Source organism: Hemicordylus capensis, chromosome 4 (genome assembly GCF_027244095.1).
Source record: "Hemicordylus capensis ecotype Gifberg chromosome 4, rHemCap1.1.pri, whole genome shotgun sequence".
Lineage (NCBI taxonomy): Eukaryota > Metazoa > Chordata > Lepidosauria > Squamata > Cordylidae > Hemicordylus > Hemicordylus capensis.
The window spans coordinates 50869446-51157142 of NC_069660.1; the positions used below are offsets into that span (position 1 = coordinate 50869446).

Sequence of the window (287697 nt, forward strand, 5' to 3'; positions counted from 1 at the left end):
AAACCCACATTGTGTATCCAGCACTGTATAATGGAGCAAAAGCACATCCTGTGCCATCTTGATCAGATCACAACTAGCACATAAGCACTAGGGATGTGCACAAACAGCTCGGCAGGCACAGGCAGAGCGGGGAGTGGTTCCCTTAAGAGGCAGGTAAGCAGGTCCATACCTGCTCTGCTGCCGCTCTGCTGCTTTTCCGGGTGCGGCGCTCACTGTAGCAAAGGCCGTGCGCATCTGTGCCACCGCTCCCTGCAGCCTGAGCGTGCAGCATCAGCACGCACATGGCAGCCGCCATTTCCATGCCAAATCCGTGCACGGCCTTTGCTAGAGCTAGCAACATGCCTGGAAAAGCAGTAGAAAAAAATATATAAGGGGAGAGTGGTGCTACTCAAAATACAAAGAAAAAAGTTACCACCCAATACAAGAAATATACAAATGAATGAAACTTCTTAAATCACATCATTAATATAAGTCACTTATTATACATGAATCACTTAAGTCACTTATTATAGTAAAACACTGAATATACATGAATCACGTGACAAGGTTTCGCGATAAGTCCTTGTTTCCCAACGAGCTTCCTCAGAAGTGAAATTGTTATGTCCCAAACGTGATAAACTTTACATCCTCCCTGGTGTATGGAGTTCTTAAAAGTATCCTTCAAAAATGTTTCTTCAACTCCTCCAAAGGGAGTGTAGGTTGTATCAACATTCATAGGTTTCTCCAAGGGAGTTAGACAGAGTTACAGTATCTAAATTTTTATTTTCTAAAGATGGAAATCACCACAAATTTAAAGTCATCAGGCTGATGACCAGCTAGCAAAAAATGTTCTGTGAGTGGTGCCTCTAATACTCCATTTTTTATTCTGTAGTAATGTTCTAAAATATGTTTTTTAACCGGACATATGGTACAGCCAACATGTAACTTTAAACATGGGCACATAATAACATATATGGCATAAGCAGAATTACAATTGGAGAACAGTGGCGTATCGGGGGGAAATGGCGCCCAGGGCAAGCACCCTGAAATGGCGCCCCCAAGCCGCCCCCCCGGCCCCCACATACCTGGGCTGGCGGCGGTGCCCCCCAGGCAGCAGATCGCCGGCGGTGGCGGCAATTCGGTGGTGGCGTGCGGCGGCGATGTGGCGGTGATGTGGTGGGCCGCGGCAGCGGCGATGTGGCGGGCCGCGGTGGTGGGTCGCCCGCCGCGCCGAGTGCGGCAGTGGCTGGTGTGGTGGCTGGCCTGGCGACGATGGGATGGCCTCCTCAGTGTAGCTGTAGCGGCCGAGCGGCGGCACGGAGTGCAGGCAGTGACGCCGAGCCTGCCTTCTGGCCCTGCGTCGCTTCTGCGCAGGTGCGCCTGGTGCGCCTGTGCAGAAGCTACGCTGGGCCAGAAGGCAGGCTCGGCGTCGCTGCCTGCACTCCGTGCCGCCGCTCGGCCACTACAGCTACACTGAGGAGGCCATCCCATTGCTGCCAGGCCAGCCACCGCCGCACTCGGCGCGGCGGGTGACCCGCCGCCGAATTGCCGCCCACATGCCCACCGCCACACTTGGCGGGCGATCCAGGGGGGGGCGGGGGGGGAAGCCACTTTTTGGCGCCCTCCACGTGATCTGCTGGGGTGGCGCCCGGTGCACGTGCCCCCCCTGCCCCCCCTATAGTTACGCCCCGTTGGAAAATTCTTCCAAAGGCTTAACATAATTGCCAGTAGGATGTTGAAAGACTTTAGTGGGCAATGAAAACTTTCAGGAAAAATAAAAGTTTTTTTAACTATTTGATACACTCTGATATGCCACAGGAGAGGTTAGTTATGTCAAGGGTTAAGGGCCATTTCAAATGTAGGACATGTGCTGCGTGCAAGTCAGCCTGATGACTTTAAATCTGTGGTGATTTCCACCTTTAGAAAAGAAAAATTTAGATACTGTAACGTTGATTCAGTAAGATGGTTAAACAGACAAGAATCGTTTTATATACACAGATTAAATTCCCTGTCACCTTATGGTTTAAACAAGAATTTAGACTTATCTTGTTTTTTGTAATTGTGGTGCCCTAATGAAGCGTGAAGAGTGCCAGATAGTGGCTGATTAGGAGTTCAGCAGCTGAGAATGATTGAGAGTGTGATAAAGCTGTAGTAAGATAGCTTGGTCAGTTCATCTGAGCAGGCTTGATAAGACTGGGTGTCAGCTTGGGCTGCAGTTTGTGAACTATTGTACCTTTTGGGTAATTATCTTTGATGTTAACATATGAATTTCAGTATGTTGTATATGTTTTCTCTCATGTTTTGCAAATGTTTTCTTTTATGTATGGTTTGTGTTTTGTATTTAGAAGGACTCTGTCTAACTCCCTTGGAGAAATCTATGAATGTTGATACAACCTACACTCCCTTTGGAAGAGTTGAAGAAACATTTTTGAAGGATACTTTTAAGAGCTCCATACACCAGGGAGGATGTAAAGTTTATCACATTTGGGACATAACAATTTCACTTCTGAGGAAGCTCATTGGGAAACAAGGACTTATCATGAAACCTTGTCAAGTGATTCATGTATAATAAGTGACTTATATTAATGAAGTGATTTAAGAAGTTTAATTCATTAGTATATTTCTTGTATTGGGTGGTAACGTTTTTCTTTGTATTTGGAAAAGCAGTGGAGCAGGTAAGGACCTGCTTACCTGCTTCTTAAGGGAGCCACTCCTGCCCTGCTGAACTGGTTTGGCTGCGGGTACCCGAGCTGGTTTGGCACTTCCCAAAGGGGGCGCCAAACTGGTTCGTGCAAATCTCTAATGAATACTCCTCCTTCTCCCTCAATTATGCTGACACATGACTGTTTCTTGGGAACGAAAAAGGGGCTTGGAACCTGCCTAGATGCTCCCCCTACCCAGATTTTGGTCTTGAGAACAAGCCTGTGAGATGGAGCTCAGAGAAAGTGTGCCCACTGGTGTGCTTTTCTGATCCAACTTCCCAACAGAGTAGGACTAAGAGGTCTCAGACTCTCTCTGCTGCCAAGGTTATCAGTGAGGTGTGTGCAGTAGATTGAGCCAAAGCTTTCAATGAAACTAGTTTCCTCCCTCCAATTTACTGTGAGGGGAAAGAAGGGGGCAAAAGAATGAAAAATCCCCCCCCACACACACATTCCTTGCAAGTTCCCACTTAGAAGTGCTCTTACCCCTGAACTTCAGGGCCAAAGTCCAGGGTCTCCACAGCCCCAGGCCCCTCCCCCCATCCTCTTTAGTCTGTCCCAGATGTTGTGGTCGCCCGACTAAGCATGATGATGCTTAATTTGCAGAGGGGGGGCTCCAAAGGGTTCTAGGTCCAGGCTCCAAAATTACCTAGGTGCACTTCTGTTCCCACTTTAATGTAAAGAGACAGGGTCTTTTTGGTTGTGGCCCCTTGGCTTTAGAACACCCTCCCTGAACAGTTCCCCCATGCTCCCTCCCTAACTTAAACCACACCTTTTAAGGAGGCTTTTTAATGCTCCATTTTTAAATTATATCTGGTTGGTTCTTTAGCTCTTTATAATGTTCAATTTTCAGCATTTAAAATAACTTTTAATTTGAACCTAATTAATGAGTTTGGTTTTAACCTGACTTTTAACTTATTTGTTCAGTTTAGTTAATTTTATTACTTTTATTGTGTCTTGTATATATTTTATTGTTGTGAGCTGCCCTGAGCAGTAGTACCCTGGAGGACCAGGATATAAACTCACTCACTCAATCAATAATGTCCACTTTGAAGATATCATCTTACCAGTTTCACATACAATTGATCCTAAGGTCAATATTACAAGAACATCTAGGAGCCTTCCTAATAACACCACAGCCATCGTTCTGAAGAACACACCACACGGACAGATCCTGGAAAGAAAATCAATATAATCATCCATATTTCTTCAGACTCTGCCAAATAGCTTGTTTGTGCCTCAGAGAGGCTGGGATCAATATTAGGCAAGTAAATGCTCTCATGCTGGCTTGGAGAGCAGTGAGACTCACCACGTGGTTTATTCTAATGTGCCACTAGACCCATTTTGTGCAATATCAAAGAACATAGTCAGTATGAAATGTGTTTGTATAGTTGGGCCTCTGGGATTTAACATAAGCACCTTTCCCCCTCATGACCACTTAGTTCTGCAATAAATGAGTGCTCTAAGTCTGGATCTTGGAATTTCCTTGATATTTGAAAAGGAAGTTCACTAAACTATATGAACCGCGGGGGAGGGGGGGTAAGGAAAGTGTTCAAGTTTCACCTCTATAATATTTAGCATTTCTAAAGCTCATCAGGGGTTCAGACCATTTTACACATATCAGCCCAATTGTTCTGCAGCGTTTAGAAGGGCAGAGGAGGAGCTGTGTCCTTGCAGAGCTGGCCAAACTGCTGTAAAGCTCAAGCAAAGGCTTGTTATGCAGTTAAGCGTGTGCAGAGGGAGTGAGGGGAGCAATCTTTTCCGCTTGCCCTCCCCTCCAAAAATACTTTTTGGCTTCCAGAAATATGTCCCTGAAGGCCGCAGAACCCTACTGTGAAAGCAGCCATGCTATTCCACTTGTAGCACACCAAGGAAAAGCAACACCACCACAGTGCTACAAGAAGCATGTCTGGAAGTGCCCCTGCTCTCTTGGGTCATATCTATTTTCTCCCAAACATTATTTCAAGGAGGCTTCCCCTAGCAGAAGGTCTTGTTGGCACTGGGCTCCAGAACAAGAACGGTGGGAACAGACTGCAGCAGGCAGGTGGGGTGACACCCATGGCAGGGGCAGAACAGGGGGCCTGCACTTGTCATGTGGTGCATTCGTCACCTGAGACCATTACTATCCTAGACCTACATATCTCTCAATTGAGAATTGCCAATGTGGTTGCTGCCAAACAACAAGATTATGAAGAACAAGAGAAAGCAGTGTTGAAAACGGCTAGAAGAAGAAGAGCTGAGTTTGAGAAAATGGTCACAATTTCAGCGAGAGCAGAGAAGGAATCAGGGACTGGGGCAAGAGAAGGAAGAGAAAGATCGTGTATTTGAAATGAAGAGATGTTCAGTGGGGCAACAGATTTAAAACAGAACTAGATCAAAACGAAAAGTAGCAGCATGGGAAAAGAGAAGATGAGAAGTCTGAGATGACAAAATGTTTTTTATGGGGTGGGGGAGCAAAAGAAGGAGCTGGATTTGAGCAAATCAATAATATTCCTAAAATTAAATATAGAAAAGTTTTATCTACAAGTTTTGTCTGTCTGTCAAGTTTTGCATCATCTTGAGTTCCATTCAGATTTTACCACCCAGGAGAGCAAAGTATCTTGTCTTGGGTGCATTGACCAAACTTGATGAGCTTGTTTCCTGTCAGATGAGATAGCCATAGCAAATAGATAAAAAGTCTCCCTTACCTTATATATAAAGTATATAATATTTGTCCTGATGTCCCAAAAATGCTGATTGTGTGGGCACTAGTAGTATTAATAAGTTTACTAGGTTGGCTGGGCGCAGAGCTGTTGCTCTCCCTGCTGCTGCCCCTGCTGTCGCTGCTTCCCCCTGCCCACACCACTACCCCACCCGCCTCCACTGTACCCCCCCACTGCTCCCCCCGCCACCATTGTCCCCCCCCGTCTGGCCTCCACTGCCTTCTTTCGCCCTCCTATGCCGTTTTCTCTGTGTGCCTGCTGGCCAACCAGCCAACATCCCTGGCTGCCATTTTCTTCCCCTTCGCCCATCCCTCTCGCTATCCGGAAGCTACTCACAAACTCTCGCAAGAGCTGCCACACATGAGATTAGTGATGGGTATGCCTAAAATAAAAATATATATAGAATATTATGACCACTGGTCATAACACAACATTTAAAAAGAAGAAAAGGCGGGGGGGGGGGCGGAGAGAAAAAAAGAAAAGGAAAAAAAAGTTAAAACAAAAGAACATATAATAAAATTCAGCAAGTGATACAGAATTAGTTAAGATGAGATCAGCACCACAGTTTGGAACAAAGCATAACAGATGTAAATTTCTTTCTAAGTTTAAAGGAAAGCAAGGCAAACGTGGCAGCTTAGTAGCTAACATATGGGATTGTATCTGCAAGAAGGTAAACCAGACATTCCACACCTGAGCCCTTGAATTTATCTAAGATCTGTTTCAATGTTCTTCCCCTAATCACAATATAGAAAGGACAGTAAAAGACATAGGGGCTATTCTGACGATCAGCAAAAATCGGGCTAGCCTCCACTGATTTTTGCTGATCGTCAGAACCACCGGGCTCACAGCCGAGCCCGGTGGTTCTAGAGAGGCTAACCCGCTCCTGTAGCCCGCCCCTTAGCCCGGGTTTGCGGAGCGAGCACTCCGCAAACCTGGGCTATCTGCTTGTGAGTAGCCGCACCGCGGCTCCGTGCCGTGGCTACTCATGAGTAGACCCCCGACTGGGAGGTGAAAAGCTGCCTCCCGGCTCCGGGGGTCTCCCCAGTATGCCCTGTGCGCTCGCGCAGGGCATACTGGGTCTTTTGGGGGCTGCGTGGCCCCCGATCTCCCCCGCCCCTGCCGGCTCTGTCTCGGAGCCAGCAATCATGTGAGTGGCCGATCCGGCCACCCAGGGCTCCCTTCCCGCTCACAGCCCCAAACCGGGAGACCCGGTCCATAGCGTATAACATACTCCACTTGGCCAGCGCCACAGGGAGAAAAGCGCTGTCCCACTGGAAGTGTACGAAATCTCCCTTCAAGATATGCCATGGACCATTTCAGGCATATACAACTTATATATTTATAAGTTATTCTTATATATCTTAGTTTTTAAACTGTTTTTCTCCACAGGTGGTCTACTTCAAACCAGGAAAGTTCTGATTTGTGGCTCCATCTCTTAGTCACTCTGCTACACCAACTCCCTTCTTGTAGGCTTACAATGCAAGCCTATGTGCATTTACTCTGAAGCAAGGCCCACTGATTCCACAAGAACTTACTCCTAAAGCACGTTTAGGATTGAAGCTTAAGAGAGGTAAGCATAGTGCATCCATATGAAAGTGAACCGAGCGTAAAGCATCTGCATTCATGCCTTGTGCTCTTGTATGCTGCCATTGGACTGGGAGTGGGGCTGAGGGGGCAATGGAGCTGGCATTTACATTAGTATTACACTTGCTGCAAACTGAGAAGTGTTTTGTGGGAGACTGCGTTTTTTCCCCCCGGGGGCGGGGGCTGGAAATAGAAAAGAACTAACAAGTGACCAGGGAGGGGGGATGATTGCTGTGGTGTGGTGAAAAATTACTTGAACCATATGGTTCGCACAAACACCTCACCACACAATTTGTGTTTCTGCTGTAGCTATGCAGCAGGATGCACACACAGCTGGGTTTAGGATTAGCCCAGCTGGGCACTGGGTCGGGAGAGAAAAAGTGAGCTGGTGCTGAAGCAGTGGCATGCAGTGAGAGGATGGGTGAAACTAGATGCTCATTGCCTGCTACAGCTAACAGCAGTGTGGGAGTGAGGGCAGCGCACACCCTGAATGATGAGATCAGTGAGGGGAAAGACGGGTGATGTCAGCCTCTTAGTCTGGCTGAAGGCTATGGGGGTGGGGACCAATGGCAATGTAGACATGTTTCCTGCGTCAATTAAGTTGTTGTCACTGCAACATTGCAAAAAGACTCTTCTATCACTGTAGCATCATAATATCTTATCTCTGATAAGGTGGGCAGAACTAACTGGCTCTGCCTTCTGCTAGGGCAGGGATTCTCAACGTGTGGGTCCCCAGATGTAATTGGACTTCAACTCCCATAATTCCCAACCAAAGGCCACTGGGGCTGAGGATTATGGGAGTTGAAGTCCAATAACATCTGGGGACCCACACGTTGAGAAACCCTGTGCTAGGGGAAGCCTCTAGGAGAGGAGAGCTGGTCTTGTGGTAGCAAGCATGACTTGTCCCCTTAGCTAAGCAGGGTCTGCCCTGGTTGCATATGAAAGGGAGACTAGAAGTGTGAGCACTGTGAGATATTCCCCTCAGGGGATGAAGCCACTCTGGGAAGAGCAGAATGTTTCAAGTTCCCTCCCTGGCTTCTCCAAGATAGGGCTGAGAGAGATTCCTGCCTGCAACCTTGGAGAAGCCGCTGCCAGTCTGTGAAGACAATACTGAGCTAGATAGACCAATGGTCTGACTCAGTATATGGCAGTTTCCTATGTTTTCCTATGTTCTCCTTGAAATAATGTTTGGGAGAAAATAGATATGACCCAAGAGAGCTGGGACACCTCCAGACATGCTCCTTGTAGCACCGTGGTGTGGTTGCTTTTCCTTGGTGTGCTACAAGTGGAATTGCATGACTGCTTTCACAGTAGGGTTCTGTGGCCTTCAGGGACATATTTCTGGAAGCCAAAAATATATTTTGGGGGTGGGGCGAGTGGAAAAGTTTGCTCCCCTCACTCCCTCTGCACACGCTTAACTGCATAACAAGCCTTTGCTTGAGCTTTACAGCAGTTTGGCCAGCTCTGCAAGGACACAGCTCCTCCTCTGCCCTTCTAAACGCTGCAGAACAATTGGGCTGATATGTGTAAAATGGTTTGAACCACTGAAGAGCTTTAGAAATGCTAAATATTATAGAGGTGAAACTTGAACACTTTTCTTACCCCCCCTCCCCCACGGTTTATATAGTTTAGTGAACTTCCTTTTCAAATATCAAGGAAATTCCAAGATCCAGACTTAGAGCACTCATTTATTGCAGAACTAAGTGGTCATGAGTGGAAAAGGTGCTTATGTTAAATCCCAGAGGCCCAACTATACAAACACATTTCATACTGACTATGTTCTTTGATATTGCACAAAATGGGTCTAGTGGCACATTAGAATAAACCACGTGGTGAGTCTCACTGCTCTCCAAGCCAGCATGAGAGCATTTACTTGCCTAATATTGATCCCAGCCTCTCTGAGGCACAAACAAGCTATTTGGCAGAGTCTGAAGAAATATGGATGATTACAGAGGCGTATCTAGGGAAAATAGCGCCTAGGGCAAACACTGAAATTGCGCCCCCTGTCCAAGCATCTGACACCCATCTTTCAGATAACTTTACCATAATATCAGCTCAAACATACAAGTCAAGCTTGTTAATCTTTTCATATTTCAAAAACTATTTAGCAGTGGACTTAGCCAGACCAAAAAATGCTGGAAAACTACAAATTTCAGTATGCAGGGGCTCATGAAATACCCAAATACTATGTGGAGATGTACTTGGAAAACTAAACAGAAGTGCCTGTCTAATTCTCTACTATGCATTGTAGCATCACCATTACATAAGTTTTAAAAATCAATGGAGAATTTGACTTTTCTCAGATACTCTGTAAATAATTAAAGGATATGCAGAGTAAACTGTGTCACTGCTTGGAATATATTCTAGTCTTTCAGAAAGACAGTTAAAATGAGAGAAAGAGAGCAAGAAACTCCCAGTGGGCCTTAATATTAAGGGTTTCACACTGATTCAAAGACAAACTCACCATTAATAGCCATATTAGCAAGACATCACATTTAACTCACTTATCACAAGAAGCAAAGTAAGAGCAAATGAATACAATCCTAGCTCTTAAGCATCAGCTCAGTATTCACAAGCCCTGATTCTCTGTACATAGTGCCAATCTGAATATGTGTACAGTGTCTTATATAATATTTTTATTACTATTATTTTTACCCGTAGCCCCTTTGGGGGTCTTCCTAAAGGCTGGGGTTTTTTTTTGCAAAGATTCCCCCTCACCCCGCTGGCCTCTAGGGCCTCGCAGGGACCATTTGAGCATGTGCAGTGGCCGTTTTTAAAAATAATCTTAAAAAAAAAAAAGGCCACAGAAAACAAAATGGCCACCGCGCATGCTCAAATGGCCTCTGCAAAGCCTGGCATGACCTAGAGCCTCACAGAGGCCATTTGAGCATGCACGGTGGCCATTTTTTTTGGCAGCCATTTTTTTTTAAAATTAATTTTAATTTCTCCTTGAATGGAGAGTTAACTTTTGCAAGTTAGCTTTGGGAGTCTACTCAGGTCCAGGGGCATAGCTATAATTGAGTGAAAGAGTTCAAAGAACATGGGTCCTCCAGCTCCATACCTCCCTATTTTCTTCATTATCTCCCTCAGTCTGGGGGCCGCCAGAGAGAGGGATGAACATGGCCCCCTCTCCCCTAGCTGTGCCCAAGTATCCAAGCATGGGGAAGGTGTTAAGGCAAGCTCCCTTTCAATTTGGCTCTTTCGCAGCTGCTAAATCTAGGGTTAACTGTCCCACTCAGTTTTTGCCTACTGAGTTCCCCAATATGCCAACAAATGGTGGACTCACGATATTGTGAGGCTTCTGAGCATGACAAAAGTGAGACCCATTCACCTGCCATCTCAAACATAAGCAGAGAAGCTTCTGGAAGCCCACAGAAAAGCAGTGCTAGGAACAAGACATCAAAGTGACAAGCAGCTAATCTACCCCCCCCCCACTTGCCCGAGAGTCTCAACATGCACAAGTCTCCATACTTATTTGCTGGAGCCCCCCACCCAAGTAATACTTTATTTTGGGCACCAAAACTCCTAGGCCGGCCCAGCCCTGGCACACCTTGGGGGGAACTTTACGTGTTACCTAGAAGAGCATTCATGGTTGTTTCTATGCTGCTCTTATAACCGATGCCGTTTCAATTCATGTGGGTTTCATGTGTACTACATGTTCACAGAAAATGGCAGCAGTGCTTCACTCTCATATTGTATAAACTTGGAATACTCTTGAAATATGCCAGCCGTATATATTACTGGACTGCCGTGGGAGGAAGCACAGAGCTGGCAAGAGGCAAGCTGCTCCAGATCACGTATAAATATGTCTGATCAACCAGACTATGCAGACTTCCTCAAAGGCTAACTGATGATGATGATGATGTGTCTATGCTGTTAGGCCATTTTTATAGTTAGATATTTGTTTTCTGGATAACATGCAATAGTTGTCAGTCTTTTGTTTCAAAATAGGAGGCGATGAGCACTCAGCTGTCCCTTTAAGGTGGGGGCAGTCTGCGTGAGCAACATAGAGCCAGTTCTAGACCGGGTAATTGAGGAGAGCTGAGAGGACGTTTAGCAAAGACCAGGGTGCTTTCCAGGCTAACTGCTCAAGAACACCAAAATGCCTCCGTACAGGCAAATCACATTGAAAATATAAACAGCAGGGGGAGCAGTCTCACAGCAACTAACAACCTGAAAAAACAGCAACGTCCTTAAGCCGGATATACCACGTCTTAGCTCTATATCACCGTGATTAAATTCGAGACAAGGCATTGGCAATGTGAACGGCACCCTGCTGTCCATGTAGGAAGTGTGAAAGCACACTTCCGAGATCCAACGTGACCCCATGGAAGGGTCTAAGCCAGAAAGTGCCCAGGCTGACTAAAGCAGACAGAGTCTCCAGTTTCATCTACTCAAGTAGGGGCCCAGCAACACATTACATTAAACATGGAGCTTGGCCTGACATCTTAATTTTTTTCTTCATTAGCCAGGTGGAGGGCGCCACATTCAGGCAGAGACTTTGAGGGATCCAGCCCTTTTCTGCCACACCATAGTCCTGTCAAAAATGTCCCTGGAAGGTGTTGTTTTCTCCAGGAAGGAAGCTGCTTTCCTCTCAAGTATAAGGCAGTGGAGAAGGTCTCAAACCAGGACTCCAGCAGCCAAGGCCAGTTGCCTTGCTCCTTGTGCCTCCAGATCAACTCTCAGACAGAGGGAGGGCTGAGGGCCATCAAAGAGTCCATGACTGACGTCTGAGGCCCTGGTGAAAAAATACGGTGTCTGCCTGTGTGGCCATTGAGAAGCTTTCTAAATCTTTGCTGCTTCTGCCAAGGTAAACCTTGTGGGGGCTTATCTTAGCAGCAGCAGCAGCAGCAGCAGCAGCAGCAGCAGCTCAGAGTGCTTTTTGGCATCTGCACTCACACATAAAGCACCCCTGCCTCTACCATTGTGCCCAGTGATGACCCCCCCGCCCCCAATGGCTGTGCAAAGGCAGATGGCGGAAGGCCTCCACACGCCTGATGCCAACACTGGAAATAAGCTTTAAAATGGACAATGTGCCACCTCTTCTTCCCTAAACTCTGGCAATTGCTTCCGAATACCGGGGTAAAAAAATAATTTGGGGAACTATGCAGAATTGTTGCAATATTTCTTATCTGGTTTTTGTTGCAGCAACGGCCGCTAAACCAAAATTAGTCTATAAGTTCGACAGTTCCTATAAGAAGATCTGGGATACAAGTGGATCTAAGGCCAAAACCTCTGTTTCCACCTGGGATGCGACAACTGTTGAAACAGGTAAGACGAAATGCTAAACTCTGCTGGCTGGCAACCTGACTAAATTACTTGATGAAAACCTTGTTGAAATTAAGCAAAGCCTTTTAAGCAACTCCTGAGTAGCACTACTGAGCTACTGAGTCTGTACGTCAGCCTATTACATGCAACAGTCCTCTTGGAAAGCTAAGCATGTATCCTGTCAAGCAGTCTTGTCAGTTTTTCGTTCATTTCAGTGTTGTCCCTCATGATGCTCTTTTCATGTCTTTCCAGTACTATATGTTGCTTTCACTGGAATTTTTTCCACCACATACATGCTGCTTTCCCTGGTATCCTTTCTTTTGAAAAATGTTAAGAACATAAGAACAGTGCTGCAGGCCCAAGGCCCAGCTAGACCAGCATCTTGTTTCACACAGTGGCCCACCAGATGCCGCTGGAAGCCTACAGGCAGGAATTGAGGGCATGCCCTCTCTCCTGCCGTTACTCCCCTGCAACTGGTACTCAGAGGCATCCTGCCTTTGAGGCTGGAGGTGGCCCACAGCCCTCTGATTAGTAGCCATTGATAGACCTCTCCTCCATGAAATCATCCAAACCCCTCTTAAAGTAATCCAGGTTGTTGGCTGTCACCACATCTTGTGGCAGAGAATTCCACAAGTTGATTATGCGTTGTGTGAAAAAGTACTTCCATTTGTTGGTCCTAAATTTCCTGGCAATCAATTTCATGGGATGACCCCTGGTTCTAGTGTTATGTGAGAGGGAGACGAATTTCTCTCTATCCACTTTCTCTACACCATGCATGACTTTATAGACCTCTATCATGTCTCCCCACGGTCATCTTTTTTCTACAAGGCGGGTCTCACAAGTAAGCAGACTGTTGTGAACTACACCTGGTTTTGCACTCTGTATATGCTCAGAGGGAAAGAGGCAAAGTCACATCATACACAAACTGAATTGGTTCTTGGAGATGGTGACCATGTAGGATCTGGGTGCGCAAACAGAGATAGAGAGAGAGACACACTCAGAAAGTTCAATGGGCTTTATTATAGAAAGTTGCTCAAGATAAAATAATCCAAATTAAAAAACATGTTTCCGATTCAAAGTGTAGTGTAATGTGCCTAACTAACATATGTGTGTGCAATCTGTAATTACAGCTATCTCATAATCTACAAATCCTAATAAAACATTTAGAGAGAAGCAGAGAAAGAAGGAAGGAGGGAGGGCTTAGGAGAGGGATGGCAGTGATTAGTAGAGAGGAGGGACGAGGGATCCAAGGCTTGTGGAGGCAGCATATTACCAGAGTCAGAGGCTTTGAGAGCGGTGAGAGTTCAGCTGAAGGAGAGATGCTGTAGCTGGGAACAGCAGCTTGGGAGCGATGGTCAAGCTTCTGGTGGTCAAGCAGGCTGGTCAAGCGGGCAGTTTGCTCAGAGCAAGGCAGAGAGTGAGAGCACCATGGCTGGGGAAAGTCTTGACTTCTCACTGCGCAGCAGAAGTCACAGACATTCCTGTCCATGGACAGAGTTCCTGCTTGTTGCCCCGTGGCTTAGCAGCAAACTCTTGGATGGCTCTTGAGCTAAGATCTGCTTGTTAGGCAAAGCTTGCTGACTCTGTCCAGTAAGCCTCATTCTTTATAGTTGTATCTTCCTTTGATCCCCATAGAGTCTATTCAAAATATCCTCACCCTTCCTGGGTCCCCAAAAAGGTGACAATTTGCTGTTACTTCTGGATATTGTCTTTTAATTATTCAGGATATTAGCTCAGTCCCGGGAGATCTGAATCCCATCTTCTGTAAGCTGCTATTTAGGGGAGGGGATATTCTATTTGGCCCAAAGCAATCTGCATCTCTGAGCTGCAAATGAGCATCTTCTCTTGTCCCCAGATTTCTGGTGCTTGGTCCCAGAAGGTGTTAAAAGGTGTTAATAAAATAAGAATTAAAATCTATAGGTGTTTTCTTTGTGTGCATTTACCTAGAGTGGAATTTCTATAGACAGCAATTGAGTATCCCCTTTGGGCATAGCAGAGCAATCATTGACAAGGATTAACATAGACCTTGCAGGGGGAAGTGAGAGCTCAGCTTCTCATTTCTTCCAGACATTATCTGATAGTGGGTTAGATTTTAGCATTTGGATCGCTCAAGCCTGGCCTTTGTGTTTCTTTGAGTACCCATTTCACAATACAATGCTAGATTGCCTCTTCCTTCACAGAGCAGTTAGCCGAAGCAGTCATGAGACCTGGGTGTCAGTTCACCTTGAGTTCAGGCATTTAATTGATTCCTTAATCAAATGGAATCAGACACAGGCCAGAATTCCATATAATTCTGGGTTGGTACCTTTGGGTCTAATGTTGGGGTAAGGGGGTTTCCAACAAGACCCATCTCCAGACGGTTAGTGGGGAGAGTGGGCTCTCCCCACACACAAGCAGTCAGTCTGCTCTGGGCGGCTGCAGGATTTTAAAAGGCTGGACATACTTCGGGCCCAGAATGCTCAGCGACTTTGGGGTAAATGCAGCTAATATGTGGACTGGCACACTCCATTCCGAAGTAGATTTGAACTAAAGGCCTTGTCTGTAAAGCCTCCAAGGCTCTTTAAGGACAGCCCTGTTGATATACTTGTTCTCCATGAATTTATCTAAGCCCTTCTTAAAGCTATCCAGGCTGGTGGCTGTTAGGGATGTGCACGAATTTGGCGCTGCAGGGAGTGGGATCTTTTTTAAAAAGGAGAACAGTCCCTTACCTGTTTGCCGCTGCTGCATGCAGCTTCTGGCTGCAGTAGTGTTCCTCCCAAGAACCCATGCATGGCACCAGCACATATATTACATCCATGCAGTTTCACAGGTTTCTTTTCAACCTGAGCAAGGTGGTGTTCTCAACATTACTTTTTCATTTTCAGACATGAATATGATTTGTGAGAGAACAACAGTGTCTTTGAAAGCAAATATGAGAAGCAGCCTCTGGTTGCTATTTAAACGTTCCTTATGTCAAAGATTCTTGAGAGTGGCATAACTAATACCATCACGTCTTCTCATTCCAGGCTATTATCCTGTTGGAAGTGTGGCAGTTGAAGGTCTTTCAAATCCTTCATTTGGAGCTGCTTTAGTGAAAGATAAGCGTGATGGCCTCGTTAAACCTCCTCTGTCATTCAAGTACTTTTTCTTTTCTTTTTTTGGTTGAAAAAAATATTTTGAAACATAGATTTTTGTTTATTGAATCCAAGAGGAAAAGGACTGGATAACCAGTCTTTATTCAGATATTGTAGAACAGAATAAAGTGTATGTAGTAGTGAATGGGGAAGAGAATGGCTAAATGTTACAAACAGACACGTGTTTGATGACAAATATTTAGTTTTCCATGCTTCTTCGTATTGTGTGATATAAATTATAATATATTGTAATGTCATGATGGACTTGGTAACACTGCTCCCATTTTACAGTATTAGTTGCTGCTGGTAGGTGGTGAGGAAATGAGGACTGCTATTATCTCAGTATTTAGATTAGTATTTTATTGTTATGAATGGCTATTATACAAGAGCAGCATTCTGAGGATGCAGTTATCTCTGTATCATTGTAGAAGAACGCTGGTCTAAGTGCAGCCAGAGACTTTCCAAATGGTAGAGTGTGTGCAGGTGAAGAGTGGAGAGGGCTGTTTTGTTTTGTTTTTTGCTGGAAACCCGCCCCCCGCCCAGAAGTGTTCTTTGCCTTCCATAACTATGTCCCTGAGGGTTGTGCAGCCCTCAGGAAAGGCTAGAAGGAACCCCACTTCTGCATTACACTCCCATTTAAATCAGGGGCCCATCCAACTACTTTGAAAAGTAAAAAACAACACTGGAAGTTCCAGTTGTGGAACTGTAATGCTGATAGAGTAGTTTGGCCCTCTAAAAAAGTAAATATGTTCCATAAGGGCTGCAAACAATCAGGGGTACCCAGGCAGAGAAGAAAAACAAAAAGGAGCAAACATTTCTCAGAGTGCCATTATGTGTGCACAAAAGCGTTTCAAAAGACTTCTTCATCAGAGCCATCTGGATGGATCAGAAACTCTACTGGAATCTTAGAGCTGTATTCTTAAGGAACTAGCATTGTGTTGTACACACACTTTCTCCTTGAAAGTACAGCTAGAAGAAGCAACTGGGCCTTGCACACAATGAAGAATGTTCACCCTAGGCTTTCTTCTTCGGTCCACTGCTGACACAGATGTGATTGGTGGGGACCAGGGGTACAGAGTTTTCAGTAGTGGCACTGCGTCTCTGGAACTCCCTACTTGAGGCGATCTGCCAAGCCTCACAAAGAACAGGCCTTTAGACCCACCTGTTTTTAATTCAAAATGTTTTATGCTTGCTTCTTTTATATTATTTTAGCCTACCTCTTTTGCCTTATGAATTTTGTTGGATTTCTTTGCTTATTATTATATCTTTTGTTTTTATGTTTTATTCTTTAATGTAAACTGCTTTGCATAAGAATATTTTTAGAAAAGCAGTGTATACTTAAACAAACAAACCTGGGGACTTCAGTGTGCCCAATTATTAATATGGCTCCTCCTCAGCAGGATTTGATCTAGCAGTCACAATACCAGGCAGCAGGAAAGGACTGGCCAAGTGCCACAAGCCCTGTTCTTGCATATCTTTTGCTGTTTTGCATTTCCAGGCTTATTTGGGACGATCGTGATACTGGAGCAAAGAAGGCTGGTGCAATATTTGAAATGGTATGTCCAGCAGGCTATGAAAGCCTAGGGAACGTAGCAATTCCTCGCCACAGTCCACCTCCTGATGCTCAGCAGTACAGGCAAGTTCAATGCATTAGTTTTAATTTTCCTATATGTGTCTCTCCTCACCATCCCCTCATTCATCATTTATGGTAGCCTGAAGAGAATACTTTCAAACCTTACTTTTGGATTTATCTCTTAATGCTACACTCAGGGGAACAAAGATCCAAGTGCCCTGGGGCACTGTCCAGATTACACGCTACCGCAGTGTCACAATGTATGCCTTAAGTGTCCTTCCATACTGCCTGTGTCTTGACATCGCAGTCCATGTGTTGTAAGCAAGGTGCCGTTGACATTTCCGATGCCTTATTTTGTGTTTTATTGCTGCATTACAGCCCTATAACACCGCATCTGCGTTGCAAAAACATAGCTGTATTTGCCCGGTGTAGGAAGCAGCAGATTTCACAGGCAGTTTTTAATCGGTACCACACAACATCACAGTTTACACCACTTTTTGTGGTGTAAAGCTCACTGTCTGGAAACCACCCTGGACTGGGTCTGGCAATTGGCATTCAGGCTGCTTTAGAATGTGGAAAGCAAGTATCCACAGTCCTTATAGGACATGGATGCATCCTCCTTTTGTGCCATCCTTGTTTCCTTTCACTCTCCCCTACTACCCCTATAGCTTGGGAGGCATGAATTGTCCCCTTTGTTAAACAGGGTCCACCCTGGTATACATTTGAATGGGATACATGTGAGCACTGTAAGATATTCCCCATAGGGGATAGGGTCACTCTGGGAAGAGCATCAGCACACTTGCATGCAGAAGGTTCCAAGTTCCTCCCTGGCATCTCCAAGATACAGCTGAGAGAGACCCTTACTTGCAACCTTGGAGAAGCCACTGTCAGTTTGTGTAGACAATACTGAGCTTGATGGACCAATGGTCTGACTCAGTATAAGGCAGCTTCCTATGTAACTTTAATTTTTAAAAAAACTTTCTTCATGCTTCCATGATTTTTTCCTTTTACACATGCTCCTTAGACTCAATCCCCTCTTTCCCCCTTCAGTTCCTCTTCTTATTTCAATATTTTCTTCTCCATTCCTCCCCTAACTCTGCAAGATATGATGTAGTAATTGTAAGGGTTTATGATTATTTCCCTTTCCCTTTTGGGAAGGTACAAAGTATTCTAGAGAGAAGATGGAAACATCTCTCTCCCTCCCTTTGTATTCATTATGTAGCTATTAGATAGGATTAGGACTCTCCTATTCTGCTGTATTTCACCAATAAGCTAGTTAAGTAATTTAGATTTTACAGTGATCTCCATGCGTGTTCCTTTAAATAGTTGCAACAACTAGACTCCACACTCTGTAATTGGAGAGGATGCTTTCCCAAGCACTCTGCTAGAATCTATATATATAATTCTCCTGGGTGTGCCTTGGAATGTGCGTCTCAGCGCCCAGCTGATTGGCTGGTTGGAAGACGGGCCTGATTGTCTGAGGTGCACCCAGGAGAATTGGTTGCCGTGGCAGCGGGCCCAGCCGTGGAGGCCAGAGGTGGTGGCGGGCCCTGCCGCGGAGGCAAGGCCGGGCGGGGGTGGGGAGAAAGTGGGGGGGCAGAAGTGGTGGTGGGGAGGAGAGGTGGCTGGGCCTGGAAGCGGAGACTGGGGCAGAAGGTGTGGGGGGAAGGGGTAACCTCCGCCCCGAAAGAGTGCACAGATGCTCTGTGTGGGGTCGGCTAGTACTTCATATTTTCCCCAAAGGGAAAGATAAATAACCATAAACACCAACAGTAATGGTAGTAAGAAAAGAACCTCTACGCACATGCAGTGTGCCTTTCCTAAACCACTATGTAATGAGAATTGGCAATCGGTCATTGGAGGAAGGAATCTGAAGTCAGAAGCTATGACTTAGGGAGACTTAAGGCCTGACATCTCTCAGTTAGGCACTGAACAGGAGCCCTCTTTTCCCTGGTGCATTTAGGTCTCTTTCTCTTCTGTCTCTAAGCTGACTCTCGTGTTCCACAAAAATGTTTGTACACCAGCTATTATGGTAGATAAGTGAAGGTGTGATGCATAATATTTTTTCAACATGTATATGTTGTTAATGTGGAACAGAATGTAGAAGCAAAATCTGTTATATATTCTAGTTTTCAGTGTTTGTATTCATATTGCTGACTAAGGTGGCTTACTAATGATGTGGGGTGAGGTGGCCCCTGCAAGCAGCACCTGAATCTCGAGGTGGTGAGGCGTCCCAACTCTACCACCTACAAGTATCGCCTTGATTGCCTGCTGCACCCCCAACTACCTGCTACCTTCTAAGCATGCCTGTGAGTATGCAGCAGCAGAAGAGAGGAGGGGGAGGCTGCACACGAGGTGCTGCCTTGCCTTCCCCTCCTCCTGCTGTTCACTGGCTCCTGGGCAGAGGTGCTCTTACCCATGGACTTCCGGGCCAAGGTCCAGGGCCTCCACAGCCCCCAAATCCTTTTTAGTCTGTCCTGGGTGGTGTGGTCACAGAAATTGACTTGATGGCACACTTTACCTTTACCTTAAAAATCCTGGGCGGCTAGCGCTCCAGAAGCCTTTAGGTCCAGGCTCCAAAATTACTTAGATGCACCTCTGCTTCTGGGAGTGTGAGAATAGGATGGGAATGAGCAGCAAGAGAGAGATGGGGTGGAACAGGCCTGGCTGGGCCAGCCCCTTGATGCTGACATTTTCATCAGGGGACATAGCCAGCATAAATGGCATACAGTAGCTGTCACTGCCTCTGACAACATGTAAGCACAACCTCTCGTCATGGGGTTTTATGAGGCTGTTTGTGTATTTTATAGTTATGTTATGTTGTATATTTATGCCTGGTAATTGTCTGAGGTTTTAATTTTGTTTGGCTTACGGGCATAAATAAAATGATTCTGATTCTAATGTAAGCATGTAAGCCAGCACTCTTACAGACCAATTTAGAACTCATATGCAAAAACTTCTGATGTCCATAGGTGCGTCCTCAAATCTCTGTTGAAAAAAGGAGACATTGTCATAATCTGGAATGACAAAGGATCGGGATTTTCGAAGGATGTTGCACTTTGGAATGTGCAAGCAGCGACTGGTAATTCACCAGGTAACACAAATGAACACTGTGGCTAGGATTACTTAGTCTAGGAGGCTACAGAAGGGAAGAGCATTTTTATTTATTTAATGCCTTTGTATACCACCTACTACAAAAGTCTCAAGGGGGTTTCCAGAAAGCCATCAGGGATGGAACAGCTCTAATGCCAACAGGAAGTGTGTCCCACAGCCCCTGGAAGTTATTCAGACATGGCTTCATGCTGCAGAGTATCTGAAGATGTTTAATCTTCAGATACCCCGCAGTATTTGTTTAATTTGGGGGACTATATGGACAGTTGACATAGAGTCGGCTCCTCTCTGCAATCCCTGCAGATCTTTTTCCTGTGTGCCTTCCCGCAGCTTGTTCCAGCTTTTTTCTCCAAATGAGATCACATCTCAGAGGAGGAGGTGAGAGAGCTTTTTGTTTTGTTTTGATAGTTTGACAGCTGGTTATGGAAGACCGGCATGACAAGTTGCCAAGCAGCTGGATCAAACAACAGAATGCTTAACCCAAACCTGCTGAATCTTCACCTCATGCCCCACCCCCACCCCAGACCATTTAAGAGGCAGGGAAGTTTAAAGTAGAAACCATTGCTTTCTCTCTATCATGAAGTAAAATGCAGCCTCATCGAATCAGCTCAGACAAAAGGGGTTCAGATTACATTGAAGCTGTAGTCTCCATTCTGCATATGCAAAGCCTATGTTCTTATGGTGACCAGGCTTCAATAAGACAAAGCATAGGAAGACCCACATTTTGCAGTTTGTGCTTGTGTTAAACTCAGGAATTTCTCCCTCCCCCTCCCATTCTGGACTCCTTCCACAGAATTTCACCAATCCACCACAACCCCTCCTCCCCCAGTGCTTGCAATTGCAAATCACTCAGAACAGACCATACTCAACACCGTTGTCAAGCTCCCCTTCAAGGAGTTTTAAAAGATGCCGAATTACTGCCAATGGCCAATCCACACATCAAAGGAGAAGTCCTGCAGCATACCAGAAAGCTTGATTAAAAATAAAAAAAAGCTGTCGCAAATAGAAGATTTTTTTTTTAACCCCAGACATAATTTGGGCCAAGCTGGAATGCACAGCAGTAATTTGGGGAAAAGCAGAATTGGATGTGTACTAGTCCCTGATAGTTCTCAGGGACTTCAGGGTAAATCCAGCTGATATGTGGACTCACACCCTCCATTCCGGAGGGGATGTGAGCTAAAAGCCATGTGTGTAAAGGTCCCTGGGCAAGTATAGAGAAGGTTCGCCTCTGAATCACCCTCAGATGAACCTCCTTTGACGATCCTCCTTTGATTGATAGCCTGTGTATTCTTTCAGGAGTAATATGGTCTCTTTTGGACATCCCAAAAACCAACTTGGCAGCAACATTCTGCAGCATTTGCAGTTTTCAGAGTACATACAAAGGCAGCCGCACAGAGTGTTTTGCAGTAGTCAGCCTGAGGTTACCAGCATGTGAATTTAAGGTCACTCTCTTCAGGAAAAGGGTGCGGTTGGCATATCAGTTAAAGCTGATAAAAAGCACTCCAGGCCTTCATCTCACCTGAGGAATCAGAGAGAGGGCTGGATCCAGAAGTACTCCCATACTGTGTACCTGTTCCTTCTTGGGTATGTGTGTGTGTGACCTCCTCTAGAAGCAGCAGATCTACCCCATCTCCTGAATTGTGGCTCCTTACAATGAGCAACTCCATCTTGTTTGGATTCATTCTGTTTATTATCCCTCATCCAGCCCTTTAGTGACCCCTGGCAGGCATTTAGGGATGTTATGCCATTTACTGATTTAGCTGATAGTGTACTGATAGCACCTTGCACCAAATCCCCTGATTATCTCACCCAGTGGTTGCATGTGGATATAGAAAACATAGCAGACAAAATAGAACCCTGAGGGAGACCATATAAAAAATTTCACATTGCAGAACAAAGGTCTCCAAGCGACACCATCTGAAATCTACCGTAGAGGTATGAGCGGAACCACTGTAAAAAAATTACCTCCTACATCCAACTCCCTCAGGTAGTCCAGAAGGAGACCATGGTCGATGATATTGAAAGCCATTGGTTCCTCAGATCATTTGGGCTACCAGCTCTGGCCATCTCAAGGGTGCTGGTGTGGCATAGCAGAGATCAGGCTGATGATGCTCTCTACCACTGAGCTAGCTTGGTGGCACAGGGAGTAAGCCACCTGAGCCCTGCTGGCAGAGTCTTTACTTTAAGGTAATTGTTCCCAGGTTTTATCAAACCATTCCCTTTTTGGCTTTGGCATTGTCTTTCAGTACTTCACAAATAATACCCTGGTTTTTGCCAGCATCTATAGATGAGATCCCATGATATTTTTTACAGTGTTCCTTTTTTAACCTTATTGAAAAAGCAGTGGGAGCCCTCGACAGTGGGAGCTAATGATAACTGTAATGAAATATGTCATTGTTAAGATGGATACCTTTCCCCCCCAAATGTGACAGCTCTGTTACAATCTGTCTACATGTAACAAAAAACTCCTTTTGTTTGGCAGTGCCAATACTTATCATTTTCTGCAAATCAAATACATTTCAATAAATGTTAATTTTCCATCATGTCAATAATTATTACATAGATATTTTGTAATCATTTTCACTGTAATCTATGCTATGGGGAACTGGAATAATCTTTTTAATAAAAAATGCCCATTGGATATTTTTGTTTGTATTTTGTTTCATTGAATCACATCTCTTTTTTCTTTTTGAGTTTTCAAATCAAATATTATGTAATAGAATTTAGAGAGGTTTTTGTAAAAAAAAAAAAGTCTACACGTGTTAGTTTGACCAATACAGTATTTCTGGCTTGTTCCATTAAGTCCTTGTCTGAAAAAAATGAAAAATTTCTCTAATGATTTTGACAACTTAGATAAGATCCCGAATTTACAATCATGTTTTCATAGTTTATGCTTCTGCCAGTTGTTGAAGCTGTTAATACAGCTTCAACCTAATTAAATATTTAATCTCTTATAATTGAAGCAATGATATAAGAACATAAGAACAGCCCTGTTGGATCAGGCCCAAGGCCTATCTAGTCCAGCATCCTGTTTCACACAGTGACCCACCAGATGCCTCTGGCAAGAGGTGAGTGCATGGCTTCTTTCCTGCTGTTGCTTCCCTGCAACTGGTACTGAGAGGCATCGTGCCTCTGAGGCTGGAGGTGGCTCACAGCCACCAGACCAGTAGCCATTGATAGACCTGCCCACCATGAATCTGTCCAGGCCACTTTGAAAGTCATCCAAGCTGGTGGACATCACCACTAACCCCTGCTAACTTGGCAAAGAGGCACCTTTTAATGTGGTGATCCTTTTTATTTAGCAGGGGGAGAGTAACTGGCCCTATCGAGCCCCAGCACAGTACTTCCAGTGACTGTTGCTGGTGTCTGTCTTATGTTTCTTTTAGATTGTGAGCCCTTTGGGGACAGGGTTCCATCTTATTTTTATTTATTATTTATCTGTGTAAACCACCCTGAGCCATTTTTGGAAGGGTGGTATAGAAATCGAATAACTAACTAACATCCCATGACACAGAATTCCATAGATTAATTATGTGCTATGTGAAAAAGCACTTGCTCTTGTTGTTCCTAAATTTCCCGACCTTCAGTTTCATGGGATGAGAGAGGAGAGGAGAGCTGGTCTTGTGGTAGCAAGCATGACTTGTCCCCTTAGCTAAGCACGGTCTACCTAGGTGGCATTTGAATGGGGGACCACATGTGAGCCATGTAAGATATTCCCCTCAGGGGATGGAGTCGCTCTGGGAAGAGCAAGGTTTCAAGTTCCCTCCCTGGCTTCTCCAAGATAGAGCTGAGAAAGATTCCTGCCTGCAACCTTGGAGAACCGCTGCTAGTCTGTGAAGATAATACTGAGCTAGATAGACTAATGGTGTGACTCAGTATATGGCAGCTTCCTATGTTCCTATGACCCCTGGTTCTAGCATTGTGAGAGAGGGATAAAACTTTATCTCTCTCCACTCTCTCCGCTCCATGCATAATTTTATACACCTCAATCATGTCTCCTCTTAACTGCCTCTTTTACCAAAGTAAAGAGCCCCAGGTATTGTAGCTTAGCCTCATAAGGAAGGTGCTCCAGGCCCTGATCATCTTGGTTGCCCTCTTCTGCACCTTTTCAGTTTTACAATATCCTTCTTAAGATATGGTGATCAAAACTGTATGCAGTACCATAGATTTGTGAAAGGGCATGCAAATAATAGCATTTTATTTTCAGTCCCCTTCCTAATGAACCCTAGCATGGAATTGGCCTTTTTCACAGCTGCTGCACACTGATTTGACACGTTCAATGAGCTGTCCAGTGTCCACCATGACCTCAAGATCTCTCTCCTGGCCAGTGAAGTTGGGTTTTTTTACCCTAATGTTCATCACTCTACACTTGCTTATATTGAACTGCATTTGCCATTTTGTCGCACACTCACCCAATTTGTAGAGATCTTTTTGGAGCTCCTCACAATCTGTTGTGGATTTCACTACCTTAAATAGTTTAGGGTCATCTGCAAATTTGGCCACTACACTGCTTACCCCAACTTCTAGATCATTTATGAAAAATTTAAAGAGCATTGATCCAGTACTGATCCCAGGGGACCCCACTTCCTACTTTCTTCTATTGTGAAACTGTCCATTTATTCCTACCCTCTGTTTCCTGTTCTTCAATCAGTTACCGATCCACACATGTACTTGTCCCCTTACCCCATGACTACTAAGTTTACTCAAGAGCCTTTGGTGGGAAACTTTCTCAAAAGATTTTGGAAGTCCAAGTAGACTGTGTCAACTGGATCACCTTTACCCACATGCCTGTTGATACTCCCAAAGAACTCTAAAAGGTTAGTGAGAGGAGAGGAGAGCTGGTCTTGTGGTAGCAAAAACATGACTTGACCCCTTAGCTAAGCAGGGTCTGCCCAAGATAGGGCTGAGAGAGATTCCTGCCTGCAACCTTGGAGAAGCCCCTGCCAGTCTGTGAAGACAATACTGAGCTAGATAGACCAATGGTCTGACTCAGTATATAGCAGCTTCCTATGTTCCTATGTGAGGCAAGACTTGCCCTTGCAGAAGCCATGCTACTTCTATTTCAGCAAGGCCCTTTCTTCTATATGTTTAACAATTTTGTCCTTTAGTATGCTTTCCATCAATTTACCCTGCACCGAAGTTAAGCTGATCTGCCTGTAATTTCCTGAATCCCCCCTGGATCCCTTTTAGAAATTCAAAGTTACACTAGCTATTTTTTGGTCCTCTGGTACAGAACCTGATTGTAGGGACAAGGTGCATATTTTTGCTAGGAGATCAGCAATTTCACCGTTGAATTCCTTCAGAACTCTTGAGTGGATGCTATCTGGCCCTGGCAGTTTGTTAATTCTTAGTTTTTCAAGACAGTTTAGAACATCTTCTCTTGTCACCTCAAATTGGCACAGTTCTTCAGCCTCTGAACCTGAGAAGCTCAGTTCCATAGAGGGTTTCTCCTCCACCATGAAGACAGATGCAAAGAACTCATTCAACCTCTTTGCAGTCTTTTTATCCTCCTTAATAACCCCTTTCATGCCCTCATCATCTAAGGGGCCAACTGCCTCCCTGGCAGGTTTTCTATATCTGATATATTTAAAGAAGTTTTTGTTATTCCCCTTAACACTTCTAGCTATATGCTACTCAAAAACATTTTGCATCCCTTATTGTCTCCTTTCATTCTTTCTTTTGCCAGAGTTTATGTTCCTTCTTGTTCTCTTCATTTGGATAGGACTTCCATTTTCTGAAGGAAGTCTTCTTCCCCTTTATATCTTCCCTCACTCTACTAGTTAGACATGCTGGCATCCTCCTGAACTTGGGTGGTTCCTTTCCTCCTTCTTAGGATACATTCCAACTAGGCATCTATTATTGTGGTTTTAAATAAGTTCTGGAGTGATTTGACCCTCCTGACTTTCCTTTTCAGTTACCTTTCAGAAGTTCCCTCTTCTGAAGTCCAACACAGATGTGTTGGACTTCCTTGACATGTGTGTGTGTGTTGTTTGTGTGTTTTGTGTGTGTGTGTGTGCGCGTGTGAGAGAGACTATATATACTAATTTTTTCTTATTCATTAGCATGTTGCTTCATTTAAATGTATGGAATTTTTAACTGATTGACTTGGGATTGATTCTGAAATAAAAGGAAAGTTTACGATACAGCAAAAATCTGGATCTGGACAGTGAAGAGCCAACATAGTAATTATCCAGTTGGAAACAGAATTAGTTCCTCTCATCCTTCACAGTTCTGAGGGTATTTATTTACTGAGCTGATGAAGATGGCAGATGTCTTCTGTTTACTTTGTGAGCTCTGGCACAACATAGGCTCCAAAGTCAATGATAAAATTTCTCCCACTTGCTTTGTTCAGCAATGCCCTTTTCCTCCAAAGGACAGGTTATTCTGACAAATGAACAAGATAATAGCTTTGAACAAGATGTACAGTTCATCAGTAACGAGACAGTAGTATCTTGCAAGGCTGGGCAGCTGTTGAGGTACACTTCAGATAGATGGCCCCACCCTTGCTCTCTATTAATACCTGGTCTTGCTGATTCTCCTTAACCTCTCCGGGCCAATGCCTTAGGATAAATGCGCCCACCGTTACTGTCCATCATCATCTGACTTTGTTGATTCTCCTGAACCTCTGAGAGCCAAGCTACATATTACATTAGCACTCAGTGATGGGAGCTCACACTGCTGTTTTCTTTTGTAAAAAGAGGGTATAACTTTTGCACCCACAAGTTCCCCCACTCTGAGGCTAGTAACAATTGGAGAATTGGAGTGAGGGAGTGAATCAGATGCGCACCCCTATGTCAAGCTCCTGATCCAAAGGAACATTGGTTTTATAAGAAGAAAATCACATTGGGAGCCCCAGTTATAGAATTTCAGTGTAATGTGAAGCTTGGCCCTCAATAGTATTTGATTCCATCATCCAGGGGAGATCTGGTCTTGTGATTGCAAGCATTCCCAAGTTCCCTTTGGAAAACAAGGTCCTCTTTGGGTTTTGGATGGAAGACTATATGTGAGCACTGTAAGATATTCCCCTTAGAGATGCAGCCATAGCTCAGTGGAAGAACAACAAGCAGAAGGTCCCAAGTTCACTCCCTGGCATCCCCAGGTAGGGCTGGGAGATACTCCTGCCTGTAACTTTGGAGAAGGGCTATTCTTATGTTCTTATGTAGGTGTATCCAAATGTTGGTGCTGAGAGATTGCTGCTCTATGGAATTCTCTGCCACAGGATGTGGTGAGAGAATGGCTACTAGCTTGGATGGCTACAAAAGGGGCTTAGACAAATTCATGGTGGACAGGTCTATCAATGACTTCTACTATAGGCCAGCTTCAGAAGCAAGATGCCTCTAAATACCTGTTGCAGGGGAGCAACAGCAGGAGAGAAGGCATGTCCTCATCTTTTGCCTGTGGACTTCTCAGAGGCATCTGGTGGGCTATTTTGGGAAACAAGATGCTAGACTAGATGGGCTTTGGGCCTATTCCAGCAGGGCTGCTCTTATGTTCTTATGTATCATTTTCAGACTTACATTCCTGGCTGCCACTATAATTACATAAATAAAGCTCATTCACACAACCTTAGCTACTGGGGCTGGGGAGCGCTGAGGAACTTACATGTCTTCCCCCCGCCCCATAATTCCCACTGCTCCTGGCGCCACCATGCACCCACACAACCAGTACACGAGCACTCCTGCAGTGGCAGGGAGGATGGGGAAAACTTGACTGCATCATCCAAGATCCCACAATGCACCACATGAGGACCGTGATGCAGGGCCGGATTAAGGGCAACTGATGCCCTAAGCACAGCCTAACAATGGTGCCCTCCCTCGGCCCCCTCCATTGCTTAACTGACAAGACATTAAGACTCAAGCAAATTATTTATTTATACCTTAATATTTATTTAAATTTTAAAAAGTTTTCTTCTAGATTTTTTTAAAGGTAAAACAAAATAGTTCCACTGGCTATAATTTCAAAAATATAGAGCCGCAACAGAAGGAATAATTGACAAAAATATTTCTTCTTCAAGGTCAGACATCATAACAGATAACCATCTTTTACGTGAATATTTTTTACTGCACTTTACAGTAATTTCAATGACTTTTTACTTCAGATACATAGTTTAGTAGTTTCTCGAAACTTTAGTCGCTCACCGAGCCAAAGAAATTTTTTTTTTAACAATGCAGAGTAAAGTTGAACATGGCAGATAAAAATAATTACAAAAAATCAACTAAAGTTGAGTGTGGCAGTGAAATGCAAGGGAGCAAAAGAAATGCAAGGTGACAATAAGGGAGGCGAAAAGAGAGTTTGAGGACCATTTAGCTAAAAGCATCAAGGGGAATAATAAAAACTTCTTTAAATACATCAGAAGCAGGAAACCTGCCAGGGAGGCAGTTGGACCATTAGACAATGAGGGAGTGAAAGGGATTATTAAGGAGGATATGGAGGTTGCAGAGAAGATCAATGAGTTCTTTATGTCCATCTTCACGGCAGAGGATATAGAGGATATACCTGTTCCTGAATGGAATTCAGGAACTATAATGCCCTTATACAAAATGATGGTGTGGCCACACCTGGAGTACTGCTTACAATTCTGGTCACCATATCTAAAAAAGGACATTGTAGAACTGGAAAAGGTGCAGAAGAGGGCAACCAAGATGATCAGGGGCCTAGAGCACCTTTCTTATGAGGCAAGGCTACAACACCTGGGGCTTTTTAGTTTACAAAAAAGATGACTGTTGGGAGACATGATAGAGGTCTATAAAATCATGCATGGAGTGGAGAAAGTGGAGAGAGAGAAATTCTTCTCCCTCTCACATAACACTAGAACCAGGGGTCATCCCATGAAATTGATTGCCAGGAAATCTAGGACCAACAAACGGAAGTACTTTTTCACACAACGCATAATCAACTTGTGGAATTCTCTGCCATGAGATATGGTGACAGCCAACAACCTGGATGGCTTTAAGATGGGTTTGGATAGCTTCATGGAGGAGAGGTCTATCATTGATTACTAGTTGGAGGGCTGTAGGCCACCTTCAGCCTCAAAGGCAGGATGCCTATGAGTTCCAGTTGCAGTGGAGTAACAGCAGGAGAGAACACATGCCATCAACTCCTGCCTGTGGCTCCCAGCAGCATCTGGTGGGCCACTGTGTGAAACAGGATGCTGGACTAGATGGGGCTTGGGCCTGATCCAGCAGGGCTATTCTTATGTTCAGTGAAAGAGTTAAGGGCATGATAGGAAGGGGGAAAACTCTGTGGTGCCCCTCTTCCTTTGATGCCCTACTTTGCCTTATGGTTAATCCAGGGCTGCCGTGATGCATTGGGGGATTCCCCACTGCCAGTACTCTCTTTCTGCCTGACTCTTTGTAAGCTTGGGCTGCCAGCAGCCAGAGCTTTTACACAACCAGGCAGTGAGGAAGGAGGGTGTGCTCCCTTCTACCTCATTTCTAGTCCAGGTACAAAACCTGGGTGCTTTCCAGCCTAGCTGCTCAACAGCAGCAAGCCATTCAGGCAAGTCACATTTGAAACATAAACAGCAGGGGGAGCAGTCTTGTAGAAACAAACAACCTGAAAAAACAGCAACTTCCTTACGCCGGATATACAAAGTCCTAGCTCTATATTGCAGCAATTAAATTCGAAACAAGGCATTGGAAATGTGAACGGCACCCTGCTGTCCACGTAGGGACTGCAGAGTCATGATGCAGGAAGTGTGGAAGCACACTTCCGAGATACGATATGACCCCATTCCAGGGTCTAATCTGGAAAATGCCCTGGTCTACTTGCAGAAGAGCACCTGGATAAGTCCCGATCTTGGCAATTATCATGACCAGCCCTACCCAGGATAGCACTGCTCTACCCGGGTAGGGCTGCTCATGACCACAACCTCAAACCTTTTCAAATCTGGTTCAAGGATTTGGAGTGGGTACTGCTCCATCCCTGCATTTGCCATCATACGTGTGGCATAGCTACTTCTGATTACTCTTCTAAGGTAGATTTCAAGTCCTGGGCTTCAAATAATGAATGGAAAAACACCCCATTTTAATTTTTTTCTAATATCAGTGGGCAGCATCCAGACTAAACTTCTCCCGAGTAGTCCTACTGTAATTACAGTAAGGAGTCTTGTAGAGCAAATCCTGAATAGTACTACTGAGCAACAGTATTGGTACTGCTTAATATGATTTGGACAATGTGTGTACCAAGCATCTACTTATGTATTTATTCCTATTATGGGAAGTACTTTGACTATTTTAATACCCTTATAAGTCAGTCAGCAAAATTCAAGCATTTAGCTTGCACACTCCAAACATAAATACATGTAGGATGCACTTGTATGTAGAGAATGAGATCTCTCCACATTATACATTACTGGAGTGGTGAAGGATAGAACCACAAGGAAGCAGCAACTATGTTGTCTTGGTAATGTATGAGCTGCGTCTTAATAGTTTTTATGGGGTGGGAGTTAAATAATAAAGAGCAATTTATTTAGAAATATTTCTGTCCCTCATTTTGCTTGCAATGAACATCCACAATGGCTTACAACAGGAAGAAAACAAACTACGATAAAACTGGATTTCACCCCAACTCCTGGAATAAGTTCAGGTACACTTACTCAACCCTGAATGAGTTTACCAGTGTGAAATTTGGTTAGCTGGCTTCTATTGTAATGTCTGAAAAGTCATCTATGTGCAGAATTTGAATCTGTGGAAAGTGTTGGCTCCACTAGAACAACATGTGAATCTGGAACACTAGCAGCCCTGTGAAATAAGAGGTCACTGAGACCTTCTGCAGTTGTACAAAATTTAGAGATTTTCCATTCCATATTCTGCCAATACAAATATCTTCATTGGCTTTTATACAGTCTGTTTGTTTAATGTATTTATTTAGAAAGAACGAAAGAGATAATCATTTGATTCTCCAGGTCTGATACTTGGACCCTGATACTGAAATGAGCTTTAGAGATGGCAGAAATCTTCCCATTTCCCCTCTTATCTTGCAGCATAATATTGACGAATCAAATTCCATCAAGTTTTCTAGAATGCACATATTTAAGGACCTGTTCTTTGGCATTGGGCTTCACTCTGGCAACACTGAAGTCATCAGTGATTTTGCTGCCCAGGAACTGGTGCGTATGTAGAAACTGAGCTACCATAAATGAAATTAGAAATGTAGAAATAACCCAATATATGCTCTCCAAATTAGTAGTAGCAGCAGCAGCAGTGTGTGTGTGTGTGTGTGTGTGTGTGTGTGTGTGTATTTCTGCTTTTCAACAAAAGTTATCAGAGCAATAGTCTGTGAAGAACTTGTATTTCTTAGGGACAATTTATATAACCAGTGCTATCAAGTGGTAAAGCTTTCCTTGGATTTATCACTCAGGGTAAAGATTTTTTTTTTTTAATTTACATTTATATCCCGCTCTTCCTCCAAGGAGCCCAGAGCAGTGTACTACATACTTGAGTTTCTCTTTCACAACAACCCTGTAAAGCAGGTTAGGCTGAGAGAGAAGTGACTGGCCCAGAGTCACCCAGCTAGTTTTATGGCTGAATGGGGATTTGAACTCGGGTCTCCCCGGTCCTAGTCCAGCACTCTAACCACTTTTGGCATACCGAAATGTTAACAAAAGAATATAAGGCTAATGGCGTATCTAGCGCAGCATCCTCTTTCCCACAGTGGCCCCCCAGATGCTCACAGGCAAAAGATGTGGGCCTGCTGTTGCTCCCCTGCAACTGGTATTTAGAGGTATCTTGCTTCGGAAGCTGGAGGTGGTTGTAGCCATCAGACTAGTAACAATTGATAGACCTATCTTCCGTGAATTTGTCTAAGCCCCTTTTGTAGCCATCCAAGCTAGTGGCCATCACCACATCCTGTGGCAGATAATTCCATAGATTAATGACGTGCTGTGTGGAAAAAGTACTTCCTTTTGTTGTCCTAAATTTCCTGGCAATCAGTTTCAAAGAATGATCCCAGTTCTAGCCTTGTGAGAGAGGGAGAAAAATCTCTCTCTCTCCACTCTCTCTACTCCATGCATAATTTTATATACCTCTATCATGTCTCCCCATAGTCACCTTTTTTCCAAACTAAAAAGCCCCAGATGCTGTAGCTTTGCCTTATAAGGAAGGTGGTCCAGGTCCCTGATCATCTTGGTACTCTTCAAAGTGCTTTGTACTCTTCGAAGTGCTCTTCGGCACTTTTTCTAGTTCTACAAGATACGGTGACCAGAACCAGCAAGACCTGTTCTTCTATATGTTTAATAATTCTGTCCTTAAGTGTGCTTTCCATCAATTGTGGTTTTTTAAAATTTTAATGTAAAGTGCCCTGAGACACTTTAGCAAGGGCAATATATACACAAACAAATAAATGTACACAACACAGACGTTAAGCTAACAGGCCTGTAATTTCCCAGATTCCCCCAGATCCCTTTTTGAAAATTGGAGTTAAACTGGCAACTTTCCAGTCCTGTGGTACAGCACCTGATTGTAGGGACGAGTTCCATATTTTTGCTAGAAGACCAGCAATTTCAAATTTGCTAGAAGATCAGCAATTTCAATTTTAGAGTTCTTGGGTGGATGCCATCTGGCCCTGGCAATTTGTTAATTTTTCATTTTTCAAGAAAGTTTAGAAAAGTGGTTTTAACCTGGGTTCTGCCAGATGTTGCTGAACTACAACTACAATTGTGGCTGGGGATGCTGGGAGTTGTAGTTCAGTAACATCTGGCAGACCCCATGTTAAGAACCATTGGTTTAGAACATCATTGCTTGTCACCTCAAATTCAGCCTCCAACCTTGAGAGGCTTGGTTCAGGTGCAGGTATGTGTTCAGTATTATCTGCCATGAAGACAGATGCCAGGAACTCATTCAGCTTTTCTGCAGTCTCCAAATCCTCCTTAATAATCCCTTTCATATCCTCATCATCTAAGGGTCCAACCGCCTCCCTGGCAGGTTATCTGCTTCTGATATATTTAAAGAAGATTTTGTTGTTCTCCTTATTGCTCCCTTTTAGCTATATGTTCCTTGACTTACTTGGATTATGTTTTACCTTGAGCCATGTTTTCATCCTTACTTATGAGCGTTTTTAGTTTCTTTTGTATTTGTTCAGTTTATTGGCTTCATATAGAAGGCATTTTGTATTTTCTGCATTGTATTTTGCTGGTCGATAGACTGTAATAAAATTCTATCTATCTATCTGTCTATCTGTCTATCTATCTGTCTATCATCTATCTATTCCTCAAACTCTCTTTTTGCACCCCTTACTGTCTCCTTGCATTTCCTTTGCCAGAGTTTATTTCCTTTCTGTTATCTTCATTTTGGCAGGACTTTCATTTTTTGAAGGAAGACGTCTTCCCTTTTATAGTTTGTTACTTTCTACTTGAATAGCCATGCTGGTGTCCTTCTGAACTTGGTGGTACCTTTCCTTCTTTTGTGTTCCCCCATAAAAAGCTTTCCCCTGGCTATAAAAAAACAGCATATCAAGAAAAACGATAAGCTAAACTCTTCTCCCTAACATGATTAGGGAGAACACCACCAAGAACAGAGAGACTATTCTCAGTGGGGGCCCTAGAATTCTGGGGGCCCTGGACAAGGGAGTCATTTGGGACCCCTTAAAGATAAGTAAGCAAGTCAGGCTTTTAAAAAATAATAACTTAACTCCATACATGAAGCTGCAATGAAAGTATATCTAAAAGCATAGTGTGGGAGACGTGGATTTGAGGACTAGGCTGCCTGAGGCAAGAGAAGGCATAGGACATTTGTTAAGTATCAGTTTTCACTGGGGAAGAGGGGGAATGAACTCAAAAGGGCATTCTTAAAATGTATGTACTTGTAACTTAAAAGGTACTTGTAAAAATATATTTATTTCCATGAAGAAATACCATGATGTGTGTATATTCTAATAAGAAATTATTGTTATTGAAGAAATGTAGCACTAATCTAAAAGTGTCCCAGAATGCTGAAAGCATTTTGAAAACAAAATCCCACTGGGCATGAATCTCTTAGAAATTTGTAAATTACGGTTCTCTTATTTACTTATATATCTTCTGGGACCTGTATGTACATTTAGCAGCAGCAGAGGCAGCAGCAATGGCTCCCACTCTGGGATCAATGTCTCTGCTTGCTTGTGCTTGTTCAATGGAATGCCACCCCACTGAGGCTGTTTTTGACCTGCGTAGTGCCTTTCTTAATGAAGCATCTCCAAATGACTGAAGCATCTCCAGCAAGACTAGTAGACTTAGGCAGGCAAGCAAACTGGACCTGCTGGCCATGGGGGGCGCCTCCATGCAGTGCTGCTGCTGGGAGGCACAGCAGCCTCCTGGCAGGGAAGGGGTGCTTTGCATGTGCTCAGAGGTACCCTGAGGCTGACCAGGAGTTGGTGGCTCCCAGTGGCCAGGACTGAACTAGGACCAGTCCTTGGGGAGAAGGAAGAGTGGCAGTGGTGAGACGAGCAAAGAGGGGAAATATCAGCAAAGAGGGGGGTGAGCCTGGAGAGTTAGAGGATATATTTAATTATATATGGATGTTAAGGGGCTTTGCCCACACCCACACCCCTAGTGCTTTATAGAGACAAAAGAAGGTATTAATGATTGCTGTCCTTTGGGAGACTGTGGGAAACCATCACCCCCCCTCACCAACAAAGCAGAAGGATAACTGGCACTGCCATCCAGCATCACCAACCGTGGTTGCTGTACTTGTTCTGTGCTTAGGTCCAGAGGCGTAACTATAGGGGGGGCAGGGGGGGCACGTGCCCCGGGCGCCATCTTTTCTGGTCACGTGGGGGGCGCCGCCATGACCATTTTTTTTTAATTTTTTGAAATTTTTTGTTAATACACATGTTTCCTGCTCAGTGCAGCAGCGCTGCCGCAGTCAAGGGAGCGCGTCGGTGCCCCCTTCCCCACGAGTGGTCCCTTCCGCACTGCCTGCGCCCCCCCATTGCTTTGCTGGCGCCTGGCAGCCAGTCAGTGGCCTGGCTTGGTGGCAGCGGTGGGCGCTTGTGAGGAAAAACCTAAGTATAATGTAGTATGTTGGGGGGAGTGGAGGGGGGGCATGTGTGGGGGGCTGCCATTTCAGTGCTTGCCCCGGGCACCGTTTTCCCTAGTTACGCCTCTGCTTAGGTCCAACAGCTCTTGCTCATGACACATCACCATGGTCCTTCCAGACAGCAAAACCAACCAACAAAAAAACCACCTGTGCAACATGAACAGCTTACATGCAAGTTGGAAGTGAGAGTTTACTCAGTCTGTACACACTCCTGAAGGCCTGCCTCTTCTTTCTCGGCAGGAGCTCAGGGCTGGTCAGGTGCCGTTGGGGACTTCACTGCATTTCTGCAGTGCCATTTGCCAGCCAGCTCTTGCTTTCCAGGAATAACCCATTTCTTTTCTTGTTAGATATAATATAACCCATTCCTCCTTGTTAGTGCTAAGCTCGGGAAAGTGTTCTTATCTCTTCTCCCCTGTGCTTTTCAACAATTTCAGGTGATTGGCTGGAAGAGTTTCAGCTTTGCTATATAGGAATGCCGGTTCAGACACTGTTAAACGCCTAGCATTGAATGTTAAATGTCTTTATGTCAAAACATTTACTTTTAACAGAATCCTGTTGAATGAATGCCTACCCTTTTATATGCAATAAAGAAGGTCTATAAAGGAGAACCATTCCTTTTCAATAGTACTTTTCTGGCAAATGGGGGGAAAGGTGGGTTATTTACGAAAAGCAAGAGCCAGCTAGCACGACAGAAATGTGTGAGGTCCCTGCTGCCCATCTGACCATCCCATGAGATCCAGATGCATGCCTTCAGGAGTTTGTGGCTGCTGAGTAAGCTCTTGCTTATGACTTGTACACACTCTTCATGTTGCACAGTTTTTGTCATCTGGAACGACCCCATAATATATGATATGGTGCCAGCATCAGGACACTCATGTTCAGTTCTACATGCTCCTCCAGCAGTTGAACATCAGATTCATTGTACACCTTATATACGTTCTATATCTCCTTTCTAATTTAAGTTAGTCCCATTAGAACTCTGGAACTCCTTGTTGATGTGTAGCTGTTTCATTCATGTCATATCAAGATGTACACAAGTGTCCTGCGATATCTAGCTTCTGCTAACTTCTTGTTGATGAACTGTAGCGCTTTCACTCATGTTATATCAAGATATACAATCATGTTCTTTCACTGAGTACAGCAGCAAGCCTTTGTTGGGTAGGAATGATACCCCGGTGGGAAATGTGTGTGAGAGCCCAATTCAGGCATTATGCTATATGAGTGTACAGATATCTGTACACTCATACATGTGTTTGTGTGAATGACTGTACCTGTGTTCATTTTAAAAAAAGGAACCTGGATACAGACCCTTCAAATGCATGGTACAGATAGAAGTGTATTTCTGCACCTGCGTTCAACATAATGTGTGCAGAACTCTTACCTATGTACACTCTACACTGGTTGTACAAGTGTTGAACATAACGTGTGAATGGACCGCAGGTCTCACACAAATACCACCTTTTTCAATCTGATAAAGACTGCATCATTTTATCAGTTTTCTTTGCAGAATCTGTCCCTGCTTTGTGGTCTCAGCAGTGATGGAGGGCTTTTCACGAGGACTCCTAGTCCTACTCTGCTTCTTGATTGGTGGAACAGCTGAACGTAGGAAACGTATGTTAATATCTTTCAAGTAGCTTAGTAGAATGAATTTGGACTCAGACAAAGTAACAGGGTATTTATAAAATGTGACTATCAATTAAGTAGGGGGGAAATGTCGATCTTTCTCTTTTGAAATTTCTAAGAGTTTCATTGTCAGAAACCAGTTACATCATCTGACCAGGGCTTCATTAGTGCTGGACTTGAATTCTATACACTCTAGATGGGCTCTGCAAGATTGGAAACATGCTGCTGAGGGTTAGTGACATGTTCCTCATCTTACAGAGCCCTCCCAGAGTGTAGGGAGCGCTCTACACTCCAAGGTCCCTTCCACAACAATGCACATACAGGGAAAGGGGGAGTTGCATGAAGGCTTTCGTCACATTCCCTCAATTCTTGAGGTCGTTCACATGACCATTGCAGCCCACAGGAAGGGTGTGTGTGTGTGCAGGGGTGGTGGGGAGGCAAGATCGATCTTACCTCCCCCCTAGATGATCTGGATCCTTGTGTGTGGTATGCGGTGTGTGTACCCACACAATCTGTGCTGCTCTGTGCAGTGCAGATTTCTAGAGGTCAGGAAAACGTAGCCCAGTCTCCAGAGATGCCTAAATGCACCATGCAAGGAGTATGGTGCATTGAAGGATTTCCCCTCAAGCTCGGCGCTCTAGGCACCCAGTTCTGTGTCTGCTTGGGCTGCATGCAGACACACAACCAGAGACCTGGGTAGACCTGGCTGAGCTTGTAGCCTTTTACCCAGGGAAAAGCGCAAGGAAAATTCCTGGGCTACGCAATGAGGTAGCGTTTCACACAAACAGCCGTACCCAGGTAGGTCTGCCCAAGCCTGGGTAGGGCTGCTTATGTGAACAGCCTCCTTGTTTACATGCACACTTTGCCAGTCAGGATGTCAGCCTGAGTGATGAGATTATGCTAGCAGACCTCTTGACAGGAGCCAAGATGGCGAACTACCCACAGTTGCTTTATTTGCTCCTCCAATTTTCCTCCCATTTAAAAGGATTTAGTGATCATTGTAGTTATCTTGGACTTTTAATCGTTTAATTTAGCCAGTGTGATGAAGTGGGTAGACCTAGGTTTAAAATAATCTCCACTCAGGCATGAAACTTACTGAGAGGCTGAAAAAAGGTCCACTGCCTGAGACCCTGGAGAAGTGCAGCCACTGGCTGCAAAGGACAATACTGAGCTAGCCAGGTCAGTGGTCTGTTTCAACAGAAGGCAGCTTTACACCTTCATAAATGTTTTTGTCTGTCTTGCAGGGGAAACAGCTCAAGGCAAGTTAGCATATACATTCTGCAATAAATTTGAGCGTATAAATGTTACTGGAACCGAAAACTCTGTGAACTTCTGGCGTCCAAACTGTCAATATACAGGTAAGAAGAAAGTTTTTAGTAATTATTTCCATACATTTTACCTCTTAGAAAGGTAAGAGCAGGTCTTTTCAAGAGCAAATCTCCTGCCAGTTCAAGCATGGTCATGATGTCTTTACAGCAAAATGAAATAAGTCCTTTAAAAACAAAAAAGGTATAGTTTATCAAAAGCAGCAAATCTTTCCCTACCGTGTACTTTTCACCGTGTTTTCATAGAATCATCTGTGTATTTTTTAAAAAAGTAATAAATTATCCCAGACTGGCCAGGTAAATTTGCCATGTAAGTTGATCATTTCTTCGTAGCTGAATGAAGTTCTGGAGCGTGACTGAGGGGAAGCCATCCTCATCACCTTCATCCTCACCATCAAAGGGAGCAGAGAGTTGGACTAGAGGAACACCTTGATCCCTTTCAATTCAAAATTCTATGATGACCTTTTTGTGGTGGCACCACAGCTTCCGGAGGTCCCTCTCATAGGACATTATCAGGAGGACTCTACCCTTTTTGTTTTTAAGCATGTTGCTAAAGTGTACTTGTTTGCAAGGCTTTTAATCTGTGATTTTAATCTGTTTGCTGCTTAGTTTGATGGCACATACTCTTTTATTGTGATTCTGATTATACATAGGTTATTTATTTTAGTAATTTTGTTAGTCACTTTGGAGAACTTGGTCCTGAATGATGGGATACTAGTGTTTTAATTAAACCAGTATATTTGCAGGGAAGAATCAGTGGGTGAGGTAAGGATTAATCATCCACCCATTTAAAGAAATCTTATCCAAATGAATTTTAATTATTAATCAGTTAAGTAATTTAGTCTGCATAAATTTGCATATGACTAGTCAGTGGTTTGTCAGTGGTTGAAGGAAAAGGTGTACTTTTGTTTTTATTATTTTATTTTACTTTATTTATTTATTTATTTATTTATCTATTTATTTTATTATTTCTTGTTTATACAGTCAGACAGGTGTTATTGACTGGTTTGTTTTATCCAGACATCGAGTCCTTCCCATGGACCTGGGATGGCTGAATTTTATCATCAATACTGTTGGTTATTATAGATATCGTCGCAAAATATAGGCTGTTCCCAGTAAAGCTGCTTTTTGTAATTGGCTGATGGTGATTTCTGTGGCCCCTATGCTGTTGAGGTGCTCTTATTATTTCTTGTTTACACAGTCAGACAGGTGTTATTGACTGGTTTGTTTTATCCAGACATCGAGTCATTGTTGTTTTTGTTGTTTTTGTTGTTGTTATTATTATTTATTACATTTATAAACTGCCCCATCCAGAGGCTCTGGGCAGTGTACAACCACTTTTAAAAAGACATAAAAACACACAGTGCTAAAAACAATATAAAACAAAACCATTTAAAACCAATTAAAATACTTTTTAAAAAGTATATGTTGAGCAAATGCCATGTTTAAAAGGCTTTAGGGAAGTTCATATGATTGGTACTTGGGTAGAGATGTGTCCTATCCAATTTCAGGAGCTGTGTGCATTTCCATTTTGTGTTCATGTGTGGCTGTAAAACAAGGTAGGAAGTGGGGTGCTTGATCATTTGGTAAGCCCCAGCTGGGTAGGAGGTTTTTTCCTCCTACCGTGTTCCAAAGCTGGGGACCAGAGGCGTAACTAGGGAAAACGGCGCCCGGGGCAAGCACTGAAATGGCGCCCCCCCACCCCCCCAACATACTACATTATACTTAGGTTTTTCCTCACAAGTGCCCGCCGCCAAGCAAAGCAATGGGGGGGCGTGGGCGGCGCGGAAGGGACCGCTCGTGGGGGAGGGGGCGCCGACATGCTCCCTTGACTGCTGCAGTGCTGCTGCACTGAGCAGGAAACATTTGTATTAACAAAAAATTTTTAAAAAAAAATTAAAAAAATTTTTTTTGTCATGGCGGCGCCCCCCACGTGACCAGAAAAGATGGCGCCCGGGGCACGTGCCCCCCCTGCCCCCCCTATAGTTACGCCTCTGCTGGGGACAGACTCTGGTTACAATGGGCTTGCCCTACCCAGCAAACGACCAAGCTCCCTGCCTCCTACCTTGTTTTACACTTACACACGTCCAAAAAATGGGAGTTGCTCAGTTCTCGAACTTAGGAAGAATGTGTCTCCTACCCAAGTACCAATTGTGTGAACTGCCCTATTTTCTCCTACACAGAAGCAAAAATAGATTGTCTCTTTTAGGACCACCTGCTGCTTTTACAAGCACTTAACTTTAACAATAATTAACATTATTTTTAAAATATCTCAACTGATTAATTTGGGTTGGCTTTTCAATAGTTTTGTAAAGGGCTGCAAATAATTGATCTAAGTAACTGATAAAAGTTTGCAGCTCTGCTTATAACATGCAGTTCTGGGTGACATCCTGACTAACACTGTGGAGGTGCTGTCTGCAAAGTGCCTCAGCAGTGTTTAGTAATCCAAAGTCCCACTGCACAGGTGCTCACATGCAGAGAACAGTTTTCACCAATCTCCTCTTCCCCCAGAAGTGTTCTTTAAGTCCCTGAGGACTGCACAGCCCTGATGGCTCAGCAAACCATATTTAATGTATAGCTATTATATCCAAGCACTTTAGTTAGAACTCTGTGCTGCGTGATGATTCTATTCTGGCCTTCCATCACTAGAATTTGGTTACACACTAGTTACTGTTAATAACAAAGCATGATTTTTTTTTAAAAATAATCATCTTCCAGCTATTTTGCTTAATGAAATGGCTGAACATCAGAATTTTGAAATTATTATATTTCTACTTGAAAAGGATACTATTGGGGAAAAAAGGATACTATTGGAAAATTGTATTCCTAGATAGATGTTGAAATGAAGTCCTCTACATCAGATACCAGTGGAATGAATCGACCTTTTAATAGTTATTTGAGGGACATAGCTTAGTAGATAATCTGCTTTGCAGAAGGTCTCACATCCAGTCTCTGGTATCTCCTGGAAGATCTCAGGAAGGATGACTGCAAAGACCTTCTTCGTGAGTCTCTGGAGAGCTGTTGCCAGTCCATGTAGACACAATTGAACCAGTGGTCTGATTGGTGGTGCTTCTACACTAGCCTTCTTCTCTAGATCAATATGACTTACTTATCCCTGAGAATCCAAATGATCTTCATCTCAAACTACGAAAATCCCACGTTTTCCCCATTGTTGTCCCATTTCCCCCCCAGGTGATGTATTATCACATTTTATTTATTTTTTGCTTCCAAGACAATTGATATCTGCAAAATCTTTGGGTGATAACTGACTAGCGCTATTGTCTGGTTTGGACTCACTCAGAGGCACACCTTGTTCCTCACCTGCTTGTTTATCCCTCCATTCCCTTCTCTGCTCTCTATGAAACTAAAAAAGTGGATGGAAACCTTGTCAGTTTCAGTTGCCTTTAAGACAAAATGGTGTTACTATAGGTGTACAATAGCCTTGGTATACACCTTTTCTGATTAAAAATATCCCTATTAAATGACCTCTTTTGGAGTATCAGCAACAGAAAGACACGGGAAAGATGTGAGTCCCTGCAAAGCCTGGATGAAGAGAAGGAGGCCGGCAAGGTGGCTAATGCTGGCAAGTCAGCAAGCAAAGTAGCTGGGTTCTCACCACTGTCTCACCACTGTCCTAATCAGTGGCCACCACCAATCAGGCATGGAAGGCAGAAATTCAGAGGTTCTGCATGCATGCAAGCAAGCACATCAGAGTCACACAGCTGGTTATGCACAGTCACCCACATCCAGCCCTCTTGAGCAGAATGCACAGGAAGCCCCTGGGCATGGGTTATGACTGACTGGAACGGGCTGCAGCTTTATATCTGCACTACCTCCTTTCCACATAGTGAGGTAGAATTCTGTCTACCATTTCAGGATTTATGCCCATGTAACTTGGCATATGAAAGTGAGACAAGAAGTGTGAGCTCTGTAAGATATTTCCCTCAGGGGATGGATCCGCTCTGGGAAGAGCATCTAGGTTCCAAGTTCCCTCCCTGGCATCTCCAAGATAGGGCAGATTCCTGCTTGCAACCTCGGAGAAGCTGCTGCCAGTCTGTGAAGACAATACTGAGCTAGATAGACCAATGGTGTGACTCAGTATATGGCAGCTTCCTATGTTCCTATGTCTCCACATAGTTCTTTTTGCATGATCCTCTTATTCTTAGTTCCATGTGTTGTTGTGGTGCTTCTATTATATTTGCACATATTTTCAGACTTGGAAATGAGGAACAAGAAGGCACTTGTATTGGTAAAATATGAGACGGGGAACAGCTGTTATTAATGGCTCAAAATTCTGCTTCGTTCTGAATACTATCAGGGTAGAAACATCCCGAGTTTGAGGTAGCTGACATAACTCTCTCTCCTTCTTCCAGACCACTTTAGTGTTGGACATGTGGTTGTAGCAGGCTCCGATAGTCCTTCTGGATGGGCTATATTAGTAAAGGATGAGAATAACGGCCTTCTTAAAAGTCCTGAAGAGTTCAGGTACTCTGTAGAAGGGGCAATATATTGAAACTTTGATTTTGTTTGTTGAATGCAAGCATAGACAAAGAAAATCCAAAACTCCAGAGGTCTATTAATTTAACATTGGCACCTCTTTCTGTATTAAGTCCCAAACGCTATATTATGAGAAGTTTCCCATTCCAACCAAAGCCCTTTAATCTCAGCTGGGGTTTTTATGCACAGCAGGTTTACTGTGAGTTTATGGGGAGGCTTTACTGCAAACTCAAAGTTGTCCCCAAAACAGTTGACACAAATAGTGGGTTTTGTTTACCCCAGATATAAATCAGTTTATACTCTAATGCACAGTTAAAAAACTGAATTGTGTGTGAACTGCTCCTCGATAACTCGCAGGGACTACGAGGTAAATCTAACCGATATGTGAACGCATCCCCTCCATTACAGATGTGATGTGAGTTAAAGACCTTCAAAAGCCCTGTGTGAAAAGCTTCCTGGTGATTTGGGAATGAGATGAGCAGCTAAGACCTCCATCCTTTCTCTTTTCCTCCTCCATTGGCCAATATAATGCACAACCTAACACTGATGTTTCCCTTTCATTGGAATTGCTGCATACATAAAATCTAGCCCTGGTGGACTGCACAAGGGCATAGTTGTGAACCAACTCAGAAAAATGCATCTGTGCAATGAACTTTCCATTAAAACAATGGGAATTCCATTATGCAAATGTGGGCACCCATTTCTGAGTTGTGCAGCTGCACTCTAGAGCAACTCTACAGGAATAGAGTTTATGTGTGCAGCACTTCTAGTGTAAGGAAGATGCAAGCATTAGGTTGCACATAATGTTGGTTACTGTTTGCTTCAATGGTATCTCCACAAAGTTGCTTACAAAGTGTGTCACTCAAAACCACCTGGAAGAAAGCTGGGAGCAAATTAGAAGGGACAGGACACACTCAACTACTGAAGGATAAGTGTAGAGGCAGAAATCTGTCAATTATCTTCTTATTGGGAAAGATATCTCCTGCTCTATCCCATTCATTAGAATGTGAGAAGACCTCTGCTAGATTTTATTTATTATTTATTTATGTAACATATTTTTATACTGTCCAGAACCCATTGTCTCTGGGCGGTTTACAACAAAGTTACTTCTAGTCCAGCATCCTGCTTGCCACCATGGACAGATGTTTCTGGGAAACCCCAAAGTAAGACACATAGGCAAATAGTCCTCTCCTGCAGTTCCTTTTCAGTGACTGGTATTCAGGTATACTTCCTTTGGGAGTTGCATATAACCATCATGACTAATAGCCATTGATAGATTGTTCTCCATGAATTCATCTCTTTTAAAGCCACCTAGACTTGTGACTATCATCAGATCTAGTGGCAGTGAAGCACAAACTCCCGATTCAGCCTCAATAGAATCCTTTCTGATCTGCAGAATTGTCAGTGAGGAATCTGAATTTATGGCATCCTAAACTGTCTTTTTACAACCATAATTCCTAGTGAGCATTACTGTATCTGCTCAGCTTCACCAGGGGTGGTCCAAGGTCCTGCTTTATCCCACTGCAGATTTCTCCAGCTCTACAAAGGTCATCCATTGTTATGATGATACAGCTCTGAAACTAATCTGGATGAGGGTTATATGTGCCAAATTTCTTCATGTTAGCATTGTTTTGTGGGGCACTTGAGAATGCATATTGAGTGCATGCATAATCTGAATTCCATGAAGTAATGGTTTGAATGATAAATCTACCAGGGCTATCTCTAGCTTTTGAAGGGCCCAGGTCAAGAACAGTTTGCAGGGGTCCCTATTGATGAATTCCAGTCTTGCCCAGACCAGAAGAGTCTCTGCTGCTGTGCCGCTGTGCCGCAGAATGGGGCCCCCATAAGCGCAGAGCCCTGGATAAGCATTCCCACAATCCCACCCTTCAGTCAAGCCTGAGTCCACCCACCTACCCACTATCCACCTACCCATTATCTAGGCTATGATTGGTGAGGAAAACCTGTAAACTCTTGGTCATGCTGAACCAATCACATAACTTCAGCATGAACACAGGTCAGGTTGGGCTAGCTCAACCCATATTCTGACAATGTGACTTGGTCATATGAGTTGTTCACTCTAGCTCAGGGCTGGGTAAACTTGGTCCTCCACATGTTGTTGAATTACAACTCCCATCATCCCCAGCCACACTTTATTAGGGATGATGGGAGTTGTAGTTCAACAACTACAGTTTTCCCAGTTCTGCTCTAGCTGCATTGGGGTGCTTCATTGAGCTCTAAATGATTGTCCCTGCACAGTGAGGAAGGGAAGTGCCCCAATTGAAATGCCCTAGTCAGCAGAGGGAAGTCATTATGTATTATTTTGTTCATTTAATCTTTGCTTAACGGTCAATTACTCTTTAGGCATAGGCCAATCCTGCTTGATTGTCAGCAGCTGGCATATACATACATACACACATACATACATACACAAATCAAGTTTTGAAATGTCAGTGTGGAGTCTATTCAAACCTGAAAGCAGCATATCTTTAGTCCGTGCCTTTATATTGAGGAACACAGACCACAATGAGAGGAGAGCTGATCTTGTGGTAACAAGCATGACTTGTCCCCTTAGCTAAGCAGGGTCAACCCTGGTTGCATATGAATGGGAGACTAGAAGTGTGAGTACTGTAAGATATTCCCCTCAGGGGATGGCACCACTCTGGGAAGAGCATCAGAAGGTTCCATGTTCCCTCCCTGGCAGCATCTCCAAGATAGGGTGGAGAGAGACTCCTGCCTTTAACCTTGGAGAAGCCACTGCCAGTTAGTGTGGACAATACTGAGCTAGGTGGACCAAGGGTCTGCCTCTGTAAAAGGCAGCTCCCTACATTCCTATTAAGAGTTGCTATCAAAGGACTGGGCAGTAAAGCAGCAGCTTCCCACCCTCCCAGGGTGGAAGGGGAAGGAGTTGTCAAAGGAGATGGCAGTGGCATCAGTTCTTTCTCTACCCATCCTTGGAGGATTAGAAGAGCTATTGCCACCTTCCCTGAAGTCCTTCAGCACCTTGGAGGGGTGGGAAGGGGAAGGGCTGCTTCTCCTCACCCCTGCCACCTTCCAGTAATCCCTCACCTCCTCACCCACCTCCCTCTCCCAGTGGGAGAGGCTCAGGAGTCCCATGAGACCTCCGGCTTCAGGGCCCATGTTTGTAGCCTGGCACTGGCACTGCCCTTCCTATTACCCATTAGTTTCTCTCTAGAACTTATCCCCTGACTTCTGATTTTATGTGCACATGTTTAAATTCTTATTCAAGTTTTATACCAACTTTGTAATTCTTTCCCCTTTGAATGTTATTGTTCCAGTGCTAACAATGTAATTAATGAAGGCAGCATACATCTGTTCCTTTCCTTTCCTTTCCTTTCCTTTCCTTCTGCATGAATCACTTTGCTTCTACATATTTATCCTAATGTCATTCCACTGTTTTAACCATAACAGTTTTTGCATTACTTAATTAGCAATTGTTTCTCTCTCTCTGCTTAAAACTATAGCTTACAGCTTTGTAAAATTCTCTCTCTCTCTCTCTCTGATTATTCTCTTAATTGAAGATAATGATGACCACTACCACAATTGTGGTGTGAATGTGCCTAAAGGAGTGTGCTTGCTTACAGTTAAAGTCTTCTGGTGTGAGTAGAGTAAGCATTGTTCATTGCTACTTCTAATAATGTCTTGGATTTCCAGGCGAATATGGCCCAATGCAGCCACAGAAGAAAGAAATACGCTTGCATTATTGGAGATGGTTTGCAAAGGAGAATTTAAAGCTTTAGGAATCATAGCTGTTAATGGCATCAATCAACCTAACCGTCTTCTTCACAGGCAAGTCCAGACTCAGAGCACTCATTTACTTCCCTTAGTTTAATTAAGGCATTTCCTCAGAAACTGAGTGATAATATAAAGAGGAAACAGACAACATCTAGGACTTACTCTTGGGTGTGTTTTTCAAGGCTCAACACATAGGCTAAGCAACAGTGAGATCCAGATATCGAAAGGTATATCCCACATGAAAATACATCAAAAAGTATATCCCACTTTCCATTATGTGGAAGTCTGGTGTTGAAAAGGTATCAGACTCCATGGAAAGTTGTGATTTTAAGTCAGCCCTCTGTTTTTTAGTATTTGTGATTGGCAATCATAGGACAAAAACAGTGTCTGGAGCTTAGTGTGTAATAAACTACTTGAAATAATAATTAAGCATAAATTAGTAGAAGTTGCAATACAGATAAGGGGAAAAAAGAAATTTCTTCTGAAAAAATAACATGAGTTAAAATATATTAAATATATTAATCAAATTGATTGTTAAAATAGCTCCTACTTTACTGACAATTTCCATAGGTGTGTCCATGAAAGTGTGCTACTAGAAGGATTAACTGAGCTTATTGGGCATGTGACTGATGCTGGAAAACATTCAGAAATTGGAATATGGGAGGTCCAAGTACCTCTTCCTACAATATCAGGTAATCTAGCTGAGCACAAAGAATGTTGTGCAATGGTAGAAAATAATCCACTTAAGATCTTATGTGCACCAGCTAATTAACACTTGTCGGGTTGGTGCCAGTCAGAGATACTTTTAATTCATATCAGTCTTCTTCTGTGAGTTTGAAAAAAGTATGACAGTGGCAGCTGTCCAGACTAAGGAAGTGCTGGTGCAGCATGATGATTTCCAGACTAATGCAGTGCCAGCATGTGAGTAGGTGGGTGGATTTTTGGCAATATTTCTTTTCCTCTGAAGCCCTCTGTGACATGCCAAAATACAGTATGTCCCTGAGGGCTGTGTGACCCTCAGGTACACGGGGGTCAAGTGGCACAGAGGGCTTTACAGGGAAGGGGGGATCATTGAAAAATGCCCCCCTTGCACATGTGTATTAGTGTTGCTATGCTAGTCTGGAAATTGCAATACTGCACCGGCACTTCCTCAGACTGGCTGTCATTCAGTGAGTTTTGAAGAGTCTATGCAAGAGAGGATAGGCCTAAGAGGGAAAGAGTATGTGGTTAGTGTATAGATCCTGATCAGGACAATGTGCAACTATAATAAACTCTGTGTGTGTATGTGTGCATACTGTTTTCCTTTTAGGTTTAGCTGCAAACACTTTTATAGCTGGGAACGAAGGTGGCATAATTGATAAAGCAGTCCCCGAGGTTTATGTCCTGAACAAACAGAAATCCTATCTGGAAGACAGTGCATCTCTTCAGCTAATGAAAAATTCTAATGTTGGTGAGTTAGTTGATGAGAAGGACCAACATTTTTCAATGTATTAAGACTGCCATCAGATGTTATCTTTTGTAGACTCTTTGCCATAAGAATGTCTTGAAAAAAATAGCATACATATGGCTATATGCTGAGTGTCTGCAAATCTTACTGAAGTCGGTAGGACTTCACATGTACAATGCTGAGAATTTTATAAGCAGGTCTTGGAATCTTCAGTGGGGTCCAGACAGGATTGATCTGACCACAGGTGCAACTAGGTAATTTTGGACCCTAGACATGAGCTTATTCCCCCCCACAAAAAAAATAAGCATCTTCTTTGTATATATACAATTCACCACAAACCCACAGATCTGGGCCAGATTGCAGTTGCCAAAAAACAAACAAAGAAGACTACGCAAACCCCAATAGATTCACACAGCTTCTTGATCATTCACAAACTAACTGGATACAACATATGTCCCTTGCTCCACAGTTCAAACACAAGACCAACTTGGACATATAGTGCATTCATAAGGAAAGTAAATTAGAAACACAATATGTGCCTCTTGCTTCACAATTTTCATGCAGACCTTTTAGATCACAAACCAACTTGAGTATAGCACATTTGTTGAAAATGTTATTTGTTTATTACTACAGTAAACAAACTATTAGTAGGTTACTAATAGAACTACACTCCAACATCAAGTCCATGGTGAGAGTGGGCTGTCAAAGGTCTTTATCATATCCCATTTTATTGGAGAGAGGTGTTAAGGGCTATTTACTTGCTCCCTTTTAATTTAATTTTTACATTAATGATTTGTATTGGCCATGGAATTGCAAAGTTTTTTTCTTCTTTCATTTAGTGGGCATAAAGATTTGATCTTAATGTATGCTGATGACATGGCACATATTTCTTCTGCTGAGATTGGCCTCAGAAGAATTTTGGCCAAACTGGTTGATTATTGTGAAAGGGACAAACTGAGGATAAATTATGACAAAACAAAAGTAGTAACACCAAACATAGGTGGTCAATTAACACCCAACAAATAGAGCAATCCTCCTCCTTCAAATATCTGGGTATTTCCTTCCATAAGTCCCTTGCATGGAAGACACACCTTACCACTGTCTTCCTCTACACCTTGCCCCCACTCAGCATAGAGCGGGGGCTATTCTGATGTTTTTCTACTCTAATTGTTAGCTCTTGCACTTAAAATATTTCAGGTGAAGTTGATATTACAGATGTTGTATGGTGTTGAGATCTGAGGGTGGGATGTGAAGGTTATTGCCCAGTTGGAAATAGTCCAGAACAATTCCCTAAGGAAGATGGGTCTTCCCCAGGACATTCCTGCTGCCTATCTAAGAATGGAGGTAGGTCTACCTTCAATCTCTGCCAGAGTCCGTCTAGCATTGCTAAAGTACTTTAAGAAATTAGATAGCCTCCCGGAATGTCACCTAGCCAAATTTTGTTATTCACATTACAGTATATGGGCAGGAATCAGTGTACCAAACGTCTGTCCAGGGGTGAAGCCACCATAGCGTGAATGGGTTCAAAGAACCCAGGCCACCGCACTCAGGGCCGCGCCTTGCACCCCAACCACGCCCCCTGCCTCTGATGTCAGATGCAGGGGTTTGCCCATTTGTGAGGAAAACCTGCCGATGTCTGACATCTGGTGCAGGGGGCATGGCTAGGGGGGGCCACTGGTGTTGGACTGAACCATGGCTGCCACTGGCCTCCCTACTCTACTGCTTCTGTCTCATATCCTACAGTTGTACTCCTTGCCTCCGGTGGGGGAATTTAAATCTTGGAGCAGAGAAAATATTAGAGATCGGCTCCTTCATGTCGGTAGAGATGCTGCTACGGTACAGTCTTCAAAGTTTTCACTCTGGTATTGCTATTATAAGAAACGTAGGAGTCTCTCACAGTATTTTGTTAATACTGCCAGTGCAGCACTGAGAAAGGCTTTCACAACTTTACTTTTTCAAACTATGCCCACAGCATATCTTGAAGGGAGATTTTGCAAACGTCCAGTAGAACAGTGCTGGTCAAGTGGAGGACATCATCCACTATATCTTATACTGCCCTATCTATAATGTGATCAGGCAGAAAACACTGACAGCTTATAGATAAATTTAAAGGTTCAGATGTAGAATGCAGATGTGCTCTCCCCCCTGGACTTACAGGCCAAAGTCTAGGGCCCCCCCACCCCTTGCGGGCCCCCAAATCCTCCTTATTTGGTCCTGAATGGTGTAGTTGCCGCGCCACTGGCCTGTGCTGTGCTGCGTGGCCAAAAGTGACTGTAACCTGCTCCGGGCAGCTGAGCATGACCTCTGCTTTAGAGACAGAGTGGGCAGTGGGGAAAGAAATATGTGGGATGAGTCTATGTAAAGTTGCATGCTGAAATGTTTCTGCTAATGTATATCTGCATAAATATACCTGTTTTATATTCTTACATTCTTGAAAGTTCAGTTGCTGTTTGTGCCCTCAAGAACCCATGTTAAAAATACTGTGTGTGTCATGGTGTGTGTGTGTGTGTGTAGGGGGATGATGCTTAAATTGCAACTGTTGGTGGGAAGAGCTCCAAAGACCTTTAGATCCATGCTCCAAAATTATCTAAGTGCACCTCTGGTAGAATGTTTGATTTATTTTCTTGCAGATGTGATTCCATATGTTAGTTGTCAAGTTGCCACCTTCATCTTGCTTTCTTTTAAACTCAGAAATAAATTCATATGCTCTGTTCTAAAGTCAGTGTGGCTCCCTCCTCCTCTTGCCCCTTGCCGACGGGACGGATCTGATGCCTCTCTCTGGCTGGGGGTCTAGTGGCTCTACAACTGTAGCATTGGTTTTAGCTTAAGCTAACTTAAGTAATTCCATGGTATGCTGTGCTTTGTTTTTCTTTCACATTATGTTATATTAAGTTATGACCAGTGGTTACAACAATAAACTTATTACTTACTTACTTACTTACTTACTTACTTACTATCTATCTATCTATCTATTCAGATGTAACAGTTCCAATTTCACTAAGTGTGAAGTATTCTATGGATAGAGATAACTCTTTCTGGCAGCTTTACTACAGCAGGGAGGGCAGGGGTTTAGCAACATTGGAGTGGGCCCAGAGACGAGATTTTAAAATGCCCCCCCCCGCTCACTGAAGAAATTGTGGACGATGCAAGTCATTTAATGGTACTAGAGAAAGACATGTTGTTCTGGTAGCTCCAGGTCTTAACACTCTCATCAGTTTTGGAGGATGAATACAACTGAAGGAAGCCCGGGCGGGTGCGCGGCTAGGAGAGTCAGTCATGTGACTTGCCTCTGGGGGGCCCTCCAAGGCAGGGGGCCCCCAGACAACTGTCTCCCCTTGCCCTATTATAGTTATGCCCCTGAGGGAGTGGGATAATTAAAAATCACAGGATTGACCAATTTCCTTGAAATAAAAATAAACACAGCCCTGTCATCTTGGGCTACATATGTGCCTAATTTCAGACCTCTTAGTCCAGCTTTTCTGGAAATGTAAAGGGTTGGGCAAAGGACAGAGCATGTTGCACTTTTTAATGAAGGCAAAGGGCAGAATCCTTCACATGGGGGAGGAATAATGGTCCAAGGGGGCGCTACCAGAAGGTTTTGTAATTTTCTGCCATGAAACAAGCCATTTACAAGACTTCATTATTTTTTAAATTCAAAAAACCATTAAAAATAAACAGTTTGACCAATCTGCTTCAAAACCAATACACAGAGTCCTGAAAATATGTTCTACATCTCTGCTAAATTTCATACCCTGGGCCTAGCCATTCCATAAATTTAAAAGGGGCCCTCTTTTCCCCTGGGGAACATCATGGGGCCCTCTAGGAGAGTGGGCACATGGACCTGGGCCCCCAGGTCTGTGCCTAACAGCACCCTTGGTTCCAACCACTGATCAATCTTGCAGTACAAAACTGAGAGTGGGAAGAAAGGTAGTGTACATAACCAATATCAAGTTATATGAATATTTATCAGTATAGTGATCATTTGGACTGTGCCACTTGCACTGATTGAGCTAAGGCTATTTCTTCCTTTGGACCAGTAGCAATCATCATGTTTGTACTGTTCTCATGTGTTTGGCAGGCAGTCTGGCACTCCAAAAACTCTCTGTCTGGGAGTGCCTCTACATGGTAAGTGCTGAATCCAAACAAAAACAGACTGTGATTTTGTTAAAATGACCACACCATCTCTACTTTCTTGTCAGATTCTAATTGCATCATGGCATGTTACGTCACTAACTGGGCTCAGTACCGTCCTAATCCGGCAAAGTTTTTTCCAAAGGATATAGAACCAAGGTTGTGCACTGACATCATATATGCCTTTGCATTCATAAAGGACAACCAGATTGCTCCTTCTGAATGGAATGATGTACGTGAACTTTACCCCCAGACCCAAGCACTGAAGAGGAGGTCAGTTTTTTAAAACATACAATATTCAGATATAAATTGGAAGTGGTAGGATTTATATCTTGTGTGATGCTTAAAATTCTTTGGAAGGCATAGGGAACCAGATTTTATTCTGGTAGAAATATATTGTTGTGAGTTTGCAGTCATGAATGCTGGCTGGCCATTGCTTTGTTAGGCAAATAGTTTTTCTACAACAAATTTGTTCCTTGTTCTGGTATAAGCATCTCAGACATGTGCTCCCTTTTCACAGAAATCGTAACCTGGTGACCCTCCTAGCTGTTGGAGGATGGAACTTTAGGGATAGGTGAGTTTTCTTATTGACTGTTAAAAACTTGGGGATGGTGATATTCAGGCTGAGAATCAAACAAGCAAAGTGATGGATGAGGTGCATGACAGCAGCTGGAAACAAGTAGTGTTTGGGGTTCTTCACTCCCCCAGAATGCCATTTGGCCTCAACTCGTTAGGCCTCCCCCCCCCTTCTTTAAAAGGTGAAAATGGAGAGGGGGTGGATGAATAATGCTCTCCTCAGCTCTTCACTCCACCCTTCCAAGAACAAATGCAAGAATTCAGTGACTGTAACAGAATTCTTCTTACCTGTACTATTAGTTATTTGATTAGCTCAGAGGTTAGTTAGGATTAGGGTTAGGGTTTGTATAAATACAAACAGAAGGTCAAAAGCCAGGAAATCACACAAGCAGCGGACTGGGAACAACCACAGCATATGCACAGTGTAGAATCCAGAGGAGAGAGTTGTGGTATGCAAGGAAACGACAGTGGAGTTGAATCAGGAATATTAATGGTTTAATGAGATAAATGTTATTTACCGAGAGGCCAGTACAGTCTGCCTTCAGTGCACTTGCTGCTGTCTAAATTGCTACTTAGGATCAACTTTTTGATCAGCTCTAGTTAATACTAATTTTAAAAAACAACAACTGTGAAGGATGGTGAATTGTTTTATGATCGCTGCTTCAATCAATCAAGCAATACTTTGTCACAGTCACAGACCAGTACAGTTTACAAACAGAAGCCCAGCACAATAAACCAACAAAGTTATGATACAGTGGTTAAACATATAGCTAAGACAGAAATGATTCTTAATGAGCTCCTGGAGAATTTTACTGGCTGTTAATCAGAATTTAGTCACATTGTAAGATCTTGAATCATTCTGGTCAGTTAAAAGATAATCGAGATAAAAAGAATCTGTACAACCTGGATGACAGCTAATAAAAGGAGTTATATATTTACACCGTATATTTTGGTAAAATTGACAAAAAAAAAAGAGCACATGTGCCGTTTCAATCTCTCTCGAGTTGCAGGGACAAGTACGTTCTTTGTAGGGGATTTTTTGGTATCTCCCTTCTAAGATTGCTGTTTGCAAGGCATTGCATCATGCCTGTGTCAAAGTTCTGTGATATTTTGGTACAATTATCACTTTTAGATATCTAGCATGGTTAAAGCTCAAAGCTTGGTTGTCCAAATGGACACCAACAGGAATAGAGCCCTGGTCAATTTGATGCTCCATATAACATATTCTTTGCATGAGGCTGACCTTGGCATTTTTATATCCCAGACTTATTAATGCAGAAGGGGAGAAACCATAACGATACAGCCTTTCCTCCAGCTCTCTTTTCCACCTGGAGTGGTAGATATCCATTACCACAAGTGGAGCTAAACCTACGGGGTGGAAAACCAGCTTTTGCCAGAATTCAAAGATTTAGCCAGATTGCTGCCTGAATGGTCCTTTTGGCATTTTGCACAGCTAACTTCTCCAGAGGAAACTGGAAGAACTAGCTGTCTATGGATTTGATTTAGTTTACATGTCTGTCCAGACAGTGATAAGTAGTACACATTCATAGCAGGCTTATTGTTTGAAGTATGTACAGTTGTATGTATCATAGCTTTCAGACTCTTTATAGAATTAGTGTTTTAAAAGGCATTTTGTTTGTTTCAGGTTTTCTGACACACTTTCTACACCTGAGAAACGCAATCTCTTCATCCGCTCAGTTATCCCATATTTGCAGAAATATGGCTTTGATGGGCTTGATCTGCACTTTGAATATCCAGGTACTAGGGGCAGTCCTCCTGAGGACAAGCATCACTTCACTTTGCTGGTACAGGTATGAAATCTACAGGAATAGCAACCTACTATTTACATTCAAAAACTAGGAGAGAAGTTTATGAAGAACTTATTGAATGTTATTGTATTTTAACTTTTGTAAACCACTTTGAGATGCATTATGAAAGGAGGTATAAAAACTGAAAAATAAATGAAGTGCTTTCCAACTATGAAAAAGAGTCCTATACCACACATGATGGTTAAAAGACACACTTCATAGATCTTTTGCTTTTCTAGGAAATGATGGAAGCTTTTAAGATAGAGGCCAAAGAGACTGGGAATAAGAGGCTGAAGCTTACTATAGCAGTTGCTGCTGGCAGACCAACAATAGATGCAGCATATGAAGTTGAAAAAATAGTGAAGTAAGTTCGGAAAAGCAAAAACAAAACCCCTTGTAGAACACAGTCCTGGGACTCCTTAATTTAAAAAACTCCCCCAGAATTCTGGATTCAAGCTGAGCTGGACCCACAGGAGCAGTCCTGAAGCTAAGGCTACTAATGTCAGATATATGGTGACTGCCTGAAATGGCTCAGTGGGGATGAAGAAGAAGAGGCATTTTACATGTGTTGCAAAACACTCTCTTCTTTATTGCTTCATGTACCTTATAATTCAAAATAGGCCTGAACCCTGTCCTTGCCTCAACTCAAGCCCCAAATTGTAGCTCAGAGATCTCTCAGGTTTGTTCATTGGGGTTGGAGTGGACAGGAATTCTTTCTTACCCTACCAACACATTAAGAACTTTTCTACAGATTTTCTCAGATTTCCAAAAGTAGAGATTGCATTTTCCTGAGAATGGAGGTGGAAAAAATAAGGTGTAGTGTAATGATGACAACATCTTTCTAGAATTTTTTCTTTAGTTGATCTAATTCTAAATTCAATTTTTATTGCAGGAATGTAGATTATATTAGTGTGATGACCTACGATTTCAATGGTGGTACTTTTAGCAAATACACAGGGCACAACAGCCCCCTCCACCGTGGTGATCACCCTGATGAAAATCCAGAGTTCAACTGTGTAAGGAATGGAAAACTTGTTTATTTTCTTCACTATATGATGGGTGCTGATGATGAGAAATAGTATTAATATGTTTTCTCACTGTTGTTCCTGCAGGAATTTGCTATGAACTATTTGGTTAAAAAAGGTGCTCCTCCTGAAAAACTTCTCATGGGATTCTCCACTTATGGACGCACCTTCACTCTTAACTCCACTCACACATCTGTAGGTGCCCGGGTTTCTGGGCCTGCCTCTGCTGGACGGTATACAGGACAGGAAGGCTTCTGGTCTTACTATGAGGTAAAGAAACTGAACTTTGCTTTTCAGACTTGTTATGGCTCAGTTGCCATTTCTACATTTCTCCAAAGGTACAAACTAAATCTGCATAAAATCAGTTAGGGGCTTAAACTATGCCAATTCTAAACATTAGTTTTAGATTCTTTTTACTTGTGCTGCATTCATACAGTAACAAGGATCCTGGTTGAAAAGTTTAAAGTGCCTAGAGACATCTATATCAGGTGGAACAGAAATATGCTACATACATACATACAGTCAGTTCCAGTTTCCACAGGTACTTGGTCTAGAAGAAATTGCTTGCTTCTAATATTACAGATGTTAATCTCATAGTTTCTGTGTTATTTCTGCCTTATGCTGGACCAAAGACCAAAATAAAGATATTGACTGATTGACAATCAGCTCCACTGAGCTCACTAATCCTGATTAACTTTTTAACTAGAATCTTTGTGATCATATGAATGCAGCCAAGCTTTCTGAATGTGGATGCATTGAAGATTTTCTTAAGAAGTATTAGAGCTGTACTTTGTGTTTAGAATTCATGATTCTACCATTTTGTACTATTGAGATGTGTGTGTGTGCATATTCATCCCAACACTTAATTCTCTGCTTCTAATGCTTAAGTCTCTGGTTTGTTGTTTCCCATAATCACATCCTCTGTATCCAGTCTTCACAGCCTTAATTCACCAACCAATTTTCTTGCAAAGACTGAGTTCATTCACTTACACCATGCACTCTAGCACATACAAGGTGAACTCATTCGCTTCTCCAGAGTCCAGACCACTTTGTCCACTCAGCAAAAAGTATCAGAAGATCCGCAACTTCAAAGGAAAGATGACTTAACAGCTGACTGCTCACTATCTTTTGCTAGTCAGACACATCAGATAGTCCAAATTTGTCCCAGATAATCCTCTAGCTTTTGATCCGAGGCATGAAGGTGGAGGGCTTGGAGTGACTCAGATATTATCTGCTAATATCAGGGGTGGCCCAAGGTACTGTGGTGCTTGAGATAAGGTGCCAAATTCTGCCCTGCCCCATGTCCCTGGTGGGGGCCAGAACCCTTTTAAAAGTGATCCTTGCAAGTTTTTAAAGTGGCATGGGAATGTTGCCAGCCGCCTCCTCTTCTCTTCTTGTACTTCTTGCAACCTCAGGAAGGAGTGTGAAAAGAGGTACTCCTTGCAAAGTCTGCCAAGCTCAGATCAGTCCTGAAATGCTGCTGTGATGATGGTAGCAGCAAGAGGTGTCTTGTCACCTTGCTGGTGCCCCATTAATCCACCATCTGAGGTTACTACCTCACCTCACCTCATGAAAGGGCCACCCCTTATCAATATGCAGAGTCTTGGCAACCAGTGGGCCATATTCCTGGAACTGGAACTTGATTTTTCTTCCCTGTAATTAATCCTTTCATATGTTGCAACCTTAAAAAATGATTTACTGCTCTGATAGTTTTCCTAATAAAATGTATTGGTGGATTCATTAGATCAAACCCAACTTTGCTCTTGTCAATATCAAATGTTTGCAGATTTGCTCCTTTCTATACAGTGGAGCTACTGTTCAGTGGATCGATGACCAGAAGGTCCCCTATGCCTTCAAAGGTAATGAGTGGGTTGGATATGACAACAAAAAGAGCTTTGATTACAAGGTAAGGACTTGTTTGCTCACTTTTCTTTTTCTATGTTGCTTGCTTCTCAGTGGCACATATACATTTTATACCTTCTATTATTTTGCAGATTAAAATAGGGATACTATTTTGAGCTTGTTTACACACCTGTTCTTACACCTGTCCTAGATCACTGACTGAGCTTCCACCATCCCCAGTCACTCACTGCTAAAGTTCTCCTCCAATGGTGTACTGCATTCAATTATGAGCCTAGTTTACACTTGGTTCTAAAGTAGAATGTACTAGTAAACTGACCACAACAATTACATACTTTTTAAAGAATGCTTAGAGTTGAACTTGTTAATAAATAGTTGCAATTCAATTGCATTCAGCAACATTTCATTTACTGTTTTTTGAAAGGGTACGAAATGGACAGGGGTGGAAGGAAGGCAGTTCAAGGGCATTTCATGTGCATACATTTACATATACATACAGGTAGCAGGAAAGTAATTTTCACTGCTCTCCCTGGCCTCCAGGAGTATTCTTTGCCTTCCAGAAATATGGCAGTGAGGACTGCATTTCTGGAAGCTACAGAGCACTTCTGGAAATCAGAGGGAGGAGCAGAGATTGCTCCTTTCTGTGCATGCACGTCCGCTGCTTGGGAAGCCTCTGGCTGTGAAAGTGATATTGCTCTTGATGTTAGCTAGTGGGTGGGTTCAGACTTCAACATGGCAGCAAGTCCAGTTCTGCCAAGGTCTGGATCTTGGTGAGCACGGACTCCCAGCATGAGCCACTACTTCTCTGCCTTCTGTGTGATCCAAACTCACCAACATTATGATGCTGAGCAGAAACTCCATCAGCCACCCAACATCGACCCCCTCAACTTCATGTCTTGGTTACAAATGTTGGGTGGTGCAGGGAAGTGCTGCTCAGCAACATTATGTTGATTGGTTTGGATGACACCCAAGGCCAGGAACCAGCACCAGGAGCACTCAGAACCAGCAGCTGGCAAAACCAGATTTGCCACTGTGTTGTCTGAACCTGCCCAGTGTTATTCCAGGGATAGATACCAGGAAAGAACAGCAGTTTCTAGCAGGTTTTATTTGGAAATATGAGCTGAAACACTTATACTAGACCAGGGGTAGGCAGCCTTGGCTCTCCAGCTATTGTTGAGCTACAACTCCCATCATCCCCATCACAATTTATTGTGGCTGGGGATAATGGGAGTTGTAGTTCAACAACAGCTGGAGAACCAAGCTTGCCTACCCCTGCACTAGACTTTCCTCTCAAGATAGATTTAAATGCTACACAAAACAAACAACCCTCCCCCCCCAATAGAACTACAATCCATTAGTAAAAAGGCAGCAATATTGAAGTCCTGTCTCTCTCGCAGAGCCACATTTTCCAGTTGTCATACATTAGGGACAGTCTTGATTGATGTATTTTTGTGTAACTTCCCTTTGCATAATTTTCATGGTGCAAGTGTGATTTCTCCTTATCATCCGAATCAGTTATTTTCAGTGAACAATTTTGCAAGGGTTTTGGGAGCTGAGCTGGTCATAGCTAGGTGTAGGTATATTTTGTCCTAATGTTTCCCTCCCTACATTCTGCACCAAGAGAAGCTGAATTCTGCTCCCTGTATGTATGAGGCAACAAGTTATTCAAGACACTGTATGTACACTTCTGAGCACTGGAAATCATATTGCATCTGCCTTTTGGGATTGTGCCAGGCACTACTCACTGTACTTTGAAGCCATTTTGGGGCCTGTTGGGAACCGCCGCAACTGGCAGCTGGGCACTGGATGGGCTTGTCTGCAGCCACACTCACCTCCTGACATCTCCTGTTGATGATGTCACGGCGTGCATGCCGATGCCAGTGGGTGGAGGACCATGGAGCCAGCCATGAGGGAGGCAGGGGAAGGAGTTGGGGGAAGGACTCAGGGATGACACTGCACATGGCCCCGTGGGGGAAGGAGACACACCAGGTGTGGGTGCCTCATAGGAGGCATGCTCAACATGTCTCAGATTATTTAGATGTTGCTCAGCCGATAGTGAGGACTGACAATCGGAGAGGGCAATGGGACCTTCAGGAGAGGGCTAGAGGCTGTCCCATGACCCTGAGAGTGGGTACAAACAGAGAAAAGGGGAATAAGGTGCTGCCAAACCTCCTCTCTCCCACAAGGGAACTTTGAGGCCTTGCAGTCACCCAGGGCAGAAGGCTTGGTTGCTGAGGACCAAGAGCCTTCCATGGGCGTAGAGACCTTTGGACAAGGGAGGACAAATGTCCCCAGGCCTGGAGGGTCACAGGGCCCACAAGAGTCCCACAAGGCTCAGGGTGCTCCCTGCCACCATCGCCCTTTCCATGCCAGCTGCTGGGGCATGCGGCACTTTGCGCCTGTGTGATGGGAAGAAGCGTGTTGGGACTTCCTTTCTCCTCTCCCCATACTTCATCCTCCCAGCAGATTGCCCCTTGCTGCTGCTCCACCCCCTGGACACCATGCAGGAACCACCAGAGTAGGGGCTGCCGAGCCCTGATCTGCCACCGCCCCCGGTGGAGGACGGCAGCCCTGCGCCCAGCCTGGCTCTACGCCATAGAGCCAGTGCTGCTGCTAGCCACGATGGTGGCCACTCTCCCAAAAGGCTCACTGAACGGTGAGTTCAAGAAACAGGGAGGGGAAGGCTTGGGGGGAGTTAGGCTGCTCCATCCCCTTGCATCTGACGTCAGATGCAGGGGGCATGGCTTGGGGCTCTGGAGGTGCACACGCTTTACGTGCGCAATGGAGGCCCCCTGTCTAAACTTTGTCCCCTGGCTGCTGGGAAACTCACTACGTCCCTGGAGGCTTCACAGGGCCAAACTACATGTTACAAAAAGCATGTAATTAGACCTTGCATATTTGGTTTTTTTTGCATGTCTGGTTTTTTAAATAGCAGCTGTGAGGATCGGGGTTAAAGCATCCTTCCATGCACACCATGGTCCGAATCCAGATTAGGCCACCTGCAGATGCCATTTAGGGTTAAAAAAGAACTAAGAAGCAGGTATGCAAGGGCCAATCGTGTGTGTGTATTACAACGTTTCACCCTTTTGATGCTTTAAGGACTAGAGCTTCCTTTTAAAATGAAAACAAACAAACAAACAACCCTACCTAGCAAAGACTACCTGCAAAAATATCAATATTTGCATTATAGCTGTGCTCATATGATAGAATCACAGCCTTGGTTGATTTTGCCTGTAGGCCCAGTTTGTGAAAGACATGAAGTTTGGTGGGAGCGTGGTGTGGGCCTTGGACCTGGATGACTTCAGAGGCATTTTCTGCAGTGATAGACCTTATTCTCTGACGTATCGCCTGAAGTTGAATCTTTTGGGCAATGGTGAGATGATGCTGTTTGGTGGATTTTTTAAAAAAGACAAATGTTCACATTCTGCATTTGACGTTGTTCTGCATTTTCTTTTTAGCTGTGTGTTTATGAGGACTGCTGTGTGTCCGTACCTGAGAGAGATTAGTTTCACATCCTATTCATGCGATGTGCATCATGAATCAAGGCCAAATTTTATATCAGCTGAAATTGGTGTCAAACATTCCAGTGACTTCAGTAGTGCAGGATCAGCTTCTTTTTATGTTCTTCAAATTATCCTGGTCTTGAAGTTCTCAACATGGAATGTCGCATCAAAACCTACACCAGGGTACCACATTATGTTCTTCTAATCTGGACCCTTTTCAATCTGGCTTCCGCCCCGGATATGGGACTGAGACTGCCTTGGTCGCTCTAGTGGATGACCTACGCCGGGAACTAGACAGGGGGAGTGCGTCCCTGTTAGTTTTGCTGGACCTCTCGGCGGCGTTCGATACCATCAACCATGGTATCCTTCTGGGCCGCCTCTCGAGTATGGGAATCGGAGGTACTGCACTGCAGTGGTTCTGGTCCTTTCTTGGGAGGAGGGTCCAGAAGGTGGTGCTGGGGGACAACAGCTCGGCCCCGTGGCCGTTGGCCTGTGGGGTCCCACAGGGTTCAGTCTTGTCCCCCATGCTGTTTAACATCTACATGAAGCCGCTGAGAGAGATCATCCAGGGACTTGTACTGAGTTGTCAGCAATATGCGGATGACACTCAGCTCTATCTCTCCTTGTCACCTGATCCAAGGGAGGTGGTGGATGTCCTGAATAGGGGGCTGGAGGCTGTGATGGGTTGGATGTGGGCTAATAAACTGAAATTGAATCTGGACAAGATGGAGGTACTGTTGGTCAGTAGGAGAGACAATCGGGATGAGGAGATTTTACTGGTTCTGGATGGGGTTGCACTCCCCTTGAAGAAGCAAGTACGCAGTTGGGGGTAATACTGGACCCGGCTCTTCTTTTGGAAGCTCAGGTGGAGGCGGTGACCAGGGGTGCCTTTGCACGGCTTAGGATAGTATGCCAGTTGCGTCCCTTTCCCGAGAAGGCAGATCTGGCCATGGTTACCCATGCCTTAGTCACGTCACGGCTGGATTACTGTAACACGCTCTACGTGGGGCTGCCCTTGAAGAATATCCGGAAACTGCAGCTAGTGCAAAACGCGGCAGCTAGGGTTTTATCCGGAGCTGCCCAATGGGAGCACATCACACCCATTCTGAAAGAGTTGCACTGGCTGCCAGTTCATTTCCAGGTCCAATTCAAGGTGCTGGTTTTGACCTTAAAGCTCTTAATGGTTTGGGCCCAGGGTACCTGAGGGACCGCCTGCTCCCAAGGGTTGTTGCCCGCTTGACAAGGACATCTGAGGGGGCTCTGCTCTGGATGCCGACAATGAGGGAGGCCTGGCTGTCGTGCACTCGGGACAGGGCCTTCTCTGTTGCTGCCCTCAGGCTTTGGAATGCTCTCCCAATGTCCATTTGCTCCTTGGACTCCATCATAGTTTTTAGAAAGCATGTTAAATCTTGGCTTTTTATCCAGGCATTTACATAATTGTTTTTATTGCTGCTTCTATGTGTTTTTATCTGTTTATTGTTTTTATGCTTGTATTTTATAGATTTTAAATTTGGTTTGTTTTTATATTTTTAGCTTAATACTTTTATTGTTATTTTATTGTATGTTTTTAACTTTTGTAAACCGCCTTGGGGTTGTTTTTAATGAAAGGCGGTATATAAATGCAACAATAATAAATAAATAAATAAATAAATAAATAAATAAATAAATAAATAAAAATAATAAAAAATAAAATAAATAATCAAATGACAGATAGGCATAGTGGGCAGCTCCTGCATGGGTAAATGGAGGCTTCTCTCTCTGCAATGGCTTAAAGGCAAATGGTTGAAAAGGAAATAAACTATATATATTTAATAATGTATGTGTGATAAAGGGCTTCCAGCCTGACACTGAATATCTTTACTGGGAAGTAAGTCCCTACAGAGTCAGTAAACGTTAATCTCCATAGTATATGACAAAGATTCCTGTAATCCTCTGCAACAGAAGCACCAGAATCATTTCAAGGTATCTAAATGTCTCATTATTATGCTGCATCTGATTTCCCATCACTGTTTTCTCTTCTTCATGCAGCACACCCATTTGTTTGCATGTACAGGCTGCAGTGGCTGATAGGAAGAGACTATGATAATGTAAGACTGCTAATACAAGAGTCTAATAATCTATTCTTACGTATCTTTCAGTATGTGGTAGCTCTGAACCTATCGTCATGCCAACAAGAAGTCCTGGACTCTCCTCCACTCCCTGAACATAATACTGTGTAGACAAACTTCATGATGATAATTTCATTTAACCCACTACTACCCCAAATCTGCATAAATTCTACAAATGATATAGCACATCATGCACATCAAGAACTGTATGGATAACCTAGTCTTTAATGCAACCAATGACAGTTGCATTGAAGAGCCAGATGACCTCTGTGCAGGCAAAGCTGATGGCAATGACAGTTATATCCACATTGTAGTACTCTTGATGGGAACATGAATATAATGAGTCATCCATATCATCTGGCCTTTTATGCTGATGTCACAAACTGAAAAAAAAGAAACCAGGAACCATTCTTCTTAGAAGTAGATATTGCACAGGCAATGGTAATGGCAATTACCATCATCAATCACATTTGCATAAATACTGCAGATGTGCTAGAGAACCAACATGACCCAGTGATTGTCCAACAGGCATAATCTTTAACGTTGAATGCAAATGCTCCACCAACATGAAGAAGAACCCTTGGAATCAATGGGATAACAAGCATATCTTCTTCCCCTGGGATAACAAGCATATCTTTCCCCCTCTTCTCTTTCAAATGCAGCAATAAAATTGATCCATGCATCTTGGTGCTTTAAGGTTATTGTTTGTTTGAAAATGTCCAGAGGCAGCTTAGGGCAAATTTTGTGCATATCTTATTACATGTGAACAAATAAAACTGTTTCATAAAGGGTGAAAATCAGGATAGAGGTTGTAAAGTTTTCCACAAAAAATTAAGTAACAAAAGGTCCTTTTCAGTATGCTCAGACTTCTGAGTTTTCACTCACAGTACACAACCACATATACAGCAAGCAGCTAAAGTATCTTACCACTTTTCTCTCCCCTCAGAAAGGATTTTGAGATGAGATGGCAATTAATTCTATCATGAACACAAATTTCTGCAGGAGAGATTCTGTGGGATACAAACCTCAAAGGATATCCTGCTATTTCTTAGTGCCACTTGCTGGACATTTGCTGACATTCCATTAATAATCCACTGAATACCTTTCCTTTGAGTACTGAAAAAGTAATGTGTTTTTGGAAGATTATTCATGGATTTTCAGCAAATGGCCAGCAGATGACACTAAGAAATGGCAAGATGTTCTTTGATGTATTCTGGATCCTGCAAAATCTGGATTCTGCAGAATAGACATCTGTGTATCATTATGTAGACATCTGTGTCCATCTCAGAATAAATTGCCCACTAGAAATCTCACAGCTCAAACATTTCTCAGTCTTTAGTCTGTTGCTGAGGACTATGCCTTCCCTTACTCTGACTGTGACACATAAGAAGCTCATTTGTCCTTCAGGACTGAAAACAATACCTAGGGAGATAGTCATGTCAGATGGTGTATTCCTTCTTCAGGTACTGTGTGCTGGAGGACTGAGAGCTTGTTCTTTATGACTATTAGATCACTACAGACCTACATGAGGAATCTGCAACCTATTAGCTTCAGCTTACCCCACATCATATACCCCTGTCTGTTTTGAGGTGTCGTGTCCCAGAATTGTCTCTTGCTCTAAATTATATTATTTTGTGAGTTGCTCCTAAGTGTGATCCTCCCAATCTCATAATTAGGAATAAGAAGCTTGGAGTTTTACATCACAACATAAATGTGGGTTCACCCCAAATACTTCACTCTTGTCACCAGGAGCTTTCCCACCCAGGGGTTCCAGCACTTGGAGTATCTGATGAGCAAAGCTACTTCAAATGAAACTTGCAGCATTAGGGAAGCAGCCCTTCCCCTCTCGACTGTGAGTTTTCTTTTGTGTAGATTCACACACAGCTCGTTTCCATTTTTTCCTTGTAGCCAATGGCTTCCAAGAGGAAGCGGGACACCACACCTCTCTTTCCCCCAAGGGGTTAATAATTAAAGCACCCTCTGTGGTCTGGTTCTGTTGAAGTCCACATACACACATTTCTGCTTAATTGGTTTGTGGATCAGACTGCCTGTTAGCCATCAGCCTTGGTTTTCTATTCACCATGTGTCACCATATTAAAAGAAGCAGAAAGTAGATTCCATTAGTTTCATTTAGAACAACATGCTTTAACACTGGTCTGGAGACATTACTTGTTAAAGAGAATTATGCAAAAATGAATTGGGCTGGACACAATGTTGGAATTTCAATGAGAGGACAATTGCCTGGTGGTGGATTATATGATATGGGGAGGCATGGCCATCCGGAGGAGAGGTGGTATTGTGGGCAAGTAGAGATGTGCCTGAATCATTTTGGCACCTCTTTGAGGAGGAAACATTTTTGAGAAACCAGCCCATCGCAGCAACGGGATGCTTCCCCCAGCATTCTTCACGGAGCCTTGGCACGCAAATGGAACCTCTCACCTCACGCCGAAACGTTTTATCAAAAATGTTTCCTCCTCAAAGAGGCGGAAACTGAATGGAGGTAGCAGATATCCATCAAGAATAGTAGCCATCGATAGATTTGTCCTCCATGGACATATCCAGCCCCCCTTTAAAGCCATCTAAGTTACACATCTTGAGGCAGCAAATACTACTCTATGAAGAAGTCTTCCTTTTGTCCGTCGTCCTACCAATCATCAGTTCCATTAGATGATCACTGGTTCTAGTGTTCTTCTGAGGGTGGGAGGAAAAACTATCCACTTCCTTGGTCCCATGCATAATTTCATAAGCCTCAATCATGTTACTCCTTGACAACTTTTTTTCTAAACAAAAAAATTGCTAATGTTTGGGTCGCAGGTCACAGTTTCTCTGACAATAAAAATGCTAATATTATAATGCCCTTATACAAATCGATGGTGCAGCCACATCTGGAGTACTGCGTACAGCTTTGGTCACTGTATCTTAAGAAGGATATTGTAGAACTGGAAAAGGTGCAGAAGAGGGCAACCAAAATGATCAGGGGCCTAGAGCACCTTCCTTATGTGGCTAGGCTACAGCATCTGGGGCTCTTTACCTTGGAAAAGAGGTGACTAAGGGGAGACATGATCGAGGTGTATAAAATCATGCATGGAATAAAGAGGGTGGACAGAGAGAAATTTTTCTCCCTCTCTCACAACACTCTAGAACCAGTGGTCACCCCATGAAACTGAAGGCTGGGAAATATAGGACTGAAAAGAGAAGTTGTTTTTCACACAGTGCATAATTAATCTGTGGAATTCCTTGCCATGGGATGTGGTGATAGCCACCAGCTTGGATGACTTTAAAAGGGGCTTAGACAGATTCATGGTGGACCAGATTGGCACACTATCAATGGTTACTAGTCTGGTGGCTGGGGGCCATCTCCAGCTTCAGAGGCAAGATGCCTCTAAATACCAGTTCCAGGGGAGCAACAGCAGGATTGAGAGCATGCACATACTTCTTGCCTGTGAGCTCCCCAGAGGCATCTGGTGGGCCACTGTGTGAAACAGGATGCTGGACTAGATGGGCCTTGTGCCTGATCCAGCAGGGCTGTTCTTATGTTGTACCCTTCCTCATAAGAGGTGCTCCACCCCCTCATCATTTTGGTTGCCTTTTAATCCATCTTTCCCACCTATATAATATCCTTTTTGAGTTGTGGCAACTGGAGCTGCCATTATTTATCATTACATTTATATCCCACTCTTCCTCCAAGGAACCCAAGCAGTGTACATGGTTATTTTTATACTCACAACAACCCTATGAAGTAGGTTAGGTAGAGATAGATGTGACTGGCTTAGAGTCACCCAATGAGTTTCATAACTGAACGGGAATTTGAACTAAGATCTTCCCAAGCCTAGTCCAACACTCTCACCATTACACCATGCTGAGGACATGGGGTGACCCTAAGATTATTTCAGGGTACAGATCCTCAGTTCTTTATTCATATGAATATTGCAAGAGGGGGAAAACTTAATTGGCTTGGCAACATCATGCTTAACAGAAAACTGCATTAATATAAAATGTTAGTCAGACTTGACGCTAGGGCCTGTCATAGGGCATAGCCTGCTAGTGGTAGGAGTCTAAGATTTGCAGGTGGTCCAAGGGCTTTCTAAGGATAAAGGTAAAGGTAAAGTGTGCCAACAAGTCGATTTTGACTCCTGGCACCCACAGAGCCCTGTGGTTTCTTTGATAGGACTCTCTTTTACATGTATTGGCCACAACTGGTGTGGGGACATCATGCTTGAAAGTAACTTGACTGAAACCAAAGCTGGAGGTGTGTGATGTGGGGCGGTGGTGGCCCAAAGCTTACTTTGGGCACAGGTATGTGTGTAAACTTCAGTTCTGCACATGCAGGTGTGTGGTGTGCTGAACACAGAAACTGTGACTCTGGAACCAGTTCTGCTTGCAGTCATGGGCTATTTCCCTTCCTTCCCCCTTGTCATGAATTTGATTGGTAATTTTATTTAAGAACTAATCAATAACCAATACCAACGTACTACATAAATAAGTAAAATAGGTAAAATAATATAAGCAGAAAATAACGACTCACTTATTTAAGCAATTCCCATTCTCATACTCACGCAAGCACACACTTAGAATTGGCCAAATTCTAAGGTAGTGTTGATGACCAGATTGGCACACTGGTACTTAGGCGTACTACTGGATGCTCTTTTCTTTTAATTGGTGTTCTCCAAAAAGCATACCTGCCACATCTCTGTCCTTATACTGTGTTCAGGCTGTCTCTGGTCAATTCCTGTTTCCACACTCCAGACAGATTCAGCAACAGACTCAGCTCAGACTGGTTTCTGCCAGTTCTGTGGTGGGCTCTTCGGCAGGTATCCTTTTCGAGATGGGAGGCTGCACGTAACATTCTGTCTATGCCTGTCGAGGTAATCTCTGGGTCGAGGCTCATCCTACGGTCTCACGGGACCCTTGACCTGTTTCTCAGCCTCTGCCTTCAGCACTTTACACACCCACACAAACACTCATTCCTAATACAATGTAAAGCAATCAGACACATGTTAAAAATAAAATGCTATTAAGCAAGTTAAAAGCAAAAAACTGATCTGCTCACCTCTGTCCACTTAGCAAAATGTTGGTCTGTAATGAAAAGCCAGTGCCCAGGTTAGGGTCGCCAGCACTGACGGAAGGGATTCTTGGGGATCCGATTTTTTCACTCACACTATCCCCCCACCCCAACATTATTTACCACAATATTAAGCCGCTAAAATCGCCAGGATTCCTTTCAATAGTCACCTCTGAGGTTGATGCCGATTCTTGGGGAGACCAGGCCAACGCTGGAGGGTCGGTAGCCCCCGGTTGCTCTCCAATCACCCCTGCACTGCCAACTGAACTCCTCTCCCTTCCCTCTTCCACCTCCCTGATCGTGCCCACAAGTGGCGCAGAGGCGGAGGATTCCGGTCCTGCTAACGCGGGCGAAGATCAAGCAGGCTCAGAGAGGGCGTTTTGTGCAGCGACCGGGTTAAGCTGTTCTCCGCGTCTTGGCAGAAAGGGAGGCGGCCCCTCGGCTCCAGTTTCCTAGAGCCCGCCGGCTTCTGCTGCGCCCGCCCACTCCCGCAGCGTCGCTCGGGGCCACGCCGCCGCCGTGTCTCGGGGAGCCGTCTGGACGTGCTGCGATGGGAGCCTGGGCCCTGGCGGGGATGGTGCTTTGCAGCCTGGCTGCTGCAAGCCTGGGTAAGGTCGCGGGGGCAAGAGAGCGAGGGCGAAGCGGCGGGCGGCGGTGGTGACTCTTTGGGACGCCCCAGGCTGCATGATGCTCGGACAGGGGGGAGAAGTGCTGGACACCGGAGAATCCTCGCTTGGGGCCCGACTCGTGCCTTTGGGCTTTCACAGATCCCCCCGGAGATCTGGGTCGCGGTCTCTCTGCGCCTCTCCTGGCAATCTGTCCGGGGGCTGCTTAGACAAACGAGGCTTCAGCTCAGCCCGGGTAACGGGTCTTTTAGCACTGCAAACTCTTCGCCTTAGAAGCCACGCAGTCAGGAGGAGCGCCGCCGCTCTCAGCATGTGTAGAGTGCCTTCCCCTAACCTCTGACTTAATTACTCCAGCCCGCCAAAAAACTGGGATTAGATGGAAAGACTCATTGGTTAATATTGTCCTCTAGCCCTTGATTCCTGTGGATCGAAGGTATGGTGCGTTTTGCTGCTGTTGGCTTTTTATTTTTATTATTTTTTTAAACTGGCACATGTACTTGATTTCTCAAGGTTTTCTGCCCTGGGAAAAATGCCTACATCTGTATTTTGGTCTCTTTTGACATGGTGCTTGCATTATAAAAGTGCTCTGGATTTATTCCCACGGAGGCAGCACTTGTGAAGAACCCAAGACAAAACTGGGCATCACCACATGCATAGTTTGGAGAAAAGCCCATAAGCAGGAGGCAGCAAGAATGCAGTCACCTCCTTATAGATTTGTTTTAATAATGGGGATTCCTCAGCTGGAATCTCATGCCCAAATCAGTCCTAGGAGCCCCCAGGGGAACTGAGGATAGCCTAAGATGAGAATCCTGCACTACCATTAGGAACTTCTCAGCATGTTCCACTAAAGGAACTGTGCAAGGATGTGAAGATTCATTCATGCCAGTAGAGTTTGTGTAGGGGGAAGCTTCTCATGGCATTTGCACTCTGTAGCTGTTTGTGGTAACTGGCATCAGCCTGTGTCTTCTGTTCTAGGTTCTGGGGCATCCTCAGATCTCTTGGAAATTAGTGAAAATGCACATGCCAATACCTACCTGTTTCAGCCCCACCCCTTGTTTCCGTCTTGCCACTTCTCCTTGTTGATTTTTTTTTTTTAAGTGGATGATGGTTCCATCTAGATTATTTTTGTCTGTGACTAAGGAAGTATACTAACCACATAATTGTAGGGAACCCCGGTGAAGTTAAACGTTTTATTCAGTATGGGCATTTAAAATAAATAATCTATTTGTAGAAATTCTGAGTTCTGCCTTGTCTCATTGAGTGCATGTAGTGGCTTAATGAGGGCAACTGAACACATTGCTGTCTGTTTGCTGAGACTGTGTTAACAGTTTCTGGGAAAGGGAGGTCACCTGACTGGACTGTGAGGTCAGTCTGATACATTTGTTTTCAGATGCTCAAATAAAGCATGTGCTAGAGACCTCCCAGGACTTTACCACTTCAAGTGGTAAACCACCCAAAGTGGTTTTGTAAACTGCCCAGAGAACTTGTGTTTTGGGCGGTATAGAAATGAAATAAATAAATAAATAAATAAATAAGTGGAAGGTCACATATTTGGATGCATTTCTATGTCAAGGACTTGCTACACGTGAAATGCGAACATATCAGGGAGATAGGAAAGAAGAACTGGCATCCCTTAATCACCCTGTTGCACTTGCTGTCAGAGAGCTGCTACATTACAGCTTTCCTGTTTGTTTGTTTGTTTGTTTGTTTATTGAATTTATATACTGCCTAATATAGAAATCTCTAGGCAGTGTACAGAATTAAAACATAGTATAAGATATATAACATATACAATTCATAAAAAGATAACGGTCATAATAGAGAAAAACACATTAAAATTTACAAATGTGGTTTCAGTTGAAAGCATGGGAAAATAGGTACGTCTTCAGAGTCCTCCTGAAAACAAACAGAGAAGTAGATGCTCTTATTTCAGCAGGGAGTGCATTGCAAAGCCCTGGGGCAGCCACAAAGAAGGCCCAGTCCCGATTTTCCACAAAACAAGTTGGCGGCAACCGTAACCGGACATCTCCAGATTATCTTAATAGGTGACAGGGTCCATGGCAGAGAAGGTGCTCTCTTAAGTACCCTGTACCTAAGCCATTAAGAGCTTTCTAGGTAATAACCAGTACTTTGTATTTTGTTCAGGAACATATTGGCAGCCAGTGCAGTCTTTTAGAATTGGTGTTATATGGTCCCTGGGTAAACCCAGAGACCAATCTGGCTGCCACATTCTGAACCAATTGTAGTTTCCAAACTACATGCAACGGCAGCCCCACATAGAGTGCATTACAGTAGTCAAGCCTAGAGGTTATCAGCATATGTACCACTGTTTTAAGGTCATTTGTCTCCAGAAATGGACGTATCTGGCGTATCAGCTGAAGCTGATAAAAAGCACTCCTGGCTACAGCCTCAGACTACTTCCCTCAACCCGAGAAACCTGGGGGAGTTTGGGATCCAGGAGCACTCACAGACTACAAACCTGATCTTTTATGGGGAGTGTAACCCCATCTAGATCATGCAGATCTAAACCATCTCTTGGATTCCGGATCCCTAAAGACAATTGGATTCAACTTCAGTCTGTTATCCCTGATCCAGCCCAATATTGCCTCCAGGCAGGGGGGTCATGTCATTTCCTGAAGTTGGTTTTAGACTGTAACTTCTGTCCCTTCCATAGCAGTCACTAAAGACAAACCTGATTTTTCCTGCTTTTGTGGTGATAAGGGTGCCCTTTAATATTCATGGTGCTTGTGATTTTTTAAAAATAAAAATTTCATTCAAGTACGTTCCAAAAGTGGGGAGTTTGAACTTCCTGCTTTTGGACCCAACTTGCCCCATAATGCACTGAGAAGGCTGTGTCCCTCCTGGTGCATAAAGGAGGGAGGCAGCTTCAAGAGCATGGCACACTGGCCAGTGTCCCACGGCACATTAATGTGCCACAACACACTGGTTGGGAACACTGCCTGAAAGTATGCATGTCCTTTCTGCAGCAGTTGGTTGCCTTCATCCTGTGACAATAGCCTTGTGCAGTCAGGGAGCAGTGTTTCCTGTAACAAGGAATCCCAGATGTCATTGACTACAATTCCCAGCATCCCCAGAAAAAAGCCACTGTGGTGGGGATGCCGGGAGTTGTAATTAACAACATCTGGGAATCCCTCTTACAGGGAATACTGTCAGGGAATAACTTAACCCAAGTCCCCATTGTACTTTAGATCTTGATATGGTCTCTTTCAGCTCTTCAGACTTTTTTCTTTCCTTTTAAAGTGGTGTACTAAGGTTGGATGCCACCTTAAGTGGCGCAGCGGGGAAATGCTTGACTAACAAGCAGAAGGTTGCCGGTTCGAATCCCCGCTGGTACTATATTGGGCAGCAGTGATATAGGAAGATGCTGAAAGGCATCATCTCAAATTGTGTGGGATGAGACAATGGTTAAGCCCTTCCTGTATTCTACCAAAAGAAAACCACAGGGCTCTGTGGGCACCAGGAGTCAAAATCGACTTGACAGTACACTTTACTTTACTAAGGCTGGAGTGGGCCCTGGGACAGAAAGTGAAGATTCTCCCCACCTTCTTCTTCAGAGAGGTGCAAGGGGGAGAGCAAGAGCAAGCTGTCACTCAGACAGTGGGTTCCCTTACATAGGAAGGAACATAGGAAGCTGCCATATACCAAATCAGACCATTGGTCTATCTAGCTCAGTATTGCCTTCACAGACTGGCAGTGGCTTCTCCAAGGTTGCCGGCAGGAATCTCTCTCAGCTCTATCTTGGAGAAGCCAGGGAGGGAACTTGGAACCTTCTACTCTTCCCAGAGCAGCTCCATCCCCTGAGGGGAATATCTTGCAGTGCTCACACTTCTCATCTCCCATTCATTTGCAACCAGGGTAGCTATGCCGCGCTGTTAACAGTTTTCCAGGCAATAACAAAGTATTTTATTCATAGTAATATTCCTGTTCAGGCCTTTATACCAGTAGTGCAATGTGACTGAGTTCTAAGCTACTTGGATATTGTAGGAAGGGTGGAGAGCAGCTCTTTTTTAAAGTAAGAAGCCTAGATTTCATCTCCTGTTGGATTCTGCTTGTTTAGATAGGTAACTTTGTTTAAAGTAAAGTTGTGCTGTCGAGTCGGTGTCGACTCCTGGCGACCACAGAGCCCTGTGGTTGTCTTTGGTAGAATACAGGAGGGGTTTACCATTGCCATCTCCCACGCAGTATGAGACGATGCCTTTCAGCTTCTTCCTATATCTCTGCTGCCCGATATAGGTGTTTCCCATAGTCTGGGAAACATAGTCTGGGAAACATACTAGCGGGGATTCGAACCAGCAACCTCTTGCTCCCTAGGCAAGTAACTTCCCTGCTGCGCCATTAGGTGGCTTTCAACTTTGTTTACCTGGATATAACTATGTGGCAGAGAATTTGCAGCTATCCCAAATAAGGTGCCTGTGTGAAAGCTGATTAGACTTCACTTGTTCTTCCCCCTCTGGAACTGGGAATAGAATGTGAGATGTCTGTGTGTTAACTGGATCAGTCCCAGTCCTTGGATGGCAATATAGAATGGGAAGCCTCTTCCCAACAATAACAAGCTGTTTTCTTTATATTCTCGCAGGTAAAAAAGTCACGTTTTATATCATAGTTCTTGAATTAAAAGCCATTTGTTTGAAGCGAGGTCACAGAAACGAGGCTGGAGGATAACTATGTTAGTACTTCTGTTCAATAGATCTGTATATGGCGAAGATACTTTGCAAGAGAGAAAAGGTGATAAAGCAATTACTCAGTAGAGACGCCCTGAGTGCTTTGTCTGAGTGCAGCCAGACAGCCAAGCCCTGTATTCTCCTCTCCTGCTCCAGCAGGGAAGCATGGGGTGTGTGTCCCTGGTTGCACTTGGCTGAAGTGAGGCAGAGGCAGGCAACCACAGTTGTGGTTTGGCGACCAAAACCAGCCAATAATTGTGGAGCGCTGTTTCAGTGACCAACGTGTATGTGTTAACTTTCCCTCACTTTCCCATACCAAATTATGTATCAGAAGCTGACATACAGAGGGTTGTTGTGAGGTATGTGCACTGTGTACACTGCTCTGGGCTCCTTGGAGGAAGAGCAGGATATAAATGTGAAAAACAACAACAACAGAGCAAGGATGCACTGGTACAGGGACAGAGCAGGCTAACAGCCTTTTCAGCTAACTGCAGCAGTGCAGTGGGGAGGTGGCCATTTTTGCTGCTCTTCCTTGCCCAGGAAGTTGTCTGTGCCACCCGCAAATGCCCCAGGGTCTTCACAACCCACCAATTTTTAACTAGTACACAGGGCTTCCTGGGGAAGAGATGATACAAAAAACTGCAACTTCCCCGCTGCACCGGTGCAGTTAGTTGGGAAGTTCTGTTAGGCTCTTCTCTTGCTGCACTGGCGGATTCTTGATCTATATGCCGGGGCCGGCCAGAGTGTTTGGAATCATTCGAAAGTTGTCATGGATTAAGAACCATCCCAAGCTCATCACCCCCATCTCTCTAAGTCAAAATGTGTAATTCTTTCATCTGTTTTTTCTAAGGCAGCCTTTTTCTTTCTTTTGGTACCCTACACAAATAGGAAAGACCTGCTAAGCAAAAGCTTAAAAGATATACATAATCCTCTGCTGGGAAGGAGGAGTACGGGAATGAGTCACAGCACAACTGTGTCATCTAATGTACTGTTGGAAAGGCTTCTGATACTGTAGTGAAGAAGAGTTGAGAAATAGAGTGGACTAGCATTCACACCATTCAGCCTGATACTGTGTTTGTTTCTTCTGTGTTCAGAAGAAAGCCCCACTGATTTCAACAGAAATTCATTCTGAATGTATACAGGATTGCAGCTTAGATTATTTGGTATGGCAACTTGTTGTAGTAGGGTTTTAAACAAACCATTGGATGTATATTGTGACTCATTTAGCTAGCTGAGCTCCCCATGCTTTCTTGTGTGTGTTTGGAATTTGTTATTTTCATGCCAAGATGTACTTATTTTGAACACCACAGCTCAGAAAACCCTTCCCTGTGTTTCAGTTTCTTCCACCTCTGGTATCCCTGAATGCTGTGGTCTTCTCACTTTTGACTGTCATTGTCCACCAGCTCCTCTGCTTAGCAAGGTCAATGACCACCATGTTCCCTTAACCGTCTTGTAGCTTTCTGCTCTTCAGTCCTTACTAGTTTTAGGAAAGAGAGAAATTTCATGAAGGAGTGAGTGAAAAGTTCTGCAGCTGTGAAGCTTCCCAGCTGGAAGCTATTGTGCCTGGCCTTCCTGCATGTTGGAGGTCCAAGGGGGAAAATTCTTGGGTGCATTGAATGTAATTCATAGCAGAGGGGCGGGAAAGGAGAAAGGGTTAAGGAGCCTTCCCCTCAAGTTTGTATCCTCCTGTGGCTGCTTCTCATTTTTAAAAAACCAACAACTTGCCATTGGGAGACAGTAACACATCTGCTATGCAGATGTTTGTTGTTTGTTTTTCAAACAAACCTTCTTGGGGAGGATCATCCTCTATAGATTGTATATCCTGAGATATTCTGTTGTATAGAAATATCCTGTTCATTTCAAAACAGATGTTGAAAACACAAATTGATGTTCCTTTCCAAATAGCTATTGAAAAGTCTGGGTACAAGTTGTCTAGAACTTATACTTAGATTCCCCCCACCTCCAGATGTCTTTTAACAACTGATCAAAATAATTTAGTCTCTGCACCAAGAAGTTGCTGCATGCATGGTTTCTTGTTTTCTCATCATATTGTAGTTTATTAAGATTTATCTACAGCAGTAACAAACAAAATAATAATAATAATAATAATAATAATAATCTGAACAAAAAAGCTCAAGTTTTGAAAACATAATTCTGTTGGTAGTACAAAAGTATTGGAAGAGGAGAAAAATGCTTCTAATAATTCTAAATTGTGTGCCTGTTGTTACAGCTTTCGGCCAAGGTGCTGCTTGTTAGTCAAAGTGCAGTTGGAGTGTATGTGGGTGGAGGTGGAGGGGAAGTGGACTAGAGAAGAAATTGTTGGCTTTTCAGCTGAAGGCTTAAAGATAGATCAGATGAAAAGGTAAATCTAACCCCACAACACATTATGTTCAGCACATGTGCAATGTATGCACATACACATCTGTATGCATGTACACATCTTCACACATTCTGTTCAGCATATGTAGAGTTGTACACTTCCCACATGCACCCGGCATCCAAGGGGACCTATACCCAGACTCATTTTTTAAATGAATGCATTTAAGTTATTCACTCCAAAATATGCACGTATGTACAGACACCTTTATGGACCTACAATGGCATGTCTGAATTGGGCATCTGAGAAACATTTATCAAAGAACACCCAGACACTCCCATAGCAGGAGAATTGAGGCTACTTGCAGTGATAAGGACAGCTTCTTCATGGCTAGCTGGATGCAAAGGGTTGATTGAGAATATGCCAGGAGGGGGATAAGAAAAGTAAGTCCTGGTACCCCCTAAAGGAAGAATATCCTGACAGCAAGCCATGGCATGCCAGAAATAGGGAGGAGCTGACCAGACATGACAATTAAGATCATGACTGATTGAGAGCCAGCGTGGTATAGTGGTTAGAGTGCTGGACTAGGACCGGGGAGACCCGAGTTCAAATCCCCATTCAGCCATGATACTTGCTGGGTGACTCTGGGCCAGTCACTTCTCTCTCAGCCTAACCTACTTCACAGGGTTGTTGTGAAAGAGAAACTCAAGTATGTAGTACACTGCTCTGGGCTCCTTGGAGGAAGAGCAGGATATAAATGTAAATAATGATGATGATGATGATGATGATGATGATGACTGATGCTAGAAGCCTTCTAAGAGGCAAAGTGCTGAACTGCCCAGATGACATATTTAATGAACTCTATACAGTCAAGAGCTTCTTTATTGTGGTCTGAGTTTCCCTGTTTGCTTAGTTATCAGTTCTACTACACGTTTGTCTAAATATTTATTATCTCTTGTTTACACAGTCAGACAGGTGTTATTAACTGGTTTGTATTTATTATTATTATTATTATTATTATTATTATTATTATTAAATATTTATGAGAAATGGCAGAGTCTTATAGTCTTGCTTTCTTGTTCCTTATCTTGCTTAATGGTGACAATGTGAATTGCTTACACCCAGCTGTGCTCTCCTGTGGTGCTGTCCATGGTACTGTTGTTTACTGATTACTCTTGAGGTATTGCTTCAGAGTTATGCAGGTGAGCCTGAAGACACTTCCATATGGAGACTCACTCTTACTGCACCTGAAACCCACAAGGTATGGATGAGTTAAGTTGTATCAGATTGGTTGGCTCGCTCTTGGCCTTCTAATACTTGATGAAAGGCACACTAGGGAATATCTTTTGGGTTTGCTACTGTCCTGTGCACATGCACTACATTTATGTGCAGTACTGTGTTGCAAAATTCAGCTATTCTTTCAAGATAGATCCTTTGCAGATTCAGATAGGACTCCTTGCCATACTGTCCACATAACAAGCATGATGCCAGGCACAATTTTGTATGTTTTCTGTCTTTTGGGAAAGGTTTTGTTTTCCTTGCTAGGAAGCCACAGAATTTAAAGATTGGCATGGAAATTTGATGACTTCACAGACATTTTGTGTGGAGACAGATCATCCTGATGTGAAGCAGAGATATTGCCAAGCATGGAATAGGCTGCATCATATCTTATCTCTGCATCATATCTGCATGAAGCAGAGAAGAGGAAAAGCAGCCATTCCTTTATCAGTCCTACCCTCACACTGGGGCAGATATGACATTACTGCTGTGCTACACAGCCCTCATGCTGTTTACCTCGGCTGAGTGTACCCCTGAGGTTTGCCTATGAAAGGGAAATATATTTGCAAGGATGATCCCAAAGAAAGTGGGTTGGAGGCAGCTTTATACTGAGTTAAATCCTTGATCAACCAGGCCTATTGTCCACTATGACTGCCAGTAATCCTCCAGCATTTCAGAAAGGGGTCTTTCCTAGAGATGGTAAGGACTAAATCTCCGTCCTCACCTGGAGATGGTGAGAACTGAGATGGCAAGGGTTGAATCTGTAGATGGTGAGGATTGAATCTGAGACCTTCTTTATGTGCTCTACGACCACTGAGATCTTGTCCTTCCCCAAACTCTCCATGAACAGAGGGACGATGTTGAAAACCGAAATGTGTAGCAAGGTTGGACTTGAACCCAGGATGCCTGGGTTTGAATCCTTGCCCAGCCATTAAATTCACAGTTGACCCTGGGCCAGTCACTGAGGCCGTTCTCACGACCAGCCTAACCCTGCCTGGGCTTCCCCCTGCAGAGTTAGACCGGCCTTGAGAAGCGGTGGGATCCTTGCAGAAGCAGCGATGCTCTTGCACCCTTAACCTGGCTACGGGGTATTGTGTGACTCCTCGGGCTGCAGAGACAGGGGTGCACAGAGTGCCTGTCTGAGGGGAGAATCCCCAATGCAATGTACATTGAGGGATGCCTGGAGGCCAGGACAACAAGCTCCGGCCATGGGTCCCTCCACCCTGCTCCGGGCTTCATGGAGCTGCACAGAGCAGGGCTGCCCGTGTGGGAGGTGCACCGAAGAGGACCTGCTTGGTCATCTGGGGGAAAGGTAGAGTGAAAGCAGCCTTCCCCTGTACCTTCCTTGCCTGCCTGGGACAATCGTGTGAATAGCCCCATTGTCTCTCAGTCTAACATACCTCACAGGATCGTTGTGAGGATAAAATGTGTGGAGGAACAATGTACACCAACCTGAGCTCCTTGGAAGAAAGATGAAATATAAATGGGAGAAAGAATATCTGTATCATGACACCCAGCAAAAATGTTCGTGTCTATGCTTATCTTGTTTTGTTCCTAAGTGCCTCCAAAGTTTGAGCTCTGTGCTTCTTCTTGAGAACCCCCATTGATCACATAGTTTCATTCTGGCAAATCACACTCCTGCTTCCCACCCAGAAAAATAGTGCTAAGGTAGTAGCTGAATCTTTTCCAAATCTACCCAAGAGAGAGATGCCTTTACTGCACTAAAGGAGTTAGTGCCAGCAACTTTAATTATTTAAACTTTGTTGCAAAAACAGCCTATTCCATGCTTGGCAATATCTCTGCATCATAAATTACAGTGTGATTAACCTCAGTAATCAATAATCTAGGCAAAAGCTAGTCCATTTCCTGAGCACCTCTAAGAGCAAATTCAAATGGACATGGGGGTATCTAGTACAGTTTTCTAATTGGGATGCACGTAAGGAATTCCGTGTTGGTGATGCAACATCTTTCTGCTTGTGGACAGTGTCCATATCAGAAAAAGGGTTGGACATTTGCCATTCCTTTCCATCTCTTCAATCTGCTGTCTCTGGTCTTCCTCATCCCTTTAAGACTACAGGAATGGCAGGACGGCAGCATTATGGTGGGAGCATTATACTTACTCTCCTCTAGTCTTCCAGGAAAAAGAGTGTCACTGCACTAGAGGGAGAAAGAGAGAAAAGTAGTAGTAGTAGTAGTAGTAGTAGTAGTACTGAACCGATTTATTTCCCCTTTTAAAAGTGGTCAAGTGAGGACTTGGTGCAGGCTGGACATGGGTGCCTGTGTGGATTGCATGGATTGTGGGGTGTACTGAATAGGCACACGAGAAAGAAAAGACCCTGTACATGAGTTCTTGTATAGCATCCAAGGTGTACCTCAGTCATCATGGATCATTTCTTTTAAAGTTGACCTTAATTTTGTATATATTGCCAGGTACTATAGGTTCACCTCTGGGTGAGATAAAATAGTGGGAAGCCACCATGCTCTTGTAAGGGAGCATGTGCATATGTTGGAAGGTTGCTTTCAGAACTGTAGATGTAGTAGGGACTTTTAAAATGATTGTAATAAAATGGCCTGAGTATGACAGGTTACTATGTGGGAATGTTTTAAGTGGTTATAATGCAACACATTAAAATAAAACATGGCATATATATGATTTAAAATTTGGTGTAACTACAGATAGTTTTTATATAACTAAAATGTGCACAGTTTGTTTGTTTGTTTGTTTGTTTATTTATTTGATTTCTATAGATATTGGAGTTCTGTTGGATGTGTAAGTTTCCTTCCACAATTCTCTGAAAAACATTAGGTTTATTTCACTCACTGCTAAAAATATGCCCGTTAATGCTTTGTTGTCAGGCACCAACACTCTGTTTTTGCCTAAGGCAGCATTTACGATTTCCTAAATGACTTGGAGGGTGTTTGTGGCTGATCTGGCCAAAGGGTCAAAAATTAAGTTGTGGGAGGGTGCTTTCCTGAGTAAAGAACTGGGTTTGGCCAGCTGGGGCAGGTTTTCTAGTCAAAGCTGCAATATGATGACAGAGGAGGTTGAGCAGCAGCATTTCCAATCATTCCAAGGTAGCTGATCATATTCCTTTTAAGAAGATGGGAATCGTAGCACTAGTATGAACTCCAACATTTGATACTCTGGGTTGAAGTTGGCAATATAAAACCCCTGCAGCTGTCGCACTTACACGTTCCAGTGTTCATATTTCCACTCCCACCCTCACCCTCACTCAGGGCCAGATCTGATGTAACGTGATCTATGTGGGTTTCCTCCTCTCCCTTGTGATAGCTTTTATATGTTTATGTGTTATACATCCATTTTTAAAAGAATGAAACATATGAATGTATTTCCAGCATCTGCCCTTTGTCCCTTGTCTATTTATTTTTAATGGCAGAAAAGCTTAATGTGTTCCATACTATCAGCATCACAAGACAGAGTTCAGATTTCATTTGCTGGCACAAGAACATAGATGGTGTAACAAGGAGCTACTCAACAAAATACTTCTAATAGAAATATATTGGACTACATATGTTAGAAGAGCATAGGGTCATCACTTCTTAGTCTTGCTACTCCTTTGCACTGGAGTTGAATTGCAATTTCAGAAATGGCCCAGAGAGATCAGAGATCCAGAAAAGGAAAGAAAGATTAATTGTTTTATAAGTGCGCCTAACTCCGGGTCCACAGCAAGCTGCACTTCTAGGTTTGGATTTCTCCTTTCTCCAATTCAACTGCTGTTTTCAATTTCAGTATACAAACTCCCTTTCTATAATTTCCCTCGAGATTAGTTCAAGAAAGTTGGGTACTTAAATCCAATAGGATATTTAATATCTGACATTCAGACTATCATTGCACTGATGCCATAGGGAGTGGCGATGGGAGTGGCAATTTTTGCCAATCTCTCCTTCCCTCTGAAGCCTCCTGAAAATATGTCTCTGAAGGTCCTGTGATCCTCCAGGACATATTTTTGTGAGGCACTGTGGGTTTCAGAGGGAAGGGGAGATCAGCAACAACCCTCTGCCCCTATCATGCCAGTGCAATGTTAGTCTGGATATCAACCAGCATTTGGGTGTTTTTAGAGTATTCATAGTTCTCTTCATATATGTTCATAGTAATTCTTGCAACTAACCTACAATATAGGTCAGACTTCTTATCTCTGTATTACAGATAATTATGTGCTTAGGAACATAGAAAGCTGTTTTATGCTGAATCAAATCATTGGTCCATAAATGGGTGCTCCATTGCTGAGTAATGGCCCCTCAAAAGTCATCTACTGAGATTATGTTAGTTGGGATATTTGAACTGGGGACTTCTTAAATCCATTACACTACACATTTTTATTTAGAAAACCTTTTCCCACACAGGATTCACAAATGTTTTACTCATATACAGCTGTTCTTGTTTTTGGAGGAGATTTACTATGATTGTAATATACATGCATAGAGAAGTGTGATGGGGAACTGATGTACAAATAGAGCTGATTCATTCCATTTGACATTTATACATTGTCAGCTTTCTCTTTCTATAACTGTTTCAAAACTTTAACATTTTTCTCTGCACCATTCATCAACAGTTTTGTTACTTATGGGATAATACCATTTTCAGTATCCCCCCCCACCCAGCCCAAAATTTGCAAGCTATAGTTCTTATTTTATGTTCTATTAATTTTGTTTCTATCCAGCTTTCATGTATTGAATATTCCATTTTTATTTTTTATTTCATCCCCCCCCCCACTTAAAAAGCATGAGGCCTAATGAGCATTCCTTGTTTGGAATTTGCTTCTAATTCAGATTTCTCTGCCTCTCTGAGTCTCTTTTCCCCACACTGACCAGTTTTAGAAAGTTATCTCTTGAATTACTAATGGTGCAATCCTGTGTTCCATTATGTGCATGCAAGTCCAGTTAAAATAGATTTTAAGTGTTATGGTGAGTATATATGAAAACAAGTTCAGGTTGGTTGTGTTAGGTGCAAACTTGGTGTGTAGTGTGGAAATTCAGTGGCTGGAACTTCCAATGTGTTTTCCTTTTCAAAAAGAAGCTTCTGGTGGAAGGGAATGCATGTGCCCATAAAATTTCCCCTCCTTTGGTTATAATGTTGGGGTGGGGGTGAGATTAAGTCTGGGAATTGGTGTGGGAGCAATGAGCTCCATCCGCTATGCTATGCTTCAAATGTATCTCCTTATGGCATCTTGAAAAGGAAAAACTTGTGGGGACTTCAGTCAGCAAACTTCCATGTAACATTTGGCCCTTAGGTGTTGGATTTCTCCTCTTTGGTCGGAATTAAGGTAATCAAAGTATGAGCCCTCATTGTTTAGCCATGTGCTCATCTTGGGTGCAGCTACATCACTGAAATCAATAAGACTTCAGTGGGATAGAGATGTTTACCCTTCATCCCTCTAGCTCATGAAATGTGGTTTAAAGGAGCTAAGCTATATACACAGCAGTTTGTAAAACCTTTAATTTCTAGAAAATCCAGGGCTGGTTTGTTATTGACTGTATGAGACGCCTGCCAGACAGAAGCCCCACCTGATTATATATTTTCGTTCCTCATATAATTACAGGTGAACAATAATAGTTCTCAGTAGTTTAAGAATTATAAAAGGAATTTCTACAAAATGGAGAAAGGATGCTTTTTCACTGTGGTAAACATCCAGCCAGTAAAGAAGGCTAGCAGTTAGCCTGATCTTGTGAATGCTTTCTCCTTTATTGTTGTTCTTTATTATGCATATACTGCTTTTCAACAAGAAAATTCTCAAAACAGTTTACATAGAAAAAGAATAATGAGAAGATGGTTGGTTCCCTGTCCTCAAAGGGCTTACTGTCTAAAAAGAAATGCAAAACCAGCAACAGCCAACAGGGAGCTGTGCTGGGGTTGAATAAGGCCAATTGCTCCCCCCCCCCCCATATAAAGAGACTTACCACTTTGAAGGGCACCTCTTTGTCCAATTAGCGGAGATATGGTCCCCTATGGAAAAGTCATTCTCTGCAAGGAACAGAATAATGTCACGCACACAACCATTAAAAGTGCCAATGGGGAGGGCTGGTGGGGAGGCAGGCTCCTACCTGGTCCCCAGCACATAATCCTGCCGCTCCCCATCTCTCTGCTGCTCACACACCCACACGAGTGGAGCTGTGGCAAGCAAGCGGCAGAGGCAGGAGCCAGAGGAGGAAGTCCTCCAGCATCCCACAATGCACCATGCCAAGAGTTCAGTGCTTTCAGTTTAGTGCTTTGGAACACACTCCCTGCTGAAATAAGAGCATCTCCTTCTCTGTTTGCTTTTAGGAGGACCCTGAAGACGTACTTGTTTTCCCAGGCCTTCCACTGAGATTTGATTTTTAAATTTTAATGTGTGTTTAACATGTTTTTATCTGATTTTTATCTTATGGATTTTAAATGTGTTATATTTTATGTTTTAATTCTGTACACCGCCTAGAGATTTTTATACTAGGCGGTATATAAATTAGATAGATAGATAGATAGATAGATAGATAGATAGATAGATAGAGGAATTTCCCCTCTGCCAGGTACTCCTGCTGCCCAGCTCTGTGGCTGGTCAGGCTGCAGGCATCCTGAGCAGCCAGCCACATGACTGCTTAGGTCGCCTGCAGCCACATGACCGCCCTGAGCTGTTTTTGGAAATGCGGTATAAAAATCAAATAAATAAATAGTAAATAAATGACTGAGAAGTGAGATAGAAGGGCACATTCACGCCTTCTGTTTGCCTAGGTACAAAACTCAAGCAACCCTGGTGCAGAGCGCACGGTTCAAGACCGATCCTGGCGCTTCACATGAACAGCCCTTCCTAGGTAGGACTCTAAGCCTGGATAGGGCTGGTCATGTGAATGATGCTAATATTTTTTTAGATATGTGGGAAGAAATGGCAGTGGATGCTAGCTTTCTTCAGTTGTTCCCACAGTCACTAAATAACCAGTTTAACACTTGTTGAAGGCCAACATAGTAAGATCAAATATGAGATCCAGTTCTGTATTTGTGGATTAACTGTTGTGAAGGATCTTTCACACTATTTAGTTTTCCGCCTGTTTTATGCAAGTCCCAGGGAACATCCACTAGCTTCTTTGCTGGATATTGTTTTTAATGTTTCTGTTTGCCAGAAACAAAATTGTTCTTAAATTATCAATTTAATATATTTATAGGTGGTGGCAGAGGTGCTTTCTATCAGTTTCGACTGCTACGCCAGCTGCATCTGCTTCTTGAGATAAATGACCTCAGAACAGTAGTACATATGCTGGTAACTTCCAGACGATTACTGCAATGCTCTCTATTTAGGGCTGCCTTTGCACGTAGCCCAGAAACTGCAGTTGGTACAAGCTAGGGCAGCCAGGTTGGTCTCTGGGTCATCTTGGAGAGACCATATTACTCCTGTATTGAAAGAGCTACACTGGCTGCTGATAAGTTTCTGGTCAAAACTTGTAACCAGGTTCGAATGATTCTATTTCCTTGAGAGTTGCAAAGTTCTGCTTTATAGCAGGCAAACTACGGCAGAGAAGGGTCGAAAGGAGTGATGCAGGGTTTGAGTAGCAGAAACTTGGTGAAGGTTTACTGTATTAGTATTTGCTTTCTTTTTGTTTTATTGTATTATTATCTGCTTTTACTCTGTAACCTGATTGTATTATTCTGTAGTTGTTTTATTTTATTTGGCCGTTGGCCGTAATAAAGTGGATGAATGGGTAACCAGGTTCTGGTTACAACCTGTAAAGCCTTAAACAGCTTAGGCCAGGGGTTTTTAAGAGAACGTCTTCTTCGCCATGAGCCCTTGCTAACTGAGCAAAGAGACACCTTTTAAAATGGTGATTCTCTTATATATAACATGGGGAGAGCAACTGGCCCTATCCAAGCCTAGCATAGCATCCCTCCAGTGACTGTTGCTGGTATCTGCCTCATGTTTCTTTTTAGATTGTGAGCCCTTTGGGGACAGGGACCATCTTATTTATGTATTATTTATTTTTCTGCTTTGAGAACATTGGTTGAAGAGCGGTATATAAATATAGTACTACTACTACTAGTAGTAGCAGCAGTAGAAGAAGAAGAAGAACCACTACCCCACCACCCATTGAGATAATCAGGAGAGGTTAGTCAGTAGTAACTTGCCACAGACTTGTCTGGTGGCTACTCAGGGACAGGCCTCATTGCCCCGAGGCTTTGGAATGCGCTTCCTGCTATAATAAGAGCCTCCCCATCTCTGACACCTTTTAAAAGGGCAGTTAAGACACATCTGTTCACCCAGGCTATTAATTAGATTAACCATTTTTAATAGTTTGATACTCTGTTAAATTATAAATTATTTTAATGTTTTAACATTTTTAATTTTGTTTTAATCTGCATTGTTTTGTTGTAAATCGCCCAGAGACGCAAGTTTTGGGTAGTAAACAAATGTGTTGAATGAATGAATGCATGCATGCATGAATGAATGAATGAATGAATGAATGCAAGTTTCTAACTTTTAAACCTGCCCCATAGGCAATAGCTGCCGTTAGAGAATGTTGTTAAACCAAAAGCATATGTTTTGGTTATCATTTCCAGATTTAAATAATCTCAACTATGTATGTTTTCTGGATTACATCTATTGCTGAATATTTGTGTTTAGTATTTTGGATTTTATAAAAATATTTGTCATGGCCTTCCAGTTAAGCCATAAACTGAGTTTAATTTTTTAATCTCTTTGCCAAACTGAGGCTGGGCTTGGATGATGCATGCAAACTCATTCCATGGAGACCAACTTCTAGGATTCTCATGGGCAGTCCCAGCACTCTGTTCTTAGTAGCATATGTCCTCTTCTGTGATCGTCTGAGCAGACAAAGGCTGATGGCTGGCTTCTCCCCACAGTCTCAGCTGATGAGGACTGCAAGTTGTACATGGACAGGAATGGCTCGTGGCATTCTGGCTTCGACTGCAACTTTTTCTCCTTCTGCTGCGGAGACTGTTATCATCGCTACTGCTGCCTTGACCCCAGGAAACAAATCTCTGAGCGGCAGCAAAAGCACTGCTTGGCATTTGGGTAAGAAAATATATTGATTAGGGCAAATTAAACTGTCAAAAAGTAGTGAGCAAACTATCTTGAGAATTCTTTTTCAGGTTGGAGGTTAAGCAACACAAAAGTGGTAGTGGGGTAGATAAAGCTGGCCATGCTTCATAGGAGAGGAGAGCTGGTCTTGTGGTAGCAAGCATGACTTGTCTCCTTAGCTAAGCAGGGTCCACCCTGGTTGCATATGAATGGGAGACTTGATGTGTGAGCACTGTCAGATATTCCCCTCAGGGGATAGAGCCGCTCTGGAAAGAGCAGAAGGTTCCAAGTTCCCTCCCTGGCATCTCCAAGACAGGACTGAAAGAGACTCCTGCCTGCAATCTTGGAGAAGCTGCTGCTAGTCTGTGTAGACAATACTGAGCTAGATAGACCTATGGTCTGACTCAGTATATGGCAGCTTCCTATGCTGAGTGGCCAGCTGCCTCCATATATTGTCATCTGAAGACTGACGTAATCTAGAACGGCTCTGCTCCAGGTCCGGCTACTGTGGGAGGTTTGGTTGGTGGCGACCTGGGACAGGTCTTACTTGATGGTGGCACCTGGGTTGTTGAGGTCCCTCCTCTTGAGGTCTAGCGAATCCCCTCCTTCTGTCATGTAACATTTGTAGCTGAAACTGTATAATTTTTACAGAAAGACACCACATTATATGGGGCTCCTTGGAGTTCAGTATTGTTCTCTGCACTCTTTAACTTTTGTGATGAAACTGCTGGGAGAGGTCATCTGGGGGCCATGGAGTTTGGTGTCATTGGTATACTCACCAGCTCGCTCTCTCTTGTTTTTATCATATGCCGGTGAGGAATTGGCATCCTTAAATTTTATCTGGGATCAGTGATGGGCTGGATGAAGGTCATCAAGGACAGCCTCACATACAGAGATTGCATTTGTCCTAACAGAACATTGCCAGAGTATGGATGACTGGCTAACACATCTCTGTCTAGAAGTGGCTGGCACACTAGCCTCAGAATAAAAACATCAGTCATACTACTGATGTTTTGTGCCACCAAGGCATGAGATTAATTACTTTTGAAGGCACAATCAGGGTAGCTAAAGAGTAGAAGAAGGTGGACCTTGACCCATTGTTTCAGTGCAAGCTTACGTGTAATTAAGCTGGGGTGGGAGAGATCATTTTAAACATAGCTGTGAGTAATCTCTCATGTAGTTGTCTAATGCAAACTACCCAATTTCTGCCCATTATCTTTAAGACAAGCTTATTCATTTCTGTCTGAATGAAATATATCTTAGTGGGGCCTCTGGTTAGAGATATCAGATGCCATAGTATGCACAACTCTGTTACCATCTCTGTCTCTGTCCCACAGCCCCAAAGCAATTGCTGGCATCGCTTCAGCTGTGATACTCTTTGTGGCTATTGTTGCCACCATCGTTTGTTGCTTCCTGTGCTCCTGCTGCTATCTGTACCAACGACGGCATCACCTTCAGACACCATACCATGGTAGGAAAAGGTCCTGCTATCATGGCCAGCACCTTTATTCTCACAGATTAGATCAGGACGAGAGATGCTGCAAACATTAATCTGCACATTTTGATGCAAATACTGCATATTCGCTTTATAGAAAGGTGTCCTAATAAGTGGTGGGTTGAAAATATTATATATGTTGTTGTGACAGAGAAAGAGAGAGTGAGCAGAAACTGGATGCACAAGAGCCTTATTCACATGCTATGTTCAATGCACATACAATCTGTGTAAAGTAAAGTGTGCCGTCAAGTCAATTTTGACTCCTGGCACCCACAGAGCTCTGTGGTTTTCTTTGGTAGAATACAGGAGGGGTTTACCATTGCCTCCTCCTGTGCAGTATGAGATGATGCCTTTCAGCACCTTCCTATATCACTGCTGCCTGGTATAGTACCAGTGGGGAGTCAAACTAGCAACCTTCTGCTTGTTAGTCAAGCATTTCCCCGCTGTGCCATTTAAGGTAGCTCTACAATCTGTGTACCATGTATGACTATACAGATCTGTACACACATACAGTCATTTACACATTATGTGCAATGAATGTACATTAATTTACTTCTTATCTGTACCATACCTTTGAAAGGTTCAGGCTCATTTTTTAAAAACACATAAAAACATATACATATGTACAGATACCTGAATATACATACTATGTAATGCCTGAACAGGGCTGAACAGGCACAACAGAAGGGAACCGCAAAGAACTGTATGCAGGGTCCTCCCACATTTTGAAATAGAAAATAAGGAGTATACATGCTTCCAAATGAAGTGCAGTGTTAAGCCTGTTTATTTTATTTATTTATTTATCAAATTTGTACACCGCCCCAAACTTTCATCTCTGGGCGATTAAAAATAGCATAAAACCAGTTAAAAACATATACAAAAAACTTAAAAACAATTAAACAATTTAAAAATAAACCAGAGCTTAAAACCCAAAAGTTTTAGGAAGCTGAGAAAGCTAGGGCGAAAAGATGTCCACAGACTGTAATAGGCATCCATATCTCATAACAAAACTTTTGCTACAGATGGGTGATACAATGCAACTTTAAGACAGTCTCAGATACTAGTGTATCTATATTTGAAAGAAGCTTATGGGAGGAGAGCTGGTCTTGTGGTTGCAAGCATGAATAGTCAGCAGGATCCACCCTAGTTTGCATTTGAATGGGAAACTACATGTGAGCACTGTAAGATATTCCCCTGAGGGGATGGGGCCACTTTAGAAAGAGCACCTGCATGCTTGCATGCAGAAGGTTCCAATTTCCCTCCCTGGAATGTCCAAGACAGGGCTGAGAGAGACGTCTGCCTGTAATCTTGGAGAAGCCACTGACAGTCTGTGTAGAGTCAATAGCCCTGAACGGCTTGGGTCCAAGATATCTTAGAGAGCGCCTTCTTTTACATGATCCCCACCTCACGTTAAGGTCATCTGAGGAGGTCCGTCTCCAGTTACCACCGGTTCGTTTGGTGGCGACTCAGAGGCGGGTCTTCTCTGTAGCTGCTCCCGGGCTGTGGAATGCACTCCCAGCAGAAATTCGCAATCTTAATTCCTTATTGACCTTCAAGAGAGTCCTTAAAACCCATCTGTTTGGCCTGGCCTTTCAGGGTTTTTAATTTTTTAATTGTTTTAATGCTAACTTGATTTTCAGGGTTTTAATTGTTCTGATAGTTTAATAGTTTTTAAAGATGTTTTTTAATTGATGTTCATATTTATATTTCTGTTTTAATTGTTATTGGTTTTAATGGTTTCTGTTTTTAATTGTAAACTGCCCTGAGCCATTTCGGAAGGGCGGTATAAAAATTGAATGAATGAATGAATAAAATAAAATAAAATAATGAGCTAGATGGACCAATTGTCTGACATTGGTAAGGTCTATGAGGCAGCTTCCTATGTTCCACTGCTTAAATGGGCTTGGAAAGCTGGATCCAGCAGGGCTGTTTTTATATTTGAAAGGGGAACATGATGCGGTTCAAACCTAATAGGTTCCTTGTGCAAGTGCTTACATGTACTGAGTCACTTTAAAAAAACACATTTCAAAACATGCATACACAATTATTATTTGGCTCAACATAGAAATTGCACAGATATCTGAAGCCTGTTTGTTGGAAGACAGAAACATCTGAGTAAATACAAGGAGAGGTTTTGTAACATCCCTTCTTAGGACAGAGGGACATTCAAGTACAACTGAAGAAAGCTAAGATGGGACATTGGTCTACAGCTGTCATACTGTTTCCCCTCAAACATTTAATCTCTAAAACATTTTTTTTTAATTGTTCATTCTCTCCCCATGCTATAATCACTCCAAGCATGAAAACAGCAACTTAAAATGACTGGGTTACTGGAACATTTATCCTGCAATTAAAAGCTTATGAGGTTGGGGCTTTTTAATTTATTGGGGGGGAAGGCAGTTAAGGGAGAATTGTATAAAATCATGACGTGTGGGGAGAGAGAGAGAGAGAGAGAGAGAGAGAGAGAGAGAGCCCTGTTAGATTAAACATCCATGTGGTCCAGAATCCTATTTCCTACAGTGGCCATCCAGATGGTACTGGGAAACCCACAAGGGAATGAAGATAACATCTCTTCCATTGCTGTTGCTCCCTAGCAAATGGTATTCACTAGCATACTGCCTCTGAATGTGAAGGTTCCACATGGCCACCATGACTAATAATTACTGATAGCCTGTGCTCCATTAATTTGTCTACTCCCCTTTCAAAGCTACTGGCCATCAGACATGCTGTTCTGGTCGCTCCAAGTCTTAAGACTCACATCAATTTTGGAGGATGAATACAACTGAAGAGAGCCCGGGTGGGTGCGCGGCTAGGGGAGTAAGTAATGTGACTTGCCTCTGGGGACCCCCAAGGCAGTGGGACCCAGACAACTGTCTCCCCTTGCCCTATTATAGTTACGCCCCTGGTTGCCCTATTTTGCTTCTTTCCCAGGCTCTAACGAAAAAAGCCCCAACAGGCGTGCTCTGCGTTTTGCTCCCAAAATGGAGCAGATGACACAAGCCTATTGGTAGAAAGTACAAGGAGGAAGAGCGCGCGAGAGAAAGCAATCCAGTTATCAGAGCACCAGCAGTGAGCAGAAGCAGCTGCTAGGGATGTGCACGGAACCATGGAGGCATGGTCTGGCACTGGGGGGAGTGTCACTTTAAGGGCGGGGAGGTAGTACTTACCCCTCCTGCTGCTCTTCCTCCTCCGGTGCTCGTCTTTAAACAAACGTTTTGGGGGCGGCAGGGTTCCTCCCTGCCGCCCCTGCCCCCATCATTGGCTGCAAACCTCTAAAGTAAGTAGATGCTGGTGCTACGTATGTGCCTGGCGTGGCGCGTGTGCACCCGTTGTCGCCGCCGGTTCCAGATTCCGGACCGGTCCAGAGGCCTTTTCCATGGCTCCGGACCGGTCTGGGCACACTACTACTAGAAGCTGTCCTTGCCTCCCCTGCTGACTTGTGATTTAAACCTCTAGGGTGCCTAGAAGCATGGGTGTTGCAGGGAGGAAGAGGGGGCAGTTGCCCGCCTGGACTGAGCCAGTTCCCATTGAATTCAATGGGGCATACTCCCAAGGAGGAGGGTATTGGATTGCTGGCTTGTCCTCCCTGGAAAAAGTCCTGCAAACACCCAAGGTAAGGCATCTGGGAGACGGGGAAGGGCAGCACAAGCGAGGGAAGCGGGAGGGACTGGTTCTTCTCCTTGGCATGATCATAGGTATCTCGGGATGTAGCCAGGACACAAGGCGGGAGGAGAGAAAGGAGGACAGTGAGGAGCCAGGGAGTGGCAGGCAGATGAGATGACACTGTGGGTGTCATCTCAGAGTGTCCGCACACACTGTCCCAGGGTGCAGGCGCCACCTGAGGCTATCACCTAACCTTGGCTTATGGGTGAGCCATCCATCACCAGAACTGCACGCAGTATTCCACATATACCACACATTTGCACAAAGGCATTATGAGACCATCTTTTCAGTCCCTTTCCTAAGAAGTTCCTAAGAACACATTTGCCATTTTCACAGCTGCCACTACTGAGTTGATGATTATATTGTTAGTTATAAGTTTATTCGGTCATTGGCCAGCAAATGATTATATTGAGCTGCCCCATATGTAAACTTACTTCTGTTGGACCATACTTGTCATTTGGCTGTTTATGTGCCTAGTTTGGAGATATTCTTCTGGATCTCTTTGAAGTCTGCATAGTTAGCTTATGGAATCAATGGCCACACAGTGTGGTCTGGCATTTTCAGTATCACGGAGTGGTTCTTCATAATGCTAGTGATTTGCACCATAATGCTAGTGATTTGCACAGGGTTGCATATTGCATGTAACCCTGGCAATTGCAGCCTAGTCTAGATCTGTGGGGAAATATTTGGAGAGCCTAGCTGGGAAGGGATGCAGTCTTTCTGAGACTGGTAGAATGGTTTGTGGGGCTTCATTTGGGAATATCTCCTTGTAGTCTGTCCACCAGGGGTGCATGTTCTATGGGGCAGAGAATAATGTAGGTGCTGTCCATCACCTACAGCTCACTAGTCTCTTGAAGACTCATCAGCCCAGCATGTGTTCACAGAGCCTCTTTTCTTTTTTCCAGGTCAGGAAATCCCACTGTCTGGCTACCCAGCCCCACCTCCTGGCCCATACCCTATGGATCCCAAAGCGGGGCCAGCACCATTTAACCCTGGCTATGCACCTGTGGCGGCTTATCCCCCTACAGTTCAAGCTGCACAGTACCCTCTGTACCCACCTGGGCCACCGTACTACAACCCGGCAGGTAAGGGAGGAAGAGAGGGACAATGGCAAACAGAACTTAAAGCTTTGTTTCCTCTGTCCCATTGTACAAGGAATCTGCTGTGGAAAGAGGACTTCCCACAGAAAAAGTGGGAGGAGAGCTGGTCTTGGCGTAGTGAGCATGGATCGTTTCCCTTTGCTAAGCAGGATTTTGCTTGATTTGCATTGGGATGGGTGAGCACTACATGTGAGCACTGCAAGATATTCCTCTTAGGTTAGCTCAGTGGAAGAACATCTGCGTGCTTGCATGCAGCATGTCCCAGGTTCACTCTCTGGCATCTCTAGGTAGGGCTGGGAAAGACTCCTGCTTGGATCCTTGGAGAGCCGCTGCCAATCAGAGTAGACAGCACTGAGCTAGATGGATCGATGTTTTGACTTGGTATAAGGCAGCTTCCTGTGTTCTTTTGACTGTTGTAGGTGATCCAGCTACTGAATTGGGAGGGGAATGTGACAGATTTCAACTGGGTGATTTCAGTTAGTTTTGGACTGCCGTCTAGGTCAGTAGATCCAGGCCAGAGGCTACCTTTGGGAGTGATGGAGAGAGAGCTCCCTTTGGCTAATGGAAAAACATCTTTCCCATTCTTGTGTACTCTGCAGCTGCTAAGCAACAGCCTTCACATGCTTCATGTTTTTTTAAAACAAACCCTCAGTGAGGCTAGTTGACCCTCTGAGTCATTAGCTACGTTCAGATTGTCACTCTCTGTCTTCCTCTGGCAGCTCCCCCACCCTACCTCCCACCACAACCGCAGCCGCAGCCGCCGCCACAGTTCAGCACCTGAGGAGGGCCTTACAGAGACTCTGCAACAACACTCTTTCCCCCCTGGGCCTGCCAGATCCATCTCCGGAGAGCTGTTATGGACGTCCTGCTGCACTGGGTTCCAGCTCAAGCTTCAGTATTGTCCTCCGCCCTTTCCCCCTTATTTGTTAGCTTCTGCTCTGCATGGTAGGAAGCATTCCGAGACTATTTCTTTGGCCCCGCTCCCCCGACTTCCTGCCTGTGTCACTGAGGGAAGCGCCTGCCCCTCTCTATCTCCCCTCTGGGTTCAGGAAGGACTGATGCAGGTGCATAGGGCTGGTATAAATGTCATACATGTCACTTGATGGATCGCCTACTGTAAGGGTGAGCCTCTTCTATGGAAGCTGGAGGGGCAGCTGTCTCAAGGTAGCAACCGAGAGCAAAATGGAACGGGCTTCCTCACCCTGCCCTTTGGCCCACTGTGTTCCCTGACACGGCATGAAGGTCAATTGCGTCCGTTGCTCATTGATCTGGGATGAAGTTCAGTGTCTGACCTTTTGGAAAAGTGGATGTGATGGTATGGTGCCCAAAGAGCCTGAAAGCATATGGTGCCGTTCATTATTTTTAAACTGAGAAGGTGTTGGCCTGGTCAATACCTGTAGGAGAGATTGCCTTAGAGCCCCATGTCACCTGCTAAAGGAAGCTATAAGTGTAATAAACCATCTGGAAAGCTCACATAGGCCTTATAGCAACATCCTTTCAAGAGCCAAGATGAGGGCTTGAGCAGTAACCTTTCATACTACTAAGCACAAGCTGGAGAAGTGTCAGTATTTTAGTAGGATTTGCAGTACAGGGTGCTATCTTTCCCTTCTGCATTTTGCCTACATCTCCCATGGGCACTGCCTGAAAAAAATGGGCGACAAAGGTAACTGTTCTGTAATATGGACATAATTTGGATTGAATTTCTATGCATCTTTGACTATTTTCCCCATCTGACACTAAAAGGCACCTTTGGATTTATCTGGTGCTCACTGTAAAATGTTATTTATGAGGGACAGAATGCAGGAGAACCATTTTTAAACTCAATGTACATTCTAGCCAATGTAGATATCACATTCGTAGAACAGACCAACTAAGCAAAAGCGGAGATAAGCATCAGGTCTGAAAAAAATCCATGGTTGTATAGTGATTCAAACAGAAGCTACACTGAAATAGTAGCATCTTTTTTGTAGAGAGATATGAAGCTTGGCCATCTGGAAATAAAGAATAACCATGACAGTCTACAGAGCTGTGATATCCTGACACATAAGGGATATCTGGCAATCTGTTCTGTTGTTGCTCATTTGCATATGTTAATTCACCATCAAGTGTTTAAAGCTGCCCATTTCCTAGCACTGAGGCTGAGTGAAAAAGGAACCTGGCCAGAATGTGCACCTAAAAGAAAGTCTGGTTGGTTTAAAACTAACAAAATCAAAATAAAAAAACTTGCTGCTAAAATTGAGGTGTCCTTTTCCATAGCCCTGAAGAGATGCATCCAGGTAAATAGGGGAAACCTTCAGCTAAATTGGGGATAAAAAGTACTTCTTTCCCACCCATGCACACACAACCTCAATGGTTTCCCTTCTTCCCGGTTTGTAATATTCTCTGCTGCTTTTTCTTTCTGCATGAATCCCTCTTGAGCCCAGTCTCCTACTGACTATGCTGGGGTGGGAGTGTTTTTATACATGAGGCTTAAATCACTCTTGAGCACATTAGTGTGGAGAAGAATGTGGAGGAGTGCCATTTGCAATTTGACTGAGCCTTCTGGCCTGTGCAGTTCCTGGCAGAAGGTGATTGAATCAAGAGTCTCTATTAAGTCTCATGTACAAAAACACAGTCCCATTGTGAGAGCCTCTCATGTATAAACACGTATTTCATAATATTTTAATTCGCTGTAGCTTACTCACTCCCCTTGTTTTGACTAAGAATAGCTAAGCTGGGTTCTTGTGCTGTCTCATTCCAGCCCTTCTAGCTCAGTATTGTCTGTGGTCAAGGGCGTGTGCGTGTGCATTCTAATGAGTCCGTTAAACTTGGCTTCCCTTGTCTTTGCAGTGTAGCCATATTTCCTCCTAAAGCTCCTGGTGCTTTCTGTGGCTTTACTGGCATTCCACAATGAACTCCCATGTACACTGCCTTGAGTTCCACTACAAAAAAAGAGGTGGACTATAAATGTTATAAAGATAAATAAATTTTCTTGCTGTGTAACGTTTCCTTGACCAGCTTACCAATCTGCCACTGCCGGCTTAATCTACTGCTTCCTCTCCACACTTCAACAGTGGCAGGTCTGTGGGTGCAAGATTCAGGGTCCTCACCTACTAAAAAGATGCCAGCAGGTAGTATTCCAAACTGAATGATGTTTAAATTCCCTGGAGGAGAACAAAGGCCCAAGGAGGAAGACAGTAAGGAGCAAAGGCACAATGCACCAGCTTGGTGCACAAAGGCAGGCATTGTGCAAGGAAGATTCTGCTCTTGCAGTCAGTCTGCTTTGTAAGACCATCGCACAGCAGTGAAAATGTTCCCCGTGAGCTCATCACCCTTAGCATCTGGGGAGGTCAATAGGCCCATTGTTAATGGAAGCAATGCACGATGCATGATGTGATCTTTGCTGTGGCCTGTTGCATCCCGTTACCTCACCACCACCACCAACAGAAAACAACCCTGCACACTTGGAGCTTGCTGTTATGCTGTGGAATCTGGCTGCTGAAGTACTTCACATTTCCTTCTGCACTTTGATGGCTCTTGTGTAAAGTGTGCCATTGAGTCGGTGTCGACTCCTAGTGCCCACAGAGCCCTGTGGTTTTCTTGGGTAGAATACAAGAAGGGTTTACCATTGCCTCCTCCTGTGCAGTATGAGACATGCTTTTCAGCATCTTCCTATATCGCTGCTGCCCAATATAGGTGTTTCCATAGTCTGGGAAACATACCAGTGGCAATTTGAGCCGGCAATCTTCTGCTTGTTAGTCAAGCATTTCCCTGCTGCACCATTAGGTGGCTTGGCTCCTGTGTACTGTAAGGAAATGCCAAGGTGGGGAACACTGAATTGGAGGCAGGCAGGAAGGGTTGACCCCCCACACACCCCAAGTTCAGCCCTTGTTCCCACTGTGTCGGGATGGCCCAGCCAACAGCGGCAGCCACCAGGGCTAACTTATGTTATACGTAGTTGGAATGGCAAGTGCTTACATCACAACATGTTGGCTAAAATGTGGATTAAACTTGTAAATACTGCTAAAACTCCCGCTCTGTGTGTTCTCCTACCTTCTCTGCGTGAAGCACATTGGATAATACATTGATAAATGGTCTTGGTAGAACAATGGTGCTTAACTGGAGAAATAATAGAAACTCTGGCTTTAGGAACAATAAAGAGCTTGGTGAGAGGAAAATGAAAAATACAGGTATTTGAGGGAGGGGAGAGAAAATGAGCAGGTGCAAACCTGCCTTGCTTAGACCGCACCGGGGTAAGTGTCCATGGACAAAGTACTGGAAGGGAAGTAACTAGAGAAATAATGTTTACCAATCAATGCAAAGGTAAATTTCTCTGAGTTTATGATGTAAATTCTTAATGTAGTTACCTAGAGGAGTAAATGTTAAAAAGAAAGAAAAAATCTGGGTCAGAATTGTTCAGCTGGTATACCTTAAATAGCTAGCTAAATTGTGGTTGTCATGGTAACATGCTTTCCCATTTGCATCACTAGTCCTGATCTACAAAAAAAAATATCCCTACAACTTTCCCACCAGTGCAGACCGGTGCTATATTTACAAATTTGTTCTCCTCCTGACATTACAGACCTTCAGGACATCTCTCACATACTGAGGCTTCTCACACGCACTGGAAACCCGGCTAAGAGAGCCCGGCCTGGTTCCCACGGCACGTGTGAACCGGCAGGAGCCACGCAACTCCCACTGGCAAGCCAGCTTAATTCCCCCCACCCTTAAAACAAGGATTAGTGCTCTGCTAATCCTGTTGTTTTGATCATGTGCCCCTGTGCCACGGTGACTGATGAGGAGACCCCTGACCGGGAGGCTACAACAAGCCTCCCTGCATCGGGGAGGAGGCTCCCCAAAATGCCCGGCACATTAGCGTGGGGCATTCTGGGACTTCCAGAGGCCAGGTGATCCCTGATCCTCGCCGCTCCAACCAGCTCCGTGATGGAGCCAGTATTCGTGTGGGTGGGCACCAGGGCAAACTGCCTGCTCGTCTGCGGGGAAAGCGGGTCAAGCCCACTCTCCCTGCAGAACCCTCTTAGGCTCTCCACACTGCTCGAGTGGAGAGCCATACTTTCTTCTTGGAACACTTAGCCTTTTGCCAGAACTGCTTCTTGGTCTAGGACCCGATAGGCACTTAAAGTTCCAATGTTGCACTTTTGCACCTGACTTCACTCACAATTGCTTACGTAGTTAATGTGAGAATACTTTTAACATTTGAAACCAACCAACCAACCAACCAACCGCTTACATCCAAACAAAATGCATGCATTAGGAGGCTCTGGGGGGATGCAGTGGAGGACTGCATGCAATCCCTCCAGTTCTTCTCCGCGTGTGCTGTTGTGCCAGCAGGCGAAACATCCCAGCTCTGCATGCACTCCTGAAAAAAGCTGTAAGAGACAAAACTCATCACTGACCCTCAGCAACGTGTTTCCTCTCTTGCGGAGTGCTTCCGGAGCACGGGCAGAGGTGGAAAATGTAACCTGCTGGTGCATCAGTACACACAGAGGACTCTGGCAATTGTGTGGGGCCCCGTTGCATCTATGCAGTCTCCCTTTAATGCGTTTGCTTTGTTAAGATGTTAGCCAGTGTTCCACAGACCATGTGTTCTTGGGTCAACATGGGGGTGACATGATCATCTTACATCCCAGGCTGAGTACATTTCATTTGGTGTCCAGCTGAGAGACCTCTGTCAAAGCTTGGTGGCAAAAGCATTAACAAACTAGGGTCTTTATACCCATGGAGGTGGATATGAACATAAGAACAGCCCTGCTGGATCAGGCCCAAGGCCCATCTAGTCCAGCATCCTGTTTCACACAGTGGCCCACCAGATGCCACTGGAAGCCTACAATGGGAGTTGAGGGCATAGCCTCTCTCCTGCTCTTACTCCTCTGCAACTGGGACTCAGAGGCATCCTGCCTTTGAGGCTGGAGGTGGCCCTTCGACTAGTAGCCGTTGATAGACCTCTCCTCCATGAAGTTATCCAAGCCCTTCTTAAAGCCATCCAGGTTGCTGGCTGTCACCACATCTTGTGGCAGAGAATTCCACAAGTTAATTATGTGTTGTGTGAAAAAATACTTCCGTTTGCTGGTCCTAAATTTCCCGGATGGACAGACAGACAGACACCTTGCTTTGAGGAAGGGAACATTGGTAATCTTACCATGAAGAGTTTTTTCCTCCCCAGTGTATGGATGGTATCCAGGAATAAAAGGAGGAGGAGAAGGGAAGACACACACAAAAGGTTGAAAGGTAAGGATAGGCAAAACAAAAAATTGGAGCTCTTCCTGAGACCTGTGCACAGGAGGGAGCAAAATAAGATTGAAACTGGAAGGTCCTGACCCCGGGGCATCATGGGACTACAAAAGTCTGCACGAGATTCTGTCTCCAGGGAGCTAGTGGGTGTGACAACCCATTCCCATGGATACCCTCCTAGAAGAGAAACCATCTGTCTGCCACAGGGATCCTTGGAAGCACAGAGGCTTACTCAGTCATGAGAGGACAGGAACTCTTTATTCATAACTTCAGCCTTAGCCTGTCAGTCTAAATAGTACCACCGCCATCTATTAAAGCCAACAGCACTACTCCAAAGTAAATAACGGAATGGTAGCCCTTCAAATGCAGAGTCCACAACAAGTTATAGCCCTTGATGATTCTCAGCAGGACAAACCAAGCCCCTTCTGTCATGAACCCTGGTAGATATAGGAATGAGGAAGAGTTTGTTCCGATGTATTGGGTGACTCATAGAAACATAGACCAAGGGAAGGAAATGGAGGTAGCAGAAGTACCAGGCCTATTTACCAGTTTTAGAAGTTAGGGGAAAGGGTGTGATTCTTCAGTGGAGGCAGAAGCTGGGAAAAACAAAGTATGAATTACTATTTAGACAGATAGTACAAGAGCACACAGACATACCCCACCCGGTAACAAATTCCTAAGCAGAGAGATCCATTTCGCAGATTTATTGAACTGGGAATGGAAAGCTGGAAATAAGGAAACATCAAGGCAGAATCTGTCCTCCAAACAAACAAAAATATCTCTCTTCAGTAGCTGAAGGAATGCTTGTCCATACAGACACTTCTGGAGTAGCTGATACCTATCCGTGAAAGGGTGTATCCACCAAGAGGTGCTCAGCATCTTCTGCTGGTAAAACACTCATTGCTTGGGTACCACCTGCTGACGGAGATAGAGATCCCGGATCTCGGACAGGCTGCTGCAGACACCACTCAGGGCTTCAGCAATGCTGTGCAAGATTGAGGCAGTCTCCCTGCGGCTTTCAGTGTACTCCTGCCGGAAGGCACGCACTTCCTGTACCAGCTGCTCATTAGACTGGACAATCCGCCTCTCTGCTAGGCTAAGGTGGCTGCTTTCTGAGAGCCCTTCCTGAAGTGGCACAGTCATAGGAGCTACCATATCTCCCATGTTACAATCAGTCAGGTGCCCATCTGGTGACTCCTGGTCAAATGTGATGCTTGCATAATCCAAACTCAGAGCCTCTTGCCGTCCCCCAATCTCACCGATTGAGAGTTCAGTCTGTGAGGAATTTGGGGGGCTTCTGCTCCAGCCCTCACAGGGATCATCAGGAGCACGGCAAGAGCTCCTGAGCAGCCGCCTCTCAGCCCCCCGGGTCACACGCTGATGGACGGCCTCATTTGGAAGAGGATGGAATGGCTCTGACTTCACATCTATTGGCTCTTCCTTCACTGGCTCTTCCTTCACACCTGCCCAGAGCAGAGAGGACAGATCAGGTTAACCCAAAGCAGCAGCCAGCAAGAGCCCAGTTTAAGAACAAAGAGCCCTTTTAGGTTCTTCCTCACTGCCAAATGGTCCAGTTTTGTACAAGCCAGATTTAAAGTCCTCCAAGAGCACATAACGAAAGCTCCATCATGTAACATCTGTACAGTATGGGGAAAAGTGGGAAGAAAACATTCAGCACAGATGGTTTGCCAAGATGGAGACCAATAATAGCTCTTTTCAGAGAGTAAAGAGGTAATTTTGAAGTAAGCTTGCTGCTTATGGCCCTCATTCCACTTTTGCCTCTGGAGAATAGGTTTTGCATTATCTATGCAACCTGTAAAACCTTTTTTACCAGAGCCTAAAACCTGCAAAACCTGTTTGACCAAAAGCAAGACAAAAATATGTGCGTGCACACACAAACACACACACACACACACCCCATGAGAAGCAATTTTTCAACCCTCCTTAAACTCTCTTAAAAGCTATTGTTTTGCTCCATCTACAATAAGTTCCCAATCCTTGATTACTGAGAAGAAATTCTCCCCAATTATCACCAGAAACCTGTGCCAGGATTCCTCCAGAAGTGGAACAGGCAACAGTGAACATTTGCAATGCAATGACTTCCACCCATCTCACCACTTGATACTGTGGCAAATCCAAAATTTCAAAAGTCAACCTGTGCTGATTAACTAGCAATTTCAGCAAATGAATTGCACTTGAAAGCAGAGGGAAAAACAATGACAAAAGCAAAAGCAACACATAAAGATAGTGAAGAGAAAGAAAATGATCAGATGGTGGAAGGAACAAGAAAGCAGATATAATGGGCTATGAGAAGGTTCTTATAGGCCTTTGGGGTAAATTTTCCCTTACTCCAAACTGAGTCAATTACTACTACTACTACTACGAATATTTATACATTGCAATAAGGTTTCTGTACTTCATACTTAATAAGTAGAAGAACATCTGTACAATAATGATACCAAGTGTGATAATGCTAGATAATTAAGGTCCTATTTCCCCATATGACTCTCTAGTTTAGTGAATCTCATGTTTGCAGTGATGATATATTGCCAGTTGTTTAAACACCAATTCATTGCAATGCTGCTTAGCTCTTTCAATAAAGCTGTGATTTCACACCCCGCCCCATAATACCAGCCAACACAAAATTAGGTTTGGTGTGCAATAATAGGACCACTAGAGAGATTTCCAATTGATTTTTATTTGACAAATAGATACAAAGCATATACTTGCTTCTCCTATTTCAGCAACTGAAAAGCTATTATCTAATTATTCCTCTGCTGATATTACATGTTAAGTAGGTGGCTCAGATTTCTCAGCCAGGCTTCTTTGTGAAATTCTGTCTTTTCAACAAACATCAAACAAACAACTGAATACCTTTACATGGTCTTTTATTGCCCAATTCTGGCTTGAGGCCTTTAAGCCTTTTCTTTCTGTCTAGGCTGCCAAATTCTCGCCAATAAGATCACTCTTATTTTAGCTGCTAACGTTGTTGCTTCCATACCTTTAACAGTGGAAGCCTTCTCTCTCCTTCCTTAATTCAGCTTTTTCTCTCTCTTTCAAATTAGGCAGTGTGGCACAGTGGATGAAATAGGTGGCCAGAAACCATCTCTCAGCCCAACATGCCACAGCCCACAGGATACGGTGGGGAATTAGTATATACACAAATTTAGGTACAGTCTTTAAATAATCAGTAAAAATCACCTCCAGGCAACTAGGACTGTTTCTATAAAATGAGAGAAGTGGTTCTCTCCCCTGCACTGTTTTAGGCTGTCAGTGAACAGGTTCTGTCAAAAACAATTTACATAAGGCTGTTTCAGATATCATGTGGACCCTGTTAGAGCCAGGTTGTGTGCAACATCCCTGAGTCATGGGAACATGCATTTGCTCCTCCCATCCCATGAGTATCTACATCCTATCTAGGCTACAGTAAGATGAAATTGGTCATGTTGTTTGAATCCACCATTCTTGACTGATTCTAACCTACTTGCTTCAGATAAACCAAGATCTATAATTCACTTCAAACCTAGGGTGCAGATCTTGAGTTATTTGAAGCAAGTAGGTTAGAATAAGTTGAGACTGGTGAATTCAGATGACACAACCAGTCTTGACTTTTAAAAACCTATATAGGAAGTAGACGCTCACGTGGGTATGGGACGGGAGAACACACATTCCTGAAATTCAGGGATGTTGTGCAGAGCCCAGTTCTAACCAAAGTTCCATGTGATGTCTGAACCATATTCATTCTGCTGTACTGTCCTTGCTCCTTGTGCTCAGGCAAGGTTGCTTACTTCTCTTGTACAGAGATTCCACATAGACCTTTTCACTGTCTTCCCTGGCAATTGTCACATGTGAAAGACAGGGCAGATTGTACTGGAGTGTCCTGCACCCTCACTTTAATAGTAACCACAAGTGCTTGAAGAAGCTATAATGTATCATGGAGCTTCCTACAGTGACAGAACTCTTTTTTATTCTGCTTTCCAGTAGGCTTGTGAGATCACCGGACATTGTATGTGTGTGTATCCCACATCAACTTCGCAATGCCTGAACTAATATGAACCCAATTGGGTACAGTTGTAGGGACACGCTTGAGGCGCAAGTGGGCTAACTTGTGGATCGTCTAACCCAGGGATTCTCAACACTGGGTCCTCAGATGTTATTGGACTTCAACTCCCATAATCCGCAGCCCCAGTGGCCTTTGGTTGGGGATTATGGGAGATGAAATCCAATAACATCTGGGGACCCAACTTTGAGAATCCCTGGTCTAACCGATTTGGACCAGATTTGGTACAGTTGTACTGAGTGACACATAGGGACATCTGAATGGCAGAGTTTGTAATGTCTTCCACCCTGATTCAAGATGGGAGACGTGTAAACATTTGAGGTGCAAGAGGGCTAATTTGTGGACCGTCTAACCAATTTGAATCAAATTTGATACGGTTGAGCTGAGTGACACACAGGAACACCTCAACAGCATAGTTTGTGACGATGTCTTCCACCCTGATTCAGGATGGCAGACACATACATGTTTGAGGTGCAAGTGGGCTAACTTATGGACCGCCTAACTGATTTGAACCAAATTTGCTACAGGTGTAGGGACATAGGGACGGCTCAAGGGCACAGTTTGTAATGATGTCATCCACCCCGATTCAAGATGGTGGAAGCATGAACGTTTGAGGCACAAGTGGGCTAACTTGTGAAGTGCCTAACTGATTTGGACCAAATTTAGTCCAATTGTAGGGAAAGTGAAAGGAAAGTAGGCAGATTAGTTCTTACTAGAACAATTTGTTTCCTCTTGTAGTCAGCACTGCTTGTGCTTGCATTTACTCTGCAATTCTTCATAGCTGCAGGCAGATGAAAAACAGCATGGGTTGAGCAGAGATGCTTAGTGTATAACAACTAGGTGCAGCAACACCTCCTTCTGCTATATAGGAATACATTCAAAAGCTATTACACTCCTCCCACCCATTCTCACTACCCAGCAATCTTCCAACCACAGCTGCACTAATGCACTCCATTCTGGTTTTGGTTTGCTTATAGATCAGTGTGGGCTCCTCCAACAAATTAAAAAAAAAACCATTATGGAAAATAAGCACCACAGGGGATCGGGGTGGTGGAGGGGGAAGCCTTATGGAAGATCGTCAGAAGGCAACTGCCAAGAAAAGCAAACGAGCTGAAAGGGATTCAAAGGGTTATTTAGTTCCACACTTTACTGTTGACCCACCAAAACCTAAACTGCCTTGTGGAATATAGGACTTCAGTGTTATCCAAAAGAAAAAGTGCCCTCTGATTACATGGACTCTTCCATCAAGGCCTGTAAATCTAGGGGTGTCTGAGAATATCCTATTCATTCCTAGGGATGAAAGAAAACAGCTACTTTGTATATCGTCACATAAGAACTAACCCCAAGATGTGGATCTGGTATGGTAACAAGTACAGTCACTGAGGGCTCAACAGTCTATGTGGAGTGCAACAGGGCCTGGGTAGGCATTCTCACAGTTGTAAAATAAGCCAACGGAGGTCCATGTAGATTTTTTCCACCATTAAAAACAACAACCCTGCGAGGTAGCCTATAGTGTGCAAGTGTGTAACCCTTCTCTGCACTGGGCATAGACATGTGTAGTTATTCCTGGTCCAGGGCAGCTTTTTCTCTTGAAGGTACATGCCCTGTGTATCCTCTCTGCCTTATTTTCTTCTGCAATCTGGGAACCGTGGGAGGAAACTAAGCATTCTGCTGGCACTCGCATTCACTTCCTCCTGCCACCCTAGATACCTCCTGCCACCCGTCCTAGATACCGACTAGCCCAAATGGAGTTAAGTGATGAATGGAGTGATATCATAAGTTGCCATGAGGGGGATGGAAAGGTGGGAGGGTAGTGTTTAACTTCTAAGGTGCGAGGAGCAAGGAGATCCATCCAACATCTTGCCCTCCGTCCTGAAAGCCCTTTCCCCAAACCCCACATTGCACGATGAGGGCTGGTTTGAGACGTGCTGTAGATAGGGACAAGGGAGGCGCTGCACCTGCCCGCCAAAATATCGTCCTGACTCCGAGTCCTGGCTAGTCTTTCTCAGGCAATAGGAAACAAAACGAGTCCCGGGTCTAGGCCCTGGCCGCACTCACCCTGAAGAGCCGCCGCCGCCGCCGCCGCCACCACCTCCATGGTGCCCAGCGGCGGCGTGTCCAAAGGGCACACGCCGTGCAGGCACCATTCCGGGCCGAGCTCGGGCCGGCTGGGCGGCTCGCCGCTGCCACCGCCCTGCAGGAGGGTGGGGTGGGGGCGCTCGGCGGGGGGCTGCGCTTGGCGCTGCAGGCGGTGCCGGGCGATCTTGTCGTTGGCGCGGCGTCGCAGGCCTCGCCAGCGGTTCTTGACCTCGCCGATGTCGCGCTGGTTGCGCCCGGCCGCGTTGATCTTGTTGGTGATGCGCCACCAGATCTTCTGCTTCTCGTAGGCGTTCACGTTGGTGGAGGCGGCCCCGAAGAGCAGCTGCTCGTACTTGAGCACCTCGCTCATGAGGATGTCGATCTCCTGCAGCGTGAAGTTGGGCTTGCGCTTCAGCATCCCGCGCCGCCCGGCCATCGTGCAGCCGCCGCCAGCCAGACGCCCCAGCAGCGGCGGCGGCTCATCGCTCCCCAGCGCACCTTGCGTCGCCGCCGCCGGCGAGGACCGAGCGGCGAGCGAACGGGAGCAGCGCAGGCATGGAGGATGCCGAAGAAACAAGCGTGCAAGCTGGGATGGGAAGGCAGAGAGGCCGGGCCTCTTTGTCTGCTCCCTGGCGGCGCTGGGTCGAGTGGGAGCCAGCCGACTCCAGCGGCCACTCTCTCGCCCCCTGGCGGAGGTGATCGCCTTGGCGAAACGAGGCCTGGCTCTACTAGGGAAGGTTCGGATGAACTGGGCTACCTGCTCTGCTCACGTGGCACGGCTGAGCTTGAATAGTGTGGAAGAGTCCCCCCACCCCCATCCACTGGCAGAAATGCAAACAGGTGTCACCTTTCGCGGGCGGGGGGGGGGCGGCGCTAGTGGCAACATGTCCACTGTTGGATTAGTGCGTGTCATGCAGCCGCTTAGGCACAGGAACCCTACCAGAAAACCATGCGCGCGCGCACAAAAGAGTCTAAGTTGTGGCACCTTAAAGTCTAGCCGATTTAGTAGTGTCGTCCACTTTGCTTCGTCTGATGTAGGAAGTGTTAGTTCAGTTTACACACACGTGTACACGTGCATTTGCAGGGGTGCGTATCCAATTGTAAGCATTAGAGAAGTATCACCTTCATTTTACTGAATGTTCCCCACTCTTTCCCAAAAACTTTTGATAAGCTGCTTCTCGAACTCTCCTTCAGTCTGCACCTCTGCATTATATTATAGAGGAAAAAGTAAACTATAGAGCGAAATGGTTATGGAAACTGCAAGAGGTATAGTGTTGTCAGTGTGTGCTATCTCTATGCAAAACAAATGTATACAATATAAGCACAGTCACCATAGCCACTTAATTGGAATGTGTGTGGCAAATTTTGTCTGGACCTTCTTTTCAGTGACAGATCTTGCCCTAGGTCACAATTTATGAAGAGGCTGCCTCCGAGCATGTACAGATGCATTTACCTCATGTACAACAGCTGTAATGCACCATCTCCAACACACTTCATGAGTATGGCTCTGAACATTATTGTACTTGGGAAACAGATTTGTATGACACAGTAAAAATATACAAACTGGTAACATCTAAATGTACAAATTTGGGTTTTTTTAAATAAATACACACTTGTAAAATTGAGCCAGTGTGGTGTAGTGGTTAGAGTGCTGGACTAGGACCGGGGAGACCTGAGTTCAAATCCTCATTCAGCCATGAAACTAGCTGGGTGACTCTGGGCCAGTCACTTCTCTCTCAGACTAACCTACTTCACAGGGTTGTTGTGAAAGAGAAACTCAAGTATGTAGTACACCGCTCTGGGCTCCTTGGAGGAAGAGCGGGATATAAATGTAATAATAATAATATCTCTATAGGAGCCGCTAGACCCCTACAGAAGCTGCTTTTTCATGCCATTTTCTACTATCCTTGTAAAGCATGTGTACCTGTTGATTTTGCTCTGCAATAGCAGATGGGAACACACACAATTTGACATTAAAAGGTAGATTAAAGGATGAAACATTTTACAAAAAAGTGGGCACATTGTAGCAATGGTGGGGGAAAATTGGAGCACACCAACCAACCTCCTCCAATTTATGCACTAGCTTCATTTTCCAGATGCATGGGCATAGATATCTTTAATATTATAAATAAATAAATAAATAAATAAATGGTTACCATTGTTGTGACAGTATGGTAGGGAAAGATCTTTGAAAAATAAAAATCCCATATTTCACTGGCATTGGTTCTGTTCAATAGCACAGCCCGGTTAGGGTTCAAAATGGACAATATATAATATGTTGAATGTTATGAAAATAATATTAAATCTTGTACTTTTTTTAAAAAAAGTATATCACATTGATTTATATATTACATTCTTATCTTGCCCTTTCCCCCCATCATGACCACATACTTGGGGTTGCCACATCCAGGCACTGACCAGACCTACACTTGTAGCTTCAGTAAGGTTGCTGCTTTTCATGTGCCTTCAGATTAGACCCTGGGATATTCTCATTTTGTGCACTGAGGTGCAGAGACAAGATAACCAGAGGGTGTAGTTGGCCCATTCTCACCTGGAGGGCTGTGTTCATGTTTGTTTGTTTGGTGGGTGGTTGTTGTTGGTTTTTTTGTCTGGGGGTGTTTTGGTTTTTTTGCAGTGTATATATTAGGGAAATAAAGAGCAGATAAATTCTTCTGTCATTGATCACAGTGGCCACCCTCAAAGATCAGGTCACCAAAATAATTAGCAATTATAGTTTCCCATTATCTTGAGGCACCTTTAACTAACTGACTCTGCATCACAATGAAATGGCGGCTATCTCATAAATGTCCATGTAAAACTGTTTAAAGATTAATTGTATTTAGGAACGTACTGTATTCATGAAGGTGCCAAGTTGTGTGTGGATGCAATGTTAAGGCACACACTGAAACTGCACATACTGTAGATGTACAGGGGGAAAGGTGTGTGTCAAAATTCCACCTTTCTTCCAAACAATCAAAAAAGACTAAGCTAGATACATTCCTTCGGAACCCTGTTGATTGGCATGCGGATTTCCTAAGTCCATCCCAACAGTCAGTTTTTTGTTGTAAAAGTAGTGAACCCCTAATGACATTAAAGGTAAAGTTGTGCCATCGAGTCAGTGTTGACTGCTGCCCAATATCGTACCAGTGGGGATTCTTCTGCTTGTTAGTCAAGCATTTCCCCACTGCTCTACTTAAGGTGACCTAATGACATTACAGACATATAAAATTAGACTTTAAAACAGGGGTAGACAACCTTGGCTCTCCAGCTGTCATTGAACTACAATTCCCATCACCCTCAGCTTCAGTAAATTGCAGCTGGGGATGATGAGAGTTGTAGTTCAAGAAAAACTACAACTGGAGAGCAAAGGTTGCCTACCTCTAGAAAAATGGAACTGAATGCACAAATGTAACATGTATCTGCAGGCAAGAGCATCACCTATTTGTGTATAGGTCTAACACATAACCTTCATGAAACTTAATGCATCCTTGATTATGTATTTACTAAAGTACTGCAGTATTAATGGGTGCTATGCACTAATTTTGTATCTAATATTAAGGCAGTCTCTTCAAGTGCACATGTTCGACCATGTTTTCTTATTTTGGTACTGGATATCACTGCTTTTGCTAAAATGCACTGATATTTTAGAAACTCTAGTATGCAAAGGTGAGATTTTTGTATGACACAAATATATTCATACAGATCCATACTGAGCACCTACAGGCAAAAATTGCTTTCTAAGTTATGAAAAGCAGTCTATCAATCTAACTATGTGGTCGCTAAGTGTCGACACTGACTTGAAGGCACTTAATCAATCGATCGATTGATCGATCAATCAATCAATCAATCAAGTTATGAGAAAATGAATTCTTTGAACTTAATTGCCCAGTAGTTTTGGGAAGTTTATGTAACCAGGTTCTTGAAAGTTATCTCCTCTCTTGCTTATACATTATGAACCATGCACCGCTTTTCTATTTTCCGCTCCCACATTTGGGACAGTTTGCAAAGTGGCACTGAATTACACGTTTTAAGGGGCAGCAGCTGTGATGGCAGTGATCTCATGGCAGAAGATAGCTATGTACTGATAGTAAGGAGCATGTTAGGAATGACAGGAGATCCATAGGGAAAATCGGCTGAGAGCAAAGGCCGAGGGGGTGTTGTGGGTGTAACCTGGCAGTTGATGGAGTGGCACTAAGCTTTGTTTCTTTTATTCTTGGCTGCTCTGAGTAGCTGGAAAGTTTCCCACTGTAGGAAGACCAAAGGAATGAGATTTTGCTTGGGCCAGTCTGTGCAAAATGCCCAAATATAGACATTTCTCTGGACTCTGAGAAGCAGTTCAGCTGCCTTTGGAGGCAGCCAGAGCCTCAACAGTGACTTCTGCATAGAGCTGGCATGCAGCCACTGAGCTGGCAGCAACAGGAGGAAGAAGATCCATCTGGCACAGATCCCACCACACTCAGACAGCATGGTGGGCTTGTGTTTGTACACAATCTCAGCTACAAATCTTGTTTCTGACATATTCTGGTTGGAGTTATAGGAATCAAATCTCCATTTATTTTCTCAGCTATTAGAATCAGTGGATGGAGACCTGAAGTTAAAAAACCTGAGTACTCAACTCTACCATAGCCTCAGGCAAGTCATCATTTCTTAGCCTCAGTTTCCCTCCTGTAAAATGGCAATAGTCATGAACTAGCCCATGGAGTTGTTTGAAAGAAGATTGTGATAAGGGCTGCCAGGAATATAATGTGGGCTCCAGCAGATACACCCACAAGCTGTCCCATCCTTTCATTCCAGCTAAATCATTGCCTGGTTTCTGCATATATTTACAAGTTTGAAGATTTACATCCCCCAACCTCAGAATGTTCCACTATGCACCATCAGCAGCATTTTGTGAGCTTTATTAATAGAAGTGTGGGTGATTTTTGTACATATTGCAAATAGGATTTACATTCATGAGTTACAGAGCTGAAAACTGCAGCAGCATCTGCATCTGAGATAATTCACTCAAGTGATTTGTCTCTTGATTGTTTTTCCCTTCACTGTTTCCCCAGGTATCCTCAAATTGTAAAACTAATATTGCTTTCTTATTCAGTAAGAACATATTTCCTCTAAATCCTGCTTTAAAAATAAAGAAAAGTACTGTGATTTCTCTGAAGAGCTGCTTAAATCCTCTCAATCATTTTTCACAAATTAGAACCCCTTTACCTACACAGCAAGAAAGATAGTGAGTTGCAAGGATTTTCACAGGCACTCTCAGAGAGAAGTTCCACTTGTCCTTCATGGAAGGATAGATACTGATGTATGCAGTTCAGAAGAAGGAGTTCTTCTGTACCTACCTAGGTGTGAATTCATGCTGGTTTCTATCACACTGAGAAACCATGAGTGGAGTTTCCAGATCTGAAGGTTGATTTCAAAAGACTGGAAAGTGATTCATTGCCCAGTCTCTTGCACCTGCACCACTTGGCATTATCTCAGTGCAGACGTACCTTGGCAGTTTGTGTAAGAAATAAACTGTGTTTCATAAAGAGTTATATAACATATAGCCATCCATATATTAAACTCTTATAGCCATACAATTGCATAGATATTTCTAATTTACAGCCTGAGCCACAAACCAGTCAAGCCAGTGTTCTTGGATTTGCACTCAGAGAACTAAACTAATTTCCAAGAGTCCCAGCTGATCTGCTTTACGGATTGAACTGCCCGTTATTCATCACCAGGCACAGGAGTGAGGAAATCGTTCTTTTAATAATTACATACCACATCCCTGATCATGATGGCTGAGCTTCTCTTCTCTCATACATTCTTCTCCAGGTGAAGTGTGGAGGTCGGTTTGTGTGTCCCCTGCTCAGTTCATGCTGTGTGACTCTGCTACCTGCTTCATTCAGCCACAGGGCAAACACCAGCTGTTGTGACAGGCAGTCCTATATTGACATTAGGGACCCGCTGTTGCTGCTGCATAGCTTGAAAGGCAGCCCTGACAGTGTAGTGCAATGGGGCTACTGCGGGGTGACTTTAAACCACTTCCAGGCAGTCATGTAGCACAACTTGCAAGTAGTGCTGCATGTAGAAAACAATGCAGCAAGTAGTGCTGCATGATTACCCGGAAGAGGCTGTTTTGCAGCAGTTCCACTGCATTCACAACACACCATCTGGGCTGCCTTTCAAGTTGTGCAGCATTCCCTGTGGGCCCCTGACATCATGTCGGCCACCAACTGTTTCTTGGCCTGATCTGGGAACAGTGATTCAGGGATTCCTATTGGGCAGGGGGGAAAGTATGGTGATCCCAATCACTCTTCTCTCGCAGATCCACTTCATATATTCCCTTTGTAGCATGTTGTTTGCCATTGCAAATCTTCTCCTCTATGGTTGGTTCAAATGCCCAGTCAGTAGCTTATAAATGTCCTGCATCACATTGGCAGCCTGAAATGTGGATGTTTCTCTTGCCAAAGTTCCCCTTAGGAACACAGGAAGCTGCCTTATACCGAGTCAAACCACTGGTCTATCTAGTTCAGTATTGTCTACACAGACTGGCAGCAGCTTCTCCAAGGTTGCAGCTAGGAGTCTCTCTCAACCCTATCTTGGAGATTCCAGGGAGGGAACTTAGAACCTTCTGCATGCAAGCATGCAGGTATTCTTCCCAGAGCAGCCCCATCCCCTAAGGGGAATATCTCACGGTGCTCACACACATGTCTCCCATTCAAATGCAAACCAGGGCAGACCCTGCTTAACAAAGGGGACAATTCATGCTTGCTACCACAAGACCAGCAATCCCCTACTATCTGGGTTGCTGATGTAGGAAGTACCCTTGTGATCCAAGTTACCCATGTGATACAGAACATCCACATGTTACCAGTACAGCATGGAAGTCTGCGAGTGAATGTTTGGTGGCTACCATACTGCAAAGGTAGTATATAAAATGGAAGAGTGAAATGGAGGTGGAGCTGATATGAAGTTTGGAGGACAAAACATCCTTTTAGGCCATCTTCCATGGCTTATGGACCATAGCTTAGGAGATACTGATCTATAGGCTAACAAGTGCCAGTCTTTTAGGAATACCCTTTCCCCTTTTAGATCAACAAGCTCAAAACTAATTTTTAAAAGGAACTGGCATAGAAATTTTCTGGTCCCTGAAGTAAGCCTTATGCTGTGTCTATAGTAAACAAAGTGTCCATGCATATGAAACAGGGATTTTGTATTGTCTGCTAGGTCCTCTTTGCCTCTCCCAGGACCAGAACAACACAGCTGGAACCCACATGACAGGAAGATGTCAATAAGCAGTTGTCTTAGGTTTTGGATGTTGCCTGAAGCTTTACAAATTCAAGTTTTTCCATTGTAGACAGAACAGCCATTGCTTGCCTTTTCCACCACTTCCAACACATGGCCAACATCAGCTTGCTTTGTCCTTCCCATTAGACCTCTAAGACCAGGTATTCTCAAATTAGTCTGGAAGATGCTGCTCACATCAGAGGCACTATGTAGCTCCTCTAGCTCCTCTCTCCAGCAATATGATCCATGATCCATTCAGTTCCATTGCCCACCCAGATGCTTACAGCTGGGTCCTTATACCATGAAAAGCCCTTAACACACATATACAAAATACAGGCAGGCAGATAAAGAGCCCTTTGCATTCCTTCTGGGAGGCAAGGAAATCCTGGTGTATATAAGCCCGTATTTGCAGTATCAGAGGAATGGAATCCTTGAGATCACAGAGACATTGGAAGATCGGATTTGGCCCAGTGATTTCTCCCCCAACCTCCTACTTTGTGTTATTCTAGACAGAGTGGCACTGCCAGCTGGATCTAGCAGCAAATGTCAAGAACCTGATGCTGCTTCTTTTGGTGTTCTCTTGTGCTGAAGTAGAGTTCAATCACTTTCTCATGGTGCTGCTGCTCCCGTGTGATTTTGCTCTTGTATATTTCTAGTGGCTGGTGATTGCAGTGGTGACTGGCAGGACAAGCAAGGATACTCTGAATACAGACTCCTTTAAGATGTACCGTATCTGCCACTTTCCTTTCTATACTCTTTCAAGGAGAACTGAACAAACAGCCCAGATACACAACACTCTGAACTTCTGCAGACCCCTACTCCCAGAGGGGAAAAAAAAAATCAAGATTACAAAGCTCTAAAAATAAATATTGCTTCTTCCTGACACACTGCCTGGTTGGCAGCCCATCCAATCCATCTGTCCAAGCAATCCCATCGTGCACGCTGCTCATCTGGGATTGGTGCAGGCCAGGCTGCTGCTCCTGCTGAGTCCTCCTCATGTAAACAGTTGCCCAAGAGACAAACACAGTGATTCAGTCTTGGCAGTCTCATCCTTCCAGGGAATCTAGGTTCCTATTGCAGTAATTTGGGAACCTCCACCTGCCAAGATAAAAAAAAAAGTGTGCTGGTTAGTGAAAGATCTAAAACTAAAGTGGCAGCCACTGAGTGAGTGTGCTTGAAAAGAAATTAACACCTCTGCACACATGACAGTAGTGCACTTAATTTTTGTACATATTTTTCCTGCTTAGAGCTCTGTGTAGAGAAAAATATACAGAACATGTGAATATGTACATTGTGTGAAGTATACGCCACAAGTATATGTTTTAGGAAACCTAATTGGTGCACTGACTTCCCAACATGTGCAGGAGTGGCAAAACAGATCATCGGTGCCTGTCTGTCTGTGTCCCCTTCATACATTTCAGAGGACATATTATCTCCTATATAAGCCTCTGCATAGGTAAAACTGGCTGACATCCAGATTAATGCAGCATGAATAGTGCAGAGTAGGGGTAATTTTCACTGATCTCTCCTTCCCTCTGAGGCCCACTGTACCTCCCAAGAATATATCCCAGAGGGTTCTGCAGCCAATCAGAGACACAATCAGGGCTCCATACTGTCTCCAATGTTGTTTAAGGTCTACATCAAACCACTTGGAGAGATCATCAGGAGATTTGGTGCAGGGTGCTATCAGTATGCTGATGACAAACACTCAAATCTATTTCTCCATGTTAACATCATCAGGAGAAGGCATAACCTCCCTGCATAATGCCTGCCTGGAGGCTGTGATGGGCTGGGTGAACGATAAACTGAGACTGAATCCAAATAAGATAAAGGTGCTTATTGCGCAGGGTCAGAATTAGGGAGACAGTTTTAATCTGCTAGTTCTGGATGGGGTCACACTTCCCCAGAAGGAACAGGTACACAGTCAGGGAGTACTTTTGGATCCCAGCCTCTTCCTGGTGTCTCAGGTTGAGGCAGTGGCCAGAAGTGCTTTCTATCAGCTTTGGCTGATACACCAGCTGCATTTGTTTCTTGAGATAAACGACCTCAGAACAGCGGTCAGGGGCAGAGCCACCATTGGGCCAACGGGTTCAAAGAACCCGGGCCGATGGCCAATCAGGGGACGTGAGAGTGGCCCCGACATGCCCCCCGTGTCTGACGTCAGATGCGGGGGTGGTAGTTTAGCTCCCGAGTGGGGTACGCACGGCCCCTTCGGGAGCTAAACAACAAAGGCTGGCGCTGCATTCGCAGCGCCAGCCAAACTAGCTCCTGAAGGGGCCGTGTAGCCCCTTCAGGAGCTAAGACTGGTGCTGCGTTCATAACGCAGCCCAGAAGTGGCTCTTCCGCAGGGAAGAGCCGCTCCTGGGCTGTGCTGCAAATGCAGCACCAGGCTTCGTCTAACTGCCGAAGGGGCCGCGCGGCCCCTTCAGCACTTAAACTGCTGCAGCTTAATCAGACGCGGGGGCATCAGACGTGGGGGCATGGCTATCGGGCGCCCGCTGTGGCCGCACACGGGCCGCCGGCGGGCTAGCTATGCCCCTGACAGCGGTATATATGCTGGTAACCTCCAGACTTGACTTCTGCAATGTACTCTATGTGAGGCTGCCTTTGTACATAGGCCAGAATGCGGCATCAAAGTTGGTCTCCGGGTCATCTCAGAGAGACCATGTTACTCCTATATTAAAAGAACTACACTGGCCCCCAATAAGTTTCTGGGCAAAATACAAGGTGCTGATTATAACCTATAAAGCCCTAAACAGCGTAGACCCAGGCCACTTAAGAGAACATCTTCTTTGTTATGAGCCTCATCGCCCATTGAGATCATCTGAAGAGGTTCATCTGTTGTTGCCACTAGCTCATCTGGTGGCTACACAGGAACGAGCCTTCTCTGTTGTTGCCCCAAGACTCTGGAATACGCTCCCTGTTGAAAAAAGAACCTCCCCATCTCTGACAACTTTTAGAAAGTCTCTAAAGACACATTTATTCACCCAAGCTTTTTAACTAGACTTGTGGTTTTAAATTGTTTTAAGTTTTTAATTTATGTTTTGATTTGTTTTCTGTTGCTGTAAACCAGCCAGACACAGACGTTTGGGGAGGTGTACAAATATAATAAGCAAACAAATTATTTTTGGGAGGCACAGTGGCTTCAGAGGGAAGGCGGGATTGACTAAAATGGCCCCTGCTCTGTAGCGTGTGTCCAGCGTTAATCTGGATTTCAGCCAATGTATACAAAATGCACTGCATCATGTGTGCAGAAAGTGCAAGCATCTGTTTTGCCGTTACACTTAATGGGAAGCTGATCAGTGCATTGACTTCCCATCACGTGACAAAACAGACACATGTTCTTCATACATGACTGTGTACTTATTCTGTGGTGGAGACTATTTCTGTGCAGGAAAGGTATCATGTATGAAATGACCTTCAGTCTTTCGGGTTCAGTTCTGGAGGCTGTCAAATTTGCTTTAAATTCTCATCTCTTCCCACCTCCCTCATCTTTTAAAGTCATACCAGAGAATCAGTTTCTACTGCAGCCCTGGTAATCCAGCTATCAGTTCTCAGAAGGAACCATTCTGGGCCTGCAACCTCTCAGGCAGCCCTTAGCAACACCCCACAGTCATACTTATTCAGTAGGCAAGTGATGAAAAAATATGCCTTATGCCTTTATCAGACACAGGGACACTTGGGGGTGTAGGCACTAAGGCTAGGCTGACATTATCAAGAGTGTAGCTTTAATGAACCCAGCAATACTCTCCAAAGGCTTCACCCCAGGATGACCTCCACATTTGCCCTTTACTTGCCTTCTTCAGCTGTTTGAGGTTGGTGGAGCGAATGGCAGCCAGAAGCTGATCCCTGGAGTTTTTCTCTTGTGGAGGAAGAGCTTTCTCTACCATCTTCCTCTGGGTTGCAGGGGAGAGAGACAACCGTAAGTTTTCATTGATCAGGGGAGGGGCAGGAGGAGGGGCCAGAGGAGGTGGTGGTGGTGGTGGTGCATCTGGAGCTCCAGCTTTCTTAGGGATAGGTTTTGGAGAAGGTTTAGGGGAAGACCATGGGGATGTTTTGGGGGATGACTTTGGGGAAACCTTTGGTGACCCAGCTGGCAGGCCTGCTGGCTTTGGCACCTCCAGAAAGTCCTTCTTCTCCCCCTTTCCTTGAGCCTGCTTCTGTTCCTGCAGCCGCTTTTGTCGCTGTTTGTCCATATTTCTGCTCAGGAGGTTTGTGACTGTCATGCGAGGTCCTGCCAGTTCAAAGTGGTAACCCAGTTTCAGCAGGGTGGTGTTCTCCTTCAGCAGCTTGGCTATCTCCATCTCAGTCTTCCCTCCACAGATGTGCCTCTGATTGTGAAAGCGCAGCTCTGTCAGGGTGTTGTTCTGCAGTAGTGCACGGAAGATAGCCAGGATCCCTTTGCCTGTGATGTGATTGGAATCTAGATTTATGCTGATCAGAGTCTTGTTTGCCTTTAGCATTATAGCAATTGCAAAAGCAACATGATCATCAGCACGTGTGTTGGCCAATGCAAAGACCTTGGCCATGGTGTTGAATTCTAAGGCTTCCGCAAAGCGCACCAAGATTTCGTTGGTGATGCAGTCAGAGTTATTGACATTAATCTCTGTCATCTCTGGGTCATTATTCTTCACTCTTTCCAAAGGCTCATCAAAGATACTTGTGGCTTCATCTTCTTTGCTTTGGTTGGAAGAACTGTCTGCAAGTTTAGAAGGGCTGCTCTCAGGAGTCTCCTTTGCTTCCTTCTCCGTCGTAGGGGCTTTTCCCTCAGTGGCTCCTTTGCTGTCTCTTGATGATTTCTCCTCACTGCCAGCTTTTGAGCCTTGCTTTAAAAGTGGTTTTCTGTCTCCTGTTTTATCTGTTTCTTTTTTATCCTCTGTTTTTTTATCCTTCTCAGGCCCTCTCTTTAACTCTGCTGCCTTCTCCTCTTTCCCTTTGTCTTCTGCTAGTTTGTTCTTTGATGCCGTACTCTTTTCCTCCCACCTTGTTTTGCCAGTTGAACTCTTGTCCACTGTTTTGCCTTTATCTTTCTCCTTGGAGATCTTATTTTCCTCTTTGGAGGACTTATCTTCCTTGACTTGCCCATTTTTCTTCTTACTGTCTGGTTCATCCTTTCCTTTCTGATTCGTTTTCTGGACATTTTCTTCTTTTTTCCCTTCTTTAATCAGATCAGAAGCTCTATTTCTCCTTAGGTCTCTTCCCTGAATTTCCTTATGTTTTTCTCCAAGAATCTTTGCCTCTTTCTTCTTCTCTACTTGCTTCTCTTCCTAATTAAAAAAGAGGGAAATAAATAATATCCATAAGATAGAAGTGCAGTGACAGGAAAGAGATAGGAGAGAGAGAGGGAGGAGCTGGTACTAATGCAAATGGAAGAGGCCAGCTGGTGCTGATGGAGGCTGGCTCACGCTGTGTAAGCAGCCAGAAACAGTGGCACACTGTAGCAGCTGAGGCCCACATGAAGGCAAAGAGTGGTGAGTGGCAACTGAGCCAGGTGGGGGATGGTGCCAGCACAGGGGTCAGGTGGTGGCATCAGCACTGGCTGCTACCCATGGGTGGAGCCAGTAAGGGAGTCTGGAATGGCTCGTTTCTCTTTGCCTCAAGTGGCAAATGGCACTGATGAGTATACACATAAAATAATGTCCCATACCTCTAAACATTACATTAAATATTTTTAAAAGTTATATAAAGAATAAATTTTATTAGGAAGAAAAGTACCTGTATATGGCAATATCAATATTATAGTTACTCACCAAAATTCAATAAAAGATTACCATTGTGAGCAAAATGTTGAATTTAATCGTCTCTCATTCTTTAATTGTCTCCTATTCTTTAACCCCCACCCAAGCCCTGCTATGCTGCCTCAGCGTGGCGGTGTGTGTGTGTGTGTGTGTGTGTGTGTGTGTGTGTGTGTTTTCCTGGGAGGGATGAGTGAAGTACTCCGGGAGGTTTACTCCCAGAAAAGCATGAAGGTCATTTCAGCTGCCCAGCTAAAGCAAGCAGGCACCTATATTGGGCAGCAGTGATATAGGAAGGAGCTGGAGGCGGATGATCACTTCAATGACAACGACAAAGGCATCATTTCATACTCTGCAGGAGAAGGCAATGGTAAACCACTCCTGTATTTTACCAAGAAAACCACATGGTTGGACAAAATAGGATGATTGTCAATGTAATGCCAGATGATGGGCCCCTTAGGTCGAATGGTACTCAACATGTTACCGAGGAAGAGCTGAGGATCTCTCAGAGTACCAACGGTGTTATGACAGGGATGTGCACGGAGGGATGTGCACGGAACTGCGGAGCTGCAGTCTGACACCGGTGTGGGTGGCTCTTTAAGGGCGGGGGAGGGTGCACTTACTCCTCCCGCTGCTTTTCACCCGCCGGCGCTCCATTAAGTTCCCAAAATCCATGAGGCGGCAGCATACCCCCCTGCCACCCCTTCCCCCATTGTTGGCCAGAAGTAAGCAAGTACCGTGTGTGCGTGTGCATGCCCTCTGCGCACGTTGCACGTCACGCATGCACGCGATGTGCATGTGTGACATGTGATGTGCATAGTGGGTGCACATATGCAACAACAGGCACACGTGCACACAGTACTTGCTTATTTCCAGCCAACAACAGGGGAAGGGGTGACAGGGAGGTACGCTGCCGCTCCATGGAATTTGGGAACTTAACGGAGCACTGGCGGGCGAAAAGTGGTGGGAGGGGTAAGTGCACCCTCCCCCACCCTTCAAGAGCCTCCCCCACTGGCGTTGGATTGGCAGAACCACCAGTTCTTCTAACAGGTTCAGAGGCCTGTAAAAGGCCTCCGGACTGGTTCCGTAAACATCCCTGATGACACGGTCAGACTAAAGCCTTTTGGAAATCTAGCAGCTGACATTGCCTTGTGGGAAAAGAAAATCTGAAGCTGCAAAGACAGAATTACAATGGGAACATGGAACGTAAGAAGCATACATATGGGAAAGCTTGATACAGTGAAAGATGAAATGAATCGACTACAGATTGACATCTTGGGCATCAGTGAATTTAAATGGGCTGGAATGGGATACTTTCAGTCAGAAAATCATACCGTTTACTACTCAGAACACGAAAACCAAAGACAAAATGATGTTGCTTTCATAGTCAGGAAGGATATAGCAATGACAGTACTTTGGTACAATGCAGTCAGTGACCGACTAATATCAGTTAGATTTCATGGAGAACTCTTTAACATCACAGTTCTTCAAGTCTATGCCCCAACGACTGACGCAGAAGAAGAGGATGTGATGCTGGTGGTTGGAGACTGGAATGCCAAAGTTGGAAAAGGTAAGGAGGAAAACATAGTCAGAATATATGGCCTAGAAAAAAGAAACGAAGCAGGAGAATGACTTATTAGTTTCGGCCAAGCCAATGATCTCTTCATTGCTAACACATTCTCCAAACAACCAAAGCCTATACACATGGACATCACCAGATGGAGTACACAGAAATCAAATTGATTACATTATTGGTGCAAGGAAGTGGAAGAGCTCAGTTATAACAGCAAAGACATGGCTGGGGCCCGATTATGGAACAGATCACAAACTGCTCATGTGCAAGTTCCAAGTCAAGCTAAAGTGGAAAAACAAAGCTATCCAGCTTCCACGATATGATGTTGAGAATGTACCCACCATTTTCAAGGACAACATCAAGAACTGCTTTGAAATTCTGAACCTCATTGTTAGGGAACCAGAGGAACTGTGGAATGAAATCAAAGAAGTTGTTAAGGATGAATGTGAAGAGAGACTGCCAAAGACCAAGAAACAGAAGAAAGCAGAATTGATGTCAGAACAGACAGTGGAAATTGTCAAGAAGAGGAGAGAAGCCAAAGTCAAGAAAGATAGACCTCACAAAGGAATTTAATAGGGAATTTCAGAAAGCTGTTAGAAGAGATAAGGAGCAGTACTACACTGACATCTGTAAAGACCTTGAGGATGGAAATAGACACAGAAAAACAAGAGAAGTTTTCCAAAAGATCTCTGAACTCAGAGGGAGGTTCCAACCTCAAATTGGTATGTTAAGGGATACAGATAGTAACTGATTCAGAGAAGATCAAACAGAGATGGAAGGAGTATACTAAAAATCTGTACAGTGGGGAAGTCAACATCCAAGATACTCTAGAAGATATTCTCTACTTGCAAAAACCTCTAGTACAGGAAGTGAAGTTAGATCAGCACTCTGGTCATTACCAAGTCGGAAGGCTACAGGAACTGATGGAATAGCTACAGAAATATGGCAGGCAACAGAAGAAGAATTAGTCAAGGCTCTAACCAAATTGTGCCAGCAAATTTGGAGGATGACACAGTGGCCAACAGATTGGAAAAGGTCAGTCTACATACCCATACCAAAGAAAGGAGACTTAACAGATTGCGCAAACCACCCTACAATATCCTTAATTTCACATGCTAGCAAAATAATGCTCAGGATCATCCAATGCAGATTAGAGCCCTATGTGGAAAGGGAAATGCTGGATATTCAAGCTGGTTTCAGAAAAGGCCAAGGAACAAGAGACATTTTGTTTATTGTTAGATTTTTATACCGGCTTTCATTAAAACAATCCCAAGGTGGTTGGGATCATCATTGCTGATGCATGCTGGATAATTGAGAAAGCCAAAGAATACCAAAAAGAAGTCAATTAGCCGGGTCTCACAATCAGTGAGACCTGGTTTGGGGAGCTAAGCAGGGAGAGTGGGCTAAGCCCGCTCTCCCCGCACACAAGCAGGGTGGGAGCCCTGGGTGGCTGGATTGGTTGCTCACATGATTGCCGGCTCTGCTGCAGCATGCCCTGCACATGCACGCAGGGCATGCTGGCGAGACCCTCGGAGCCAAGAGGGGGCTTTTGCCTCCCCTCCGGGGTCTCCTCGTGAGTAGCCGTGGCACAGAGCTGCGCCACAGCTACTCACAATTTTAAAAACTGGGTTTGCAGAGCGCTCGCTCTGCAAACCCGGTTTTAGGGGCGGGCTACTTGAGCGAGTTACCTGCTCAAGAACCACTGGGCTTGCAGCCGAGCCCGATGGTTCTCACGATTGTAGAAAAGCTAGCCTGATTTTCTACAATCATGTGAATAACCTCAATATGTGCTTTATTGACTACAAAAAAGCCTTCAATTGCGTCGATCATGTCAAGTTGTGGAATATCCTTAGGAAAATGGGGGTTCCAGAACATCTCAATGTTCTCATGAGAACACTATACACAGGACAGGAAGCCACAGTCCAGACGGAACATGGTGAAACAGACTGGTTTCAGAGCGGCAATGGAGTAAGACAAGGCTGTATACTTTCTCCTTAATTATTCAACTTATATGCTGAACATATACTGAGAGAAGCTGGATTGGAAGAATATGAGTGTGGTTTTAAAGTTGGAGGAAGAAACATCAATAACCTGCACTACACTGATGACACCACTCTGGTAGCTGAGAAGAATCAGGATGATCTGCAAGCTCTAGTAATGAAAGTCAAGAAGCACAGTGAAAAAAATGGGGCTACGATTAAATGTTAAGAAGACTAAACTAATAACAACGGGTACAGCAACCAGCCTCAGAACTGATAATGAAGACATTGAAGTGGTGGATAGCTTCTGTCTTTTAGGATTGACCATCAACAATAAAGGATCCACCAGTCAAGAAATATGCTGCAGACTAGCACTTGGTAGGGTTGCAATGAAGGTCTTGGAAAGGATATTTAGATACCATGATATGTCTATACCTACAAAGATTAGAATCGTTTGGACAATGGTTTTTCCCGTGACACTCTATGGATGCGAAAGCTGGACTTTGAAGTAGCAAAATAGAAAAAGCATTGACGCTTTTGAACTTTGGTGCTGGAGAAGACTTTTGAGGATACCATGGACAGCCAGGGAAACAAACAAATAGATCATGGAACAAATTAATCCAGAATTTTCACTCGAGGTATAAATGACTAGGCTCAAAACTATCATACTTCAGACATATTATGCAAAAACACAGCTCCCTTGAGAAGTCCATAATGCTGGGGAAAGTTGAAAGAAAGAGAAGAAGAGGATGTCCAGCAGCAAGGTGGATGGACTCAATTATAACAGCAATGAATGCACCACTGAGAGACTTTAAAGGCCAAGTTGAAGACAGATAATCCTGCAGTGAATCTATCTATGTGTTCGCTAAGAGTCACCACCAACTTGACAGCACTTAATCAATCAATTCTTTAATATCATTACTCCACTAATTTACTCCATTAATATGTCAATTGTGCAACCTGTGAAACCTTATTCATCAATTTTAACAGGTAGAACATTTTTATTTTTCCAAATTTTTAGCTATCACCATCCAAACCAACCCCTTGTCTATTTCTTGATGACTATTCATTGTCCTGACTGCTTTGTGCTTTTGCTTTATGTGCCTTTTGGTGTAAGCTTAACTTTTGAATGGGAATATTGATGGCATGGAAACAGATCTGGTCAGCCACTGTGCAAAACAGGATGCTGGACTAGATGGGCCTTGGGCCTGATCCAGCAGGACTGTTCTTATGTCCTGTTTAAGGAGCTAGTAAGCTACTAATGGTGCTTCCAGAAAGCTGGTGCAGTACACAGAATAGTTCTAGAGGCTGAATCTTATTGTTACATCTCTTTTGGCATCCAGGCTGAAAATCAGAGATCTACAGTTGCTTGTGGTGTGGAACCTTGACCAGCTCAAACAAATAATTAATATTTACTAACTAATAATTAGTTCAGGGCCACCTAATGGCGCGGCGGGGAAGTAACTTGCCAAGGGAGCAAGAGGTTGCTGGTTCGAATCCCCGCTGGTATGTTTCCCAGATTATGGGAAACACCTATATCAGGCAGCAGCGATATAAGAAGATGCTGAAAGGCATCATCTCATACTGCACGGGAGATGGCAATGGTAAACCCCTCCTGTACTCTTCCAAAAAACCCCACATGGCTCTGTGGTCGCCAGGAATCAACACTGACTCAACGGCACAACTTTACCTTTAATAATTGGTTCTCAGGCTAATAAACTCACTTTTGGATTTGAATTAGGATTTCTACAAACACCATCTGGCTGTCTTCTGTTGAAACAGCTGGGCCAAAATACTAGATCGGGATCTCCTTTACTTGCATTGATTTCATGGCCCAGTGTTTCTGGAATTTCCATGTTCAGCTTACATGTGCCCTCTAGCTAAATGATATTAGCAGAAAATGCAACCTTATGACTTTGTTCTAAGAACGTTGAAAAAATATAGTATATGTGATTAAGTGGGGGTTGCCCTTAGATGTTGTTTATGTATGGAAATAAACAGACTCCCTTTAGGGAAAACAAAGATCTCTGTATTTAGTTAAGAGATTACTAGGCTCAATTGAGTTCTAAACATCTAGAGCTGCTCTTCCTGGCCAGGAATGCAAACAGGCTGAGGGCTGGGACTGGATTTTTTTTTTTTTTTTTTTGCTGCTGACTTAGAAAGAAAACTTCACTGAAAAACAGTTTGGTCAATACCCAGGCAGACTGGCACATATAAATGCATGGGAAAGAACCGGGCTGCACATGATCCCTCCCCCCAAGTGCGCATTATTATTATTATTATTATTATTATTTACATTTATATCCTGCTCTTCCTACAAGGAGCCCAGAGCGGTGTATTACATACTTGAGTTTCTCTTTCATAACAACCCTGTGAAGTAGGTTAGGCTGAGAGAGAAGTGACTGGCCCAGAGTCACCCAGCTAGTTTCATGGCTGAATGGGGATTTGAACTCGGGTCTCCCTGGTCCTAGTCCAGCACTCTAACCACTATACCATCCAAACTGCCCCCCCCGCATGGTTCAAATACTACTTTTAAGGGACAGTTCAGATGATGTGATTTGATTATGGTGCACTGTGTGTGTTTTGTGGGGTGGGGAAACATTATTCATGCTCACTCAAGTTCTTACCCCATGTGTTGAATGGGGCCCAAACATAATCCTGCCTCTTTTCTCGTCCTGAGGATATGGGTTCCTTCATCTATCTTGAATGTGGAATGTGATGAAAACTTGATGAGGTATTAACTACCCACTTGGCATTTGAAGAATCCACAGAGTCTGAGAGAAAGCAGCAATTACATTCCTCCCCAGTCCCACTCCAGTCAAACTTTGCTCCCTCTGCTCGTCCTAGAAGGGTATAGGGGTGCTGCTTTATAGCTGCTTCCCTCATACAAACAAAGAAATCTTATATAGATTTAACAACTAAAGGTTTATTAAATAACAACATTTTCTCCTTTCCCTCCCTTTTCCAGAGGATCCCCTCTGGGACAAACCTCCAAGCAACTGAATACAAAAGATTACTGAATAGAATACAACAGGTGAGTAAGTAAGAACATAAGAACAACCCTGCTGGATCAGGCCCAGGGCCCATCTAGTCCAGCATCCTGTTTCACACAGTGGCCCACAAGATGCCACTGGAAGCCTACAGGCAGGAGTTGCAGGCATTCCCTCTCTCCTGCTGTTACTCCCCTGCAACTGGTACTCAGAGGCATCCTGCCTTTGAAGCTGGAGGTAGCCTATAGCCTTCCAACTAGTAGCCATTGATAGACCTCTCCTCCACAAAGTTATACAAACCCCTCTTAAAGCCATCCAGGTTGTTGGCTGTCACCACATCCTGTGGCAGAGAGTTCCACAAGTTGATTATGTGTTGTGTGAAAAAGTACTTCCGTTTGTTGGTCCGAAATTTCCTGGCAATCAATTTCATGGGATGACCCCTGGTTCTAGTATTATGTGAGAGGGAGAAGAATTTCTCTCTATCCACTTTCTCCATGCCATGCATGATTTTATAGACCTCTATCATGTCTCCCCGCAGTCATCTTTTTTCTTAACTAAATAACCCCAGGTGTTATAGTCTTGCCTCATAAGAAAGGTGCTGTAGACCCCTGATCATCTTGGCTGCCCTCTTTTGCACCTTTTGCAGTTCTACAATGCCCTTTTTTAGATGTGGCGACCAGAATTGTACACAGTACTCCAGGTGTGGTCGTACCATGGTTTTGTATAAGGGCATTATATTAGCAGTGTTATTTTCAATCCCTTTCCTAATGATCCCTAACATGGAATTGGCCTTTTTGACAGCTGTTACACATTGATTCGACACTTTCGACGAGCTGCCCATCACGACCCTAAAGGGTCAATGACACCGACATCACGCACCAGTTCTTAGGTGCCACTCAGCATTAAGTCCAAGGTCACCTTCTCTCTGGTTAGTTCCAAGACCAACTGTTCTAGGGCACAGTCATTCAGTGTATCTAGAAATGTGACCTCTTTGTCATTACCTGACTGTGATATGACCCAGTCTATGTGTGGGTAATTGAAGTCATCCATTATTACTGCCCTGCCTCTCCTTGACGCCTCCCTGATTTCCTCCTGCAACTCCCAGCTTGGGTAAGGTCAAGCGGATGAGGAGTGTGCTTGCTTTTATCTCATTTAGAGTTTCTCAACATTTTACATTTTAACAAGTTTTTCAAAGAACTAATCAGCCTACTTTCCTTTCACTTTCTCTACAACTTTGGAGGTGCAAATGGGCTAACTTGTGAACCGCTTAACTGATTTGAACCAAATTTGCTACAGCTGTAGGGACACATAGGGATGCCCCAATGATGTAGTTTTTGATAATGTCATCCACCCTGATCCAAAATGGCGGACATGTGGATTTTTGAGGAGCAAATGCACTAACCTGAGGACTGTATAACCGATTTGAACCAAATTTGGTACCGTTGTAGTGAGTGACACACAGGGACACCTCAATGGTGTAGTTTGTGATGATGTCATTCATCTCAATCCAAGATGGCAGATGCATGAACATTTGAGGCGCAAGAGATCTAATTTGTGGACCTTGATTTGAACCAAATTTAGTCCAGTTGTAGAGATATTTATTTGTTTGTTTGTTCGATTTTTAGACCGCCCTTACAAAATAGCTCAGGGCAGTTCACAAACATCAAAGACCCTTTAAAACAATTTAAAAGCACTGGAAGCCCAGACCGAACAGGTAGGTCTTTAGGGCTCTCCTAAATTCCAATAAAGAATTGAAATTATGGATATCTGCAGGGAGTGCATTCCATAGTCTAGGAGCGGCTACAGAGAAGGCCCGCCTCTGGGTCGCCACCAGACGCGCTGGTGGCAACTGGAGCCGGACCTCAGATGATCTTATAGTGCGGTGGGGATCAGACTGAAGAAGGCGCTCTCTAAGGTAACCTGGACCTAAGCCGTTCAGGGCTTTAAAGGTAATAACCAGCACTTCGTATTTTGCTCGGAAACATATCGGCAGCCAGTGCAGCTGTTTCAAAACAGGCATAATATGGTCTCTCCGGGTTGCCCCGGAGACCAGCCTTGCTGCCGCATTTTGAACTAACTGAAGTTTCCGAACTACGTACAAAGGCAGCCCCACATAGAGTGCATTACAGTAGTCAAGCCTGGAGGTTACCAGCTGGTGCACCACTGTTCTGAGGTCATCCTCCTCTAGGAATGAACGCAGCTGTTGAATAAGCCTAAGCTGATAAAAAGCACTCCTGGCCACAGCCTCCACCTGAGATACCAGAGTGAGTCCTGGATCCAAGAGTACCCCCAAGCTGCGTACCTGCTCCTTCCAGGGGAGTGTAACCCCATCCAGCACAGGGAGATCTAACTCATCCCTCAGATTCTGAGCCCCTACAATGAGCACCTCCGTCTTGCTTGGATTCAGCTTCAATTTGTTATCCCTCATCCAGCCCATTACTGCCTGTAGGCAGGTATTTAGGGAATGAACACCATTTCCTGATGAAGCAGATGAAAGAGAGAAGTAGATTTGGGTGTCATCATCCAAAGATAGTAAAAGGAAAGTAGGCAGATTAGTTCTTGCTAAAACAATTTGTTTACTAATGGTCACAAGGGTGGTATAGAAATCAAATCAATAATAATAATAATAATAATAATAATAATAATAATAATAATAATAATAATAAATACAACTGCATGTTTCAAAAGTGCCTTTTTTAGGTCATTCCTGTATATAAAAATTCTTTTTAGAAAGCACTGGCATCTGGTCACCTTATTAGGGGTGCCAACCTTCTAGGACTGGCCTGGAGTGTCCAGGAATCAGCATTAATCTCCAGATCACTATTGAAAACAACCCTGGAGATTTAATTCCTTGATATTATGAGAAATATAGTGTGTGTGTGGAGGGGGGGGCGGCGAAATCCCTTGGTGTAGCTTCAGTCATTGCTGGCAAGTCTGTCTATTATGCAGCATAGGTTCAGCTATGCTATAGTTGCTTCTGTACCTAGCAACCCAAACAGACCTTCCTACCACCACTGTTCATTAGTTGTACAAAATGTCTCTCTGGTCACCATACCTTGGCATGAACTTAGCAATTGGCATGAACTTTTCATACTTGATACCTGACCTTTCATTAAAAAGAACCAGGCTGGTGCTTGCACTGATTAATCACGAATGTTTTGACAAACTGAAACACTGCTAGTTCCTCCTAAATGGACTAAAATGAGCATTGCTGCTGCTTGCTGGCAACTGCTGTCCTCAGCCCCACTCAAACGTTTCCTTAAAAGGAAAAGGAGACTTGGGAACTTCTTGTTTGGAATCTGGGCACTGAGGCATTAATGATCCCTCCTCGGTCCTCCTTCATGCAGCTAGCCTGCTGGATTTGTGCCTGGGGTGGCTGTGTTCAAGTGTTATTCAGCAGGTACCAACAGATTGACTTAGTGGGCTGCAGAACTCAGCAGGTGTTTGGCAAGGGGTATGAAAATGCACACTTTATTCCAAGTATTAACAGCCAGAACTTAGTAAACATCTCTCCTTTCTAAGCCTTGTAGAGGGAAACTGACAAAGTCTAAATACAATTCAGGGAAGACGTAATTGGGCGGATATGTTCAAAGAACATGGGGTACCCCTTATTAGGGTCAAATCCAGAGTAAGGGTTTTTCACATAACCTGCTACAGAAGATGCAGGTTCCTGTGTGAAGAGGTGGTATGCTTCATTTCATTATCCTTCCTGAAGCCCCCCTCCCCACTCCATGCAAATGCTTGTATCAAATATTCACTTAATTTTTCCTCCATATTTATAACAAATTAATATAGAATTTGGAAAATGATACCTTCCAAATTAAAACAACAAAACTCTGGCTTTTTATTTATTTATTTATTTTTTGGTATGTTGAACTGGGGGAAATTGAGAATGGAAACTATATGCTGGCTGTGTCTATTGTTCTCAACAATTGGTGTTACCTTACTTAAGGTTGTGCAGTTGAGTCGGTGTTGACTCCTGGCGCCTACAGAGCCATGTGGTTTTCACACAATGCATAATCAACTTGTGGAATTCTCTGCCACAAGATGTGGTGACAGCCAACAACCTGGATGGCTTTAAGAGGGGCTTGGATAACTATCAAAGGCTACTAGTCAGAGGACTATAGGCTACCTCCAGCCTCAGAGGCAGGATGCCTCTGAATACCAGTTGCAGGGGAGTAACAGCAGGAGAGGGGGGGGCATGCCCTCAACTCCTGCTGTAGGCTTCCTGCAGCATCTGGTGGGCCACTGTGTGAAACAGGATGCTGGACTAGATGGGCCTTGGGCCTGATCCAGCAGGGTTGTTCTTATGTTCTTAGGGTTGCCAGTTCTCCGGAACTGGCCTGGAGCCTTCAGGAAATATAGTCATGTATATTAAACATGAGTGTATTTTAACCATGTGTGTGCATATATGGAATTTAATAAGGAAAAGCCACTTTGAAAGGAGGGGAAGGGGCTGCCCACTGGCCTGTTTTTCACTGTACTTCATCCCCCAGAGCTTTCCCCCCATGTATGTTTGTGAAGGTAAATAATAGATGCGTTCCCATAGTCAAGGTGATCCTGGTTAAAGAGCTAACCAGGATTGCTGTGGAACTGATTATGAGAATACAGAATTTCCAAACAATCCTGGTCAAATAACTGTGGTTAAACCATATTTAACCAGTGATAGATAACCAGGATCAATGGTTAAATGTGATTTACCTACAGCAATTTGACCAGCATTGTTTGAGAAATCTCCGTTCCCACAGTCAGCTCCACAAAGTTTAGTGATCCTGATCAGATCTTTAACCAGGATTGTTGTGATTGTGTGAACACAGCCTAAACATGTTTTTGAAACCTTGTGATGGAGAAGCAGCTAAAAGGGTGGGGGTAGTTGCAGTGAGAGTCTGAGAAATTTTTAAGTACCCACTCCAATGTTAGCATATTTAAAATTGCTCCTTCCAAAATATGCTTTTCCTTATTAAAATAAAAAAAGCATCTGTAGTGGTTAAAAAGCACATGTGAGCATTGTATAGTTAAGGCTTTATGAAAATATCTGGTGTGTGTGTGTGTGTGTGTGTGTGTGTGTGTGTGTGTGTGCGCGCACGCTTGCATTTGTTCTGGATGCAGAAGCGCTCTTATCCCTGGACTTTGGGGCCAAAGTCCAAGACCTCCACAGCCCCTGCCCCCACCCCAAGCCCTCTTTAGTCTGTCCCAGGTGGTGTGGTTGCCCGGCCAAGCATGAGGAAGCTTAATTTGCAGGAGAGGGGGGAGCCTACAAAGGCCTTTAGATCCAGGCTCCAAAATTATCTAGGTGCATTTCTGTCTGGATGGACAACATGTGCTGTCCAACCTCAGGGTGCTTTGCTGTTTCACCTCTTTAGTAATCTGAGCTTTTTAAAAACATTAAGTATTTAAGTAACAACAAACACAAGAGAAGCAGAATAAAAACAATGGAAAACTGCAACAGGAATAAATCCCAGATATTATCTTCTTCTAAATATTTAATTCTCTTAAATGTACCCATCGCTAATCCCATGCGTGGCAGCTCTCATAAGAGTTTGCAAGCAGCTCCCTGGATAGCAAAGGAGACGGGACGGGGGAGAAAATAGCGGGGAGCAGGAGGTGGCAGTGGGCCGGCCCAGCCCCGCCCGGCCGCCAGGAGGAAGAGGAGGAGGCGGGCCAGGGAGCAGGAGGAAGAGGAGGGGGCAGCGACAGGACGGGAAGGCCACCGGGAACAGGAGTCAGTGGTGGCAAATCAGCCCGGCTGCCAGGAGGTGGCAGCCGCTGCCTGGAATGGGCAGGCGGGAGGAGGTAGCAGGCTGGCTTTCTGGCTGGTCCGAAAGCACGGGGGGGGGGTGAAAAGGGAGGGAGAAGAAGTGTGCTGGCCGGCCCACCAGCCAGAAAGGGGGGGGGGAGAAGCGGGGGAGGGGAGAAGAAGTGGGCGGGCAGGCCAGCCAGAAAGCCGGTGGTGGTGGTGGTGGTGAGAAAGTGTGGTGGGACATTGGAAGCTGAAGGGTGCCATTGTTACTAGATGAATAAGCAATAAAAGCTTGCCATATTGCATAGAACAGGGTTTCTCAAACTTGGTTCCCCAGATGTTAGACTACAACTCCAGGACTACTACTCCCAGATGTTGATGGACTTTAACTCCCATCATCCTCAGCGGCCAAAGGCCATTGTGGGTGAAGATGATGGGAGTTGTAATCCAACAACATATGGGAACCCAAGTTAGAGAAACCCTGACATAGAAGGTTTCTGACTTAACTAGTCACTTTGAAAGGTGGATCAGGGCAGTGTTCCCTAGTGCTTTTTTATATGACTGTCTCTGCTGCTGCTTTGTGTTTTGTATGGTTATATTGTGCTTGTATTTTAAATCTTTTTAGTCAGATCTATGTTTTTATATTCTAGCTTAATATTTTAATTGTGTAATTTTTATAATCTTGTTTAAGTTTTTCTGTGTGAACTGCCTTGAGATTGTTTTAATGAAAGGCAGTATACAAATTTAACAATAAACAAAAAGTAAAAAACAACAGGGATTCCCAGATGTTGACTAAAACTCCCAGCATCCCCAGCTGCAATGGCTTTTGCTTGGGAATTATGAGATTTGTAGTCAACAACATCTGGGAATCTCTGTTAGAGGGAACACTGATCTGGGATATGTATTATTATTCAAATAGCATGTTGTGGCTGTGCACCTCATTCTGCTATATGACTTATTTTTCTATAGAGCAATATGCAGTAAATCTGCAATTAATTTTTTGAATAATTTCTTTTATGTCTTGCCTCTCTTCTAAAGAGCAATTTGCACAATTTCAGCCCTTCTTGTGCACTGGCTGTTGATTCCATCTGTTAATCTCTTTTAAGAGAGGCTATACTTGGGTCCTTTATGAATTCAAACCAGTCTGTCTAGGTCCACTCCCCAAAACCAGGATTGCATTTCAGGGTCTGTATGAGCTCACATCTCCTTAGGTACTGTGCTCCTTTGCAGCTCCCATTCATATTATGATTTTAATCTTTTTATGAATTTTGAATATTTTATATTTTATATTATGTTTTAATTCTGTACACTGCCTAGAGATTTCTATATTAGGTGGTATATACAATAAACAAACAAACAAACAAATAAATATCACAGCAGAACTTGCTGATGGATTATGCGCTGCATATATTACAGTGGATCATACCAAAGAACAGATTCTTCACGTTAATGCAACACATCAAGCACAGTACTTTCCCAACACTGGAAGTGAGCTAGACAGGAAGAAAACTGCCAAAAGCAGTGGAGTGCAGCCAAGTGAGGTAGAGAGGGGGGCACGTTTCATCCCCCCCCCAGATGCACCTTCTTCTGCAAAGAACAGACTCCCCCATGCCTGCTCTTTAAGTGGATAGGGCAGACACATACCCCATTGCATCCAGTTGGATCCAAAGCTTGCTTTCTTGTCTCATTCCTTTCAGCTCTCCCCGGCCAAATAAGTTCTTGGCTGAAAGTATGTGACCTTGGCAAAAATTCTGAAGGTCAATACATCAGGGGCTGCCAGCTGGGCCCATATGGTGCAGCTCTGTGGGAAGTACTTGTAGGGGCATCTCGTAGAGGGATCATGTAGCCTCAAGGATTATTTTACTCTAAGAACTTCCTCCTTGAAATTACTGGGTAGAGATTTCTTCCCCATAGGTACTCTTTCTGTAATGAGTGTGTGTATGTTGGGTATATGTTTGAAGGGTATAAATTTGAGTCCCTTCCTGGTCCTTATTCCTGTCTTTGAAGCTGGGCTTTTTGCATGCTGTCTGGCTCACAACTACTGTCTCAAGCTGAAACAACAGTCATCCTTACTAGCACTTTTCTTAGTATAAAAGGGAGGAAAAGCTTATTATACTTGCCATTTACTGGCATTTGCAGTGGTAGAATCCAAAGGAAAAAAAGTCTCCCATTTTTGTTCCTATGAAACCTATACAATGGAGAAGGGGACTTTCCAATAGCCCTGATTAACCTCCAGCTTTTTTTAAAAAATTACTTTTAATTTTATATTCTGCTCTTCCTCCAAGGAGCCCAGAGTGGTTGTTTCTCCTCACAACAACCCTGTGAAGTTGGTTAGGCTGAGAGAGAAATGACTGGCCCAGAGTCACCCAGCAAGTATCATCACTGAATGGGGATTTGAACTCGGGTCTCCCCATTCCTAGTCCAGCACTCTAACCACTACACAACACTGGCTCTTAGCCCTCTGATCAACTTAAAGCTTAGCCCTCTGATCAGTGGCAGCTCCATTTTTTAAAAGTGGAGGAAGAAGGCAAAGGATGGGCAAAGTAAATTCTAAGGGAACAAGCTCTGTCTCTCATATTAAACTATCCTAAATAGCAGTGTTTCTATATCTCACGTTAATCCCAAAGTGAGCTATACTGATTTCAACAAGGTTTGCATCTAAGTAGGTTTGATTAGGATTGCAGGCTTAATTAAGATTCTAATTTAAGATTCTATTCTACTTAATGCTTTATTTAATTGTAATTTTTAGGTGCTATTCAAAATCTTTTTTTTTCCTGACCAGAGAACCATAATAATGGGAAGCCTTCTTGATCTGACTTGTAGAAGTCAGTCTTCAACAGAAGCCCTTCCCAGCAGGCAGATGCAGAGATGGAAAGTTTAACCCTGCTACACTTAACTTCTGAACCCTTAACTTCTGCCTGTTATGCAGCTGTTAAAGAACAAAGGTGAAAAGAACAGATGCCAAATGATATCAGCAATGCCTTGAGAAACAAGCTAGCAAAATCATCCTGATGGCTCTCAACTAAGTGAGCCAAACAAGGCACAGTGGGGCAAATGGCAGTAGGGGGGGTTGACAAAAGATATATAATCTAGCAGTGTGCCCGAACCGGTCCGGCGGCCATTCCAAAGAATGGCCGAACTGCCGGACTGGTCCGGCCCTGCCTGGTTCGGGTCCGGCTGGGGGGTATGCCTTTAAGGGCGGGAGGGCTTGCTTAGCCCTCCCGCCTCCTTGCCCCCGCCAGCGCCCGTATTGAACAGTATAGGGGCGCTGGAAACCAGCCGCCTCCCCCCGCCGCCACCGCGGCGAAATAACCCCCAAAGTCAGCCAGCCAGCCAGCCCTCCCTCCCTCCCAGCTAGCTGCCCTCCCACCCACCCACCCACCCGCTCGCTCACCCGCTCGAATACTGGATAAAAAAACGAGAGGAGCTCCGGCACAGAGCTCCTCTCGTTCGGAAGGCCTCCTGAAGAATGGCGGCTTGCGCGCGCGCGCATGCACGCGCCGCAAAGCACGCCATTCTCCAGAGGCCCGGTCTACCCGCCGGGAAAGGGCCGGGTAGACCGGGCCTCCAATCGCTGAGTAGACCGGGCCTCTGATCGCCGGAGGCCCGGTCTACCCAGCGATCGGAGGCCCGGTCTACCCGGCCCTTTCCCGGCGGGTAGACCGGGCCTCCGGAGAACGGCGTGCTTTGTGGCGCGCGCATGCGCGCGCGCACAAGCCGCCATTCTTCAGGAGGCCTTCCGAACGAGAGGAGCTCTGTGCCGGAGCTCCTCTCGTTTTTTATCCAGTATTCGAGCGGGTGAGCGAGCGGGTGGGTGGGTGGGTGGGAGGGCAGCTAGCTGGGAGGGAGGGCTGGCTGGCTGGCTGGCTGACCTTGGGGGTTATTTCACCGCGGCGGCGGCGGCGGCGGCGGCGGGGGGGGGCGGCTGGTTTCCAGCACCCCTATACTGTTCAATACGGGCACTGGCGGGGGCAAGGAGGCGGGAGGGCTAAGCAAGCCCTCCCCGCCCTAGAAACAAGGCCCCCCTTCGGTGCCGGTCCGGACTTCTCCGGACCGTGCACATCACTAATATAATCCAGAGAAATTAAGAAAAAGCGGTGGTGTGCTGTATAGGAAGAGCTCAAAGAAGTTTCAGGGGTGGGCGGGCAGGGGCGTAGCTACAATAGGGCAAGGGGAGACAGTTGCCTGGGGGCCCACTGACTTGGGGAGGGGGCAGAGGCAAGTCACATGACTGACTCCCCCAGCCACTCACCTGCTCGGGCGTCCTTCAGTTGTATTCATCCTCCAAAACTGATGTGAGTGTTAAGACCTGGAGCTACCAGAACAGCATTTCTTTCTCTAGTACCATTAAATGACTTGCATCATCCACAATTTACAAAACCTTTAAAAAAATAATTTAGGATGATGTTCTATTGTGGCATATATATATATATATATACTTTTTGTTACCACTAGTTAGCCTCATTTAAGATTTCTTTACTTCATGGGCTGAGCTTCAGTGGGGGGGGGTGCATTTTAAAATCTTGTCTCTGGGCCCACTCCAGCCTTGCTACGCCTCTGGGGGTGGGGAAAATGCTCACTTCAGAGTAAACTTGTGGAGTTTGGGCCAAATGCAGTAACTGTCATGCTGAACAAGACTAGGGTTGCCATATTCAAGTTCCCAAATCCGAGCAGCCTAATGTGCATATTATGCAAATTATGCTGCACCTAATTTGCATTTATATATTTATTTGACAGATTAGTATACTTTCCCCCCCTTCTCTGCCCCCCCCCATGTGATCAGATCCAGAGTAAAATACAGGCAACCTGGGCAGCACATTTGAAATCCATGTAAATCCAGGTGGAATTTAGCAGCCGGGCGGAGGAGCCAAAATCCAGGGGCTACCCTAAATTCCGGGGACATGGCAACTCTAATCAAGACAAAGTATAGGACCAACTCAAATCTGGCCTTATTTGTCAGTGGTGACCATTCTCCAAAATGGTCATGTGAGTGATGTGTGGATTTCAAATAAGGTGTACTTAATTTGCCTAAACTGTAAACTAATTGCAAATTAACCTTTATTCTTGATATGTGCAAGATGGCTCCTAGAACTGTTGCTTTTTCCAAACCGTGCCCAGATTTATAGTATAAAATGTTGCACTTTCCCATGGGGGTGGGGGAGTTGTACATGTTCATGTAAATGTTTCTTTTAACACTATAAAATGCTTGCCTGGCTGAGTGAAACCACTAGCGTACAACTTCATAAACACTCACAACTGATCACACTGCACTTCCAGAGCTTAATTGTATGGGTTTTGGAAATGAGCTTCAAGGAGGAGCTTTCTTACAATTATAGAAGGCAAAAGATAATTTGCAACCAGAAAAAAACCATAGGTATTTGACTCAAATGTATTATGTTGCCCACTGATGATATATTGACTTAAGGCCAATTTAAATTTGAACAGCTTTGGTACAGGGTACCAGTAGAAGCTTTCCTTCCAGGGCTTATACAGGTACCACATTCAGGAGGGAGGCATTTCATTTGGAATGGTGTAAGGGGGAAAGGTCCTGATCCCCTGAAGTTGATTTTTTAATTCAGAAAAAAAGAACCATGTAAGCCCAAATTATGCAGTTAGCATTATAGCTGGTGTGATCCTTGGTTTGTTTTCCCGGGGTGGAAGTGAGAAGTGGTAAACTGACAAAGGCAACAACATTCAACCTTAAGTATCAAATGAGAAAAGGTGCGACAGAGTTATGAGACACCAAAGTTCTCATATGGCTGTAATCAGATAGTGATTCAGTAACAAGCAGACAGTGCAGATTATCATCTCAAATGCCTTGCAAAATTCTACAAATGTGTCAGTCCCAAGCTCAAACTTTCTGAAAAAGAACACAGTGGGACATATAATGTGGCATTGCTTTAGCTCAACTTTTACCTGTTTTCAAGCTCATAGTAAGCTGTACGTAGCTCTTCTCAAAGAACTAAGTGCTGATGCCACGAGCAAGTTAAATACGATGCATCTCAAAAATAACTTGGTTGCAATTGATCTCAAGGCCCTATTTCATGGACAGGAGGTATGCCCAATGTTTGAAAATGACATTTGAAAAGCTAGGGTGAACAGGACTTTGACACTGAAGCACTGCATCTTGCAAAGGCTCCTAGAATACTGATATCCAGCATTTTGCTTATCAGGTATTATTTTAATGGTTTATTTCCAAACTGTGAACAAAGTTCCCTGCTAACTGAGTAAAGAGGCACCTTTTAAAGTTGTGAATCTTTTTATTTAACGGGGGAGAGCAACTGGCCTTATCCACCCCCAGCACAGCATGGGGTGGATGGCTGTTGTTGGTGTCTATCTTATGTTTCTTTTTTTTAAAATTGTGAGCCCTTTGGGGACAGGGAGCCATTTTATTTAATTATTTATATTTATGTAAACTGGTTTGGGAACTTTTGTGGAAAAGCAGTACATAAATATCTGTCATCGTATAAAGTTCTTTGCCACGTGATCTCACAACCCTTCTAAAATTATTTTTGCAAAGCATTAATATTGCAGAACAAGATGCTGTTTCACTCACCATTTCACAACTTCTGTTCTTCAACATGTGAGGAAAACACATGGTGGTGTGGGATGGTCCTCCCTAGGAGGCAGTCCCACATGGAAGGAGTACTTGCACTCTGGATAGTTAGGTACCTCATCTCAAGCTTTATTCTGCTGTACATTATTAAAGTGGCCCTATTTTACTCCAACTGAGCGTGTCCTGTCTTGATTGGGGCTGGGTATGCAATGCCAGTCCTCGCCACCATACCAGCATGTTGAGGTGGGGGTGCGGGGTTGTGCCCCCATCACATGAGACAGGCACGGGTGCCATCTTGCCTCCCCCTCTATATGACAGGGGCCAACCAATGAGGGAAGGAGGTGGGCCACTTGGGTCCTGGCAGTCTCCATTCTGGACAGTTGCTCTGCAGCTTGGCACCTGCCCACCCACCCTGTCCTCAGTGAGGGATAGCTGGTCACCTGCGGGGGCCAAGTAGGATTTTTTTGGGTTGTACCAGATTGGCACTAGGTATAGCCTTTTTTGGCCTACTTCTTACTGAGTCTTTTGGGTTTGGGTCATAGGTAGGCACTGGAGGTAACTGGTCACTTGGCAGGAGAGTGCAGTTGTTGAGTAGGTTAAGTAGGTTAAGTAAGGTTAAGTAAGGTTGAGTAAGGTTGAGTAGATTAATGGTGTTTGGCTTGAGGGCCATTTGGGGTGTGGGGGGGCCAAGGAACAGCCCTTCAGGGTTTTTGCGGTCCAGAGGGTTGGGAATGCCCCCCCCCGCTCGCGGGGTGGCTCGACTTACCAACTCAGAGCTTTGGCGGCTTGAGTTGGAAGTGGGCTGGGTCCCCCCACCCTCAGCAGGGGAAAGCCTCATGGTGAGAGGAGGTCAGGACCAGGCACCTGATCGAATCAGTACCCAGCCCTTCGCCCTGGTGTGGGACGGGCCGTCACTCTGGGTAGTTAGGTACCTCTTTGCAAGTCTGATTCTGCTGTATGTTAATAAAGTGGCCCTATTTTACTCCAAAGGAGTGTGTCCTGTCTTCATTGGGGGTGTAACACAGTGACACAGCATCTGAGGTGGTTCATTACACCATGCCATGGGAGCTACCAGGGACAACACTTCTAGCCATGGAAAAACTCACACCAAAACTAGAAATCATGAAATTGACACAAAGGATCATCTTGATTTGTGTATTCAATATGAGTGTTTGTTCACAATATCAACAGATGTAGCTAATATCATTTGTGAGCATTATCAAGGTGCAATTTATCCTGCACATTTCCAAAGAGTTGTTTTCGCAAAAATGGCCATGGATCATGCAGACTGCCACAACAGCCAGAGACCCATTCCATGGTATAGACATTTCAGTAAAGCAGCATCCGACCTAACTGACCAGCTCATATCCATATGCTTCAATAACATATCAGTCATTGCCAAGTCGCAGAAAGATTATGCAATTACCAGCAGTTTAGTACTTGGTGCCAACTACATCTCTCACCTCGAAGGTGTCAACAGTCTATGAAATGTCAGCTGATATTCAGTTACATTCTGATGTGAACTGTTCAGACAGTTTGAAATAAATATGGTTAAATAATATAGAAACACTATTGCCCAAGAACAAATGTGAAGATTATTAGATGAGTGTTCAGCATTTCATGCTTCACAGAATAAGCCTGCTATTTGTCCTCTATCCAAACTCAGTCTTTTACCTACTCATTCTATCTTGATGATCTTGCATTCAATGAATATAATAAAAGTGGCAAGTGAACACCCGGATCTGGGATGGATACTAGTTATTGCTATAGACCAGCCTTTGTTTGCCATTGCCAGGTCAATTTGGTGGACAATGCCAGTTACACATGATGGAAGCCATATTGTGATTATGTTTGATGGGCTTCACATAGAAATAGCAAGTGACATAGTTCTAAGTGACTGGCTGTTGGGAAGTGGCTAGATGAATGTTTTAGTCAGTGCAGAGGTAGCCAGTCCTAGAGTAATTGGCCGCCCAGAGACGTAAGTTTGGGCGGGGTATAAATTTGACAAATAAATAAATGATTGATTGATTGATTGATTGATTCCTATTTTAATGCCTTCCATGTAACCAGAAAAATACATGTTTACATATTGGCAGCTGCTGCTTTGTACATAGTGATAAAGTGAGTGTATGAATCACATTTTGAGTCACCACCTACAAGCAATATGGAATCCTTTGAAAAACAGTGCAGATTGTTGTGTGAAAAATATGTACAGTTTGTATTCTGGGGTCTGGTGTGTAGCTCTCTTTAAAAACAACAAAAATAACAATGTGCAATTCCACATTTCACCCTGCCTGAAGTCAAGAGATCATCAAACATTATTACCTAACTTTTTAACCTATATGTACATCAAATATCTGGAGACAAAACAGCTGATGAAAAGGAATAAGAGTATAAGGTTAACACCTCTCTTGACCCTTTTACTAATGGATCTTCCTTGCTTATCTCATGGATTCTATGAATAGAAATTGAAGTACTGCAGTTTAAGCAATTCTTTAAAAAAATCTAATTTCAGTTTATACATTGGTTCACTTCAGTGCTTGATGCTGCAGTTTGTCATATTAGGTCTCATAAACCATGTCCAATGGTTTATGAGACCTAATACACAATGAGATCATTCACATGGCCACAAGGGGGTGGGCTGAGGGGAAGGCAGGAGCCTACCTGCCTTCTCCTAGATGGCCAAAGCCTGATTAGGGCTCTTCCACCTGCACGCCCACATGAGCAGCACTGCGGCAAGCCAAGTGGCGATCAGGGGCGAGAGGAAGGAAGCCAGGCCACCAGATAGTCTACAATGAACCGTACCAGCAGGGCAATACATTTTGAAAGCTCCATGCAGTGCCTGGTCTCTCCCCTCCCCACCACCCTGGCTCTGTGACCAAGATGGCTGCTGGCAGCCGGCAATGCAACGACACACACAATCAATGTCCTCCTAGTCCTCCGACTTCACTTTAAGCCTGGGTTCGAAATCTGAACTAACTGGGGGAGGAGCAGCAGGATTGGAGGGATCCTGGGGCAAGGGCGTAGCTATAATTGAACGAAAGGGTTCAAAGAACACGGGGCCCCAGCTCCTGAGGGCCCTCCAGATCCCTCCCTCCCTATTTTCTTCATTGTCTCCCTCACTCTGGGGTGCCACCCGAAAGAGGGATGAACACGGGGCCCCCTCTCCCCTAGCTACGCCCCTGTCCTGGGGCTTCACACTACCAGCCTTACCTGAGCTAGCCCTGTCCTACCTAGGTAGGGCTGGTCCTGAGAATGACCTCAGCACAAAGAAGCCTACAATCAGTTCTGCAAAGGCTTCTTTGTCATTCACAGAAGTTCACTACTCAATCTTGTCTGTTCCATAGATCATCCTCACAAATAGTGCATGACAATATATCAAGCCTGGTGCTTTGACTGAAAACCCATTCACTGTCTAATGGGGATTGATTCTGAGCCTGGAATATTAATAGTTCTTTGAACATCTTTTTACATGTGCTGTGGGGAACTCCAAACAAAGTGTGCCCACATATTAGAATGTCTACACTGTGTGAAGACAGTATTGGCTCTGTCTGAAGAGTTGAACTCTGAGTGAATAATTAATACAGAAGCCCTCCATGATCCTGGGTTCTGCTTTTGTGGTTTCAGCTATTTGTGGTTCAGCTATATATACCCAGTTCCAATTATTGTGGGGGTGATATTCTGCCATTGGTGGTTCCTGTGCGTGTTTCACATTTCCGGTGGTATTGGAGGAACTTCTGGAGATAGTGTGGAGCTATGTTAGGTTGCGTTTTTGTGGCATTTTGAGGATGTTTTGTTTTGTTAGCGGGGGGGCAATTACTGGAGGAGCTTGGGAGCTGCAGTGGCCAAGGTACAGTGCTATATACGCTTATTTTAATATGTATTATTTAAAAGTCCCCGCTCCCTTTTGGGGGTACACACTTCCTCAGAAGGAACAGGTATGCAGTTTGGGAGTGCTTCTGGATTCACACCTCTCCCTGGTTTCTCAGGTTGAGGCAATGGCCAGAAGTGCTTTTTATCAGCTTCAGTTGATACGCCAGCTGTACCCATTTCTTGATATTCATGACCTCAGAATAGTAGTACATTTGCTGGTAACCTCCAGACTTGATTACTGCAATGTGCTCTATGTGGGGCTGCCTTGTATGTAGTCTGGAAACTACAATTAGTACAGAACGCGGCAGCCAGGTTGGTCTCTGGGTCATCTTGAAGAGACCATATTACTCCTGTATTACAGGAGTTACACTGGCTGCCAATAGGTTTCCAGGCAAAATACAAAGTGCTGGTTATAACCTATAAAACCCTAAACAGCTTAGGCCCATGGTATTTAAGAGTGTCTTCTTCTGCATGATCCCCATCGTCCACTGCGTTCGTCAGGGGAGGCCCCTCTGTGGCTACCTTCAAGTTGTTTGGTGGCCACTCAGGGACGGGCCTTCTCAGTCGTTGCTCCAAGACTTTGGAATGCACTTCCTGCTGACATAAGACTCTCCCCATCTCTAGCAGTTTTAAAAAGATCTTTGAAGACTCATTTTTTAAACCAGGCCTTTTAGCTTTTGTAATTTTAAATATTGTAAATTGTTTTCGTTTTAGGCAGCTTTTTGGAGTTTTAATTGATTTTATTTTTTTATTTATTTGTATTGTTTTATGATTCTGAACTGCCCAGAGACTTTGATTTGGGGTGGTATAGAAATGTATTAAATAAATAAATAAATAAATTTTAGGAAGTACTTTTTAACGTACCGAAGAACTTAACCCTATCATTCCCACGGGCTCAAGATTTCAATGATCACAGTTTTGGCATTCATGATGGTATCATTTAACATAACCCCTGAGATAATTGAGGGCCTCCTGTATTTCTTGGATATAATAGCATACCTATGTTATCTCTATAATTATGGAAATCATAACTTTTTAATAACAAGTACATATGATTGTAAAGACAGGGCATCTGTTACTATGTGCTTTTAAAAAAATTTTATAAGCTGTCTTGGACATTTATGTAGGTGAAAGTTACATTTTATTTATTTATTTATTTATTTGTTACACTTTTCTCTGCCCTTCCTCCAATGAGTTGAGGGTAGAGTTTGTGGTTCTTCTCCTGCCCACTCATGTCATCCCATAACAATCCTATGAGATTTGGTTAGGCTGAGAACTAGTGACTTCTTTATAAATAGCTAGCTTCCTTTAAACTGTTTATTTTTGGCTAGTTCAGAATGCAGATTTATGGATGATGTTACACTTGTCCTTTGTATTCTGCATCAGTTTCTAGGCTCAGTTCAAAGTATGATCTTTAAACTCTAAATGGTATGAGATAGCTAATTGAGTATCTCTTGTGTGTTCCTCCAGGTGTCTTAAAATAACTGGAGGGGGGCTTGCTCTGAGTTCCCAAGAAGTTTGACACATTAACAGGAAGATCAAGATGATCTTCTTTATGATAGTACCTGCCCTTATGAGCTCTTTTCCCTGGGACGCACATCCGGCCAGCTTTCCTCTCTAACAGAGCACTTGCTGAGCTGGGAAAAAGTTCTGGATTATTGACTGGTAGCTGGCATTTTAATGGGCCTATGTTTGTTATTTAAATTCTGCTGTTATTTGTTTTAATGTCATTTTAATAAATCTGCTTGTTTTATCTCTTATTGATTGTACTCTAGTTTTTCAAAAACGTAAGCCATTTTGAGAGCCTAGGTTACAAAGCAAAATAAATATACCTTTCCTCATCTGTGCACAGGGCCAGCACATTCTATGGGTTATGTGAGCAAGACTAGCACAACCTCACCTTAAGCTAATGCTTAGTGTTCCCTCACCATCAACCACACAGACTGTTCCTGGATCTCTTCCTTCATCTTCTCTTTATTAGGCAAAAAAGGCTTAGGTTTTCTTTTCATGAACACTATCCCAGGTCGACTACCGTCCATTCATCTCCTTCTCTTGTTTAATGGTGTAGTTAGAGCCACCTAATAGCGCAGTGGGGAAATGGCTTGAATAGCTAGCCAGAGGTTGCCAGTTCGAATCTCCACTGGTATGTTTCCCAGACTATAGGAAACACCTCTATCGGGCAGCAGCGATATAGAAAGATGCTGAAAGGCATCATCTCATACTGCATGGGAGATGGCAATGGTAAACCCCTCCTGTATTCTACCAAAGACAACCACAGGGCTCTGTGGTTGCTAGGAGTCAACACCGATACGACAGCACCCTTTACCTTAAAGCCAGAATAGGCTTCATAGCTGCCCTCTACTGGAAAAGTATCTAATCACTGCTCCAAGATCTATAAATTGTCACTCTGAGACCCAAACTACACTTTAGGTTAAATATGTAGTATGGTTCTTTGGGCTTGTTTTTTTCTTCCTTAAATAGCAGCCATGAAGAAGGGATAATCTAGATTGGGAGGGAAAGGGGTTAAAGATTTCCATGTCACAATCCTGGCTCTGATTGGGCCTTCACATAGTTGTTATAGAAGGTTTTTTAAAAAGCCAACATAGAGGGCTAAACTATATAATATAAGGTGTGGTTGGACTCTCAGTTCAGTAGTCCTCAATTCTACTCGTTCTTCAGAAAGCTGCCTTTTATGGCCTTTTCCCCAACAAGGCAATTCCCAGGCTGCAGTTGACTCATGTCTTTGGATTTTCTGGCGAGAAGTAGTGTGACTCTGGAAATGGCAAATTGACATTGGCTGCCAGCATCAGCCAGCGATGCCACTGAGGCTGTTCAACTCTGCTCCTCCTGACCCTGATCCATCACATAAGAACGTCAGAAATGACCTGTTTTCTGATACCTCTCCTTGATCATTTGTCTTTCTATTTACAAAGATTAGATAATTATTCTGACTTAATGATCTCTCTGAATGTAAATGTTGCAGCTGTGTGGATGACGGCTTCAGAGAGCTGGATTTTTCTGGCCTTAATTCTAAACATGTTCAGCCTTTTGACACAAGGAAAATAGGATAATGATTTCTTGAAACATAAGTTGAAATTGCTGTATATCTTTCTGTTTATTAAGAAGAGGGCCATAATAACACCAGCTTTCTAGTTGCCTCACAAAATGCAAACAGCTATTCCCATGATAAAATGCACTCTTCTGCATTGACAGATATCTGTGCTCTCTCTGCTTCGCAGGGTTTCAGCAGAAACAGATACAGCTGTATGTATTGAGACCTCATACAAGTCTCTTCAGAGTTAGGTGAACTGCTCAGCTATAAGTTTCCCTGCAAAGATATATCTCTTTGTCATCTTAATGCAATTTATGGGGTTGTCTCACAACAATTAAAATAGATGTGTGTGTAAAATCAATGTTCCCTGTAACAGGGTTTCCCAGACATCGTTGACTACAACTCCCATAATCCCCAGCCAAAGGCCATTGCAGCTGGGGATGAACGGGATTGTAATCAATAACATATGGGAATCCTTATTACAGGGAACACTGCACTACCTTCAGGCAAATGGGTGTTTTTGGCTGGCACAGGGTGTTTCAGAGGGAAGGGGAGACTGGCAAAAGTCACCCACCCACCCTGTGAATGTTTGCATTGCTTTAGTGGCATGTGTACTTTATCAGTCAGGATGTCTGCTGGTGTACTTGTTCCAGAAAAAAGTCACACTGTCCATTGAACCATAAGCCAATTCACATGATCCCAGCATCAGGCGCTATTGATTGTTTACTAGTAAAAACCTAGGTAGGAGAAGGGGGAGGTGATTGTCTGTGAGCCTTGAGCTGGATCAGACAGCTCTGTCCAGCATTTTAATGAGGTAGGAGGAAGAGCCATCCTACCCAGCTTGAGGCTTACGTTAAAATACTGAGTTAAAAGTCTGGGTAAATAAAAACATTGTTCCTGAGAGTACATGAGTGTAGGCACCAGGTGTACAATTCTAGGGAGGCTATCTCACGGAGTGCCACCAAAGAAAAGGCCTATTCCCCAGCTAGATCTCTGTGGGCAAGGGGGATCTGGAAAAAGAGTCTTACCAGAGGATCTTATGGCATAGGCAGGTTTGTATGGGAACAGGCAGTTTTAAAGATCTAAAGGGCTTTAAAGGTTCAGGCCAACACATTGAATTGCACTTGGGGAATGCATGGGAAAATGCATGGGAAGCTGTTTCAATGCTCCATGTAACTCATGCCAGTCAGCAGCCCAACCTTTGCATTTTGAACATATTGAAGTTTCCAAGAGAACTTCAAGGGCAGCCCCATGTAGATAGCATTACAGTAGTAAAGAAGGGACATGTCCCTTTGCAAAAATGGTGTATATAGGTGTAGCAGATTACAGCTTATGTCTCATAGCAAGCTCATGTGAGGGAAAGAAATGCTGAATCATCCCTGCTGAGCTGCTTGGCTAGGCTTCTCCTAAAATGGACAGGTACAAAAATCTTCCATGTGCAAGCCTGCAGGTGGTGGGGAAACTGATAGTTGCTGGACGTGTTTGCACCAGAGAAATCCCCCTTCATGCCCCCCAGTTTCCTGAGTTAAAAACCAACTCAGAGAGGCTTGTAAAGAGAAAGGAACTAAAAAACATTTTTATTCAATTACTGCAGACTGTTTCCATCTGAGGCTTTCTCAGCTTTTAAATACAGTTAAAAATACTTAATAAGTTACCAAAATAGGTTGTCTTTATGCATGTTTACATGTTTATAGAATCTTTTGCAATGCACTAGGTTGAATGAGCATAGGCTAGAGTTTCTTATTTTAATTATGTTACAAGTAAACAATAATAGAACCGTATCAGGACTATGAAAAAGCGCACACACCAAATAAATAGAAATTCTAATGCAAACTCTTACTAAACTACTTTCTCCTGCCCTAAACTTCTGAAGCCATTAGCTCTGGCTTCCTTTTTTATTGAACTCACCAAACTCCAGTTGAGAATCAAGCCGCTGCAGCTGCAATCATCCTCCTGCAGCCAACCTCCATGGCCACATGTCCTCCTATGCACCTCCCACCTAACTTCTTTATAACAAAGAACTCCCCTCTTCCAGGCAACAGCTCTCTCAATCCCACCCACCTGGTTTGCTGATTGGCTGAGCCCTGGAGTTCACCAGCCTGTCAGTCAAGACAGGGTTCACTTCCAATTAACTCTTTAGGGGGAGAGGAGTCTGATCACTACAATAGGGCTCTGTGTGTATGTCTGCAAAATGTGCATATCTTTGGTTGCTATCTATTGACATTTGTAAGGCAGGCATAGGAACAAAAGAGGAAGACATGTTTTCCTTTGTTTGGACAGCCATGCAGGAAGAAAAGAGCCCTGTAGCTTAGAGATAACCATGACGTGAACAACTTGCTTGCAACAGTGTGTTCTACCACTTGTTCTCTTGACCCTTGTCCAATATGGCTTATACTATCTAGCAAGGAGATTATTGGAGAGAGGGTCTGGTTGAGATCATAAATGCTTCTCTGAGGGAAGGTAGGGTGCCTTCTTGTCTTAAGGAGGCAATTATTAGCCCTCTTTAAATCCCTCAGAGTTAAGCAATTATAGGCCCGTCTCCAACCTCCCATGTTTGGCCAAGGTGATTGAGAGGGTGGTGGCATCTCAGCTCCAGGCATTCTTGGATGAAGCAAATTATCTAGACCCATTTCAAACTGGCTTTCGGGCAGGTTATGGAGTGGAAACTGCCTTGGTCAGCCTGATGGATGATCTCCAATTAGGAATTGACTTTGTTAGTCCTTTTGGATTTGGCATCTTTGATCCCATCGACCATGGTATCCTTCTGAGGGAGATAAAGGGGATGGGTGTAGGAGGCACTGTTTTACACTCATACCTCTTGGGTATGGTTCCACTCATACCTCTCGGGCATATTTCAGGGGCTGTTGCTTGGAGACTGTAGTTCTACAAAGCGAGAGCTTTTATATGGTGGTCCTCAGGGCTCCATTTTATTTCCTATGCTTTATAACATCTATATAAAACCGTTGGGGGAGATCATCAGGGGATTTGGTGCAGGGTGCTATTAGTATACTGATGACATCCAAATCTATTTCTCCATGTCAGCTTCATCTGGTAATGGAATAGCTTCCCTAACCATCTGCCTGGAGGCGGTAATGGGCTGGATGAAGGATAACAAACTTAGGCTGAATCCAAACAAGACAGAGGTGCTCATTGCAGGGAGCTGCAATTCAGGAGATGGAATGGATCTAGCAGTTCTAGATGGGGTTACACTCCCGCAGAAGGAACAGGTTTGCAGCTTGGGAGTACCTCAGGACCCAACTCTCTCTTTGATATCTCAGGTGGAGGTGGTGGCCAGGAGTGCTTTTTATCAGCTTTGGCTGATATGCCAACTGAACCCTTTCCTGGAAGAGTGTGACCTTAAGACATTGGTGCACATGCTGATCATCTCCAGGCTTGGCTATTGCAATGCACCCTATGTCAAGCTGCCTTTGTATGTAGTCTGGAAACTGCAGTTGGTGCAGAATGCTGCTACCAGGTTGGTCTCCGGTTTGTCCCAAAGAAATCATATCACTCCTGTTTTGAATGAACTACACGAGCTGCCAATAAGTTTCCGGGAAAAATACAAAGTACTGGTTATTACCTATAAAGCCCTTAACAGTTTGGGCCCAAGGTATATAAGGGAACTCCTTCTTCATCATGAACCCTGTTGCCTATTGAGATCAGCAGGGGAGGTTTGTCTGAGGGTGTCACCGACTTGTCTGGTGATGACCCGGAGGCAAGCCTTCTCTGTAGTTGCTCCAGGAGGCTTTACAGACAGGGCTTCCACCCCAAATCGCCTTCAGAAGAGAGTGTGTGCGTTCACACACCAGCCAAACTTACCCCGAAGTCCCTTCGAGATCCTTGGACCCACTCCACACACAAATTGGGCTTTGTCTTGTGAATTCAAGCTTATCTTGATGTATTTCTGGGTTTTTAAAATGCTGGTTTTAAGCTACTTTTTCTTAAAACACCAGAGTAAATAAGGAGAGGCACTGATGTAGAATCATTAGTATGATAAGAGGGATACTCTCTTTAGAAATGCAGATATAGCTCTTTAGTAATCTCTCCCTCGCCCATTGGCTAGAACGAAAACACAGAGGCATGCCATGTGAACTTGCACAAACAAAAAAATGAGAGCAGAGGGGAAGGGCTGCTTCCCTCAATGCCACGAGTGTAATTCGAAGAGGCTTTGCTCAACATTTACCCCACAGCATGAAGCTATGTGTGAATAACTCCCAGGGCTGTGGAACACACTTCCTGCTGAGATTAGAGCTGCTCCATCCCTGATGGCTTTTAGGAAACAATTGAAGATACATCTCTTTAGTGATGCATTCGAGCTGATGTTTTTAGTTGAATTTTATTGATTGTTTTAATTGTAAATTTTATATATGTTTTAAATGTGTTAATTTTTTGGTTTAGTTGGTTGTAAACCGCCTAGAGATTTTGGTAGTGGGCAGTATATAAATGTGTTAAATAAATAAATAAATAAATAAATAAATAAATAAATAAATAAATAAATGACATGAGAGAGCCTAGAACCCAATGCTACAGGGCCCTAATTTCTGCTTTAGTAGGGGCGTAGCTAGGGGAGAGGGGGGCTCGTGTTCACCCCTCTCTCTGGCGGCCTCTCAGAGTGAGGGAGATAATTAAGAAATTAGAGGGGGGGTGGAGCTGGGGGGCCATCAGGAGCTGGGGTCCTGGGTTCTTTGAACCCCTTTACTCAGTTATAGCTACACCCCTGCACTTTAGTCAAAGATCATCTTGGAGACTGCATGGTAAAAAAAGGAATGGAAGGCTTGCATTCCACAGGGAAGTGCTGGCAGTTGCACAAAACCATTGGGGGGGTCCATCCTCCAACCCTAGCAGCAGACACTGTGCAGAACATGGCTGGGAATAATCAGAACAGCTGGCTTGTGGGACGGAGAGGAAAAAGAGAGGCAAGTTTCACCTCCCTGTAGACAATTTACAGCCTTGCTTATCTTTGTCCAACACACTGATGTGGCCAGCACTTTTGCATCTCAAGGACACGGAATCTGAAGCAATAGGATGGAAAGTGATGGGATAAGAATGCAGCCCATTCTTCTTCCCACTTACAGCAGTGGAATGAGCTTCCAGAAACCATGTGGAACAGAAAGACCAATTGGGAATCACATTCCTCCAACCTATGCTTTTTTAATTGGTTAAGAGGTTATTTAAAAAGATGTGCCAAGATAGCAATTCATGTTCATGATCAATCAGAGTTATATGGGATTTGAATCCCAGAGGAGAGGGTAGTGGGCAGGGGAGAAGTTACAGGGGGAAAGCAATGGATTGGGGAAGGATTAATCACTCCCTCTCCCATGTCACCTTAAGTGGCGCAGCAGGGCAATGCTTGACTAATAAGCAGAAGGTTGCCAGTTCAAATCCCGGCTTGGATTGGGCAGCAGCGATATAGGAAAATGCTGAAAGGCCATCATCTCATACTGCATGGGAGGAAGCAATGGTAAACCCCTCCTGTATTTTACCAAAGAAAACCACAGGGCTCTGTGGGCGCCTGGAGTCGAAATCGACTTGACGGCACACTTTACTTTATTCCCATTTATATGCTGTGAATTGTCCCTTCTCAATTCTGCTTTGTAGTGAAGAAGCAGCCCTCAGGGTTGCACTATATGCAACCCTGGCGTAACACACACTTTAGCCTTCCAGTTTCTCTTGGCTTTCTTTGCAGGTCTGAGATTTGTCATGATCCTTTTTATAAAGTGATGCTTTCTTACAGTTGGTGACTGAGTGGGGAGTCGTCCTTTCACTAACAATAGGAAATAAAGGTTAATTGATGCTTCCTGAGCTGCGTATTTGCCTTCTTGAGTGTGAAGAAGTCATAGAGACACCAGTTTCTATTTTAGGTTGTTTATAAACAGCTTCCTGGTTACCTACAGTTGTGCTCCCCGATGCAGAAAAAGAAGGCGTGTTGTGATGGAGTTAAAATACTTCCAAATATAACTTTCTCTTCTGAGATTTAGTGGGGAACCAGGATCATTAAGACCTTCTCTCCTATCACCCCATCTCCCAATACATTCAGAATGAACTTCATGAACCTGTCATCTGTGTTTCTCCTCTTGTTCCAGGAAACTGACCGATATTTCCCATACAAATTTCAACAGATGCAAGAGCACCCATTCCTCAGCCATTTCAAAGAAACAGAATAAGCAAAATGGGCTAGGAAGAATGGACAACGAGTTTGCAATCTTCTGCACAGCTGGCAGGTTATCTATTTATAGATGTCTAGTCTGGCCAGTGGTTTTTTTTTTAAGGTGCATATTTTAAATAGCAACAAAGTCATAAAACTCTGTCTGGTGGGTTTTCAGGGAAGAACCTCTCTGTCCTGCAATAATCCTGCTTTGGAATGTTAACCCAAACCAGGCAAGATTGGAAACCATTGCAACAGAATCAACGGATCCTCCTCCACTTCATAAAACAATGCTGAAGAAACAGAAGTGAGATTGAGACATCCCAAGCCAGGAGCTGGAAACATGTGTGCTTGGGGTTCAGGAAGGGAGCAGGGTTGGGGAGGGCTCTGGTGTGGCAATTCAACTCATCTTTACAGCAGATGATGGAACTGTGGAGTAAATGTTGACTATGTAGTCCATACAGATGAACGCTATACAGAACGTCATACAATGGGATCTCTTTTTAGTGGGGAAACATCTTACAATGGGTTACCTTTTTGTGGGGCATTGGTCCCTGCATGTCTAGCTTGGTTCTGATCAAGATGTGCACAAAGTTCCTGCGTTCATATGTCCACAGACTCCAGTCATTCAATTGAATGTGATAGATTTGCCTCCTGTGATTCAAGGAATTACATTTAGACCTTACGTGGCAGCAAAAAAGGATTCCAGTATCACACATTCTCAAAGACATTTATGACCTCTCTGTGCACAAAAACCCAGGCCATAGGCCTAGACATATTTACCAGGCCTGTGCTTCAGCACTGCCAGAGCCAAATAACCTGCAGCAACTCCTCAGTATTGCCTGGAGGCTTTTTACACAGGGCTTTTATTGCAAATCCACTCCTGATTGGAGTGTGCCAGTCCACATATTCACTGGATTTAACCTAACCTCCCTGCAGGCTATCAGGGACCAGGACAGACAGGACTTTGATTCTCCCCGAAAGGAGGCTGCAAATTCTGGCTTAACCCAAAGTATGTCCGGTTTTAAAAAATCCTCTAGTTTCAGGGGCTTTTGAAAAATAATCCAGGGCTTGTGTTACGCTTTGTAGTTTTCTCTGTTATGTTTGGGGTGGTCATGCCAGTAAATCGGGGTTTTTGAAAAATTAATGAAGGGGAGTTTGACAGCTGTTTGGGGTATGGTCTGCTATAAGTGATTTGCAGTTGCAAGTGCTGGGTGTGTGTGTGTGTGTTGTTGTAGGTTGGTGATACTCTGTTGAGGGAGGGGGAGGGAGAAATTTCTGGGGGTGGGGGAGGGAGAATTCCTGAGTTAAACACAAGCACAGACTGCAAAATGTGTGTCTTGCTATGTTTTACATAGGCTTTAGATATGCAGAATGGATGTAACCTGAGCCCTTTGTTGTCTAGGCTGATTCCATTAGGTGTGTGTGTATGAGGGGTAAACATTATGTGATGAAGGCAGTCACTCACAAAAGCAAGAGTTAAGCATCCTGCTGATTGATCCAGCTGTTTGACAACTCGCTCTTGCACTCCTTGGAGGAGCTCCTTGGAGGAATGGTGGGATAAAAAATGTAATCAGCAAATACCTCTACCTCTTTTTGATGTGAGCAAAGTGGTGGCATGCAAAACTGAAGAACTGCCTTGCTGGATCAGATCAAAGGTCAGTTGAATCCTGCACTTTGTCCTCAATAGTTCCCAGCAAGATATCTGTGGGGGGCTCACAAGGAGATAGCCATTCCTTGCTGTCTGTTTCCAGCTTCTGGGATTTGCAGATATACTGCCCCTGAATATGAAGGTTTCATTCTTGGCCATTATAGCTAGTAGTTTATTTTGCAGTAATTTATCTAATCTTGGTTTTTTAAAGTCTATTTATCATGTCTCTATACCACTTGATATAGACATATCCCCTTTAATCTAAGCTAATGTCTGTAGTCTCTACATTTTGTGGTAATTACTGCCACGGGTCTTGTGACATAATTGCAGATTCTGTTCCTGGCAAACAAATCAAGTGATCCATTTGCCACAAATAGGGAATTGCCATGGGCTAAGAGGAAAAGCAGCTGCCATCATGAGCTCAGGGCAGCCAAATGCCCTGGCCCACAAGCTAACTATGTTTGCCAAAGCTACTGTTTCCCCCACTCAAACTACATGTCCCTTAAAACATGTGCTTGTTAAATTGCAGCTGCAGATCAGGACTGCTTTGAAGAGTAGTGGGCTTTAACCCTACTGACAGCATGGTCCCAAATCTGGAATGCCTCCAATGCGCACACTATAGAATTTTCAAGGGGGGTGGTGGAATTCTCATTGGTATCAGTGTAAGCTCACCCTCCCCCCGTGGCAAACAGCAGGTATGGAAGTCCCAATCTGGATCAGGACCATGGCAGGGACTAATATTAAAGCCCTCTCCTCCACCATGCTCCTGATCCATATGAGAATGATCCTTCAGCTATTTTTTTAAAAATAGCAAGTGCTGGCAAAGAAAATGCTTAAAGTAACATCGTTTGATGCTAAGGCAGGTCTTTCTACCAGGGGCGTAGCTAGGGGAGAGGGGGCCGTGTTCATTCCTCTCTCTGGCGGCCCCCCAGAGTGAGGGAGATAATGAAGAAAATAGGGAGGGGTGGAGCTGGAGGGCCCGGCCTCAGGAGCTGGGGGCCCGTGTTCTTTGAACCCTTTCGCTCAATTATAGCTATGCCCCTGCTTTCTACCATCCGTTTGTCTTGGGTTTTCATGATTGTTTTCATTAATTGAATCAGCCACCAAAAACAACCTATGAGTCATAGTACTAAAAACATAACATGAGGCATAGTACTAAAAGCTCTGCTGCCTTGCAAGCCTGCATTTCCCTGAGGAAAAAATCTGCAAAATTGTTCCAACATCTGCAAAACAGTCCAGTGATAATGACAGAAGCTTCAAATAATCAATGATTCAATGTCATGCTTGCCTTTGCATAACTCAGAAAAAATACTGAATAGCTGGAGTAAGTGGGGAGAAAGCAATATGTGACAAGATGTTCTAGTAAGAACTAATCTGTCTACTTTCCTCTCACTATCCTACAATTGGACTAAATTTGGTCCAAATTGGTTAGGCAGTTCCCAAGTTAGCCCACTTGTGCCTCAAATGTTCATGTAGCCACCATCTTGAACTGGGGTGGATGACATCATCACAAACTATGTGTTTGAGGTGTTCCTTTAACTGGTTCAAATTGGTTTCCACTTGCACCTCAAACATTCATGTGTCCACCATCTTGAATCAGGGTGGATGACATCATAAACTACGCCCTTGAGCCCATCCCTACGTATCCCTACACCTGTAGCAAATTTGGTTCAGATTGGTTAGATGGTTAACAAGTTAGCTCTCTTGTACCTCAAATGTTCACACATCTGCCTTCTTGAATTGAGGTGGTTGCCATCATCGCAAACCATGCCATTGAGGTGTCCTTGTGTGTCATTCACTACAACTGTACCAAATTTGGTTCAAATCGGTTAGGCGGTCCACAAGTTAGCCCTCTTGCACCTCAAATGTTCATGCGTCCGCCACCTTGGATTGGGGTGGATGACAAAGGGGTGGATGTAGCAAATTTGGTTCAAATCAGTTAGGTGGTTCACAAATTAGCCCACTTGCACCTTTATACATCTGCCATCTTGAATTGTGATGGATGAAATTATCACAAACTACAGTATTAAAGTGTCCCTGTGTGTCACTCACTACAACTGTACCAAATTTGGTTCAGATCAGTTAGACTGTCCACAAATTAGCCCACTTGCACCTCAAACATTCATGTGTCTGCCATCTTGGATCAGGGTGGGTGACATCATCACAAACTATACCATTGAGGCACCGCTATGTATGCCTAAACCTGTAGAAGATTTGGTTCAAATCAGTTAGGCAGTTCATAAGTTTGCCCACTTGCGCCTCAAACGTTTATGCGTCTGCCATATTCAATTGGGGTGGATGAAACCTAGGATTACCAACAGTCCCTTAGTAGCAGGGATGTTCCTTATTTCAACCCAAAATTGTCTTTCCCTTACGGGATGCTGTTTATCCATTACTTTCAACTAATGGGAAGAACCTTTGGCTCAGATCAAATCAGTTATTTTCACTAATAATAAAATAATTAATGAGCTCCAGCTCCTTTCTCTTCTTTCTCCCTTCCAGAGTACTTTGTCATTCTGGTGGGCTGGAGGCACATCATTAAAAACTATGCTATTGAGGTACCCCATGTGCTGCTACTAGGGATGTGCTACTAGGGGTGGGGGAGGGTGCACTTACCCCTCCCCCCGCTTTCCCCCCACCAGTGCTCATTTTCCGTAAAAGCCTTCAGGGTGGCAGTGTACCTTCCTGCCGCCTCTTCCCCCTCTGTGGCTGGAAGTGGCCAAAAGTACCAGGTGCGCATGCGTACGTCGCACGTGTGTACGTGCATGTCAGACAGGCGCGCGTTGTACGCACACGATGTACACATGCGTACCCAGTACTTCTGGCCACTTCCCCCGCCCTTAAAGTGGCAACCCCCCCGGCTAGAAACTTCGAACCCCCCCCCCCCATGTTAGAACCTGTTTGGAGGCCCGTAGAAGGGCCTCCGAACAGGTTCGTGACGTGCACATCCCTAGCTGCTACAACAGTATCCGATTTGGTTCATATTGGCCCAGGCATTGCGAAGTTGATAGGGACACATGGAATGCCAGGTGATCTCATAAACCTACTGGAAAGTAGACTAAAAATGGTGCCATAAACATCTCAGCTTGGGTCTGTGTAGTTCAGATCCATGTATTCCAGTATTAATCTCACCCCTGAGAGAATTATAAACCAGGAATACAGAACTCCAGTTCTTCAAAAACTTCCAGTTGCATCCAGTGTTCTAAAGCCATATCATGAAACAAGATAACGGTAACTCAACAGGCTACTTATGGAAGAATGACAGAGACACTAGAGTTTCTGTGACCAGGTGCTTATCTTCCCAGTGTATGTGAGTGCTCCATGTCATAACAACTTTGGCCCCTTTCAAAGCCCTGCTGCTGCTGGGATCTGGCATTTCAGAAGTGTTAATCCCCCTGTTACTAACAAGCTCAGCCAGAAGGAAGGGAGTGGACAGGATATTTTTTCTCTTTCTCTCCAGGGATGGAAAGAAAAGAGAGTCAGCTTGACAAGATCTTCTTACTGCAAGATGATCTAAAGGGCCAGATTTACCAGACAATTTGATCACCAGCCAATCTGCTTTGTCTTCTACAGTTTAGCACTACAGAAAGTTAAATTACGTGAGAAAGCAACTCTCATCTGAACATTTAGGGTGACTTCACACAACATGCATTGCCATGAACTGCTAGTAGAGTGAGCCATGAATTCCAGTTCTGGCATATGGTGTGAAACCCACCCATGTTCAGTTCCCTTTCCGCACTCCCCTCCGCCACCTCACATCCACCACCCAACCTCAAATCTTGGATATAGATGTTGGGTGATGGTGGGAACTGGACATGGCTGGGCTCATATGACACACCAGGACAAGAATTTGAGGCTCACGCTGGGAGTGCATTCTCATCAGGAACTGATGGTTTGTGGCACCATGTAGGATCCCCTTTTTTACCTGAATCCTAGAAATGTCTATCCTTTGTCACACTAACAACTCTTTGACCTACAGGCCACCACCACCCTTTGAGTCATTCCAAAAGCAAACCCAATGAAAGATGGTTTGGTATTTTGAAATATTTTTTAAAAATAATTACATTCTTTCAGATTCCATTACTGAATGGACTTAAAAAGCAAATACATTATGATTGTTCAATAGTACCAACATTTAAGGTATTTTTTGTTAAATCCACATATATTTGTTCTACTCTTAGTAGGCTGCAAGTGACCTTCTGCGAAGTGTATCTTACATCAGGGCTCCTCAAACTTTTCAAGCCTCCTGTTGGGCAATGAAAAAAACTACTATGAATAACGTTCCTCATCATGTCCGCCACCAATTCTAATACATATTTGTTGTGTGAAAAAGTCTATGGTCTGGTATCAGGAACTGATGCACCCCTCCTGAAATTATCCATATTTCATTAACCTATTAATATACTAAACTCTTACAGAAGCCTCTGTTCTGATTTTGCTCAGCTCTTGCAAAAGTAACAGATAAGCTGCTAACCAAATGAAGTTTTTGGTGGAGTTCTGCTTGGATCTATTACTTAGCCAATACTTTTCACAGTTTTTCTTCTTCTGAATACTAATGCTATTACCAAGAATTCAGTGAAGAAATAAATATGACTGTAGTGTAGATTAAGCTGGTCTAATCAGAAGCAAACTGTTAAACAATATGTAAGCTGAACCCAAAAATGGAAAGGAGGTTGATCACTTAGAAGTACTAAAAACTCACTGCCCAAAGAGTATAGTTGGTGCATCTTTTTAAAGCCCATCTTCCAACCTCAGTTCTCCTCTGGCTTTTCCAACTCCCTTTGTACAAACAATATATTGTAAGCAGTGGTTCCCTGAATCCTGCAACATTACATTAGATGCATTAAGTATTAATTGGTGCCTTCTCTGTAGAACATGAATCATGATGAACAGAAACAAATTGATACTTATTTTATACTGTTTTATATAAAAGTATGTAAGCAAAATTTGAAAATATTATTGGTGTGGCCCTTCCCAGATACAGACACCTACAGAATCACAGAACCACATTTTTGCTGATCAGAGAGGATATTTTTCTCTCCCACCCTGGATTGTAATATTATTTTGTCAGGAAACAGTTGTGGGGATAAGATGAGTACTAAACAACTGTATTTATTAAGTGAGATGCAACAAACATAAACTGCAGGCCTCAAACAAAATAAAGTTGTCGGAAGCTTCCTCCTAGTTCCCAGCAATGCAGCTTCTGTCTTTGTTTTCTAGAGGTCCTTTGGGAGCTGGCCTTAAAGCAAAGTCTGCTTTATCTGCTACACAGATAAGCCAATGCTAGGGGATTTGTGGATGTCAGCTCCAAGTCTCGAAAAATGTAGAGCCCACCACTCCTAAGTTCTCAAATCATCGCAGCAGAGCACCACAGAACTAACTTTCCAACCCTAAGTATTGGCAGGAAGGGTCACACACAAACAGTACTGCCCCTGTTTTTCATAGGGGCGGGGGCGGGGGAGAAGGGGGGTAGCATCAGCCATTGTCGCTTCTCCACAGGTATAAGCGGAAACTCCCTCCCTTCTAAGAGGGCATTGCAGTGAATGAAGAATAGGTTCATATTCTTCATATGAGGAACAGATTCACAGAGGCTCAGTCTATCAATAGTTATTAACCATGGGAGCTAAAGGGGCTTCTTTGTTCAGAGGCAATAGAACTCTAAATACTGACAACCTCCAGATTTGGAAGCCATGACTAAGTAAATCATGACTAAATCCCATCAGCTGACATGGCGAGGAGGGAAATTACTCAAAGCAGTCCCACTGAAATTAAAACTCCCATGAATTTCAATGGGACTACTTTGAGTAATTTTCCTCATCATGTCAGCCACTAAAATTAAGAGAGCTTAAATTAAGCATGATTAACTTGTCTCATTGATTTCAGTGGTGCTTAGTCATGACTAACTACTCTGGATTTTGCCCACTATTTCCTGGGAAGTCAACAGCGAGGAAGGGCTGTTGCGCTCATGCCCTACCTCTGTGTGTCCCAGAAGCATTCAGCTGGCCACTATGGGAAACAGGATGCAGGAATAGATGGCTCTTTGGTGTGGTGGTCCAGTATGGCTCTTGTGCTACATATAAGGGGATTATTTATTTATTTATTTATTTATTTATTTATTTATTTGCTTGCTTGCTTGCTTGCTTGCTTGCTTGCTTATTTTATAAGTAGGAAACAGAGATAGCAGAAGAACTGGGCATCCTGCTCTCAGTCTAAGAGCTGTCGAAATAGCCTCCCAGTTCTAGTGCTGGTGCAATTTTGTGCTGATTGGGAATTATTAGGTCAGGGGTTTCTTTATACTGTTTTCTGCTACAAGTGAAAAAGCAGCTGGGTGTGTGTGCAATGCTGATTGCAAAAACAGCCTGTAAGGGAAGGTTATTCCCTGTTCCCTTGCAATCAATTTTTTTTAAAAAACCCAAACAAAACCCCAATCTTGGACTTCACTTTAAAGACAAACACACGAGAGATTCATCATGGATCTCCTGTGTAGCCTGAGAAGAGGCAAGCCGAATAAAGCTGTCAAGGACTCCAAGCTTTAATTAGGATTGGCCATTCTGTGCACTTGCATAGAGTTTGACAGTATCCATGAAGCTCCTGCAGAAGAAAAAGCTTCTGTGCTCTTTCGGGGAAGGATGTGAACTCTCCCGGGTGTCCAAACCATCCTGAGCTACCATCAAGAAAAGTGTTTTGACACTTGGTTTATTCTTTTCAAAATGGTCTACTTATTACTATGGTGGTATTTATTATTCTGCAGACATACACCGACCCCAGTAAGAACTTGAGTCAAAGCATAGCTGTAGATGTGTACAATATTTAGGCCATTAACTGCTTGGATTTCCTTTCCTTTCCTTTCTGTAAAAAGCTGCAGGACCCTAGTCCACAACATGAAGGAGCAGCTTTAACCCTTTGCCTCTACCATGGTCCTGGTCAAGATTGGGAGGCCCCACAGTTGCTATTTGCCCAAGTGGGAGGCTCCCATTGGTGCCAATGGGGATTTCTCTTCTGGGGCAAATAGAAGCTGTGTGGAGGCCTGATCTGGATTAGGACTTTGACAGAGGCAAAGGGCTAGAGCTCCCTTCTCCCATGCTATGGTTCAAAACCAGATCGAACACTCCCTGCTATCTACATAAATAAACACACAGAACCAAACAATATATTTAATGTAATATCAGTTTGGCCCTTAGATCCTGTGTGTGCAAAAACATGAACCCAGTGTTCTTAACTACGCTTTTGCAGAGGGACCATAGCTCAGGACCAGAGAGCTTTGCTTTGTATGAAGAAGGTTCTAGGTCCAATCCCTGGCATCTCAAGGTAGGGTTGGGAAAGACCCACCTGAGGAGCCACTGCCAGTCAGAGTAACTTGGTGTAGTGATGATACTGAGTTAAATGGATCACTGATCTGACCCAGAATGAAGTCAGAGGTTTGTCATCTGTTTGCCATCTGCTGCTGCCTGCCTGCCTGTGGGACTTCTGCCTGCCAGCTCTGTTACAGCTGAGTGTTGGCAGGACTGGGGTCCTGGGCTTCCATCTGCCCACCCCTGGGCTACTTAGGAGACTGCCAGTGGCTGGGATTGTAGCTGCCTCTTGCCTGTTCCCCGTGCCCAGCAGAGGAGCAAGACCATCCACCAGCAAGAGGCACAGGCAATTGGGGTGTGCCATCTGGCCTGGGGTTCAATCTGAGGCATAGGAGTAGCAGAGCGGGCGGGGTCCCTGAAAATCAGGAGGATCTTCGCATCTGGGGCAGGTCAGGAGTCCAATTTCACAGGCATTGAAGCTGATCAAAAACTCATGGAGACCAGCAGGTATCTCGGGGTTGGTGGGAGGGTGTGGGTGCAATTTCAAATAGGCGATGGCTGCCAGATTCTTCAAAGATGTTGGGCCCCCCTGGTCCCATGGAAGGAGGCAAAGCTGCAGTGCGTTCTTTGGGTACCGGGTCCCTAGAATTCCCCTTGAGCTATGTGCCCACAATGGCCAACGGACCATGGATCCCATGGGTTGAATGGGGGTGGGCTGAGTTGCTGGTGAGCAGTAAAAAAGAGGAACCTCAAAACATTGGGACAGGTGGATGCAGCCTGGCATAAAGGCTACAATGTTGCCTGGTCCAAAAAAAGTGGTCTCTTGCTGTGTATGGTCAACCTGTGAGAAGCAGCCGTGTAACGTGATACGTGTCAGGGAGGCAGTTGGGGCATAGGGCCAGGGACGCTTTCTCAAAGCTTCTGTGCCCAGTTTCTTGTGGCTAGCTGGGTAGGCACCAATGGATTGCATAGTCACTGCCTCAATAGGCCCCCATTTCCCATACACAGTTTGGCACATGCTATGATCTGCTGCCACTGCATCTGTGTAGCCAGTCTGTAGCGCACTCCAAAACACGCGGCCTGTCTCCCGGATGTTCTTGAAATGTTCCCACAAGTCATTGCTATCTGCTGGTAGGGGGTCCGTGCTTTCTGGGTAAGGAAGGCCCCACAATACCAAAGGTCCGCTCTACTAGGAGTGTGCACGGTTCGGTCCGGGCACAATAGAAAAGACCGCTGGACCGGTCCGGCAGTACGGATGGGCAGGGGACTGTTACTTTAAGTGGGGGTGGTGGTAGTACTTACCCCCCCCCCGCCGCTCTTCCCCCTCCGGCGCTGGTCTTTTGAAAAATCTTCTAGGGGCGGCAGAGTTCCTCCCTGCCGCCCCTGCCCCCATCGTTGTTTGTAAAGGCTTAAAAGAGATGAGTGCTAGCGGCGTGCATGCGCCCTCCTCGGTGCGCGCACTCGTCTCTGATGCTGCCGCACGTGCACTGCATACGTCACGGCGCGCGCACGGCAGTGTCAGAGACTAGCGCACACGCCGAGGAGGGCGCATGCGCGCCGCTAGCACTCGTCTCTTAAGCCTTTACAAACAACGATGGGGGCAGGGGCGGCAGGGAGGAACTCTGCCGCCCCTAGAAGATTTTTCAAAAGACCAGCGCCGGAGGGGGAAGAGCGGTGGGGGGGGTAAGTACTACCACCCCCCGCTTAAAGTAACAGTCCCCCCTGGACCGGACCGGAGGGGCACCGGACCATGCACAACCCTACGCTCTACCTGGATAATTGGGGTGGCAGGGTGTAAAATTACACTGTTCCAGTGTCTCCTCATTTACTGAAGCAATTTGCACCATTGCCAGATCCCTTCGGTGGCGTTCAGGTGGTATCACGATTTGAGCCATCAGTCCCCTCCTGCTGTCGTCCTTAGGCGTGGGAAGGTTGGGAGAGAAAGACAGCCTATCCTATGAAAGGGAATGTTAGTGTATCTATTAGGAATGTGTCTCAGATTTTATTCAAAAGGAATTTTCTGCTTTCTGGCTCTCCTGGATCTCCGCAGCTGGCCATCTGCGTGTACTTGGGAGGACGCCCCCCCCCCCCACGGGGCTTGTCTCTATTGTCTGGACTGGAAAGTTCTAACTGCTGTGCAGCCTTGGAGTAATCTGTTTTCACAGGGTTTATTTGACTCCTGTGTACCCATTTGCGCTTGCCATTCATATCTATGAGATACACAAGGGGAGATAGTCGGTCCAGAACTGTGAATGGTCCAAGCCAACTGGCTTCTAACGTGTGGGATTTCTCTGTAAATTTCCTATACATGACCTGCGAGCTGACAGGGAGTAGCTCACACTTAACAAACTTCCGAGAGGAATCTGCTTTCTCCCTTTCCTGAGTTATGGCTGTTTTAACTTTCTGTAGAATGGTCTGTTTCTCTTCAATCATTTCCTTCACGTGTTCAGTGACTGGCATGAGCTCTCGGTCTGGTAGGTAGGAAAACACAGACCCCAAAAAAGACATGGCCGAACCGAATACCACCTGGTAAGGTGTTAATCCATGATAGGCATGAATGGAGTTGCGCAGGGCAGTTAAAATGGTGGGTAATTTCTCTGGCCAATCAGAGCCTGTCTGGTTAACAACTTTCTTCAGTGCAGTTTTAAGAGTTCTGTTCAATCTTTCAATGTTCCCTGAGCTTTGTGGGTAATAACTCACATGTAACTGCTGTTTAATTCCCAAGGAAGAGCACAGTTGCTGCAAAGTCTCAGAGATGAAAGTGCTACCTCTGTCAGAAGACAAGTAGCGGGGAGTTCAATAGTGACAGAAAATCTCTTGGTAGAGTTTCTTTGCTGCAACTGCTGCTGTGTTCCTCTTGGTGGGCCACACTTCCATCCACCCACTCATAGACTCAATAGCAGTCAGGATATATCTATACCCATGTGAGTTCCTAGGTAAGAGATCCAAAGAGTCAATAACCCAGGTGTGCAATATTGTGGAGGTGCGCTGACCCTGTAGAGGAGGCATGGAGCCATTCCTTGGCCGCATAGATGCACAGGGGATGCACCCTTCCACTCTCCTCTTGACCATGGCTTTCTGACCTGGCCAAGTGTCTATCTCTCTGACCTTGTGTAATGTCTCAGCCAACCCTTGGTGAGCCAGTGAATGGAGTTCAAGAATCAAAGACTCCTTTTCCATCAGGCTGAGTGCTGCCACTACTTCTTCCTTTTCCTCATGTCTAACAGGGCTCTTAACTAGGTTGTCTGCTTGCTGATTGAGATGGCTGAGGATGTCACCCTTGCCTGTGTGAGATTTAATCCACTGGATTTTTATCCCCCCCCCCCCCTTTTCTCCATTGCCCTAACACTTCTTGCCATTTCTCTGCATGTTTTAGTTCCCTTTTGTCAGATGTGAGCCATGCGTTCCTGGCCCATTGGAACATATAAAACTGCACGCCCTTGGCCACATATTCACTATCAGATATTATATAGACAGGAAGGTTGATATTTTCTGTATTGTCCTCCCAGCGAAGAACTTGGAGAACTGCTTCTAGCTCTGCATCGTGTGCTGATCCTGAGCTGATATCCCTCTCTAGGGCTTCCCCTGTGGTACTAACAGCTGCTCAGCAGGTGAACCGGCAACCTTTGACATAAAAACAGCCTCCATCTGTAGCCCACACTCTTCCTCCTGACTGAATGATGGCTTCAGGGTCCCACTCCTGCAGTTTATGAAACTCCCTTTCCACTGCCTCACAGTAGTGCTCGTTTCCTGTTTCCAAGAGTGTAACTGCCATAAGGTCATGATGCTGGGTAGTTTCTGAAGTAACTCCCCTCTGTGTCAGAAACAAGGTCCATTGGGCTAATCTGGTGTTGCTGACCCCTTGCATTTTAGATCCTGCCAGAATATGTTTTAGTGGAGTATGGGGCGTTTGTATGATTACTTGTCCCTGGCCTATAAAAATTTGGAAAGTGCTGACTCCCCATACTGCAGCTAAACATTCCTTTTCACATGGAGAATAAGCCTCCTCTGTTCAATTTAAGGACCAGGAATCCTAGGCCACAGGCAAGAGTTTCCCTTCTGGGTTCCTCTGCATTAGGACTGCTGAGATGGCCTGGGGGCTGGAGGCAAGTCTTAAGTAAAAGGACTTGACTGGATCTGGGTATATGAGAGCTGGAGCCCGTATAGCCGCTGTTTTAAGGGCTTGGAATGCAATTTCAGTTGATTCATCCCCTTTCCATTCTGCCTGTTTCTTAAGGAGATCCCACAGTGGCCTTGTTATTTGGGAGAAGTGGGGGATGTGTTGTCTAAGGAAATTGAACCCTCCAAGAATTGTTCTGAGTTCTTTTGGTCCAGACGGGGGTGGGACTTTGCATAGGGCTTCCACTTTCTGAATGTCTGGTAGCCTGCCTTCAGCACCCAAGGTGATTCCTAAGAACATTACACTCTGTTGACAAAGCTGTGCCTTTCTGAGGTTAGCTTTGAAACCCGTGTCTCTGATCAGTTCTAGGATAATGACTGCACTTTCTCTAATTTCCTCCATACTTTCAGCCCATATCACAATATCATCACAGTAACACTGGGTGCGTGTGCGCAAAGTGGGCGGTAACTGGTCCGGCATTTCTGTGACACGGAAATTTAGAATACCAGGTGAAAGTGACATCCCCTGGGGCAATCTTTTATGTCTCAGCTGGTGTGAGCGGAAGGTGAATACAGTGATGTCACGGCTAGCTTCTGAAAGTGGGAGGGCAAAGAAGGCATTGCTAAGGTCTATGGATGAAAAGAATGATGTCCCCTGCTGAATTCTAGTTAAAATCTCAGGCATGTTTGCAAGGATGGGTGGAAGGCTAGGGAGCTTCTTATTTATCCTTTTAAAATCTATAGTGAGGCGATAGCTACCGTCAGCCTTTGCTATTGGTAGATAAGGAGAGTTGCAGGGCGATTGTGGTTGGCAATACTCCCAAACATCATGTTTTAGGAGCTCCTCAATGACAATTGCTATTCCCTGCTCTGCTTGAGAGGAAATAGGGTATTGTCGTTGAGCTGATACTTGTGGACAAACAATTTCAACCACAGCGGTTTTGTGCCTCCCACAGTCATACTTAGATGTTTGCCAGACTCCTGGAACCTTTCCCCACCAAAATGTTTCCTCTTCTGCTGTTAGGGCAGAGACAACGTGAACACCTCCACGTGCTCCCTCTAGTAGCATTCTATGAAACTTGGTGTTTATCTGCCACAAGCCTCTGTCAAAGGGGGTGTACCATACTCCTTTTTCCCTCAGCCAGGAAATTCCAATGAGGACTTCATTGTCTGCATCAGGATTCACAAGGAAATCTGCTTCAGAGCGCCAATGTGCTATGGAGATAGGTACCTTCCTAAAGACAGATAGGACCTTCATTGGTCCATCGTATGACTTGACTGATTTGGGGACACCCCTGATTCCCACCTTTGGCTCAAAGTTCAGGATATTAGTACTGGCTCCAGGGTCTAACAGACCTTCTCTCATCTCTCCCCCCACTTCAATTTTTAAAATTCCTCTGCCATTCTGATCCCAAGAAATTTTCCCCAAAAGATGCCAGTTTTCTTGGCTTTGTTCAGTTTCTTCCCTGGCATCAGGGCACCCCTAAAGAGTTACAGTGGGTGGTGGAGGGGGGCATGTCCCTGTCATCTGCACCCCCACCTGGGGTTGCACCCCGTAGCTGACTCCAGCTACTGTGGTTACGGGTGTCGGGACTGCTGGTGGGGAAGCTATCTGATTGTTAGCTAACATTTGTGGGTAGGCTGGGACCACCTAGGCCCTCTCGGTTATGGCTGCAATTGAAGCAGTCTGTGGGGACGCTTGCTGTGACCTCTCTAGTGCTTCCACCTTGCTTAGGATCTTATTTAGCAATAGCAATAGCAATAGCACTTACATTTATATACCGCTCTATAGCCGAAGCTCTCTAAGCGGTTTACAATGATTTAGCATATTGCCCCCAACATTCTGGGTACTCATTTTACCAACCTCGGAAGGATGGAAGGCTGAGTCAACCTTGAGCCCCTGGTTAGGATTGAACTTGTAACCTTCTGGTTACAGGGCGGCAGTTTTACCACTGCGCCACCAGGGGCTCTTTTAGGGATGTCTCTAGAGTTTGGATAGACAGGTTTGAGTCACGAGGTCCAGTAGTTTCTCTAACTGCCTGCACTGCTCTTCCCCTCTCATTTAGGGTATCATTTAGGGTATCTCATTTAGGGTATCATTTAGGGTATCTCATTTAGGGTATCTGATGGTGGGTGGGGGCGGGAGCCTCTGACAATTAATTCTTCCACTCGTTCCTTGATGGCAGCAGTTTCTGCTCTATGCCATTTGCTCATATCCTCCTCCAGTTCCTCAAGTTTCCACCAGAGTTGCATTCTCTCTGTGGGCTGCTTGTTATTTGGCTTCTTTCCCTGCCTGTTAAAATTTTGAGTGTCCTTCTGTTTTGGGGTAACTCCTCCCTTGTTGCTGTAACTTACAGTCTCAGTGACTGCTGCCACTTTGTGACGGGCAAGCTTTTCTGTTCCCTCTGGATCAAAACCATATTGGGCAGTCACTCTCTGAGCTAAGTCTAGCATAGCCTCAAAAGTTGCTGGCTCATTCTCTCTTAGGAGTCCCAGTTTATCTCTATACCAGGGTAGGAGACCCCGTAAGAGAGCCTTTATGTCTCTCACATTCCATTGTGCATCAGCGAGACTAGGGGCTGCATGTGGCACAATTAGTAAACTGGCCAAAAATCGTCCCATAGCTGCTCTGAAGAAGAAACTGACTGGATCCTCCCCAGGTTTTTGCCTCGCAGTCACTGCCTTTTCCTGCATTGCCCCAGCTGGCAGTATTAAAGAGCACATAGCCTGACACGCACCCCATAAGTCTAGAATATCTGTGTGGTTAACCCTTGTTACATGCACATTGAACTTTTGTAGGAGCCTGGCCTGCAATCCTGCTGGAGCAGCAGCTCTTAGCAAAGTTCTCATTTCCTCTAGGGTCAGCCTCATGTCTGCTTGAAGCCGGACAAATCCAGCCATCACTCTACAATGGTGTCTGCACATAGATTTGGCAAGGTTTTTGCCAATTCTTTGGCTTCCACAAGACTCATATTACTAATAGTGATAGAGCTGCCCTCCTCCAAACCATTAACATTTCTCCGTGTAGTGATGCTAGAAGTGGGGGCGGCCACCGTCTCCCTAGCTGGCTGGGAAGCAATCTCCCTAAGAATTTCACTAGCTGGTTCCCTGGCTGGCTCTTCTATGGCTGATACTGGATCCAAGCTGGTCTCGGAATCAATCTCTGTTATGCTTGCAATGTGTAGGGTCTTTTGTTGTAATTCCCTTTTTAACTGTTGGATCTGAGACTGGCACTTACAGGGCTGTTTTGTGTCTGAAAGCCTAGGTTTTGAAAGTTCTTTAATGAGATCCCTGTAGCCAGGGATGGCTGAATTCTTTTTCTCCAATTCTGCCAATTCTGTGGCTAAACACTGGTTGGCAATGCCTAAGCTTTCAATGTGGTCTTTATAACTATATGTGGAGTCCTCCAGCTGCTTTAGAGCAAGGGATTCCTTGGTCTTTGCATGGCGTATCTCTTCCTGAGCTATATCCAGCTGTAAAGTCATGCTTTTAACTTGCTCCAAGAGCTCTTCATTTTTATCTATTAGTGTTCTAATTTTTCCATCTTTATGGTCATGATTCTCTAACTGCTTATGTAGAAAAACTCTGAGGATAGTGACTGCTGCTGCATTTCTGTCCTTTTTATCTGGGCACTGTCTACTGCAGTATTCCTTGACGAGAGCCTTACAATCTTCAAGTTCTGAAAGTTTCTGCCTTACAAACTCTAAATTTGGAAAGGGTGAAGCTCCAAATTCCTCTAAAGCTGCCTCCCACTTCCCCTTCTTGGGTCCCGAAAAGGCGCTGCTAAATTCACTTCCCTCCCAGGACTGAATTTTGGGTTTGCTCTCTTTCTTCTTACGCTTCCAGAAAGCCATGGTGTCAGCAATATCCTGCCGTTGACTACACCATCTGTTGTGGTCCAGGCCTGATTTTTATACTAAATATGCTCATTACCTAGCATACAAAATTAGGCCTGTCTCATCAGTGTCACCAAGTGACCAAGTTCTTTTATATAGTGACCATGTAGGATCTGGGCGCAAGGAAGAAAGGACATCAAAGCAATCCTAAATGATTCAATGGGCTTTATTGAATATAAAAGAATAACAACATCCATCTAACTGAGCAGAAAGCAGAACATTCTATCAGTATTACTAACAGTATTTCAACCCTAGCCAGCACCAATATTCATCCAGTGTTCCTAACTAACATATGTGTGTGTATTAAATCTTCCTAGAGCCTAATACAATTCAGATATAGACGGAAAACGGGGGGGGGGGAATAAGGAAGGCTGAGGGCTGGCATGGTTTGGGGAGATCAGGAATTAGTAGAGGGACGAGGGGAAAGGAGAAGAAGGGGAAGGATGGAGGGATCCAAGGCTTGTGAGGTGACATATTACCCAGATCAGAGGCTTGAGAACGGTGGATCTTTCAGCTGAAGGAGAGAGGCTTTGGCTAGGAGCAGCAACTTGGGAGCGGTGGTCTGGCTTCTGGTGGTCAAGCAGACAGTTTGCTCAGAGCGAGGCAGAGAGTGAAGGTACCATGGCTGGGGAAGTCTAGACTTCTCACTGCACAGTGGAAGTCACAGACAGCTCCTGTCCATGGACAGAGTTCCTGCTTGTTGCCCCACAGCTTAGCAGCAAACTCTGGGATTGCTCGTGAGCAGATCTTGCTTGTAGGCACAAGATTGCTACTTCTCTGTCCAGTAGGCCTTCTTCTTTATAGTTGTATTTTCCTTTGATCTCTCATAGAGTCTATTCAAATCTCCTCATCTTTTCCTGGGTCCCCAAAAGGGTGACAATGCCTTTACCTTCTGGATAATGTCTTTTAATTATTCAGGTTATTGGCCAGTCCAGAGAGATCTTAATCTCATCTTCTGTTAGCTGCTATCTTGAGGAGGGGACATTGCCCATTGCAAATCTGCATCTCTGAGTTGCAAATGGGCCCCTTCTCTTGTCCCAGATTTGCTAGCCTGATTCCATGAGGTGTAAAGGTGTTAGTAAAGTAAGAATTAAAGTCTATAGGTGTTTTCTTTTGTGTGCATTTACCTATGTTGAATTTCTATAGAGAGCAATTGAGTATAGCAGAGCACTCATTGACAAGGATTAACATAGACTTCTTGCAACAGGAAAGGGGAGATCAGCCTCTGGCCTCTTCCACAGACATTATCTGATAGTGAGTCACATTTTAGCATTTGGATTGTTCTGGCCTGGCTTTTGTGCTTCCTTGAGTACCCATTTCACAATACAATGCTGGATCGCCTCTTCCTCATGAGGTCTGGGTGTCAGTTCACCCTGAGTCCAGGCATTAATTCATTTCTTAATATAAAATGAAATCAGACACAGGCCTGGATATACTTCTGGGCCGGTACCTCTGGGTCTAATATGTTGGGTGCCCCCAACAATGGGAATCATGTAATCTGTTGAATTTCTGCCTGTTGCACAATATTAATATCACATGACCCCTGTGAGAAGAAAGGTAGCAGTCCTTGCAAGCCACCTTATTGCAGGTTTTTTCACTAGTGCAGAGAGAATGGCATCAAACTAAGCACAAGGTTATGAAGCAAGGCACCATAGTTAGACTCATCTCCCCACTCCAGCTTTTGCTTGTTGATAAGCTTCTCCTGCCCCAGGTCAGCATCACAACAGTGGGAGATGTCCCAGAAGATGTTAGAATTTGGCTGCCTACAAAGGCAAAATGCAGCATGGTCTAACTGCATACGCGAAATGGTATAACTTGATGATATCCATCAACAAAAAGGAAGGTATAATATGATATATGCTCACTGTAGTTTATACTATATCCTACATCCTAGCTTTTATATGCACTAACATGAGGTCATCAAGATGGACAGAGGTGTGAAGAGGGGCCATATACTGCAGAGACCCGAAAGATGAGGGCATAATGTATCTGTGCACAAAGCATACATCCCTCCCTGCTGACTTGTCACTGTTGGTAGAGTCCAAGCCACTCATGATCAAGGGCAGATTTTTGCCCCTCCCGCAAAAGTGTTCCAAAAGCAAGGCTTGACTTTCCCCCTTAGCAGCATATGGGTGTCTCCAGTGTCTGGGGGAGGCTTGGCTTGGTCCCTCTCCATCTGTGTCACTAGAAAGCCCCAAGCAGACAACAGCAACTGCAGCTGAATAGACTGGCTTGTTGGCCTAGCCTTTCCCTCATGAAGAGGCAGCAGTACTGTCTCATTCCTCCCACTGCTACTTGTCAGATGACGCTATATATGGTTGTTACAACAGCTTTTAACTCAGAAATTTAGCAGACAAGTGTTTCCTGTCATGGGGAGATGTGTTAAGAAAAGCTTCACCCGCTAAGTTGTTGTGTGCAACTGCCAAATTGCTGTTAAGGAGCAAGGCTGGCAAACAACAACAAACAGTTGGCAACTTGGGTAGTACCCTGCCTGCCTCAGTTGCCGCAACAATATCAGTTCTCAGACACAGCTGACACAGCCAAGTTGGATCCCAAGAGGCAACACTGGGAGAAGCTAGAGACCAATGCATGGGAGAGAAGACATGAAGCTCCAGCCAGCCTTGAGGAATGATGGCTTCCTGCTCCCCATGTGCGTATGCGCCCTGCTGGACAAGAGGCTGGTGCAGGGCAGCAGAAGTCTAGTGTGGCCCATTTGCAAAAGCTAGGAAATTGTGACTTCTGTTTTGTGAATGCTTGGGGAAGTATTTGTAACCATGAGAAGCAATAGTGGTTAGAGAGGTAGACTAGGACTGGAGAGTAAAAGTAAAGTTGTGCTGTCGAGTCAGTGTTGACTCCTGGTGACCACAGAGCCATGTGGTTTTCTTTGGTAGAATACGGGAGGGGTTTACCATTGCCCCCTCCTGCGCAGTATGAGATGATGCCTTTCAGCACCTTCCTATATCGCTGCTGCCCAATAAAGGAGTTCCCCATATTCTGAGAGACACATCAGCGAGGATCCGAACCAACAGCCTCTTGCTCTCTAGGCACGTTACTTTGGAACTGGGGAAACCCAAGTTCAGATTCACTCACTGGGTGACTATGGGCCCATCACTTCTCTCTCAGTCTAACCTACCTCACAGGGATGCTGTGAGGATACACATAACCATTTATATCACTCTGGGCTCCTTGGAGGAAGAGTGAGATATACATGTAAAAATAAACAAAAGTACCTCACAGCTTAATATTCCTCCCTTTGGAAAAGAATTAACATTTAAACAATTGCATTTAATGCTGCTGCCTTGGGGTGCAGATATATCTTATCACAATAAGTCCTTTTATTTTGGAGGAAGAGAGTCCTCACCTTTTCACACACTGATTTTTCCAGTTCTGTCCCTAATGTGGGTTGCATAGCAAATCAATACTGTGCCTGTTCTTCAGCTGCACAAATGCCCCCATTTCCCATACAGCAATTGCTGTAACTTACTTCCATTGACTGTTCCCTCTGAATAAGTTTCTTGGTCTCCTTTTCGCAGTAGTTGAGCATTGCTTCTCGGTTGTACTTGCCAGTTGGTTGCTTGTCAGTTTGGTCTCTCTGCTTGAGCCCCACGGGAATGTTTCCATCCATATCAGATGCATCCAGTTCTTTTTCTAGCTCTTCCATCTCCTCCGGAGACAGAGTAGACAATAAATTGTCAATATCTGGATCCTCACTGACTTGCCTTCTGTATTTTGCTACCTTGGACATCTTGGCAGTTTGCGGTAGGGATTCTGCTCAGATGGGACAGTATATAAGTATTCAAGGGGGAGGAAAAGGATTTCTGTGCGAACTGCCCAAGGAAACCAGGTTCTTCTTTCCCTCGCTTTGGATGTGTTGAAATGTTAAATGTAAGCAACTGCAACTTTCCTACAGCTTGGAATATAATAGTTATGCAGAAGGAGAACAGCCATCCAATGAAAGTCCCAGCTGCACAGCCTGGCTCAGATAGGCCAATCAGACAAGGCAAGAGGTGGAGCTGCGTCTATCAGAGGAGTTTGAAACCTGAGGACATTCCAGGGAATCTTGAAGAGTTGCATGCCCAAATTTAGTCCTGGACATTTTGCTTTTTAAAGGCAATGGGAGAGAAAACATAACAAACCCAAACCCAAAAAGCTGCTGGCTGGGAGTGAGGATCTTGAGATTAAGACAAATGTTGCAAGGATGCCTATAAAGCAGCTTGAAGTTCTGACAACAAATGCATCAAAATTGTTTCTAATCCATCTTCTACTTCCCCATCAAATGGGAAAAGTATTGTTGGCACTCAGCACCCTCTTAATTAACAGTTCTTGACAGTGTTAGCAATAAAATACAAAAGACTGGGCTGTCCCTGCAGTTTCATTTTTACTGTTTCTCCCTTTTAGAGTAAATGAACATTGGGTGGATATCTCTCTCTCTCTCTCTCTCTTTTTGAGGAAGGTTATAGAATAGCTCCCTTTCAACAAATTGAATGTCAAAAATGATAGTCATTCATGTGTTATGGCACACTTTCAAATTACCACTAATAGCATAGGCCTTCTAAGTTGCATATGGACCCAAGAGAATACCCCAGTGTACTTCCCCTTGAGTACACCTGCACAGGATCAGACTGTGCATGTGCAAATGCATACATTCCAATAACAAAACAAAGTTAACATCTTGCTAATATTAAACTGAATATCTGAAAGCAAAGACAACAGAAGGTACTTCCTTTCTATAGCATACCATGAGAAGTATTGTTTGTAAATGACATATATCCTATTCTGCATCATTATGTGCACATGAAAAGACAATGTAGATCAACGTTTCTTCTTTGAACATGGCCCCCCCCCATACATTCAACTGTGTTTTGGGATAGTATGTAAGTAGGGAGTTGGGGTAATGGTAGTGGGAGTTGGGGTAATGGTATTTCTCAAACGTTCTGTCCAGGAGTAAAGTGCATAGCAAATCTTCTTCACTGGAGGTGGCAGTTGGGAGTCAGGTTTTAATCCAGAGGCTCTGCCTGTGCCTTTCAAGTCCCTGAGGTGGCAAGAGAAGATGCAATGGTCAAGTCTCCTACCATTATTCTTCCCCTCACCCATCTTCCTCTCCTGGTTGCCAAAGGAGAGCAGAGCAATGGAGGCACGGCTCAGGAGGGGAAAGAGCAGCACGAAGATTAAATTGGAACTAGGAATAAGGCACTGGAAACCCACTTCATTCTCCTAGTCACTGCTTTCTCTCTTGATGCCTCAGAACATTTAAAGCTATAAATAAGACCCTGGGCTAAAATTTGACCAACACAGTCTGCATTCACACAATCATGGTAAACCTGGTTAAAGAGTTAAGCAGGATTGCTGAGCCCTGTGGAGCTGACTGTGAGAACTGAGAATATGCAGGCAATCCTGGTCAAACTGCTGTGGTTACCCCACATTTAACCAGGATAGATACATCCCGTAGCAACAAGGAAAGGAAGTTGGATGAGGGGAAGAATGTGGTAGGAAACTCAACCATTGCCACTACAGAGAACTGAAAGGCACAGGGTCTCTGAATTAAAACCTGGCCCCCTACTGCCACCTCCAGTGAAGAAAATATGCTATTTAGTTTACTCCTGGACAGAAAAGTTGAGAAATAGATGTGTAGATGCAGCCATACAGTGGCAGCCCACAATGACAATGATGACGATAAATATTTATATACCACTCTTCTTATTATTTATTTTTCTACATAGAAAAATAAATAATACATAAATAAGATGGTCGCCTGTCCACAAAGGGCTCACAATCTAAAAAGAAATATAAGGTAGATACCAGCAACAGCCATTGGAGGAATGCTGTGCTGAGGCTGGATAGGGCCAGTTGCTCTCCCCCTGATAAATATAAGAGAATCACCACTTTAAGAGGTGTCTTGGTGAGTGACAAGCACACTTAGTTGGCATGTTTGACCCCCACAGTTCACATGGGGATCATCACAGAGCCAAACTATAAATGAGGTTTAAATCATTATTAGTCCTGACAGGATTTGTGGGTTTTTTAGTTGAAGGCAGCCAGACTGGGAGCCCTGACAGAGGGAGTGTTAACCCTTCTCCCATCATAGTTCCAATCCGCACTGGGATCCCTGATCCAGCTCCTATTGAGCAAAGAAGAACTAAGCCCATCAGGGCAATTAACTCTTTAAGCACAAAATTTATTTTGGCCTTGTGCTGATCTCTGCTAGTTGTTGTGTTGGAAGGGGCAGTCCTTTCATGAAGCAAGGTGAGGTGCTAAAGCAGCAGATTACTGAAGCATCAGCAGAGTAGCAAGATGCCCCTGTTGCTTTGAGCAGCTGTTCATTGCCTCCTCCTCCTCCTTCACCACCACCTCCGCCACCACCTGCTGCAGGGCGTACACGCCCTCCTCTGCCTTGTCTCTCTAAAGATGCAGGACGCATAAGAATCAAACAACTCAAAGAAATTGATTTCTTAAGTCCTTATTTACATGCTGGTCAGATGCAGGCAATGAGAGGTTCCCAATAAATAACAACAACAACAACAACAATAGACAAGTCAACAAAAAACAATTGGAGGAAATAACTAAATACAAGGACCTCCAGATTGAAATTGAGCAGCTCTGGAAAAAGAAAACATTAGTGGTGCCAATAGTTGTTGGTACCGTTGGTGCAGTACCAAAAGAACTTGAACACCATCTTGACACCTTGGGCATCGATAAAATTAGAACACATCAACTACAGAAGGCCACACTACTCGGGACAGCATGAATACTATGACGATATCTTTAATTTTTCTTTTGTTATCCTACACCCTTAGAAAGGGCCCGATAATTAAAGTACCAAATCCAGTCAATAACGTCTGGAGGACTGTGTGTAAATAGCATCATCATCATCATCATCATCATCATCATCATCATCATCTAGTTGGCTACTATTATTATTATTAATGTTGGTTACTATTATTTCTTCAGCACCTAAAAACAAAGAGCTATGCATACATAAAATTAATGACAAGTCCAGACACACAAGCTCAGAATCTAAATAAACGCATAAGGTAAAGGAAGGGAGAGTAAGGAAAGAGAATGAAAGAGGCACTGAGCTAAAATTAGAAAAGGCCTGGTAGAAAATGTGTTTGAGGTACTTCTTAAAGAGTGGGAGGGACTGAATCACATAAATGTCTGGCGATTCTGGTTGACATCCAGACTCACCTTCCGTGAAGATGCAGTGCATCAACCTTTTTCACCAATTATCCTAATGACCATAAGGGGCATTCGGAGTAGTAGTAGTTAGTGAGGGTCCCCTTATCTGTCCCTGCTTTGCCTCTACTCTATGACCCCTGCCTTGACTCCCCAGGTATTTCCTGTAGTGAATTAGTTCTACTTCCTTTTCTCCTTGGAGAGCAGATGGGAGCATCTCTCCCGCTCCCCTCCGATTCACTATGTTGCTCATAGTTAGGATTGGTCTTTCCTATCTCAAATGTACTTAACCTAATAAATCCTATTTACTTTATACTGCACTACAATCTCCATGCTTGTTCTTGACTAACTGCAACAATAAGGCTCTGCACTACTTCATAACTGGAGTGGGCAGCTTCCTCTTGGTGCTTTGCTAAACAACCACAAATGACAACATTCCGTGGATGCACCAGGTTTTTTGCGTGTGCAATGCGGGTAGGGTTGCCATATTCTGGCTTTCCAAATAGAGGTGCCCTATGCTGGTCTGTGTCCGTAATAAAGATTGATTTGATTTGATTTGATTTGATTTGATTGTGCATTAAAGAAGTTCATTGAAAAAGCTTTGCAGTGTGGAAATGCATATTTCACCACCCTTATACTGACTTAGCATTTAAGTAAATAGTATTTTTAACTGGACATGGTAAGGAAAAGATAGTGTAAACAAAGAAGAAGAGAACAAACACGGTAATATGTACAGGCAAGAAAAATGTGACAAGCTACAAAATGAATAGATATTAGGGGGGTTAGATGAGATGAAGGGAGACCAACAAAAAGGATATTGCAGTATTTGAGCCTAGAGAGAATAAGAAAGTAAACAAAGGTTTTAGCAGTACCTTCAGAAAGAAAATAACTTGTAGAAATAGTGGCTGACATGATGTGCAGTGACTCATCAACACACAAACCATGTCTGGGCTGCCGTGGACATGTAAGGTAGTCCTGACGCTGTTGAGGATAAGTGGTTGCAGAAGCAGCTGCCACAATTACCCCCAGTGTGATGAACAGGCAGAAGCGCTCTTACCCCTGGACCTTGGGGCCCTGGCCCGTGGCCTCCAAGGTCTGGGGGGGCCTCCAAAGGCCAGGGGGGCTCCTGCCATCACTCCGCACCCACTGCCACTGCCCCACTGTGAGGCTGAACTGCCAATTTTTTCAAAAATTCTAGCTGCCGGAGGGTGGAGGTGAGCCGAGCAGGCCTCACCAGCCTCCCCCTGTGGCAGCGGCAGTAGCTACGATGCTCTGTTCCAACTGCACAGATACGCTGGAGCTACTGCCAGCGCCACCACAGGGGCGAGGCCAGGGAGGCCTGCTTGGCTCACCCCCCACCCCCCGCAGCTAGAATTATTGAAAAAATTGGCAATCGAGGGTTCGGCCATGTGGTAGTGGGGGGAAGCTCATGGCGGTGGGTGGGGGCCTCATGGCGGGTGCAGTCCGGGCGCCAAAATTACCTAGGTGCACCACTGTGAACAGGAGTAACTGTGGCAGCACTGCCTGCACAACCATTCATCCTCATCAGTGATGGGGCTGCCTTATACATCCACAGCAACCCTGGCACTATCTGCAGTGTTGATGAGATGCTGCACATCATGTGAACCAGTGATGAAAATGACATGATTTGGGAAAGGGCCTGAATCTGCAATTTACAAGACAGAGAACAACATTAAAAATCACACAAAAATTCCTAAAATGTGTAGTAGAAGAAATCAAACACCATCAGGAGTTAAGGAAACAGAAAGAACCGAAGAAACAAAAGAAGGAAAAATAAGAAATTCAGTCAGTGGAATTTCACTTTAAGTGAGAAGTCACCCAAAAAGAGACAGAAGCAAGGCTGGCAAGAAGATTAGCAACCAACTAATGCATAAAATAAGGGGCTGAAAAACAGAACTGTAAATAGGATTAAAATGATAATTGATACTAGAGGTGCACCTAGGTAATTTTGGAGCCTGGACCTAAAGGCCTTTGGAGGCTCCCCCTCCCCTGCATATTAAGCATCATCATGCTTGGCTTGGCAACCACATCACCCAGGACAGACTAAAGAGGATTTGGAGGGCCCCAGGGACTGTGGAGGCCCTGGACTTCGGCCCGGAAGTTCAGGGGTAAGAGTGCCTCTTGGGGGCGGAGCCACCATTGAGCGAATGGGTTCGAAGAACCTGGGCTGCCACCCCCAAGCTACCCACCCTGCGTCTGAGGTCAGACGCAGGGGCATTGCTTTGCTTGCGAATGGGGCCACGCAGCCTCGTTTGCAAGCAAAACCCCCACCAGCGCCATTTGTAGCACAGCCCAAAAGGCAGAGAGAGTCACTCCCAGCCACACTGCGAACACAGCACTGGCTGGGGATTTTGCTTGCAAACGGAGCCACACAGCCCCGTTTGCAAGTTAAACCAGTGCCGCCTTCACAGCATGGGTAGGAGCAACTCTCCCTGCCTTTTAGGCAGGGAGAGCCACTCCAGCCATGCTGTGAAGGCAGAGCTGGCCAGGGACTTTGCTTTGCTTGCAAACAGGAGCTATGCCACCTGCAAAGCTACGCCCCCTGCGTCTGACGTCGGATGCAGAGGAGGGGCTTAGCATCTGCCATCAGATGTAGAGGGCGGGGCTAGGGGGCTGCGGCGGTGGGCTGGACCCAGGCTGCCGCTGACCTCCCTCCGCCCCTGGTGCCACTGACTGAAACAAAGAGAAAGTACAAGAGATCTAAGAAGCAGCAGGTACAGAGTTAAAAGAAGGCATCCCAATACAGTACAGCACCTTGGGAAACCACACCTGATTGAGGAACTGAGGCTCAGAAGGATTGATTGATAGAAATGGAGTAAGAAGGATTGGACAGATAAGAAGAAAACCAGACAAGAACAATAGCCTGGAAACCAAGTTTATGCAAAGATTAAACTGTATGATCAATAGTACCAAAACCAGAGGGAAGATCCAAGAACAAGATAACTGAAAATAGATGTCACTGAGATGAAAGAAGGAAGTCATTATTAAAAGTTAAAGTTGTTCAGCAGAGCTGAAAAAAAGAAAACCAGATTGATTAGGATCAAAAAGTGAATTAGGCAAGGGAAATTCTAAACAGCATGCGCAAACAACTCCAAAAGCATAGAAGCAAAAGGCAGCAGAGAGCCTGGGAGATAAATTGAGAGAGAAGAGAGATCAAGAGAGGAGTGTAATAACAGCTCACATGCAGAGGGAAACTCCAGACATGAAAGAAAGATTTAAATAGAGGATAAGGAAGAACAGCAGTTGAAACAGATTTAAGAAACGAGGAAGGAATTAGATCTAAGGAACAGGGTAAACATGCCAAAGAACTGGATGAAGTAGAATAAGGAAACAGAAGTAAGGGAACCATCAAGGAATACTACAGGGGAACTCTGAGAAATGGAAAGGAAGAAGATTAGATGTTAGCAATTTTATCAGAGAAGAATTGAGCAAAACCTGGGAGGTAAGAAGAGGGTGTATAGAAGGTACTGAGAGATGAAGTAGTGAACTGAATACAGAAAAAAGACATTTTGGAGATACTGAATGGGGTCTTTCTCACGACTGTGTGAGAGGGCTTGAGGGCGGGCAGCGGGGAAGGCAGCAGAAGCTCACCTTCCGTGCAGACAATCTGGGTGGGGGGTCTGAGCATGCGAATCAAGCACCAAGATGGTGCCCAGATGGTCCACAGATGCCACGGGCAGTAAGCAGGTGCAGGGGTCGGGACGCATCATCCTGGCCCCCAGAAATCACACAATGCACTGAGTGAATGCACGGTGCATCGTGGGGCTCTCCCCAGTAACGGGCAGGTGCAGGGGCGTAACTACCATTAGGCAAGGGGAGGCAGTCGTCTTGGGGCCCCACTGCCTCGAGGCCCCCCCCCGAGGCACATCACATGACTCCCCACCCACCCATGTTGCACCCCCTATGAATTACGTTGAGTGTCTTGGAGATCGGCAGGAGCAGAGAGTAAAAAAACTAGATTCAATGTGAACTAGATATTCACCGTATTCATAACGGGGATGTGAGTGTGAGCACACTATATATTGTGAAGTGTGTGTGTGTGTGTGTGTGTGTGTGTGAGGGGCCCATTTTAAAATCTTGTCTCTGGGCCCCCTCCAACCTTGCTACGCCCCTGAGCAGGTGCCTGTCAGTGCTTGATGGTGCTGACACATGGTCAGGTAAACAGGGTTAAGGGAGTGTTCTCTCCCTTACCTTCGTTCAGGAGCCCAGCTTCTCAGCCAGGTTTGCTGCCAAAGCGCCACAGGGAGCTTGAGCAGGTCAGTTTCCAGCCTTTCCCGTGGGCAGCCAAGCCTGGGCTTAGTTACCCTAGCCCAGTCTTAGCTGCTCATGAGAACAGCCTTTATATGTATCAATCAAATTGGAACAATAAGCCTGTATAACATAATTTATAACAGAAAATTATTATTATTAAGAATAATACATTGCTTTAAAAAAAATCAGTTATATTGTAGACATAAACTTAAAATGCATGTGATCTGATTTTTAAAAAACGATTAAAAAAAACAAACACAAATTAAGAACTTAAAAGTATGTGGAAGAGGACATTTTAGAAATGCAGCTTGTCATGGCCCAGGTTCACAAGGCTGAGAAAATGAGTCTATCCAGACAATGGTTTGGTCTAACATAACAGCTGATTCTTACAGGGAATGTCGTAGGCTGTCCAGATGATGGATGGCACAACTCTTTTACACAATTACCTTGAAAAATTGTGAAATATATGTCTTTTCTAACTATCTTTTTACAAATATGGACACACAAAAAGAAAATATTGTGTGAGAGGAAATGTGTAGATGAGTCATAGCACAAACTGTAGAGGAGTTATTACCTGTATAGGTGGTGCCATATAAGACAGTGGGTTCCCAAGTATATTGTGGGGCTCCCTTCACTTCTGCATGTGAACTCACTTTTCTGGAAACACTCAATGTCTTTTTCTGCATAATAAAAGGTATGTGATATGGGTTACCCCCAATATTTTTAGGAAGCCAGAACAAACAGTCTTGAGCTTCTGAGCTCTCACTTTCCTTTCCTATCCACCGATTCCTTCAGTGCACCCCAGTTGCTGCCATTTTGAGTCTTTTGAGTACTCACAAAAAGTGATATGTGAACTCTGGTAGCTATTGCAACGGGTCACCTTGCCTTTATGAGAAATGAAGCTTTAATAACTTCAGTGTAACTTAAGTTGTAATAATTCTGTATTTGCCTTTCAATGCTGAAGCCTTGGACTGATAGTATGGCAGTTATTTTTCACACAGACTTGCTATTCCCTCCCCATCCTCAGAGAGACTCCAGCCTGCAACCTTGGAGAAGCCTGGCTACTGAGCTAGATGGACCAATGTGATTTACAAATTCAGTGCCCCACCTGCTGGTGACTGCCATTTTTGCATGGCATAGGGCAACAAGTTCTCATGGGAGAGAGATTTTGTTTTTGTTTTTACAGAAAGAATCAAAAACCTCCCCCACACCTCCCCAACTCCTTATGATAACCTGAGTAGTTATGTCAAAACTTGTAGTCCATCACAGATATCTGGTGGTGTTTTTTTTGGTTGGTTTTAACCTTTCCCCCTGTTCCAGCAGCCCAGGACAGGCCTGATTTATGAAGGATGCAGTTAAATAGGCATGGGTGAAGGGAGTTAGATGAATAGTCAGCTTCACAATTCATGATTCAACTTTTACTGGTTTTCTTTATTGATGTTGTTTAATCCTGTGAAACCTTAACAGGAGCTGTAGAGGGTAGGGGGTGGGCGCAGCTCAGTGGCAGAGCACATGCTTTGCATGCAGAGGGTTCCGAATTCAATCCCTGACATCTCCAGGGTGGGCTTGGGGGAAACCTCTGTCTAAAACCCGAGAGAAGAGAACTGCTGCTAGTTACTATAGAGAGGCAACACTGATCTAGATAGACCAATGGTCTGACTCAGTAACAAACACCTCTATAATCGTAATCTATAATTCGTAATCTATAATTCGTAATCTTGATTCTTTACTGTCCTTCAGGAGAGCCCTTAAAACCTATGTTTGGCCTGGCCTTTTAGGGTTTTTAATTAGTTTTAATTGTTTTAATACCTGGTTTTAATTGTTTTGATAGTTTGTTTTTTAAGTTGTTTTAAATTGGTATTTATATTTGTATCTCTGTTTTAATTGTTTTTAATGTTTCCTGTTTTAATTGTAAACTGCCCTGAGCTATTTCGGAAGGGCGGTATATAAATCAAATAAATAAAAGCAGGGGCATTGTTAGGTACTTAAAAAGCATTGCTGGGCACCTAACCTTTCTGCAGGGAGGCTAACAGTGCTTTTTTTTGGCAGGGGGGGGGAACACACCGCCTTCTCCTAGCCATCGCCACCATCTCCTCCTTTAAGCTCAACAGCTGGGTTGCTGCTAGGCACATATGGCTGCCCACCCCCACCCCCTCCTTTGAGCCCAACAGCTGGAGCTGGCTGGGCATGATGCTGGGTTTGTGCTGGGCATTGTGCCTGGCTGGCAGTTGAGTTGCTGCTGTGCACAATGACTTCCTGCCACCCCCTCCATGAAGCCCAGCAGCTGGCTGGGTTGCTGCCGGACACAAGGACTGTTCACTGCTCCTTCCATTGAGCCCAGCGGTTATATTGCTGCTGCTTCTAGTCATTAGGGCCACCTGCTGTCCCCTCAGCTGAGCCTGGCAGCTTGGCTGCTTCTGAGCACAAGGCACTCCCATCGTTCCCTCCACTTATGCTGGCCTTGGGCCGAAATCAACCATTACATACATACATACATACATACATCATTCCCTCCACTGAGCCTAGCAAGTGCGTTGCTCATGGACCCACGTGGCAGGGCCTCCCGCCCTCCTCTAACTCCTGCTCTCCCACCCTTCTCTAATACTGAGCATAGCCACTATGTTGCATGCAGCTGGCCACGAGGGTCTCCCACTGCCCCTCTGTTGGCAAGGACCACTCCAGAGAAGGGGCAAGGGCCCCATCAGAAAACCAATTGCCCTCCCCTCCCACCTGTCTGCCACTTTTCTGTTTCAGAAATCTAACATGTAGGACACAGCTCTGCTCACCCCACAGAAATGCACCTTCTGTGCCCTCTCCATATTTTTCTTCTGGTGCTGCTGCCACTGCCATTGAACTTGGCAACATCGCTAGCACTGGGCATGAGGGACATGTGCCCTGAATGTTGGACAGGTCCCCCAAACCTCTTGCCTGGCTGCCCACCTCCCCACGTCCTCTGCACCTGCTCTCGCTGACCTTGTGAGGCGCGGTGATGATGAGTGGGTGCACTGTGGGCTGGAATTTGAGTTGCTTTCCGTCACTACCTCTCCCGCCTCCTCACTTCATGTGCTTGTAGTGAAATAGGGTGGGAGGGACGGAGCCAAGGGCCTTCTGCTCTTCTAAAAATGCACTTCGCGTCTTCTGTGCCCTCTCCACCCCCCCACCCCACCCCACCCCCCCACAGCCTGCCCCGTGATTGAGCTTGGCATCATCACTAGCACTGAGCTAGCACTCTGCCAAAAAGTGGGGAGGGGCGGGGGTGGCAGTAACTCTCCCTCCTGAATTTCATGTGGTGGCAAGGCCACGACAAGAACTAATTGGAAAGGTCGAAATAAATTTGAAAATAAACTAGTGCTCTGGGCCAGGCAGGGACACCATTCTAATAGGACCCTAGCAACACCTCTGGGTCTGTTTGTGACTTTTTTTGTATCTTGCATGGGTCTTTAAATATGCTCTGCAAGTGCTGTCACCTTTTGCTGCTACCTTTGGTTTGGCTGTCGTGCTGCCCAGTCTGATTTCTATGGACAGTTTTTACTTATCTCCCGAAGAGAAGGAAAAAGGGAGGTGAAATTCCACATAAGACAACAGGATGAATCACTCTAGAACACTCTCTCGGTCTATGGTCCAGGGACCGACAGAACTACACCGCCTTAGGTGAAACTCCATTGGTGCAGCCTGAAACCCCATGGACCAATGGAGTTCTAACTCTCACGGCGACAAGGGCAGTTCGTGGTCACGTGAAGCACATGCCGGCAGCCGGCTGAATACGTCGTGCTCCGTGTAGAAGCCGGGATTCAAGATGGAGGAGTACGCGCGTGAGCCATGGTGAGTAAGCGAGGATGCTTTAGCTCGCCTTGCCTGTCCCAGCCAGCGAGAGGAATGGAGCCGAGGTTGCGGCAGGTCCCACCCCTGGCTGCCGCAATTACGTCTCTTTTCCTGCTCCTTTCCTTGTGTGGGGCTAATGACCTTGAGAGCGGGGGAGCCGTGAGTGGGCCAGTCATTCTCCGCGAATTGCTGGCGCTTGAACGTGGGGCGCCCAGTCCTCTGCCAGCCCGGGGCGCGGGCGGCATCCTGTTGGGTGGATGGAGGGGATTCGACATGGGTACAACGGGCTCGAGCGCCGTGCAGCCTGCTAGAACGTCTAGGCCTTTTGGATTGCTACCGCGCGGAAGAAAAGCATCCTTATCTGGACTGTAGACTGCTATGAGTTCTGGAGTATGAGTTTCTGTTCTCTTTTCGTTTCGCTGAACGCGATCTAAAGTGCGGCCCCCCCCCCCCCAGTTTTGGCGTGAAAACCTTGACGTTCCTAGAGCAGGTGTGATTCACTATTTGGACACCGGTAGTTCCTAGTGAATCATTTGATACTTGCTGGTTACTGGGATGCTAGCGAAAAAATGCCCAACTGCATAGATCTTTATTTGCTCCACCAAGACCCTTCTTTTGTGTTTATGCAAAGGTACATACTTGGTATCCCTTAACACAAATTAGTTATTACTTGACTATGAAATCCTGAGTGTGCATTCTTCTTTTATGGAGATTCTAGTATATAAACAAAAACTGAATTGCAGAAAACAGGAGCTGGCACTTCCTTAGCCTACCTACAGGGATGAGGTTGAAAATCAATGATCCATTTATTTATTTATTTAAAATGTTTTTTCCTGCCCTTCCAGTAATAAAACTAATAATACAATATAACGTTATTAAAATTCAGTAAAAAACAAGACCCAATTGAAACCAAATTTGCAAATTCAAAACAGACTAGAAACAGATATGCCTCTTAAACTGTTCTTTAACTGCTTCTTTAAAAACCCTAAAGGAGGATGCATGGCAAAGCCTGCCTGGTAGGACAATCTAAAATTGAAAAGGCCCTGGTTCTGGTCCCCACCAACTGGATCTCAGTCAATGGCAGGGCTACAAACAAGACCCGAGATGTAGAACAGAGGGCCCTTTGGGTTCATATGGCCGGATGTGGTCTGATAGATACCCTGGCCCCAAGGCATTTACGGCTACTTTATTCTTATTTTTTCCTCTTTTCAACAAAAAAAGTTCTTAAAGTTCCCAAACAGTTCATATAGAAAAAGAATTGTTAGGTCTGTTCTCATCTAAATTGTGTATGGAATGGGGGGGAAGCTGACTTTGAGTGTAAATGAGCAATCAATCCTAGACTTAAATTCAAGCAGTTCTGGAAACTAATTAATTCCTCTGAGTATTTTGTGTGACCATGTACTCCAAACCATGTAACCAAACCAGCATGGTGTAGTGGTTAGAGTTTTGCACTAGGACTGGGGAGACCCAAGTTCAAATCCCCATTCAGTCATAGTACTTGCTGGATGACTCTGGGCCAGTCATTTCTCTCTCAGCCTAACCTACCTCATGTAATTGTGAGGAGTACTCAACTCAGGGCTTCTTGGAAGAAGAGCAAAATATAAATATGAAGGGAGAAATACAAAGGATTTTAACTTGGAAAGAAGGCTTATAAGATCACCATGTTCATGCATGTGTGTTGCTATCCTAATAACTTTTGTCTTTATAATTTGTGTTTACAAATCTGTAGCACATCGGAGGAGAACTTGAATGACCTTGATGGGGGAATTTTTATATTGATCCACGAGATGGTTACCATTCAGAGTATGAGCAACACCCATTTACAATTTATGTGTTTACAGTCTGATACAGATCAAATTCAGAGCACATGGGAAGTCTGTGTAGGGGATACCCCCACAATCTGCCATTTTGAAACAAGATGGCAAGCACTCAGCTTATAAGCAGCTCCCCCTTAAAACTGTACTGGGGTGTGGGGACAGTGGATATACAAGCCCAATTTCCAAGAACAATGAACAAATAGTTTATACTATTAAATGGTATATTGTATTAAAAACCATAGTTTATTACTATTAAATTGATTTTGTTCTAAAGATTTACTGCGACACCTGGTTGAAATAAGTGGCAAATAGGTTCCATTCGTTCTCCTTAGAACCCCTTGTTGTTTTTCTGTCATTATATATTTATAAACTACTGTTTAGTTGCATAGTGTTTTACCATGCACATAAACGGTAATACACACACACACACACACACACACACACACACAGAGGTCCCTGCTCCAAACGGCTTGAAATAGAAATGTAATAGCGGAACGGTCCCAGGGCATGGTCTGAGGGACTGTGATACAGCCACATTGCTGAAATTAAGCAGGCCTAGGTCTGGTCAGTGCCTTGATGGCTGTCTACCTGGAATCCCTGTGTATATTACCTTGAGTTCCATGGTAAACAAGGCAGAATATGAATGTGCTAACCTGAGGGTGGGTGGGTGGATGGAACCCCGTAACAAGATATGTATTCTGCTGAAATTGACGCATCTCATTCTGCTGTCTTATTTCCCTCCCCTTTCCGGAATAATCTCAACCCTGGATAACTAGCTGGGGCCTTGAGACTGGTGCTGCCCCTGTTAGGGCAAATACTGAGAAATGATTACATTGTGTAGGCCTCCATCCTAAACTCTTGTTCTAGAGTAGTTACACTGGTGCAGGACCATAGAAATATTTCAAAGTTCTGCTACCGCAGTTTTATTTTAAGCAACTTCCAGCTCATTCTTGGACCCAGATTTGTCATTTGATCACTCTCAAACATATCAAGAGTGGCTGTTTTCTTATGTCATCGTCACATTAACACAATACATTTCTAATACTGTTACTCATCCTGTGCCTCTGGGGAAAAGTGGGCTCCAAATCCAGATCCTGGGCTCATTGTTCACTTAGATCACAATCCTTTTGAAACTTGCTTCATTCCCAGAGTAAGATCTATGAGATATGTAGGCATAGACAATTTGTAGGATTGTCAGTAGTGTCTTAAGTCAGTGAAAGGTATTAAATGGTGACTTGGGGCAAGTGTTGCAGCAACAGTGCATTATGGTGGGGTATACTTTCTGTCAAGATATTAAAAGGCCACACAAAATTCCTTATAGAAGACTCCTGAAGTGGGGAAAAGGCATGATTTCCTCTGGGCCACCATGCATGACATTCTAGGTACATTTGGCTACCAATGGTATTATATTACTATTGCATTATTCTCCTCTCCCCCCGCCACCCGCTCAGCCAGGCCACATGCAGTACCCCTGTGGACCACAGGTTGGGAACCGCTGGAGTAAAGCTTATCCTGTCATCCTGCTCTATTTGTCTGCCGCCCCCCACCCACATCGTTGGTGGCTGGTTGTGGTGTATGTGGTTTTAAGAATGTACTGTTCCTTTAAGGGGCTTGAAAGTAGAAACCACCTGGAAGGAGTCAGTAAATAAAAAGGGCAAAGAGCAGTAGGAGGTTCGCTTGCTTAGCTCTTACTAGGTATGTAATATTCTGTGAAGACTGCTTGTAATAAAGGGCTTTGTGGATCTTACTACTTGTTTGTCCTGGTTACAACATATTCGCGACTAAGTCAGGATGGCTTGTTTTGCAATGAACCCACCAACACTTTTTCTTCAGAGCCCAGTTGAGCCACCAGTTGCATTTCCTCTTTGGATTTGGATATTTGCAAATTACTTACTGGCAGTAAAGAATGAAGAGATTCCTAAAGCAAGAAAATGTGCTTCACTGTTTGGGAACAGAAGGACAGCATATATTTTATACTCTGCCACTTGCTGATGATAAATATGAGACTGCACTTTCAGCTTTGAAGAATTTTTTTCATGCCAAAAAGTGAATGTGGTAGCTAACCGCTGAAAATTTTGCCAGCAGGAACAGAAGGGTAGAGAATCCATACTACAATATATTGCTGCTTTAAGAGATTTGGTGGGCTCCTGTAATTTTGGAGTAATGGCAGATGAAATGATTAGAGACCAACTGATTGAGAAAACATCTGTGTTATGTATTCGAGAACGTTTATTGTTGGAGATAGACCTGATCTTGGAAAAAGCTATAGTGATTGCAATGCAAATTGAGACAGCTGTGGCAGAAGCTAAAACTAAGCTTGGACAAAGGGGATGAAGTCCAAGCTGTGAATTCTATGCATTGGAATCATATGACGAAGCCACTGGGAAATTGTGAAGAAAGGAGTAATAGACTGGTTCAACAAAGCCAAGAAGGGTGGAAAGCTTGTTTTCGCTGTGGGTCACTGCAGCATTTAGCAGGTTATAGAGGATGTCCTGCTACGATGGTCCAGTGTAAAAAGACTGGACATTTTGCTAAAGTATGCTATAGTAATCAATGTAACCGGTACAGGTAGTTTCAGTTTTGGATGTGACTATTTTGAATGTGGATGATGTTAGTTCTGCTTCCTTGGCAGATAAAATTATGTGCAGTATGAATGTTTTGTTACAGCTGTGGGAATATCAAAAGATATGGATTTAATGTTGGATACTGGGTCAGCAGTGTCCCAGGCCTGCTCAACTTAGGCCCCCCAGCTGTTTTTGAACTACAACTCCCATAATTCCCAGCCACAAAGGCCAATAGCTGGGGATTATGGGAATTGTAGACTAACATCTGCAGGAGGGCCAAAGTTGAGCAGCCCTGGTACTGTCAGAAATCAGTATGTTATCAATATTTTGGGGATGTACCATTTACTAAACCTAAATTAGATTTAGGTTATGCGGTTTGCAAGCTGGAGCCTTTAATGTTTGTGCTTTTGTTTAGCCCCTGGAGAATAGTGGATGACTGTGGTGGTGCCTTCACAATGGGAGCCATTGGTGGTGGCATCTTTCAAGCTATCAAAGGATTCAGAAATTCCCCTGTGGTGAGTTAGAAAAAATTCTTGTGGATACAGGTTTTAATTAGATTTTCTCCAATGATGGTGGAATTAAAGAGGAAGAAATCTTCATACAATTCCCTTATAGAACTAATTCACTGAGGGTTAATTGCTTCAGGTTGACAGAGTTTAGGTATGAAAGGACTTTCCTAGAGAGAAAATATTGGATGCTAAGAACCTCTTAATGTTAGCACAGAAGACATAAATGGAAAACGTTCATGTAACAAACTTTTTTAAAAGGAGGAATAAACCATGTAAAACCACAGGCTTGGACCTTCAAGATTTTTCTTTTAGAACAATTATTGAGTAAGTTTGCATTGCATCAAATGATGCAGTGGGTAAGAGAGAAAACCTTGACGAGCCAGATTCAACCTGTGGCCAATACATTGCCCAGCTCTTCTGCAAACAATTAACAAATAGGCCTCTTGCATCTATGGACCAGGTAAATCAGAGTGTTTGGTTTAAATCAAAGGGGTTCAGGGGTATACGGTCAAAACCAAGTATCTGTTTCAGGGTTGTACATCCGGCTAAATGAATCATAGATGTAATATGTGAACAGATTAAATTATTGGTTTTGCTTCAACTGTGTTATTTTCATTTATTATAGGGTGTAAATTATCGGTTGCGGGGCAGTTTGACAGCAATTAAAACCAGAGCACCACAACTGGGAGGTAATTGCATTGTTTGTATACTATCTTTTTGTGCTTTGTTTAAAACGAAAAGTGATAAGCAATTGTTATGACACTTAGTTTTAACTTATCTTACATACATAGAAGTACATAACTCTTGTGAAATGAATTTGTAAATATAGGAGGCCCTCTTTTCACAGGGGTTCTGTTCTGGCCTATTGCCACAAACAGGGAAACCATGGGGGGGGGAAAACAATCCTTGAGCCCATGGGGATGTGCTAAAATCTCATGGGGGGTGGGCAGAAATAAGAGTAAAACATTACCTTGTTTTCCAGCTATGCCTCCAAATCATCCTGATTTTTTTGGCATGGTTTTTTTTGGGGGGGGGGGTGTCACAAAATGGCCACTCAAAATGACACCACAAATAGCTAAAAATAACCCTAGTTCTAGTACATAAACAAAAGTTTGGTCTCTGTACTGCAAATAGCCCTAGTTTTAGGCACACAAACAAATAAATCAGGTCTCTCTACTGTGAATAGTCTAAAATAGGGCTGCTTTTGGCCCTTGCACAAAAAACCCAGGTCTCTATGACCCACCTGTGAATAACAAACAGTGATAGGAGAACTCACGATAAATGAGGGTCTTCTATATTTCTATTCATAGAGCATGTGTGTGCAAATTCACAAACTGGAAATAGCTAGTAAATTAATTACTTTATTCTTTCACTCACTGTGCCTCTTATTTCCCTTATTCAGAACACAAATTACTCATCGTTTCCTATACTAGTTTTCAGATTTTATTGGAACATATTTCAGCTTCCAGCCAATGTTCCCTGTAACAGGGATTCCCAAATGTAGTTGGCTACAACTCCCATCATCCCCAGCCAATCAATGGCTATTGCAACTGGGGATGATGGGAGTTGTAGTCAAGAATATCTGGGGATCTCTGTTACAGAGAACCCTGCTTTCAACCCAGCTTTATGTATGCCATCAAATGTATATTTTGTAGTCTAGTAGATGAAACTTGCACAGCATTAAGTACACACCTATTTATTTAAATTAACCTATTTGCTGCTTTTCTGAAAAGGAAGGAGCAGGATGACTCTCATTTAAAAAATGGGTCTTGAAGACAGCCTATTTGTAAACAAAGTATCTAAGAATCTAAATGAGAAACTTCTAGCACTATGGTTACTTGTACTGCATTAATAACTTTATTTCCAAATAGGTAGTTTTGCTATTTGGGGTGGCCTCTTTTCCATGATTGACTGCAGTATGGTGAAAGCCAGAGGAAAAGAAGATCCTTGGAACTCCATCACTAGCGGTGCCTTAACTGGAGCAATATTAGCTGCAAGAAGTAAGGACATTGCTGTAGAGTGAAAGCTTATTTAAAAATCATTGAAAATACTATTCAATGAGAGGAGAGCCAGTCTTGTGGTAGCAAGCATGACTTGTCCCCTTAGCTAAGCAGGATCTGCCCTGGTTGCACTTGAATAGGAGACTACATGTGAGCACTGTAAGATATTCCCCTTAGGGGATGGAGCCGCTCTGGGGAGAGCATCTAAGTTCCAAGTTCCCTCTCTGGCGGCATCTGCTTGCAACTTTGGAGAAGCCGCTGCCAGTCTGTGTAGACAACACTGAGCTGGTATATGGCAGCTTCCTATGATGCCTATCAAATTATTAAAATATATGGGTATATTTTAATACATGCTAGCATATGGATCTGACTTATTTTCTTTTCCAATGTTACAAATTTTATAACACTGAGAACACATAATGGATATATTGTTAGAAAATCCAACATGTGAGCACTGTAAGATATTCCTCTTAGGGGATGGGGCCACTCTGGGAAGGGCAACTGCATACTTGCATGCAGAAGGTTCCAAGTTCCCTCCCTGGCATCTCCAAGATAGGGCTGAGAGAGACTCCTGCCTGCAACCTTGGATAAGCCACTGTGTAGACAATACTGAGCTAGATGGACCAATGGCCTGACTCGATATAAGGCAGCTTCCTGTGTAACAGTACTGTGAAAGGAAACAATAACCTGTTTTGTAAACAATCCCCCCACCCTCTGCTTTTTTCAGATGGACCAGTTGCCATGGTTGGGTCTGCAGCTATGGGTGGAATTCTTCTAGCTTTAATTGAAGGAGCAGGTATCCTATTAACAAGGTTTGCGTCTGCACAGTTTCCCAATGGTAAGATATCTGCTATAGCCTATGGGACAAGACAAGACATTAGTAATGCTTACTTTGAACTTTATATTTGTCATTGGTTAATAGTGCCACTTCTCTTGATCTGAGTGAAGACAGTTCCAAAATGTAGGTTGAGATTTAAACAAAATAAGTTGTGCAATCAAAGATGTTGCAGTGTACAGAAATGGCTGTCCTAAATATGTTGAGGAATCTTGGCTTCAAAATTCCCGCAAAGCTTAATGTTGCATTCCACTGCCTGACCCTCCATCATAGCCATGATTAACAAAACTTTTAAGGATGAATGAATCTCATTTTGATGCTCATGGCGTCTTCTTCGCCATGAGCCCCACTACCCTTTGAGATCAGCCAGAGAGGTTTGTCTGCTGTTGCCACCAGCTCCTCTGGTGGCTATGCAGGGACAGGCCTTCTCTGCTGCTACCCCAGGACTCTGGAATGCAATCCCTGCTGAAATAAAAGGCTCCCCATCTCTGACAACTTTTAAAAAGTCTCTAAATACACATTTATTCACCCAAGCTTTTTAACTTGACTGTGGTTTTAAAATTGTTTTAACGTTCTCATTTTTAATTTGTCATAAGCCACCCAGAGATGGAAGTTTGGGGCAGTCCACAAATTTTAGGAATAAATTTTAAACCTGACAAACATGAAACAGGTGACATAGTGATAGTTCTCTAGAGCTGTCAACTCTTCTAAATCTAAATGGCTGTGTCAGTAATTCCTAAACTGTATCAGGATATGTTTGTTTTGCTGTGGAAGTAGTGTACCATGAAAAAACAGAGCCCCTATGAGCCTGAAGTTGCCCATCCACAGAAAAGGCTGCCTGCTGTTTGTCTGTGTGAGTTGCTGCTTTGATCTGGCCTCTTCTAGCCAGCCTAATCTGGGAATGAGTAATTCTGCATTGACTGTGACAAGATCATTCTGTCACTCCCAATGCAGAGAGAGCAATTGGGTGGCTCCAATGACTGAAACACTTGATCTGAAAATATGTAGTTGTGATGTGCTGAGGCACACTGCTTAATATCTCCCACGTTTTAAAATTACAGGTCCTCAGTTTGCAGATGATCCCTCTCAGTTGCAACCTTCTCCATTTGGAGACTACAGGCAATATCAATGATTTATTGTATTCTTCTGTTCTATGTTGTACAAGCAAGTTGTCACTCTTAAAGACACACAAGATGCAGTATCATTTGAAGACTTTTCATTGAATGTGTACACCTGGATGCTCCTGTACTTCACATTTACAAGATAACCTATGAATAAGATACCATTATTGTAAAGTGATTATGAGATACCTTCGTTCTACCTTGTGGACCAAGCAACATTCTGGTTACAAGAAGAAAGCGGCCTTTGCAAAATGGAGGCGACTACACTGGTACCATTAACTTTAAGGGACAGAATAGCCATTCCACAGAGCTGCGTAGCCCAATACCAGGTGCTTCTGAGAGGAGTGTGGAAGTAACAGGTGGGCTGTCCTTTTTTTACACCAGATAATTGGAACTGGGGACACACAGTGAATGTTGAGCACCTGTTTTGTCCTCCTCCTCATAGTCTAATATCACACATAGGTATTAAACTGAAGTGTTAAGGAAAATAGTTATGATCTAATTTTAACACTGGAAGGGTTTTTCTTTTCTTTAGTAAACTACTGTATAGGGTGCCTAAATACTTTTAAAGGACAAAGTTGATTTTTTCCCCATATAAGCTTGCTCAGTTCCGATTCTTGACCATTTGCATTTTTAAAATTGTCATCATTGAAATGAAAGAATGGGATGTTAAGGACAATCTGATGGTGTAATTTGCACATGTAAAGTCTGTTGTTCACAAGCTTGACATGTCTGCAGTACAAATTTATTTCCCCCATAGGATTCCTATATCTTGCTTATTACAAACAGAATATTGAACACTTAGCTGTCTTCAGTGGACTTCTGATGTGAATTAGCCCTTTTCTAATGATGATTTATTTATTTGACAAGAAAATAAATTATGCAGTCTCCTTCAGCTGGCCTCTTATGGGCAAAGGTTCTAAAATAGTATTTTGGTGGAAGTCTATATGAGCTATGTTCACAATACTCCTACCTGGATTGATAATTTTCACACTTGTTTAAACAAATCATTGTTCTGCAGACACATGCAAAATCAACTTAATTATTACTACTCATCCAGAAACCTTTATATGTACAATGATTGGTGTTGAACCAGTTGCTCAAGTCATGCTCTTCAACTGGATTGTACAGTAAATATAAGATGTTCTGTTTGATTTTTACCTATGTATAAATGAAGAACTAATTGCACCCTCAAGGTGGGAAGCTACTTGGGCTGGGTACTGTATTAAATTAGTTGAAACCATAGTTAATGGCAAATGTATTTGCACAAACTCAGCAGCTTAAATCTGTGCTGGTCATACAGTACTTAATAGCATACATCTACAAATCCTCTTTCTGGCTTACCAGTGGCGAGTACCTCCAGTCTTCTAGTGAGTAGGACACCCAACACCACACACATCTCCTCCCCCGACATCTCATTTCCACTAGTATTTTTGAAAAGGTAAGGAACAGCAGGAATTCTGTTCTAGATTCTCTGCTGGGGCTGAAGGCATGCATGTGTCTCTCTTCCATGGGCTGCACACCACACTGCATGTTCGCCACCACCAGCAGAACGTGATTGTTATAGATATCCAAAAAAGCAATACACTATTCGTACCCAAGCAGCTTGCTGTAATAAACATATTTGGCCTATTTGAGGCATTTCTTGACCTTTTATCACTGTAAATATTTCTCCACTGAAGCCAGTGTCTGTTTAAACCAGAATACATGAAGAGAATAAACAAGGGCAAGGATTAAATATGGGGTTATGTTTAGGGCAGGGACTTCATATAAAAGATGGTGCATTCACTTGGAAACAAGTTACGTGCAAAAAAAAGGCTTGGGAGTTCAGACACTGAGTGCATTTACATTGGAGACTGATTGATCATTAAGAAGAGGTAGCTGCTATAGTTACGCTTAGCCTTGTAGAATACAGGTACAGCACAAGTATTTTTCTGTAATGTGCAAGGAACAGTCTCAGGCAAGTTGGTGAAACTGTTTCGTCATTAACAAGATCTACTCATTAAAAATGTTTATTGCTGATAAACATCTTAAAATCTCCCCTAGTTTACAAACTGAATAAAAAGAGTTCATTGTTATATATACACAATCTTTTCCCAAAAAACAAATATTGAATACATCCGCTTTGTCTCTTATTTGAACATTTACATCTCTAAGCAATAGATCTATACCATTATTCCAACTATAATGGAGTCTCTCTGCAATTTATATCATTAATAACTCACCCTCAACTTCTGAAGTTTCAGATTTTAGATCACTCTCTCATTGGCTTTCTATCACAGCAACTGTTATGCTTCCTTCCACTACTTAGTTTGCCCTCTAATTCTAATCTTAATTTCCTCTTTTGAAAAACCCCATTGCCCTTTTTAAAACGTTGAGATTTTAAGCCACCTAGTTAACATTTGCAAGTTTTTCAATTTATCCTTATATCACCTTTCAAGTTCCATTTCATTCCTATGTGATTTGTGCCCATCGTAGCCAACAGGTAGAAGGGTTTCACACACACTAGTTAGCATGACAGGTGTTTTACCGCTGCTTGCAAAAGATGCTTTCATCTCTTGACCTTCTTGCCCTACCTTATAGATGAGCTCTCTGGTAAGCAGCTCTAGTCCACATGGCTTTCAGATTTGTTTATTTTAACAGATGTCTGTCAGTATGATCTTGTTCTTGAAGTTAAAAGCACACCATGTTTTCAAGATAGTTGCTTGGTACTAAAGCATGCAAAATGACTCCTTGCTCTCAGGAGTACTGCCCTTTCTCATCCACACTCGAGTCTAGAAGACTATAACAAGACTTTCCTCATTATTAAAGACCTGCAGGTATCACACTCAGACAGAAAAATTCTGCACAAAGCCAAAGCTGCTCAGCTCTTCTTTCTTTAGCATCAAAGATTCTTTATCTCAGTATGGGAGTATAGTTATTGTGCTCATGCCACTTTTGAGTTTAAGACTGGGCATTTGTACAATATCTAATTTCCCCCTTGGTATTATCTAATTCCAATTAGTCTCTTACAGATTTGCTTCATCAGTTCTTTAAGAACTCTGGAACAAAGCCTTAAAGCAGGACTGCACAACTTCAGCCCTCCAGCAGCTATTGGACTACAACTCCCATTATCCTCAGCAACAGTGCTCAGTAATCAGGGATAATGGGAGATGTAGTCCAACAAGAACCAAAGGGCTGAAGTTGTACAGCCCTGCTTTAAGATTATTTTTAAAGGTAACATTCCTAATTTAGTTTCAATAATTTAGTGAGGAAAAATCCACCCCTCTGTCGTTAGCTACTTGATATAAAGTGGGGGTGGGGGGACCTATCATCCTTAAGGAAGGTAAATTTAAAGTAGATTGGCAAAGGAGCAACTAATTCCTTTCTCCAAATACTCTAAGGGATTATTTTGTAGCTCCTTTGATCACCACTGTGTAAAGATGGCATTTAGCCTATACTAGGTTCTTGCCCACCCTTCACATAGGGCAACTGTGGGACAAACACAGGATAAGATCCATGGTGTTAAGACAGCAGAGAAAGGGGGCTTGTTTCTTCCACTTTCAGTCAAGAACTGAATTGTAAGGGTGCAGGAAGTTGTATGGACTTGTCTTATCAGAAAAGGGCATTACCTCTTGTAGAACTGTAAATGAATACAAAAGCAGCCAGCTGATCTTAAGTTTAAAATGTAATCCATAAGCCTGTTCTCTGTCAGAATTAGTTTATCAAGTTTGTGCACTGCCCCAAACATGTGTCTCTGGTTTACAGAATTCTTCAGGGAAAGGATATCACACTTTTGGCTAGGATACAGCTGATACCTAAAGAAAATGTCTTGCAGTTTTGTTATATTGAGTCATTTTCAAAGCAGTCACTAAAGGATCAACATGCTGATATGTTTTTGGTACACTTGAGGTAGATCACTTCAGCTTATTTTGTTTGGGTTTCTAGGATGGCTGAGGGAGGACAGACAGAATGGTGATCAAACCCCTTCCTGAATTATGGGGGGGGGTCATACTTGCTTGTTCTTATAAAACCACTGTTGGACAAGGAAAGTCCCATCTCTTAAGACACATCAATTTTCCTAAGTGCATAAGAAATTCCTCAGTGAATTAGGGCAAAGAACCTATGCACTAACTGCTGTCACCATAAAACATTTCTCATCTGCTTCCCTCTCTGGTGAGAGTTGCAAGACTTGGCAGACAGGCAAAGTGATCCCATTTCTATGCAGAAAAAGCCCTTTGAAATACCCAGGCTGCATTGTTCTTGCTTAACACATTTGGTAGCTAAGATTTATTTATCCAGCTGCTTTTGCACCACACAGGAAAGCTCAGGCAATTACTTCAGGGCAGCAATCCACATGGCATTAGCTTGCTGTTATCCCAGCACCAAAGAAGGCCTGATGTTTGAGACATTCATTCTGACAGGGAAGGGGCTCAAAAATGAAATACTGCCTCTCACCCTAGGAAGATAAGAGTCTGAGCTGCATCAGCTCCAAAAGCACTTGAAATCATTCAACTGGCTTTGAACCAATTTTGACTAGACACGCATAGTGCTGCCCGAAAGCCATCCTTCCACTCACATACATTGCCAAATTAAGGCTCAAACAAAACTGGGGAAGTTCAACTAAAGAACATACCACAGTTTCAGAACCAGATAATGACTGATTCCCAAGTTGTGTGAGTGGACTTCTGCTCAAGCAACTAGAATTTTCCCAAATGCAGCTTCCTGCCTCTCTCCCAAACCACTGAGAATGAAATGGGATGGGGAAAGTGGGGGTAGGGGGTTACTGATAAGCAGAGGCATTTTGCATGAGTAGGCTTTCACCCTCAGGTACTTCTAACTCAACTTTCAGCAGTTTCCCAAACTCTGTACCCGCTTTCCCATTTTTTGTGCAGATGCCTCCATCCCGGTTTTTGTGACTTCCACCCCTGCAGTCCTTCATCCCATGCCCTTCTGGAGGATTCCCTACCCCTCAAGAAGCTTGGGGGGGCATGAGGGGTTGCAACAAGGAGGATGGGATAGGAAAGCTCAGTTGCTACCCACAGTGTTTTTAGGCTAATCTCAGTCATTTATACCTGGTTTCAGCAAGGAGCACACTAGTCAATATAAGGCTGCAATGCCATGCTCAAATGGACTAAGTGTAGCAAGAATTTTTGAGCAGTTTATGTAAGAAGATACTGGAATGTAGTAGGAAGAAGGAAAAAGCAACCTGCAGGGACAGCTTCCATTCTGCCCTTGGGATCCTCTCCCAAGTAGAGATTAACACTGTTTGAGCCTCTATAAGCACAATTATAGCACCAAACAGAGGCAACATAATCCAACTAGCAGCATTTAGTTTGGGGTGTAATCTAAGAGCAAGTATATCAAAGGAGAAGGGAGGGTGTGTACTTTATTGGTGGGGAAGACTCTCAACCAGGGGAATCAAAAAGCCTGTAGATAACAGGGTATGTTTCCCCATCAGCACTGAGAATCAAGCAGAATCTGTACCAGTATAGTAGACCTTACTACTTAGTCAATCCCCAAATACCAGCAGAGATCAAACACGTTCATGCCTTTCCTGCCAAAGGAGACACACTTCATGGTCTGATAATCACAATTTGGGCAAATTACATCAAACACTTACTAAATGATTCAGTGGAACTGGGGATACTGGAAGGGAGAATCCAGTTTATAACCTCTGCTGAGGAAAGAAACTCCTCCACAATTGAATTGTCCACATGTGAATAAGGAAATCCAATCAGAGGGAAGTGATGAAGATCTCATGTTCCTAAACCACAGCAACAGGAGGATTACTCCATAGCAGACAATTTCATTAAGGCAGGGGTAGGCAAGCTTTGGTACTCCACCACTGGGAGTTGTAGTCCAACAACAGCTACAATCAGGGGGCAGATCGACAATTAAGCAAACATTTGCAATTAACACATGCCACCATTAGGGAGAACTGAGCCCAAATTTCCCACTTAAATCATAGCTTCCCCATAGGAATCAATGGGAAACTCAAAATATTAGTACCTCCTGAATGGCTGGGCAGAAAACCCTTAAATTTCACATGGAGTTCCTACCTGATGATAGAATTAAATGTGTGGACGTGCAAAGAGACTAAAAATCAATGGATGGGCTTCTCTTCTTGCACATCCAACATTTAATGCCATCATCACATAGGCACTCCATGTGAAATTTAAGGGCTTTCTGCCCAGCCATTTGGGAGGTATTAATATTTTTGAGTTTCCCATTGTCCCCTATGGAGAAATTATCTGATGGGGCCTCCATATTCAATTCTTGCACACAGGCCCCTTTGAGGTTTGTCATGCCCCTGGCTGGAGTGCCAAAGGTTGGCTACCATTGAAGGGTTGAAGCAGCTTAAACATGTTGACTCTGATAATAAAAAGGATGCACCACTCTGAAAAACCTTAAGCAGCGCAGGTCCTTAAGCAAAAAATATCAAGGGCTAGGTATGTAATGGCCAGCATTGGTAAGGACATTCCAGGTTGTCCAGAAGCATAGAGAGACCAAGGATATACAGCTGCTGAGCCAGCAAGGAGAGGAAAGACACCCACTCTTACACTTCCTAACATGGGACACAATGCTGGACCTTCATCTTTCTCCCCTTTGTTCTACCTTCCAGCAGCTATAACCAGCAGCACAAAACTGCTTTTAAAACCCAGGAGCTTCCAACACAGTCTGTAATGCCAAGCATGGCACCTGTATTTATTTAAAAACAGAAATTCCCCAGGGTTGGATGGCGGCAGCAGCAGCCATGCACTTCAGCTCAGAAGACTGCAGAGCTAATGACACAGGTGCTTTAAAAATATTTAAGTGCCATACCTGCAGACACTGTGGGATGTTTTGGGCTGCCTCAGACAAGGGCAGTCAAATGCATCCCTCCAGGGGAGAACTATCTGCAAGCATTTAAAATGAACTCCTGAATTGCTCAGCATAAACAGCTTCAGACCTTTTGTTTCAGCCACTTCAGCATAAAAGCTACAGCAGCTCTAAACACCCCCATCCCCACTTGCAATACCATGATCTCCAGTAATAATTTGCTGGAGAGATACCAACATTTTTTTTTAAAGCTTAATATTAAATATTAAATACTCTCATTGTAGGCATACATTACTTTGTCAAGAAAGACAAAACTCAAGTGAAATGGCCCTATATGTTCTCCTCTGAGTATTCCTGCTATGAGCTGCCAGTGCTCGACCACACAAACACAAATCTCCTAAAGATAGAGAGGAGAAATTGGGTATTTGATGGCGTGCGCGCTCTCGCTCTCTCTCTCTCTCTCACACACACACACACACTCACTCACTCACTCACAGGTCTCTTCAAGCATGGGGTAAATTTGCAGCATCAAAGAGCAGTTAACAGGCCCCTTTCCTTTTTTGCCAGATGCCAGAATTTCTCTGATGTCCAAAAAACCTCCAATGTAATTCCTGTGAAGTCAACTCATTTGTCAAGAAGGGGCTTGCTGCTGGAGGCACTTCCGCCCAGTGGACAGTGTTTGCAACCCCCCTCCCATCCCCATCCCAGCCAGTCCTCCTGAGAGAAGAAAAGCCAGGAACAGCCCATTACCAACTTTGCTAAATTTCTCTTTTCTCTTTCTCTTTTTCTTTAAGGGAAAAAAAAAGCGTTCAGAGTTTTCTTTTGATTTTAGCAAATAAGTCATTTTAAAAGCACTTGGGAAGCTTGTACTAAAGTATGCAGTTCTCAGAGAAGAGAGTCATCAGTACATCCTCCTTCAAGTCCATAACGGAATTCCTGCAAATTGGAGACTCCATAGAAATGGACAAAGGCTGCAGCTACCACCAGCACGTGAAAGATCTGGTGCGACTGGAACTGTGGAAATTCAAGAGAAGCATTAAAGACTAGACAACTACAATTAGGACTGTTCTGGGAAGGGGGACTTTCTCCTGTACCAGCCTGCCAGGTAAGCTAGCTACTATGCTCAAAAGAAATTCACTGTCCTCTAAAATCATGCTGGAAGCACAATACATTTATTTAAGAACTGGTAAGGCAGCTACTGGTCAGAATTTTACAAATGGAACTGACTAAGAAAAGCTTGCCTGGGACCAGTTAGTCAGTTCTAATTTCCGATCTAAAAGTGAAAACTTCTTCATTTGAGTTCCACTTAGAGGTGTTAAACACTACCATTAAGATGAGGTTACTGGCAAGCAGTGTCAGTAAACATTTATATGACTCAGTTCAACCAACATGTGATGCAATATATACGTGTGTGTGTGTGTGTGTGTGTGTGTGTGTGTGTGTGAGTGTGAGAGAGAGAGAGAGAGAGAGAGAGAGAGAGGAGAGCTAGTCTTGTGGTAGCAAGCATGACTTATCCCCTTAGCTAAGCAGGGCCCACCCTGGTTGCATATGAATGAAAGACTTGATGTCTCAGTACTGTAAGATATTCCCCTTGGGGGATGGAGTTGCTCTGGGAAAAGCATCTAGGTTCCAAGGTCCCTCTCTGGCATCTCCAAGATAGGGCTCAGAGAGATTCCTGCCTGCAACCTTGAGTGGCTGGTTTTTTGTTTTTTCAATCAGAGCGGACCATGTTAATCATTTAACAAATATGTAAGATCACTAATAAAATTAGATTAATGCAGGCTGTAAGAGTAGAATCACAGTTCCACTGAATTTGGGCAGATGATATTCTATTAACAGTACTAGATCTGATTTTGGTTTTTCTTGTGATATTTGGAAAATATGATTGTTAAATGTACTGTGTTATTATGTGATACTGTTCTATGTTATGTGAATATTGAAAATATAATTTTAAAAAATGTGATAAAATTTAAATGCTTAATAAATTAAACAATATTTATATCTCTAGTTCTACTATTGCTGAAACATAATTCATCCCCACTGTTTTAAATACCAAAATCTAGTAGCGCAGTGCTCCATTCACAAATCTCTCAAGATCCACCATTTGGGATTTGCTGCCATGACTTTCAGCACATATGGAACAATGCTGAGAGATTTCAAGGTAAGCACTCTGACAGTCACCATTTGAAAGAAATATAATTGATTGATTGTTTTTAATGTTGTTTTAGAATATTGTTTAAAAAATTTTTTAATTGTTGTGTTTTAAATGTCTTGTTTTTGTTTTTAACTAATGTTTTAATGCAGGGGCAGAGCTATAATTGAGCGAAAGGGTTCAAAGAACACAGGCCCCCCAGCTCCTGAGGGCCCTCCAGATCCATCCCTCCCTATTTTCTTCATTGTCTCCCTCACTCTGTGGGGCCGCCTGAGAGAGGGATGAACACGGGCCTCCTCTCCCCTAGCTACGCCCGTTTTAATGTTGTTTTAATCTTGTTGTAAACCGCCCAGAGACGTTAAGTTTTGGGTGGTATAAAAATACGAATAAATAAATAAATAAATATTACTGTATTCACCATTTTAGAAAATATGTTCTAGGGTCTTGAAGCATTTTTAAAATAAAATATGCCTCAGGCCTTCTCTGTTGCTGCCCCAAAACTCTGGAATGCACTCCTTGTCGAGTTGAGAGCCTCCTCATCTTTGGCAAATTTTAAAAAGGCCTTAAAGACTTGCCTTTTCACCCAAGCTTTTTAATTTAGTTGTGGCTTTAAACTGTTTTAAGGTTTTTACTTTTGTGTTTTAACTTTTTAAATGTTGTTTTAAGCCATCCAGAGACGGACGTTTGGGGCAGCGTACAAATTTGATTGATAGATTGATAAATATTTCCCCTCAGAAGAGCCCTGTACTATGTGAAGTACACCTCAACAGAACAGAGTAATTTCAGACACCAAAAAAATGCCAAACGTGCTGCTTGCTATGAATACACCTCTGGATGGCAGATGCTGCCCGCCCCCACCAAATGTATGGCCTAGTGATTCTACCAGGTATTCCTCAAACATAGCCACAAGGATCACAGCAGATAACAAACAGTTCCTACCGAGGGTCAAACTCACCCAAATATCAAACTTTCCAGGAAAGAAACGCTCTGGAATGCGGGCAGCATACAGCCCAGCTCCCGTTATGTACATCACAGCCATGAGGAAAAACCAGCCCATCTGGCCCACAGTAGTGGCTTTTACAAATCCTTCTGCTATGGTGAAATGCATTGTAGGCACAACACCACTCAACCCCAGTCCAAGGAACACTCCTGTGAAAGAGAGAAAGTTCTCAAGTCAGCATTCAAAAGTCAAGCATCCAAAAGAAGTAAGCCCATCCAACTATATCCTGGACAGCAGAGGCTGTTTCATTAAGGGAGAAAATAATACTGCTAACAGAGGAACTCTAAGGGGAAACCGAGTTCCAGGAAGCCTTGCCTTACACATTTCTAAATTCAGGATATGCCCTTCATATCTTGTGTGTATGAAACGAAACAAGGCCAAAGTCAAAGTAGCCTCTACAATCACCAAAAGTATAGTTCATGCTTGTTCTAACGCCAGCACAAATGAGTATAAACTCTCTAAGTAACAAGCAAGCACTGTTTGTTTTCCCAAGCTGCCAATCACTTCCACCTCTAGAAAAACCCAAATTATACACTTTTTACAATCCTTATTTATGGAATTGTGAGTCCACTGCCACGAACTTTCACTCTGGGGGACCCAAGCCTCTCACAGTTGGAATAATTTTTCAAAATGAGTTTCAGCCTCCTTGACTTTAAAAATAAAATTACTTTTTGGACTTCGGTTCAAGATATCAATCCCTAGGCACTAGGATTATCATTTTACAATGCAAACAGAAAGCTCTCCTACCTGCTCTAGTTTGCCTGTGCTTAGGTGTTGCAAATCGGTCCCACTGTGCAACAATGATTGCTGAGATACCCAGAACACACACAATGGAGAGGTAGATAAGTCGAGGCTGAGGAGAGCAGTAGAAGGAGTAGTACAGCCACGGGACGAAGCTCCCCATGATCAGCAGAGCTATTCCAGAATAATCCAATCTAGAAAGCAAAAACCCAGAAGACACAAAAAGCTCAGACAGAACTTAGGCACAACCCCCAAGTCCCATACCCTACTGCAACTAAGAGCAAGTATGGGTACATGAAATCATTACACATTCACCCCCCATTTACCATGCCTCCACTTCCCTCCCTATCATCTCCCTTGCGTCTGTTCCTAGATTGTGAGTCCTTTGGTGTAGGGACCTGTGCTGCCATCTGTTGTAAAGTGCCATGTACAACAGTGCAGTAATATTTAGCACATTTGGAAATTGGTGATTGATTAAATTTGGTTTAAGAGAGATTCCAAGGCATTGGTAAGGGAGATCTGTGATCATCTGTTTCCAGGCTCAATCCAAGGTGTTGGTTTTAACCATTAATGCCCTCAACAGCCTAGGACCAAGTTACCTTAAGGACCACCTTCTCCTGTATGGAGCCTTCCAATCTACATATGAAGGCTTGCTCCAGGTAACTCTGCCAAATGAGGTCCAGCAGGAGTCTACTAGAAGCACAGCTTTTTCCAGTGGTGGCATCAACTCTATGGAAGAACTTCTCTGGGGAGTCACTATGCTCCTTCACTTTCCCTTCAGGCATCAGAATAAGATATGGCCTAATGTAAAGCCTTTGGGCTTAGTTTTTGATTTATGGACCCCTGGTTTGCAACTGGATTCTGGTTCTTTAAACTGACAAGTATTTTTGCATCCAGGATTTTTACAGTGTTATTGTTTTGTTGTTTAGAAACATAAATGCCTTTAATCACTGTCTGCAAATGAGTAATTTTCAAATTGTAATATAGTTGGAGATTCAATTTGAATATTGCTTAAGATAAAATAAAAACCGCATTTTCCATAAGAAAATCTATTACAGATTTGACTGTGGTACACATGTAGACTTTTAACCAGGAGATACTACATGACAAAGCTTGGAAAGAAGAACACAACATGTTCATATTCAAAGCTAAATTTGTCTCTCGGTTCACAAGCAGAAGTATTTGCAGAAATGTGGGTTTTATTTACATGACTAGGACTATGCAGTATATTGAAAGCTAGGTTCTGCAGTGTCAAATCTGAGGAATTCTTTGGTTTTTAAAATCAGTCTCAGATATGTAAAGAAAAGTTTTGAAGATCAGTCTCAGTTTAAGCAGATTCTGAAATATACTAAACTTCATTATTTCTTCACAATTGCTTGTTCCTTCCCCTTACTTTACTAATCTAACTACAAAACAGATAATGCTAAAATTATTTCATTGATGCCCCAATATTATCTACATTTCAAAGGGAAACAAATGGGAAGTTTCACAAATGATTTGGGGGGTTTTTGACCAAGAAAGTTACACACTATAGTATGAAGATATCTCCTATACACCGTGGCTAAAGTTATGTATTTCTGTTAAGTGCTGCCCTATAAATAATTTTGTAAGAGCGCTAGTGTATTGTACTTAGACAACTGACACCAGCTTAGCATACTAAGCTGTTGAGGGATATTAAAAAAAATAAAAGGCCTCCTTAGAAAAATAGTATTTGGGAGCAAGAGTTGCTTCTTTTCAAACCTTTCCCCCGCAGTTGACTTACTTGGAAAACGTCCGAGACACCTTTTCTGAATGACAATAGACTGTGTGGAAAAGCCAGGAAAAGCTGAGGCACAGCACTGCTCCAAGGAAGAACATTCCGAACACCACCTTTTCCTGGAGAGGGGCCATGAAGTACATATTTGGCCTGAGCATGGTCAAAATTCCCAGGCCAAGAAACAAAACAAAACCTGTAATAAGAACAAAGCAATGACATGTTTATATATGACAGGACCAAAAGGTCTTCCAAAACATCAGGAAATGCAATTGCAGCAACATCTCTATTCTCCCTCTCCATGCCTTGCAATTTCCAAGGCAGGTGGCAAGTAATTGGAAATAAAATGTGTTATTTTTGTAACAAAGCTCTCAAGCTTCAACGAATGAGTCACTGTAGGGAAGTATGGTTTTTCAGTCAATCCTTCCAACAAGCAGAACTTGCCATTTGACTGAGTAAGTGTGCTCTAAATGAAACAGCTACTACACACTGGTTCACCTAGCAAAGCTGTAAACTGACATTTGGAATTATTTTATACAACCTGACTAGTCTACTGTGTTAGCAGAAAGATGTGCAATGCTATTTATAATACAATCGCCACCTCTTCAGAATGGATTTCTGAGACTATTGTCAAATGGGCCTTCTTTAACTTGCCAATGGTAATTATGACGAATATGACAAATATTTATATTCCGCTTTTCAACAGAAGTTACCAAAGTTTACAGAGAGAGAGAGAGAGAGAGAGAGAGAGAGAGAGAGAGAGAGAGAGAAAGAGAAAGAAATAAAGGCAGGCTCCCCTGTCCCCAAAGGACTCACAATCTAAAAAACATACGACAGACACCAGTAACACCCCCTGGAGGGTTGCTGTGCTGAGACTGTATAGGGCCAGTTGCTCTCCCCCTGCTAAATAAAGAGAATTGCCACTTTTAAAAGGTGCCTCTTTGTACAGTTAGGATTAGAAATGGTTATGCCAAGGATATTTTATCAGCTTTATGAACTGATTTCTAACACGAACGATTTTTTAAAAATTGGAGCTAACTTGAACATCCTCAGAATATTTAAATACTGAAAAAGCAGGACGGCCATTAGGTTATAAATGACATGAACTCATTCTACAGAAAATGAGCACTCTCCAAGAGTCAGGGCTTAGGGTCATTAAAATCCTCTTTTATGCTTTCAGGATTGAGAAAACATTTTGATGCAATGCTACAATGGGATGCTCAACTATGCTGAGGTGCTATTCAGTGCCAAGTTGCAAGACCCACCCTATTTGTCTGTTATTCCCTTTTACTCTGCTCCTTTAACTGTACAGATCAAAACTAATCCTCTTTCAGAGCCCTTCAGAAGCCTATGGAAAAATGTTGCCACTTCCCACTTCTGGAATGAATAGGAACATGAGTATTAACCATCTGAATCCTCTTTGGATGTTGTGATTTCAGACAGGAAAAACTGTTTGCAACAAAGCTACTAACGCTGCTAGTTTCAAAACTTCTCCTGGAAATAAAATCAAGCTTCCAAATCCTCACTATGAAAGAGATCAACATGCTTTGAATGAGTATCTGGGTCTTTGGGGAATGGGAAGGAAATCCTTTGGTTGAAAAACCAAGGTGGAAGCCAACATCAAAGCAGGCTGCAGAGTCTGGCTTCTAAGCCAGCTAGAATTAAATGGTAGTACACAAGCCTGAACCCTCCAGCTCTGGATGCCAAATAGTTTCAAATTGATTCATTTATAAAGCCGTTTATTTAACACATTTCTTTTCTATAAGGCAACTACTTTATTTACAAGATAGAACACCACTTACTTTTACTAACAAAGATGGAACAACTGGCTTATATTTAGGGTGCTTATAGACAGAAAACTCGGAGTCAGGTGCTTTGATCTATCACACCTTATGCTTTGTCTATATGTATGTCTTTGCTAATCTCCATACCAATCATGGCAAACCAAGAGGCTAGATCTTGGTCTAGCAGGATTAGCGCAAGCAACACAGTCCAAAAATAGCAGTCATTGCAAATAAAAGCCAAGGCTAGTTTGCACCTCTTCTTTAGGGCACCTCCTCTTTCCCCACCAGCTTCACCTCCAATCTAGCTACAAGATGCAGTATCAGTTTCTGTTGCAACTGTGAGCCTTCAAGTACAGTGCTCAGGAAAATATCTGGGGCAAGAGTTCTCAATTTCCTAGAAGGCTACCTTCTAATGTAGGCCAGTGCTCCAACCACAAGTATGCTGCAAATATGATAAGAGCAAATTGCTCTGCAGCTGAATAGTCTGCCTGTCTAACAACCACCACAGAAGCTAAATCTGACCCATGGATTTTATTTCAGATTAGCTGAATGCAGTCTGCAGGTCTTAGCAGGATTAGTTTACTGTAGGTCTAACCCTTGTCAAGTGTTGTTCTAAATCCAGACTGTTGAGAGGGCAGCAGTGTTCCCTCTAACAGAAATTCCCAGCTGTTGCTAACTACAACTCCCAGCATTCCCAGCCAAAGGCCATTGCAGCTGGAGATGCTGGGAGTTGTAGTGAACTATATCTGGGAATCCCAGTTAGAGGGAACACTGGAGGGCAGGAGAAATCTATACAGTATGTAACAGTCATCTGAATAAGTAAAAAAGAGCTTCCAACCTACCTGTCAGAATCTGATTGTCACAGGATGCAAAGATGTAGACAAATGTATATTTAAAAAGCTTTCTATATACTCCTGTATTTCACTTTGAAAGTACCAGGTGTACCTCCCTAGCATGTAGTTCTAGTCATCAGCACCTACATGAGAACAACTGATATTCACTGATGAGTAGCTGCAGTATTAGCTTTGAACTCTGATGTATTCCCAATTCAGAATAAAGTGTGCGGTGCAGTGGCATTACTAATATTCCTGCAATAGAGACCAGATCATGTGCCACCTTTTGATATTAGCCTTATTCTTTAATATCCCAAAGTCCATAAAAATGCAATTCACTTTCCTAATCAGCAAAGTGGCAATATGATAGCATGTTAAAAGGAAAACAAGGAAAACTGATAAAGAAGCTTTCAGGTGGAGAGCTGCCAATTAAAGTTCCCATTCAAGTTACTAACTCTTCAGTTCCACGATTGAATGTAATAGATGATATCCATTTCATTTTACTCTTAATATACATATAGCAACAATGTAAATACAGCTCAAGCTATACACACATTGCCCCAGAAAACACAATGGAACCTAGATTTCATATAATGATTTTTTCTATTTTATTGTACCTAAAAAGCTTATTTGCTGTAAAAAATCCTTGGGTTTTTTCGCAGCAGGGTATCAAATGCCAGGGTAAAGGCTGGAAAAAAGTTACTAGACACCTTAATTTGTCCATTCCTAGCCAAAATGATACTCAGTAGATGGCAGGGAGGGAGGGGTAGAGGCTACAACAAGCAACTGTCCCAAACAGCCATACAGACTTCTTAAAGCATTAGTCTAGTTTAAAACAAAACACAAAAAAACTTCCTGTGCCCTTGCACATTTGTTTGTTCTCCTGCAACAAAACATCAAAATACTCCTAGAACTGTAGGGTTACAGAAAGGACCAGAACATCAAAATTCAAGCCTGTTCAGGGACAAGATAATTTAATCTCTTAAAAGGTTATGATGCAAGTCACGTGCCACAAACAAAAGTGAGCAAAATGTGCTGTGTCAAAAGTTATGGCTATTTCTGATATGCTCAACAGGATGGAGAAAGATCTACTTGAGAAAGCCTTTCCTAACAGCAGCACAGAAGTTAGAGGTTCAGAGTCACCTAATAAGTGCGTCCAGATGTTTCCGGTCTCTGTGTGTATGCGGAAGATACTCTTGAAGCAGGCCCTGAAAGATGGCATAGGAGGCCGATGTCCATGAAGCAGGTAATCATTATCTTTCAGCCAGTCAGGCAGCACATCATAGGGGATGACCCTCCAGCGACCTTCCCATACCTGCAATGCACCAAACCATGTAGACAGTTATTGTCTGGTAGCTCCTTGGTACAAGGGTAGTCAACTGCCATTCCAAGGCCACCTAGATAGCTTTTAAATTTATTAGCCTTTCCTGTGCAATGTGATTAAGTACTTTGCTCCTTATCACAGCCAACACTTAGACAACTCCAAGCAGATAATTTACAATATGAACCCTGCTGGCCTCTCCAACAGAATACTCTCAATCTGCCCATGTTCTGGCAAAAACTTAGCATCTGTGTTCCCATTAGCTCCCCTGACATAGCACACCTCCCCACTTGACTCCTTGACACCTACTGCATCCTCAGTGGCAATCATAGAGGTATAAGCAGTCAGCCATTAGGACTGGACATGATAGTACCAAGAGTTGGTGCATTAGTACTTTCCATCTAAAACTTCATTTCAACACTATTTTTAAACAGAAGTAAAATTGAAGCCTCTAAGACACAACTGGCTATATCAGCTGGAACCGCTCTGCAGGGAGAAGCAGTACATCTTACTTTCAAACCTGTAAGGCTCCACACCTCTTAACTGTCTCAATCCACTGGCCAAGGGATTGGTCTGCTTTCACAAACCCAAGCAGCAAGCTGAGTTCTCTCATTTCCAGGAAACAACTTGGCTGCTCCAAGCTTGTATGAGGCTCTAGATCCAACATCACACCCAAAATTATACAATTTTCCATGAAATAAAGAAAGATGGGGAGTGGAGGTGGTCACGCAATATAATGGGCTGTATCCAGACTAACGTCAGTGGAAACTGCTCCTGCTTGTGCAAAGACCCTTCCTGTTTGTGCAAGGAGTTTCCAGTGATGGAGCATTAAGTCTGGGTTTTGAAGATGAAGCAACAGTTGCTCAGATCACTGATAATGGTTAAGACTGTGAGCCAATTACCTTGTATACAAATTCTTCCATTTTTTCCATAGCATGATGTGCTTGCAAAGGGAGTGTCAGCACTCGCACTTCCTCTTCCTCTTCCTCCTGGGTTGCTGGGCATGGCTGGTCTTGAGCCTAGGAAGAGAGGCTCGTTAAGCCTGGATATACCGGGAGGATATATTGGAAGCTTTGGGGAATTTGGAAAATCTATTTCCAATTCATGATGAAATATGAACTACACTAATCTCCATAATACTGTCAAATCAACTGATTTTGTGGGGGATCAGGATGTTCCAGAGTGAGAACAGGAAAAAAATTCAGGCTTATGGACTATGTTGGGGCACAGGCACTGGTATGCAAAGACACCATCCTACAGGGGGCTGAAAACAGCACTGTTCTTACTCCTCCATGTTTGTCAAAGCTCTAGCTAGATGCTTCAAGAAAAGGAGCATGAGATTTCCAGAAATCTTTTTTGGGCTTGTGAGTTTTTGCACAGAACAGGACAGAAGAGTTGGGAGCAGGGCAGATGGTGCGTGGTAGGCAGCAGGATACAAGAGACAAAGACACTAGGAGGGAAAACCATCACAATACTACAGCCACTTAGAAAGGAAACTCCCTCAGTGACTGCCTGCACATGTAACATTACTATCAAACACCACCAGAACAGTAATCCCATATTAGCTTGAATTCAGAGCAAGGATTAAAGCAAAGGCTTTTCCGTCTTACAACTAAGAGGGCAGCCCAAACTGGCAACTCAATTTCCCTCCCTGGCTGGAGCCCAGGAAACAAACTAGCAGCCAGCCAAAGCAGAAAAGAAAAGACAGACTCTCCTTTTCATCTGTTTGCCTCCATAACAGTGACTTCAGTGTAGAATGTGTTTTCACCATTTCAAAGCTCTATTCTGTTACATTTTCAGTATAAAAAAAAAGGAAGAAAGACTAGTTCTCAACTGCAAGAAGAGGTTGTTCTAGTGGGGGCGGGGGGGATCCTGATGTGCATGAAGAATAGGCAGTTCCACAAATTGGCACCCAGAATAGGAGTAGGCTGGCACAGCTACAAATTTTTCCTGAAGGCTCACAGACCAGCACCAGTTAAACACACCACTGCAAGAGACTACCCAGTATGGAAACTATGTGCTTCAGATTTTGCCCTGCATCCAGATTCATCAACATAAATTAAATGCCATTTAGCTCAGATTGTAAGGATGTCAGACTTGGACCAGGAACATCTGGATTCAAATTCCGATTCAGTTATGCAGGTCACTGACCATCTTGCAGTCTATCCTACCTCACAAGGTTGTTGCGAGGATAAAGTGAAAAGACTCCCAAGTATATCACACAGTACAAATGGAATAATAAATAATGCACTGAGATATGTGATCCAGCACTGTGAAGAATAGCCAACAGATGAAGGTCAGACCTGAAGATCATTCAGGCTCCCACTCTCCTGGCTGAAATTACAACTACAAAGCTGCTAATAGGATTCTTCAGTATATTTATGGCTACTCTAAAAGGACACTGCAAGAACCTTAATACCTAGACTAAATGCTGAGAAACTTGTTTAGGACAAATGTTTGGAAATTTCCCCATCACATATTTAGATACGCCTTCCTGCAAACAGTAGGGTTTACCTAGACTTTGCATTTTTCCAGTAGATAACATACATTTCCTGAAAGGACAGGGCTTGAAATCACTCTTCTGTTTGTGGAATTATTGCAAAGAAGTTTTAGTATAAAGACCTCCACATTCAGCTTCCTGATATAAAGTTACTTACATTGGCTGAATTGGTTGCCACTTGGTCTCCTTTCTCCTCTAAGAGGGGTCCAAGCTCGGCCAGCTCCACATCTTCCCCCTCTCTGCCATTATTTGAAGGTCCATTTCCTTGGCTGGTTACTGACCCTTTACGGGACGACATCTGGTCAGTGGACAATAGACTGACTTTTGCAAATCAGATTGTGCAGCAGGCCTCTCCAGCACCCTTATGAATGCCCACTAGGAAGAAGAACAAGTTATTTTGCAAATGTTCTAAAGATGTTTTTCCTTAGGCACACATTGATCATTTCTTCCTGGCAAACATGGGAACCTTCCAAATACCCTTTTCCACATTATTGAATGGGAGGCTATCACCCAGTTGAAGAAATCGTAGTCTACTGTATGAGTTTCAATCAATTACACTTATGCAATAGTACAAACAGTTTTAAATGAACTGGTTAAACTTTGGAGATGTGTTACTAAATTTTTAACTCCCACCTACTACTCTACAGTTATTTTAGGAATATTCCTAGCTTTAAGTCCGTCCTCCCAACCCAGATACAGGCAAACCTCGCCATTCCTAGACCCAACATCCACGGTGAAGTAATTGATATCAGACATTGGCATTCATGGGGGAGGGGGGAGTATTAGTTTTCATATCTGCAATTTCACAGCCGAGTAATTGACACCCAACCTCGGCATTCTCGGAGTGTGTGTGTGTGTGTGTGTGTGTGTTAATTTTCAAGTATCCGTGGTGTTGAGGTGGCCAGAAGTGACCTCCAAAGTCATCTTTAAATTTTCTCAAATGACCTCCAAGGTAATTTCCAGTCACCATTTTGGGAAAGGGTGCAATTTTGTGGCTCATTTATTTTTAAACATACCCACCCCCACCCCCCGATTTTTCATGGAAAAATGGGGGATTCGGGACTTTGGGGGGCATTCCTGGAAAGCTGGAGACCTGCTGAGCAAGGTAGGAAATTTCCTATTTTTGTGCCTGTTCTTGCCGTTTCCCCCCAATTTTTTGGAACCTGAGCACCACACCCCATCCCCATTGCCTTAATGCCCCATTATCCACAGTTTTGTTATCCAAGGTTGTAGCAAAGAATAGAACCCCCACGGATAACAGGGTTCACCTGTATTTAGAATCTTTTGGTAGCAGAACTTGAAGAAAGCCTCCAGAACTGCACTTCTAAGGAATCACATCCAAAGTACAAGTGACTGGCAGTCTTACTGGGTTAATGTTGCCTGCCAATACACAGCACATTCCAAATAAGACTTCAAAGTGCTATGGGTTCAAAGCTATCCATGGACAGAGGTGCGACAAAATAAAAACAAGCTATTTGGATTCAAAGCCCTGCTGAAGTCTGTACAATAAAACTGCATTTAACCTTTATTTGAGACTAGTCAAGATGACTCATCCAAAGGTGGACAAGGAAAGACATGTGTTCTGCATCCCAAAAGGGGGGGCGGGGGAGACAGCAGATGCCAGTTGCTCAAAGAAAAAGCTACAGAAACAAAGACATGGATCCAAACCCCAACTTGTACAAGCTGGAGCCACTCTGGAGGATCAGCAGACCAATGTTCTCTCTAATTTTTTTCATCTGTGTGTGGAATGAGTTTTGTTCTGGGTGGCAGTAGCAAGGCAGTGTGTGCGCACATGCATTCAGAGTGGGGCCTTCCTGATTCAATCTGAGTGGGATCTGGAATTAACTGAGCAGACATCCAAAGATGTGTGAGCGTGCGCACATGCGCAGGCCTTAGAGGGAACACTGCAGCAGCCCTTCACCAGACAACATGGCACAGGATGGTGCAGTTTAGGGAAGAGGGGAATGCTGGCAATTTCAGCACCCCAGGCACAAGCAGGGTTTCAGATCCAAGTCATAACAGATTGTAGATGGGAGAAGCCAAGGATTATGGGGAAAGGACATACAAAAAAGTGTGTGTGTTGAGGAACAGGATTCAACTATACTAAAATGTACTCTGAATCCACCAAATGAGGAGGGTAGACCATGCCTCCACTCTGGATTTAGCACATTGGCCTGCCTCGGAGGACTGGTCTACACGCCAACCCCAATTGGTAGACCAGCTCTCCCCCCAAAAATGGTACTCGAAATTATTCAAGCTCAAAATGGGGTAGTTTGGTTTCAAGATCGAAACAGGCCCTTTATTTTAAGGATGATTCATTTCAAACTTGAAACACTCGAAACGTCCATTTCAAGCTCGAACTGATTTGCACATTCCTAGTTAACCCACTGCTGGGTCTTGGACTAAATCACAATTGTTAAACAGAATACCAGGATTACAAAATTTAAAATTGTATTAGTGCACATATTTGGCAATGCAGAGGTACTCTAAACAATTAAATGCTTTCCCTCTTCAAGATGGAAGCAGCAGCAACTGTCCTATACTTTAAAGGGCACTGGAAAAGTTCAAGAGTGAAAACATGTGACCTACAATCTCTGACAATGATTTGCTCATTGGCTTCAAAAGTAGTAATTTAACCTCACTAGTTTAAGAGAAACACCACCTTCATAGTTGAGAGGACAAGAGTTTGAATACAGACTCCAGGCATTAATGAAAAACAAAATAACTGGGGAAAGAGTTTATTACCTTAAGAGGAAAAGATGCACTTTGCAGGATACTGGCTCACACAGCTCCACCCAACTTGCCGTTCCAGCTCTGCAAAGCCTAGAAGCAGGATTTCCATGGATTAGAAGTGTACATGTTTGTTCCATGGTTCAGGAAAAACTTGTTTGACATTTGCCCAACTGTGCTTAGGTGTTGTTCAGTTCCAAAGCTCTCCCTAATTACTCCCTTGTTATTTCCTTCCTCTTCGTTGCAATGTCCCTGTCCTTGTGTTACAAAGAGCTATTCCTTCTAACCAAACTTTTAGGAAACCTATCAAAAATGTTCCCATTCTAATTTGCATCTCATTTTTATTCAATATTTTGCTTTTAGAAAACAGTTGCCAGAGATGCGGGACTTGTGCCATAGCTTCTTTATGAGCATATAAGTTCAACTATTTATATAATAAAATCAAGCACATTCTTCTTGCAGTGTTGTTTTTTAAAGGAAGCTTGCATTCCAAAAAGACAGTTTGTTCATCATTACCAAGCATCTTCTAAAATGTGCAACTGCAGTGAAGAACAAGGCACATGCTAATATGTGCAATCAGTTCACACTGGGCCAACAGACTGCACCAGACCTCACTACTCACCAGGACCCTAGAACATGCCTCAGAATCCTTAACATGGTTTCTCAAACTACACACAATTCATATGGAGCACTGGCCAGATCTGTTGGGTCTCACTGTTGCCCTGTGTGAATTGAAAATGCATTTTACAGCACACTCAACACTCCCCTGTAGCTGGTGCAATGCATGGAAATACTGAATGGAAGAATTGGTGGGCCCCAGTCCTGGCATCACTGTTTACAGATATTGACCGAACGGCCCATATCCCTGAGGACTTGCCATTGTAGTCCTAATACATAAAAAAGGAACGTGGGAAGATGCTGTAAAGTACAGGCCAATAAGTTTGCTTAGTGTGTATGCAAAGCATTTGTGCACCAAATAATGTGAATGGATGGACCAAGAAAATATTCTGGAACAGGAACAAGCGGGATTTAGAGCTGGTAGATCAGTGATGGATCACTGTGTTGTGTTGCAATATTTAATAGAAAAACATGTGCATGTGGGGAAAAGACCACTTTATGTAGCCTTTATCGACTTTCGAATGGCTTTTGATTCCATATCTAGAGATATCTTTGGGCAAAGTTACTCAAAACGATAATCGATAAAAGATTGTTATTGATTTATAGACTGCATGAAAATTCTACTCTCTGCGTACACCTTAATTCCACTGGTCAGCTTTCAAGGATGATTCCAACAAAAAAAGAGGATTAGACAGGGCTGCATATTAGTCCCCTTCTTATTTAATTTTCACGTTAATGGCCTACTTCAGTGGTTACAAGGATCGGACATACTTGCCCCCAAAATGGCAGACAACAATACTCATGTATGCCGATGACGCTGTGATCTTGTCTCAAACCAGAATAGGTCTTAAGAGAGCCCTGGACATTTTGGCCTGCTACTGTAAGGAGGAACATCTAGCATCTAATTATACCAAACGAAAATAGTCCGCTTTAGTAATAGACACAGGTGTTTTAACTGGTCAACTGAAGGACACAAAATCGATCAAGTAAAGCAATTTAAGTATCTGGGGATGGTTTTTCAATTTAATGACCATAAAACTGCTCACACTAGATCGGTGATAGACATGGCTAGGCACAGTATTACAGCCATTTTGAAATTCTTCTAGTTGCAGGGAGGGAATTACATTCCTGCAGCCATTAAACTTTACATGGCTAAAGTAATTCCCTAACTTCTTTACGGGGTACAACTGGGGCTGTATACCAACTTTAATGAACCTGAAAGAATTCAAACGGGCTTTCTGAGATCTATATTCAGTGCGCCTAATTGTATCCCCAATTTGGTGATCCACCTGGAAGTGGGTATACAGTGGTCCCTCGACTTACGAAGTTAATCCGTTCCGAACGCACGTTCGTAGGTCGAAATTTTCGTAAGTCAAAAAGCGCACCACGGAGGTCTGGAAACATTTGTAAGTCGAGGAAACTGCATCTAAAAATTCGTAAGTCGAGGAAGCCGCATCTAAACCGGCAACGACTTCCGGTCATTTTTGTCGTTCGTAAGTTGAAAACTTCGGATGTCGAGTAGTTCGTAAGTCGAGGGACCACTGTACTTAAACTGGAATCCAGGGCTTGGTTATTAATGATATTTACTAGATCAAACTCCATCTTCATCTGGCATCCTCATCTTATTCCAAAATTTCTTTCAGTTGAGCCTCAGTCATCTTGGTGTCGTAAAACAACTGATCAACTCCGTCAAAGTGAGCTATCACCTGCCTTATTGCTGGAGCTGGGTGAGAATGTGGCCCATAGAATGGTGCGACAAAGATTGTTTGATATAGCCACCCAGAACAAGGTGGCTTGTTTGCCATCTTTTTACAAATCTTTATATACTAAGGTGGATCTTGCCCCGGCAACATATCTGTTCACAATCACCTTAGGTAAATTCCGATGGGCATTCTCTAGGGCTAGATTTAATGCTTTCCCATCGGCAATGCTTTATGGGAAATATGTGAAATTACCCTATGAAGAACGGAAGTGCCCCTGTGGTGAAGCGGTTGAAACCGTGGCCCACATATTGTTAAAGTGTTCAATCTATCAGGAGATAAGATATCAATTAATTAGCCCACTGATGAAAGACTTGAAGGGTCAATCTGACGGTCTTGTTGTAACACGTTTACTGGCTGATAAAGATGCAATAACTTCTTATGCAGTAGCCAAATATTGTTATGTGGCCACTAGATTGTGAATTTTAAAGGAATAGTTGATTATATAGTACTATGTGTCTTAATGCCTTAATGTTTTAATTATATATATGTACATATTTTTCACTTTCCCCCCCTTTTTTAATTAATCTATTCTGTTAATCTTTTTGGTCAAAGACCGTTAATAAATGATGATGATGATGACGACGACGACTGAATGGAAGAATAACGGTGTTAAAAATAACTTGTCTTTCAAGGAACTTATTCCTCCAATGCTGATCTTCTCATTAAGGAACCCCTTGGAACCCATCAAGAACCCAGGCCAGGGTTCTTGAAATCCACTTCTGTACAACTTGCATTATTGTGTATGGATGCAGTGTTCATGATCAGTTCACTTTTATCCAAGTTAAATAAACTAGTCGCTTGATGCAACATAATCTCCCATAAAGTTTTTCTTCCTGTGTGCTTTAGTATTGGCTGAACAAAAATTTAAGATAGTATCTCACTGAAATAGCTGGAGGTCTCCTAATTTCACAGAGCACCATACTTGTTCCATACTTCTGCAGTTAACTCTTAAGAAAATCACTTTTCATAAGTAGCATTTTCATCTACAGTCTGCTACCTGGTATAGTCAATATACAAGCATAGAACAGTGGTTAGAGTGTTGGACTAGGACTGGAAAGACCCAAGTTCAAATCCCCATTCAACCATGAAACTCACTGGGTGACTCTGGGCCAGTCATGTATCTCTCAGCCTAACCTACCTCACAGGGTTGTTGGGAGGATAAAAATAAGCATGTATACCGCTCTGAGCTCCTCAGAGGAAGAGCGGGATATAAATGTAAAAAATAAAATAAATAATAAATAAATGTTGTGAGAGATAAGACTAACTTTCATTATTGTGTAGCTCATGAGCATGGCTCTACCACAAGACACTGTTTTCTATTACTCTATGCAGGCTTGCCAATAATGAAGCAGAAGAGCCCAAAACAAAGATCTCCTAACAAGAATGGCCCTATCAAATGCTAGGTCTACTGCTCACAGACATGTCAGAACACTCCATTCAAAAGTCATCATATGGACTGATAAAGAATAAATATTATTGTCTTGGAGATCATTCCAGTCTTGCTTTATGATAAGTTGCATTATAAGTAATTCCTGTACTCTGTTTTTAGCCTACTTTCCAGCAGGCTTATGACATCACCCAGTATTCTGTGTGTGTGTCTGTCCATGACACCTCAATGGCGTAGTTTGTGATGATGTCATCCACCCTGATCCCAGATGGAGGACATGTAAACTTTGGGCTAACTTGTGAACCGCTTAACCGATTTCAACCAAAATTGCTGCAGCTGCGGGGACACCTAGGGACACCCCAATGGCATAGTTTGTGATGATGTCATATACCCCAATTCAAGATGGTGGTCATGTGAACATCTGAAGCTCAAGTGGGTTAATTTGTGGACTCCCTAACCCATTTGAACCAAATTGGGTACAGTTGCAGTGAGTGACACACAGGGACACCTCAATTGCATAGTTTGTGATGATGTCATCCACACCAATTCACGACGGTGGATGTGTAAACTTTGGGCTAACTTGTGAACCGTTCAACCAATGTGAACCAAATTTGCTACAGCTGTAGGGACACCTCAATGGCATGGATTGTGTTGATGTCATCCAACCCAATTCAAGATGGCGGACACGTAAACTTTTGAGGTGCAAGTGCACTAACTTGTGGAAAGTAACCGATTTGAACCACATTTGCTACAGCTGTAGGGACACATAGGGATGCCCCAACGGTGTAGTCTGTGATGATGTCATCCACCCCAATCCAAGATGGTGGACATGTGAACCTTTGAGAATAAATGCACTAACTTGAGGACTGTCTAACCGATTTGAACCAAATTTGGTACAGTTGTAGTGAGTAACACACAGGGATACCTCAATGGTATAGTTTGTAATTATGTCATCCACCCTGATCCAAGATGGCAGATGCATAAACATTTGAGGTGCAAGAGATCTAACTTGTGGATCTCGATTTAAACCAAAATTAGTCCAGTTGTAGAGTTGTAGAGACAGTGAAAGGAAAGTAGGCCGATTAGTTCTTACTAGAACAACTTGTTGTGAACTGTAACTGCCCAACTGGAATGAAAATACTAAGCCTGATGTTTCTTGGTTCCAAATAATTCTATGCACCTATCCTAACTCGGCAAAGAGGCACCTTTTAATGTGGTGATTCTCTTTATTTAGCAAGGGGAGTGTAACTGGCCCTATCCACTCCCAGCACAGTACTTCCAGTGACAGTTGCTGGTGTCTATCTTGTGTTTCTTTTTAGATTGTGAGCCCTTTGGGGCCAGGGAGCCATCTTTCTTTCTTTCTTCATTCATTCATTCATTCATTCATTCTCTGTGTAAACTGCCCTGAGCCATTTTTGGAAGGGTGGTATAGAAATCAAATGAATAAATAAATAAATAAATATTTAGTTCTCAGTATTCCAGTTATAGATTCCGACAACCCCATGTTCGCTCGAGGACCCTAACATTCTGGCCTGTCATTTTAGAGTAGGTACCAGTCTTTGTGTAACCTCAGCTGTTCTTGTTTCACAGAATAATGTTAAAGAAAGACTTCCTTATTAAGAAAGAAATGACAACATATCCTCTTGAATTACAAGCTGAAGGGCTACAGACGGTAGTAGATGTGATAGTAAACAGCAAGAGGACAGAAACTTCAAGTCCTAAAGATGACTTTAGGTTCCTTAGTACCAGAATAAGTCCTTCTGGCACTACTTTACAGCCAAGTGGACAACAGGAAGAATACCATGCCAACTGGCATTCCTCCTTGCAATAGGGGAAAACCATAGGCACAACTATGACAAAGTTACATCTTTTTCTAGGAATGGCATAAGCCTGCTCACCAGAAGCAAAGTATAAAAACCACTAATACCAGAAGAACTGGACTTCACAAACACTGCCCTACATCCTTGCATTATCCTGTTCACTGCCTAGTGAAAGTTAAAACAGCATTTCTGCACATGGTCTGCTTGATATTAGACTAACTCACTTCATTGTTTGTTAGTATTTCAAACAGTTTTCTATCTTTGTTGCAAAATAAGTAGTTTTGAGACCTGCATTGTTTGTGCCTGAAGAGTCACAGACTTCAAAAACCCTCTCAGCATTGCACTCTCACATTTTGCTGTGCAGGTCAGAGCATATAGTACAAAGGAGGCATTATAAGATCCAAATACAGAGCTCAAGCACTGCAAACTATAGCACATCAAAAAGTCAGAAGGCAAAGTGGCCTTACTAGTACTTGCTTCCTAGTCAGTTGACTGAATAGGCAAAGTGACAGCCAAGTAATCTAACCAACTTAGATCTGCTCTGGACAGTAACAGAATACAACAAAATTTCATCATCTTGAAACTATGAGATGTAGAAAAATCAGAGCCCTGTAGAACTTTAAAGACTAAGACATTTATTATAGTATAAACTTAAAGTAATACATTAGTTAGCCATTAAAGACACAAGGCTGTTTTTGCAACAACAGAGTAAAATGGCTTTCCTTTGGAAGTTATTGAATATAGCAGGCCGATAAATGGACTCCCGTTTAATGAGCTCAGATATCTACCATCATTAGGTAGCTATGAAATATTTTTAACCGGAGTGTTTAAAGAGGGAGATGGCCTGATTTGGGAATTCACAGAAAGAATTAAGAATTAAGAAAAGCAAGAGGAGGGGCAAGAATACTACTACTACTACAAATATGTACATACTGCTTTTCAGCAAGGGTTCAAAGCTACTTATATAGAAAAAAAAAAACAATAAATTAATAAGGCGGCCCCCAGGCTCACAATCCATAAGGCTGACACCAGCAACAACCAAGAGAAGGATGCTGTGCTGGGGTTAAACAGGCAGCGACTTACAGAGCGATGTTAGCGTAAGAAAACAAGCCTTAAACAGCCCGCCGCAAACCGAGAAAAGCACCATTACCCGTGGGAGTTCCATCTCGGAGCTAAATCGTCTCGTCTGGGAATGATCGGACAGGGCTCGATCCGAACAGAGGAAGCGAGTCCTTAGCACAGCGCACCCTCCGCAGGACAGGAGCATCACATGTCATCCTTCCACATGGAGCCTTTAGGGCTGCTCTAAGCTGCTTATGCCCCGGATTAGCAGCCAGAGCACAAAGCGGACGGCGCAGGGGCCGCCGCCGGCGGATGGTGAGAGCAACACGTCTTGGCCAAAGAGCAACGTCCGCTTGCTTCGCGACGGGAGAGCGAAGTCTGCAGCCCGGAGCTGGCCTGGAAGGCCGAGGCGACCAGGGAGCACCCACGGAAAAAGGAATGTGGCGCGGCCTCCCTTGGCGGTCTAGCGACCCGCCGCCCGGCTGCCCCTTCCCGTGTGGCCGTGGCCGTCTCCAGCCCGAGCCGAGCCCTGCGCCGTGACCCCACCCACAGACCTCCCCTCGCTCCGGGCGCGAAGCACGGCAGCTAAAAGAGCCGTCGGGACCCTTCACGGCGGCATCTCGCTCTCACACGTACCGGACTGCCCCTGCCGCTACATCCCGCGAGGGTGGGGGTAGGCACCGCCGGCAGCGTCTCCAAGCAGCAGCAGCACCGGAAACGGCCCCCGCAAAGAGAGGCTACTTCCGCTTAGAAATGTCAAGATCATGTGACACAACAGAAGGGACGCTTCCGACAACAGAATGTGGGAGGGAAAGCAAGCATAGACTTTAGAAAGTCCTAGACTGACAATTGCGTTGTCTAGAAAGAAACTGTCTTAGTCTGACTTAAGTTAGTCGCTTTTGACGTTCTCGGTTTTGATTCTGCTTGCTAGTAGGCGAAGAAGGACAAGTGATCATAGGAAACAATGTAGAAATCCAGGATTTTATCGTTGAGATTAGCACCCTGTTCCACCCCCACCCACCCCCCAATTGAGTAGAAGCAAAAAAACAAAACAAAACCGGGTTCATGCTCTGGCAGAGTACTTTTTAAAAAATGTACCTACACCTTAAGGTTGCCAACTCGGACTGATACCATTCCTGAATTTTGCACTCCCTCAACATTTGAGGGGCTCATGAAGGAAGGAGCACAGCCTTGCATGACCGTAGTAGGAAGGGGAAAGATGTAGCTCCTTGAAGCCAGCCAGTTCACCTACCAAGTCATCTCATCAGCCTCAGCCACATTGGTTGCCGTGGAGGAATCTCTTTGTGGCGTGAGGAAGCGTTACCCAGTGGTCACTGTATTGTCAAACTCAAGAGCGCAACATTTATCTCAAAAGGCGGAAATGGCGGAAACAAGTAATCCATGGGGTGTCAGGAAGAAGGAAACTGTTTCGGGAAACAGTTTAAAGATTAAACTGATTAAAGAGCAGGAATAATGTTGCAGCTGCAGCAAGTTCTCTGCAATTTACGATTTCACTGCAATTTCAAAGGCAGGCGATTTAAATAGGGGGTTGGAACACTCCACCGAAATTGGCCAAGGACGCTGTTTACGTTAAAAATAAAAACGGGTTTGCCTTTTTCTTTGTTCACAATGTCCAGATTAACTACTACTACTGTGAAGACGACGACGACTATTTATATGGTAGCAGACCCCGAACCTTGCCCCCATTGATTCAGAATCCCATTTTGAAGCCAGCTGAGCCTGGTGAGGTAGCAATGAAGGGGTCCCTGTCTGCTCACTCCCAGCAATAAAGCTCTGATAATTTGTGTTTCTTGAACAGTAGTTGAGATAGGACGCATTAAGTGCTGTGTGGTTGATTGATTGTATTTCTATACTGCCTGATGATCCAGACAGTATACAAATTAAAACATAAAACAATATAAAACAGTTTTTAAAAAATTAAAATCATAAAAACAGATAAAATCTCAATAAAGTAAAACACATTAAAATTGATGTCGCAAATTCAGAAGTGCAGGCACGCTCCATGACAGTCCCCATGGCCATGCTGACATAGACACACCTAGACACCCCACTTAGAAGCAATTGTTTGTGGAGTTCTCTTACAAGAAGTCAAGGATAGTTTCCTCCTAATCCTACGGAGCTTGAAGTTCATATGGTTATTCTCTCAGAAGAACAGTCTGGGTTGTCAACCTCAGAGGGTGGAGGATACTCTTTGTAACAGAAGACAAAAAGAATGGTGATGAACTCAATTGTTGTCCGATATTCAATTATGTAACAAACTTTTGATGTTCGTATGATATTCTGATATTCAATTATGTAACAAACTTTTGGAATAGCAAGAGCAAAATATTATTTCCATTTAAACAGCAAAGGGTTTTGCATCCCAACTGAGACGCTAGAGGAAAAAAGGAACCGGGACTTTGTCCCTTGCCCATCCTTGCAGCACTATGCCACTGGGCATATGGATAGAGCTGCCAGCCTTCTTGCACAAGAGGATTTCTTTGCCTTTATTTATTTATTTATTTATTTATTATTATTATTTACATTTTATATCCTGTTCTTCCTCCAAGGAGCCCAGAGCAGTGTACTACATACTTAAGTTTCTCCTCACAACAACCCTGTGAAGTAGGTTAGGCTGAGAGTGAAGTGATTGGCCCAGAGTCACCCAGCAAGTATTATGGCTGGAGAGGGATTTGAACTCAGGTCTCCCCGGTCCTAGTCCAGCACTCTAACCACAGTGTTGCATTTGTTGTTTACCTCACTGACCCTTCACTGTATTGGATATGGCTGGTAGTCAATACGCACTGTCTATCAAGACATCCATTAAGGGTGCAATCCTATGCCCAGAAACAAACTAAGTCCTAGGTAGAAGCACTCTCAGTTACAAAAGCCTGCAAAGACAGAAGAGCCCACTAGAACACAAATGTTGGCAACCCTACAGAGGATCAGCTGGAATCTGTTCTATAGCCATGCCATGAGCCTCACTTGTGGTGTGCCTGGCCCTGGAAGGACCATGCTGCTACACCTATTGGAAGGCTGCCTGTGCAAAGTCAAATGGACACAAGACACTAATGAGCAATGGTCAGCAGTTGCAACATATAGTCTGTATGCCTAGATGTTCAGGAGATGTTTGTGAGGAGTAAGTGTGGGAAGCTGCTGCTACTTAGTTTGGCTCTCCAAGTTGTGTAAATTGGGCATCCTTAATTTGCTCCTTAATTTGCTAAAAATATGTCCCTGATTAATTGGGCTGTAATTTTTAAAATTCTGTTTGTTTATCTTTCTGTCGATTTATAAAAACTGCAGATGGCAAAAGAGGCATTGCCCCTTCCCTTTCTCACAGGAATAATGAATCTTCTATTATTATGCCTGCAATGACACATGCATGGATCACGAAAGCATCTCCAAGAGAGGACTAAGAGACACTCCTGCCTGGAACCCTGGAGAAGCCACTGCCATTCTGTGTAGAGAAGACTGAGCTAGATGGACCAATGTCCTGTCTCTGTATAAGGCAGCTTCCTCTGTTCCTATAGAAGGAAGTGTTGCTTCAGAACTAGTATTTTTATCAGTATTCAAATTTCAAATGAAGCGCCTGTTCCTAGCTTGGAATAGAACAACCCTGTTCCAAGTTGGAATGTTCGGAGTGTTCTGAGCATCATTTTGGCACTCTTCTGGCTTCTGCGCATGCATGGCAGTCGTTTGTGTGGTCAGCACTACCACACAGATGGCTACCATGTGTGCAAAGAGGTCAGAAGAGTGCCATTTTTTGATACCAAAATGGCACTTGGAATGTTCCGCCTCGGAACAGGGTTGTTCCATCAGAACAACCGGCTTGACCATTTGTTTTGACATAACGTCCTGTGGAATTTACATTCTGTTCTGAGGTTGGAAGGAACAGCACAGAAAATCTGTTTTGTGCACATGTCTAGACAGTTGCTCTGTTCTTGCTAAATATAAGAGAGCCACCACTTTAAAAGGTGGCTCTTTGCCCAACTAGCAGAAGTTAATCAGCTAAAACTTGTATAATCAATCAACTAACATTTCCTTAATCAAATTACAAACCTACTGTTTTCCAAAAGAAGTGATGTAAATAATACAGAGTGAACAAATGTCAGAGCTGTCTTTTTGCCAAATCACATCTTGCCCAGCCTGAAGACATAGCAAAAGGTCTGACCAGTGTTGGCAGGGGGTGGTCCAAGACATTTTGCTGCCCGAAGCAAAGGACAATATGACACATACCCTATGTATGGCTGAGTGCTCAGCATTTTCAGGCCATGCTGCTGAGGCAGCAGTGGCAACATATGATAATTCCCAGACTATGTCACCAAGCCGGGCAGAAGTGTCAAGGGACTCCTAGTTCAAGTCAGTAGGGGTGGGGGGATGAGGTGGGGTGAGGAGGGGAAAATGAATGGGATGCCTCAGCAAGGTAAGGAAGGGCGGCAGCAGCGGATGACCGGCTGGTACCCACGTTGGTGGGGGTCTAGCATTTGCCACCTCTAGTGCTCCTTCCTACACCCATGCCTGAGGTGGCCACCTCTACTTGCCTCATGGAAGAGATGCCCCTGAATGTTGGATCCGCTCAATAGAACAGGATGGCTTTTAGTACAATGACAAATCATAGTATTAGAGCTCAGAGTGAATACCGCCATACTGAATATTAATAAGGCTTTCCCTTGGGAGCAGAGCACACAACAACAATACCCTCTATTTAGGATACATGCCATGAAAAGCTAAAGAAGCTCCTCAGCAATAATTAATTTCTGAGTTCACCTTCTGTCCATTTACATCCAGATCATTTTCCTGGTCCTTATTAGTTGCAGCAACAAGGGACTATTTAATTACCCTTCCCCATAATGCTGGTGGTGTGGTCCTGGTTCCCTTCCTCAGCTGCCCTACATATATTTTCTCCACAAGGGTGGATCATGTTCCTTATGAATTATTAGCTTCTGTTCCAATGGGAGGGCCTGACGCTGCTGAACTCCATTGCAAGGGCCCTCATTGTTAGTCATTTTGAGTAGCTGACGGGGAAGAGACTGCCCAGGATCAGGATTCAGCTACCTTGCTTTGGTGAGTACAATCCAGGGCTGACCAGGAGTGGTTTTTAAATTATTTTTGGTCTGCTTTACGTTTTAGTGTTATATTTTACCCCCACAACTAGCTTCAGTTTTAAAGCACTGCAGCCAATCACAAAGTCTGCAGAATGCAAAGATTAAATATCAAGATGAAGAAATCTCCTATGCTCTTGGGTATTTCTCACTCATTTTGTTGGGGCTTGTACACTGAAGTTCAAATATTATGTCTTGGTCATTCATATTGTGAGAGGAAGTGAATATTTGACAAAAGTCAGTGAAATTAAGGGGATGAAGCTAAATGATACAGTCTGGCAAGATGTTCTATATAAGTGTTTTTAATTAGGGTTAAACATTTATTGTTGATGGCTTTATTGCTGTAGGTAATCTACTTTTATTATTATCACTTATTTATTGAATGAAAACATAGATATAGTGGGCATTATGTAAACCTGGTGGAACAGTGATAACCAGTGGGACACTTATTTTTGGATACAAACTCTATAGAAAGGACAGGGATGGGCAGATTGGGAGGTGGAGGAGCACTGTATATTAAAAAGGGATAGAATCCAACAAGTTAGAAAACCTAGGAGGACTGGAGTCTTCCACAGAATCATTATGGGTGACAATAAGAGGACTGAAAGGAAATATGTTACTAAGGACGTGCTATCGCCCTCCGGATCAAAACACTGAGAGTGACCTGGAGTTGGAGAAGCAAATCAGAGAGGTGTCAAAGAATGACAGAGCTGTAATAATGGGTGATTTCAATTACCCTCACACAGACTGGGCAAATTCAGGTAAGGGTATTGACAGAGAAGCCAAATTTCTAGACATGCTAAATGACTGTGCCTTAGAACAGTTGGTTGCAGAACCAACCAGAGAGAAGGTGACCTTGGACTTAATCCTGAGTGGTGCCCAGGACCTGCTTCAAGATGTTAGAGTTGTAGAACTACTGGGGGCCAGTGACTATGGTGTGATCCAATTCAGCTTATATGCAAGTAGAGCATTGCCAAGGAAGTCCAACACAGATATGTTGGACTTCAGAAGAGGAAACTTCTCAAAAATGAGGGGACTGGTAAAAAGGAAACTGAAAGGGAAAGCTAAGAGTGTCAAATCACTCGAGAAAGCAAATTCAAAACTGCCATAATAGAAGTTCAGTTGGAATGTATACCAAAGAGGAGGAAAGGTACCACCAAATTCAGGAAGACTCCAGCATGGCTGAGGGAAGCTATAAAAGGGAAGAAGACTTCCTTCAGAAAATGCAAGTCCTGGCCAAATGAAGAGAACAGAAAGGAACATACTCTGGCAAAAGAAATGCAAGGAGACAATATGGGATGCAAAAAGAGAGTTTCAGGAGCATATCACTAGAAGTGTCAAAGGGAATAACAGATGCTGAGGGGCTTCCTTGGGGGGGCCATAAAAAAGCCCATAAATTGGGTGCAGACTCCCAGCTGATAGATATCTTGTGTTTTTATTGCTTTAATGAGCTTGGAGAAAATCACAGAAAAAGTGAAAGCTGCTATTTCTGTCCTTTCTGCCTGTAGCTGGCACAATGGTGGTTTTTTAATGCACATTCCAACGTAGAAAGTTTGGTTACACAAACACAGGTATATGTGGCTTGAAATATGATTTGTTAAACATTCTTTACAAAGCATAGTACTCATATTACACTTTCTTGCCCCTGATTCAAGGTCTTCTTATCTATATAATATGGTGTTAAGAACTACAAAGCTGCTGTGTGAAAGCATTTTAGGGACATTGGGACATATGAAGCTGCCGTATACTGAGTCAGACCATTGGTCTATCTAGCTCAGTATTGTCTACACAGACTGGCAGTGGCTTCTCCAAGCTTTCACACAATCACCTTTTAATATAATTTTATTTATTTAAAATATTTCTATACCACCCAAAACTTGCATCTCTAGGAGGTTTATAATTAAATCATTTAAAACATCAAATCAATTAACAATTAAAATCATATAAAACATTAAAAACATTTTAAAAACCCAGTATTAAAAAATTTAAAACTATAAATCTAATTAAAAGCTTAATATATATTTAAATATATCAGAAGCAAAAAACCTGCTAAGGAGGTGGTTGGACCTTTAGATTACGAGGGTGTGAAAGGGATTATTAAGGAGGATTAGGAGATTGCAGAGAAGCTGAAGGAGTTCTTTGCATCTGTCTTCACAGCAGAGGATGCTGACCATATACCGGCTCCAGAACTAAGCTAATTTGAGGTGATGAGAGAGGATGTTCTATACTGTCTTGACAAACTAAAAACTAGCAAATCACTGGGGCCAGATGGCATCCACCCAAGAGTTCTGGAGGAACTCAAATGTGAAATTAATGATCTTCTAGCAAAAATATGTAACTTGTCCCTATCAGGCTCTGCACCAGAGAACTGGAAATTAAGTCTGATTTTCAAAAAGGGATCCAGGGGGGATTTGGGAAACTACAGGCTGGTTAACTTAACTTATGTTCTGTGTAAATTGATGGATAGCATACTTAAGGACAACATTGTTTAAACTTATAGAAGAACAGGCCTTGCTGAAGGAGAACCAGCATGGCTTCTGCAAAGGCAAGTCTTGCCTCACTAACCTTTTGGAGTTCTTTGAGAGTGTCAACAGACATGTGGATAGGTGATCCAGTTGACATAGTATACTTGGACTTCCAAGTATATGGGGAACCTTTGATAAAGTTCCCCACCAAAGGATATTGAGTAAATTTAGCAATCATGGGATAAGGGGACAGGTTCATGTGTGGATTGGCAACTGGTTGAAGGACAGGATACAGAGAATACAGACAGTTTTCTCAATGGAGGGAAGTAAGAAGTGGAGTCCCCCAAGGATCTGTACTGGGACCAGTGCTCTTTAACTTGTTCATAAATGATCTAGAAATTTGTTTGTTTGTTGTTCGATTTCTATACCACTTTTCATAAAGCATCCCAAGGCGGTTAACAAAAGTTAAAATACAATAAGCATAAGAACAGCCATGCTGTATCAGGCCGAAGGCCTATCTAGTCCAGCATCCTGTTTCCCACAGTGGCCCACTAGATGCCTTTGAGAAGCCGACAGGCAAAAGCTGAAGGCATGCCCACTCTCCTGCTGTTGCTCCCCTGCAACTCATATTCAGAGGCATCTTGCCTATAGCCACCAAACATATGTATCATATGGATTCAGTCTGCCCATTTACTAGTATCCTTAAGACCTGTATCTTATGGTTGGCTGCAGATTGTAAAACAAGCTATGTTTAAAGATCCTGTTTCAAGATTATACAAAATCTGCCAACTGCACGTTGCCTCTGACCTTGTTTTGCATATCTTGCATATGAGGAACCGACTGGTAACTCCAGCTCCAACTTTACTATTTCAGACTGACAGAAAAGCTGTGTACTTTTCTCTGTTTCCCCTTCTATAGGCCTACTGTAAAACTTTAATAGTACCATTTGTCTCAAATGCTTTTACGGGACATGCACTGATGACTAACATTTGCACTAGTGACTCAGATGATACATACAAACAAACTATGGAAGACAGAACTGTCAATCTGAAACCAAATGCCATGATGTTACACTCTTTATATTGCTAGGGTTATGCACATTGGGTAGGTCTTTTTAGTAGGGCCTTGTCTTTTCATTGTATCTTGGAATCCAGTGAACTCATGGTCTTCAGCATTATTTAACTTGTACTTTTCTATCTTGTCCAGTGCCAGAGGAACAGCCATGTCAATCTGTTACAGCAAACACAAAAAGAGGCTTGTGATACACCAGATCAATAGATTTACTGTGGCATGAGCTTTTGTGGCCTAAAGTCCACTTCATCAGATGAAGACTGAGGATCCTTCCAGATGGCAATAAACTGTGCAAGTTCAAAGCACCATCTTACTTACTGCATGTGCTGGCTGGCATGTGGTGTAAGGAAAATCACACAAGGTCTTTGATAAGTGTGTGGCCAGAGAGTAAGATTCTGATAGAAAGGTACACAAAAGCCCATAGGAGTGTGTGGACTGTCAGTCAAATGATGCTTTGAACTTGTGCAAACATTTTTAACATCACACCATTTGTTGCTGTCTGGAAGGGCCCTGAGGAAAGCACATCATGCATCTCTTAAAAGGCGCTTCCAGAGGGGGTGTTACGTCTGGGATTGTCATACTGTATTCACTCACTCTTTTCAGGGGGTTATAATCCATCTATTATCGACCTGTACTTTGAGAACAATTATACAGCTGCTCAATGACACACTGGATTGTTGTTACCATTCTTTCTTTGTTGAGAGGTGCATACCCATACATCAGACCACAGCAGAAACAGGAGGAATAAAATGGCGAGGATCAGTCTACCATGTCTCCAAATATGCTCACTGACATTGTCGATCCCTGGTTTCCGAGAGGTTTGGGGTGCTAGGACCCATGAAAGGGCCTTCTTGGTTGCTGCCCCACTTCTCTGGAATCCCCTTCCCCTGCAGATTCGTTTAGCTCCTTCCTTGTTGATTTTTAAATCTCTATTGAAGACTTTTCTTTTTCGCCAGGCTTTTACCCTGTAGTTTACCTATTTTTTTCCTGTTAGTTACTTTAGTTTTATTTAAAATGTAATTTTAATGCTGTCTTGTTTTGAATGTTTTTGTACACCGCCCAGAGTCTTCGGGGTGGGCGGTATATCAAATGTTTCTAATAAATAAATAAATAAAAATTCTGTGCAGCAATGTGTGGGTGGCTGGAGCACTGCCCACATTGCTGTGTGTGTGTGTAAACACCACTAACAGTGTTACAGAATAGGGCTATTTTGCTCCATCTTAAAGTTGTGCAAACATAGTTGTGTGACGTGATGCCCATCTTCAATGGGTGTTACAACCTGCAACTGTCTTTGCACATCTTTTAAGGCATGGCAGAACCATCTTGTTCTGCAACACTGTCCGTGGTGTTTACACACATGGAGCAATATGGGTGGAGATCCAACCACCCATGTTTTGCTGAGCAGTATGTAAGCAACTATACCTACCGCTGTTCATAAGGAACACTGCAATTCTGCATGTGACTGCATGTGGAAAAACAACAACTGTCTGGCACTGCAAGGAGCTCAGCCAGAAATACCCAAAGTGTATTCTAGTGCACCACAATAAATTGGTTTCTGACTAATTTGTTCTTTCTAATTTGAATAATTGTCTTATTTGTATACCTCACAACCTTCCTAGTCATTTCCCCCCAACTTTCATCATTCATATGTTAAGCAGGAAAGTATAACTAAAGATCTGTTGAGAAAATGTACCATGTATCCTGTAATGTTTACTTTCTAAGGTCTGCCCATGGTGAAAGGCTTCTTCTTCTTTTGTTCCACACAAAACACATTTTCCTCTCCTGCAAGTATCTTTCCTCTACTCCCGCCCACCCACCAAATGTAAGTGGGGAGTTGCTCCTCTGTTTCCCCTCCATCTGCAAAGAGAGGAATATATGAAACTGTCATATGCTGACACAGATCATACTGTCTAGATGACGGGCAGCAGTTCTCCCTGGATTTCAGATAGGGATCTTTTCCATTCCTATCTAACATAGAAAGCTGCCCTATACTGAGTCAGACCATTGGTCTATCTGTCTCAGTATTGTCTTCACAGACTGGCAGCGGCTTCTCCAAGGTTGTAGGCAGGAATCTCTCTCAGCCCTATCTTGGAGATGCTGCCAGGGAGGGAACTTGGAACCTTCTGCTTTTCCCAGAGCGGCTCCATCCCCTGAGGGGAATATCTTACAGTGCTCACACTTCTAGTCTCCCTTTCATATGCAACCAGGGTGGACCCTGCTTAGCTTAAGGGGCAAGTCATGCTTGCTACCATAAGACCAGCTCTCCTCTCCTCGAGAGGCCAGTGATTGAACCTGAGATCTTCTGCATGCAGAATGTGTGCCCTACCTGTCCTGTCCAGGAAAGTTGTGATATTCTTCTGTTTTCTCTTCAGGGTCTCTTAGTGTTTGTGCTCCTCTGACTAAAGTTGGCCCTGAGATGGGAATCCTGAACCTTATGAAGTACCTGATGTTTGTATTCAATGTGCTAGTGCTTGTGAGTATTTGGGTGTACTCTGTAACACTAATGTGAATTCAACTTATTGTCCAAGTTGACAGTATGAAGACTATGCATTGGGGGTGAGGGGATTGTGGGGGAGGGGAGGCCATCGCTCTGCCCATGTCTTCATTACTTAGTATCTGGAATCTTATCCTCACACCATGATATAAATAACAATTAATTTTAAAAACCCAGCAAGTGTGAACTACAAAGATCAGGTATGCATCAGATGTACACCCGATCCCTTTCTAAATCTGTTCAGAGCAAACTGATCTTGCACTGATTTTAATAGTTATTTATTCATGACCTTTGTAATAGATGGCCAGTGTTTGGTATCTATTATTTGAAAGGAGGCTGGTGAATTTCAACTATTTTGGCAACTCAGCTTTTTCTCTTTGCCTCAGCCTTAGTACCAAATAATGCGAGGGGGGCGGGATTAAAATTGCCTGCAGTTAATATATTAATATATACACCTAAATCGTTTTTCTCCTTTATTCCTTTGGGGAAAGTATTTTATCTCCTTTATTCCTTCGGGGAAAGTAGCAGTTGATGGTTTTTATAAGGTGATGACAGCTATAAACATTATCTGTCCAAGGAGCTGAATCCAAAGGTTAAATGAGAGCTAGTGTGGTGTAGTGGTTAGAGTATCAGGCTGGTACTCGAAAGACCCAAGTTCAAATCCCCACTAAGCCATGAAAGGGGTGACCCTGGGCTAGTCATTATTTCTCAGCCTAACGGGGTTGTTTTGAGGATAAAATTGTTGGGAAGGACTATGTATTCTGCCCTCAAGTCCTTGGAAGAAGGGTGGGATACAAATAACACATTCTACACGTATGAACACATACTTTATGTTAGGTAATTACCTTCACTGTGTGTGTTTTTCAGGCTGGGGGCATCTGTCTCCTAAGTGTGGGCATCTGGGTGGCCACTGACCCAGATGGATTTCAGAGCATCATCATCTCCAGTCCTCTCCTGAGTGCAGGGGCTTATCTCATCCTCTTTGTGGGCGTGGCACTCTCCTTCCTGGGCTTCTTGGGCTGCTTTGGAGCCATCAAAGCAAACAGGGCCATATTGTTGCTTGTAAGTTAAAATGGAGTGGGATTAGTACTATGGGCGAATATGGATTTAAATGGCGGTTGGGGGGATTACTAGGGGTAGGACCAGCTCAGGTTCTACTGTAAAAAATATTGGACAGTGTGCTGTTGGGTCAATGGTTGTGAATTGTGCATCATTAGCAGGGCTTGTGGTTTAGAGCTGAATGTATTTGACATAATCCAAAACAATAACAACAGGGGTATGCATTTCAGATCAAAGACTATTGACGATCTTAAAGACCTATTGGCTGGGTTGATATTAGTGCAAGATCCCAGATCCCATAACAGACTAGGCTGTAACGTGTCTGATTCTTCTCACCCCACAGTTTTTTGTCTTGGTATTGCTGGTGTTCACCGTGGAAGTTGTAGCTGCTGCACTCATTCTTGTCAACAGGAAACAGGTATTATTATTGTTTATTTAGTACACTGTATACTGCCCTATTAAAAAAAAAAAAGTCCCTGGGGGGTTCACAATATGAACCACCAATTCACATCTTATTAGGTGGCTGGGTCAGAATGCTGGTATATCTTCTTGTGTAACTCCACTGGGGACTAGATTCGATGTACAAGGCAGCCCTGGCAGAAAAGAAACACCAGTGTTAAACTGTGCACGGTGTTGGCCATTTTGTCCATTGTTTTGTTTGTGATTAGCTTGGATTATAATGAACTGAGTGACAATGAGACTCTCGACAAGAGCAGTGTGGAGAGACTTACCGGGCTCTGCAGAGAGCCATCCCTAGGCAGCCGGATTGGTTGTCCACACGACTGCTGGCTCTGTCATGGAGCTGGTAGGGGTGGCAGGGATCGGGGGCCACCCAGCCACCGGAAGTCCCAGGATGCCCTACACATTCTGGGGAGACCCCCGAAGCCTGGAGGCTGCTCGTAGCCTCCCGGTCGGGGGTCTACTCATGTGTTGCTGTGGTGCAGAGCTGCGCCGTGGCGGCACATGACCGGTAAAATGGGGTTAGCGGAGCAACCTCATTTGTGGGGGGGAGGATTTAAGCGGGCTACTTACTAGGGCTACACAGCTCCCAGTGGTTCTCACAGCTGCAGGAAAGTGGGCTGGGCTCCCTTAGCCCGCTTTCCTGTGGTAGTGAGAATAGCCTCAATGAGGGGATTATTATTATTATTATTTACATTTTATATCCCGCTCTTCCTCCAAGGAGCCCAGAGCGGTGTACTACATACTTGAGTTTCTCTTTCACAACAACCCTGTGAAGTAGGTTAGGCTGAGAGAGACGTGACTGGCCCAGAGTCACCCAGCTAGTATCATGGCTGAATGGGGATTTGAACTCAGGTCTCCCCGGTCCTAGTCCAGCACTCTAACCACTACACCACGCTGGGATACTCACGATTGGGCATAAGCAGGCTAAGGGAGCCTAGCATGCTTTTGCCCAATTGTCTGCTGCCATGGGAGCCGCACGGCTCCCGGCAGCAAACCCTTCTAATTCCCCTTCCCCTTAGATGAGCGCTCTGCTAACCCCATCTTTCTGATCGCGTGCTGCCACGCTGCGGCTCCGTGCCGCAGCAACACACAAGGAGAGCCCTGCCGGGAGGATGAAACAAGCTTCCTGGCCCTGGGGGTCTCTCCAAGATGCCCCGCACACTCACGATCCCCGCAGCCCCCGCCAGCTCCCTGATGGAGCCGGCAGTCGTGTGGGCGGTACTTAGTACTTAGTAGGATTATAAAAAGAGGTTGTCTTAATTCATGCTTAAATGCTTATAGAGTCTTTTGCAACACCCTAAGTAGGGTGGACGTAGGCTAGTGTTTCTTATTTTAATTACGTTACAGGTAAACAATAATAGTGTCAGGAATATGCAAAAGCGCACACACCAAAGAAATATAACTTCTAATGCAAAGTCTGACTAAACAAACATTTCCCTAAATTAATCTTCCTGAAGCCAAAGCCCTGGCTCCTTGCCTTTAACTCAACAAACTCCTGATGAGAATCCAAGCTTCTTGCCCTTGTGTCTTTCAAGGATCTGCAGAGTTATTCTCCTGCAGCCAGTCTCCATAGCCACATGTCCTCCTGTGCACCTCCAGCCTAGCTTGGTCTCACAAAGAACTCCCTTCCTCCAGGCAACAGCTCTCTCGGTCCCACCTGCCTGGTTTGCTGATTGGCTGAGCCCTGGAGTTCACCAGCCTGTCTGTCAAGGCAAGGGTTCGCTTACGGTTAATTCTTTAGAGGGAGGGGAGGCTGATCACTACAAAAGGATATGGCTTGAAATCAATAAGACCAGATTTGTTAGAATGGAATATAGGGGAATACCTTGCTGTGGCTGGTAATAAACTGCTCCTATATGTAAGAGGCAATGAGTCTCAAAATATACCAATCCTACAAACTATACATGAAATTAAAAGCATTATTGTGTCTATAAGTGCTTAACATTTATGAGTAGCAACTACATGGGGCCCCAGCTCAGACTGGGACCACCGTGGTGCAGAGGTAGGGGGTATTTAACCCACTTCCATACCATTTTCCCACTGAAAGTAGCACCCTTTAACCCTGCAACAGCCATTTGTGGCTTTATACTTTTAAAGGGGATCTCTCTTATCTTAGCACAACAGAGGAGACTACAGTTGCTCAACTTTGCCTTGCCATGCAGCTATGAAAGACACTTGTGCAGTCTTCAAAGTCACACTCTGACAGCCCTAGCTATGTCCAGCACCTCCCTTTGAGGCATTGCATTTGTTAGCAGAACAGAATACGCCTGTGCTATTCTCTCTTTAGATTAAAGATGAATTCTTCCTGTCTGATCTGCAGAAGCATTACCAAGGGGACAATGCCTCCGATGTGTTCTCTACATCCTGGAACACCATCATGATCGCGGTACAGTACTTGGGAGAGATGCAGTCAGATCACTGTAGAAACTGTTGAATCCACAGCCAGTGTGCTGTAGGAGCAATGGTGATGGGGTTACAAGCCTAATTGTTGAGAGCAGAGGCACTCTTACCCCTGGACTTTGGCAGTGTTCCCTCTAAGGAGTGTACACGTGCGTGCACTTACAAGTTTTGTTTAATGTCAGCTCAGTTAATTTTAAATTCCATTCAGGTTGAATTATGAAGGCCCCACTCTGGATGCACATGTTCACACAGTGCCTTGGTACTACCGCCCAGAACAAAATTCATTCCGCACAGAGGTGAAAAAAATTAGAGGGACCACTGGACTTTGGGGCCAAAGTCCAAGGCCTCCACAGCCCTGGGGGCTCCCCAAATCCTCTTTAGTCTGTCTTGGGTGGTGTGGTTGTCTGGCAGAGCTTGATGATGCTTAATTTGCAGGGGAGAGGGGGCCTCCAAACGCCTTTAGGTCCAGGCTCCAAAATTACCGAGGTGCATCTCTGGTTAAGACGCTGAGGATGATGCACCATCTGATAGAGGCTGCGGATAGCCTAGACAATCAGTCTCTGACAGGTACTTGTGCAAAAGAAGAGGAATTTGTCAAACTGAAACTAAACAGAAGGCAGCAGTTACACCCCAGAAGAAATTATAACAGAGATTACTTTGTGATGCTGATGAAGTCATGTATTCTCCCATATAGCAGAGGAGATTCTCAGGGGCAAAAGGTACACATATTACATACAATATAAACTGTACATAACAAGGTCCTAACAGCTATCTTTTGCAAACAAAAGCAGGAAAGAGGCAACTTTTCTGATGGAGAAGCAATGGAAGAAGAGAGTTACCCACTGTTTTTATTGATCTGTTTAAAATAGTTGTACCCTGCCTCTCCAAGGCAACTCACCACAACAAAAATTAAAACAGCATGAAATAAGAATGCAACAGGAACAAACATTAAAACTAACATTAGAACTGAGGTAAAAACAGCAGCAGAGAGCCCTCTTTAAAACAACAGCAAGATTCAAATGAAGGCCAAAGTAGATGATATAGCTATCCCATGATTGGAGTCTGCATGTTTGATTTTTCAGATATAAATAGTGACTGTGTGAGACCCCCATCCTGATCAAGACCACAGTATGGGAGGATGGCCTTCACTTCTATTTATTTATTTATTTTATTTTATTCGATTTCTATACCGCCCTTCCAAAAATGGCTCAGGGCGGTTTACACAGAGAAATAATAAATAAGTTCTACCATGGTCTTGTTCCAAATCACCCTCTCATTGGAGCCAATGGTAACTTTCCCCCCTTGCCATATAGCAGCTGTGGGACGGGGATCCAGATCAAGACTTTGGCAGAGGCTAGGACTGAGCATTCCCTCATGGTACAGTCCTGACCACATAATAAACATATTTTGTAATTTGAGACTATCTTGTTAAAAGCCTGGATAAACAGCAATGTCTCTAGCAGGCATATGAATATTAGAAAAGAGGAGTCCAGACAAATGAACAGGGGAAGAACTTTCATAGGCAAGGTGGCACAACTGAAAAGGCCCAGTTGCCAACCACCTCACCTCAAAGGGCAGGGTGGGTATTTTTTGAGCAACATATCTGATCTTCATCAGAAGTGCGTGCATCCATAGGAATCTAACTTAACTATTAAGATTTTTGTTAGGTTCATGTGGAAGGAGGCACTTCTGGTACCCCAGTCCTAGGGTTTTTTGAGTTTTATAGGTCAATGCTACCACCATGCATTATACCCAGAAACAAAGTAGTATTCCACAGAGTTATTTTGAGATTGTTGATATATGTTGCCATTTATTTCAAGTATCATGCCTCTGGTTTTGCACTCTTGCAAACTGGGAATTATGCAACTTTTATTAAGAAATAAACCCTATCGATGGAAAAGAAAGCAGTGATTCTTAGAAACTCAGTTACTAAAGGGCACCCCAAAACAGCCCCATTTCCTTTAATGACATCACTTGTGAAGCCTAGGTTTTTATTTTAATATTTTCATTCTCTTTTAGTTTTCATGTTGTGGCATTTCAGGGCCTGATGATTTTGGGAACTGCTCCTATTTCCAGGAGCAGCAGCCAGATGTGTTTTGGCCTCGTGCCTGCTGCACTCGGGATAAGCCGCTCCAGACGGGTCACCTGCTGGACTGGAAACGCTGCAGGCAACGAGATCCTGAGTATATTAACAGCCAGGTGAGGCTATTGCAGTACCTGAGGCAAAGGCCTTCATGTTTTAATTTACTTGCCACAACAATCAGGTAACAAATAGGCCATTTATTGACATAACTAGATATGCCGAGGCATCATAGCAGCATCCAGTCAATGTATATTCACCATATATTAGTGTGTGCAAGTGAGTGTGGTTCTGATACAGTGGGCTTTAGGCCACAGAAACTTATGGTATGATGAGTCTGCTAGTCTTTAAGCAGTCAAGAGATTCTTTGTGCCAGACTTGGGCTTATGGTCTTCTAGCTTAAATGCTCAGTTCTGTAAAGAAAATTACGTTTCACGAGTAATTGGGGTAACTGAAATAGTCCCTCTCCAACCTCAGCTTAAGTACTCAAGTTTTTTTGTCTTGAAGAAACATTATTTTCATAGAACAGCAGCAGACAGAAAGCTAGATTAGAGTGAAGAGAAATATCAACAATAATAATATGTAGAGTAAACATCCAAGGCTTAAAAATCCAGGTATTTCTCCCTCTATAGACCTACTGGAAGTTTCTCCTTGAGCTGGTTGCCCCACTTTAAGTAGAGTTTTGTCTATTCATTCATATTGACATGTAAGTGTTTGCTGTGCAATCATGACTATTGTACATAATGGCTGGCCTGTGGGTTTTGCCTAGTTGATAGCCATATTACAGTATACCCACTGATCTCCACAGTGCAGCTATGTGCAGGTTTACTATGAATGGGCAAGCCTGGGGCAATTTGCCAAACTGCTAACTGTATGGAAGTTGTGGGTGGCCATTGTTAATACTTATGTCACTACCAAGGTTTGTGGGCTTTTTTCCCCTCACCCCACCCCCATACCCCAGAATGGCAGTTGCATTGCTGGAAGTATAGTAACTTTCTTCCAATCTAGAATGTAATATAGGCAAAATGTTGTAAAAGCGATCCCCTGAAATGTGTCATGGATTACTTCCATACATGTAAATATTTACTGTTATTTATATACCCTCCCTTATCATATTAAATTGTAAAGCAGCTAAGAAAAAATTACAGTATTAAAAAAAAAATTAAAGCAGTAAACACAATGTATTACAACCGAGATATAAGACACAACTATATCTCAAAAAGCTACAGACAAGGGTAGCAGCCAGAGACCAAAGGTGCAGGAGAACATAACTGCCTTTGTCTGCTACCAGAAAGCAGACTATATTGGAAGGGAATGAAGAGCCATAGGGAGAGCATTCCACAGTCTGGGGGCAATAGCAGAGAAGGCTCTGTCCCACATGCATAACAACTGAGCCTCCCTTGATGGTGCACATGGAACAGAATCTCCTCTGCTGATATTGTGTGGTGGACAGTCTCCTCCGCTGATCTTGTGTGGTGGACAGTCTCCGGAGGAAAAAATATCTTGGGCTTGCAAGTTTTATAGGACTGCCACTACCCTTGGAATGGTTTCCCTTTGGATTTCCTTTTTCACTGCAGGGCTGTTTCTCCACAATTGCCAGGACATTGCAGAAGTATATCTCCATTCCTGGGGCCTGTGGTTTAGGAGTGCTAGCCATTGAGGTAAGGTAGTCTTGAGCCAATACAAGAAAGGTGCTTCACTGCTGGAAGTAAATGTCTGTTATTAATTGTGTACCAGGATAAATGCACATTATCGCTTCAAATGGAACAGCAGATATCTGCTGCTCTTTGTTTGTTCAGCTCTAGGTTGCCTGGTCATGTGGGAATCATTTCCCTGTGGCATATTGGAAACCATATGGGCAGAGCCAATGATGTGGGAAGGAACCATGTCATTAGCCTCACTCTCATGGTTCCAAAAATACACATTATCAATAATGAGTATACAAGAATGCACATTATCAGAGCAACATAATAAGAAACCATTGGGAAGCAGTTATCACAGTTTAAGACTCCTGTTAGCTTACAGGCAGCCCAATTCTGCAGCAGAACTGCCATTAGCAACTTTTCCCTAGCCAGCTGTCCTGGCTTTCTTATCTTATTCCCCTGAGACTTGCCACCTGAGAGAATGGGAATGTCCGCCTTCCTTGGAACAGGAAGGGAAGCTCAGAGCCTAGGAATGGCATGAGCATGTGGTCTTGCTGCCTCTTCAGATTCCTATTGGCAGAGAAGCCTCTACACAACCTCAAATTCCCATCTCCCTTCTCTAGTAGCTAAGAATGAGTACAGTGAGGGAAATAAGTATTTGATCCCCTGCTGATTTTGTCCGTTTGCCCTCTGACACAGAAATGACCAGGCTATAATTGGAATGGTAGGTTTATTGTAGCTGTGAGAGACAGAATAACAACAAACAAACCCTCAAAAGCCCAGTGCCCCAAAGTCAGCGATGGATTTGCATTGTAGTGAGAGAAATAAGTATTCGATCCCTTCACAAAAGATGTCTTAGTACTTGGTGGCAAAACCCTTGTTGGCAATCACAGAGGTCAGACGTTTCTTGTAGTTGGCCACCAGGTTTGCACACAACCCAGGAGGGATGTTGTCCCACTCCTCTTTGCAGATCCTCTCCAAGTCAGAAAGGTTTCGAGGCTGATGTTTGGCAACCCGAACCTTCAGCTTCCTCCACAGATTTTCTATGGGATTAAGGTCTGGAGACTGGCTGGGCCACTCCAGGACCTTCATGTGCTTCTTCTTGAGCCACTCCTTTGTTGCCTTGGCTGTGTGTTTTGGGTCATTGTCATGCTGGAATACCCATCCACGACCCATTCTCAATGCCCTGGCTGAGGGAAGGAGGTGCTCACCCAAGATCTGACGGTACATGGTCCTGTCCATCGTCCCTTCAATGCGGTGAAGGTGTCCTGTCCCCTTAGCAGAAAAACACCCCCAAAGCATAATGTGTCCACCTCCATGTTTGACGGTGGGGATGGTGTTCTTGGGCTCATAGGCAGCATTCCTCCTCCTCCACACACGGCGAGTTGAGTTGATGCCAAAGAGCTCGATTTTGGTCTCATCTGACCACAACACTTTCGCCCAGTTCTCCTCTGGATCATTCAGATGTGCATTGGCAAACTGCAGACGGGCCTGTACATGTGCTGCCTTGAGCAGGGGGACCTTGCGGGCACTGCAAGATTTCAGTCCTTCACGGCGTAGTGTGTTACCAATTGTTTTCTTGGTGACTATGATTCCAGCTGCCCTGAGATCATTGACAAGTTCCCCCCGTGTAGTTCTGGGCTGCTTTGTAACCGTTCTCATGATCATTGCAACTCCACGAGGTGAGATCTTGCATGGAGCCCCAGACCGAGGGAGATTGACAGTTATTTTGTGTTTCTTCCATTTGCGAGTTATCGTGCCAACTGTAGTCACCTTCTCACCAAGCTGCTTGGCGATAGTCTTGTAGCCCAGTCCAGCCTTGTGCAGGTCTACAACCTTGTCCCTGACATCCTTCGACAGCTCTTTGGTCTTGGGCATGGTGGTGAGTTTGGAAGCTGAGTGATTGCTTGCTTCTATGGACAGGTGTCTTTTATACAGGTACTGTAACAAGCTGGGATTAGGAGCACTCCCTTACAGAGGGTGTTCCTCATCTCAGCTCGTTACCTGCATATAGTGAAAAGACACCTGGGAGCCTGAAATCTTGCTGGTTGATAGGGGATCGAATACTTATTTCCCTCACTACAATGCAAATCCATCGTTGGCTTTTGGGCACTGGGCTTTTGAGGGTTTGTTTGTTGTTATTCTGTCTCTCACAGCTACAATAAACCTACCATTCCAATTATAGCCTGGTCATTTCTGTGTCAGAGGGCAAACGGACAAAATCAGCAGGGGATCAAATACTTATTTCCCTCAGTGTAGATAAGTTAAGCACAGTGGGGAATACGGCTTTCAGGCTTATTTAGGCACCACTTCAAATCCTAGCTGGTCCAATTTAAATCAAGTTTATTAAATATAAAAGAGCGGAGAATACAAATTGGTCTTCAGTGAAACAGGCAGCACAAGAAGTGCAGTAGTGTCCTCCTGGAGGGACAGAATATAAATATTTTAAATAAATAAAACAAGCTAAAGTTCTAATTAAACATCAGAAGTCTTAAGCAGCAGCAGAAGGAGCAGCATCCATCCAGTGATGTAAGCGTAGAGCAAGATGTAATAGCTGGCCATGTGACTAGGGAAGAACCCTGACATTTCAAAAGACTAACCTGTTCTAGGCTGAGCTGAGGTCTCCGCCAAGGTAGGGATTCAGGAACAACACAGACCTCTGACAGCTCCAAGAGCAAAGGAGTCTGGTCCTTGACTACTGATGAGCAGGAACACAACAGCTGAGTGGGTCAACATACAATGGATGTTGCTCCAGCAGTTCCTCAGAGAAGACTGCTGGTTTTTATGGCAGCAGTGCTGACCAGGCAGACTGAATGGACTCCACCCCTTCCCTAAAAGGGTCTTGCCTGGTTTCTTAAACACTGGGACAAAGTCAGGGAAGTGTCCTTAGGTCATTGTGGAGCTACTGGCTCAGGTTCCCCTGGGGTGTGGGTGGGCAATCCTAGCAGCACTGGGTCACCCAGGCTCTCATAAAGTCTTCCCATATCTTATTCCCTGAACTGTCTACTTTATTCTGCAATTGGGGAGGTCCTTCATCATGGCAAGTACCTGTTGCAAGAAAGAAGAGTTTTGCCCACCAATCAGGGGTGGGTAGGCAGGCATGAACATCCAACTCCTGCCTAATGGAAGGAAATCTTCCCATAGTCAGATGGTGAGAGAGACTGCCCCACAGGTGGGGTTTAGTGCTGTGTATATTCTGCATGTACGCTCTTCTCATGGGAGATGGGACACTGACAGGTGAGAATGGGAGGGTGCCTTGGTTCTTCCTCTCAGATTGTGACAATTAATAGGGAAGTTTCCCGTTTGGAGGAATGCATGCAACATGGGTGGGTTATTATGTGCCAGATGAGCACTCAACTATTGACAAAGATGAATTAGTGGATAACATGGAGGAACAGGCCAGGGATGCTTAACAAATCAGGACTCTACAGCAATATCCATACTGATACAGCATGAGCTGCCTGAGTGTGAATTGGGCTATAAAGCTTTAGGGAGGGGGAGGCATAAAGTCCTCTAAACCAGTCTCCTTGCTCACCTTAGCCAAAACAAAACACTCACAGGAGCTAGACAGTTCTCTTTGATGGAGGCCAAGTTCTATTGCCCTTAATGTGGTGTATCTAATCTGAACAGAAAAACCAGAGTGCAGCAAGAAGCTGCTAGCTCTGGAATTACATCTGTGCTTTCCCCAAATAGGGTCTGAAATGGAAGCTGGTCTAATGTGTCTCACTTGCTTTTTGTTTCAGATGTTTGCCATGCTCTTTGCCTTTTGTCTCTACTACAATTTTGACTGAACCAATTCACTGGCCCTTGAAAAAGTGGAAATGGATAGCATCAGAACTGGAAACACTCTGGCCTCAACATCTCACTGCAATCAAGCCGATCATACTAGCCTCCAAATTAAATGCAGCCTTCAAGCATGGGCCAAGCATGAACTCAGCCATGCTTGTAAGTCTTTAGTGGCTACTTGTCCTGCTTTGGATAGTTTAACTGAAGATAAATGGATCTGATTGTGTGCAAATGATGTCAGAGTATCACATTTAGCCCCAATGCTCCTGCACAAGTTAGTGCCAAGGTACTACCACCTCCTTATAGTCTTATATGGATCCATCTAGAAAGAAACCAAATCCACCATAACTGTCATAGAACTAGGTATTGATCTAGTTGAGCCAGGAAGGAGAGCTAGTCTTGTGGTAGAAAGCATGACGTCCCCTTTGCTAAGCAGGGTCTGTTCTGGTTGCATATGAATGGGAGACTACATGTGTGAACACTGTAAGATATTCCCTTTAGAGATGAGGCCGCTCAGGGAAGAGCATCTGCATGCTTGCATGCAGAAGGTTCTAAGTTCCCTCCCTGGCATATACTGATATATATGAGACAATACTGAGCTAGATGGACCAAGGGTCTGACTTGGTATAAGTCAGCTTCCTATGTTCTTATGGACACGGTTTGAGTATGTCTATTAACACTCAAGAGAATATACTAAGCAAGTGTCATGTAGATGCTTAATCCAGAATAGCTGCATTGCCTCTGTCGCATATTTTTATTAACATCAGCAGGAGTAGAAATTTACCCTTGTTTATTTACTACAGAGCATAACCTCACTGTTCATCATCCTCAAATATATATCAGGAATATCATGAGGGTAGATTTAGTTCAGGCAAAAATATACTATTTTTGAATATACCAGGCAAAAATCAGAAATATTCTTTAACAAGAAAAGATGTATTGGAGGAAAACAAACACACATGCCAAAACATAAACAACAGTGTACAGTGCTATACATAATCTCAATAATTCCTACAAAATCCTTATGTGGGGAAGTATTATGATTCCTGTTATCATGGATGTGCTGTAGCTAAATTTGAATCCAGAAGATCCAGACTCTCACTCTAGCCCTTTAGAAACTACACTCCACCAGTTCTCAGTGGTGTAATGTAAAAAGGACATGCATCGTCCAAATGTGTTTCTGTGGTCTCAGGTCTGGATGACACACAGAGTGGTTTAAAACTACCCACTATGTCAGCAGCTACCCATATCTGGATCTAGCAAGGCAGCAACTGGAGTTAAACACTCAAGGAAAGAGCTGTTGAATCAGGCTGGCTGCAAATGAAGGGCTTATATGAGATCCAAGAGACTTGCCCCTTGATGGTGCTCAGGCTGACCCTGAATCAAAGATGCCTAAGTTGACTTCCCCATCCTCTCTTGTAGTCTCATTGGGAGGGAGGTCCTGAATAGCCAGGCAAGCACTTTTCATCCAGTGTTGGAGTTTGGCCCTGGCCCCATGTTACCTCTGTTCCTGGGATCCCAAGGACGATGGAGGGAGTTCTAAGGACAGGACAGGGGCCTTGCTGGGGAGCACTGGGTCCCCAGAGCTTCAGGACTCCTCTAAAGAGTGCAGGAGGGATGACAAGCTTTGATTGCTCTGGGTTTGTTGGTTCTAAGGGGTTTTAGTTGGGGCCAGGTCTCAGTTGGGGGCATTCTCCTCTGAGAGGGTCTCCTCCAGGTAGGCCCCAACAGTGAGACACACAAGTAGAAGAAATAGGGGGAGGAGGGAGCACGTCGGCTCAGGAGATTTTCCAGACCTACAAACCATGGTATGTTGGGTCATCTGAATGGGGTAACCTGAACTGGCCTTATGTACATGGTTAATGTAAACCGCCCTGAGCCACTTTTGGAAGGGTGGTATAGAAATCAAATAAATAAATAATAAATCTTGGGTGACAGAAGTGTAATAATAAAGGACAGTGCATTTGGTTACAATGGAGACTATCTGAGTCTAGAAGCTTGACTAGAGACTGGAGGCATCTTTGGTGGATACCAAAGCCAAAATGTGACTTTGAATACTGACAACATAGCTGCACAAGACTGAACAAGATTACCAACATGAATGCGAGAACATACATCCAAATGGAGGTCTTCTTCCACGATAATTTCATCCACTTGTAAATCAATGTGATTTATAAGGGTGTGGATGGAAACCCTATTATTGAGAATTCTGTAGTCCCTGTCATGAGAGATCAGAAGGGCACTTGGAGATTCCTCAGTTGTTTGATCAGGAGTGAGTAAGGTTTCTGGGAGCTTTTTATTTTTTGCGCCAAAGCTTTGGGAGCTACCAGCACAAAATAGTGGCTTGGGGAGACACAGCCATTCACAAAATGGCAGATTGTACAAAAATGCACTTCTAAAGAATATGGGGTTTTAACATCCAAACCCCTGAATTCCAGGATAATTTTGCTTCAGGACTGGAGGGGAGCAAGAGAGGCTGCTTTGGAGGGTGGGGGGAAGAAAATAATGGGAGAGAAAGTAAAAGCAACCCTATTCACTCAAAGAGAGAAATTAAAAATGGTGCAGCCATGCCTTCACCCATCCAGCCAATTGAATTTGCAGTATTGATGGGAAGGGCAAGGAGGAAAAAGCAAGCCCAAACACTGCTTCAGATAAGCCCAGGAGTTACCAGTAGTTCCAAAGTTACCTAACGCTCATCCCTGGTTTAGATTCTGTTCCGAGAAAGCTGGGACAAAGTGGAGCCTGGAAGAGCTGTTGGCTGGAACTACATGGCCAAGAAGAGTCTGTTGTAAAAAGAGGAAGGAACTAAGGAGTAAGTGTCTTTTCCAGATGGTGATTTTCTGGCCCAAGCTCATCTGGAACAACTTACTCTGTAGCTTGAGCTAACTGCCTACCTGTTTTATATGGCCGCTACTGAAAATACTAGAGTACATTCTGAATACCAAATTACATGTCGTAGACCAAGTTTTCATTGAAGCATGATGCATAATGTTCATTTCAAGAAAGAAATGTTAGTTAATGTGTGTGGCTCACATTATATAAAATGCTATTTTGCTGGCTTCCATGAAAACTACATCAGAGAGGGAGCTTTTTGTAAACATCGCTCCATGTAATATTGGTGAAAAGTTTGACATCACTCACTGCAGTCTCCTGTTATCCATTGGTACAAATCTGCGTGAACAAACCTCCCATCACCTATGGTCGGCATCAGAAGCCTGCTCTCTAGCCTGCCATTGGCTGAGGTTCATTTGTTGGATGCCAGAAACAGTCTTTTTGGTGGTAGGTGCCGTATTTGTAGAATGCATTCCCCAGGGAGGTTTGACAGGCTCACTCTTTCACAATTTTCAAAAAGACATATGTAAATCTTTTTGTTCACAAGGTGTTTAAAATGGTGCCTTAAAAAAAAAAATCAGTGAAATTCTATCTGCTTTAACTGCTGCTTTTATTATTGTTTTATGGTATATATTGTATTTTAATTTTTGTTGACTACCTTGCACCTGTTTTTAACTGGGAAAGGTGATATATGTGCTGTTATAATAAATAAATAGGTAAATAATCTCACTTGCAGTACTAGTACTACTCTGCACTTTAGATTCAAGTAATGATGAGGTATAAGCAGCAGTAGATAGGATTGGCACCCCACAGGGATCATGTCCTTCCTCCAACCCTTACTTGCATATTAACTCACAGAAAACGCTGCAAAGTGGTTGGCTTGCCTTCCTTCCATGGCAAGCAAGTCTGGGTGGCACAAAGCCAAAGCATCTCCTAGGAGATGGTTTCTAAGGCTACAAATTGGTCTTGCTACTTTGTTCCAGCCTCCAGTCTTATCAGTATGTCTCCAGCCCCTTTACAGAATTGTCATGTGGCTGGGAGCACAAAGATGACTTTGGCCACCTGCCTGTCCAATTAAAGGGCAGAGGATTTAAGCAATAGTCTTCCCCAATAGGTACAGCTGAAGACACTGCTAGTTGCCCAGCTTGTTGGGTATCAGATACTGCTGGCAGGATCTGATGCTCTAATCAGTAGATCAGAAACATCTAGTTTGTAAATTTTGAAGGCTCTGGTTGAGAATGCCAAATCTGCTTTTGCCTCTGCACCCTGGATTCCTGCATCAAGAGGGCCTGCCAGTGCCCACAAGCAGGATTCCTACGCTAAAGGTCCTGACACACCCAGGATGGAGCTCATTCAGAGACTGGGCTTTGTCCAGATGCTTATGCTGCTTATGATGAGCCATTCATTTTGACTCGCAGTCACAAGAATGCGCACACATTCAGGGGGAGAGGCTGTGCTGTTCTCCAGGCCTTGCCTGTCAAATTGTCCTTGCACAAAGACTCCAACAGAGATGAATGTGGCACAGCCCCTGCCACCCCTCTTCTTCTGGGTCCCCAGCTGCACAAGCCCTGCCCGGAGATAGTCCCCCTGGCGCTGCTTAGAGCCTGTATGGATACGGATGCAAAAGATGTGGGCAGGCTGCTTGAATACAAGTGTGAACGAGTTGCCAGTAGAAGGGGCCTTGCCCCAAAAGTAATCCTCTGTGTTGCTATATGCCTTGCTGGGAAGGTAATTCTCAAACGTGTGAATATCTGTAATCATGTCTGCAGGGGGATTATCAGGGAGCGTATTGGGGTCCTCTTCAAAGTCTTCATCTTTCAGCCTGTTTGCCGTGCCTTGGAAGGAGGAGTAGTGGCCAACATGCTGGAAGAGCGATGGCTTGAAACGAATGACCTCCTTCTGAGTAAGGAGGAGGCGAAAGTGCACCAAAAGCCAGTCACAGGGCATCTCTTGGTAAAAGAGGATGAGGAACCGAGCAAGCCGGGGCAGATCACTGGAGTGGTAGAGCTTGCCAATGTAGCCAAGCTTGGAGAACTCCAGCGTGACCCAGTAGGAGAGCTCCTGGGATGCCAGCACCCGCTTGATGGCTGAGAAGAAGGACTTGGAACAGCGGACATCATCCTCGATCATGAGGTAGTAGGTGGAGAGGTTGGCTGCAAAGTTCATGAGGTAGGCATAGTCCACGTTCTGCTTTGATCTGAATCGCACACGCTCTTCAGCATCATTAAAGTTTCTTTTTAGGCCTTCTAGGGGAGGGTAGTGCTCAAATGGAGCATGGATAACTAGCAGGTGGCCCAGCAGGAGTTGAAGAGCAAATCTCCTGCCTATATTCTCAACCACCTGATTGTTCCACTCCTGGTCCGGATCAGCCAAGTGTACCACAACTACCATTTCCTTCAGCTCTTCTTGAGTCGATTGTTCAAAGACAGACCTCAGGGTTTCCAGGAGATAATTTTCACGCTTGCGCTTGACAGAACACAATCCCACAGTCAGCAGCTCTGAAAGAAGGACCCAAGAGATTACACCTCATGAATATGGGGCAGGTTAACAGTTATTACAGTAGTCTTATTGTTTCTAATTAGTGCCAGCAGATGCATCTTCACAAATCTAGAACTCGGCATCACTAAATGAAGCTGATTGGCCCAAGATTCGGGGCAGAGAAAAGAAAGTCCTTCTTCACACAGTACATGGATAATGTATGGAATTCACTGCCACAAGATGTGGTAATGACCACTGGCTTAGATAGCTTTCAAAGGAGGCTAGATACATTCACGGACGATGAGTCTCAACTGTTAATAGCTGTGATAATCAAATGGAACTTCCCACAGGGGAAGGACTATGCCCTCATGTTTTACTTGGGCTTCCCAGCAGTATTAGGTTGTCCACTGAGACAAACAGAATGCTGAATAAGATGGGCCCTTTGGTCTGGTTCAACAAGGCTCCTCTAATGTTCTCACTGTGTGCATTCTTATCTTGATTTCATGCATCTGACATAGTTCATTGCTCACACACAGACAGACAGACAGACAGACACACACAGACAGACAGACAGACACACACACACACAGACACCCCCCACCCCTCCCTCTACCCAGGTCCAGGGTCTCCATGAGTGCCCAGTCCATAGACAGCTCCAAGGGCCAGAGCCAGAACCTTGGTCAGAGCGAAGTAGGGTAATAGGGCTGAGTAATGCAGCATAGGATTATGCTGCTCCAGCAAGATCTAGCCTCTAGCTCTTGTAACCATGGCTTGGCTAGGGTGAATTAGCCCTGCTGATTTCCTTGGAAAGGTGCTGTTCTTAAAGGGGCCATACCCAGTTCTTCAAGCACTGGTTTTGGCGACACTTCGTGGGCAGTGACAGCCTCACATCAAAATAAAACTAATTAATCTCAAAAGTGCTACAACAGATGTGTCTTTGCTCTACTCTGGGTGGCTCTAAGGAACTGTGCATTCAGTCAGCTTCTAGGAAAGTCTGTGCTCTCTGATTCACAGTGAAAAAGACCAGCCTAGAGTCTAAACTCCTAAGCTCTCTCAAGATCACCGAGAACTTTACTTGGGGTGCATCAGCATGGACCCCTCTGCACATGACCTGCAGGGCTGGCACCTGAAATTTGTTTGAAGGGGGCACTGAATGGGCAAAGTGCAATTATGGGAGGGTGAGCTATGTCCCACTTATTAGATTTCTGAAACAGAATCGGGTGGAGTGGGGCAAGCTACTTGTTCTGAGGGGGGACACTTGCCCCCTGTCCAGTGCTCTGGAGCCATCCTTGAAGACCTAGCTCAGACCCACACCTGAAAAGAGGCACCTTTTAACGTGGTGATTCTCTTATTTAGCAGGGGGAGAATAACTGGCCCTATTCATCCACCCCCAGCACAGTACCTCCAGTGACTGTTGCTGGTGTCTATCTTATGTTTCTTTTTAGATTGTGAGCCCTTTGGGGACAAGGATCAATCTTATTTATTCTTTTTCTGTGTAAACCGCTCTGAGCCATTTTTGGAAGGGCAATATAGAAATTGAATCAAATAAATAAATACATGCAGGAAAAGCCAAGGGATGCCAAATGATGGTACAATGCAGTGTGGATGAGGACCAGACAGGGCAAATCCGTACTTGCCTACTACCATTTCCATCTCATGTGAAGACAGGTGATGCAGTAGTATAGCTCTACAAAGGCCACATGTGGCTTGGATGTGTACAAAGCATGGAAGTGTTGCTGTAGGTTCCTGACCATTGTTTCAGAGAGTCTGTTTGTCCCTCCAACATTCAGAGACAACAGGAAATAATGCTGAACTTTACGCCCCATTCCTCCACCCGTGTGGGATAAAGAGAGTCCTTCTTGTTACATCAGGCAGGAAAAGAGGGTTGGCAAAAGGGTCAATAGCCTGAGAGATGTAGCAGCTGCATCCTTGTCTCCAAGCTACAGAAAGTCGGGAAGTAAGGGCCTCCGAACCGGTTCAAAAGACTGGCGGTTCAGCCGGTTCGAAGTTGGGGGGGGGATCTCTTTAAGGATGGGGGAGGATGCTCTTATCCCTCCCGCCACATTTCCCCTGCCAGCGCTGCCTTTTAAAATGGTCTGGTGGAGCGGCAGTTTATCTCCTTGCCACCCCGGTGCCTCCTTGGACCAGAAGTGACTGGAAGTTGCCACTGCGTGTGCACATGTTACAATGTGTACACACACATCATGCTCACTTGCGCGCACGTTGCGATGTGTGCACATGCAGTGGCACCTTCCAGTCCAAGGAGGCACCAGGGTGCCAAGGAGGTATGTTGCCGCCCCGCCAGACTGTTTTAAAAGGCAGCGCCAGCAGGGGAAATGAGGCAGAAGGGATAAGAGCACCCTCCCCTGTCCTTAAAGAGATCCCCCCCCTTCGAACCGGCAGGTGTCGGTTCCATGCACACCACTAACAGAAAGTGGGAAAATTGAGAGAAAGAGAAGCAGTATCCCCATCCTTTCTCCAAGGGGAGGAGGAGGAAGAGGAGGAAAGTGATGAGGTATGTCCTGTATTTCCTCTAGCTTCATTCATCCACTTGATGGCAGTGCAGAGTCAGGAACAGGGGAAAAGCCTACTTGTAGAAGGTAGTGGCCATCAGGGTAAACAGCAAAGAATGAAATCCTAGCAGTGAGTTGTTTTGCTGCACAAAGGCCTGCATGGCTGAGTTTCCCAAAATTACCTTCCCAGTTGTCTCTTTGGATATGCAGCCCATTCCATCCATTTTGCTGCAACAGTCTAAAAGCAAACTCTTTGGGCTTCTAAGTGGAGTCCATGGCTTGCTGTGCAACCTAACCAATACTGCGGCGGGTTTTATTTGGCCTGCCTGTTGGAAGTGTGCAGTACTCACTTTTCTGGAGTGGGGGGATGCCAGCAAGATAACGATAAGAGACGTTCAGGAGGTTGGTGGCATTGCCTAGCTTTTGAAGGCTATGCAAGTTCCAGTCAGCATGAAGTTCTTGTAGCCCTATGTCCTGAGCCCATTGCCGTAACTCCCCCTGTGGATCCAAAGCACAGACAGGAATTGTCAGAACTTTTCACCAGAGGACATTCCAGATAACATTTGCAGTCAAATACGGTGGGCTCCGTGTCTCCAGATTCTGTCATTTCTCATTAGTATTATAAAGGGGAAGCAGCTGCCCAGGTGTATGCTGATTCTTTAATCACTCCCTTGCCCCTGAACAGTTTATCCTGCCACAGGAGGTGGGGTTGAGGGAACAGACTAGTTCTTGAAAAGGAAGCATGGCCCCGGCCAGGAGGGTCCCTATCTCAGACAGCCTGACTCAGTCACCAAGTTTGAGGGGTACCACTTCAGGGTGACCAAATGCTAGTTTTACAGTTGACTACAACTGAGACTCCATTTGGATTTTCTCCCTCAAGCACCAACATGTCATGAGCTGTCTCTTGCCCTTCTGAATTGAGAACTCATCTTATCTGCATAGATCTACTCCAGGGCTGCACAACTTTGACCCTCCTGCAGATGTTGGCCTACAACTCCCATAATCCCCAGCTATTGGCCACTGTGGCTGGCGATTATGGGAGTTGTAGTCCAAAAACCATGGGTGGGGGCAAAGTTGAGCAGTCCTGGTCTGCTCTAAAGATAAAAAGAGAGAACATGCATCTGAAAAAGGGAGCCTAATGCCTTACATTAAAGCAGCTCCCCAGCAACAACCATTTCCTGAAGAGACATCGGAAGACTGTTCCACTCTAAGAGGCCTGAGGGCAGATCATTGAACATATTTCCACTGGCTAACATACAGTGCAGCATGCTGCCAATGGCAGCGGGATGCACATATGCGCCTTTCATCTGAACTGACAGCTCATCTTTGTGGCAAGGGGTGGCAGGGACTGTTGCCTACATACTAAGGTGTGTGTAACTGCTATGGTGGCCATGATTCCCAATGGCAGTGGTGGTGCACCAATGATCCTGTACACTTTAGTGTGCACACAACATCCCTTGCCATCACTGACATGGGCTCTTGGCCATATCAGAAGGTATGCACATGTGTCACTCTGCCATGGGTGGAATGCTGTGCTGTATGTTGACCATTGCATCATATGTCAATGTAATTTTTTTCTCAGTTTGAAAAAAAAGCTAGGCATTTATTTAATGTATTTAAAATATTTATATCTCACCCCTCCAGAACAATACTGTTCGGGGTGGCTCACGACAGTAAAGAAAATATAAAATTTAAATAGAAAAAAATAAAATTAATTTGATAATATCACAGAATAAAATCAGAATCAGTAGAGAATCAATTAAAACAAACCCAATTAAAAATAAAAACCGGAAAAATAAAATAAAATCAATTTATAATTAAAAGATTTTTAAAAGCCTCTCTATGCACAGAATATTTTCAAAAACCATCTATATGGTCATCAATATTTAGATAAAAAATCCAGGTCATACAATAGGACCACCATTGTCCATTGAAGTCAATGGTTCAGTCATGAGAACATAAAGAACAGTCTTGCTAAATTAGGCCCAAGGACCATCTAGTGCAGCATTCTGTTTCCCACAGATGCCTCTCGGAAGCCCACAAGCAAGAGATGAAGGCATGCTCTCTCTCTTCTGTTGTTGCTCCCCTGCAACTAGTATGCAGAGGCATCCTGCATGCAAGCCTGGAGAGAGCCTAGAACAGGGATTCTCAACATTGGATCCCCAGATGTTTTTGGGCTTCAACTTCCATAATCCCCAGCCCCAGTGCCCTTTGGTTGGGGATTATGGGAGTTGAAGTCCAAAAACATCTGGGGACCCAACATTGAGAATCCCTGGCCTAGAGCCATCAAGTCAATGGAGCATATGGGGAAACCCAAAATACTGAAGTAAGTCTTGATCCTGGAGTAGTTATTAACCTTTTAATACCGCTTTTTGTCCAAGACCCCAACAAAACAAGAGCACAGCTACTTTAAAGAGAGAACCAGGGGCCACTCACTGGCCAAAAGCCTGTATTAAAAAGGAGTGTCTTCAGATTCCTCCAAAAGGGTGAGAGAGAGGGAGTCATTTAGATTTCAACCATGAGCAAATTCCACAGCCTGGGGGCAATAACTAAGAAGGTCCTGACCTGCATGCTTGATAAATGAGCTTTAGCTGGTGTCAGCATGCAGAGCAAAGCCCTCCCAACTGATCTAGTCAGGTGGGTTGATTCAGCTGGGAGCTCAATCTACTAGTTCAGAATTATTACTGATCTTATCTACTACTAGAATTATTGCGGAGGCAGCTGCTTGTGCATGGAAATATTTGGTTGCAGCTTCTGTGGCTCGGGGATGTTGGGGTTTTGCTATGAGGGGAATAATTGCTAAGGTGTTGATTTCCAGTCCTGCTCAGGTGATTAGTCAGTGGGAGCTGGATATTGTAATAATAGTCCCTGTAGCTAGGCTAGAAAGTATTATTGATGTAATAAACGGGTTAATTCGTATAGGAGGGATTTAAACCAACATTTTCGGGGTATGGACCTGAAAGCTTATTTATCTGACTTTACTAGAAAACAGTATAATGGAAGTATGGGAAATTTTGGGTTCTCAGGCATACGTTCAATTCCTGTTTTTTAAAAGGAACTGAGGGGTTTGTGTATACCTATATTCTACTCGATCAAAGTAGTCCTTTAAATTTGGGCACAGTTCCTAGTGTTGTGGGGGCAGGCCTGAGAGTGCAATTGGTAGTGAAATATGCAGGAGGCATAGAGCCAAGGTGAGTGGTAGAAAACTTTTCCGTAGGAGGTGCATTAGTTGGTCATATCGAAATCGTGGGTTTGATGCTCAGTTCATAAGAATAGGGTTGAAAGGATTATAGTTTTAAATATAATGTTAGTGGAGAATAGTTCTGGTTGAATATTCCCTGGGTTAAGGAATATTAAGCATGATAGGGTATTTATTATAATATTTATATATTCGGCTAAAAAGAATAGGGCGAATGGGCTTGCTGCATATTCAACATTGAATCCAGAGACTAGTTCTGACTCACCCTGTTAAGTCAAATGGAGCGCAGTTTGTTTCTGTGAGTGTTGAGATAAAATCATATTATTGTAAGGGGTCATGAGCAAAAGAGAAATTATATGTGTTCTTGTGTTACACAGAGTGCTTGAAGAGTAAATCCTCCTGCAAGTATGATTGTTGCTAGAATAATGATGCCCAACATCACTTCATAGGAGATTGTTTGAGCTACTGCTCAGAGGGGTCCTATGAGTGAGTATTTTGAGTCTGAGGCTCAGCCAGATCATAAAATAGGATAAACAGCTGTGCTAGGATAAATAGGAGACCTAGGTTTATATCTGCGAGTGCGTATGTTATTGGTAGTGGGGGCGGGGTTCATAGTATCAGGGCCAGTGTTGCGGCCAAAATAAATAGTGTTGGGGAAGATTGTGTGGGTTGAACTGGTTCCTTAATAAATAGTTTTACTCTGTCTGCAAATAGTTGTAGAAGGCCGTAGGGTCCTACTATGATAGGGCCTTTTCCTAGTTGTATATACCTGATGGTCTTTCGTTCAAGTAATGTAAGGAATGAGATGGCTAATAGGATGGGAATAAATGTATAATAGGGGGTTGACTACTAAGATAAGGACATGGTGAATTAGTTAGGGAGACAACTTGAATGTGTCAGGTAAAGGGCTTAGGTCTTTTGCATATTACCTGCCATCCGAATAAGAGGCCTTATCTAGGCCTGGGGAAGTGCCCTAGGTTTCTAGTTAAGTTGATGCCAGTTATAATTAGGAGGACTTGGCTGATTTTGGTCCTTTCTTATTTGACCTTTCATACTGAAGAAGAGGGCTTATAGAAAGAAACCAACCTGGATTGCTCCAGTCTGAATTCAGATCACGTAGGACTGTTAATCGTTGAACAAATGAACCATTAATAGTGGCTGCACCATTTGGGTGTGCTGATCCAACATCGAGGTTGTAAGCCTTCTTGTTGATATGGACTCTTAAAGAAGATAGCGCTGTTATCCCTGGGGTAACTTGGTTCGTTTATCGAGTGTTATCCGGGTCGGAGGTTAATATGTGTTTTGGCTTGTAAGCCGTTGCAAGAGGTGTTGCTTTAGATGCTTGGAAGTTTAGTTTTGTTCCGAAGTTGCCACAACTAAAAACATCTAACAATTTATTGTTTGAAGGTGGTTTGAAAACTCCGCAAGGTCTTCTTGTCTTATATGTATATTCCAGCATTTGTACTGGAAGTTCAGTTTCACTGATTGTCCACAAGAGACAGGTTTGTCCTCATGTAACCATTCATACTAGTCCCTATTTAGGGGACAAGTGAATACGCTACCTCTGCATGGTTAGGATACAGCGGCCATTTAAAACTTTGTCACTGGGCAGGTGGGACCTTTAATACTTTTGTAGCTAAAGGCTATGTTTTTGGTAAACAGTTGGGATAACATATTTGCCGAGTTCCTTCTGTGAGTCTTTCTTAGTAGCACATCTGTGTTGGGTCTACAGCGGGTTTAACAGTTTTGTATTGTAGTCGAAATGGGCTATTTAGTCACAATAGAAAATCTACTGACAATTAGTCAGTAGATTTTCTGTTGTGACTTAAGGTTGTGCTGAGAGAGGTTTTCGTGTTACTAGTTTTAGCATAAGTTTCTCTGTGTTTGTATAGAGTAGCTCCATTTATTTTGGGGGATTATGATTGCTTTCTGAATTTGATAAATTTTGTGCTTTGACACATTATTTTGTGGTGGCGGTTTTAAGGCCTACTGATCTGGGGTGTGTGTAAGAAATTCACCAATATCCGGTTGTATCTGGGTTCAATAAAGTTGTACCCTTATTGAATATCTTTTAGATTGAGGGCTAATTGGGGCCTTGGTAATCTAAAGTTAAACTTAAATATATTTAAGGAGCAACCAGCTATCACTATGTTCATTAGACATTTCACCACTACTTCAAGGTCATCTTACGCCTTTGCCACAGAGACAACTTTATTCTAGTATTGCCTGGAAGTAGCTCACATAGTTTCGAGAGGGCAGGCTTAAGGCCACTTTGTCTGTTCTTTCTTGCCAACTCATGATGCAAGAAGAACAGGGGTTGATCTTTGCTTCGTTTGCGTAAGGTATTGCATTTTTCTTTCAGTTAATCCCTTGCGGTAAGTTATTTGCGCTGGTTGAAAGGTTCTTTCTCAAATACTTTTACAGTCAAATGGTTTGTTTTAGTGGTTTTAGTAAGTTGGGTGGAAAGGTGGGGCTAGATTTAAGCACAAAGAGGTTAGGTTTAAATTAACGTTGTTCAATTGTAAGTTTAATGCTTTGTTTTAAGCTACTCTGTTGATCCAAGCACACTTTCCATTACACTTACCATGTTACAACTTGCCTCATCTGGTTTTATATTGAGGAGGGTGACGGGCAGTGTGTGTGCATTCCAGGGCATAGCTTAAATAAGAATTCTTGCTTATTTTGCTGCTAAATTCACCTTCTATAACAAAGTTTCATTGTATTGTTCATATTTTCTATTGTAGAAAATGTAGCCTATCACATCCATTTTATTAGCTACACCTTTACCTAATGTTCTAGTGTAGGCTATTTTGCTTACTATGTTTCTTTAACAAAGTTAGCTGGCGATGGCGGTATATAGGCAGGAGTGGCCAAAAATGGTTGGGTTAAGCGTGTATTATCGATTATAGGACGGGCTCCTCTAGATTGATATGGAATGCTGCCAAGTCCTTTGAGTTTTAAGTATTTTGCTTGTAGTTCTCTGGCGGATAGGTCGTGTTTTGCTATCTAAGTTTAAGGCTAGGCATGGTGGGGTATCTAATCCCAGTTTGTGTCATAGCTTTCGTTGAGTTAAAGGGTTGTAAGGGGATAGGTGTTCTTGTCTTCTAGGGCATTTTATAGCGGAGGAGAAATTTACCCTTAGAATGTTAAATGCTTTTCTAGCCATGCTTTATGCCGGGGGCTATTATTTTGGGGCCCAAGCCATTTAGGGCTTTAAAAGTACTATATCTATATAATAGAACTATAATATTAAGTTATATTTTAACTGATTAGTTTTACTGCCTTGAATGAAAAGGATCAATTTGATCATTTCTAATACTGAACCATACTACAGATGCCCCCACCCCCCTACCATATATGGGGTCCAGGGCAATTTTGCCCACCCTCCCACCCACCCCCAGCCAAGGCCCTGTCTGGACTAGTAATGGAATAAGAGAGAAACAGAGTGAAAGTGTCAGGGTCTATTTCCCCTTTACACACCCAGAATATATCAGGCCAACTTTATGCCACACTCACAATCCCAGGGTCCTCTTGGGTCCAAAGAAGCAGATTCATGAAGAGCAGGATGACCACAAGGAGTAGAATGGCTGCAACAAGTGAACGCCTCAGGAAACATCGCATGGCAACCAGCACCCTGGGAAGGAACACTTCCTGTAGGAGTGTGGTGACTCACAAGCTCTTTTTGACCCTCACTCTGTCAGTTGGAAACAATGTAGAGCCATATTAGAAACACCCTTTTTAGTGCCAGTGGTCCAATATATACAACACAAGCTTCAGTCTTAACACTGGTTGTACAATGAAGATGAATATTTATATACCGCTTTTCAACATCTTATTTATTTATTTACATCTATGTAAACTGCTTTGAGAACTTTGGTTGAGGAGTGGTATATAAATATTCATCATTGTCATCATCAACAAAGGTTCCCAAAGAGGTTTACTTAGTTACTTACGTACATACATATATATATAGAGAGAGAATGGCTCCCTGTCGCCAAAGGGCTCACAGTCTAAAAGAGAAACATAAGATGGAGCCTAGCAACAGCCACTGGAGGGTATACTCAGTAAATATTGCATTGACTTGAGGCTGCTGTCAGGACCTAAGAGTAGTTGTACAGAAACTTTGTCCTTGCAAAACATGCATGAGTTTACCTCATTGTTTTGAAGAGAAATATATAAGAGTAACTCTAGATACTTGAAAAATGAATTACGATAAAAGTAATTAAAGAATTATAAAATATATAGCTCTTAAGAGCTAGATGAGAGATTCACATTTTTAAAATAGATAGAAAATTTACCCTAGAACACCTAAAGTGTACATGTGCAAAAATAAAAATATGCAAATCTACACCTAAGCAAATACAATGGTCAAAATCCATTACAGTGTTAAGTGGGCTTCGGTTTAACTCCATGTTGGATTGTAGCCAAAGTATACAATTGTATAATACAAACAATTGGGCACAATAATGAAAAGCATTAGGGAACGGGAAGAGCTATTGTAAATTCAAAAATAAACGTCTGTCATAAATAGCCAAGTTCTGCAACTGTATACGTTCTTATTTTGCCTATGTTTTTGCTACATCTACAAATTCTGGAGAGGGACAAGGGGAACTGAAGTTTCACTCCCTGGCTGTGGAAATTCTTAGCTTTCTCCTCCTATACACAACTGAGGTCAGGGCCAAATTCCCAAGTAAGTTTAAGTCACACTGGCAATTTGATAGAAATTAAGCGCTTGTAATTTGAGTTTCCTGGAACTCTTCTCTCAGCATTTGGTGTCTAATACTCTGATTATCTTTAGTTTCTGTGAAGTTCAGGATCACTGAAGATCATTTATATATTCTGCAAAATCAAGTGGTAAAGCTTTTCTTAGACTATACTACTTCAGGCTGCAGATGAGGGGATCACATCTTTTTTTAAAAACCCAAACAAAAATGACTCTCTGCGTATACAATGTAGAGTGTCTGGGAGAAGAGTCTGGCCAAGCCTTCTCTCTGACAAACTGTTTTTCTGCCTGCAGGAAGTCCTTTTCAGGAGATAATGCTGAAACATGCAACCACATACACACCTCAAGTGATACGGTTCAGGAAGGACTTTGCCCCCTTGATTCTGTTGAAACTGACCTTGAGTGGATGAGCTGGGATAATACTTTATGGCCTCTTGATCCCTTCTAGCTCCATGATTCTATTATTTTGGCTCAGAGTAAACAGCTAGGACTCAAATCTTCGAATTTTCCGGAATCCTCAGCTAAAGAAACATTTAATGTGCTTTGTCACAAAGCATCTACTAGGAATTGCCCCAGTTTGTCAGAATTTAGTCTTAGGAACTCAGGAGTCTTGTCAATACAGAACTAATCCTTTGACAATTTTGAACCAGATAGAAGTAATAATTTCCCCCTCTGTTATGCATGCAGTGGTGTAGCCACCACTTGATGTGGGGGGGGGCAGATGTTCCTGGGCTGTGAGGGGGCTGCCAGGCCACCCCTCCCCCAGTGCACCCCCAACCATCCCCCCCGGTGCACCCCCACCAAGGCTGCCGGGCGCTGCCACATGCTGCTGGGCACTGCTGCTGAGTGTGCTACCCCATGCTGCTTATGCCCCTTGCACCCAAGTCAGTATGATGATACAAGGGGCATTGCCGCCGCTGACACACGCACCATCCATCCAGCGAGCACTTTCTTCGCTGGCCTGGCTGGGTGCAGGCAATGACCCCTGTGTCGGTGTGCTGACACAGGTGGAAGGGGCGTGGCCAGGACAGTATGCCCAGTGATGGTGCACATGGGTGGCAGCAACAGAAGGGGCACAGCACCCACTCTCTTATCCTGCCCAGGGCTGCCGCCAACTGTCTTATGTCTATGTATGCATGTATGAAGTCTGTATTTGTCAGCAGTGAAAACATGTTTTCTGAACATATGTAAAAGCCTGCCTGCCCAAGTCTTTACCTACCACATTTCAAAATAAATACAAAATGGAAGGCAGAAAAGCCTTCTCCAGGTCAGGGATTCTTAACCTTAGGTCCCTAAATGATGTTGGACTACAACTCCCATCATTCCCACCAATAGTGGCCTTTGGCTATTATGGTAAGGGATGATGGGAATTAAAGTCCAACAACATGTGGGGACTCAGGGTTGAGAATCCCTTCCCCAAGATGTAAATAAATAATAAATAAATATATTAAAAGAAATTAAGACACGTCAGTTTATCACAGAGTTTCCCAACCTGTGGTACTCCCGGTGTTGCTGAACTACAACTCCCATCATCCCCATCCACAATAAATTGTAGCTGGGGATGATGGGAGTTGTAGTTCAGCAACACCTGGAGTACCATAGGTTGGGAACCCCTGGTTTTTCATATGACACCTGAACACAGAAAATGTAAGCTACTTTTGTCTAAATACATTTATAAATTTTATCTGAATCGACCTCCTACAAAACCGGTCTTATGTAGATTGATTTTATAGCTCATGCAAGGAACTTTGATCTAAGCAAACATCTCTTTGCAAAGTTTTTTTCTTGTGGATGAGAAACGACAGCGATGAGAATAAATTACATTAGCTGAAAGACTGGAAGAAATGCAAAAGAGAAACCATCTTAAAACCAATGAGTGGCAAATTTGCTCTAATATCTGCATTCTACCATTCAAAGTAGTAGTGTTGGGAAATCTGTATATTGCAATCATGTGCCCACTTGGTCTGTGAAAAAATGGAATTCAGCAGAATTTACTTCAGAGAAAGCATGCATAGAACCAAACTGCACAGGTGCACAACAAGGTTTGAGTGGGCCCTGGGAGAAAAGGTGAAGATGGCCCCTACAGCCATCCCCTTCTTCCGAGAGATGTGAGAGGGAGAGGAAACAGCAAGCTATCACCCAGCTTGTAGCCCCCCCCCCCGCCCTGGGGACACGTCCCCCCACCCCCCCCCCATTGTTCAATTGTAGCTATGTCCCTGAACAGGGGCGTAGCTATAATTGAACGAAAGGGTTCAAAGAACACAGGCCCCCAGCTCCTGAGGGCCCTCCAGATCCCTCCCTCCCTATTTTCTTCATTGTCTCCCTCACTCTGGGGGGCCGCCCGAGAGAGGGATGAACACAGGCCCCCTCTCCCCTAGCTACGCCCCTGTCCCTGAAGCCACACAGCTGTCATCAGGACCAGGGAGACTTTTTGCAATAAAGAAGGCCTGCTCTCATCTTTTCGTTTTTACAACCTCCCTGTCCCAAAGCCTTAAAATCAGCCACATTACCTACAATTTGTTGCCTCTATGACTTAGAGTTGCATTTAGGAATCAGGCTCTGGTGCCTCCATCCAGTACCCAACACATACTGTCCTTTGTCACAACAACGTGAGGCTTACCTCTCTACTTCCAATTCAGTGTGAGTTTCCTTTCAGGAGTGTGAGTAGGCAGGTGGCTAGAAGTGAGAGCTGTAAAAAAAGAAAAAGGGAAGGGGAAAAAAGGGAGTGTCATGGTGTTGTATTGAGAAGTCAAGCATTCCAAAGTCGACCAGCTTTAAAGACTCCCAGACACCTTGGTTAAAGGTAGAAACAACATCCTAGCCAACGGCAGGTCACGTCGGAAAGCACAGGATTAAAGAAAGACACCTCTTCTAAGACCCGCACTTCAAGAGCATACTTTCCAGCAGGAGCAGACAAGGAGCCAAGAGTTTTCAAGCTACTGTCACCACATAGGGTAGTTGCTCTTCTTCTTTCCACATCAGGTGGTTCCTTGTTCTCGTCTTACAGGGCTAGAACGGGAAATGCCTATGAGGAATGCCAGTGGTTGCAAAATGTTTTCCTCAGGAACAATACGCACTGCTGTAGCACTCTTCATACATTATTTAGAGTCAGCAAATGCTCTTTCCACAGAGCTCATAGCACTGACCACCTCCCAGCAGGTACAGCAGAGACTATCTTATGACTAAGCAGTAAGCACTTAACAAATATTTGATAAGAAGCTTTCCCATTGGCCACAGGACCAGTCAATAGGCCTTTGTTGCATGGGGGGTGGGGGAAAGAACTGTGGTAAGTCACTTTTTCTTCCAAACACTGAAGACAAAACAAAACAAAGCCTCGTCCCACACATGTTTACTTGGAAGCGAGTCCTTTGCTAGGAACCTGAATTTTTTACTTCAGGATTTTGGATTTATTTATTTATATCTTTCTGTATATGCATAAACGCAAGGTGGCTTACAAGGTTTAAAACAAACAATATATTGCACCATAAACAATTTCTAAAAGGTAGCGGCAATAATAGTTCAATACACAAAAAGACCCTAACTAAAAAAATACCCACTTAAATAAAACCAGTTTCAGTGCATGCTTAAAAACATACAAAGAAAGGGCCAGACATACCTCCCTTGGTTGAGAGGCTGTTCCTCAACTTGGGTGCCACAATCAGAAAGGCCCTCTCTTATCTTCATGAGTCAAACAGCTGTTGGAGGGGGCGGGGAAAGATGGGGACAACAAAAAGGGCCTCAGAAGTGGAGTACAGCTTTCAAGAGCAGGATATTCCAAAGACACTTTGGTCGTCCCAGAATATATATGCCACTCTGGATCACCAGAACTTTCATCTAAGAACTGCTTCATGAGTAGTTACGGAGGCCACAGACTTGCCCAGGAGATGGGCATAAAACCCTGGTCAGGCTCAGCAGCTGTTCAGCTTCATAGTTCAGAAGCCAATCTTCTATTAGAAGCTGATTGACCCGAGCACTGAATGGCCAGAGTACCTTTTAGAGCCTCTATGTAACTGTCAAAACTTTGCCAGAGCAATTAGAAAAATGCCTTGCATCCTGTGTTTTTTATATCCTACTTATCAGCCTCAACTTGAGCAATTAAGTTTTTTCCTACCTTCTCTATTCCAGCCCAGTTCTTGGTTCTGATTCTCTGCGGGATTCCAGTCCACTGCCTGTATGCTTCTTCACCTATCTTCTTTCCTGAATGTTTATTCCTCCTTCTATTATTCCCAACACTTCAGCTTTAAAACATTGGCCCTACAGTCGTTGTCAGACTACAATGGGAGTTGTAGTCTAAGAACTGGGGGGCCAAAGTTGTGCAGCCCTGCTTGAAAGACTAAAGGCAGCATTTCTGCTAACTGAGCAGGGAGGCACCTTTGAAAGTGGCAATTCTCTTATATTTAGCAGGACGAGAGCAACTGGCCCTATCCAAACCCAGCACAGCATCCCTCCAGTGGCTGTTGCTTGTATCTGCCTTTTGTTTCTTTTTAGATTGTGATTGTTATATTTGCACACTGCCCCAAACTTCTGTCGCTGGGCGGTTTACAACATAAAACAAATCAAAACAAAAATCAAAACCTCAAAATAATTTAAAACCACCAGTCTATTTAAAAAGCTGGGTGAATAAATATATCTTTAGAGACTTTCTAAAAGTTGTTAGAGATAGGGAGGCTCTTATTTCAGCAGAGAGCACATTCCAGAGTCTCAGGGCAGCAACAGAGAAGGCCTGCCCCTGCGTAGCCACCAGATAAGCTGGTGGCAAATGCAGACAAACCTCTCTGGATGATCTCACTGGGTGATGGGGCTCATAGTGAAGACGACATTCTCTTAATTACCCTAGGCCTAAGCTGTTTAGGGCTTTAAAGGTTATAACCAACATCTTGTATTTTGCCCAGAAACTTATTAGTAGCCAGTGTAAAGCAGTTATTTTAATGCAGGAGTAATATGGTCCCTTTGAGGTGACCTAGAGACCAACCTTACTGCCACATTCTGTAACAACTGCAGTTTCTGGACTATGTATAAAGGCAGCCCCACATAGAGTGCATTGCTGTAGTCAAGTCAGTAGGTTACCAGCATATGTACCACTGTTCTGAGGTCGTTTATCTCAAGGAACAGACACAGCTGCATATCAGCCAAAGATGACAGAAAGCACCTTTGGCCAGTGCCTCATCCTGAGACGCCAGGGAGAGGTTTGGATCCAGAAGCACTCCCAGTCTGTTTGGATTAATTAGTCTCCATGCAATTAAGGAATAATGTGCTGAGGAGGAGGGGAGACATGCATGTTCACTTCTTTAGCACATGGGGTAGGCCAGTCAAGCAACGTATCTTCCAGACCAGCCTGATTCTATTGTCAGCTGAGAGAAGAGGCACAAGAGCTGAGCCTGAGCTAATATATCTGATTGATGGTCTTCTGCCAGCAAAATCTGCAAGTGGGTTAAGATTAGAATCAACAAACAGCAAAACAAAGGCTGCAGTTCTATGTGATCTTATTTGGGAGGAAGTCTCACCAAAGTCAGGACAGCTTTGCAGTCTGCAGTGCACATTATAAGCACTGTGAAAAAGAGTAGAAACCATGCTGAGTTCTCCAACCATGTGCTGGAGAACCTGTTCAGCCTGAGAAAGGGAAGATGCTCAAACCAGATATGGATGTACCTGAACCCCAAGCATCCTTAGGTGTGCTATTGGAGCGGTCATGATCTTTGTAAAGACCCTCAGGGCCGAGGAGAGTCCAAAAGGGAGGGCCCAATACTGGAAGTGAGACCTATTATAGCAGAATCAGAGAGACTTGCGATGAGCAGAAAGAATCGAGATGTGAAGGTAAGTTTTGGACAGATCTATCAAAGCCAAGAAGTCTTTGTGGACTATTGCCTCCTTCATTGTATTAGGGATTCCATTTGAAACTTTTGCTTCCAGATGAAATGGTTCGGGTGCCAGATATTGAGAACTGCCCTCCAAGATCCACCTTTTTGGGGGACTAGGAATAAAAGAGTAAATGCCAAGCCATAATTCCATCAATGGTATGAGTTTGATTGCCTTGATCAGAAGGAGATGATGAATGGCCTGTTCCATTCATAGGTGTTTGGTCAGACTCCTGGACAAGGGAGTTAAGGTGACATGGTCATGTGACAGAAGAAAATCTAGAGAATAACCATTGGTTATGGTAGAAAGTACCCTTCGGTCTTGGGTAGTAGCTTCCCACTGCGGATAAAAATGGAGAAGCCTGCCTCCAACTGGAGGATAGTCATTGATTGGAGTTGGGAGGAAGATAAGGGGAACTGTCAAGCTGCGCAATCTCTGGAAGTGCCTCCTCCCTGCTGTTGCCACTGATTACACCAGGTGGGACTGTAGGTGGTGGTATGGTTGTCTCTGTGTTGTGAGAAGAAAGATCTAGAAAAAATTATTGAAGGAACGAAAAGGCTGATAATTAGTGCTTGTTGGCCTAAGTGAGTCTCCCTGAGATGATGGTAAGGCCTTCTTTTTATTTTTAGTTACCACTAAGAAAGAGTTGAGTGCTACCCTGAAAACAGTGTAGCAGCCAGATTAATTCTAGATCTAGAATCTACATTCCATTGCTTTAGCCAAAGGGATCTGCACACAGCCACTCCAGCAGCCATAGCTCTAGATAAATGCTGGATGCAGTCCAGGTTAGAATCAGCCATAAAGGCTGCAGCCTTAGCTAGCTTGTTAAGCCCTTGTCAAAGTTTAGTGTTTTCAGGAGGGACATATTTGCTAACTCTTTCATCCACAGGACCGAAGCCCAGACGAAGAAAGAATCTGTAGTAGCAGCCTTGATGACAATGCCCCCTGCTGCATGATTTTTGCGGATTAATAAATCTGATTTCCTCTCCTCAGGAGTCCTGAGTTGCTCATCACTCTCCTTAACTATCACCGTCCCAACACCAATTGTGCTACAGGTGGGTCTACTGTAGGTACTGCAATAAGGGAAGAGACATCCTGTAGTAAAATGTATAATTTCTTGGGAAACTTATTTAATGGTTTGGTTGAAGCAGGTGCAGACCACTCTGCCAGCATTACTTCCCTGAACAATTTAGGAAGAAGTTGGTACTATAGCTGTCTGTCTCGTGGATGAGCGGAAAACATTCTCGTCTAAAGAGGGAAGATCTAAAGGCACGTCAGCAGGCACTACATAATTTATGGCGCGCTTAGCGTTGTCCAGAAGTACCTCAAAATCAGAATATGAGAAGCAGCATGTAGAAGCTGATATAGGAACAGGCACAGCCTCATCCGAAAGTTCTCCCGCTCTTTATCAGAGGACACATTGTCATCACTCAGATTTGCCCCCCTTTGTGAGGCTGCTCCCTCTGAATGAGAAACCTCAGAATGAATAATTTGAATCACCAGTACAGTCTTAGCAGGCATTGAGGGAACTTGAACGGAGGGTAGTGAAGCAGATGGAACTGCATTTGAGGTGGTGGCAGGAACAGATAGACATGTTTTAGTGGGTGGAGAGAGTGGCTGGGAAGGATGTTTGGGTGGGGGACTCTCCTCTGAAGATGAGGAAGAAGGGGATCTGTTCCGCTTCCTACGTTTTTGTCCCCTGGTCACAGGAATATGGTCCCTTTCAGTAACAGGAATGGTCCCTTTCGGTAATAGGAATGGCCCACCTGTTAGGGCTAGAGGCGGGTGAGAAGGACCAGAAGGCCGAGCAGGAGCCCTAGGAGCAATAGGGGCGGGTGGGGTGGTGATTTGTAGGTGGTGAATTGTCAGAAGGGGGGTTAGTTGGAGGAACGGGGGTAGAAGTTAAAGCCTTGATAATAGACCTGTACTGCCTAGTGATAAAGTCGTGCAACTATTCTGAAACATCAGCTAGAAAGGAGTCCTTGTTTGGCAAGGGAACCGTACTCACGACCTCTGTGGGTGGGTAACTGGGCTCCGCAGGCACAACCAGCTGTAGATTTTCGGGCACTAGATTCAGTAGAAGTATCAGCTGAGACGGTGAAGACACCCAGTCCAGCTCTGAAGGCAGAGCCAGGATAGGTGTATCAGGCCAAGCTGGGGAAGGGAGGAGCGGCAAAACTGGTTCCTCAGCCCCAATGGGCGGCTGCACAGGTAGTGGTAGCGGCAGTGAGCCCTCCGGAGCTTTCAGCGGCAGAGCCGCTGTTGTTTAGAGCCACCCACTGGGGGTGTCAATGGTGTGGGTGCCATGCTAGAACCGCTGACGGGAGGCGGTAAAGTGAGGGCCTCCAGCATAGGTGGCAAACGCTGAGGAGAATGCTCCTCACAAACAGGCTGGAGAAGCAGGCACTCACTAGGTCGAACAACGCTAGAGGGCTTCTGGCACTTACGAGAGCTGGTGCAGGTTTTCTTGCCCTCCTCCAAATGGTGCATCTTTTTGGTGGCCTTTTTATGGGCCTTCTTGCTCTTCTCCGCATTGTCAGCGGGGATAGCTGGGGATTTGTGTGCAGAGTGCTCCTGGCATGGAGAGGTGGAACTGGGCCTCTGGAGAGTCGTGTGCTCCTGAAGGTGAGAATTGCCCTTCAGGTCAGCAGAAGGGACCTCGGAGAGTAAGCCCTCTAGTAAGGCTCCGGCATGGGAGCGAAGCATAATGGCCAGCAATTCCAAGTACAAACAACGAAAGTAATATTCAATGTGCCGAATTAATAACAGGAAAAGATATATTTTAGGATATTTTGGAAAATAAAAGTAAAATAATTCTACTTCCTTCCCCTCCTGGCACACTGCTAATGGTGGTAGAGGGAAGAAAGGTGAGTAAAAAGGTAGAGAAAAGCTGAAAAAGCTAGCCACAAAATTGAAGGGGTTAGGAGCTCCTTCGTGGCCCTGTGTTCTGGAGCAGGACAGGACCAGAACTGGGGATTTGCCACCTTCCAGGCAGGCAGCTAGGCAGGCCTACAGTTCAAAAGTCTGGGTCCTGTCTGTGGAGCATGCTCAGTACACAACCCAGTGTTAAGGATGGCCTTTTCAACTATGGAAAAATTGTGACTTACCTGGAAAATGCTGGTCAGCAGCTCACTCACTCTGAGAAATGGATGTGGTTAGCTCTTTCTATGTCTGTGTGGTCTCAGAGTTCCTGATCTCAGTTCTTTAGAAGATTTCCCCTGCCTCCTACTAGACCGCTCTATGGTATTACACTGTTGAGTGGAAATATCATAGATAAGGCCAGAGAAATGGAACAGCCTCCTTTTTGCTGTAAAGGAACATGCAGCATGGAAGGAGTTTCAGTGACAGAGAGAAGGGATAATAGCTATTTTGCTTGCCTTGGAGCTCTAGTTAAAAGAGATTATTTGGACCTGTGTGAAAAGCAAAGGTCAAGTATCACTCCCTAATTGTACTAGTGAGATGATGGGAAGTCATGAGAGTTCTTATTTATTGAAACAGGATGCCTCTAGGCATGATGATTAATCAGAAAATTTTGAGAAATTTCCCTGTCCACCCAAGTGCTTTAGAAACCAGACTACAAAATCTGAGATCAAAATCTATATAAAACAATTTAGCCTTTTTGTAAACAGTCATTATGATAGAGGCAGTTTAATCTGGGGGCGGCGGGGGGGGGGAGCTTGGCTTATACTTAAACAGTTGCAGCTGGCAATCTGCTGTTGCCTAATGGAAGTGGCTGCTTCACATGACCCGGTTGCCAGGACAATTGGGAGAGGGAGCGAGCACTTCCTTTCTGTGAGCACTCACTGAAAATCCAAACTGCAAGGATCAAGTTACATTGATAGCTCCTGGAAATACAATGGACTTGCGACCCCAAGATCCTCAGCCTAGTATAAGCAATCAGAAGACCTTCAGAGATAAAGGAGTTGGGGTTCAAATTACTAGCCAGGAAGCTTTATAAATATTCACGTCATCAACCCTCAGAGTGCCAGGTGTTTAAGCTCACTTCTAAAGAACTTGTTAACAAGTCTTTTTTCCTCCTGATTGCTGTTATCTACTAGTTGCTACATCTGTGTGTTTCTTGGCTATGTTTGATCAGTGAATGTAATAAAGATACAAAACTGAACTGATTGCAGAGAGAAACCTGAAAATATCACCTCTCATGATTAACCTGAACCAGGGTTGTGGCGCAGTAGAGAAATGCTTGACTAACAAGCAGAAGGTTGCCGGTTCGAATCCCCGCTGGTATGTTTCCCAGACTATGTGAAATACCTATATCGGGCAGCAGTGATATAGGAAAGATGCTGAAAGGCATCATCTTATACTATGTGGGAGGAGGCAATGGTAAACCCCTCCTATATTCTACCAAAGACAACCACAGGGCTCTGTGGGCACCAGGAGTCGAAACTGAGTTGAAGGCACACTTTACCTTTACTATGACTATTTACTATTGCACAGGGTTCAAATTCTTATTCAGCTATGAGGCCCACTGAGTAACCTTAGGCTATTCACCATTTTTCAGCCTACCTCACAGGGTTGTTGTGAGCACATCAGCTAAAGATCTCTTTGCACTTGGGGCAGAGTGTCAAATGTCACACACCCCGTCCCTGTTTTCAAGCAGTTGCAGCAATAGTCAACAACAAATATTTATATACCAAAGGTTCAATCTGCTCATTCTTCTTGGTGACTCTTCGCGATATTACCAGATTTTTTATTTTTAAGCAATTCTTTTGTTTCCCCCCCTTTATTTTAAATTCTTTTTACGGCCGTGGTTCCCCTAACCCTCCGTTTCCCATAGACTTTAATGCCTCACCAACCGTGAATCTGCCAATGGCAAGGTTTTGCCAGAACAGAACCCTGGCAGTTGGTGAGGGAGGACTATATAACAGACCCTGTATCACAGCTGGTACTTCTGTTGATACAGCTCTTTCTATATGACCCCATGACTGCTGAGGCTTGAATCCTAAGGAGTTCCTATGATATCTCTAGCAGGTTAGAATCGAGTCCCACAGGAGACTCTCCTTGTTCTCCCTGCTCTCCGCTAGATGTTTAGGGTCTTTCTCTCTGATCTCAGAGGAACAGATGGAGTAGATCAGGGATTCTAAAACTTGGGGCCCCAGCTGTTGTTCAGGGGCCCAACTCCCATAATCCATAGGCCATTGTGCCTGGGGATGATGGGAGTTGTAGTCCAACAATATTTGGGGATCCAAGTTTGAGAAGCCTTTGAGTAGACCAGTGCTTCCCAACCAGGGTTCCTCCAGATGTTGCTGAACTAAAACTCTCAGCATCCACAGCTACAGTTTATTATGGCTGGGGATGCTGGGAGTTATAGTTCAGCAACATCTGGAGGAAACCCAGGTTGGGAACCACTGGAGTAGACTAACAATTCCTGGGTTCCTAGGCACCAAAGAACCAGCTTGCTTTATGTGCATGCCCACCAGTACAAAATACTCACACTTGCAATGCCATAACTTTGACTAAATAATTAAGTATGAAAACCCATACTGAGATTAAGGTCATTTATCATATTACCGTTCAGATTTTTATTAAGAAGCAGCTCCCGGAGATGGAAACAAGAATCCCCACAGAGCAGGCAGAAGAATGAATGAGTCACCTATTGTAAATGGGTACTTTGTACAACAATCGAAATTAATAGTCATTCATCACTATTCTCACAGTGGCACAAGAGAACAGCCGCATCGTGCAAGCCCCGACTGCTAGTCCTGGAGTTAATGGAAGTGATTCCAGTTCCTTTCCGCATTCTTCCAAATGATGCCTAAAATGTCTTGCCTTCGCTTCCTAGGCAAGGCTTGAAGAGGACCAAAAAGGTCTGCTGCCCATCTGGCTCCGACTCTATGGACACTGGGAAAGTCGCTCAGCTGTCTTCATAAAAGGCTAACGGGTCATACTCAGGCAGTGCTTTTCTACCTAACAATATGTTTTCTAGGGAATTCTGACTTCCACTTCTATCTTTGTCCAACCTTTTCCTGTTGCACCAAGTAAAACTACAAAGGAAAAGACACATTCAGGATCAAGCTTCATGTTACATTATACCTGTCATTCATTGGTCCTGACATGCTTCATTTATCTTTTCAAAATAACAGCTGCAAGGAGGCCTGATTCAGATTGTGGCCACAGTATGGCAGGGTGGTGGTGCTCAGCCTTTTTGGCACCACCACAGCCCTGATCTGGATCACCCCATGCAGCTGCTGTTTGTCCTGGGAGGAAAACTATTGTTAGCACCAATGGCAGAGTCCTTCCCAGGGCAAATCGTGCAGGTTTTTATGTGTGTATCTCCCCACAGACTCCTCTCCCCATGCTGCGGTCCTGACACAGATCGGGGCCCCTGCAGCTGTGATTGATTAGTAAAGAAAAGTTAAGCATGGCCAATAGCAGATTTAATATAATGGAATGCGCCCCCTGCTGAAATAAGAGCCTCCCCATCTCTGACAACTTTTAATAAGTCTATAAAGACACATTTATTCACCCAAGATTTTTAACTAGACTTGTGGTTTTAAATTGTTTTAATATGTTACTTTGCTTTATGTTGCAGTTTGGGGTGATGTATAAATATAACCAACAAACAAAATAATGCACTTTGGCCCTTATAAACCCAAGCAAAGAGACACTCTTTGTGGACACTGTTGGTGCTGGAGTGGTACTGGGAACACTAGCAATTCCTCAGCAGCCTCTAGCCTCAAGAGTTCTTATGCTGAACTTTACAGGAGCTTTTTGAGTGCCCAATTAGAGGCCAGCATCATATTGCAGCACTCTGTTCCAATATGGAGAGAGGACAGCCAACAAAGAAAATAAACCCAACCCAATTTTTCCAAAGTAGAGATAGGAGCAGATAAGATCAAAGCTAAAAGGAACCACAGAGCCATACAACATTCTTGAATCAGGTTACATCTGACCTCACCCCTTTTCATTATTCAGGCGCCTCAGCCTGCCCAGCAGTACAGACAGGAGAGCAAAATGAGAAAGCATAAGACAAGGAGGAAGAAGCCCGGGGACACCATGTTGACAATGGGCCAATGGGTTTACCAAGCAGGAATCAACAGCAGTGCTGGCATGGCACCATTTTAATTCCCACACAATGTTTCCAGAGTTACACTACATCAGAGGCATTGTGAGGGAATTAAAATGGTGGCACAACAGCACTGAGAGGAACATCAGAAAAGCGGTGGCCCAGTGACAGCACAGGTGGTGGCTTCAGTGGCAGCAGGGGTAAGCTGCTGGGGCGAATCTCAAACCAGGTTTTCCAAAGGCTGGTTTCCAGTACCTTGTACCTTCTGTGCTACCCACAGCAGTGCTCCCTCTAACAGGGATTCCCAGATGTTGTTGACTACAACTCCCATAATCCCCAAGCAAAAGCCATTGCAGCTGGGGATTCTGGAAGTTGTACTCAACATCTGGGAAATCCCTGTTAGAGGGAATACTGACCCACAGCTGGTCCATCAGCCAGCTGGAGGAATTAAAGCATCATGCATCAAACAAGGGCACCCTCTGGAGTACCATGCTGGGCTGAAACCTCCCAGTTGGGCCTGGCCTTTCTAGGATTCTGCCCCCTTTTTGTTGGTACTGCATAGTCTGAGCAACTTGATGTGGCCTGTGTTCGGCCTCCAAAAATTGTATGTACATATTAATTTACTAAATTAGTCTTCAGACCATATCAATATGCATACTCCATTTAAAACACACAAGCTCCAATTCAGTTTTTAAGAAGAAGTAGAAAAGAGTTGTTTAAACGCTGACAAAAAACCCCTCAAGCCAATTTCTTTTAACCTATCTGACAGAGTGATTTAGTTACCTGAAGCCATATTAAAGTCTAGAGAAGCTAGTTTTGGTAGTCTTTGTGTAACTGTCATATCTAGACCCATTTCAAACTGGTTTTCGGGCGGGCTATGGGGTGGAGACTGCTTTGGTCGGCCTGATGGATGATCGCCAATTGGCAATTGACAAGGAAGTGTGACTCTGTTGGTCCTTTTGGATCTCTCGGCGGCTTTCAATACTATCAACCATAGTATCCTTCTAGAACGTCTGAGGGGGTTGGGAGTGGGAGGCACTGTTTTACAGTAGTTCCGCTCCTACCTCTCGGATAGATTCCAGATGGTGTCAATTGGAGACCGTTGCTCTTCAAAATCTGAGCTTAAGTATGGTGTCCCTCAAGGCTCCATATTTTCTCCAATGCTTTTTAATATCCACATGAAACCGCTGGGAGAGATCATCAGGGGATTTGGAGTTGGGTATTACCAATACGCTGATGACACCCAGATCTACTTCTCCATGTCAACTGCTTCAGGAGCTGGCATATCCTCCCTAAATGCCTGCCTGGAAGCAGTAATGGGCTGGATGAGGGAGAATAAACTGAAGCTGAATCCAGATAAGACGGAAGTACTTACTGTGCGGGGTCAAAACTCTAGAGACGATTTTGATCTCCCTCTTCTAGATGGGGTCACACTTCCCCAGAAGGAACAGGTTTGCAGTCTGGGAGTACTTCTGGATTCACACCTCTCCCTGGTTTCTCAGGTTGAGGCATTGGCCAGGGGTGCTTTCTATCAGCTTTGGCAGATACGCCAGCTGCACCTGCTTCTTGAGATCAATGACCTCAAAACAGTGGTACATCTGTTGGTGACCTCCAGACTTGACTTTTATAATGCGCTCTATGTGAGGCTGCCTTTGTACGTAGTCCAGAAACTTCAGTTGGTTTAGAATGCGGCAGCCAGGTTGGTCTCTGGGTCATCTCGGAGAGACCATGTTACTCCTTTACTGATGGAGTTACACTGGCTGCCAATAGGTTCCCGGACAAAATACAAAGTGCTAGTTATAACTTACAAAGCCCTAAACGGCTTAGGCCCTGGGTATCTAAGAGAGCAACTTCTTCATTATGAGCCCCACCGCCCATTGAGGTAATCTGAGGAGGTCCGTCTCCAGTTACCGCCAACTCGTTTGGTGACTGCACAGAGACGGGCCTTCTCGGTCACTGCCCCGAGATTGTGGAATGTGCTCCCTGCTGAGATACGATCCTCCCCATCTCTGGCAATTTTCAAAAAAACCCTGAAAACCCATCTTTTCACCCAAGCTTTCTCAGCTTCCTAAATTTTGGGGGTTTTAATATTTGGTTTATTTTAAAACTGAAAAACCAATTTTGGGATTTTAATCACTGTAATTGTTTAATTGTTGTTTTAAAGTGTTTTTAAATTGTTAATTGTTTTATTGTTTTTAATTTGTTTTAGCTCTTTACTGTTTTACTGGTTTGTTTTAATTGTAAACCACCCTGAGCCATTTTGGAAGGGCAGTATACAAATCAAAATAAAATAAATAAAATAAAAATAAAACAGAACATGATGGGGGAAAAACTTCCCACAACTATTTTTAGCACAATAAATATCCAGTTGTTACTCATTAACTGCACAGAATCCAGGCACCAACCTTCAAGGGTTATATCATATTGTCTCAGCATTCTGTATACTGCAGTATTAGCAGATTAGATTCTTCCTAAAAGAGTCCATCAAATGCTATTGTTAAGTATAGAACATTCAAGGGTGTCCCTAGCCATTCTGCTGCTCCTTGAGGCAGAGGGCTACACTACAGGCTACTTTACATGACAGTATCAAGTGGTTAACCTTTTCCTGGACTGAACTGTAGTTTAAGAAAAAGTAGCATGTTAGGGAGAAAAGTTCAATCCAGCATTCCTGATGACACACTATATTTCTATGTGCAGGGGGAAGTTTCTTTCATTTGTGTTCAGGTTTCAAAGAGACAGACATTATCAAATACGCTAGCCTATCCCTTCCCAAAAGGGTGAAATCTAGGGAAAGCTTTACTGGCCCCAGAGTTAGTTGGGTTTCTGTCACTTTGCCCCCTACCTTGGTAGTCCTGTTCTTGCTAGCAGATGGAAATTGCCAATACAAATCCTTTAGTACTTCTGCCTTTAGGGTCCCCCCAGTTTAGACACACAAATACATTTCTAGTTTTAAAAGTAGAACCTCTCCACGTTTCTCTCTCTCATGTAATAAAAAGCACAACACACAGTCCAAAGTTAATTCCTTGACAACTCCAAGTAGGCATGGGAAAGACCCCTGTCTGAAACTCTAGTGAGTAGCTATCAGTCAGTGCATGCAAATACTGAGATAATTGGACAAATGATTTGACTTAGCATGAGGAAGCTTCATATGCTCAGCCATTTAAAGTGAACATGAAGATCAGACTTGAGCGGAAACTATAACACTGGATATAGCTCTAATACATTTGGCAACCAATGCATAATAAAGGTGACCACATTCACCAAGGCAAGGCTAGATCGCATTTAACTCCTACAGGAGATTAACAAATGGTTCAAACATGTTTTAGCTTGTCTACAATTCTTTTCTTTAAAAAATCAACAGTCAGCCACAGAAAGCATGCCACTCCTGAGTAATAAACCAAGTACCAATTTACAGCTCACTTAAAATTCCATCAAAAGAGAGGAAACAATATAATCAAAACAAAATGTTAGAATATATTTAAAAAAAACACAAAGTTTAACCTAGGAATTCAGTCTGATTGTCCATTAAGCCAGAAGTATTTTGTTGGTCAGACTAAACCTCTTGCTTTATTAAAAATATATACTCCCGATTATATCGGGCAGCAGATTCCAAAATGTTAATGCTAAACTCACTGACTACGGAATAAGCTCCAATGAACGTCGCAGGGTATAGAACTGTTCAGAATGAACCCGCATTTAGAAACACTGGAGAGATGAGAACACATTCAAACCAAACCACGTGTAGCCTAAAGCACTTGTGTGCAACGCAGAAGCTACTTCCTGTCAGAACGTCTATGGCTTTCATTTCGGGAAAAACAAACCCCAGCTTACTCTTTTTGGTAGCATGATAGCACTGCAGAGGCTTCTTTCTTTTTTAAAAAAATATATACATTGTGCAGCTGCTTCAGCAATGCTCAGAAACGCTGAGAAAATGTCCCTGGAGGAAGAGCAGAACAATGAGCCAGCCAACCACTGCTGCCGAGGCAGGGCTCCTGAACGAAGCACGTGGTGTTGGGGGCGGAGAAAGACAAGAGGAAATGTTAACTCTGTTTAAGGAAAGGTTCTTAACAGGAACTTTTAGATATGTCCGTGCTACTTACTTTGAACAGAGTTAATATCTCTTCTTCTCCCCCACCCACAGGAAAAGGAAGTGAAGTAAGTAAGTGAAAGGACATTAAGACTCCAGCAGCTGCACCCGACCACGACTCTAATCCCAACCAAGGAAAGGAAGGAAATCAAGGCTGCTACTGTCAAAACTTCCACGACTGTTGTGGGGTTGGAGTGGGTGTGGGGAGTTGCTATCTGAACAATAGACCGTGAAAGGTTGGGGTTGTGCTGCTGGGGTGGTACTGCCTGGTGTGGTCTGGCTTGTTCTTGTCTGCACCCCCCCCCCCCCGGCTCCTGATTGTTGATACGGCTTGACCCTCACTGTCTACCTGGCTGTCAGGACTGACCCTGACCCAGGTTTGGAGGCCAGTGGCTCTGAGGACGAGGGAGATGCTGCTGCACCACTAAATCAAGCCACTCCAGCTTTCAGGTCCCCGATGCCACTGTTGCCATAACCCCCTGAACTTGCCGTTCACATAGAAGTGCCGCCATCCCCTGAACCCACCACTTCAGCAGAGGCCCTGCCAAGGCCTGAACCCGCCACCCTAGCTGAAGCCACATTGCAATGCCCTCTGAATCTGCCACTCCTGCTGAGGTTCTCTTGTGAGGAGGAGAGCGGGTCTTGTGGTAGCAAGCATGACTTGTCCCCTTTGCTAAGCAGGCTCTGCCCTATTTGCATATGAATGGGAGACTACACTGTAATGGGAGAGCACTGTAAGATATTCCCCATAGGATGGAGCTGCTTTGGGAAGTGCACCCACATGCTTGCATGCAGAAGGTCCCAGGTTCCCTCCCTGGCATCTCCAAGACAGGGCTGAGAGAGATTCCTGTCTGCACTAGGGATGTGCATGAACCGGTTTGGAAGCCCTTTTACAGGCCTCCGAGCCAGTTTGAACCCTGGCCGGCTAGAGGGTTTGACGGGAGCGGGTGGCTTTAAGGGTGGAGGAGGATGCACTTACCCGTTGGTGCAGGATTCCCTAAAAGCCCGTCAGGGTGGCAGCGTACCCCCCTGCCGCCCAGTTCTGATGTTATCCGGAAGTAACCGGAAGCAATAGCTGTGACTGCGCGCATTGCAGCTACTACTTCCAGTTACTTCCGGACAACATCGGAACAGGGCAGCAGGGGGGTACGCTGCCACCCTGACGGGCTTTTAGGGAATTGTGTGCCTGTGGGGAAAACATGGTGGGGGGAGGTGCATCCTACCTCGCCCTTAAAGCCACCCCACTGCCGTCGAACCGGCCGCCACTGGTTCTGTGCACATCCCTTGCCTGCACCCTTAGAGAAGCTGCTGCCAGTTTGTGTAGGCAATTCTGAGCGAGATCAGATGGACCAATGGTCTGACTCAGTATATGGCAACGTCCTATGTTCCACCCACAGAAACTGGCGCTCCTGTAGAAACCTCTGAGGAGACACCAGATCCAGCGGACCCCAAGGGCCAGCCAGCTACTGCCCTTGAACCCCCCTGCCTCATCCCCAAGTTCCCAGGAAAGGAGGAGATGACGTGCCTGCACAGAGATTCAGCAGTGGAGGAGAAATGCACAGCTAGCTTCTGGGGGTTTGCCTGCCCCTCAGTTGGGAGGAGGAGGAAGCCTGACCCAAGGTCTCCTCTAGAGCAAGGCATTTTAGGCAGCACAGGAAAGGGTGTGGTTCCTCCAGGCGATAAAGACTCAGTTCAGCCCTGGCCTTTGCTGGTACAGCCACCTCCTAGAGGGACTAACCCAGCCCTTTGTTCTTCCTTCCTAGTCTTGTATCCTGACACTTGGTTGCTTGCCTAGCTGCTGCTTGGGCCCCCAGTGTGTTGCTCCTGCTGCTATTAGGCTGCTCTATCTCACCACCACCTGGGTACTTAAGGCTTGCAGTCCCTATGAGGTCTGGCTGCAGGATTGGATACTGGCTGGACTCCTGGGATGCTCCTGGCTCTCCCAGTCCTGGCTTTGAACTTGTGCTCCCCAGTGATGGCTGCCCATGGCTCAGTTGCCTGACAAACATGATTTTTTTCATCCATCTAGGAACATAAGAAGCTGCCATATACTGAGTCAGACCATCGATCTATCTCGCTCAGTATTGTCTTCACAGACTGGCAGCGGCTTCTCCAAGGTTGCAGGCAGGAATCTCTCTCAGCCCTATCTTGGAGAAGCCAGGGAGGGGACTTGAAACCTTCTGCTCTTCCCAGAGCAGCTTCATCCCCTGAGGGGAATATCTGACCCATGTAGTGCTCACACATGTAGTCTCCCATTCATAGGCAACCAGGGTGGGCCCTGCTTAGCAAAGAGGGCAATTTGTGCTTGCGACCACAAGACCAGCTTTCCTCTCAATCTAGCTTGAATGTTTCATCCAGCACAGCAGTGGTCTCCTCCACTAACCCTTGGAAGAGATGGGCTATGCGAAGCCAAGTAGTGGCTTCACGAGAAGCAGCAGCAGCATGTACCCCAGGAGAGAAGCAAGAGAAGGAGCTGTGAGGAGAGGCAGCAGCCACGGTGAAGGAAATGAGGCAGGCCAGTGCCACAGCTTAGCAGGAAGCAGATCCTGCACACACTTACCTCACTCTGCCTCATGAAAAATTCGCTGCTGTGAACATTACCTGTAATATAAATGTTGACAAATGTTACAACTCTTCACCCCCCACATGCTGACACAATGTTGCAACTCTTGTTGGAAGTTAAAGGACTTTGCGCTGTCTCTTTGTCTCAGACAGTGGAGGACAGACTAGTAAGTCAGAGGGCTAGAAGGTCAAGACATTGGTCATCACTTCTCCACTGCTCTGATGCTATCCCTTTGATATGTAGATTGCTAATCTCAGGGATTCAACTTCCTTCCTCTCTCTCTTCCCTATCTGTCCTTCTACCTTGCAACATGGCAAGCCTCTCTCCCTGCACCATGTGTGCAGAGAAGATGCAGAATCCATCTGCATCCAGATAGATAGATAGATTAGAGATCCTAACTCCTCACTTTCCTATCTAGAATGGAGTTCCTTAATAAATGCCTCATATATTGATTTGAAACTATGAATTGGCTCCTAGTTACTTTACTCTCAGCATACACGCATGCCTAACTAAATCCGCTGTGTTGTGCCTCTGTGCACTCTGCTATAACGAGAAAGGGATTCTCTCACCACAGAGAATTTCCAACAACTCTTAATTTACTATTTGATTTTGCAGTGTGACCAGTCGCCTCAGTAGCACTTAACTGTGCACTTAACTCATGTACTCCTAAAAAACCCAAACCCACATGAAACAAAACTGTGGCTGGTGTGTTGCACAAGGCAATGCTGGTCTGGCATTTCTGGCAGGAAATGCTACTGGAAACAATGGAAGTAGCACTGTGCAAGCCACATTAATTAATTTGGCTGTGTTGCCAGCCCAGTTAATGTTTTTGTTTCTTTCCTAGTGCGCACACACACGCACGCGCGCGCACACACACACTTTCAACTCAGATTGCAGGGGGTGTTGGGGTGGGAGTTGGGAGTGGGGAAATGTTAACCCTTCCCCTTTGTGTACAATGGAGAATGTTGGCTCCGGTTCCAGTCTGGGTTGAGCTTTCCTGCAGTTGCTGTTTACAAAATAAAAAAGTAAAACAGCTGTTCTGAAGCTTTCTAATGCTTGAGAAAGAGGTTCTAGAAAGAGGGGGGAAAGCTTCCTCAAAGCCCTTATTTGTCCTAAGTTGGAATTTGCTACTGGCAGCAATGGTAGTCTCCCTCTGAAAGCAAATATCAGCTTCGAGGTGGGAATTTTTGCTGAGACTGTGCTGCAGGTGAGAAGGGGTTAAAAACCAGTCCCAATCTGGGTTGGGTTCCTCCATGGCTTCTATTTATAAAAGAAAAAATAAAATAGCTGTCCTGGAACTTTCCACTGTTTGGGGAACACATAATAGGATTTTCTACAGAACGTATGATACCACCTGGTGACAGCCTTTGTTACTGCACCATAAGAAGGATCTTTTTGTACAAAGAAAATGTGTACTCAGACTCACTTTATTCTTCAATATATTTTATTTTAAATTATGTTTACCCTGCTTTCCACACAGTCAGCATCCCAAAGCATCTTACACATTAACATCAAACAAGATATCATAAAGCTAAAACTAATAATAATAAAAACAAGTTAACAACAAAAAGGGAAACAATACAGCAACAGTTCAAAATCCATAATAGAACAGATCAGCAAAAACAAATGTTCAGTAATCTACAGCCCACCAGTGATGACTGAATGGCATTAATAATCATTAATAGGGAATAATTTGGGTGTATTGTATATTCCAGTTTAATTAATCCCAAGTAAACTTTGTGATCTTGAATAAGTACTCCCTCCCACAAATAATTTAAATCTAAAGGACAGGATCATATATATCCAACATTTCTAGTGAAGGAAACTAGATTACAGAACTACTAGATTACTGAACTCTATAAACTAGATTACAGAATTTCACAAGCAAAGATGAGGAATGAGCAAGTCTGGTGTCAACAGGACCAATATCAACAGAAGCATGTGTATATATAAATTCGCATGTGCACTCACTTCGCTGATCTTCCCATGTCCCATATTCCCTTATCTCATGTAATCTTGTTTTGTCTCTTTATACCATTCTAGTTTCTTCCTTTTATGGTTGCCCATGCCCTGTTAAAACCACCTTTTCCCTGCTAACATCCTGAGAAACAGGCTAATGAATAACAGTCTCACAGGAAATTAAATGTTTAAGGAACTGGTAGCACAAACATACTTCCATCCCTCAAGACAGGTTTGCTCAGGATTAATAAAACACAAGAGATGACTAAAAAAAGAGAAGTCTAATCTATTCAGATACAACGACATATTCACTGTTTTAGCTCTTTAGGACTGTTACCCCACCAAAATAATTTAGATCTGTAGAACAGGATCATGTCTATCCAACATTTCTAGTAGCTTTTAAATCTCGGATGCTATTCTTGGTTTGTACACTGCCCTGAGTCTCTGGATTGGGCAGTATATGAAATCCCTTAATTAATTAATAAAATAAATAAATTTACATAACTACTAGATTACAGAACTAAGTTGTTTAGTTCTTCACTGTGGCTTTGACTTTGAGTTCATAGATGGACCAAAATATTCCAGGGTGAGAGAGCTAATCTGTATCACCCTGCCAAACTGTAAGGAAGATTATTTTACCACATATCAGATGCAGAAGTGTGTAGTGCATGATCTTAAAGATAAAGCAGAACTAAAAAGCAATATTCTGTTCAGAAAGGGGCAAATAAACCCTCTACAAGCAGCAGCTTTGATGTTATTGGCCCTGGTTGCTTGGTGTTTAACTGCGACAGAGGCATTATGAAACTGAAAAGGCAAGTGATTTGTGCTTCTGAGATCTCTGAAGCAATATCGTCATAATATTGTTCTGCACTTAGATGTCTTGATTAGCATGAGTGGGCCTATGCTGTGGTTTTCTTGAGAAACCTGAAAAGTGCTCATAATAGGAAGCTACCGTATACTGAGTCAGACCATTGGTCCATCTAGCTCAGTATTGCCTACACAGACTGGAAGCAGCTCCTTCAAGGTTGCAGGCAGGAATCTCTCTCAATCCTATCTTGGAGAAGCCAGGGAGGGAACTTGGAACCTTCTGCTCTTCCCAGAGCAACCCCATCCCCTAAGGGGAATATCTTACAGTGCTCACATTCCTAGTCTCCCATTAATATGTAACCAGGACAGACCCTGCTTAGCTAAGTGGACAAGTCATGCTTGCTATCACAAGACCAGCTCTCCTCTCATAGAAGGGCTTGAATGGTCCTTTGTGGTTCGGAATCCTTCTCCAGAAATGAGACTTGGGACACCATCAGGGTAGGGAGAGGGATAGAGAAATACCTAAAAGCAGTGGTTCTGCCAAGCATCCTGCACCCTCACAATGCTGGAATTTATACAGGTTTTTTGGGTTGCAGAGGCCGGGAGCAGATGTATGGTATCTGCCCTGTTACTTTGAGGGATCTGATACAGGAGCAGCAGTTTTACTGCCTATTCCCTCGCTCCTTAGGAATCTGCTTGTTTCAAATAGTCTATGCTTGTACATTTGTAAACAAGTACTAAGAAAACGCCATAAGTCTCTAGTGGAGGCAATTGCATAGAATGAGAAATGTGTGGTGCTACAGAGGGCGCTCTCTCTCTCTCTCTCTCTCTCTCTCTCTCTCACACACACACACACACACACACACACACCAGAACAATTGTAGAACAACCCAGAACAATCTGACTTCTGTGGTTGTAGGCAAATACCCGTGTCTGAGTTGTCTTTCTGGAGGGAATTTGATGAACAGAGTAAAATTCAAGAGATTAAGGGCTTGTTGATGAATGAAACATTAACAAAACATCAGCTCTGGATGACAACCACCCAAAAGTGGTTGTCATCCCAAAAGACTAGAAAGCCACCAATGTAACATCAATCACCTCTGCTAACTTGGTAAAGAGGCAATTTTTAACGTGGTGATTCTCTTTATTTAGCAGGGGGAGAGTAACTGGCCCTATCCACCCCTAGCACAGTACCTCCTGTGACTGTTGCTGGTGTCTATCTTATGTTTCTTTTTAGATTGTGTGAGCCCTTTGGGGACATGGAGCCATCTTATTTATTATTTCTCTGTGTAAATGAGCTATTTTTGGAAGGGCGGTATAGAATAAATAAATAAATAAATAAATAAAATAATTTGCAAGAAAGGATCCAGGATGGATCCAGGGAATTATAAGGCAGTTAGTTTAAAGTCTGTTCTCAGTAAATTAGTGGAAAGCATAACTAAAGAGCAAATTACTAAGCAAGAACAAGCCCTGAAAGGCTTTCTGCAAAGGTGAGTCATACTTCACTAAACCTAGAGTTCTTTGAGGGTGACAACAAGCATGTGGATAGGGTTATTTGGTAGATATTGGTGTCTTCCACACGACTGGGTGGGCGGGGCGGGGCGGGACAGCTTCACTTCACTCACCTTCTGCCCCAGACGATTGGCAAAATGTTGGTGGGAGCTCTGTCTGTGCTTCCACACGACCAATCTTCAGAGAGCTGAGACAATGTGTCCCAGCCTCCAGATATTCCACAATGTGCTGAATACAGTGCACTGGGGGATTCCCCCTGGGAGACAGGCACTCTAGGCGCCCCTTTCTGTGTGAGGCCAGCCGCCTGGCTGGAAGCAGCCCAAGCTCATATATGAGCAGGAAGCCCGGGTTAAGGGAGCACTCACTCCCTTAACCTTGGCTAAAAGCCAGGCTAGAGAGCAGGGTTAGGCAGCACTGCCCCAGCGGGATCACACACAGACTAGACTTCCCTAGCCTGGGTTAGGCTGCACATGAGAACAGCCTCATCGTATACTTGGTTTTCAATTTTTTTTAAAAAAAAACAAGTCCCTCACTATAAGCTTTTATGTAAACCTGGCAGTCATGAGATAAGAGAACAGGTCCTCTTATGGACTGGTAACTGCCTAAGGAGGTAGAGAGTTGGAATAGGATTAAGTGGGATTCCCTAAGGATCTGTATTGGGACTGGTGCTTTTTAACTTGTTCCTAAATGATCAGGAGTTAGGGGTGAGCAGTGAGGAGGTCAAGTTTGTAGGTGAAATCAAATTATTCATGGTGAAACCCAAAATGGATTGCAAAGAGCTACAAAAGGATCTCTTCAAATTGAGTAAATGGGGCAACCAAATGGTGAATGGTATTCAATGTAAGTAAGCATAAAGTGATACACATTGGGGCAACACATCTTGGTTTCACATGTACACTGATGAGGTTTGAACTGGTGAAGACTAATAAACAGAGAGATCCTAGAGTTGTGGTGGATCACTCAGTGAAAATATTGATGCAGTATGTAGCAGCTGTAAAAAAAGAAAAGAAAAAAAGACAGACTTCATGTAGGGATTACTAAGAAAGGGATTGAAAATAATAATTGGCAAAAATAAAATATTAAAAACAAAACTGGCAATAATACCCTTATGCAATCCTGTGATATGGCTACACTTAAAATTCTGATTGCCATTTCTCAAAAAGGATGTTGCAGAGCTGTTCATGTCTCTGCCATGTGACCTGTTGTGGTTAGTAGCTGTTTCAAGGCAGAGGCATATCTAGGGAAAATAGAGCCTAGGGCAAGCACTGAAATTGCGCCCCCTGTCCAAACATCTGACACCCATCTTTCAGATAACATTACCATAATATCAGCTCAAAAATACAAGTCAAGCTCGTTAATCTTTTAATATTTCAAAAACTATTTAGCAGTGGACGTAGCCAGACCAAAAAATGCTGGAAAACTACAAATTTCAGTATGCTGGGGCTCATGAAATACCCAAATACTATGTGGAGGTGTACTTGGAAAACTAAACAGAAGTGCCTGTCTAATTCTCTACTATGCAGTGTAGAATCACTATTACATAAGTTTTAAAAATAAATGGAGAATTTGACTTTTCCCAGATATTCTGAAAATAATTAAAGGATATGCAGAGTAAACTGTGTCACTGCTTGGAATATATTCTAGTCTTTCAGAAAGACAGTTAAAATGAGAGAAAGAAACTCCCAGTGGGCCTTAATACTAAGGATTTCACACTGATTCAAAGACAAACTCACCATTAATAGCCATATTATTAAGACATCACATTTAACTCACTTATCACAAGAAGCAAAGTAAGAGCAAATGAATACAATCCTAACTCACAAGCTTCAGTTCATTATTCACAAGCCCTGATTCTCTGTACATAGTGCCAAACTGAATATGTGTACAGTGACTTATATTATATTAATTTTTTAAAAAAAAAAAAAATTCCTGTAACCCGTTTGGGGGGCATCCTAAAGGCTGGGGGGGGGGTTTGCAAAGGCTCCCCCTCCCCCGCTGCTCTCTAGGGCCTTGCAGGGACCATTTGAGTATGTGCGGTGGCCATTTTTAAAAATAATGTTTTTTTAAAATGACTGCTGAAAACAAAATGGCTACTGTGCATGCTCAAATGACCTCTGTGAAGCCTGGCATGACCTAGGGCCTCACAGAGGCCATTTGAGCATGCACAATGGCAATTTTGTTTTCGGTGGCAATTTTTCTTAATTTTTTTATTTTAAAAAATGGTGCCCCCCTTCAAGTGGCACCCGGGGCATGTGCCCTGCCTGCCCTACAATAGATACGCCCCTGTTTCAATCTGAGGGCTTCCTGTATGCAAGGAAAGAGCTATCACTATGAGATGGAAGCATCATTGTCCAGGATGGGCTGTAGGTTGATGATACCTTGGAGCTGATTTAGCTGAGAACAGTAGGTGCCAATTAATAGAGTTCTTTCACTCTTTCTTCTTCTTAGATGTTATGTTGCTCTATGCCTGGAAAACAGTACTAACCTTATTTTTTTTTGCTTGCCAAGGATGCAAAATGGCCTTCAGGGATTGGAGTAGCTCCTTGCGGAAGGCAGATTGGGTGCAGGCATAGAGATACATATTGATAGCCGTGTTAGTCATTTCCAGCATGGTGCCAATATCTGCCAAAATATTAATAATTTTGGAATAATCTTGCCTCTCTTTATCATAGTAGTAGGTCTTGATGATAATCTGGGTAACAAACCTCATGGTGCAGAGACAGACGAATGTCATTGAGACAGTGATCAGGAGGATGGCTGATTTCTTCTTCTGATTCCTGAAGTGGTTACCAGAAGTTATTGTATGCAACACTCCCTTGGTGGCACAGTATATTTTGTTACGGTGGATTATCTGCCTTAGAGTGAGGCTGTTCAAGGTGAAGATGATGATGTAAGGGATAATATAAATGAGAGAAGTCTGGAACCACACAAGACTTTCAATATATGTACTAGAGAGTTTAGGGTTATACTTACAGATAGCATATCCGGTACCTCTCTGTACCTCTGAATAGTTACACCAAAAATAGGGGATGGCCACAGTGTAGCTGCAGACATGGATCACAGCAATGGCATAAAGTGTGTTCTTGGGGGAACAGATTCTCATCTTCAGCCTGAAGGTGTTGATCACAATGAAGCGCTCAATGGTGAAGGATACCACCAACCAGACTGAAGTATTGACTGCACCGTAGTTGAATACATCGTGGAGAGTGCACCAGGGGTCTTTGTACCAGAATGGCCTTACACTGAAGATTTTCACGGTCATCTCAAGAATGACGACGAGAAGAAGGACGACTGTGTCTGCTAAGGACATGGCCATGAGGTGGTAGCGACTGGAGGTGGAAATAAGGCAGTCTTTTTGCCAGAAAATCACAAATGTCATAATGTTTGCTGAAAGGCAAAGCGAGAAGCATATAATTCAGATGCTACCCGCTTCCACTGTCTCTTGTTCCTATGAATGTTTTTCACAGCTTCCTCTCTCATTTGTCCATTTCCTTTCTTAATCTTCCTTGCACCTTCCCTTTTCCAAGAATTGTTTCCTCTACTTACCCTTATCTCCAGTTCCTGTCTCTTACTGCCTACCCTGTCCTTCCTTCAGCCACTGTTTCTTTGTGCTCCTTGAGCCTTACCTGCCTCACCTTCAGGGACTTCTTCACACTCAGTCCTCAGCCTGTCCCACACTGTCCTATCCCTAAAATTCTTAATCCCAGCCAAACATACAATATCCCCCTCACCCCCGCCAACCAGAAGCAGGACTGCAAATATTCTATTGCTGCTCATTCTTTGAGTAGTTGGACTGTTTGGGAACATTTTGTCAGTCACATCAGTTCAGCCAATTTATGCCAGAGGTCTCACCACCAGAAGCATAATATACTGAAGCAAGTCTCACGATCCATGAGACTCGCTTTAGGGGGTTTGCAGGGAGAGCAGACTTAGCCTGCTCTCCTTGCAGACTATCACCCGCGGAGCCCTCGATGGCCAGATTGGGCACCCACGTGACTGCCGGCTCTGTCACAGAGGCAGCGGGGGCTGGGGGATCGGGGGCCATGTGGCACCCAGAAGTTCCAGGATGCCCCGAGCAAGCGCGCAGGGCATCCTGGAGAGACCCCCAGGGTTGGGAGGCTTGTTCCAGCCTCCCGGCAGGGGTCTCCTCGTGTGTTGCTATGGTGCGGAGCCACAATACAGCATATAGTGGCAATACAGCAAAAAGTGGGCTAGGCTCCCTTAGCCTGCTTTTTGCTGATCGTGAGGATCTCATTGTGAATAGTAGTCATGGGGTCTATTATGTTGTTGTGCTCCACCCAAGGATCAGGTTTGAGGAGAGCATAATGCAAAACAGACCTTCCCCTTTAATTGTACTGTGCTGGTGGATAAATCCAGCCTCTGCCACCTGACAGGGTAGAGAAAAACCCTTCACCAGGCTCCCCACAATTATACATTCAGAATGTATATATTTCATGTTTTTTTTAAAAAAAAAAACCACAGATTTATATACTATCTTTCTTCCAGTGAATGGGTTTTAAAATACTGAAACACACACAAATATATATATTTGTGTGAAGACTCACTCCTACCCTATCCCCAATGATTAGGGAAGGAGGTTGGCAGTTGGGCTAGATTGAAAAGGGTTTTGCTCCTCACTGTTCAAGAGTCCTGCAATACCTAGGAGTTCGTTTCCTCTTTTATCCTCTCACTGAAAATGCTTGTGTTGCATTAGTAGCACCACATCAGAAGTAAAATTCAGCACAGGCTGAATCCCCACCCCCCGGCTGGAATTTTGCTTTGAAAGCCCTCAATTTTCATTCTGTCTTGAACCTGGACTGGTCAATGCAGGGAATGACTGTTCAAAAACATTCTTTAAGGCCATCATTGTGCTGAATGTCATAAATCCAATAGCACAGCTTAGAAAGGGAGCCATGGCATCATCCAAGGCAGGAAGAGACTCTGCACATATTTAGGGGCTGTTTTCCCTCTCCTTCAGTCACAATAGCTTTTTCTTCCTCTTCATTGACTTCAGTTCTGTGAGTTCTTTGTTCTCTATCTCCCATTACTGAGTTTGGCAATCTCCACAATTAAACTCATATATCCTTGCTTCTGTTACTGATTCAGCCAAGTGGGACAGTTAAGTAAGAAATGTTCTCTAACTTCTACCTTTTTAGTTTCTGCTCCTGTCCATCATACTCACATGGGATTCCAACGACTGCCAGAAGGGGGTAGAACACTTTTTTAAGAGTTATAATCCAATGTTCCTGCACCATTTTGAAATCCAGTTCTCTTTTGTGAATGTCTTGGCTTCCAGTACTATGGATGTCAAATGTTCCCTTTCTGACCCAGTCTTTCCACACGACAGTTCTGTGGTTATCTTCTTTATATTGGCTATCTAAATAATCAATTACTGAATTCAATTTACTCTAGCACCTATAAAATCCCTGGTGGTTAATGATTATCTGGCTGTCAAAGGTGAGGTTATGTGATGAGGGTGCCATTGGTATAGCACAAAATTAAATCTGGGCAATTAGTATACAGTAAGGTCATGGATGGATGCACAAATTCTATGATACAGCAGAAAGGACTGATCCTGCTTTGGGTTCAGAAGATCATCCTGTATTTCTGTCCAGGCTGCAGCATGCATAATTTTGTACATCTTTTTAAATGCTTTGCTTGCCTCTAATTGTCCTCCACCATGTTTGTTGCTATTCCAGTCTTTTCAGCAGAAAGGGTTGCTGACTAAGAATCACTGCAGTATCCAAGACAACAGTTCCTCTGTGTGCGCATTACAGAAAGTCTCAAACTAGAAGTGGGAGGTGGGAAGAGAAGAGCTAAACACCTGATAAGATTCAAAGTGTCCTTGAGAACAAGGACTCCTACATATCAAGGCGCGGGCAGAGCGGGGGATACTAGCACCAACGCACTTGCATTTCTTTTCCTTGCCCAAAGGTTATTATTTCAGCTCAACAAAGACTGCACTTCAGTTCATCCAGACCACCACATGATTTATATGGAAACTGTCTATGTGAGAAGTCATATTCCAGAATGAAGGAAAATATAACCAAGGAAGCACTGAGTATCAGTGATGACCATCACCACATAAAGCATGTCTGATTGAAGGAGAGTTTGGAAAACCAAGAATAGCAAGGTGGGAGAACTGCTCACCAAAGGAAGTAATAGACATACAAAATCCCAACAAGAGTGAAATAGGTGTAGTGAATGTGAGAAAGGTTTTAAATAAAATCCAGTCCCTCTGAAACATCCCTACAGGACCTTAAAAATGCAAGACTTATATGAAGAACTTCAGCACATCCACACCAAGGAAAACCCTTGAAATGTAGCAAGTACTAGAAACGTTTGCACAAAAGTCGGTTACAGCTCAGACCATATAAAGTGTGGATTTTATAATCAACCATTGTGTTAAGACACTTGAACACTATTTGGAGTATGATGCCTTTCAAAATAACATTTATATATTGAAACCTTGTCCTAAAAATGGGCTGTCTCTGAATGGGAGGAATAGCACCAACTTGAGCTAGCTTCCCTCTCCCCCATACTTTTTCCTTAGCTGCTCTTTTCTCCTTCTGTTGGAGCCCATCTACACCCTTCTACTCAACCTTTTTCAGTGGTAATCAATCCTTGTGCATTCATCACACCTTGGAGAAAGTTGCTTTTTGCTTTCCCCACCCAGCTGCCCACCCCCCACACCCCCTAGTTGTTTCTACAGAGAAACTACCAATCCTTGGCCCTGCTTTGGGGCTTGTTAAGAATAGAAGTCACTGGCACACAATTAAGTCTGGAAGGAGAACTGGTATATCAAAAGCACTGATGTTTCCCTTAAACCAAGGGATTTGCACTATTTCCATATGTAGCTATAAGGATGAATCACCTACACCAATAGTCTACATTGAATAGCAGTGGTTCTTTAGGGCTTCAGACAGGGAATCCTTTCCCAGTTTACCTGAGGCTGGTTAAATGATACTGGCAGCAGTATATGTGAAGAGGGAGTGAGTGCAGGGTGCACTGAGCACATA

At 44.0% G+C, this 287697-nt stretch overlaps 8 protein-coding genes and 1 long non-coding RNA gene across 25 annotated transcripts; 4 read left to right on the forward strand and 5 right to left on the reverse strand.

Moving 5' to 3' along the window:
• The first annotated feature begins 18550 nt into the window (after positions 1-18550).
• LOC128325369 (chitinase-3-like protein 1) lies at positions 18551-63381 on the forward strand. 6 transcript variants are annotated; one of them, XM_053251083.1, is made up of 17 exons: positions 18551-19227; positions 19891-20012; positions 36539-36654; positions 37911-38024; positions 42365-42476; positions 46161-46295; positions 46812-46933; positions 47551-47691; positions 51888-52092; positions 52340-52393; positions 54041-54206; positions 54443-54567; positions 55096-55219; positions 55316-55498; positions 57015-57134; positions 60326-60461; positions 62730-63381. In XM_053251083.1, the coding sequence occupies exons 3-17, from the start codon at positions 36582-36584 to the stop codon at positions 62792-62794; spliced, it is 1875 nt and encodes a 624-aa protein (XP_053107058.1). In that variant the 5' UTR covers positions 18551-19227; positions 19891-20012; positions 36539-36581; the 3' UTR covers positions 62795-63381. The 6 variants fall into 6 exon arrangements, 5 of the variants coding, with proteins under 5 accessions (XP_053107058.1, XP_053107061.1, XP_053107060.1 ...); XM_053251086.1 differs by having other exon boundaries at positions 36551-36654; XM_053251085.1 differs by having other exon boundaries at positions 18551-18881.
• A 4694-nt stretch (positions 63382-68075) lies between these two features.
• On the forward strand, positions 68076-94927 carry SHISA4 (shisa family member 4). Of its 2 annotated transcripts, none has more exons than XM_053249748.1 (5): positions 68076-68369; positions 85510-85681; positions 87025-87158; positions 91751-91930; positions 92665-94927. In XM_053249748.1, the coding sequence occupies exons 1-5, from the start codon at positions 68312-68314 to the stop codon at positions 92724-92726; spliced, it is 606 nt and encodes a 201-aa protein (XP_053105723.1). In that variant the 5' UTR covers positions 68076-68311; the 3' UTR covers positions 92727-94927. The 2 variants fall into 2 exon arrangements, with proteins under 2 accessions (XP_053105723.1, XP_053105724.1); XM_053249749.1 differs by lacking the exon at positions 68076-68369 and adding an exon at positions 68415-68820.
• Positions 94928-98865: 3938 nt separating this feature from the next.
• Positions 98866-105104, reverse strand: LOC128325419 (uncharacterized). Its single transcript, XM_053251148.1, has 2 exons — positions 104295-105104; positions 98866-99639 (listed from the first exon to the last, which is right to left on the reverse strand). The coding sequence occupies exons 1-2, from the start codon at positions 104749-104751 to the stop codon at positions 99074-99076; spliced, it is 1023 nt and encodes a 340-aa protein (XP_053107123.1). The 5' UTR covers positions 104752-105104; the 3' UTR covers positions 98866-99073.
• A 4093-nt stretch (positions 105105-109197) lies between these two features.
• LMOD1 (leiomodin 1) lies at positions 109198-170119 on the reverse strand. 2 transcript variants are annotated; one of them, XM_053243805.1, is made up of 4 exons: positions 169670-170119; positions 166665-166754; positions 115382-116851; positions 109198-112682 (listed from the first exon to the last, which is right to left on the reverse strand). In XM_053243805.1, the coding sequence occupies exons 1-4, from the start codon at positions 169928-169930 to the stop codon at positions 112656-112658; spliced, it is 1848 nt and encodes a 615-aa protein (XP_053099780.1). In that variant the 5' UTR covers positions 169931-170119; the 3' UTR covers positions 109198-112655. The 2 variants fall into 2 exon arrangements, with proteins under 2 accessions (XP_053099780.1, XP_053099781.1); XM_053243806.1 differs by lacking the exon at positions 166665-166754 and having other exon boundaries at positions 169670-170115.
• Positions 154908-155649, reverse strand: LOC128322480 (uncharacterized). The gene is made up of 2 exons (XR_008305734.1): positions 155581-155649; positions 154908-155124 (listed from the first exon to the last, which is right to left on the reverse strand). It is a non-coding gene; the product is annotated as an uncharacterized LOC128322480 (long non-coding RNA).
• Positions 158513-191543, forward strand: TIMM17A (translocase of inner mitochondrial membrane 17A). Of its 2 annotated transcripts, none has more exons than XM_053243811.1 (6): positions 158513-158677; positions 186249-186348; positions 186968-187031; positions 188214-188342; positions 189070-189180; positions 190239-191543. In XM_053243811.1, the coding sequence occupies exons 1-6, from the start codon at positions 158664-158666 to the stop codon at positions 190307-190309; spliced, it is 489 nt and encodes a 162-aa protein (XP_053099786.1). In that variant the 5' UTR covers positions 158513-158663; the 3' UTR covers positions 190310-191543. The 2 variants fall into 2 exon arrangements, with proteins under 2 accessions (XP_053099786.1, XP_053099785.1); XM_053243810.1 differs by lacking the exon at positions 158513-158677 and adding an exon at positions 181299-181452.
• A 751-nt stretch (positions 191544-192294) lies between these two features.
• ADIPOR1 (adiponectin receptor 1) lies at positions 192295-219338 on the reverse strand. Of its 2 annotated transcripts, none has more exons than XM_053243807.1 (9): positions 219200-219338; positions 211929-212006; positions 209341-209558; positions 207586-207702; positions 206506-206677; positions 202755-202941; positions 200999-201186; positions 200207-200400; positions 192295-198113 (listed from the first exon to the last, which is right to left on the reverse strand). In XM_053243807.1, exons 3-9 carry the CDS (start codon positions 209479-209481, stop codon positions 197985-197987), a joined length of 1128 nt encoding a protein of 375 aa, XP_053099782.1. In that variant the 5' UTR covers positions 209482-209558; positions 211929-212006; positions 219200-219338; the 3' UTR covers positions 192295-197984. The 2 variants fall into 2 exon arrangements, with proteins under 2 accessions (XP_053099782.1, XP_053099783.1); XM_053243808.1 differs by lacking the exon at positions 219200-219338 and adding an exon at positions 218652-219192.
• Positions 219339-229617: 10279 nt separating this feature from the next.
• LOC128325273 (tetraspanin-18-like) lies at positions 229618-241130 on the forward strand. The gene is made up of 7 exons (XM_053250884.1): positions 229618-229674; positions 230563-230757; positions 231098-231172; positions 233504-233602; positions 235636-235815; positions 237274-237357; positions 241083-241130. The coding sequence occupies exons 1-7, from the start codon at positions 229618-229620 to the stop codon at positions 241128-241130; spliced, it is 738 nt and encodes a 245-aa protein (XP_053106859.1).
• Positions 241131-242040: 910 nt separating this feature from the next.
• Positions 242041-273789, reverse strand: LOC128325270 (alpha-1,6-mannosyl-glycoprotein 4-beta-N-acetylglucosaminyltransferase-like). Of its 8 annotated transcripts, none has more exons than XM_053250878.1 (7): positions 273582-273789; positions 260487-260565; positions 259491-259559; positions 257268-257391; positions 255664-255841; positions 249299-249446; positions 242041-246455 (listed from the first exon to the last, which is right to left on the reverse strand). In XM_053250878.1, the coding sequence occupies exons 5-7, from the start codon at positions 255766-255768 to the stop codon at positions 245311-245313; spliced, it is 1398 nt and encodes a 465-aa protein (XP_053106853.1). In that variant the 5' UTR covers positions 255769-255841; positions 257268-257391; positions 259491-259559; positions 260487-260565; positions 273582-273789; the 3' UTR covers positions 242041-245310. The 8 variants fall into 8 exon arrangements, with proteins under 8 accessions (XP_053106853.1, XP_053106854.1, XP_053106851.1 ...); XM_053250879.1 differs by lacking the exon at positions 273582-273789 and adding an exon at positions 260982-261178; XM_053250876.1 differs by lacking the exon at positions 260487-260565.
• Between the last annotated feature and the right edge of the window lie 13908 nt (positions 273790-287697).

Coding starts and splice junctions, on each gene's coding strand:
- LOC128325369 (XM_053251083.1), top strand. CDS start 36,582: ATGGAGGGCTTTTCACGAGGACTCCTAGTCCTACTCTGCTTCTTGATT. Junction 47,692..51,887: donor AATGAAAAATTCTAATGTTG/GTGAGTTAGTTG, acceptor CTTTCTTGTCAG/ATTCTAATTGCATCATGGCA. Junction 54,568..55,095: donor GAAGTTGAAAAAATAGTGAA/GTAAGTTCGGAA, acceptor TTTTTATTGCAG/GAATGTAGATTATATTAGTG.
- SHISA4 (XM_053249748.1), top strand. CDS start 68,312: ATGGGAGCCTGGGCCCTGGCGGGGATGGTGCTTTGCAGCCTGGCTGCT. Junction 68,370..85,509: donor CCTGGCTGCTGCAAGCCTGG/GTAAGGTCGCGG, acceptor TTCTCCCCACAG/TCTCAGCTGATGAGGACTGC. Junction 91,931..92,664: donor ACCGTACTACAACCCGGCAG/GTAAGGGAGGAA, acceptor TTCCTCTGGCAG/CTCCCCCACCCTACCTCCCA.
- LOC128325419 (XM_053251148.1), bottom strand. CDS start 104,751: ATGGCCGGGCGGCGCGGGATGCTGAAGCGCAAGCCCAACTTCACGCTG. Junction 99,640..104,294: donor GGCGGCGGCGGCTCTTCAGG/GTGAGTGCGGCC, acceptor TGCTCTGGGCAG/GTGTGAAGGAAGAGCCAGTG.
- LMOD1 (XM_053243805.1), bottom strand. CDS start 169,930: ATGTCCAAGGTAGCAAAATACAGAAGGCAAGTCAGTGAGGATCCAGAT. Junction 116,852..166,664: donor TTCTCAAGCCTCTGATCTGG/GTAATATGTCAC, acceptor TTTTTTAATTAG/GAAGAGAAGCAAGTAGAGAA. Junction 112,683..115,381: donor ACCTCAAACAGCTGAAGAAG/GCAAGTAAAGGG, acceptor TTATCTTGGCAG/GTGGAGGTTCCCAAATTACT.
- TIMM17A (XM_053243810.1), top strand. CDS start 181,427: ATGGAGGAGTACGCGCGTGAGCCATG. Junction 188,343..189,069: donor AGCAATATTAGCTGCAAGAA/GTAAGGACATTG, acceptor TGCTTTTTTCAG/ATGGACCAGTTGCCATGGTT. Junction 189,181..190,238: donor GTCTGCACAGTTTCCCAATG/GTAAGATATCTG, acceptor TTAAAATTACAG/GTCCTCAGTTTGCAGATGAT.
- ADIPOR1 (XM_053243807.1), bottom strand. CDS start 209,481: ATGTCGTCCCGTAAAGGGTCAGTAACCAGCCAAGGAAATGGACCTTCA. Junction 202,942..206,505: donor CATCTGGACGCACTTATTAG/GTGACTCTGAAC, acceptor TTCTTATTACAG/GTTTTGTTTTGTTTCTTGGC. Junction 201,187..202,754: donor GTGTCTCGGACGTTTTCCAA/GTAAGTCAACTG, acceptor TTTGCTTTCTAG/ATTGGATTATTCTGGAATAG.
- LOC128325273 (XM_053250884.1), top strand. CDS start 229,618: ATGGGAATCCTGAACCTTATGAAGTACCTGATGTTTGTATTCAATGTG. Junction 233,603..235,635: donor GGAACACCATCATGATCGCG/GTACAGTACTTG, acceptor ATTCTCTTTTAG/TTTTCATGTTGTGGCATTTC. Junction 237,358..241,082: donor TAGGAGTGCTAGCCATTGAG/GTAAGGTAGTCT, acceptor TTTTTGTTTCAG/ATGTTTGCCATGCTCTTTGC.
- LOC128325270 (XM_053250877.1), bottom strand. CDS start 255,768: ATGCGATGTTTCCTGAGGCGTTCACTTGTTGCAGCCATTCTACTCCTT. Junction 249,447..255,663: donor CCCAAGAGGACCCTGGGATT/GTGAGTGTGGCA, acceptor TTGGATCCACAG/GGGGAGTTACGGCAATGGGC. Junction 246,456..249,298: donor CATCCCCCCACTCCAGAAAA/GTGAGTACTGCA, acceptor TCCTTCTTTCAG/AGCTGCTGACTGTGGGATTG.